Genomic DNA, 284,366 nt, shown 5'->3' on the forward strand with positions numbered 1-284,366 from the left:
ATCACTTTTATAGACAAAAAGGCTGTGGGTTGGATTTGCTCTCCCTCTGCCTGGCAACTTGAGCTGGGACAGTGGTCTTTTCCTGCTGCTTGTTCCCAGGTCTTCACACTCGGACTGAAATCTGTACCATCAGCATCTGACCCTTAGGCCTGCAAACTGCACAGCTGGTTTTCCTGGTCTCCAGCTTGCAGAAGGCAGATGGGGGGACTTCACAGCTGCATACTTGCTTGAGCCAATCCCTGACCATAGTGATTTTTGAATTCTTGATGTTTTGCTGGACACAGCACATGGCTTGATTGTAAAGAACAAAAAAAGAGTCATTGGATTAGATGGTTTCAGAAACTTCTTAGTTCAAAGGGCCAAGCAATAGGAAGTCTATCACGATAAGTTCACTTATTCAATTTATTTATTTAAAAATTTTTTTATTTGTTCTAATTAGTTATACGTGATAGTAGAATGCATTTATGCTCTTTGCTATGTCATACATAAGTGGGGTACAATTTCTCCTTTTTCTGGTTATGTTGTAGAATCACATAGATCACGCAATCATATAGGTACATAAGGTATTTATTCCACGAGCACATACTGAGTGTCTATCAGGCATGAGGGGTACAGCAGGGAACCCTGCTGGAAGTGATGAGCTTCCAGCTTGGTTCGAATTTCTATTCCAGTGAGGGATGGATGGTGGGGTTGAGACAAAAATAGAATCACGTGTGAGATGAAGGAAATAAAGAGGTGATTTGACCGGGAACGGAGGGAGACAGGAGGGTGAATCTACTCTCCTTAGCAAGGCAGGGACAGGAAACCTGAACCGACGGGTAGAAGTGAGAGGGAGCCTGAATAGGAGGCTGCTCAAGGGAGTCCCTTCTCTTTTGCTTCCTCCTTCGCCCTTTGTTCTATTCCTAGGTCAGTGCATCTCAAACCTGAGAGTATGTAAGATTCCCCTGGATCTTATTAAATTGCAGGTCTGTAGGCCTGGGGTTCTGCATTCTTTTTCTTTCATTCCCCCCGCCTCCCCCACCCCCTCCCGTACTGGTAATTGAACCCAGGGCCGCAAGCATGCTAAGCAGGCACTCTACCACTGAGCCACGTTCCCAGGTCTGGGGTTCTGCATTTCTAACAAGCTACCTGATAATTCTGGGAACCATGCTGGACACAGCAAGGGCCAGGAGGTGGGGTAGATGCTGACCCTGCTCAGACCAGGAATTCCATGTTTGGGAAAGGGTTGAGGGGTGGGAAAGTGGGAAAGAAAACAGGGTGGAATCACAGCTTACCTGTTGCCCCTGTGCTCAGCCTAAGACACCCGGTCAACTCAGCCACCCCACCAGGTCTTTGGCAGAGAAATCAGAAGGGAATCTACTCCCTTCCCTGGGATCGCAGAACTGAATTTAAAAAGACCACTGGAGACCACGTCCGATGAGGACAGTATGGCCAGAAAGGAAAAGGACTGTCCGAGATCACCGTGTGACAGGATCAGATCATAGACACCCTTGCCTCCTCCTTTTGTGCAGAAAGCGTTTCTCAAATACCTCACGTGTGGCAGTTAAGACCCACTGCGTGCCCCAAGGAGTCCATTGACTGGTAGAGAAGGAAACAGAAACAAAATGGTGGACACAGAAGCTGGGGGGCACTTAGACCGTGGCAGAATTGAGGTGCGATAACAGAGCCAGAATTTGGGCCATGGAGGGGTGATGAGGGTAGTGGGGTGGGTCTCAGAGCTGTTTAAGAGGAATCGTCAAGAGGCCTGGGTGAGGCCTGGGGGTGACAGAGGAAGAGATGGCCATAGCACCCATGTGTCAGGCATGGGTGAGGGCATGGAAAGAAGTGTCCTCGTCAGGACGGGACATGGGGGAGCAGGTCTGGGATGGGGAGTTTACCTGTGGACCTGGTCATTTGAGGGGCTTTGGGCCAGGCAAGCTGGAAATTCTTAGGAGGCCAGGGAAGCAAGTGGGGCTGAAATACAGAGTGCTCTGTGGATGTACTTCCAAAAAGAGCAAGTGATTCCCAGACGCCTCAGGGCAAAGTAGCAGACGCGGTAGAGGTCGCCTGTCTTTTCTTTTTTAATAGTGGAGATTGAATGCAGAGGCACTTCGCCACTGAGCTACATACCCAGACCTTTTTATTTTTTATTTTTGAGACAGGGTCTTTCTAAATTGCTGTGGCTGGCCTTGAACTTACAATCCGCCGGCCTCAGCGACCCCTGCCCCCAAGTCGCTGGGATTGCAGGCATGTACCACTGTGCCCAGCTCCGTTTTTTTTCTTTTTCTTTTTTTTCTGGTCCTGAGAAGGGAACCCAGGGGTACTCTACACCAAACTACCTCCCCAACCCTTCTCATTTTTTAAAATTTTGAGACAGGTCTCACTAAGTTGCTGAGGCTGGCCTTGAACTCGTGAACCTTCTGCCTCAGTCTCTGGGATTACAAGATGTGCCACAGAGTGCAGCCAGAATCTGTATTTTTATAGAGTCCCATGTGCTTTGTGAGTACATTTGAGACATACTGACTGTTATCATAGACTCAACCTTGGCTACGTATTTGAATCGCCAGGGGATCCAAAGTACTCATGCCTGGGGTGTATGCACCCTGTTAATGATCTGATGGGTCTGGGGTGGGGCCCAGGCCTTGGGACTTTCACAGCTGCCCAGGTTAGTCTGATGTGCGTCCTGAGTGAGGACCTCTGCCCCACATTCCACCTTATGCCAAATGAACCAGGAAAGTGAAGGTGAGTGACTGTAGAGAGAAGCGAGGAGTCCTGTCACCTCGCAGTTGGGAACTTCCAGCTGGAAACCAGCAATAAACCCCACTGTTCTGTGTGCCTAGCAGGAGCTTGGGGTGATGGGGTGGGCTCTGGGTCACACCATGAGCCATGAAGATCTGCCTGGGAGACATCTAGTTGTTTAAGTTTAGCAGCAGCAACCCCCACCCCCACCTGGGCACCTACCACCTGCCTGGCCCAGAGAGAACCGTTGAGGTGAGGATGCTGGGGTGCTCTCAGGCCTCAGCCTGAGGAGTTGACTGTGGAGAAGACTACAAGAGACCAGAGGGAGGAGGGCCCACCATGCCCAGGGAGAAGGGGAGGGGAAGTTTCTGGGTAGAGTGCTGGGCCCTCCTCCCTTTCTTACCTGGAGATAGAAGCCAGAGAAATTAGATGTGCCAATTCCAGGGTGTGCCAGGGAACCCCATCATTTCAGGGAAAGTTCAGAATTCAAAATGTACTCCTTACTCCTGGTTTCTTAAGGTGGCCCTTGGACTGGTGATGTCAGTATTACTTGTGAGCTTGTTGGGAATGTGGAGTCTTAGCCCTGCTGGGTCCTACCTAGGGGATCAGAATTCCTGGTTTAACAAGACTCCTAGGTGATTCGCCCTCGCCTTCTTCTAGAAAGCCTTGGTCTCTGGGCCTAGGACCACAGAAATAGGTGGGCCCTGGCTTCAAAGGGGCCCTGCCAGTCCAAGGGCTTCCCTGCTCCTCTGGGTGGATCAGCTCATGATTTCTTTGCTTGCTGAGGCCTGGAAGAACCCCTGGAGCTCAAAAGGCAGCCTGAGTCAGGACTCTGCCTGGAAGGCGTCCTTCCTGGTAGCTCCTTTGGAGGACCTCTGCGGCTGCTCCTGCCCTGCACTGCCCTCTGGTGGTCGTGGGGAGTCATTGCTGCCTCACAATGCCACATCTGCAGGACCCAGGGTTGGAACTCAAGTCTGTAGCTCGTGGAGGAAGGAGGGCTTGCTTGTTACTGCCCTCTGACGTAAGACTCTGGGTCTCCTAAGAACATGACAGGAGCAGTTTGGAAAACTGTTTCAGCAGCATGATGGCAACTGGAAGCTGTCCTTTCCCCTGGGAGGGGTGCGGGTACAGCCCTGGTGCTGATCACTGCCCTTTCCCAAGCAGCTGTGGGAATCTGCTCAGAGGTGAAACATGTGCTAGGGAGGAGGGAGAGGAGCACTCTGGAGCAAGGACATGTGGGTGGGAGGTCGCTAGACTGATTCCGAGAGCCTGTGTCATGGTTGCAGGACTTGAGCAGTGTGATGGAAGGTCATTACCAGGCTGGGACCTTATCCCTCAGGCTCAGGTTTTGAGCAGGGTGGAGACTTGACTGCATTTGCATTGGGAGGTTACAAAGACCAGGTTTGGCACACTACAAGCTGACGGATGGTGAGGGGCCACAGCACAGTTCAGAGAGCGCTAGAGGGCTTCCCATGGGCCAGGCTTGGGTGGAGAAATGCAGACACACCTCCCACATTCTAGAGAGAAGAGGTGAGCTCAAGCTGGGAGCCGGCTGGTGTGCAGCGACTTAATGACGGCCCTAGAGATGTGACCGTAGGCCTTCCCAGAGGTCAGATCCTTTGTTTTTGACCACGTGGATGGAGCAGCCTGGCTCCTGCTCTGCCTGGCTCTAACCTCTGCTGATGGCTCCCTGCAGCTGTATTGCCACCAGGTTCATCATCAACTGGACAGGAGTCCAGGCCTCAGTGCTGGCTCTTCTGTGACTCACAGAGCCATCTGATGAAGCCAGTCCCCTCCCCACACCAGGGGAGCAGGAACTTGGTCTAGAAGTCATCTCACTCTGGCAGTGCCTTCCGCTTTGAGAATCTGAGTCCTTTCCCTTTCTTCAGGGGATCAGATTACCTAGAGCTCCAGCCAGTGGCCCATTTCACGTCAGTTGCAGACACTCTGAGCGCCTCTTCCCTGTGCCCTGGGCGTGCTGGCCCACTTCGCATGGACAGCACCTGCAGCTGTTGAGTTCTCTCTGGGGTGGCCCTGCCTGATGCAGGCAGGCTGAAGATGCTGGGGAGTTGACACCCCCATCAGCAGCCCTCGCCGTGGCGACAGGAGCTGGTATAGACCCATGACCCGGCTCCCAGGGTGGGGAACTCCACAGCCTGAACTCTGCACTGTCTCCAGAGGCCCCTGGCATGACTGAGCTCCAGGCACCTATGGTGGGAAGGGCTGTGTGGTGCCCTCTTTCTCGCCTGCCCTCCTGTCTGCTTTCCTTCCCACGCCCCCTTGATGTTCACAGGATCCCTTCTCAAATGATTTGCACTCAAATCCTGTCTCGGGACTGTTTCTGGGAGAAGACAGACCAAGACAGTGTCCAGCAAGACCACTCTAGTTCCATCCTCTTGACTGAGGGGTGACAAGGGAGGATTGTGGGTGACAGTCCTTGGGTTGAGTGTTGGAAGGGCCCTAGCTTTTCCCTGTGGCCTTGGGACCAGGTCGCAGTGTGAAAGGGTAGAGCAACTGAACCCGCTTTAGGGTAAGATCTAGAAATGCTGGCTGTGATTAGTTGGGGGCAGCTCTGCCAGGCTGGCCTCAGACACTGGGGACCTCATGTGGGTGACAGCAAAGCAGATACCCTTGTTGATGGAGCCAGCCTTAGAGTAGCTGAGGGGGTGGTGGTTGAACTTCAGCACCTGGCAGTTGGCCTCCTGCCTGGCCTCACCATCTCCGTCTCTAAGAACTTTCTGGAACTTACCATATAGTACTGTGAATGCAGTGTGGCCATGGTAACGAGGTGCCTACCTGGCTTCAGCAGGCTGGTCAGGCTTTGTGAGACATGTTATCTCTATGTCAGGACAGGTGCTTCCCAGGGCTAACGGTGTCACATGCGGCCAGCTGGGGACACCTGGGCTGACCCAGGTGGGTGCAACTGGGTCATGTCATACTCTAGCAACTGTGTGACCATCCTTCTGGGACAGACCTCCTTCTCCTGCCACCTACTACTATGGGGAGGGTCACAGAAGTATGATCATTGTAATGATCAGCTCATAAATGACAATCTGATTATGACAAATAATAAATGTAACAAGTAATAAAAGTGATAATATATGAAAAATATGATCAGTACCATTATCACCAGTCCCCACCTCCATCCTCTGGGCAGTGACTCTCTTTGAGGGAGATAATGTCCCCCCTCCCATACAGATGAGGAAACCGAGGCACAGACTTACTCAAATCTCTGCAGTTATAGGCGACAGTGGATCTGATACTTGGTTATGTCCTCTTCCTGCATGTCCTCCATCTCCTTCCTTTTAACAATTCAATAGCTTTCATATTCCAGTATCAACATTTTTTTCAGTACCAGGGATTGAACCCAGAGGTGCTTAACCACTAGCCACATCCCCAGTCCCCCCCCCTTTTATCATATTTTATTTAGAGATAGGGACTCATTAAGTTGCTTAGGTCCTCTCTAAGTTGTTGAGGCTGGCTTTGAACTAGCCATCCTCCTGCCTCAGCCTCCTGAGTTGCTGGAATTACAGGTGTGCACCACTGTGCCCGGCTTCATTATTAATTTTTAAGTTGTAAAATATACATAAAACAAAACGTACCATTTTGATCACTTTCAAGTGTGCTGTTGAGTGGCATTGATTACACTCTCAGTGGTGTGCAGCCACCGCTGTTCCCAAGCTGTACCATGCAGAAACCCTGTGCTCCTTACACAATGGCTCCCAGAGCACAGTCCCCTCCCTGCAGCCCTGGTGGCCACTCATCCGCCTGTCTCTGTAAACTTGCCCACTACGGATATTTCACAATGTGGAACCATGTGGTAGTCACCCCCCTGTGTATGGCTCTTCTTTAACGAGGTGTCCCCAGGTTCACGCACACTGGGGCTCCCTGCTTCCGGAAGCTTCTCCTTTCCTTGGTGTCTTGTGGGGGCTGCACACTTGTGGTCCTCTGCTGCCTCCTCCTGGCTCTGCCCTCAGGATGTTGTGTCTCCTCCCATATACACTTGGCTGCTCCGTGGTCTCCACTGATGGCTCGGAGTGACATCCCAGCCCTGCCGTCACCTTGGAGGTCCAGACACGCCTAACCATTGCTCAGGACACCTCTGCTTCCACGTCACCCTGGCAGCTCCAGCCCAGACAGTGCACTTGCTCCCAGACCTTGCTCCTCCCACACCCTTTCTGCAGCTGGCCCCTCCTTCCTTCCTGTGGCTCTGGCCAAAACCCTGGGGCCAGCTTGACTCTTCATGTCCCCTCACATTCACATCATCAGCAGGTGGCTGGTCCCCCCACAGTGTGATTGCAGACCCCGGCCACCTCCGAGCCCCTCCAGGGCTCCCCCTGGTTGGAGCCACCCTTAGCTCTGCCCTGGAGCGGGTCCACCACCTCCTCCAGCTCCACCCAGTTCTGCACTTGCCCTCCCGGGTATCCTCTGCTGGGTGATGAGCAGTTCTTTAAACACTGCGCAGATCCCATCACGCCTTCTCTCTTGCTTGGAGACTCAGAACATCACCCTCACTCCTTACCACGGCCTTTGGGGCCCCCAGGACATGGCCTCTGCCACCCTCTTTGATCCTGACAGCTTCCTCTTCATCTTCCCCATGTGACCATCTTCTCATGACTCATCCATGGCCTGGTCCCTGCCTTCGCAGTGCACTGCCTCACACACTCTTCCCTGGATCCTCGGTCCTTTCTCTCTCCCTTCATCCTAGAAGCAACTCACACTGTCCTGGGTGAGGCTGTCCATCCTGGCCCAGCACCCGCCCCCTCTGCCCAGCTGAAGTCTTTGCTCTCCTTTCTTGAGTTTGTCTGCATGTCTCTCTGTCTCGTTTGGTGGTGGCCTTCCCCACGGGAGATGAGCTCCATGAGACAAGACTGTCTTGTCCTCGTGCAGGTCACCCAGCACCTAGACGAGGGCCTGACCCCCAGATCCTTGAAAGATGGTGGGAGGGAATAAAGCCCAGGTTGGACCAACTGCTCGGTCCCTGCTCAGTCCCTGCACCTAGAGACCCTCCAGCCCTGGGCTCCAGGCTGCACCTACCTGCACCCACGCCCAGGGCTAGGGCAGCACTCTTGTGTTGCTCCCATCTTTGGTGACTCCATCCAGGCGGGGACTCCTGCCTCTGTGCTGCTCTGAGGTGGGTTAGAGGCTGCTCTCCAGGCCAGGGCCTGCTTCTCTAGCTGTGCAATCGGGGTGGGAATTGCTCTCCCCCGGGGGGCTCTGGTGGACACATTTACTCTTTGTGGACCCCACTGGAGACAGTGCCTGTGGGGGCCCACGCTATTTCTCTGTGGGACTGGGCAATGTGCTGAGGGGACAGTCGCAGGGGATTCTGTGCAGCCCATGTCTTTTGGTGATGTCTGTCCCACATCCCAACACTAGTTGCGAGAAGAAGGTGAACTACGGACTCACTGTGGGCTGGAGCAATCAAGGAGCCTTCCAGGAGGAGTGGAGACCAAAACCAGTACTACAGGCTGGATGGGCACAAAGAAGTGGGGAGCAGGGCAGGGAACCCCAGGCAGCTCCAGGTGGGACTACCCTGGAGGGAGAGGCCATGGCTGATGAGAGGCAAGCAGATCAGGAGGAAGGGAAGGAGATGGAGGGTGAGGCAGGCTGGGGTCTCATCTGAGAAGACGGCGGCACGGGGATGGCCTGCAGGTACTTGTCACACACAATTGCATGACTGGGACCATTCATAGGCCCCTGGCTCTTCTTCAGCCATTTCTCCAGCTCCCACTGGATCTGCTTGGGGATTTCCGTGGTAATGATCCTGAAAGGCCTCACAGGCTGAGAGCAACTGGTAGGTGGTGAGGCCAGGGTCAATGCCTGCCGGGATGTCCCCTGTACCCCTCCTGAGGGACACAGCATTGGGAGGGCCTGGGGAACACCCAGCTCCCTGCCCTGCTGTGGCAGATGGAGGAGAACCCTGAGCCCTCCTTATTCCATCCAAGGGGGGAGGCACAGAGGAGGCCTGAGCCTGCCTCTGAGTAGCCTCTGGGCTGTGCAGGGCACCAGACTCACACCAGGGGCTCAGAGGAGTGCAGCTGGAGGGCGGGCATAGCCCGACACACACACCAAACCCTCTTGATGCCCCGAGGTGCTGGGTGGGGGGGCTGCTGGGGGCCTGGCCTTCTGGACAGGTTAGGATTGACTTCCTGTTGAATTGGTTTATTTCCAATGGCATTCTGATTCTGGATTTGAAACAGTGTGGAAAGTAACCAGAGACAGAGTGTAATGATTAATTTGAATTGTCAATTGTCAACTTGATTGGATTAAGAGATGCCGATGATTAAGAGGCTTCTGGGTGTGTCCATGAGGGTGTGTCTAGGAATGATTGGAATGTGGGATAGTGAACTGAAGTGGGGCCCCTCCCTAAGCGTGGGCAGCATGGCCCAATAGGATTGTGGCTCGGATGGAATAAAGGTTGGAAAAACAAGAAAGCAGATGCAGATGCAAGCTCGGCTCTCCTTGAACAGGTTCTTGAGTGCTGCTTCCATTGTCTGAGGATATCGGACTCTCGCTTCTTCACTCTTCCAAAGCAGACTCTGCCAGTGATTCTCCAGGTAGTTTCCAGAAGCCTTGGTTTTGGACCAGGGTTGATACCTGTTGATCCTTCTTGTTCCGGGGCTTCCATGTCTTGTACTGCACCGCTGCTGGTTCCTCCAGCTCTCCAGCTGCAGACGGCCATTGTGGACTATCTAACTTCTGGCCCTGTAAGCCAATCTAATAAATTCCCTTTTTATAATCATACTTCCTGTTGATCCTGTTCCTCTAGAGAACCCTGATTAATGCACAAAGCCTTGGATAAGGACTGAAGACTGAGACAGTGGGTCCATAATCAGCTCAGCCGATCAGGGGAGGAGAGGATGTGGTGCTGAGTTAGGAGGCAAAGGCAACGCTAAGTGTACACTCTCTAATCCCGGCTAGCTTCCTCCCTCCTCTGTTATCCCTTAATATCCATCTATCTGTCAAAACCCAGTGCCAACATCATGTTCCAGGAAGTCTTAGGTTTCTTTGGGAGCATTAAGAGTCCTTTCCTCTGTGTTTCTGTGAGTGTTGCTTGATACATTTTACTTGGCACCTATTACATGTTTGGCAAGATTTTTTTGTTTTGAGAGACTGAACCACCCCTAGGTCTGTGCAGTATACACCCTGCCCAACTGTGCATGGCAATACTAAATCACCTGACATTTAGTTTTGCTGTTGTTACTGTTGTCTGGCTGGCCCAGGCTGTCTACACTTCTCCCTTTCTCCCACACTGAGTCTCAGTCTCCCCTTGGGTATACTGAGGAACTTAAGAACTCATCTACTGGTTCACCCAATGCTAATGCCCCAGAGCAAGCATTTGTAAACTGAGTGCTGTGGTTTGACTTTGGGTAACCATAAACTCTCTTTATTTTTTGTAAAAAATTATGAATGTGTGCATATGTGTGTTTGTGTGTACAAAAATGCTCATGGGGATTCAAGAGCCCACAAAGGCTACAAAGTCTTGTTTTTTTTTTTTTTTAATGAGTCGGGTGTACCAGGGATTGAACTCAAAGGCACTCAACCACTGAGCCACATCCCCAGCCCTATTTTGTATTTCATTTAGAGACAGGGTCACTGAGTTGCTTAGTGCCACACTTTTGCTGAAGCTGGCTTTGAACTTGCAATCCTCCTGCCTCAGCCTCCTGAGCCACTGGGATTACAGTTGTGTGCCACCATACCCAGCCAAAGTCCTGTTTTAAGGCCTTTTGACAGAGGAGGCAGGGGAGGAGGCACTGTGCTCCTGCCTGATCTTCCATATTTCTCTGGCACAGGCCTGGGTGTCTCGCAAGTCTGAGGTTACCACCCCCCACTCCCATTTTACTGGTGAAGACACTGAGGCAGATTGCCACAGACTCTAGCCCAGCTCTTTGGCTTCCAAGGCCAAGGGCTCCAGACACACCCACCCTGCATACTGGTAGAGGCCTTGTAGGTTGATTGGCAGCCAGGATGGGTCCGGGCTGCTTCTGCAGCATCCTCACTACTTAGTGGCCTGGGTGGGGGGGTCTCCTGCTACCACCTGCAGGTGCATCCCCTTCTCCTCCCAATATGGACCCTGCCACTCACCTGCAGAGGAGGCTTGGAAGCAGTTCTCCAGGTTAAATTTCAGGTGTCCGAGTGGAAGCTCTCGTAGGTGGCCAGGTGGTCTCCTCCCACACCCAGCCTGCCCTCCATGCTCGCTGGGGTCCTGCTGCTCTGCCTGCTCCGTCAGCCCAGCGAGCCCACTTTTCCTTCCTGGACTCTTGTGCTGGGAGTCGAATCATCTCCTTGGACAGGGTTCCCTCTCAGGAAGGGCTCAGATCCACACAGAGGAAGCCAGAACCTCCGTGTTGGTTTTCTGGCCGAAGTTTATCTGCTAAGTAAATTATCAAGAACAGAGGAATGCAACGGGGTCACGGATACGTGTCCTTGAGCGTTCTTGGTTCCAGTTCATGGGGGATGGAGTTGGTGCAGGGGGAGGGAGAGAATTACGAAGGGTCAGAGACACCCACAGAGACAGTCAGACAAAGAGGTAGACACAGAGATAAAGAGAGACGCAGGGTCAGCCAATGGTTCCAGTAGACCTTTCTTGGGGTTTGGTTGGAAAAACAAGAAAAAATCAGAGAGGAAAGATCCCTTAGGGTGAAGAAATGGTATCCAGAGATGGCTAACATTTCCCTGGTCAGGGTCAGTGAGCCTGTCCTGGAAAACAGCTTGTCCTTAACTTTGTCAAATATTCCCCCAGCCTTTAATCTTGTTTACTTCATCCACTTGTAGAATCAATCTTTTCTCTTTGATGAGTGCAGGAATAAACATAGGCAGGGCCCCTGAAAATCACGGCAGGCCCTATGTTTGGATAAATATAAAAAGTGTTGTTATACATGAGGAGGACAGTTCACAATATTGCGTCAAACTGCACCCACACATAAACACGCACACATGTAGAACCAGGAAACCTGAATAAGACCAGGAGATCATATTGAGGTCAATGCCCTGCTTGTGATCTTGTATTATTGGTTTGAAAAACATTTCCGTGGTGGGAAACTGGGCGGAGGGTACGTGGACTCTCACATTCTTACGACTGCATGGGTATGTACGATGACCTCAAGACAAAGCTGTATATTAAAAATAATCATCATCATCTTGTCAACAGATGACAAGATCAGTGTGTTTGGGAATGCCCACAGCTTTTTCTGTGTTTTGGATGCTGGCTTTAGATTGGATTCCTATATGTGAGATTACTGAGTCAAGGTTTGAAAACTTAAAAATAATTTAGTACAAGTAACTTAGGCAAATAATTGCTAAATTAATCTTAGAGGAAAGGGATTTCAGGCCCCAAACCCTAGTGGTTACCAATGGGCAAGCCTGGTACACAGGTTGGTGATGAGTTGCTCTGTGCAGTCATGAGTGGCATCAAGGAAGACAACTTGGGTGGAAGTCCCTGCTGCTTACTGTGTGCCTACTGCATGCCAGGTGTCTCCTGTCACCTTCACCTGTGAAGTAGGTCCCACTGTGCTCCCTCAGTGACTAGGAAGGGGCTGTGTCTTGCAGGCATGGCCTGGCAGCGATGATGGGGTCTAGATTTAAATGCCAGGCCTCCTGCCCAAAGCTGCCTCCAAGGCACCCTCTGCCCATCAAAGCGCACTGCCCTCTTACTTGTCTTTGTCCTTCAGCTGTGTTGCTCATGCGTTAGAGCACCCAGGAATCATCCCGGGACCTGGTGATGACGCAGATTCCACTTCTGAGATTCTGACCTCTCCTACCAGCTCCAAGAGAGCACAGAGGCCATTGCAGTTTGACCAGGAGAATCTGAGTCCTGTCGCCAGAACCAAAGGTGGCCCACCATGATGTTCAGGTTTTCCAGGTAGTGGGAAAACATTTCAGAGTATAAATTTTAATCTATCTTCCATCATAATTCTTGTCATCAGGCTGTTACATGTGAACTTCCCCCAAGGCCCCAGGGCTTGGACTCTGGGGTGCTTCCTTCTAGTCAGTGAGCAAAGCATCAATCATATTCCAGATGGTGATGACCTGGCTGCCTGTCCAGCCGGGGCCCAGTGAAATTAGACGTCCACTTAACTTACTAATACGAATGGATGTGGGGGTCTGATTGACACACGTTCCGGGGGGTCGAGATGGTAGGTGGCATGGAGTGAACTGTCTGCCCTGGGGTTCTCCTGTCATGTCTCCTCCACACATTCACCCCTTCACGCTTGTGCTGGGCTGTCATCTCCCGCGGGTGCCCCTGAGGGTCTGCTCTGCCCTCCCAGCATCGACCCTCTCCGTCACTCTTTGGATTTTGGAAATGATGGTTTTTGATGGCCACTGACTTCAGTAAGGTTGCTCTGCTCCCTTAGTGGTTGCAGGTAGTAGATGCACAGGTTTCCACAGCAGATGACAAGATCAGTGTGTTTGGGAATGCCCACAGTTTTTTCTGTGTTTTGGATGCTGACTTTAGATTGGATTCCTGTATGTGAGATTACTGAGTCAAGGTTTGAAAACTTAAAAATAATTTAGTACAAGTAACTTAGGCAAATAATTGCTAAATTAATCTCCTAAAAGAAAAACAATGTTTTTTTTTTGCCTTTTAATTTTTTAGGACAGTTAATTTTATTAGTGTTGTCATAATAATATAACATATGATATAATATGATTTGAATTAGAATGATGAATCTGTCATTTCTTTCCCTTTGGGCTTAGGCTGACTTCTTCCTCTTCCTCTTCTTCTTCTTTCTTTCTTTTTTTTTTGAACCCAGGGATGCTTAACCACTGAGTCACATCCCCAGCCCTTTTTTAAAAAAAATTCTTACTTAGTGACAGGGTCTTTCTGAGTTACTCAGCTAAATTGCTGAGGTTGGCATTGAATTCACAGTCCTCCTGCATCAGTCTCCCGAGACACTAGGATTATAGGCATGTGCCACATGCCCAGCCCTTTGGGCTTTCTTCTAAGGTTAGAAAATTCTTCCACCCTGAGCCTTGGTAACTAATCAGCAGTGATGGCATGTATCAAATTCTGTGGTATCTGTGGTTGATATATTTTTTTTACATATCAAAGACACGGAGCCTGTATTTTGAGTTTTGGGGTGAGGTGAGGATTGCATCTCAGCAGACAAAACAGACTGTTTATATTTAAGGGTTCCCTGCTACTGGGCTGTTCTCTTCACTCTGCAGAGTCAAGCAGGAAGACTGATGACCGAGGTCGCAGAGAGTGTGACCTGCTGCGACCCTGGTTTTCCTAAATGGGAGGAGACTGATGTTTGCTGACTGGCTGACTTTTTAGGTGGTTTCCTTTTTTTTTTTTTTTTTAAATTTGTCCATTGGCTTAAAATTATGGCAAAATTCCTCTGAATGATCATTTCCTTGAGTTATTGAAAAATCATAGTATAAAAAGATGCTGGTCCCAGGTACTGGAGAGACTGAGGCAGGAGGTTCACAAGTTTGACGGAGGCGATTTGGCAAGAGCCTGCCTCATAGCAAAACCAAATAAATAAAAATAAAACAAATAAAAAGATGCCCGAAACGATGCACACCTTCTTCAGAGGCAACGAAACTGCCCTGACATGAACAGAATGTCGTCCAGGTGATGTGAGCAGACCTTAGGACAGAGGTCCTCAGCTGGGGCAGCTTTTCCTGCTAGGATACCTCTGGCAATGTCTGAAGACATTCTTGGTTGTGACAACTGGGAACTGGGTGCTACTGGCCTCTAGTGGGCAGAGGCCAGGATTGCTAAAAATCATACAATACACAGTTCAGCATCCCCGCCCCAGCAAAGAATTATCTGGCCCAGAATGTCAATGGCCCTGAGACTGAAAACCCCCTTCTTAGAATCCATCCATAGAGATGTAAGCTGGAGCAGATGCCCACTGTCGTGAGGACCCCTGGCCAGGCTGGAAGCAGGATGTGAGTTGGGATGGAGAAGGCGGAGGCTGTGGAGAGGCAGGGTGGAGGCAGAGTGTGGAGGCTCTGGATTGCCCCGGTGCGGTGCGGTGGGGAGGAGCTTGCATTCATTCCTGTGGGCTGCAAGAAGCACTGGAGCCCTGGTGTTGGGGAGGGTGACCTTTGACCCTCTAAGGGCATCTAACTGCAGCAGGTGAATGGTTCTTGGAGGGATGCGCTTCCTCAACTGTGCAGAGAGCCCTAGACGCCCCACCTCCCTGCCCGGCTCTGGGCAGCTCCTGGAGGGTGCATGCATCCCCACTTCACTTCTGTAACTGGGACTGGGATGCTGTGCTGGGCATCCACTCTCCTTCCTTCCCGCAGCCGTGGGCCTCGGGAGGCTGCCTCAGTGGATCCCATCTGGAGTTTCCTTGCCCTCTGGGTTTCGGCTGGACTCAGCAGGATACTGGAGGGAGTGGGGAGAGAGAGGAGGGCACTTATTCCTCAGTTTGTCTGTTGACTGCTGCAGGAGGTCTTCTCTACTCAGCTCCATCTCAGGTCTCAGAGAATCATGGCTCCTGTCTGCCACCAGCTCTGAGTTATTGTGATATTCATTCTCGGTGGCAACCTGACTCTGCCATGGTATCCATGTGTGGTCTATCATCATTCCGGAGGCGTCTATGAGAGTTTTTTTCTTTTATTGGTGCATTACAGTTATTGTGAGGGTGTTTTTGATGAGGGTAACACTTAAGCCAGTGGATTGTGAGTAAAGCAAATTGCCCACCCTAACGTGGGTGGGCCTCATCCAATCAGGTGCAGCAAAAGACTGACCTTCCCCAAGCAGGGAATCATTCTGCAGCAGGTGGTCCTAAGACTTGAACTATATCAGTTCTTCTCTGAGTCTCTAGCCTGCAGCCCACTCTGCAGATTTGAACTTGCTGTCCTCCATAATCCTGAGAGCCAATTCCCTAAGACAAATTCTTTCTCTCTACGGGCACAGCCTACTGGTTTTGTTTCTCCAGGGAACCCTGACTATCATAGGCAAGTGTGGCTTCCCTCAATGCTGCAGCATCTTTGTTATTACTGTCCCTTTATTAAACTCTCCTTGGGTTATGTAATGTGAACACAGCAGTTTCCTGCCTGCTCAGCCATGGTCCAGGCCTCCCCTGGAAGCCAGGGTGAGTGACCGCTGGTTGATCCTGCCTCTGTGGAGGCTGCAGGCTGTCGGGGTCTCTGGGAGTCAGAATTGTTTGTTTACTTAACGTCAGAACAACACATTCTTATCCCTCCCATTTCCAGGGCAGCAGGCCCGAACCTCCAGGGTGGCAGATTAATTTCAGTCTGGTTTGTGGCCAAGTCAGAGCTGTTTCCTGTTCCAAAAAAAGGAGGTGGAGTGTTTCTCTGTCTGTGGGAGATTTTACAACCCATCCCCATTTGAAAGGGAAGAACACTGAGGCGTAGGGGTTCATGTACCCAGGTCACATGGAGAGTCCATGAAGCCAAGACTCCACAGTCTGTGCCCTCTGGTTGGATGCATTGCCTGCAGCCATGGAGACTGAGGGCAACTTCTCATCTCCCTGTGCCCTCCCCCAGGGAGGGAGTGCATCCTGCTCTGCCCTCCCCTGGGTCTGAACTCTGATTTCCAGCAGGACGGGGGTGCCTGCAGTAATGCCCACTGCCTGACCTAGTGAGAGCCACTGGCCCTACTGACCACCAGAGTTCAGATGGCGACTTTCCTGTGTGCTCAGGTCCAGGATACCTGTGACCCAGGGGCATGCCTTTGATTCTCCCAGCCAGTAAAGTGGGCACACAGATGGGAAAACGGGAGTCTGACTCCTGCCCCAGTGGCATGCAGGCAAGAGCTGCACCCAGGACTGGCCGCCACCAAGGGCCCCTGATGGACACACATCGCTTTCTAGAGGAGGCAGGTGCAGCCATCATGGCTCTGGATTTAGAAGAGGATCAGGTAGGACATGCCAGTGTGGCGGAGGCGTAAGGGTTCCCATCCCCTCTGCATCCTTCCGGAAGAGGAAACTCAAGGACAGGCCAGCATGGGAGGAGCAAGGGAGATTCAGGAATTCTGGGGGTGGAGTCTGGAACGATGAGACCTTATAAGACACAGGCAGGCAGGCAGAAGGATTGGAGCTCAGGGCCACCATGGAGGGCAACTTCACGGGCGGCGATGTGTACCAGAAGCACTTCCTGCCCAGGGACTACCTGGCCACCTACTACAGCTTCGAGGATGGCCCCTTGCCTGAGGCGGAGATGATCAAGTTTAACCTGGAGTGTCTCCACAAGACCTTTGGCCCAGGTGAAGAGAGGTGGCCCTTGCCCCTCAGCCTCTCTCCAGGGACCTCAGATGGGAGACAGAAAGAGTGTCCTGGGGGAGTCCAGGTTCCTTTAAGGGCTGCAGATGTGGGGTGGCGTGGGACCCTGGGCCTCTCTGGGCAGCTGTATTCCTAGAGGTCGGGTCTGTCTCCCACTTAGCTGGGGAGCTGTGAGGCCCAGGGCTCAGGACCCTGCAGCTCCCAAACTACTCTCCTGGAAGGCCTCAAGGAGAGGGTGGGTGGCCAAGGCTCTCTGGATTATCACCAAGTCCAGCCCTGCTCTGAGGCCCCAGGAAGTCAAGGGCAAATGGACTGTGGGGAGGTCGGGATGGCCCCACCTGGAACACTGAGCCTGGTTGTGGCTGAGGAGAGCCCTATGGGGGAGGGCTGGGTGGGGTCTCAGCCCTGTCACTCAGCTGCTGGCAGGGCCCTCTGCCCAGCACCCTTGTCTGAACTGTCCATAATGTGGACCCATGATAACCACTTGCCCACACAGCGCTTGGGCATGTCCTCCTGGTTTGTGCAGCCGGGTCCTCACGCTGGGTACTTGGTGAGGGAGAGAGAGCTGCCTGGTGGCCCAGGGGCAAGAGAGGGCTGACAGGCTATAGGGCCTGTCAAGTGGGCAGGTGGGGAAAGCAGAAATCAGAGAACAGAGAGGCTCCAGCCTGGCCCCGGAGGGAATGCTGGGACTCATGCTTCCTTCCAGCTTCCGGGTGGGCCTGGACTCACCGGGGGTCTTCCCAGGTCATCTCTTCCTCAGCCCTTCACTTCCCTGGCCCCACTTCCCCATCAAGGAACCCACTTAGGTGGGGCTGGTGTCCAGGAAGCCTGAGAATTAAAGGGCCTCTGCCTGGGGACACTCCAGAATCCGAATCTTCTCCAGAGCAGGGCCTGGGATTCCAGTCCCCAGGAAGACACTGGGCAAATTGTTTGACCTTTCTCAGAGTCAGGTTTCTAATCTGTAAAATGGGCATAACAGGAGTAGTTGCCACACAGGTGGCTCTGGGTTGTAAATGGAAATTAACTTATGTAAAGTGCGTAGCATGGGTCTTAGCCTGCTAGAAGCCACCAAGTCAGGAAAACCCTCCTGCTTGGTGGGGCTTCCTCTTGGGGAAGGCCAGGGTGTGTGTCCTCTGTGCCTTGTGCTCTTCGCTCTCTTCTGGGTCTCATTTCTTTTACCTGCCCTGTACCAGCCTCAGTGGTCCCTCTCCCTCTCACAGGGGGTCTCCGGGGGGACACGCTGATCGACATTGGCTCAGGCCCCACCATCTACCAAGTGCTGGCTGCCTGCGAGGCCTTCACGGATATCACACTTTCCGACTTCACTGACCGCAACCGGGAGGAGCTGGAGAAGTGGCTGAGGAAGGAGCCAGGGGCTTACGACTGGACCCCTGCTCTAAAATTTGCCTGCGAGCTGGAAGGGAACAGGTGGGGGCATAGCTTGGCATGGTCCCCTGCTGGGCCTCACCCAACTTTCTCAGAGGGTTCTCTGGCCTCTCGGTATTCCCTGACATTTTGAGGACAGTAGGATCCTCAAGGTGGGACCAGATGTCTTGGGGTGGGGAGAGAGTAGAGGGACCTCTGAGTTTTAGGATCATAGGACTGTATTGAAATGTGACCTAGTCAAGTATAACCCCTGAAGACAGGTGACAGGGCCCTTCCTCCCTCCCTCCCTCTCTTTCCTCTCCTTTCCTCCCTGCACCCCTCCCTCTCCCCCCACCTCTATTGACTCCATCCGCCATGACAGACCTGTGCTCACTACCACCCTGAACTCAGGCACAGTGTAGGCTCTCCTGGGCTTCTCCCCCTCCTAGCTCCCTGCCTCTCCACCTGAGATAATCACTAATATGGGTTACATATTTCTCATTGCCTTGCTTTTCAAAAGAATTTTATCACATATTTAAGTATGTCTAAACAATCTGTGGTTAGTTTCACATACTTTTGAACTTTCTAACAGTAATTTGCTCCCTGTTATCTTCCTGGATCTGCTTTTCATCCCTGGACATTGTATTTTTAAAATAACGACATCCACATACCCATCTGCAGCTCATTCATTAATCCATCCCTCCATCTGACCACTGATCCGACCAGTCCACACTTGGGGCTCTTCCCTTCCTGGGGATCACGTGAAGGGGGCTCACTGGAATGGGAGAGTGGGAGGTGCTTATCACTGTTTTCGCCCACTCTCTCTCTCACCGTGCTTCTGCTGGGGAACCAAGGCCGAGATTGGGGACGAGTCACTGCCTGGTCACACAGGGACTTGGGGACTAACCCGTCTGCTGCTCGTGGGTGGTGGGGGGCAGAGTTCCCAACACAGCCTGGACGTGCCTTCCCTGAGCCCCGCCCTCTCTCCACAGTGGCCGCTGGCAGGAGAAGGCCGAGAAGCTGCGGGCCACCGTGAAGCGCGTGCTCAAGTGCGATGCCAACCTGGGCAACCCGCTGGCCCCCGCGGTGCTGCCCCCCGCCGACTGCGTGCTCACCCTGCTGGCCATGGAGTGCGCCTGCTGCAGCCTGGACGCCTACCGCGCCGCGCTCCGCAACCTCGCCTCGCTGCTCAAGCCCGGCGGCCACCTGGTGACCACAGTCACGCTCAACATCTCGTCCTACATGGTGGGGAAGCTCAAGTTCTCCTGCGTGTCCCTGAAGAAGGAGGAGGTGGAGCAGGCGGTGCTGGACGCCGGCTTCGACATCGAGCGGCTCCTGCACAACCCCCAGAACTACTCCGCCACCACCGCTCCCAACGACGGGATGTGCTTCATCGTGGCCCGCAAGAGGTCTGGGCCCTGAGCCAGGAGGGCCAGCACCTGTCCATGTGCTAGAGAGGGACGGGTAGCATCTGAAGCCCCTGCTTTCCACACTCACATCCTTTTCTGAAAATCTGAGATCCTAACATCCTTGCTTTAGAGATCTAAGTTTCCAAAATCCTATGTTCTAGGATCCTAGGAGTGGGGAATTCCATTTTCTAATACACTAAGTTATCTGACTCCTATGGGTGTAGAGTCCTGAGGACATGGTTTCTGTCTTCACCCAGGATGTCAAAGACAAGGAAGCCAGTAGATAGTGGTGTGTTGTAAATGCTTCAAAAACAGCTCTAAAGAGAGAAAAGCACTGATTAGTGGTGACTGGCAATTTCTATCACGTGAATAATCCAATCATGGTTGATTTCAAGCTACCAGTGGTTTAACAACTCAATCATATAACTCCTAAAAATTTTGCAATTGGCTCTCATGAGCTGCTAGGAGGAAACCTGAATATACCACTCCTCCCCTTTGCATATTCAGTAAATAAAAATACAGGATGCTCAGCTAATTGAAGATGAATAAAAATAATACTGTTTTTCTAAGAATAAGTATGTCCCCCAAATTGCATGGCACATACTTATCCTAAATATATTTTGGTTGTTTATCTGGAGTTCGAGTTTAATTAAGTGTCTTGAATGTCATCTGGCAACCCTGATGCAGACCTATTTTTCTGGCTTCAGAGTGAGAAAAGGGGCTGCCCAGGAACCAGGCTGCTCCCAGCACAAAGGTGCCTTTGTGAGTTAGAAAGAAGTCTCACAGAGGTGAGTAAATGGCAGACAGGTAGGTGTCTTTGGGGTTTATAAATGGCCAAAAGATGCTACATGTCCCTCTGGAAGGACTCAGAACAAGAGGCTGCTTCTCAGAGGACTAGTTGGAGAAAGATGTCCTCTCCTTAAGGTTACTTGGTCCCACCCTTGAGCACCTACCTGCTGGTTCCCCCTCCTGCCACCCCCTGCACCTTTTCGTGGGGAATACGCTACAGAACTGGGTACTACTGTACCCCATAAGATCTGGATTCTGGCCTCAGCCCTGCTCCACTGCTCTGTGGAGCGGGGGAAATGGGACCTCATCTAATGATCTTCAAGAAAGTTCCGGGAGCAGGAAATCATTGATATGAAAGTGCTCTGAGAAGTAAAAGGTTTTGCACCAATTGACATTATTTTCCCAAAGAGTCAGAGCTGAAACAGTCTTTCAAAAATTGAATTTTAGATCAACAAAAATAATACTTTTTTTTTTTTTTTTAGAATAAGTATTTCCCCCAAATTGCATGGGACATTCTTATCCAACCCCTGCTTTTCACAGTCCAGGAAGCTAACTAAGGTCAGTGGTTGCCCAGAGACACAGCCAGCTGGTAATAGAGATGGAACAAGAACATGGGTCCGTGGTTCAGTGCACCAGATGTCTGTTGACTTGGAAGCACGGGAGCCCTCTCGCCCTGTCTCTCCTAGCACAGGCTTATTTTAGCACCTGTCTCCCCATCCCCCCTAGCATCCCTCCACTTCACAGCTTACACTCCCTCCAAGCAGCACACAGACCCCAGCTCTTCTCCAGCTGTGGGTTGCCCTCTCTTGACTTGTCTGTTAGTTTTAGACATGCTTGTGGTGAAACCATCAACAGGCAGAGGAGGTGGGGCGCTGGCAGACAGTGTCCAGGAATCGCAAAAACGAGGCCTTGATAGGAGGTTGTGAGTGCCTATGAAGTTTCTGCTAACGCAACCAAAGGAGCTGGTTTCTGCAAGGTGGCCAACAGACAGTTACCCAGGAGGGGCATTGCTAGGGAAAGGAAGCACCACCTGTGCCCTCCTTCCCTGTCAGGACTCCTCATGGAGAGCCATCTGGCCTGAGCATGGCCAAAAGACACAGAGAATCCAAACACATGCCTCGCTCCCAGGGCAGCTCAGTGTGCAGAGTGGACTAGCTGCTGTTGGCAAGGTGGAGGGGAAGTAAGCTTCAGAGGCTTTCGGAAGCTGCTATCATATTGCACTGGGCCAGTCTGGATTGAGTGGCTCTGCTATGCACCTACCATGTATCCACAGCAGATAATACTATGTGCTCTCTACATGCTTTAATAAAACATTTTGTTTCACTTTAATCAGCACAGAACCTGTGATATGTTGAAACTGTGGGGCAAGGAGTCTTTAGAGGAGAAAACTTCATTGTGGCTTCTGTTTGGAGTTAGGGTTGCTAGACTTTCATGGGTCATGACTCCTTTTGTGTAGCAATTCACTAAGTTGCTCCTACATAGGGTATGGGCAGGTTTCCTGCTGTATCAGGAATGCAAACAGTGCAAAACCCAACTGTAGTGGCTTCTTCAATTTTTTCCACTGAGGTTTCGTAACGGTGCCAGGTATTGGTTTAGTGACTCAATGATCACAGAGCTAACCTCTCTGCAATTAACTTAGTCTTTTATGACTGGAAAATGGCTGCCATAGCTCCAGACACCATGCTTTTATTTAAGGCAAGAAAATGGAGACAAAAGGGACTTCATCTTAATCTCTGTCCTCTTAGGAGGAAAGCAAAAGCTACTCCAGAAGACGACTGACAGACTTTGGTTGTGTAATATGGCTCTCCACCAACTGCAAGGAATCTGAGAAAGGAAGCATGTCACTTTCCTAGTCTCCATAGGGGAAATGGACTGGGAGAAGCAGGTCGGCAGCCTCTGGGTTAGCCAGCAGCCAGCCTCAGCCACATTCTTTTTGGGTTGGGTTGAGCATGGCTGGCTTTGTTTCTTCTCTCCAAACCTGGTTGTCTGAAGCCCCTGGCCTCCTCCATTCCACTCCCTGTGGCCTCTGGAGGAGAGTCCTCTGCTGGACAGGAGCAAGAAACCACGACTCTACTAGGTCGACATCCTGGGCCTCTGGTGGATGCCTCGCCTGCCCCCACCTGAGCTCCCTGGGGTGGAGGTGGTGACTTCCTCTGCACACAGAGCTCATACCCCGGTGGTGGCACCATCTAACTGGCCCTGCAGAACTCCACAGCACACCAAGAGCCATTCTGCAGTCACCTGAATGCTTTAGGCTCCTTCCATGAGTTCCTTGGTGGGATCGGCTGGAGCTGGGCAAAGACTTGTTCTTAGAAGTTGTGGACTCAACCTCCCTACCACCAATTCCAGTAAGCTCTATCTCCATGTGACAGCGGCTTCTTCAATGGCAGTTTGGGAAGACCAGGAGACTGGGAGAGGCTGAGTCCAGCCTGGGGGTTGCACATACCTCTCCCCAAGCCTCCGAGGAGGAAGGGGCTCCCTGACTCTCCTGAACCTTCCTGTGCTGGGAACCTCTGACTCATGGAGGACCTCTTGCTTGGCTCATCCTTTGCCTCCTCTCCTTGGGTGCACTTCTGACTTGGGCCCTTTCCTGCCATGTCTTCCCTGCCCTCTCCACTCTGATCTCTGAGTCCAGCATATTCTGCCCTCCTCTACCCGCTTGTTGGTGCTCATGTCACCAGGGCTGACCTTGTTCAGTGCCCACTCTGGAGGCAGGGGTCAGATAGGCCATGTGCTGATATTCATAGCCCACTCATCCCACTGACTAAGTGCCAGTCACAGTCCCTGAGATCCCGGGGTGACATGAATAAGAAGACAGATGATATGGGCTGTTGGTTACAGAATCACAGAGGCATAATTCCCAAAGTCTGAGCCCAAAGCACAGCAGGGTTTTTAATTTTATGCATAAGCAAGTTTTGGGTACATCAAGGCAAAAGTGTTGGTGCAATTCTCTTGGAGGGTGCTTCTTACATTCCTTATATGCGTGCAAGCTTGTCAAGAGCCTGGGGATTCTTAGCTCCCACAGCTTAGGGACTTTTACTCCACTAAGCCTAAAGGGGGACTATTCTGACCCTGAGATATTGTTTCCTGCTTCTGCTACTGCGGTGATCTGTTACAGCTACCTGTTAGCCACTGTAAGCTTCTATGGTTAAAATGTCAGCATGCAGAGCTGCTGTGTGCCAGTGAGCAAAACCACAGCCTGGCAGCTCTTAAACTGCTAAAGTTGCCATTCTGTCCTTCCACAGTGAAGAGGGAAGACGAGAAGGAAATCTGTGACATGGCTGTGAGCCCAGTCTCTTCCCCTGGTACTTTCTTAGCAATCAGCATTTCTTAGGGTCCTTGTGCAGAAGCATGGCCCATCTTGTGGCTCCCTGCTAATCCCCAAAATTCCAAATTTATTCTTTTTCCCACAGCTCTGATAAAGGGTAAGGTCAGGAGACATGGTTGTTTAGCAGAGGCATTTCAATTTGCTTATCTAGAAAGGAAAGGAGCAAAAGTTGGCCATCCCAGTCACATCAGCTTAGGCAGCAGAGAGGCCCCAGAGACATTTACGAATGAAACTGCAATTTCTAAAGGAAGTGACCTTAAGACGTAAAGTCATGGGTAGGCACAGGAAGGAGCCAGGCCCAGGCCTATTAGGGGGTCAAAGGCTGCAAGAGGTGTGCTCCGAGCTCCTGCACATGTGGGTATGCTGTGTGTGGGGTGTTGCATGAGACAATGTGAGTGGAGATCTCACGGGAAGAAGTGGACGTTACAAACACATGGATTTGGAACAAAAGAACAGCAGCATGCCAGGGAGGGTCAGTTGCCTCCCCTGCCCATTAGAGCCACAACTCTTTCATGGTACTAGGATTGCTTACCAGGGAACATGGCTGCCCTAAATGAAGACTACATTTCCCAGTCCCCTTTGCAGCCAGGCCAGTCCAGTGAGTGAGCTCTGACCAAAGGGAAGGAAGCAGGCACCCTCTCGTCATCTTCCAGAAACTTTCCTTAAGATGTGGTGCACATGGACTCCTGTTTGTTCTTCACCCTCTACTCCATCCTGCCACCTGGAACGTGGGTGTGGCTATCTTGGCTTAGGAGGTCAAGGTCACCTGTGGTGGGGAAATGAAAAAGAAAGAAACTGGGTCCCTAATCATGTGAAGCGCCACCAGAAACAAATAAACCTCCACCCTGTGAACGTCACTGATGTTGCTGTTGACCCTATTATTGTTGTTTTGGCAAGAATACCCCAGAAGTGGTGCTGTGTCTCTTTCAGCGCACTAGGTACATGAAGTTGACTGTCCCCTTGCAGGTGACAATTGCTTTGATCACTCTGTTAATGTCTGGCCAAACTTCCCCTGTGAAGTAAATATTTACCTCTTTGTAATTCAGCAGTATCTTACAGAGAGATGCTTTGATTCTATAAATATCACAAATGTACTAGTTTTAGCATTCACTGACAATTCTACTTGGATGAATGATTATTATTAATATTATTCTGATTGCCAAAGGGTGATTACTAATTCTGTGATTCTTTCCACATTTATCAGTTGACATTCAAATGTAGAGAGGAGCTTTCCACAGTCCTGTATTTATTTAAACGTGGACTCAGGATTCCTATTTTATTCAGTGGTTTATGAGATCTATTACTACCATTACTTACTTTGATGCACAAATTTGACCAGTAGGACCTAAGCTACATGATAGAGGGTAATCTACTCCACTCAGAGTATACTGATTTAAATGTTTGTCTCATCCAAAAAATATCTTTATAGTGACATCTAGACTAGCGTTTGACCGAACAGCTGACTGTCATGGCTTCAGCAAGCTGACACATGAAGTTTACTGTCACTGAGGAAGAGAATGACACATCCTTCCTGGTCAGAGTACACTCATTCTCAAAAACCATAGGATGCCCCTGTCCCCTTTACCTCTGCCTGGATGGTCCCTGTGCATGGACCTGGGTAGATGCTGGGCCCTCCTCTTGACAGTAAGGGAGTGTTCTACTGGGTGAAAGACTGTCACATCTCATCTTGCTGGATCCTGGGGGACCCGGGACTCCCTCCATCTCCAGTCTCCTGTTGGTGGCCATGTGGACTCTGTTCAGGGGCAGAGACTGGAAGGTGGTTGATGTGCTAGGACCACGTGGGGAAAGTGTGGATGAGCTTCCTTCATGTTGCTCCATTGTTAGGGTTTGAATCTGGAATGACTCCAAAGGCTTGTGTGCTGAGGGCTTGGTTCCCCTCTTGAGACACTCTTGGGAAGTAGTGCAAACCTTAGGGGGCGGGGCCTGGTTGGAGGATGTCAATCACTGGGGGCGAGTCCTTGAAGGGAGTAGTTTGTCCACGTCCCCTCTCCTCCTGACCACCATAAGGTGAGCAGCTCCCTTCTACCATATCTTTCCCACAGTTTTAGTCAGTTTCTTTTTCTTTTCTGCTGTGACCAAAAGACCCGACAGGAGCAATTTTAGAGAAGAAAAGTGTATTTGAGGCTCATGGATTCAGAAGTCTGAGGTGAGGCAGAACATCACAGGGGAAGGGTGTGGAGGAGGAAAGCAGCTCAGGGAGTGACAATCAGGAAGCAAGAGAGACAGCTTCCTTCACCACGGACAAAATATAAACCCCAAAGGCACAGCCCCATTGACTTACCTCCTGCAGCCACATCCTACCATTCTATAGTCACCACCCAGTAATTCCTATCAAGGGATTAAGGCACTGATGTGGTTAAGGCTCTCATAACCCAATCATTTCACTCTGAACTTTCTTGAATTGTCTCTCACATGAGCTTTTGGAGCCACCTCATAACTAAATCATAGCACCCATCATGACGTTCTGCCTCACCACAGGCCAAGAATCGAGGGAGCCAAGTGACCATGGACTGAAACCTCTGAAGTCATGAGCCAAAGTAAACCTTTCCTCTTCTAAGTTTATTTTTCTCAGGTATTTTGTCATAGTGACAAAAAGTTGATTAACACACAAAGATAGTGTCCTTGACTGAACCCTTTGTTCTGATCTCTGCAGGCTGGTGGCCAGGTAATTGGGAAACTCTGAGGATGAAGTCATTAAAAGGACTTTAAAAATGTCTTTCCAACCCAGTTGGTTCAGACGTGTTGCACCTGGTTAGATCTGTGTTCCCATCCCCTTGACCCTGGACAGGGTATGGTTTAGAGACAAGCATATATGCTTCTGTTCTCTGGAAAGCTCCTGACCCTGAAAAATACCCAGCTCTGCCCTTTCCTCAAGGAACCCTGTGTCAGAGGGGGATCCCTTCAGCCAGTCCCTTCTCTAGAACACCCTGCAGGAGGCACCCCTCCATTCTCATACAGTTGTAAAAATTCTGCCTCACCCCCACGTGGTGGGCCTCACCTCCCTCTTCCAAGTCCCACAAAACATCTGTTTTCAAAACCGACAGGGAACTAGGCAGAATTCAGGGGTTCTTAAGTCCCTGTGGTTAGACTCACACAAACACAGGAACTCATTGACTAATAGATGAACCAAGCCACAGGCTGTGTTTGGCTGTGTATGATTTTGCACACACACACACACACACACTGCTTTCTCCTCTGAAAGCTGTCTGATGTTGAGAACATCTAAATTGTCCTTCCAATATGAGGTCCACTGAATTTTCCTCCACTTTCTTCCCTCCTTACCCTCTGTACCTTAGGGGACACAGGATTAATACATAATACACCTTGGATCATGGCATCCTGTCCTCATTGGTCCCTGCAACACCACCTTTTATTAACCAAAGAATCAACAGAAATGATAGAACAAATGCTTACAAAACAAATCCCTTGTGATACCTGGGACACCGACAATGACCTGTATCCCCCTGTGTGGTTTTCCCTGCCCACTGCTGTCCTGAATCACGCCACCTTCATTCCTTTGTTTTTATATTTATAAAACTTTACCAAAACTATATTTTTCTACAAGTAATAGTTTCAATGGTTGAAGTTTTTCAGTCTACACAAAGATGTCATGCTGCCTGTCTCTGTGTGTGTGTGTGTTTTGTCATGTCTTAGATCTTGAATGTACCCCAAAGACCATGGGTTGAAGGTTTGTCACCTGCCTGTGGCTCTATTGGGAGGTGGTGCAACCTTTAGGAGGTGGGGCCTAATAGGAGAAAATTAGGTCATTGGGGGCATATCCTTGAAAGGGATATTGAGACCCTGGCCCCTCCCCTCTCTCTCTCTCTCTCTCTCTCTCTCTCTCTCTCTCTCTCTCTGTCTCTGTTTCCTGACTGCCATGAAGTGAGACGAGAAGCTCTGCTCTACCCTGTGCTCCCCTCCATGATGTTCTGCCTTGCTATAGTCCTCAAACAATGGAGCAAAGTGACTTGAACTGAAACCTCTGAAAATATGAGCCCAAACAAACATTTCCTCCTTTTAAGTTGATTTTCTCAGGTATTTTGTCATAACTATGGAAAGCTGACTAATAACAATAATCTTTTGGCAGTTCACTTTTCACTCACAATCCCATTGCTAAGATTCAGCATGTGGTTCCCTGAGTTTCTGAGGTATTTCCAAAGGACTGCCAATCACTAATAAAGTGAATGTCCATCTTGGCTAAATTTGGTTTTGAGTCAATGTGGGGCAATCTGGGTACTAGGCAAGTGTGCTCTACAGTTCTTGTTTATTTAGCATGCTCTGTGGGTTTATCCCTGTTTTATAGAATTTGGTAAAGCATTTGTTTTTCATTTTAAATGATTATAGATTGCTATGGATTGTGTTGAGGGCTTGGTTGCTAGCTTGTGGTGCTGTTGGGAAGTGGTGGAACCTTTAGGAGGTGGGGTTTGGTGGAAGGCAGCTGGGTCACTGAGGGTGTGCACTTTAACTGCACTTGCACTGATCCATCTTTTTACTCTTGGCTTCCCAGCTGCCATGAGTTGATAGACCTTCACTGTCATGTGCTCCTGTCTTGATGTTCTGTGCTGCTACAGGCCCAAAGCAATAGGGCCTAGTGACCATGGACTGAAATCTCTAAAGCTGTGAGCCAAAATAAACCTTTCCTCTCTGTAAGTTGTTTATTTCAGGTATTTCATCACAGTGATGTAATGCTAACACAGAGATATTTATAATAACTGAGTACTTATTTTGATGGCCTTGTTACTTGTATCTCCAGCATATTTTTTTAAAAAGAGTCATTTGTTAGGGTCTTGACCACCATTCACATTCAGGCAAGAGAGCAAGTTTCCTGTCAATGCTCAGTGGGAATGTTCCAGTTCACAGAAACTTGAAGGAGTGAAGTCAGGATGACTTGCAGAAAATCTGTGGACAAGAATGGGACCTATGATATAATTGAGTTTCTCCCCAGAGTTCTGGAAGGATAACTTCTGGCCTTCCCACACTGACAAGATTGGTCTTTTTCCTCGACACCTTGAAGTTATTGCAACCCAAGGAGCCAGCTGTGTGTCTGGAAAAAGAATACATTCCTGCACTTCTCTTGCTTAATTGTTCCATTTCAATGTGGTGGAAACTTTCAGAGCCAGGAAAGCATCTCACACACACACACACACACACACACACACACACACACACACACACTGTGTCTAGCCTACATTGAACTTGGATCACTGATAGCTGCCGTACCAGTTTCCCTGCTTCCCTGCTTGCCCTGCTATGGTCTCCTCTCAACAAAAGAGGCAGAGGACAAGAGACAAGATCTTGTCTCTCCTCTGCCCAAAACTCTCCAAAGTATTCCCAGTTACAGTGGAAGGTGAAGTACTTCTCTTGGCCACGGGCCTACGGGGATGGGCTCTTGTTTTCTCACACTCTCTGCTCCCCTCTGGTCTTTCTATTACACAAGCGCTGGGCTGGCTTCAGTCTCAGGTCCTTTGCACTGGCTGTTTCTCTGCCCGGAGTGCTCTTCCTGCAAGTCTCTCCATGGCTCACACCCTCTCTTCTTTCAGATATTCACTGAAATATTACTACATAAGCAGTCTTTACCTGATGAACTTTGAAAAAGCCCTACTTCTATTTCTGTACTTTTTTTCTCTTTAAAGCTATGACTTTTACAAAACATTTGCTATGCTCATTATACCTTTCTTTCTCCCGCCTCTCTCTCTCTCTCTCTCTTTCTTTCTCTCTCTCTCTCTTTCTCTCTCTCTCTCTCTCTCTTTCTCTATCTGTCTGTCCTGACTCCTCTGTCTCCAAGAAGGCACATGTTTTACAGTGTTAGATGCACCGTTGGTCTGGGGATGTGGCTCAGTGGTAGAATGTTTGCCTGGCACATGTAAGGCCCTGGTGTTCCACCCCTAGCACTACAAAAGCCAAACAAAAACCAGAAAAACTTCAGCTAGATCCATGTTACCCATACGCCTGGCACAGGGTGGGGTTCAATACATATTTTTTAATGAAAATATAAATGAGTGAACTTTTCTCTTTGCCCCAATTTCACCTTGCTCTCCACAGAGGGACCTCTTCCTTTGCTCTGATTTATCACACAGCATCAACTCTCTGCCCTATGTAATCTCTTATCTGAGCTGGATCTATATTCTGTGCCCTTCTTTCATTATCGCACATCGGGGAGGTATCTTTTTACCTGGGACATGAGGTCCCCTGGACAGGCATCTGTTGTTTGCTTTATGTGATTTAATAGGCAATCAAACCCAAGGTTTTGTTGGTGTTACTACTTGGAAACATGTTCCTTTTAAGAGAAATTTTAGAACACATAAGGTCGGTTGAAAGAAAGTCATACATAAGTAACAATGTACATGCTGGGAGTTGAGATGTGTCCCCAAAATTCAGATGCTAAAGTCTTGAGGCCTGGTCTCTTGGAAGGTGACTGGATTTGGTGACAGGGTCTTTAAACAATGAAGTTAAAACCAGGTCATCGTAGTGGGGGCTAGTGCTATGTGACTGATATCATTATAAGAAGAGGTGATGAGGACATAGGTATGCACAGAGGGAAGAAGTAAAGACAGGGAGGAGGGAGCCCAGGGACAGGCCTCAAGAAACAACCCTGACGACAACTCGATCTTGGGTTTTAGGCTGTAGGACTGTGCAGCAATGAACTTGTTATTGAAGCCATACCGTCTTGGTATCTGTCATGCCAGCCCTGGCAAAGGCTCACAGCACCTGAGGAGCAGCTGTGAAGGTGTACCAAGCACCTGAGTTTGGGGAAGACAGCCTTGGGCAGACAGGGGCTTCCAGAGAGCCCAGCTTTTCCAATTCCTAACTGCACCGCCTCCAGCAAAACCTGCCTTTCCAAATCTCAGTGTCCTGTTTTAGAGAACGAGGCTGGTAGTAGCCTCCTGGCCAGGAAACTGTAAGGCCAGAAGCTGTGGTAACGTGTGCAAAGCTCTGGTGCTCAGTACATGGGGGTGCTCATTGTAGGAAAGCTGGCTCTGAGAGGGAGGGAGGACTTGTCCTTTAACTGCAGCACTCAGGAATCAAAACCCCCGCCTCCTCGCCTTATAGTCCAGGCCACCAAGCCAGTCGGGTCAGTGAACCAGGCGCTTCACTGTGGCTTTAATCTTCCAGGAACAAGGAGGAGAACATGCTTTCCCTTTTATGTCTAGGGAGATGGACTTGCGGATTGGAGCAATGACTTGTGCTAGGCCACCCACGAGGGTGGCCCAGAGTCAGTGTGAGCCTGCAGCCCAGGGCCTGGCCCCTGTAGCCCGGGCTCTCTCCCTGCTGCCTCCTGCTCCAGAGGAGAAGCAGTTAGAAGCACGCTCCTCCTCTTCCTCCGCCCTCCCCGTCTGCTGGCTCCCAGGGAAGGGGAGGAGTTCTCGCTGGCTCTGATGCCACCGTCACCACGGCAACGCGGCCATACTGGGCCCAACGGACTAAGGGGCCTGGGGCTGCGGCCTAGCGTGGCCTGGTGGGCAGAGCTGGCAGCATGGATACCCTTTTCGTGGAGGAGGTGGCCGCCTCCCTGGTCAGGGAGTTCCTCAACAGAAAGGTAACTCCTCGCCCTCTCCAGAGCCCACGTGGTGGCTCCAGGCTTGGAGGGCATCCTGGGGGCTTCCCTAGCACTTTTGGGGAGGGAGCATTCCTGACCTGCTGCCTGCTTCAGGGATGCCCCACGACAGCGCCATTTTTCCAGGATGGGGGAAACTACATTTCCCAGGAGCCATTTCTGTCATGGTCATTTGGCATTTAGCAAAGCAGCGCTGAGTCCCCCTGTCCTCTGCCCTCCCCTGGCATCCACTCTCAGTGGGTGGGCAGTGGCTGGATGGGGAGGAGAGGGTTCAAGGGCAGAGCCAGCTCCCCGTGCACAGCGGACCAGAGCCTGGCTGCCGGCCTCCATGGCCAGTCACCCCCAAGACGTGTCCCACTAGGGAAGAGCTTCCCACAGAGGAGCCCCAAGGACTGAGGAAAGTTCTGGACAGCCAAACCTTTCAGGAAGTTTAAGTCCACCGTAGCAATTCTGGCTGTCACATTCATTATTTGTAGGGGGATTTTCTAAGTTCCCTATTGTCTTGTCCCAGGAGAGTTTTCAGTGTTTACAAGTTGAGAAGGTCCTTAGCTCTAATCTACGCTGCCAGTGGAGATGGAGACTTGGGTGAGGAAGCAACACGCTATTATGTGTGTGTGTAGGGGTGGGTGGTGGTGGTGGTGGTGTCGCAGGCATGAGAGTGTCAGGGAGCATCCAATAGCTGATTCTGCAAGTGACGGAGGGCTGTATGCTGTCGGTTCTGTGCTAATGGGGCACTTGCCTGGAATGGAAAAACACACACACACACACACACACACACACACACAATGTATTGAAAAGAGCAAATGGGATGGACTTCAAGGTTAGATGGAGGAAGTTCAAGTATGTACTACTAGTTTTCAGTGTGAGCCTGGGCACATTACTCATGTCCTCAGTCTCCTTATCTCTAAAATGGGAAAATTAAGACCCACACTTCACATATTCATAATGAGTAATACAAAAGCAGCTCCTAAGTGTTCTTCCTGATGGGTAGATATAATGCACACGTAGGAATTCAACTTTATACCTCCTTCCCTATCTTTGATGCCCACCTGTTTGACAGTGACTGCATGATTTTTGTAATTTATTTTATTTTGAAAAAATTCAAATGCATTTAGCTTCATTGTATCTGGTTGGGAGATTCCATCCCCAAATGCTGGCTGCACCTTGGGTTATCTGTGGTATACCTTAGGAGGCTGCCACTACCATCATTTAAGTTTGGGCCACTAAGCAAAACTCTCAGAGAAGTCTTCCTCATGCCCTTCCTTTCTTGGGTACAAATGAAGCCCATAGTCCTGGATGACAGCCCTCGAGCTTGACCTCAGGTTACCTTCCCAGCATCAGTTCTCCCTTCTCCATGTTTTCCCCTGATCTCTTCAGGCCCACCCCAAATTCCATTTCTCCCAGAAAGCTCAGCTCCAGCTGGAGCGATCCTCGCCTGTGTTCTCTCTTTGGTGCTCATGCTATAGTCAATCCATCTGCCTATCTCACCTCCTAGATGGGCCGCAGAGTCAACGCCCAAACTGGATGGCACCTTGGAAATGGTCCAGTCCTCCCAGCTTCCTGATTTCCATGTTTTATCTGCACACACTAAGGTTCTGAGAGGAGTAAGGAGTTGTCCCCCATCACTCAGAAAGTCACAGAGCTGAACTGCAGCCCAGGGCAGAGATCCTGAGTTCCTCACAGGGCTCTGTATGGATAGGTACCCAACAAAAGCATCCCCATGGTGTGAGGCACCGTCTAGATGTCTGTTTGCTTTCTCCAATCTTTAAAGCAGTCCTTAAGGAGAGGTATTTACAGTATTCCCTTTTGTGTAAGACTGTCACGCGACCAGGAGGCCAAGACACTTGCCCAGGGTGAGTGGGTCCGACTACATCACTCTTCTTCTCAAACACTGCACCAGCTTCCCAGCATCAGTGTGCTACACGGCTCCCCATGTTCTGGCTACCCCTTGGACCACCTTCCACCCTCCAGCCACGTGGGCTTCCTTGAACTTACCAAGCATGGTCTGCCCTCAGGGAGACTCATCAAAGTCTTCAGGTGACATGAGGGTCCACAGAGTTGACACTTCTGATGCCTCAGCCTCTTGGGTCTGTGGCCCCTCTATGGCAGTGATATGCCCCCATCTGACCTCTGCCACCCTTTCTCACAGTCACTCCCTGGGATTGTCATTGCCAGTCCAGCATCCTTTCCATCATCTCAATTCCAAGCACCCCACCCGGTCTATGTCCAGCTCACCCCCGTTCTCAGCCCTTACTGCCACTCCTCCCATACCTTACCCCCTGTCATTAAAATTGCACGCTCCATGACAGGCTCGACCCCTTGATCTGCTCTCCCTTCTTCCTACTCCCCTGGTCTGAGTAAAACTCAACTGGGTTTACCCCATGCCTACACCCGCAGAGCTGGGTGGGATTGGTGGAACACACCTCCATGTCGATAGCATCACTTTAAATCCATGGCCACTCACCCCTGTGGTGCCTCAGAGGACCCTGCTTACACCTTCTTTTCCTTCAAACCCCATAGCTCCTTCCCCATTTAATTTCACTGAGGAAACAGAAGTCGTCTTGAGAAAAGAGCTCCGTCCTGCGGGTGGGCTCCCACCCTTTCTGACCCCCCTGAACCACACACTCCATCCTGGTCCCGGGAAGAGATTCTCCACGCCCCCGAGCAAGGCCAGCCCTGCGCGGGAGCCTGCTTCCTGCTGCATCTCGAGGACACGGTCCTAGCGATTGCCACCACGCTGTCCTCTGCCACATGTTCCTTCTCTGCTGCGTATGCACGTGCTCCTGCAGGACCCCAGCTTGGCCCTCCAGCCCTCCAGCTGTCTTTTTCTCCCTTTTATAGAAGACCCTCCTGAAAGAACTTCGTATGCTCTGGTTCTATCTCCTCTCCCCACTTTCTCAAACTCATCTGAATCAGGGTTTTTCTCCCACCCATCCATGGAGACCACTGTCAAGGTCATCATCGACCTCTAAACTCCTTGCCTTTTTTTTTCCTTTTTTTTTGGTATCAGGGATTGAACCCAGGGGCGCTTAACCACGGAGCCACATCCCTAGCCCTTTTTATATTTTATTTAGAGACAGGATCTTGCTGAGTTGCTGAGGTTGACTTTCAACTTGTGATCCTCCTGCTTCAGCCTCCCAAGCCACTGGGATTACAGATGTGGGCCACCAAGCCCAGATCCTTGCCTTTCCTGATCTAACGATTGTGCTTATTACAGTTGATTGCAGCCTTCTTGGCTTCTAGGAAGCCCTTGGTCGCCTCCTCCTTCTCTGGTGGCTCCTTCTAAGGTCTTTGCTGGTTGCCCTTCCTTTCCCTAACCTGTGCAGTGCATGCTGGTGGCTCAAAGAGTTGGTCGGTGGTCCTCTCCTTTCCTCCCCTCCTCCCCTTCCCTCCTCTCTCCTCTTCTTTCCTGCTCTCTTCATCCATTCTTAAGGCATCTCAGCCAGTCTTATGGTTCCAATACCATCAATGCACTGACAATTCCCAAATGTCTATCTTTAGCTGCTATCTCCCTGAATCCTTTGAATTCTTTCCAGTTGTGAGAGCTGCATTTCCTCTTGGATATCTAATTAGCATCTCTGCTTGATACATATGATAGTGTTCCCACGGACATTTCCAACAACAAATTGTGAGTTATTTCCCCTCTGTACTAACCAGCTCTCCAACTTTTTGAACATTTGAGTTTCCCACAATTCAACAAGATTCTGATGCTAGAGTTAGTGCAGACCCTATGGTTAAGGACTCTAATTCTCTTCACGCCCCTCATATCCAGCCCATCAGCCCACCTGTTAACTTTACCATTAGAGCGCACAGAGAATATACCCGCTTCTTACTACTAATGATGCAAACACTCTGGCCTAAGCCTCTCTCACCTTTCACGTGAACTGCATTTTTCAGTAACCTCCTAAATGGTTTCTGCTTAATCCCCTGCCTTTTATATTCTATTTTTAACCTAGCAGCCAATGATCCTTTGAAAATGTTAGTCCTTTATAGTCCTCTTTTCAAATCCTCCTATAGCTCATCAGGATGGTCAACATGGCCTTTTCTTACCAGCCTCTGGGTGACTTCTTTGACCTTACCTCCTGACACTTTTCCCTGGCTATGAGACTCTAGATGCATTGGCACTTGCAACAGCCACAGGGCCTTTGCACTTGCTGTTCCTTGCTTGGAACGCTTCTCCCAAGTGTCTGCATGGCCTGCTCTCTTGCTTCCCTCATATCTCTGCTCCATTGTCACCTAATCAATGAACCCTTTCCTGATCAACTTTTATAAAGTAGCAACCCTTCTCATGCCACTGCCTGGCCCTCTCTGTCTCCCTACCCATATATATATATATATATATATATATATATATATATATATATGTCCCCCTATCCCCCACAGCATATCACACTTGTCTTTTTCCCTGTGGAATGGAAGCTCTATGAGGGTGGGACTTTGATTTGTTCACTTCTCTGCCTCCGGTAGCTGGACAAGTAGACTAGGGGTTCCTTCAATTCACAGGTGGGGAAGTCGGGAGGCAAGAGTGAGCTCATGGATGATGCTCCTATCGAAAATAGCATGCCGTGCCTTGGTGTTCACCCTCCGTGTCCTGTTTCCACAGTGGGACTCAGGGGCCTGCTTCCCACAGGCTGTGAGATCTCGCTCCTCTGTGTCTCCTACATCTAGGATAGCCTGGCACACACCAGGTTCAGGGCAAATGTTTGTTGAGGGAATGAAGATCAGTGGCTGGATGGGAGTGGAGGCTAGTTGACCCCCGAGAGCACCCCCGAACCCTACTCCAGTGGTTTTCAAATGTTGGTGTGTATCACAATGGGGGGGTGGTAAGTGAACCTGGATTTGGTGATTGGAACTGTTGGTGAACATAAGAGATATCCATCAGAGAGGAAGGCTCATATAGAGTGTTCTTTATTCCTCTGACCCATGGAGAGGTCATGATGCACCCTCAGTGAGATGCAGTGGTTGCTCTGAGGCCCGCCCCTCTGGCCAGGGGATGCTCCCTCCTGATGCAGCCCGGCCACCTCTGCTCCACTGCACGCGCCCTTCTTTCTGTGCCCACTTCTTAAGAGCTCCTTTTCGCTCTCTTTGCTTCAAGGTCATGTGTCTACCTCGTTTCCAAAATTGACCTTCTTACCTAAATTCATGGCAAGCAGTGGGGTTGATCTCGTTTTCCCAGCAGGTAGAGCCACTGTAAAGTTCTGGACACAAAGGCTGGGGGGAAGACGAGGCTTGTCTAGCACTGGGGGTCCAGCAATCCATCAAGAGCAAGGGATGCCCTTGACCTAGGCCAAGTCCTTTGTGAGGCATGTCCTCATCCTGCAGTCATTCAGCAGTATGGTGGCCGGCGAGGGGGCAGGCAGCAACTGCAAAGGGAGAACCCAGGCTCCTGCTGGGGACAGGGCTTCCCTTCCAGAACCTAGGTGTCTGGGCATTCAGGGTGGGATGATGGACAGCCACTGTGCTGGTGACCAACAAAACATTTGCCCTGGGCTCCCCAAGGGCCTGGGTCTTGGAATCACCAGCTCACAAGCTGGGGTGGTCAGACCTGCTGTGTAATTCCGCTGTGTTGTCATGGGTCCCTGGACCCTCTTCCCCTCCTAACCCATCTCAGAGGTGAAGGGAGTGACTTTTGGCTTTCTGTTTTCCTTTTGTTTACTTTTGAAGTTTCATATTCCATGGCCACAAATCTAGGGCCAAACTCAGGGCACCTCAGTTGGCTGTGGGTGAGTCAGTTACCTGGATGTCACTCCCAACCTGTAAAATTGGCTTTGACTGGTGGGGACATGGTGAAGACCAGTTGGACCCACAGGACTGCTGTAAGAAGCAGAATAATAGCTGCGAGGATGATGTCAGGGGTAAAGGTTATATAAAAATGAATTCTTAACTTGCAATAACCTCGCAAGGCAGGCCAGATGAGGAGGATCATAACCAAGAGCAGTTGTCTTTTGTTTACCCTGCGTCAGAGAATGGAAGGTTTTGATTTAACATGGAGAACAGTGATTCAGCCTTCTTCCCTCAGGGCTTAAAGAAGACGTGTGTGATCATGGACCAGGAACGCCCACGCACTGATCTCAGCATAAACAGCAGAAATGATCTCCGCAAGGTTTTGCATCTCGAATTTCTCTACAGGGAGAACAAGGTGCGTGCTTTTTAATGCATGACGTGGAGTTCTGGAACTGAGGAGCACCTCTGGGCCTGCAGGGATGATAGGCGGCTTGGGGCACTCCTGGCCAGCCCCACCCAAAGTGGAGAGAAACAGACAAGGCCATTGCTGGCAGGGCCCATGGCTTTCAGCCTGCGCAGCCCCGTGTCCCCCAGGGGCATGTGGCACTCCTGTGGTTGTTTTGTGCTCATTGGTCCTGGAGCCTGTAGCTGTGCCCAGCTTCAAATCGTCTCCCGTGCGCCCTCCTCCCCACTCGAGGCACATGAAGCTATTTTTAGCAAGACTGTACTTAATAATATAGTATCCAGTTATACCAAAATTTTCCATTCCCTGCCAGTGTAAGATTTTCCTTCCTTGGTTCTGAGTAAGGCCTTCGTTTTCAGTCTACTGTGACATATAATTCAGAGAAGCGGGAGTTGGGTTCAGCTTACCCAGGTGCGTTGGAGTTGGGATAGCAAGTGGCTGGCGCTTCCTTGGATGGGAAGAGGCTTCTCCGATCCCCCAGACTCAACCCTAGGCACCTGCTGTTACAGGCGTCCAGGGCGCCCTTCAGGTTTCTTTTGTGTGTGTCTGCTGCGTGTCTGAGCAGATAGTCGCGTGCTCATTTAATCAGTATCTGCTTCCCCATGAGGCCAAGGCAAGCCACAGCCTCTCTTGGTTTACCAATGTGTCCCTATACTTAATGTCATCATCTGATGACACAGTGAGGCATCACTTTGTATTTGTGGAATAAATGAACGAGTAGATGCAAACGTGTGCATATGAAGGGACTGAAGCTATGACTCTGTCTTAATTGCTCTTTCTGTTGGGAAGGCAGGATATACTCTTAATTCAGAGAATGGGCTTTCCAGAATATGTTGCTTTGGGGTTGGGCATAGTCAGAATCAGGAAGAAACTTTTGATGGATCATGAAGTTCTGTATGTATCATGATTTTAAAGACAAGGCAATATGAAAGCATCTCATGCAGACGTTTAATATGCACAACAAAGAAAGGAAGTCACCCTATTGAAAGTGAAATGGGAGGTCCTGCCTTCTGGGTCTTCTGGGTCAGTCCCCCATTACCCTGCTAAGTAGTTTTTAAACCAGTGATGTAATGGGACCCCTCCTACCCCCAGGAGGAAGCTGTCAGCCACAGAAAAGTGGCCATCCAGGTCTCACAGTCACTTATGGGGTAGGGATTCTGATTCCCAATCCTATCACAGCAAAAGTGGTCAAGCTTTTTGTTGTTGCTGTTTTTTATTTGTTATGCTTTTTTCAAACAAAGTCTTAGCAGATTGGATTGTTAATAGGGGTGAGACCAAGGTTACTTCTGATACACCCAGTGGGACCTCTAAACCACTTGGAAACCATCTAAATATAAATCATGGACCAGAGAGGTACTTAGGCCAGGTTTCCCTCACAGAGCAAAGGATGGACTTTCAGGAAAATCTATAAACCTCAACCAACTGGTCCCCAACTTACAAGTGCCTTCTGGTTGCCAAAAATTCTTGTGCTTGTCTTTTAAGAGAAAAAGGCCATGGCAGCTGCTGAGTGAAGTCACATCAAAGGCTCAGTAAAGACATCACATTGATGGCCTTTGTCCTCTGGGTCTGGGGTGACACTCACCCCTTTGTTTCTTGCATGTTCCTTTTTACTGTCCTGTAAGCCATCCTGGGAGAAGAAAATTGCTCACCCAGGCAGCAGATAACCCACGATCCTCCATCTGCTTGATTCCGAGGCAGCAGAGTACTCTGTGAATTTTAAGATGTTGCACAGGGTTGAGATTTGTTGCCCAGAAAACACAATTATTCATTTTCGGACAGTGGGATTTTTATGGAAAATCACCTTTATGTAATTTATCACAAGTATCTCTGGGATTCAAGGGATTTTTATTTCCTTTGCATATGTAGCCTCCCTAAGGTAATGTTGTTCTAAGGTACTTTATATCTTTTCATTAGACTTGATAAGTACCCTGATTATTTGATTATTATAGTAATCATTAGCTGTGATTCAATGAATTAGAACCTATATTTTACAGAAAAAAATGTGCCTATTAGTCTGCTTGTTGCATGATAATTTTGACATTCACTTAGAGCCCAAAGTTCATATGATCCTGGGAAGCCCTATAACTTAATGTTAATATTCAAAATAACTTGTTTTTCCCCCCCATTGAGTATATAATAGATTAACATACCATGTAAAATTGAAGTTTTGAAAAATGGTGCCAACAAATTAAATCTTTCCCTCATCTCTTCATTGAAAGCTTTAGACTTTGACAAATAATTTTTTTTTTCAATTTTGGTCTCATACTAAAATAGTGAGTAAACAAATAAAACCATCCTCTGATCCTAACTGTCTGATAAATCTGCTGAGTTTGGTCCTAGTCCATCGGCCGTGGGTCTGAGATTTCTGCGGCACGGATCATAGGAACAGACGGGAAGGACCTGACCTGCTCTGGGGGCACTCTCTGCTCCAGGTCTCTGTCAGATGGCTCCCCGCTCTGATCGCTCACTCGGATTGCACAACCACTGGTCCCATGTCTGGCCACCGCTCAGCAGAGCCTGGGTGGTTCTAGGTTCATGGGGTGGAGAGTGAGGCATGGCAGCTGCTGAGGTCGTCCTGTGGATTGTTGGCCATGTCTGTCCAAATTACTTGGAGGAATTTTAGAAGAAATCAGGGCTCTGATCCTTGCTATCTTTGGCTTAGTAAGTCTCAGTGTGAAATGAGAATCTATATTTTCAAGAAACTTTCAAAGAGAATATTTAGTGCAGACCAGGCTGGAAAATACTGACATCATTTATTTCCAAAATCTACTACTAGAAGTTCCATTTATTTATTTATTTTAGGGTTGGGGTGTAAACTGAGTCAATTCTGACTGCCTCTCTATGCTTTTCATATTAACCTTCTGTTCCAATTGTCGCTGTATTCGCTGATGTTCAGAGCTAAAGGTGGAGGGTACGTACTAAGAAATATTCAGGCCCCAAGTGCTTATGAATCTGTAGAGTTAGTGTTCCCTACAAATTAAGATTTTTTAAATCAAAGAATATATATATTTTCTTCTTTTTACATTTTTTATTTGTTCTTTTTAGTTATACATGGCAGTAAAATGTATTTTGACACATCATATGTGTGAAGTATATCTTCCCATTCTTGTGGTTGTACGTGATGTGGAGTTACACTGGTCATGTATTCCTATGTGAGCATAGGAAAGTTATGTTCAATTCATTCTATGCTCTTTCTGATTCCCATCTCCCTCCCTTCCCTCCAACTGTCCCTCCACTCCCCACCCCCACCCCTGCCTGCCTGTTGTGAATCAGCATCCATATATCAGAGAGAACATTCAGCCTTTTTTTTTTGGGGATTGACTTATTTTACTTAGCATTGTAGTCTCCATGTACCTGCAAATGCCATAATTTCATTCTTCCTTATGACTGAGTAATATCCCATTGTGTATGTGTATCACATTTTCTTTTATCCATTTATCTGTTGAAGGGCACTAGGTTGGTACCATAGCTTAGCTATTGGGAATTGAACTGCTATAAACATTGATGTGGCTGCATCACTACAGTATACTGATTTCAAATCTTTTGGGTATATGTTGAGGAGTGGGATAACTGGGTCAAATGGTGGTTCCATTCCAAGTTTTCTGAGGAATCTCCATACTGCTTTCCAAAATGGTTGCTCCAATTTGCAGTCCCAACAGCAATGTATGAGTGTACCATTTTCCCCACATCCTCGCCAATGTTTACTTGTAAAACATTATTTTTTTTAATAAATTTATTCCTAGGAGAAAAATACCAAGAGATTTGCTTGAGTATTCCTCTATTCATATCACACTTTATTATGACTGTTCATTGAATTGCCAGACCCATGCATTGGAAGTTAGTTCTTCTGGGGTAGGAATTTTGTCTTCATCTCTGCATCCCTGCCCACCTCAATACCTGGCATGTGTTATAGGCAGCCAGCACATGTTTTCTGAAAGCGTGTATGAGTGAGCGTGGAGTTGATAAGCTTATTTCAAAGAACTGGAATAGCTGCTTTTCCACCCTTCCTTCCCCTGACGCTGTTCACATAATTAATGTTTCTTTTCCTCTCTCAATGATAGGCAAAAGAAAATCATCTAAAAACAAACCTTGAACTCATGACCAGATATTTTCTGGATCACTCTGGAAATACAGATAACAATTTAACTCAAGAAACCCCAATCCCTGCACTCTCGGTTCCAAAGAAAATTAACAAATTGCCATTGAGATGCTCAGAGACCAAGCTGGTAAATATATATGACCTTTCAGATGAAGACACAGGATGGAGAGCATCATCGACAGAAGCAGGCAAAACCAGGTATCTCTTCCCATTTACTCTGTGTATTAGTTTCCTATTGCTGCTATAACAAATCATTGCATACTTAGAGGGTATATTGGTAAGGGTGGACCAAGAGCATATAGATACTCCTCAATTTGCAATGGAATTACATCCTGATAAACCTGTTGTAGTTTAAAAAAGTCCTGTCAAAAATGCAGTTAATTCACCTAACCTACAGGACATCATAACTTAGCAACATGGCACATTGTAGAGTGTTGGTTGCTTCCTCTTGTGATTGATTGTGAGTTGTGATTGTGATTGATTGGGAGTTGAACCTCACTGCCACTCTCTACCTTTGAGAGAATTGTACTTCATATTAGTAGCAAAGATAAAAATGCAAAAATTGAAGCATGGTTTCTACTTAATGTGTATCATTTTCATACCATTATAAAATTGAAAACTTGTAAGTAGAACCATTATACGCTGGAGACTATCCATCTATCTATCTATTGATCTATCTATCTATCTATTCAAAAAGAGCTTTATTTTAAGGAGCTGACTTATGCAATTGTGGGGCAAATCTATAAGCTGCAGGATAGACCTGAAGGTTGGGAATTCAGCTGGGGTTTCCCTGTTACAATCTTAAGAATTCCTTCTTTGGGAAACCCCCAATTCTGCTTTTCAGGTCTTTAAAGAATAGAGCAAAGCCCACCCACATCATTGAGAATAATCTGCTCTACTCGAAGTCGGCAGGTTGAGAATGATAATCACATTTACAAAACACCTTCAGAGCAACATCTACACATATATGACTCACCCAGGCACCACAGCCTAGCCACCTTGATGTAAAATTTAACCACCCCAGGGGCACAACGCCATGGGAACGTATTCCCTATGGTACTGGAGGTCAGGAGTTAAAGTCTGTCTCACTGGGTGAACAGCAGGGTACCTGAGGGGGCCAGCTCCCTCTGGAGGCTCTGGAGGAAATTCCATTGCCTGTCCTTTCTCAGCTTCTGGAGGCCAGCCTTGCTCCTTGGCCCATGGTCCCTTCTTCCACCTTAAAACATGCCACATAGACCTCCGCTTGCACTGTTACAGCCCCTGACTTCACCACTGACTTTGATCTTCCCATCTCCTTCCAAGAAGGACTCTAGCAATGACACTGGGCCCACCCACTAATTCAGGGTGATCTCCCCATCTTAAGATCCTTTTTTTTTTTTTTTTTTTTTTTTTATTGTATACAAATGGGATACATGTTGTTTCTCTATTTGTACATGGAGTCAAGGCATACCATTTGTGTAATCATACGTTTACATAGGGCAATGATGTTTGATTATTTTTTTTTCCTTCCCCCCCACCCCTCCCACCCCTCTTTCCCCTCTATACAGTCCTTCTTTCCTTCATTCTTACCGCTCTCCTTATCCCTAACCCTAAACCTAACCCTAAACCTAATGCTAGCCCCTCCCACCCCATTATATGTCCTCATTGCTTATCAGCGAGATCATTTGTCCTTTAGTTTTTTGAGATTGGCTTATCTCACTTAGCATGATATTCTCCAATTTCATCCATTTGCCTGCATATGCCATAATTTTATCATTCTTCATTGCGGAGTAATATTCCATTGTATATATATGCCACAGTTTCTTTATCCATTCATCAACTGAAGGGCATCTAGGTTGGTTCCACAATCTGGCTATGGTGAATTGAGCAGCAATGAACATTGATGTGGCTGTATCTCTGTAGTATGCTGATTTTAAGTCCTTTGGGTATAGGCCAAGGAGTGGGATAGCTGGGTCAAATGGTGTTTCCATTCCAAGCTTTCTGAGGAATCTCCACACTGCTTTCCAGAGTGGCTGCACTAATTTGCAACCCCACCAGCAATGTATGAGTGTTCCTTTTTCACCACATCCTCGCCAACACCTATTGTTGCTTGTGTTCTTGATAATCGCCATTCTAATTGGGGTGAGATGAAATCTTAGGGTAGTTTTGATTTGCATTTCCCTTATTACTAGAGATGTTGAACATTTTTTCATATATCTGTTGATTACTTGTACATCTTCTTCTGTGAAGTGTCTGTTCATTTCCTTAGCCCATTTGTTGATTGGATTATTTGTATTCTTCGTGTAGAGTTTTTTGAGTTCTTTATGGATTCTGGAAATTAGCGCTCTATCAGAAGTATGGTTGGCAAAGATATTCTCCCACTCTGTAGGCTCTCTCTTCACACTGCTGATAGTTTCCTTTGCTGAGAGAAAGCTTTTTAGTTTGAATCTATCCCAGTTGTTGATTCTTGCTTTTATTTCTTGTGCTATGGGAGTCCTGTTAAGGAAGTCTGATCCTAAGCCAACAAGTTGAAGATTTGGACCTACTTTTTCTTCTATAAGATGCAGGGTCTCTGGTCTGATTCCGAGGTCATTGATCCATTTTGAGTTGAGTTTTGTGTAGGGTGAGAGATAGGGGTTTAATTTCATTCTATTGCATATGGTTTTCCAGTTTTCCCAGCACCATTTGTTGAAGAGGCTATCTTTTCTCCATTGCATATTTTTGGAACCTTTGTCTAGTATGAGAAAATTGTATTTATTTGGGTTTGTGTCCATGTCCTCTATTCTGTACCATTGATCTACCTGTCTATTTTGGTACCAATACCATGCCGTTTTTGTTACTATTGCTTTGTAGTAGAGTTGAAGATCTGGTATTGCAATACCCCCTGCTTCGCTCTTGCTACTGAGGATTGCTTTAGCTATTCTAGGTTTTTTATTCTTCCAGATGAATTTCATAATTGCTTGCTCTATTTCTGCAAGGTACATCATTGGGATTTTAATTGGAATTGCATTGAATCTGTATAGCACTTTAGGTAGTATAGCCATTTTGATAATATTAATTCTGCTATCCAGGAACATGGGAGATCTTTCCATCTTCTAAGGTTTTCTTTAATTTCTTTCTTTAGTGTTCTGTAGTTCTCATTGTAGAGGTCTTTCACCTCTTTTGTGAGATTGATTCCCAAGTATTTTATTTTTTTCGATGCTATTGTGAATGGGGTAGTTTTCCTAATTTCTCTTTCTGAATATTCATCACTTATGTATAAAAATGCATTGGATTTATGAGCATTGATCTTGTAACCTGCTACTTTACTGAATTCACTTATGAGTTCTAAAAGTTTTCTGGTGGAATTTCCAGGTTCCTCTAAATATATAATCATGTCATCAGCGAACAGGGATAGTTTGAGTTCTTCTTTTCCTATTCGTATCCCTTTAATTTCTTTGGTTTGTCTAATTGCTCTGGCTAGAGTCTTAAGGACGATGTTGAATAGAAGTGGTGAAAGAGGGCATCCCTGCCTTGTTCCAGTTTTTAGGGGGAACGCTTTCAGTTTTTCACCATTTAGAATGATATTGGCCATGGGCTTAGCGTCGATGGCCTTTATAATGTTAAGGAATGTTCCCACTACCCCAATTTTTTCTAGTGTTTTGAGCATGAAGGGATGCTGTATTTTATCGAATGCTTTTTCTGCATCTATTGAAATAATCATGTGATTCTTAACTTTAAGTCTGTTGATATGGTGAATGACATTTATTGATTTCCGAATGTTGAACCAACCTTGCATCCCTGGGATAAAACCCACTTGATTGTGGTGCACTATCTTTTTAATATATATTTGTATGCGATTTGCTAAAATTTTGTTGAGAATTTTTGCGTCGATGTTCATTAAGGATATTGGTCTGAAATTTTCTTTCCTTGATGTGTCTCTGTCTGGTTTAGGTATCAGGGTGATATTGGCTTCATAGAACGAGTTTGGGAGGGTTCCCTCCTCTTCTATTTCATGGAATACTTTGAGGAGTATTGGAATGAGCTCTTCTTTAAAGGTTTTGTAGAACTCGGCTGAGAACCCATCTGGTCCTGGACTTTTCTTTGTTGGTAGGCTTTTGATGACCTCTTCTATTTCATTGCTTGAAATTGGTTTATTTAAGTTGTGTATGTCCTCCTCGTTCAGTTTAGGTAATTCATATGTTTCTAGAAATTTGTTGATGTCTTCGAGGTTTTCTGTTTTGTTGGAGTATAGATTTTCGAAATAGCTTCTAATTATGTTTTGTATTTCACTCGTGTCTGTTGTGATGTTTCCTTGTTCATTCCGAATTTTAGTAATTTGAGTTTTCTCCCTCTTTCTCTTTGTTAGTGTGGCTAAGGGTTTATCAATTTTATTTATTTTTTTCAAAGAACCAACTATTTATTTTGTTAATTTTTCCAATTGTTTCTTTTGTTTCGATTTCATTGATTTCGGCTCTGATTTTAACTATTTCCTGTCTTCTACTACTTTTGGTATTGGTCTGCTCTTCTTTTTCTAGCGCCTTGAGCTGTAGTGTTAAGACGTTTATTTGTTGATTTCTACTTCTTTTTTTGAATGCGCCCCATGAAATAAATCTTCCTCTAAGTACTGCTTTCATAGTGTCCCAGAGATTTTGATATGATGTGTCTTTGTTCTCGTTTACTTCTAAGAATTTTTTTATTTCCCTCCTGATGTCTTCTGTTATCCATTCATCATATAATAGTATATTATTTAATCTCCAGGTATTGGAGAAGTTTCTGTTTTTTATTCTGTCATTTATTTTTAATTTCAATCCATTATGATCTGATAGAGTACAAGGTAGTATCTCTATCTTCTTGTATTTGCTAACAGTAGCTTTGTGGCATAAAATATGGTCTATTTTAGAGAATGATCCATGTGCTGCTGAGAAGAAAGTGTATTCATTCTTTGTTGGATGGTATATTCTATATATGTCCGTTAAGTCTAAATTGTTGATTGTGTTGTTGAGATCTATAGTTTCTTTATTCAATTTTTGTTTGGACGATCTATCCAGTGGTGAGAGAGGTGTGTTAAAATCGCCTAGTATTATTGTGTGGTGGTCTATTTGATTTCTGTAATTGAGAAGGACTTGTTTGACGTACGTGGATGAGCCAATGTTCGGGGCATAGATATTTATGATTGTTATGTCTTGCTGATTTATGCTTCCCTTAAGCAGCATGTAATGTCCTTCTTTATCCCTTCTGACTAGTTTTGGTTTGAAGTCCACATTATCTGAAATGAGGATGGATACTCCAGCTTTTTTGCTGTGTCCGTGTGCATGGTATGTTTTTCCCCATCCTTTCACCTTTAGTCTATGGGTGTCTCTTTCTATGAGATGAGTCTCTTGCAGGCAGCATATTGTTGGATTTTTCTTTTTAATCCAATCTGCCAGTCTATGTCTTTTGATTGATGAGTTCAGGCCATTAACATTCAGGGTTTTTATTGTGATATGATTTGTATTCCCAGTCAATTGACTCATATTTGTTTTTGACATGATTTGGTTTCTCCTTTATTTGGCTATTCCTTTAGGCTAGCGCCTCCTGTTGCTGATTTGCATCGTTGTTTTTCATCTCTTCCTTATGGAATATTTTGCTGAGAATGTTCTGTAATGCTGGCTTTCTTTTTGTAAATTCCTTTAGCCTTTGTTTATCATGGAAGGATCTTATTTCATCGTCAAATTTGAAGGTAAGTTTTGCTGGGTATAAGCTTCTTGGTTGGCATCTGTTTTCTTTCAGGGCTTGGTATATGTTGTTCCAGGCCCTTCTAGCTTTTAGGGTCTGGATTGAAAAATCTGCTGATATTCTTATTGGTTTCCCTCTGAATGTAATTTGATTCTTTTCTCTCGCGGCCTTTAAAATTCTGTCTTTATGTTGTATGTTAGGTATTTTCATAATAATGTGCCTTGGTGTGGGTCTGTTGTAATTTTGTATGTTTGGAGTTCTATAAGCCTCTTGTACTTGGTTTTCCATTTCATTCTTCAGATTTGGGAAATTTTCTGATATTATTTCATTGAATAGATTGTTCATTCCTTTGGTTTGTTTCTCTAAGCCTTCCTCAATCCCAATAATTCTCAAATTTGGCCTTTTCAGGATATCCCATAATTCTTGTAGATTTTGTTCATGATTTCTTACCATCTTCTCTGTTTGACCAACTTTGTTTTCAAGATTAAATAATTTGTCTTCAATGTCTGAGGTTCTGTCTTCTAGGTGTTCTATCCTATTGGTTATGCTTTCTATGGAGTTTTTAACTTTGTTTATTGTTTCCTTCATTTCAAGTATTTCAGTTTGCTTTTTTTTCAGTATCTCTAACTCTTTATTGAAATGATCTTTTGCTTCCTGTATTTGGTCTTTTAACTGTTGATTGGTGCGATCATTTAATGCCTGCATTTGCTCTTTCATCTCCTCCTTCAATGCCTGCATTTGCTCTTTCATCTCCTCTTTTGCTTCCCTGATCATTTTAATTACGTACATTCTGAACTCCCTTTCTGACATTTCTTCTGCTGTGCTGTCATTGGGTTTTATTGATGTAGTATCTAGGTTTGTTCGGGGCATTTTCTTCCCTTGTTTTCTCATATTGGTCAGCTGTCAGTGGGACCCTGTGGCTCTATTTCAGTCTGAGTCTCTCAATGCCTCCCCTTCTTAACTCCTGGGTTCTGGAGCGACTGGGGGTGCAGTCACCCTCTAGGCCGCCATCTTGGATCGCCCCGTGGAAAGAGCCTGCGGCCGGAGTGGGCAGAGCCGCCTGAAGAGGTCTCTGGCTGCCCTACCCTGATCCCAGAGGCTGCTTGCGGATCGAAGCTCTCCGTTGGTTCGGGGGCTTGTGGCTGGTTCTATGTAGAAAGCCTCTCACTGGGCAGTCTGCTCTGAGAAGCTAGCTTTGAAAGGCACCTCCCACTGCAGGGGTCCAGGCTACTTGGGGAAGTCTCTGGCTGCCCTATCCTGGTCCCTGAACCTGCTTGCGAGCCGGAGTGCGCTGCGCTGCGCTGGCTCTGGGACTTGGGGCTTGTTCTGGTCAGAAAGGCCCTCACTAGGGGGCCGCTCCGAGAACCTGGAGAAGCTGGCTGTGTGGGCGGGGCCCACCGCCGGAGTCTTAAGATCCTTAATATTGCTGCAGTATGTCACCTGACCTGGTAAAAGGACACACAGACACACACATTCATAATTATATGGTCCCTTTCACCATGTCAGTTGACAGATTAATAGATTCCAGAGAGTAGGATGGAGACACCTTTGGAAAACATCATTATTTAGTTTCTCAAACTCTGTTTCAATTATCTCTGTGATGGGACCCTGCTATTTCTTCTAGAGGCTAAGAGAATGGATCACTTTGGGATGCAGAACACTTACACTTCAAAATGCCTAACTTAAATTCTGTGATTCCTTGGGTTCAGGTGCTTACTTTGTTTGATTTTCTTAAACACAGGGGATAGTATTATAAAAGGCTCTTAAACACTGTAGAATTCGGTGGAATCTGAAAGATAAGGTCTCTTGGAAGGAAACTCTGTGAACTGGAGAACAGTTACACTAATTTCAACCCTCATACCCTACATGCAGTCACCAATAGTGGGATTAACCTACAACTGTCATACACAGCATGGTCTGACTTCTAGGAAATGGGTCTTCCAATTGGCAGGAAAGCATTTTCTTTCCTAAGGAAAGCTGAATCTCAGGGCATGGGTACCAGGCTGCTAAAGGGCAGGGACCATCAAAAACAACTCAGTCAAGGCTTCAGATGTGAAAGGTCCTGAGGGTGGAATGAAGAAGGTGGCCTCTCCTTCAAAGGCATTTATTCAGCTAGGAAATTAAATATTTCTGATAACTGTATCAGAAAAAAAAAAAAAAAAAAGCAGCAACAAAATGGTTGGAAAGCAGTTGAAGTTCCTGAGTTCATCTAGTTTTTGCACCTGTGTGTTCTCCTTCATTCCTTCTTCCCTGCCATTTTCTTTGAGCTCTGTCAGCAACTCTTTTTCCCTAGTGATGTTGGACGCTTTGCCCCCTTCCTGCCCTGTGGCAAGGGTCTCAGTTCACATTCCCTTCCCCTTTCCCTGCATAACTCCTGTGGGCTCTGCCTTGGTCTCTAGGCCTCTGGTCTTCTCTGTGAATCAGTCCTTGAACTGAAGTGGTGAAATGTTTTTAACAAAACAAGTGCCGCCAGGCCACTCCCCACAGCTTTTAGGAGAAAACCCCAACTCCTTAGGATAGTTTACAAAACCCCACCCATGACCAGCCCCACTGCGCACCTGAGCATATCCTGCAAGCTGGGGCCTGGGGCTCTCTCTTGGGGTCTCCTACTTACTTGATCCCTTGACTCAGGGGCACCCTTCCCTGGAAGCCCTTCTGCATTTCACCAGGTGGGCTCCAGTCCCTTCTTCTACTTGCCATGTCCCCGTGACAGCATGCATGACTATGGCTATCATGTGTGACCCAGGGCTTGACATAGAGTCGGTATTAGTACCTGTCCCTGCCAGTATAGAAAATAGGCAAGCCTGCCAGGAGATCGCTGGCTCCAGAGCTGTCCCAGGTGAGGTTCGTCTTTACCTGGGTCTCTTGCTTTGTCTTTGGGTTCTTTATCTCTTGTTCTTTCTCACTTCCTGTTTGCTATTACTGTCACCTTTTTTTGTTCTTTTTTTTTTGTAGTTGTAGATGGACACAATGCCTTTATTTTATTTGCTATTTTTATGTGGTGCTAAGGATTGAACCCAGTGCCTCACACATGCTAGGCAAGCACTCTGTGACTGAGCTACAGCCCCAGCCCTGTCACCTTCTTTTGCTCTCTCTCTCTCTCTCACATACAAACACATACACACACACACACACCACATACACACCACACATACACACATACGAGTTCTCTCTCTCTCTCTCTCTCAAGAAAAGAAGCCATAGGCACACCTGCCCAACCTTCCCTTAACAGTTGGTAAATGCCAAATTCACCACAAGCTTTCTCAGTCCCCTCAGAGGACTGCTGTGGGGCTGTATCACAGGCCTCTGGTTTCCCTCTATCACACAGGCCCAGAAGACCAGGGATGCCCTTTAGCTGTAAGGCCTTGAGGGTTCCTATCATGGATCATCATCTCTGGTTTTATTTGTTTGATTGCTTGTCTTATTTTGTAAGCTGAACTTGCTTTGATACCAAAGTATTTCCTGTTCTTCACCTTTCACAATAAAGCTAGGGATCAGCATCTATTTATGAATGGGCTTGCTCCAGTGACTGTTGAATGTGGATTTTATTGTTGTGAACGATTCCTCCCGGAGAGTCTGTTTTAATGGAAATGTTCCTTTGCAGACACAAAAATCTTGATGGGGATGTACTTGGTAATTTTGTATCATCTAAAAGGACCCCACACAAAAGTAAGCCTGTGAACGTGGTCCCAGGTGAAAACCCTGCTTTGGTGTCTGCGTGGGAGAGGATGGACAAGCTTCACTCTTCAGAGACTTCCATGGACGTGAAGAAGACAGGAGAGAAGACCAGGCCAAAGTCCGGTCTGATCGTCCGAGGCATGATGGCTGGTCCCATTGCCAGTTCCACACAGGTGGGGCTTTTTCTCTTGTTGTTATCATGGGGAGCAAGAACTGGGCCTAAGGTACTGCCTGGGCTTATTAGGGCAGCCTCAGGACAGCCCAAGAAGGGGGCATCTGTGAGCGGGAAGAGAAGAATACCTGCCTCTGTTCTCTCCCTGCCGCTATGGACAGTGACCCATGGATTCTTGGGCAGGCTTCATCTCCTTCCCCTCCCTCAGTTTACCTATCTTTTCAATAGGCTGTACAGCCCGATTTTCTATTTCTTTATGGAATGAAAACATACAATTCCATTTTTGTAATCCAGGAGTGGGGGGGACCTATCCAAGTCCAAAGAATATTTTCTTTAAAAAGATGATAGCTAAAAGGGATATACTCTCAGTTGTTCTGACCTTATTTTTTTCCTCTTTTAAAAAATTCTAAAAATTAGCATGATCTCCTTGAAGGAAGGACTGTGTATGTTCTCATCAGACAGGGAGACTACACCGAATGAGATAACATATTGTAAGAGGAATTTGCAAAACATTAAGTAACAGGAAAGCAAAGCGACAGCAAACAACAGACTCCAGGTAGAGCATCAGTCTTGTCAGAAAGCTGGAGCAGATGCAAAGAGCTCCGTGGCCTGAGCCCTGCCCGCTCACTCACCTGTGTGAGTGTGGGTATGACTGGACATGTTGTTTAGGATGAGGACAGAAAGAAGTGGGTCCTCTCTCTGCCTCTGCCTTGGTCCCTTGGGATCTTTCATCAAGGTTTTTATTTCTCCTGGCCTTGGTCTCTTGTCAGGCAGGTATCTGAGGCCCCCTCAGGCTCTGGGATTTCAGTAATCCTAGGATCATGCATCTGGGTGTCTAGATCAAGGGAGAGAGTTTGCTTCCCTCTGTGGGGTTCAGGCCACACCTTGATGTCACGTGCCATCCTAGGTGACTTGTTGAAGAGAGAGATTCATAAACTGCTCTGTGTCCAGAGCAAAGGGACTAGGAGGGTGAAGAGTTTGGAGAAAACTGTAAGATGGAGATGCTTAATCTTGTGAAGAGAAGTCTCACTGGCAGAATGGAAGAGATTTCTTTAAATATGAAGGCAGGAATAGCCTCCTGCCTAGACCCAGGATGGCATATATGTGACTTTTGGACTAAGTCTCTGTGGCGCTGTGCCTATGGCAGATATTACTAGTTGACTTCAGTTCTCTCTCTCTCTCTCTCATCAACCATGGATGAGACTTCAGGACCTCCTTGGTATCTTGAGATAGTTGCTATCAACACATGGACTAGAGTTTCATCTTTGATGAATCTATTGTCCTTCTTGGGTTTAGTCCGTAAGCCTCCTGAGAGCAGGGGACTCCATCACAGTGGCATGGAGCACTAGTTGTGTGCTTGCTGGCCTTTGTGGAATTGAGTGGTATAGACTGGCCTGGTGGCTCCAGAGAACACAGCTGGCCCTGTGGGTCTGAGGGTCTCTCTGTTAGTTGGAGCTGCTCATCAGTGGATCAGGTTGTTTTGGAAGGGACTAGACTAATTGTGTGAAGGGCAAGCTTTTAGTTCATTTGACGTGGAGATGGGGACTTATCTGGTTGAGAGTTTAGACCATGGCATTAGTTCTGGGACTTTCCAGCCTCAGTATCTCTTAAATATTCTTAGAATTACTGAGGAACCCAAGAGCTTTTGTTTATATGAATTGTGTCTACTGACATTTACTATTAGAAAGTAACACTGAGAAGTTAAAAATGTTTAGTTATTAAATCATTAAAACAACAGTAGTGAAGGTATTATATTTAACACAGTGTATCTTTTTAATGAAAACGTGATATTTTCCAAAAATGAAAAATAATTATTGAGATGAATAACATTGTTTTACATTTTTTTTTTCCAAAGCTCTTTATTGTCTGGCTTATAGAACACAGTTCAAGCCTCATATTTGCTTCTGTATCTTTATCTGTTACAATGAAGTGTTTTAGTTGAGGTATATGAAGAAAAATTGGCCACAGAGAAACTGTCGGAAAAGGGAAACATATTTTAATAGCCTTTTCAGAAAACTAGGGGATTTTTCTTTGATGTTACCCTAAAACTATACAAACTATAGTTTCTTTCCTTTGCGGGAGGGTACAGGAACAATTTACCACTGAGCTACATCCCTAGCCCAGTTTTTAAATTTTTAAAAAATATTTTGAGATAGGGCCTTCCTAAGTTGCTGAACCTGGCCTTAAACTTGAGATCCTCTTGCCTAAGCCTCCTGAGATGCTGGGATTATAGGTGAACATCACTGTGCCCAGAAAAACTATAGCTTTTTAATATGGAATTGTAAACCGTATCAATGAACTTTTTATACTGTATCAATTTCCATTGGTCTGTCTTGCACTTTGAATCTTTTGCCCCTGCATGATTCATTCAGGAACACGATGCATTAGTCATTTGGAAAATATTGGTTACTGAGTTATACGGATCTTCCAAATGTGGACATATGTCATTATAGAAAAAAAAAAATCACATTTGATATCACCATCCAACTCATGAAGAGTTTTTAAGTGTTGTGAAGCCCTCTAGCTCACAGTGGCTGATACAAGTTTTCCAAAATGCCAGTTTGTACCTGGCAGCTTATATTTTATCACTGACTACAATGCACCATTTGTTTGCCTTGATGTGACAGGCTCAATTTATTTTTCAAGACACGCCTGCCAAATACCCAAGTCTGAATCACCAGTCTGTCAGTGATTCCGTGAAAATCAGCAAGTTCGCTCACACTTTAGATGGACACCCAAGCATTGACCACCATCCTTCATACTTGGCAGAACATGGAGGCAGAGCTCCCGTTTTGTCACATGGAATGTGGAAAAGGCATGTGTCATTCTGTCTAGATTGAATAAAGTCAATAATATTTATGTTTCAGCATGGGTGTTCTTAAGTGAAATTAGCATTTCGTTTATCCATTTTTATTGCAAGCAGGTGGCAGGGGAGAATACCTTGAACATTAGTGAAATTTGGTGGTGCTGCCTTGATTCATGCTCAGGACCAGCAGTTTTCCTCACTACTGCTTTGCACACAAAGTCAACACCCTGAAAAAGGCCAAAATAGTACTGTCTCAGTCATTTTTCTGTTGCTCTAATAAAATACATAATGCTGGGTAATTTATAAAGAAAAAAGGTTTGTCTGTTTAGCTCAGAGTTTTGGAGACTGGGAATCCAAGATCAGGCACAGGCCTATCTGCTTGGGCCTTCTGGCTGCATCATGACAAGGCACGTGGCATTGAGACAGGAGCACAGGTGGGGGAGGCAGGCTGCAATCATGGAAGAGGGATTCAGAGGAGGGGCCAGGCTCCCTTACAACAATTAATTCTTGCAGGAACTAATCCAGTTCCACGAGACCTGCACCCATCCCTTACGAGGGTGGTGCCCCTGTGACCTCATTACCTCCTCCCACCACCTCAACACCACCACACTGGGGACCAAGCTGCCAGCACAGGAACCTTTGGGGGACACACTGAAACCATAGACAAATCACAGTAATTACTATGAAGGGGTCGGTGGATACCACTTTGAGGACCAGTGGACCAGATGGTCACCAAGGCCCTGTCCCACCTTGGCATCCCTAGCCAGTCAGCGTAGTGCTGTTGAGATGCCCTCGTAACTGTGAGGTGAGGGAGGTGATTGGACCCACTGTACTGTCCGGTGTTTCTGCAAACTTCTCCTTTTGGTAATTGTTCTGGAAGGTGGGGTTTTCTCCTGGGGTCTCTGAATCCTGTGAAGGACATGGAAGGATGGGTTTCTGTTGAGTTTCCCCAGATTTCCTGGAAGGTGTTTTGTGCTTTGGCTATATTCATTGGTTTCTCAAGAGAACAGAGCCAAAGAGTGCCAGGTATTTCATCATTTTTTACTCCTACATCAGTTCTGCACTTAGGGGTAAAATAAAAGGCCAGAAGTTTGAGTCTCCTTGGGAATGGTGACTAATGTCTCACTCTGTGCAGGGGAGGATGCTCCGGGCAGCTTTTGGAGCAGGTTTATAGTGTCTGGTAATTTCCACTAGGTCAGAATGCTACAAAATTAGCTCTCCTTATTCCAGCCCAGGCTGCCATTTGGCCCTGAATTATTTCTGGAAATGCCACGAGGTCCTAAAATCTAAATCAAGGAAAAGCCCCGTAGTTTTATATTTATCTCTATCCACCCAATGCTTCATGATAGCAGTTCCCATTTCCTTAGTTAATCATCCATAGGGAAGCAAGGACATTTCAGCTGACTCTGTTGGAATTTCTTCATTTCAAAAACTAAGCATATCTTGAGCATTTGTAAGGTATTGACTATTGAGCTGAGAGCTCAAAAGGGAGGGAAGAATGGCCTGTGCCACTCCTGAGCTCCTGTTAGGGCTTGTTGACACCAGATGGAAATGGGGTAAATGAGGGAGCAGTGAACTCTTGTTGACTGCGGTGTACGGGGCTCCATGCTAGAGCCTCATTTCATCTGCACCACGATCTCACAGGAGGTAAGTACCGCTGGCCCCACTTCCCTCACCCAAAGCTTGTGGGCCTGCTGCATCTTGAGATTTTGAAGACTTCTTTGATTTTGGCAAGGAAGCTCCATGCCTGGACCACAACCACCTAATGCTGGTAGCAGGATTTGCAGTAGTATCCCATAAGCAAGTACACAAGTCTTTCTGCAGCTGAGCTTATGAGTCACACTTAAAAAAGACTAGAAGCAACCTCACAACTGTTGAAAAGCATTTGCCACAGGATTCCAAAAGGAACTTTCATTTTCCAAGGTTTTGGGATTTAGAAATGGCAGGTGGTGTACTGAGGACTGGTTATGTTACAGGTGAGAATAGGGGGGACAGAGAAGTTCATTAACCGCCACAGGTGACCCAGCAGGTAGTTGGGCATGCAGGAATTAGAAACTAGAGTGGCAGCTTTCCCTGTCCCCCAACCTGTCCCCATCAGGGGTGTGGAGGAGGCCCAGGTGCTCTGGGTTTGTGCAGGTGGGGTGGGTCAGGCTGGGCATCATGGCAGGAGTGGGGTCCAAAAGATAGGTAGGATTTTAAGAGAAGGAGTGGGTGATGGGAACAGCCATTCCTGGGGGAGGGACCATCATGGGCAAATGGTCCTTTAGAAGGGAACCCTAAGTGCTTCTATCCTTCCTGCCTCAGGATCCTTTACGGAAACGCTCTCTGAGGCGATCTCTGGCCTCCAGCAGCAAGACCCATTCCCAGGAGGAAGAGAGTGGGAAGGTGCCTGAGCTCTGCACCCTCACCCCAACCTGTGCAGCCCCACAGAACAACCCAACTTCCAGCAAAGACTCAGTCTCCAGGAGCCCCCGGGGCCCGCCGAGTGAACTGTCTGCAGAAAAGCACAAGGCCACTCCTAGCAGCCCTCCCCAGCCTCCCCACACAGGACTGTCCCAGCAGGACAGGGCCAGGCCAAGAGGTTCTTCAGAGGACAGCCCAGCAGTGGACGGCCCCACGGAGGAGGAGAGGTCGCCCACGAAGTTGTACCTGCCTGGTGGGTATTCCAGGGTGACCCAGGAGAGACTGGAAAGAGCCTTCAAGCGGCAGAGCAGCCAGCCCCCGCTTCTCAGGTGAGCACGCCACGCAAAGGTGATGCCTTTTCAAGGAGAAGTGCCACATCTCACGTGTCACCCAGCCTCTGATGGCTTCCAGGGGCTCCTCTTATCCTTACCAGCCTATGGAGTAGGCAGGGCAGGGTTGATTGCAGTCAACCAGGAAGGGAATGGAGCCCAGAGGTTGCACATCTGGGAAGCCTCAGGGCAGGGGTGGTCTCCATGGTCCTTCTCACCTCTTCCCAGAGCAGAAGAACCTTCAGCAGATGGTGCCCAAATGTGCAGTGACACAGGTGACTGTCCTGGGTGAGCGATGTTGCTTGTGTTTCTAGACACAGCCATGAATCATATTCTATCAGGCTTCTTTCAGGCATTATTTTTATTGCTTTTGTCCTATTCGTTTTTATTTTTTCACAACAGTCTGCATAATTCCTACATTGATTGATTTTTTTTTTGTAAGGCAATCTTACACTCCTGGAATAAACCCCACTTGGTTATGATGATCTCTTCCTTTATCATTGGGTTTGATTTATTCATATACTTCGTAGGGTTTTTGTGCACAAGTTCAGGAAGGAAATTGACTAACGGATTTCTCCCCTGCCTCTGGGATTCTGGCACAGAGTTACGTGAGCAGTGGTCGCTGCTTTTCTATTCTCTTGAAGAGTTAGTGTAAAGTTCCTCTTACTGCTTCCTTCAATACCAAAGAGGACTTCTGCAAGGTTTTACATAATGTATTCAAGTGAACGTTTCTGATTTTTCTATTTCTTATTGTGTCAGTTTGGGCAAATTATATTTTTTTCAAGGAATTTGACAATTTTATCTATATTTTAAATTTATTGGTGTAAAATTATGTAATTGCAATATGTTCTTATTACTTTAAAGTATATAAGCTCCACAAGGATGTGTTTCATTTCTGACATGTGTAATTTGTGTTCTCTCCCTCTTTCTCTTGACTAATCTTACTAGGAGTTTATCACTTGTATAATGTTTTCAAAGAACCACCTTTTGCTTTATGTGTTTGTTTTCTATTCCATTGATTTTGGCTGTTTTAAAATATTATCTCCTTCATTCTACTTTCTTTGAGTTTAATTTGTTATTATTTTCTAGTTTATTGTTTTGGATCTTTAATAACTGATTCTCAACTTTCTTCTTTCCTAATATATTTTAAGGCTACAAATTTCCCTCTATCTAATGATTTGTATACAGAGCCCACAAGTTAATATGTTATATATTCATGTAATTTAGCTAAAATATGTCCTCATTCCCATTGTGATTTCTTCTTTGAGCCAGGGATTATTTATATATATGTTGATTAACTCTAAACATTAGTGGGTATTTTTCTGGTCACCTTTTTGTATTTTATTTCTAGCTTGTTTCTACTCTGGAGATATATATGTATTCTTTACCATTTCAATTCTTTGATATATCTGTTGAGATTTCCTTGTGGAACAGTCTATATTTATATCCTATTTCAAAAGCACCGTGTACTTAAGTTTTTAATCTGGTGTGCTTTTAAACATTTTAGTTGGAATAGTTATTACGTTTACATTTTTCTTTTGCTTGAAAAACTCTCCTTAGTATTACATTTTTTGAGCTAATTTTTGTTTGAAAGTGTTTTTGTTTTACCTTTATTGTTGAAGGTAGTTTTAATGGCTGAAGAATTCTAGATGGGTGGTATTTATTTTTTAGCATTTTATGTCATTTCATCTTTTTAGACTTTTACCATTAAGGCTGGTAAGTCAGTTCAGCTATATTGCTCTTTGAGAGGTAATGCATTTTTTTTTTTAAACTTCCGACTACTCTCCTGTCTCCAGCTTCTTCTAAAAAAATTCCTTTTTCTTACTTTGATTTTCAGCAGTTTGACAGTGATGTAGTTTTCTTTCATGTTTCCACTTGGGATAGGTAGAGCTTCCTGAAGTTGTGGGTTGATATTTTACATCAGTTTTGAAAAATTATTGTTTATTAGCATTTTAAATACTGTTTTTGTTTCATCCTTTCTTTTTTCTCCTGGGACTTTAGTTACACATATAATAGATCATTTTACTGTGTTTATTTTCTCTAACTTTTTAATATTATTTCCTGTTTTTTTTTCTCATTTTTTTCTTTCTCTCTGTACTTCTGTCAAGCAGTTTCTTTTGCTCTACTTTCCAGTTCCTGTTTCTTCTCTTCTGTAATGTCTAATATGACATTAAACTTATCAAATACATTTTCAGTTATTTTATTTTTCCATTTTTGAATTTTTATTAAAAAAGATTTCCATCCTTTTTGAAACTTCTCATCTCCTTTATTTTAAGGAGCATATTATTATCTTAAAATTCCAGTTACCTAGTAACTCTGATATCTGAGTCAACTCTGAGTCTGCTGTAATTGCCAACTTTTCTTTTGCATTGTGATAATTTTGTCCTATTCCTTTGTGTTTCTGATAACTTTTTGATTGAATTCCAAACATTGCTTATGTGTAATTGTAAAGGCTTTGGTTAACGTTACCTTCCTCTAAGAGCATTTAATTTCCTTTTGGTAGGTAGTGATCTCTTGCTAGTCCTAGACTCTGTAAAATATCTTCTCTCATTTTGTTATTTGTCTAATAACTTTGTCACATCATTTATTGAACAGAAATCTTTAATTTTGACATAACCAAATCTCTCATTTGGCATTGGAATTATATATTTGAAGATTATTAAGTTCTTTCTAGATTTTAGATTTCAATGATATTCTCCTGTATACTTTTTCGATTAACTTTGTAGTTCTAGCCTTTGCTTTTGTGTATTTAATCCTTTGTATCTGATGGGATGAAAAGCTTCCTTTTTCATTTTTCCTCGATGAAGACGGTTTCCCAGCACCGTGTGTTCTACAATCTATCCTTTCCCATGGACTGTGAGGCCACCTTCCGTCTTCACTGAGCTCTGTGTCTGAGCCCTCTAGTCTGTTTCACTGGTCTTTTTGTCTTCCTCCCCTCCCCTCCTCTGCCCTCCTTCCTGAAGCCACATGCCCCCGCTTTTGATTGCCCTGGCCTTGTGGTTATAGCTAGGAATCTTGGTGGGGCCCATTCTGCTCTCCTGTTCTAGGGTTAGCATAACTGCCTTCGGGTTCTTGTTCTTTCTCTGTTTCAGTTGACCCAACACCACGGTCTTGTTCTGACAGGAGGGAGAATCTCCTCGATCCCTTGCTGAGAAGGCCCTCCTCCCAACCATCTCATGACCATCCCCTTCTTGTCTGTACTCAGAGTGGGTTCTTTTGAGTGTCCTGGCCTCCAGACCCTCATCTCCATCCTGTTTTACTGTTTTCATGTCATCGGGGATTCTTCTACTCTGTCCCCCACAATAGATTATAGGAGTCAGGAAAGCAGGGACCTTTTTATTCCCTGCTCTTAGAACAGTTCCTCAGTGATGCTCAGTCTGTCCTTGCTTAATATTACCACTGTGACTCCTGACCACAGCGACAGCAGGAAGATCAGGAAACTTCGATATTGGCCTATTTTGTACAAAACACTGTTATAAGTCTTTTACATAAATTTATTCTTTAAATTCTCATAAGTTAGTTCCATGTGGGAAATACTATTATAACCCCCATTTTACAGAAGAGGAAATTTGTTCAGAGAAGTGACTGTGTTTGCCCAAGTTTATTTATACATTTAGGAAGAGACAGAGCAAGCATTGGAAACCAGGAAACTGGCTCCAGAGTCTGGGGAACACATGAATAAATGGTGCCTCCTCTCTCCCTGTGTAAAAATCCTCTCTGCAGCCTTCAGCTAGTGATCGGCTTCTGCTTGAACACCCTCAGGATGGGGAATTACTGTTCCTACAGCACTTTTGTTGCATGATTCTGACTGTTGAAAAGTCTTCAAGTTGGGCGTGGTGGCACATGCCTGTAATCCAGCGACTTGGGAGGCAGAGGCAGGAGAATGGAGTTCAAAGCCAGTCTCAACAACATAACGAGGCCCTAAGCAACTTAGCAAGACCCTGGCTCCAAATAAAATATAAAAAGGGCTGGGGATATGACTCAGTGATTAAGAACCCTGGTTCAACCCTTGGTACCAAAAAGAAGGTCTTTATACTGAGTTAAAAATCTTCTTGCCTCTGATGTCACTCAAAGAGTTTTGTTTTGCCCTCAAATTCCAGAACAATTTTGCCTTGGAAAAGGGAAAGAACATCTTAAACCAAACAGGTAGGCACATTCTCAGGTTGCAGCGGTGTAGGAGAGTGACCTGGATGAGTAGTGTGAGTGACAGCGGCATCAGGAGGCCTAGGGCTTCTGTCTTTAACTGTCTGCACTTGGTTCAGGACTCTCTGACTGACCCTGGTTTGGAGTTTTCTTTCTGAGCTTCAGTGTCCCTGGCTGTAAAATCTGGTCATGGGGTAGATAATTTCCAAGCATCCTTCCAGCTCACACATCTTGCTGGCTTGTGATTCGTGCTTCCAGAGTTATTCTGTGCCTTCTGCATGAATCATCAGATATATTTCCTGAGTACCTGCTCTTTATGGGGCACCTAGGAGTTATGGCATGGGGGCTCTGGAGTCTGACAACCTGGGCTGGCAAACAGGCTCTGCTGTGACCTTGGATCAATTAGGAAACCTGGAGAGATGGTGTGAACGTCACCTTCTAGGAAGAGGGGAGTAGGTGAAACTGCTTTCCCAAGCTCCTCCCTGCCAATCTCAGGTGGAGTGTGCCCAGGGGCATTGACCTTTGTGTTGCTCAATCAGCATTCATCTCTCTAGCTTCTTTTCTTCTTCAAAACTTATTCCCTATTTGCTAGGCATCATGCTGGGCATGTGTACATTTTATTTTCTCATTTGCTCTTTATAATAATCTTAATATCTTAAGAAAGATATTGTTATTGCTGTTGTGTTTTTTTTTTTTGGGGGGGGGTTGCATTAAATAGTTTATTTTCCTCCTTCCGGGTTCTAGGTAAATCAATAAACAAAGGATCTAGGGAGACTGGGGCTAGGTGTAGAATCTTTGGGATTGCTGAAGGCTGAGAGAGGAAGAGTAGTGGTGGCAGGCCCAGGGCGAGGCAGCCTCCTGCACTGTCACAGGCCAGGGCTGGTCCCCTCCCACGGCTGCATGGTGGGAGGCCCACCCTGGAAGGGGAGCTCACTCCCGAGAGGAGAAAGGGCTGAACTTAGAAGCTCCTTTATTTATTTTTAACCCAATTCACCCATCAGATAAGTCAGACTTCCTCTCTTAGGGTGGAGTTAAGGGGAGGAAAACAGCCAGGACAGGTAGATCCGTAAAGCTTTTTGCCAAACTCCCAGAAAGCTCCAGGAGTTGGAAATAATCTAACAATTATTATCTTCGTTTTACAGAAAGGGGAAACTCAGGCAGAGAATTTAAGGAACTTTACAAAGTTCTGGGTGGAGGCAGATCCAAGGCTCGCTTGGGAGCGTGGACTGTGGAGCTTGCTCTCATCCCTCAACCAGGCATCTTTATGCAGTGCACATACTGCATATCCACACCCAGCGCCCTGGATTTGAAACCAGGGACAAAGCAATCCCACCTGCTAAACATCTGCACTCCCTGTCATCCCAGCCCCACCCCATCAGTGCCCTTTTATCCCTGCTGTTTATTCACTCCAGTTTGGTAGCCTGGGTCTGAGTCCTAGTGTGTAGCAGGTCCTGGGAACTCGTGCAGGTGAGACAGATGTGCATGTTTAATTCTTCTAAAGTACAAGAAAGTACCCTGATTTACCATGGTTCCGCTTGTAATTTTTTTGCCTTTATGATGGCACAAAAGTGATATGCACTCAGTAGAAACTATACTTGGAATTTCGAATATTGATTTTTTTCCTGGTCTAGCAATATGCAGTAGGATCCTGTCTGTCTGAATGCTGGGTACCATCACAAGGGGAAACAGCCGGCGCTCTGCGGTGCACTGGGTTGCTGAGCTGCGATGCTCTGTAGTTTAGGTGGATGAAATACAGTTTTGACTTACGGTGTTTTCATTCCCGGATGGGTTTCCTGGGATGTGCCCCGTCATAACAGTGAGATGGCATCGGGGCTGGCTCGGACACACGGCGCCTGCTGCATCTTGCTGCCCTGGGGAAGCTGGAGGGAAGGTGGCTACCTCCATCAGGGTGGGCCTCGCATCAGGCTCAGGACAGCCATAGAAGGCCTGTAGGGGCAGGGGTGGGGGGAGTATGAGCCTTGTCCAGTGGGGAGGTTGGGGAGGTGATGGAGGAGGTGCCCTGCTAAGATGTTAGGAGACTTGACTATCTGTGAAGTTGGGCTCTCTGGTTCTCATTCCTTAGGAGCTGAAGGGACTATTTTCTGGTTTGATTTCTGTTTCTCTTCTGTGTCCTTTGATATCAAAAGATGCTAGAAAATATGTCCCTTGGACTTCCACTCCGGGAGTTGTGGCTGGGGACATCTGTCTCTTGTCACTGCCTCGTCAGGGTTGCCTTCTTGGGTTCCTCTCACCATCCTGTTGAGCTGCAGGGGCCTGGCCCTGGCCTTGGAGGCCCCCTCGCCTTGCTTCTCCCTGCCCCTCATAGTCGTGTGGCGTGGTGGGCAAGGGCCTTCCTCTACACATTATGGATCTTGCTATCATTCAAACCCCTGGCCTGGAGTAGCCCCTCAAGAGACCTTAGGTGTAGGATCTTGAGCATGGAGAGATAATTCTTTACATGCAAGTCTGCAGACACAGGTGTTCCTAGCCTGCTGGTTCCTCAGTGGCTCTGTGGGAAGGTAGAGGTTGTTTGCAGGTGACCCTACTTACATTGCCTGTAGTCCTCTTTTGAACCTGTTGGCCTGCCCTTGTCTGAGAGTCCCTTAGAGTGAGTGTCTGGACCTTCAGCTGGCCACATGGACTCCTTCAGAAGGTCATTTCCTGCAGACCAGCTCCAAATGTGTCACGCTGGGCGTCTGACAACTGAGATGGGGCTTCAGATTTTGTTTCCACCACTGGCTTTTTACTCAGTCTCCTACACTCTGAAATTGAAAGGGGTGTTGTCCTCCCTTGGGAACGCAACCCCCAGAGGTGGCTGCAACAGCAACAGTCCAGGGTGAGTGCCACTGGGCAAACCTGTGCCTTCTCAAGTGGCTTGTGCCAGGTACCTTAGGACCCACTTATGGTACAGGTGGGGGTGCTGAGGCCTGGAGAGGGGCATGGACCTCTCCAGGGTCACATGGGTCGTTAGTTAGGAGTGGGGACCAAATAGCCTGACGGCATAGGCAAATGTGGGCCGTGTTACTTTTCTATTGCTGGTGTAACACATTGTCATAAACTTGACGTGCAGACAACACATATGTGTTACCATACAGTTCTGGAGGGCAGAGGTCTGAGATGGGTCTTGCTAGATTGAGGTCAGGGTGTTGACAGGCCTGTGTTCCCTTTGGAGGCTGTGGGGTTGAATCTATTAACTGGCTCTCCTCAGGCAGCTGTCCTCCGGGTCTCCCCCTTCTGCCTCCCTCTTCCATTGCTCAGGACCCTTGTGGTGATACTGGGGCCTCCTGGATAACTAGGCTACTCTCCCCAACTTGAGGGCAGTTGACAGCAGCCTCAGTTCCACCTGCAGCATTAATATCCCCTTTCCATACAATCTAGGTGTTCAGGAGTTCTGGGACTAGAATGGGGACACTTTTAGGGGAGGAGATCATTATTCTGCCTATTACAGAGGGTAACTGTTTCTTGCTGCATTAAAAAATTCCTTGTGTGTGCCTGTGCAGTTTTTTAAAGTGTCCATCTTCTGTCCTATGGGTCTCCCTTTCTACCACTCCCAGAAGAGTTTTTGTGGCTTTGACCTTTACCAGGTGTTTTCCTTCGACTGTCTGATCTATCTCTTTTTAAAAATTTGGGCCCTATGTGAGCAAGGAAGCAGAAAAACCCATAGCCATGAGACCCCAGGGTCAGCAGGAGTGGGCAAGGGCAACATTCTGACTACGGGCCACTGTGGTGGGTCCAGAGACCTCAGAGTAGTTGTGAATTTTGTAAGTATGAATGAATGGATTTCATCTCAGGCGAAAGTGGATATTTTTTCAGAATGCAGCCTTCAAATTTGATAGAGTACGTGGTTTAATGTAGTTGGATTTTTGTTTCAAGATTTCTCAATTGAGTGCTGTAAAAAGCAGAAGGGAATAGATGCTCCTTTAGGATCTATTTAAATTCTTAACTTGCAGGGCTGGAGAGGTCCTGAGACTCCATGCCCTTCATTTGGCGGGTGGGGGACAGAGCCCCAGAGAGAGGAGGGGAAACCATCTGGGGCTCCCGCAGGTGCAGAGCGGGCCTCTGCGAGCTCTGCTTCCACTTTCCAGTTAATGCTTCGGCTTGTGTACGGTTCTTCCTGTGCTCATCACAGCCTCCGTCACAGCTGCCACCAACCCACGCGTGGTGTCCTGTTCATGGAACAGCTCTCTTGGTTTTGGGTAGGCTTGCTTTCAGATCCTCAGTTCCTGAAGAAAAACAAATCAGGGAAGACTGATAGGGAGCCCTGGCCGGGCAGCCAGGGAAAAGCTTTCAGTGAAGGGGACATCTGAGGAGTCCAGAAGGAAAACGGGGAATGAGCCTTGCATCCCTGGGAGCAAAGGGGAGGAGCGGGCAGGGCCTGCAGGGCAGCAGGTTGCTTGAGGCTGGAGTGAGGGAGCGAGAGAGGAAGCGGGGCTCATGGTCAAGGGCCTTGGAGGCAGGAACATGATTGGTGTTTACTATAGGACACACTCAGGGGTCGCTGGAGGTCGAGCAGAGGCATGCTGTCACTCAACCTGTTTCCATAGGATCCCTTTGGAATGGGAGGCCATAGTCCCGCAGAGAGCTGATGTGACTGGAATCAGGGCAGTGCAATCAAAGTGGTGAGACACGGACTAGGATGCAGATTTCTTTTGGGACAGTGAACCCAGGGTGCTCTACCACTCAGCTACATCCCCAGCCCTATTTTAGTTTTTATTTTGAGATCGAGTCTCACTGAATTGCCCAGACTGGCCTTGAACTTGCGATCCTCCTGCCCTAGCCTCCTGGGCCTCTGGGATTACAGTCGTGTGTCACTGCACCTGGTTTAGGATAGAGCTTTTATATCTACCCGTCTACTCTGGGATCTGTCCATGGATTAGATGTGCTGTGTTAAATAGGAAGCAATAGCTACAGGAAGGAGGTTGCTTTTCCCCAGAAAGGTGGGAGAAACAGGCTTAGGCCATGGTCATGGGTCACAACCCACACCTCTGGTCCACCATGCTGCTTGCTATTGGTCCAGTGGTGTTTGTTGACTGACTTCTGTTGTTGAGGCCAGTGAGCAGGGAGCTGTCCCATGGTTCTTGATCCAGGCAGTGCTGCTGCTGTTGATTCAGGCTGGTTCCTTTTTGGCCTTGGGGTCTTCCTGAAGCTGGTAAGGGACTGTCCTTCACACAAGGGCTGTTACTATGGCTCCAGGTAGTAGGATTGCTCATGGTTCTTCTTTGATGACAAGGAAAGCAATCTATGCCTTGATCTGAAGTCACAGACTTATTTTTCCTGCTTGTAGGTTGAATTCCACCTTAATAGGAGCTCTGCCTCTGGGCTCTTGTCTGTACATGAAACATTGGGTACATGGCTCTACAAGGGCTCCTTCATCTTGTTCACCCTGACTCTACTTTCTACATATGAACTTGGGCATGCCTAGGCTAAACCTCTGTGTCCCAAGCATCCTGGTTTCATCATTTCATGTGCAAGATGAGCATATGCAACCAGGCCTGGTAACTTTGGAGTCCCTCCCAGACTGCAGATGCCTCTGAGCTCCCATAGCTGCATAGTAAAGGACTCAGCAGCCTGGAATCTCCCCAGCCTAGAGCATGCAGTCTATTGCCAGAGGCCTGGTGACCTGTGCTCCTGGCTGCAGGACTTTGAGCTGGGAGGCAGCTGATTAGTGCAAGGTTATGTTCTGCCATCTCTGACCTCTTTGCCTGTCACTCGTTGGATAATTTCTGCCTTTGGTCAGGTCCCCAAGAACAGTACCTCTCAGACTGTGGTCAGTCCTGGCCCTGGAGTATCTACCTGTCCTGGGAACTTTAAAGGCATGCCTTGTCTGACTAACCAAGCAAGAACTTTGGGGGTCAAAATCAGAAACCTATGTTTTACACAAGGTTTTACAAGCCCTCCAGGTGATGGAATATGTGCCAGGTTTGGAAATCAGTGTCCTGGGAGTACATTCAGAGGCATGTCCTCTTGTGGGAGGGATGGAGGCAAGTGGAACAGAGCCGGGAAGGAGCTCAGCAGGGATGTGGGGACTCAACTAGTCCTATGGGACAATGTGAATGGAGCATGAATTGTGCCAGAGTCGCTCCTACTTTTAAGCAAGGGGCTGATTTTTTTCTGTCCCCCTGTGTCAATCATTGACTTTGCACTGCCTAACCTGGGGTGGGGGGGGAGGCAGGGGAAGGCAGTGTGCAACCTCCTAGGTGATTTTGGGGAGGGGTAATTCTCTGGAAAAGGGTGCAGCTCTGAGCCCTTGGCAGTTGACACCAACAGCATTTGGGTGCGCCATGTCCAGGGTGTCTTGACAGGACAATGGTGGCTTCCACCTCTGTTCTCATAGTTTCTTCTATGCTCACCAGTCCCCAGGTGTTATAAGAACAATAAACAAGCGGCAAAGTCTGCTGGCGGATGTCACTTGTAGTGCATGAGATGTACTGGTGAAGGAAGTCGAGGGACAGACGAGGTACAGACTTCAGAGGGGGAGATTGGGACAAAGGCCATTTTTAATTTAATGGCCAGCTTCTCCTGTCATGACACCTGCAGCCCTGTTTGCAAGAGTGGTGTGTTTTCCCCATCACTGGCTTTGTGTCTGGGTCATGTCCCATTGTGTCAATCAGACAGGAGGCGTCTCTTGAGTCCCTCTTGGTGTCTCAGCCCTGCCAGGCCCTGGGGATATTGAATGATGAGCCAGTGCCCTGCCTCCAGAAGCCCAGGACCCATAGTGAAGCCCTGTGGAATTGAGTGCTAAATTGCAGCTGTTATGGTTTGGATATGAGGTGTCCCCAAAGGCTCTTGTTAATGCAGGAGTACTAAGAGGTAAAATGATTAGACTAAAGAGTTGTAACCTAATCGGTCCTTCCTGGTTTGAATGGACTAAGTGGGGAGTAACTGTAGGCAGGTGGGGTGTGGCTGAAGTAGGTGGGTCACTGGGACATTTCCTGTGGCCCTCTCCCCTTCTCCTCCCTCCCTGCTTCCTGACCAACATTAGCTGAGCAGCTATCCTCCACGGGGTTCTTCCACCATGATTTCTGCCTCATCTTAAGGCCCAGAGTAATGGAGTCAGCCAACCTTGGGCAGAACCTCTGAAACTGTGAGCCAAAATAAACTTTTCCTCCTCCAAGTTGTTCTTGTCAGACATTTTGGTCAGAACAATAAACAGCTGACTAGCACAGTGGCCTTCACAGAGGAGTGGAAGACCAGGGGGTACTGTTGACAGGGCAGGAGGGCCTGGGTTTGGACAGTTCGTATTAGATGCAAAAGACTTCCTTGTGAACCAGTAACACTGGACAATGAATTGCTGACAGGTTAGGTCACAGACCCAGACCCAGAGGTAGATTGAGTTACTGGTTCTGCTGGGAGTCTCTGCAGGCTTGAAACAGCCCTGGCTCCAAAGCTTCAGTGCCTCTGCCTTTGTCCTGACCAACAGTCAATTCCAGGGATTTAGTCCCCCTGACATTGAGGTACCTGGCAGATTTTTTGCAGGAGACAGGACAGTAGGTGGCAGCAGATCCTCATCTGTCGTCAGGACTCTCGGGACAGTCTGATTGCCCTTGTGTGATTTCATTCAGGAGCACTCAGGAGGCCTGGTTTCATAAGCATAGGGTAGGTGGGGGCTGAGTGAATCCCAAACCTGCCTGGGTCTCCAGTCCCTCCCAGGACGCCCCCCATCAGAAGCAGGGGCCACAAGCTCACATGCCTGCCTGCATCCTGGAGGGGGAATGAGTACGCCAGCTGGAGAGGCTTAGGTGGAGGATGTGGCATTTGCGGTTTATTGACTGCTCCCTTTACTGAGCATCTCGAGTCTGACAACATCTGTACCCCATGGGAGAAGTAATGGGTAGAATTTCCATTTTAATTTGTCTCTGTGCATTATTTGGACTTTATGTCAGACTATGGAGGTTCAAAATCGGTTGCCTCTTGAGATACGCACAATACCTGTTGCTCTCCTGCCTGCCGGCCATCCCATGGGAACAGGTGGCTGCCCGGGCGCAGCCTCACCTTCTAAGCCTGTTCTGGGGACCTCTCTTCTGTGCCCTATACCACCCTTGCCTGGTGCTCCACCCATTCATCTTCCCTCTTCTCAGCCTGGGGCCACATTTTACCCTACGCACATGTCCTGATCCACAGCAGAGCTTCATTCCTCTTCTCCAGATGCCTGCCTCTCTGTAGTAGGCACGGGAGATTAAACAAGAGAATTGACTGCCTGCATATCACAGGCCACTCTCAGCCCTCCAGAAAGGGAGGGATGGTCCCTACCCCTGTGTGGTCGTGATAGCTCCCATGTACCTTCAGTTCCAGGGCTATCAAATCTTTAGCCTGATGCATATTCTAGGGAAAATGGACTTCCTATGACTCAGATTTCCTTTGAGATCAAGAAAGTACGTGCAGAGGTAAGAGAGCATCCACACATTTCCTTGGAAGGGTCAGTGATCTAATCTTGTCCATTTGTAGACATCAGCTTGGCAGCTTCAGGATCATCCTCTGACCATACCTGGGTCCTTGCCAGATCTGCACACCCTTGGTTCTGGGTCCTGTTGTGCAGGGCAGGAAGATGTCCCATGCAAGGGAAGTAGCTGCTGTCAGATGGAAGGAAGCTGTTGAGGCTCGGAGATGAGTGGGGGAGAAGAGGAATAGTATTATAGAACTTTTTTCCGGATGCCTTTTTTCTCACTTTAAGATGCCTTTCTGCTGGTCTACCAGATAGCTTCACATGGGCCCTGGCTACTGGAACTCCCAAATGGAGTCCCAGACAGAGGTCACTAGGACCAGGATAAGGGTGAGCAAGTGAGGCATCTAGGATGCAAATTTAAGGAGGCTGTCCCCCAAGGTTCTTGGCTACAGCCAGGGGTGGGGGTACCTGAGAGGGAGTAATCCCTGAAATTCTGCAATTCTGCAGCCCAGGGTCCTTGCTCATCTTGCCTTCATCCAACCTTAGCCAACAGAGTCTGGCTGCTTCTTCTCTATTGTTCCTCAATATCATAAGCAACACTCAATAACTCATCTTTGCTTCCATGAATTTCCTGAAGTCTGGAGTGGGTCCTTCTTTCTTTCCCCAGCGATAGCCCTGAACCTGGCAGTAACAACTAATGAACAAATGAGAGAATACACCTCAGCAAGGAGAGTGGAAGGGTTAACTGTGGTGATCTATCTGGGACAGTATCATAAAACTTAAACTGGTGCTCTCTAATAGAATTGGAGCAGTTCAAACTTTACCCTTGGTCTGCTTGTTAGCATTTCTTAATTTACTCATCCACTTTCTTGTTTATACATTCATTTAACAAACTAACCCAACTAACCAAACTGCCATCTATCCATTCAACCAACCAATCAGTCAACCAACCAACCCACCCACACACCAAACTGTGATGCTTCACATTTAAGTCATCTGGAATGTTCCCTTCTTCAGGAAACTTTTCCTGATCACTTCCCTGTTCCTGTGCTTGGACATCTCCCATTCTCTTACTTCTCCACACATGCCATACTGGAGAGAGTTGACAAGGCTATTTTGTTCCTCCTGGTGGACTGTCAGCACCTGAGTGTGGGAGTGAGTGGTCAGTGACCCTACCTCCTTCAATGTGGCTCAGAATTGTTCCAATAAATAATGGTGGAGATGAATTACTGGCTTTGCTGGGAATTGGGTTGAGAGTGAAGTATGAGGTCTTTCCCTCACTCAAGGAGCTTACAGAAGAGCAGGATTCGTGACTTAGCAAATAGGAATGGTCACCTAAAAATGGCGGCAGTAACTGTCCCAGGGCCAGATAGATAGTGCTACTTGAGGTGCTACAGGGTCTTAGAGGAGATGGTTTCCTGAATGAGGCAGGTTGAACTGAGCCTCAAAGGCTGAGTGGTATTTGAATATGCCAACTGGTGACCAGTGAAAAATCTTGTTGGGTCTGGCACATACTCATGGCTCTTCTCCACTTCCTCCTGAGATTTGGGGGGAGAAAATTTGGCCAATGTCCCAAGGGTCTCTTCCCTGAAGACTGAGGCAGCTGTCTTGTTCTACCTTGGCCCTCTTCTTGAGGGCCTGCATTGGGTTCTGCTATCTCTGCAGGCAGTTTTGAATGATGTGCAGTTATGGTGGGCCATGGAGAAAGCAGCTAAACTCATAGCTCCCTCCAAGGATTGGAAAAGGGCGTTGGGATTTAGGAAAGAGATGGACATCCTGGTTCCTATCCTGATCATAACAGATGGATTGGATGTCCTGGGGGGTGGGGCAAAGGGAGCCGAACTCTTTCCCCTACAGAATCTTATTCCATCTAGCAGGAGTTGACACCTTTCCTCATGATTCCTAACTTGTTTCCCCAAATGGTGTTCATGGGATGGAATTCTGCGGTGACTCACTTTCAAGGCCCCACCTTGGAAAGATGGCCTTTGAAGCTCAGTTCTGTCAGGGGCATTTTGGGCAAAGTTCTTCAAATCACAAAGATGGCCTGCCAGGGCCACTTCCTGCATAGCTAGATTCTGTGTGCGTGCCTCATTCCAGAAAATTCTGCTTTGTTTTCTCTGCTCATTCCACAAGAAGTTACTAAAGCCATGGGATTTCTTTCATTTCCTGTTGAGGCCAGTTTTGTGGCCATGGGCCCTCAGAAGTGGGGCTTTTTCCTGACAGAGTAAACAGTTTTTGATCTCAGTCTAAATACATGGTATTTAATTTTGTCCAACTCAACAAAGCATTTATAGAGTGCCTCTTGCTTGTTCAAATGGTGTTGAGGAGCCCGTAACAGCCTGAGACATCTATACCAATGCATGCTACAGGATTGGGGTGTGTGGGGGGGGAGGCAAGTGACGGGGACATGGCAGAGTACCGTGCAGAGAGTCTGGATTGCTTCAGGGATAGTTAAGTCTTTGGTTGTATTGAGTACTCACTACATTACAGGCCCTGTTAAAAGAGCTTTAGCTGTAGTATCTTATTTAGTTGTTGGATCTATTGGAGGAGAAACTGAGGCACAGAATGTCCGATAAGAGGGTTCATACAGGCAGCCTGGCTGGAGAAGCCTCCTTCACCTCCATCTTCAGGCCCTGCCTGGAGATGAAGACCTCCTGGGAAGCTGAGCAAGGACTTGGAGTGTGTGTGTGTGTGGTGTGTGTGTGTGTGTGTGTGTGTGTGTGTGTGTGTGTGTTTAAGGACCAGGAGGAGAAGGGACTGGCAACCTGGACAGGGGTCTTAGGAGCCAAGTTTTCTACTGTAGTTAACAGAAATAGAAAGGTCTCCGCATTTTGGGTTATGCTGTGGTTGTTTTTTTACCTGATAGAGCCCTGCTTCAGCAATATTAATCTGGGGGCTGGTGACTGGCAGCAGGGCCCCAGCCTAGAAGGCAGGCGGGTTCTGACCTTACTTCCAGAGGACTGAGGAGGCAGGGATCTCAGGAGAAGCCACAGGATGTGTATGGGGTGTAAGGAAGGTTGTGGGCCTAGAGAACAAGGGCTGGGCACACAGCAGGGATGGGGGACCGGAAAGGGGAGACCCTGGTTGGATCAGGAAGAAGATAAGGAGCTTGTCTCTGGGCACTTTCAGGGGAGCTTTTGTTTCCACAGGTCCCAGGGAACCTCAGCTGAGATGCTGAGAGAGAAGCGCCTTAGGCTTGTGCTAATAGATGAAGTACTTGAGGGGCAGACATTGCCAAGAGTGGCTGATCAAGATGCCATGGCTAAAGTCCTGCAGTGGGAGACCCATGTGCTCGATGTGGGATAAGGAACAGTAGTGGGCAGAGTAGGAAGAGGAATGGGGAGTCCAGAGTCCAGCTCAGCAGAGTCGAGGGGAGAGATTGGTCTCCAGGAGGTAGGAATCTGGCAGCTTTGGATCCTCAGGAGAGGTTAGGAAGGTCACTGGGTTGGGTGACAGGTGTGGGTTAGGGGGTGGCTTTGGAGAGAGCACTTTGAATGGAGTCCTGGGAACAGGAGGTTGACTGTTGTGTGCTGAGGAGCAGGAGGGATGAGGACACACAGAATTGTGACAATGTGGCTCCCTGTGGCCCCTGAGTCACTTGATTGAGCCTCTCTCTTGTGAATACAAATTCTTTGGAATGGGAAGAAAAGACCACAGAGGGCCCTGAAAACGTCAGGGTTGGAAAGCAGATCCCGTACTCTGCCCCCATCGGAGGCCTGGAGGCTGTGTGCCAGGGCTCGGAGTCACTTCATTTTTTCAGGTCCACCTCCTCACAGAACAGTGACACTCTGTTCACATTCCAGAAGCTGCTGTTTGGAGGGCAAATGAACTTACAAGGGCATCTTGAGAGGTGCCTAGGAGCCAGTCCTGGAGCTGTCAAGAAGATCCATCCACTCCACAGACTTCTACAACCCAGAGCCTCCCCTGGTCCCCCGCCAAGCTCCCCAACAAACCTCAAGTTGCTTTCTAGCCTGGAGCTGGATGAGCGGAGATCCTTAAAAGTCAGTGCTCCCCAGGAGTGTATCAGAAGAAGAAAAGAAAAGTCCAAAGTATCCACTGTAGATACAAGACAAAAGCAGATCTGGCGAATTTAATATTTAATAAAGTCATTACAACTGATTTATTATTCTTCTTTTTGAAGAAAATAACTCCAAAAGGGCACATGCCCCAGATGCAGGGATCTGGGAGAGCTCAGACAAGGATTCTGGTTTTGAAAAGTGTTGTCATACAAATAAAGCCCACATAGATTATGCAGGAGAACATCCACATTGTTTGGGGAGGCGGTCTGAGGGATTCAGGAGTGGTGTGTCAATATGTTGCAATTTGCTTTCAAACGGTTCAGCAGAACAAAACACCAAACCCAGAAAACCAGGTGTGTGTGTGTGTGTGTGTGTGTGTTGAAAGAGAACGAACAAGGCAGTTTTTAACTATCATTTTAAATGAGGGTTGCACTGGTATGCGTCGTATTGTTGCTTGAATTTTCCTTGTGGTTTCACAGTTTTCAAAATAAGGCAGAAACAGAAAACATATGGAGCAGATAGAGGTAACGAATCATTCCTGGAATCTCTCTCTTATCTCTGGGTGAAGATGGTGAAGAAATGTAACAAGGTCAAAGTGTATGTCATGAGGTGCTGGAATCTGGGTGAGGTGATGGAGTAAAACGCAGGCTGGCTCCAGAAAGCCTCAGGAACACCCGGATGCAGCAGATGAGTGCGGTTATGATAGCTCCTTCCTTGGTTACACAGGAGTATCCGTGACCTCCAAGGAGCTAGCGACTGTCAGAGAATCGGCAGCGTGCATGTATTTTCCAGATGCACAGAAAGCAGCCTCCTTTTTCTGTGTTGCCTGGTGGGCGACATAACTGGGAGATTGATTCCCACCCTCCCTCTGCAGATCCAGCATACCTCATCCACCCCGTCAGGACTGGAATCCTTTCCCGACCCTCTAGATGTTTTCTCCAAACTCTGATCCTTTGATTATACCCACATCATGTGGTTCAACGTGACATTTCCAACAGGAGACTGCCCAATGTGTTACTAGCTTCCTCAGATGGTTTTATATTTGTTCTGGAAGGAGCTCCAGATACCTTTGGTCAAAGCTCTTCCTGTTGGCCGCATTGCTGGGGCCGCTTCTCACCCACACGATCCAGAAAGGTCTGCAGTCTGTAGGTCCCTGCACACGGCCCCACTGGGAAGGGGGACACAGGCAGGAGGTGCAGTTTGGAGAAGCAAGGACTCCTGAGGAGTTTGTAACTTGCTCCCAGCCTCAGCTCTGTCACTTAGAGACTGATCCTTGGGAATCAGGGACAGCTAGAAGAGCCTTGCTAGAAGGCCTTATTCCGTTTTTTTGGAAGTTTCACTGTTAAGGAAAGAAAGGGTTGTATTGCTTAGGTTTGTTCTCCCCCCTCTTAGGAACTCATGTAAAACACTGTTACCTCTTAGGGATCTGGGAGGGAAACCTGCCCTGGGTTAAAATGTTGAATATCCACGATCTGATATCTTTCTTACGTGGGTCCTGTGTTCTCCTGCTTTAGGGCTGATGGAATTTCAGCACCAATTTCCCCCTTGAATGACTGTGTTCCCAGCTGTGTCCCAGCTCTTGGGTGATCCTTCCACCCACTGGGCTTCCATCCATGAGCTATCTGTGTTGAGCAGCAGGGAATCCTCATATGGGCAAGAGGCTGTTAACTCCAGATGAAACAGGAGGGAAGGGACTCCCAGTCTAGGACCCAAGAACCCTCCTATCCCATTTCAAGTGAAAATGGCTGCCAGGAGAGGCACAGGACTAGCCTCGCTGGCTGTGGGACACATCTAATTTTAGCCCAGGGTGTGCTCCTCCCAAGCTGGCCCCGGCTTACTCATGGAAATTCCACGGCTCTTGGGTTTAATGTGTGAGTGGTGTAATGCTCAAAGTTTGCAAAGCAATGCGTTTCTCTCTCTTGCTTCTAAGAAATGCCCAGAAAACAGTCAGTCTTCTGTGTTCTGAGAGTAGGTCAAAATTTCCTGGAGATTCCTTTTCTGTGATGGGCAGTGTGGGGTGGAAGGAAGAGTAGCCATAGGAGCCAGCCTTGGAGTGTCCTTTTTCTGTCCAAACGAGGGCAGGACAGAGAACCCCAAGGTTTCCATGTCTGAGGAGACCTTGGGTCATCCACTTGGTGCAATGGGTCCTGGGTTCTGGGGATTCATGGGTCAGTAAAATAAGTTAATTTAAAAATTGCCAGAGGACTAAGGTCAGGTTCAGAGGCAGATTCAGACATTATAGGCCTGAAACTTATGCAATCAGGGTGGCCTCTTTAAGAGAAAGAATATAGAAGTATCTCATTTTTGCAAATTTTTCCAAAAATTTGAGACTATGTGAACACATTTCCCGATTGTCTTGGAAAGGAGGGTCCTTGAAGCTTAAGCCCCATTATTTTCATGCTACATCAGATATAATTCAGGTTATTATTTGCTGGCAAAGTAAAGGCATTAAAACAATTTCATAAAATTTTAAGAAGTTGGAATAGACACAATCTTGAAATAAAGCGCCAATGTTCAAAAAAGTGAAACAATTAAGCTTCGTGAACCATTTCTCGGCGTTTTTTAATTTTTATTTTTTAAAATTTTCATCATGCCATCATGACCAGCAGCCTCAGTGTCCTCATCTGTAAGAACAGGGCTAGCACATCCCTTGCTGCTTCCCACACAGGACGCTTGTGAGAATTAAATTTAGAAATGTGCTTTGCAAGCACTTGAGAATGCAGAAGGTGTTTTCCACATAAACAATTACTATTGTAAGGGCAAAACTGTAGTATATTTAGAACCCCCAGAATGTCACAAAAAGGGAAGTTGAAGCCCAGAGAAGGTGCACAGTTGACCAAGGCCACTTGGAGAAGGTCATGAGCTTCAAAAAAATAAGTGTGTTAGTGCGTGCATCTTGACCTTTCTCAGAGCAAAGGGGCTGACGCTCCACTCTTTCCGCATGCCGTGGGACACAGACGGTGCTGCTTCAAAGTGGCCGTGCCCTGCTTTTCAATGAGTGCTGATGTAGAGGAATGTTTTGTGAGTTGGAAATGAAAAGACTTCATCCTTGAAAGTTGTTTTATGTTCCCCTTTGGCCTGTTTAACCAAATAGAATCTAGATGGGTTGAATGTTGGATGGGACTAGGAGAAAGTTGGCCTCTGTTCTTGGTGTGGCTTTCTTCCCTGGATATCTTGGTTGGCCTTTATCAGGACAGTAAAGGGCAGAACCAGTGCCCCAATGTGATTTCTCCTGGTAGCCAAGCAAATGTCTCCATGCAGCTTTCCAGTCCACATGGTGACTGGCGGCAACTCTCACCTACTGCCTTTGGGGCACCCTGTCAGAATCTTCCCTTTCATAACTTCAAGGATGACTTTTGACTCCTTGGGACAGGGCCAAGTTTGTAGAGGCAATCCTTTCCATTTCGGGCACTCATATGAACCTCAGGAAGGCAGGGCTGGGGACCTTTGTCCCTGGTACAGACATTCCCATTCCTTATTTCATAGGGGAGGGAGGCCAGGCTTCCCAGGAGCCCCAGTCAGAGGCAGCTACAGTGGTCCTGCTGGCTGGGTGTGCATTCTGGGTCCTGCTTGCACCTGGGACCTGCGTGGCATGGGGTCACATCTCCATCAGTGGCTCTGGTCCTTGGGCTCATCCAACATCTCACGGCTGAGCCTGGCAGCCCATGGTAATGGGCAGAGGGGCAGTGAGACCAAGATGAAGGGAACTGATGGGCTCGCCCCCCTGTGCTTGGTGAACTGCCTGACTGAGCTGGAAGAATGGTGGTTCCTCCAAGAACTTGGCCCCGTCCTCGGGATGTACTCCATACATGACCACTTTTCCTTCAAGAAGATATTTTCCCTCGGGTGTGACCCCACCTCGCCAAATGTGCTCACTGTCTGTTGAGCAACTCCTTCTTCTGGCACCAGTCACCTTGTAGAGCTGAGCTCAGCCACACCCAGGAAACTTCAGCCCCAGAGAGAGATAAGGGCTGGGAGGACCACAAAGTCCTACTGGAGTGCATCTGCTTCAGGGAAGAGCAAACGACCTGTCCTAATGTATTTTGGGTCTTAAAGAAAATGCAACCAGTATTCTAACATCCAAACTGGGATGCATGAAAATGAATTGAGCTGAGGGTCTGTAGCTTGAAATCCTCTGTCTGGCTTTGCCTCCTGCCCAGAGGGCCTTGGGGAAAGCTCTGCCCACTGCCCTATCCCCACCAGGTCCAGGGCTGTTGGCTTAGAGTCAACTATCTGGATTGGCTTTCCAACCTTCCAGCTGGATGTGCTGCATCTCAGGTGTGCTTTGAGTACTCCTTGGCTTCCAGAGGGAGCATTCATTAAATACCAGTTGTATGCTGAGACCTTGAGCCAAATTGGAAGAATGGGAGAATAATATGAGGGAAGGTCATACCTAGTACAGTTTTGTTTTGCGAACTGTGTGCCCTCGGAGGAACCTTCTGAATTGGAGACTAGGGTAAATTTCTTCTCTGTTCCTGGAATGTTCCAGAAGCCTGCCTGACTCATGGAATGGATCCACAGGAAGGAGAAATGTTGGACATGGTTTCGGATCTTGCTCTGGCTCTGCATACTTCTTGTTGAGGGTGTGTGCCAAGGCCTGTCAGGAGGGACACATACGGAAAGAGAGTTATGCTGAGAAATCATCACTCCTGAAGAACAATGGTGCAGGAGGCTGAGTACAGCCTGTGTTCTCTTTAGCTTGACGGCCTGGGCCGATGGCTTTTCCAGGAGGATGCAGGGCCATCAGTGGTCCCTGCCCCCCAATCTGTCCTCACCCGGCGATCTCTATCTTTGTCAACCTTCGTCATCATGGACCCAGATGAGAGACTTGGGTAGGCAGCCCCAATTCCCAATTAGGGATTTTCAGTAGTTTCAGGAAGATAATTTATTTGGTTTGAATTGTTAAGGCAGATTGTTTTCACAGTATTCCAAGCAGTGAGTTTTCTCACAGGAAATATCAGACCAGGCAATTATAGTCAGGTTTTCCACATCCTTAAGAGCAAAGAAAGAGAGAGAATTAAAAAAAAAAAAAAAGATTCCTTTTATATGTTGAAGGTCAACAGTTGGAGAACTGGCAATGCAGGGTATCAAATGAGCTCTGTTAAAGTCCCTAGACATGGTGATGGTTAGTACTCACAGTGACTGCTCCGTGGCCTCACCCCCAACGAGGTCTCACGTTCTTCATGGCTCAATTTCAAAAAATGCCTGCGGATTGAAGCTGAGGGAGGTGGAAGAAGCCCCTCCAGAGGCCTGAACACCTCCCATCCGCCAGACTGACACCCAGTGGTGAAGACACTGGGGGACTCCCTCCTTCTCCCCAGGACATAGTTTCCTCATTGCTAACACCAAAGGTCATGCCAGGCCACCTCCCAGTGCCCCCAAGTCTAACCACAGCTCTATCCCTTTTCTTACCCTTGAGGAGCTTGGCTGCGGCTCCACAGGAATCCAAAGAGAAATGGGGGAACAGGAAAGTGAAATGCAAAAGAACAAAACAAAACAACAACAACAACAAAACAACAAACTTTTCTTCTGTGGAGAACTTAGATGTTTTAAAAAAGCCCTTTCCATCAGCTTGCCTTCAGGGATGCTACTTAGAAAGCCTTACTGCTCCCCAGCATTCCTGAGGGCTGCTTAAATGCAAGGGTCTGTGCAGAGTCCCTGCTGGGAACGCAGGGGAAACAGCACCACGCAGCTGCCCCAGAGGACACCTCCAAGTGCTCAGCGTGGAGACGGGGTGAGTCTGAAGGGCCCAGGATCACTAGATATTATGGTCCTTACAGCCTCTCAAAGATGGCCCACCCGCTCAAGGGAAGCGGGGACTCAATTAGTCAAATGCCGGTTGATATCAATCTTCTCTGGCATACACTGGTCCCTGGCTTGTTTGTCTGATTCTCTGTTGAAAAAGCTGGATTCTGGCCTCCGTCTGTCAGGTTTACTTGTCATTTTGCACTGCCTCAAGGGTGTCCCCTGCATAACACCGAGCACCTTGGGTGCTGGCATGCTTATCTTGTTACCTCCTCTAGCGGGGGTGCTTGTAGTGTCTTGGTTTTATAGAAAATATTCTGTAGGGTTCAAATATATACATTCGAATATATCTATATCTATGTCCCTATCTGTCTATGTATGTAGCTATCTCAAGTAAGAAAAAGCCTTCCCCTCCCTTGAGCTTGCTAACTCTTTTTTTAAAAGAAGTATATATTAGATATTTACTTTCTGCATCTTTGGAGATTATTTCGCATTTTTAAATCTCCAAACTGTTGGTGTCAATTATATGATTAGATTTTCTACTGTTTATTTATTTATTTATTTATTTAATTTTATTTTATTTTATGGTACTAGTGATCAGACTCAGGGTCTCACATGCCAGGCAAGAGCTCCCTATGAAACTGCCCCCACTCAGCTCTTTGTTAAAATATTCTTGTTCTGCTCCTTGCTCATGATTTTCTCCAGACTCATGGTCAGTGCAATTGTCTATGGTTTTATTTCTTATTTTGTACTCAGGTGTACAAATGTTAGGTTTTGGAGATTGAGTTTGTACTAGAATCTTCTCAGTAGACGGGTAGCAATTACTGTGAGTCGAGTACTATTCTCAGCATGCACTTGATATATTAATTCATTTGGTTCTCACGACCGTCAGAAAACTAATGTGCAAAGAAGCTGACCCTTGCCTCCTCTGTGCACAGGTGTCCTGGTGCTGCTGGGCTCCAGGTCCACCTGCACTACATGCAGAATGCAAATGGGGGAGACTGGCCTCTCCTGGGTGAAACACATCAGTAAGACTATTTGTGTGTATGTTGCATGTATTGGGGTGGGAAATGGGGGTGAATTTTAAATTAATGACTTTTTAAAACGAGTGTAGATTTTTTTGTTGTGTTTTGTTTCGTTTGATTTTTTTGAGACAAGCTCTCACCGTGTTGCCCAGGCTGGTCTCAAAGTCATGGGCTCAGGTGATGCCCAGGCTGCAGCCTCCTCCTGGGTAGCTGGAACCACAGGTGGGCGCCACCAGGCCCAGCAATGATTTTTGAAAATGAGTACAGAGAGTTTCAGATTTTCTGTTTGTTCTTGAATTGACTGTGTGATCCTTCTAGAAAACAGTCCAATCTGTCGATTTTCAAGTGTATCATTTTGATCTCATTCCTACTCTTCTCTTCTTGCTAAAGACATTCTGCTTTTAATGTTCGGTTTTATTCTTCCCCTGTACTCTTCACAGCGTTAACTATACTCTCCTTTTCTCGTAATCAGTTTCGTCAAAGCTTTGTTCTTTATTAGTCTCTTCAAACAATGAGTTCTGAGGATTGTTGAATCTATTTATTATTAGATTAACTTTTTATCTCGCGTTTATTTTTCCTTCCTTTCTGTTCTTTTGATTCGCCCTCCTGTCCTTTGGAGTGGGAAGCCTGACTCCTTACTCTTCTTTCCTCTCCACAAGAATAGGCACCTCTGTGCTGTGTGTTCCCATGTACCACCTCAACTGCTTACCACAAGATTTTATAAGTTGGGTTTTTAATGCCGACCATTTGGAAATGTTTTCCAGTTTCTACTATTTATTTCTTAACGTTTACTGATGCATAGGTTCTTTTGGGGGCAGTGTAGAGGATCTCTGTCTTTATTGCCAAGTTCTTAAAAATTTCTTTGCAATCAAACATGCAGTTTGAAATTTTTTGAGATACAATTTGTGGACTGCTATATGACCACCTTTCATAAGTATGCTATGTGTTCTTGTCAAGAATATGTATTATTTCACAGTCGGGTGTATTGGATCAAGCTTATTATCTTGATGTTCTTTTTTTTAAAAAAAAACTTTTAAGCATTTTTATTGACCTTCCTCCGAAATGTGTTACCTTGTACAATAATGCATAGGGAGAAAGCTAACCTTAAAATAGACATTAAAGCATCATCTTTATTCTTATTCATGTCTTTTTCTACTTGATCTATTAGTTGCTGAGAGAGACATGCTAAAATTTCCTATCATCTCACAGATTGAACATTTTCATTCTATCTACTTTTTGATTATATTTTAAGATTCTTCTGTTTGGAGCATGGAGGTTCATGGTGGCTCAATTTTCCTATTGAATTTTTCCTTTTGTTATTCTGTAATCACTAGATTTATCAATAATGTTTTAATTCCAAAATATTTTAATCTGAATATTTAAATCTAAATAATTTAACCTTCAGCTACATTTGCCTTTAAGTGACTGGTGTATATGTGGTGTATTTCTTCCCCAGGCTTTGTTGCTTTGCTTTTGTGTCATGGATCTCTTGAAAATAGCACATAAACTAATTAGAAGCAAAAATCCCATCTGAGCATCTCAGTCTTTTAACTGCAAGATTAATTGATGTTTATAGCAGCACAATTCACAGGAGCCAAGCTATGGAGCCAGCTAGGTACCCAGCCTAGGTACAGAAGAATGGATAAAGAGAATGTGGTACAGATACATAATAGAATAATACTCAGCCATAAAGAAGAATGAAATAATGGCATTTGCTGGTAAATGGATGGAACAGATTATCATACTAAGTTAAATAAGTCAAACTCTGAAAGGCAAAGATCAAATGTTCTCTCTGATATGCAGAAGTTAGTCCAAAATGAATAAAGAAAGAAAGAAAGAGAGAGAGAAAAGTCTGTGTGTGGGAATTCCATCAAAATAGAAGAAAGATTAGTTGAGTAGAGGAAGGGAGTTGAGGGAGAGTGGGGAGGAACAGGATAAAGGCAGAATAGTGGAATGAATCTGACCTAACTTCCCTGTGTACATACATGATTACGCCACAGTGAATCTCACCATCCTGTACATCCACAAGACACAATTAGAAAAAAAAACTGTAAGTAAATATCAGAAAGATCAGTAGAGAGAAAGGAATGGGGGAGGGGGAGGAGAGGGAGAGGGGAAGTACTGGGGACTGAATTAGAGCAAATTACATCCCGTGCTTTTACAATTATGTCAAAGTGAATATCCAATAAAAATTTCATTTGTTTTTTAATGACTTATATACTTGAATTTATTTGTCCTGTTACATTTTATACTTTCATTTTGACACACTTTTTCTTCATTTCCTTCCTCCTTTTTTCTCTTTTGAATTGGCCATTTAAAAGGAACACGTGCGTGGCCTTTAGTGCCTTCTTCCTGCTGTGAACAGCTACCTCTGTCTAGTTCTGAGGCATCTTTACCTTCTCCACTGGCCAGTCCATCCCTCCTCCCGACCTCAGCTCCTGGCAGCCAGCAGTCTGTGATGCTTCACATAAATGGAATTGTATAATATAATATGTGACCTTGTGTGTCTGGCTTCTTTCCCTTAGCATAATGTGTTTGAAGTTCATTCACATTATAGCAAATATTGATGATTTCATTCCCTTTTGTAGCAGAACAATATTCCACTGTATGGATATATGACATTTTGTTCATCCACTCGTGTATTGATGGACACGGGTTATTTCATCTTTTGTCTATCACAAATCATGCTGCTGTGAACATCTATGTGTGTGTATTTATGAGTCCCGATTTTCAATCCTTTGGGGCTAGATACCTAGTAGTGCAACTGCAGAGTCAGATGGTAATGGTGAACTTTTTTAGGAAGATTTTTTTTTATTAGAGCATTATAGTTACACATAACAGTGTAACTATAATGGGTTCATTTTTCGGGGGGGAGGGGTCTACCAGGGATTGAACTCAGGGGCACTCAGTCACTGAGCCATATCCCCAGCTCCATTTTATATTTTATTTAGAGACAGGGTCTCACTGAGTTGCTTAGCACCTTGCCGGGATGGGGCTGTTTTTTAACTTGTGATCCTCCTGCCTCAGCCTCCAGAGCTGCTGGGATTACAGGCATGTGCCTATTTATTAATTTTTGATTAGTGCTTGATATACATATATAAAGGTGGAATTCACTGTGGCATATTTATATATGCACACCAAGTGATTTTGTTAAATTTCTTCTGCATTTCCTTCCCTTTCCAGTCCCTCCTCTTCCTCTTGATCTCCTTCCTTTACTCCGCTGAACTTTCTTATATCTTTATGATATTCAATCTCCTCCTCTCCCTGCTTTTTACTTTATTTTGCTCTAGCTTCCACAGATGACAGAAAATATTTGGCCCTTGATTTTCTGAGTCTGGCTTATTTCACTTAGCAAGATGTTCTCCACTTCTATCCATTTACCAGCAAATGCCATTATTTCATTCTTCTTTATGACTGAGTAAAACTCCTTTGTGTATATTTACCACATTTTATTAATCCATTCATCCATTTATGGGCAGCTGGGCCGGTTCCATAATTTCGCTATTGTGAACTGTGCTATTATAAACACTGAAGTGACTGTATCACTGTAGTAGGCTGATTTTAGTTCTTTTGGATGTATACTGAGGAGTGGGACAATTGGGTCATATGGTGGTTTCATTCCTAGTTTTTTTGAGGAATCTCCATACTGCTTTCTAGAAGGTTACACTAATTTGCAGTTCTCCCAACAATGTGAGTGTACCTTTCCTCCCACATTGTTGCCAGCATCTATTATTGTTTGTATTTTTTTTTTTTTTAGGGTACTGGGGATTGAACTCAGGGGCACTTGACCACTGAGCCACACCCCCAGCCCTATTTTGTATTTTATTTAGAGACAGGGACTCACTGAGTTGGTTAGTGTCTCACTTTTGCTGAGGCTGGCTTTGAACTCGTGATCCTCCTGCCTCGGCCTCCTGGTGCCGCTGGGATTACAAGTGTGCGCCACATGCCCAGCTATTTGTATTCTTGATGACTGCCATTCTGACAGTGTAGTTTTGATTTGTACTTCCCTGGTTGCTAGAGATGTTGAGCATTTTTTCATATTTGCTGGACATTTGTGTTTCTTGAGAGAAGTGTCTGTTTAGTTCCTTCTGGTAATGACAAACTTTTTGAAGGACTTCCACACTGTTTTCCAGCAGCACTTTCTTGTCTATTAACTGATGAATATTTTTTGTCCTCTTTTCTAATCTGGAAAATATACATTATGTTTTTAGGTTTTTAGCAGTTATTTTAAAATTTTCAATCAGGGTCAGTTGCTGTTGTAATTATTCCTGTTGTTTTAATCATCTGTTATCATTTAGGTTTATTTAAATGTCTCAAGTTTTTTCTTTCTTTTTTTTCTCACCGTTGCTCCTGTTGTAGGATTTTCCTTCTGAGTTCAGTTTCCTTCTTCCTGAAATAAGCCCTGTAGTAGTTCATTCAGTGAAGGTCTAAGATCGTTAACTCCTTTTGTCTTTGCCCAAAAATGTCTCTTTCCACTCTGTTCCTACCTCTAATGATATGTCAGCTAGGAATTTCCAGTTGACACATTTTCTCATTGCTCTGAAGATGTGGATTTCATTGTTAGCAGCCTTTATCATTGCTATTGAGCTCCATTATGTAAGTCGTTTGTAGGTAATCAACCTTTTTGCTAAGATTTTCTCATTCTCTTTGGTATTCTGGTAGTTTCAATATGACATTTTTACATGTCTCATTGAGGCTCAGTAAGTTTCTGTGAGGATTTATGACTGGAGAACTCTTAGCAATTGTGTTTTCAACCTTTTCCTTTCCAACATCCTCTTTAATCTTCCCTTCAGTAACTCCTTGTAATTGTACATTGGGCTTCAGTGTTTATGTATTTACATGTACACACATTTTTGACAATCATTTGAAGCAAAATTTAGGTATCACAACATTTCATTTGCAAATATTTCACTTTTTTTGGGGGGTGGGGCGGGTGCTGGGGATTGAACCCAGGGCCTTCATGCATGTGAGGCAAGCACTATGCCAATTAAGCTATATCCCCAGCCCCTTCACCTGCAAATATTTCAGCATGTGTTTCCTGTGGATGAGAATATTCTCCTATACAACCACAGTACCATTATCACACCCAAGAAACTTCACAACGATTCAGTAGCATCATCTAACACATAGTCCATAACCAAATTTCTCCCAAAGGTCCCCGAAGTGTTTTTGGACTTACTTTTTCCAATCTAGGATTCACTCAAGGTTTACCCGTTGTTTTAGTTGATGCACATCTCTGATCTATTTTAATCTCAAATAGTTTTAGTTTTTCACGAACAGTAGACTTGTTGTCTTAAGGCTGCCCACATTCTAGATTTGCAAGTCTGTTTCCTGCCTAGGTTTACCTTAAGCACTTTCTGGGCAGAGACAATGCATATGTGGTGCTGGGTCCTTCCCATCACGTCACACCAGGAGCTCCTAATGTCAGTTTGTTTTATTTTTGGTGATACAGAGTAGGATCACTCATAAGGTGGTGTATCTCAATCTCTCCATTGTCGTAAAGATGATTTCCCCATTGCACTTAGTAAGTCATTTGTTACTCTCAGGTCAAAAATATCCTGCTCCTCAGAAACCTTTTATCTCGTGGTATCCATTGATGATCTTGTTCCACAAATGATTATATTGGTATAAAATGGTGGCCTTTCCAATCTTATCTACATTTGGTAGTTGGCAGTGTTCTACAGAGAAGAACGTTTCTGTTCTCTGTCTCTTGCACTCTCCTCTGTCTTTCATTTTCGCCTCCCTTCCTCCCTCCTTCAGTAGCAGACTTGTGAACTTTTTAATAGTCAACATGTTTCAACATCACCATCAATCTACGCCTATGAGTTAATTATTGCATGACTGCATTAGCTGCTCATTCTTTCTTCGTAGTGTTGTCTTTTCTTATAATTTCCATTCCCTTTTAAAACATTTTCTCCCATCTCTCTAACTTACAGTGTCTCTTAGATACTTGCTCCCTCCTCCTGAGCTTCCGAGAGCCCCCGGTGCTGTCTGCATCGTTCTCTCGTGTGTTTAAGGGTCTTTACTTTAAGCACATTTTCAGTGGACATTGTTTATTTGTTGATCTTACTTTGCTTTGGTTAGGTGCGCTGGCAGTGTCACTGAATTGGTAAAAATTCATGTTTCCTGTATTCAGGATTCTTGGGTCCCACGAGTGGAGTCTGTTCGAACTCCATTGACACTGGGTTCTGGTACTGAATTGAGTATGATAAGTAAGTGATCAATGCCTTTATTCTAAGGAGTTGGCTTTCTTTTGTGAACTGTAATTAATCCAACCACGTGCCCAGTGTCAAACGTAGAGGACGGGGACTTCCTGTCATCTGTGTCATGTTAAGAGTTAAGAGCTGGCGGACCCCTGCTGACAGTGTCCTGAGGCAAGGGCACTAAATACCTTCCGGAAGCCCATGACTAGGGCTCCCAGTCCTTCAGAACCCCTCTGTTCCATGGTAAGTAGAGACCTCAGGCTTTGCCCGTGGGACAGATGAAGAGCGTGAAGCCCACAGAGGGTAAGTGACTTTCCCAAGGCCACATAGAGAGGGGAGAGCAAGAACAAGAACCCACGTCTCTGAGTGGCACTTTTTATTCAGCCAAGGACTCAGTCACTCCAGAATCCAGTCCCGATCCTGCGTAGGCCTGAACACGCTGCCCTGGCCTCACTGTGGGGCACAGGGGGGAGCTGGAGTGGGAGGCAGAGATCTCAGAGCAGGGTGTCTGCTGCCGGGCCCCCGGGAACTTTCTAGATGGACACTTTGACACACATCTCTGGGCGTCTGCACAATTATACTTTGAAAGTGCGTTTTGAACCCCTTGATTCTTTTTGTCATTGTTCATAATAGTGTTCACTCAAAGGCAAGAACATGCTTTTAAACTGACCTTCTAAACTCAAAGCTTACACCACAAAGGGACACATGAAAAGAACAATAAGCAGTCTCCATGGGTAAACGTCACTTGAAGGCTTCTCTGGGGCAGTCTATGGGAAACAGGCACAAAGCTTCTAAGCTGCCCTCACAGCTGATGGATGGCCCTCTGGGTGGAAGTCTTGTGATCAGGGAGAGGCCACGCTGTTCCCTCAGCCAGGGCACATCATCCCCACCCTGTTCATCATGGCTTGGGGCCACCAGCCTGCCCTCAGGAGCCCAGGAAACACTAGGGAAGCTTGCATTTTATCCCATGGAAGCTTCTAGGCAGGAGAAGCAAATTAGAGGAGAGAGGAAAGTGGAGTATTCAAAGCCAGTGGTCTCAGCCTGAGTCTTGTCTCCATCGTGACTTGAGTCTTGAGAACTTGTGTAAGTCACCAAGCTTCTGTGAGAGTCACTTGGGCATTCAACACCCATGAGTGGAGCACTGGCTACATGCTGAACCCCTTGGTCCTGGGAGACCAAGAGAATCCTTTCTTCCTTCTTGGTGACTATTCTTACCTGGGGTTTTACTTGCTCCTTGCTGCTGTTGCAGATTACCAAATGCAGTGGCTTTACACGAGCATTCATTATCTCACAGTTCCAGAGGGCTGATGTCTGAGGTGGGTTCCACTGGGCGAAAGTCAAGTGGCAGGGCTGGCAGGGCTGGCTGTTCCAGAGCCTTCTCACCCTCTGGCACCCGCCTGTACTCCTCTGCCTGTGGCCAGTTCCTCCACCTGCAAAGCACAGCTCTCCTGTCTCTGCTGTTACCACCACGTCTCCTCCTCTTCCGTGTCACATCTTCTGTTTCTTTTTTCTTTTAAGGACCCTTGTGACTACCTAGATCCATCCCCATCACAAGATCCTCCACAATCCCATTTGCAAGATGGCTTTTGCCTGGCAACATTTGCAGGCTATGGGGATGAGGACGTGCATGTCCTTGGGGGCCAGTCCTACCGCATCACGTCCTGTGCAGTTTATGTCTGTTCGTTGTACACATCCAGGTCCCCTCTGGGTGGGGAGGGTCAGCCTGATAACCACACACGCATGTGGGGAGAGTGAGTGAAGAAATGAATCACGCATGCTTTGGAGTTGAGAAGGAAGGAGGGAACATTCCAGCTGGGCTTTAGGGGATTAGTATGAGCTGGTCAAGGCCATTCTACATGGAGTGAGCAGCTTATGAAAAGGTATAGGGGCCTGGGCAAAGGTGTTCTGCACAGAAGAAAAACAGGTGGAGTAGAGTTGCCCACAGGGAGATGAGGCCAGGTGGGAGGGGCCAGGTCATGGAGAGCCTTGGAGGACACCCCCATGGACCAGGTTTTGTTTCACAACGAAGCTGTATGTGTGGTAGTTACTGTCATTCTTAAGAGTCATGGTTTGAGTTTATACCTGTGCTGCCATTTATTTGCTGTGTAATCCTGGGAAAATGACTAAACTTCTCTGAGACTCTGAAATATCTGCTTCATAAAGCTGCTCTGAGAAGCAGATGAATTTTGAGGTTTGCAAAGCACTTAGCAGAGTGCCCAAAATAGTGAAGGGAGACAGAAGGGACTGGTCATTCTTATTACGGTTTTTTAAATAAACATAACTATTGTTGTTAACGGTGACGGTGGCCATGACGGGGAGCCTTTGGAGAATTGCAGCTGGGTAGCAGTGTCACGATCAGACTTGCTTTGGAGAAAGAGGACCTGGGGAGCCCCGGGGAGCTGAGGGGTGAGCCACACCTGTGGTCAGAAAAGCAGCAAGGAGGTTATTAAAATAATCCAGGTGAGAGATGAAGGGACTGAGAACTTCGGTGTGTTCTGGGGAGACGCTGGTGGACGCGGGTGTCATGAGCAGGCTGCCCCGGATGTTCCCTGCCTGTATTCAGTCATTGAGTACTGCTGCCACCATGCTCACTTTTTTGACAGGGACACTGAGGTTCAGCAAGGGGATGGTACCTTGCCTTAATCTCCAGATGCGACGGGGTGACTGAAGGGACAGGCAGGGGCCTCAGGTCCCTAGGCTTTCGCTGGGGAGCAGGTGGGACTGGGAGAAGTGGGGTGCAGAAGCTTCCGGTCATGTTCAACTCAGTTCTTCCCAGAGAGTGGTGGGCTCCCCTCCCCCTCCCCCACCCCTCCATGTCTTAACCCCTCTCTCAGCTCATTTTTCTCCCACTCCCTGTTAGGAGCACCCATAGGATCCTGGAGGTGTTGGCCTTAGGGGATTTGGGGTTTGGAATGGAGGAAAATGGCTTAGCTGGGTGGCGAGGTCTAGTGGAGGGAGGATGGGACTGCCTGGCAGGGAGGTGGCCAGAGTAAAAACCAGCCCAAGAAAGCAGGAGTCCAAAGCAGCACGTGCTCAGGGTCGAGGACTGGACGTCCTCTGTGGTCTTCCATTCACACCCTTCATACATCTTGAGGAGGAAACCGGTTCAATAGAGTGCACTGTGGCAAGATTGTTACTTCAATCATATCTGACCCTGCACGGATGTTGGAGGAAGAGATATTTCAATGCCACGTTCAAAAGAGCTGTCATTTTGAAACATAGTGAATGGGTTTTCAGAGAGTGATGTAATGTTATTTTTAATAGATTCTTTTAAAATATTCTTTTCCTTTAGTGTAGATGGATGCTTGCTAGAGGAAAAATTAATCCAAGGGAGCAACCATACAGGTGGACCATGTTAAGAAAGCAATGTGCATATCCTTGAATTTACAAATCAGAATCACAGGGCAAATTTTCAGGTAACAGAGATTCAGGACAGGTTCCTTTAAACACATGGGTACATTTCAGAGTTCTTTTACATGTGGCACTTGGTGGCCTTACAAGGATACTAGGAGAGAGAAAACAGACAAAAAGCTCATAGATATTTGATGAAAAAATTCTGTGCAATGATTACAAGATCTTAATCTTTTTATGTGTGTTTCTTTCCTGTGGTATCATAGTGTTGGCATTCAGTGTTTGGCAGGTGTCAAATTGTAGTTTACTGTCTTGTGTTGACTGGTGTGGGTACTTCTTTGCAAGAACATGTCATCGACAGGTACCTTGGGACCATTTGGTGTCATCCACTTGGAGCCTGTGCTGAGAGGGAAAGCCACCAGCTCAAAGCACACTCTGGAAAGAACCCTTCACTGGACCCCCATCCAGTGTTCCTTCCAGTCTTCTCTGCTGTTTATATTTGACTGTCATTCTCCAGCACGTTGACATTATCTTTTTTCCAGGAAAAATCAGCTGCTGGCGTCCGACAAGGTGGATGATGACCTGGGTGCCCTGCAGCTCGGTAGGTGCGGCCGGTGCCTCTGCTGGCTACATCACAGCTCCTGCTGATTTCTCTGCCTGGGGTGGTGGGTGGTGGGTTCCCCCTCCTGGCTGGGGTGGGGGCCCCTTTCATCCCACCTGACTTCAGGAAGCAGGGCTAGGCTTCTCTCCTCTCTGGATGTCTTCTTCCACTGCCTGAGTTTCTCTCCTGGAGAAATCCTCACGAGAAGGCTGGTCACTTCTGGGTGCAAGCTGGGGGTGCGGGGAGGGAAGCCCGTTCTGCATTTTCTTTTAAGGCTATTCAGAACCTACTAAGGTTTTCATGAGATAGTTCATGGTCGAAATATGAGTATCGCTCTGCCTAGAGAGGTTCATCCTTTTTTAAAAGTTTATAAATAAGGGAGAAGGAGAAGGAGAGGGAAAGGGGAAGGATGAGGGAATGAAATGAACCAAATTATCCTAGGTGCACTCTTGAAAATGCACAATGTATTCCAATTTTATGTATAATGATAAGGCATCAATTTAAAAATAAGTAGATGGACTGGGAGTGGAGGTGCATGCCTGTAATCCCAGGGACTTGGAAGGCTGAAGCAGGAGGATCGTGAGTTCAAAGTCAACCTCGGCAACTTAGCAAGGCCCTGTCTCTAAATAAAATATAAAAAGGGCTGGGGATGTGGCTCAGGGGTAAAGCACCCCTTCAATTCAAGTACCAAAGATAAAGAAGAAAGGAAGGAAGGAAGGAAGGAAGGAAGGAAGGAAGGAAGGAAGGAAAGAAGGAAGGAAGGAAGGAAGGAGAAAAGCAATAGAAGGAAGACCATATAGAGTAGAGGAAGGGACTTGGGGGGCCAGGGAGGAGGGAGGAAAAGGGGTAGGCCTGGGGATTGGAATGGAAAAAAACTGTGTTATACTTATTTGTGACTATGTCAAAATAAACCCCACTATTATTTATAATTGTAATGCACTAAAAAGTTTATAGACACATTATCAAGGTGTGGAATACAAATACTGAAGTGTGTAAGGTGCGCACACCTTCAGCGTTCAGCCCTGGGCATTTCACGTGTGGATACATCTGTTCAGCTGCCCTCTGGGGTGGAGATAGGGAACGTTTCCTTCCACTCTCGTTTTGAAGCATTTTTTTCTCTTTCTGCAATTCTGTACCCTCAAAGACTGGGGGCTTGGCAAAAGCCACTGTAGAACTAAGGACAACGGGTCAAGGACTGGCCGGGAATGGGTGGACTCCGGTTTGCTCCCTTTCTGGAAGCCGGCCAGTTACCTGCTGGGCCATTCTGGCCGAGGAAACCTGCTCTCACATGCTTTTCTTCTCCCTTTTTTAAGCACTCCCTTTTATGCTGCAGGAAGAGAGCAATGGCCCCTCAGAAGTTCCTCGTGTGAGAGTGCGCCCCACAGCCTGCTTTGATCCAGTTGAAAGCCAGAGGCAGGCTGCTGAACAGCACAGGCAGGGCTTTGTTTATTCTGCTTTACTCCCTTCAGAGGTAACGGAGCCTCTGAGTTTTAATCAGCAGAAATGTCTGGTGGGGATCATTGGGTCCTACCCAGGAAGGGCACGTTTCTGTACATGGCTACGCAGAGTGAAGGATGGAGCCAGGAAGCCCTGGCATTCAAAGCCTTCTGGGAGGTGCTGTACTTGAAGATTTTCCAGTGAAAGCTACTCATGTTTGAACCCAAAGCAAAGCACATCCCAACCTTCAGAACCCAGAGAGCATCTATTGGAAGGAAATCCTTTAGCAGTAATCAGAAGCCAGGTGTTTGAAGTGTGTGCACATGTTTTTCCAAGGGAGGCAGACAACCTCTCTGCTACTGACTCAGCTAGAGGTGTAGAAAAGGAAAAGGAGGTAAAGGGTAAGAGACCAGGGGACCCAGTCACTAAAAGAGTTTATTTATTTATTTACTTATTTATTTTTTAGTACCAGGGATTGAACCCAGGGGCACTTAACCACGGAGGCACATCCCCAGCTCTTCTGTTTTATTTAAAGACAGGGTCTCACTAAGTTGCTGAGGCTGGCTTTGAACTTGTGCTCCTCCTTCCTCAGCCTCCTGAACTGCTTACAGGGGTGTGCCACCACACTGGGCCCCACTAGGAGAGTTTAAGAAAAGTAGAGAAGGTTTGGGGGTACAGCAGTAATAAAGGAAAAAAGTGTTAAATTTTGTTATAGGCATGCCATTCCCTTCCCCGCCCCAATCCATTTTTCTGTGGTTCAATTCAGTGAACTTCTGTTAGCAGCTCCCTGCCTGCTAGGGTATGTCGAGGCTCCAGTGAAGGCAGACCCTGGTGAGCGAAGGAGACCATGCTTTCTTGGAAGGCAAGGTTGGATGGGACAAAGGAGGAGAGGTGTCTTCCCACAGCAGCGCATGAAGCACATGAAACAGTGTGCTTAGCTGCTTCAGCAGACATAGAAGCCAAGTCCTGTGGTGGGTTCTGGAAGTTTCCATAGTGAGGTGGCACTTAGACTGAACTTGGAAGCATGGGAAGGTTTTGCCACATAGGCATGGGGCAGGAACCATGCGGGGAGGTGGAGAGAAAGAGAGGTGGGGGAAGGGAGAGACTGGAGGAGATTGACCTGGAAAGAAGTGGGCATTTGGTGGGGATGAAACTAGAGAAGACTGGGGCAGGTGGACAAGACTAGTGCTGTGCTACAGGGGTGCACAGGGAATTGCTGGGCAGGAAGGAGCCCTTGAACATTTTTGTAGCTCTATCTGATTTTGATGTAGGATGGATTTTAAAGTAAGAACCTGCACACTGGAGACTGGAGAGGGGCTCTTGGGAGAGTCCAGAGGTGTGATGAGGCCCCTATTCTCTCTGGGAAGACCTCTGGATATTTCAGGGTTCTGCTCAAATACCACCTGTATGGGATTCCCTGGCCCTTTATGGCAGAATTCATTGTCTCACCCCTAAAACCTTGCACTCATTCCTATTTCTGCATTTAACCATATTATGCTACAATTTGGCACTGTCTCCCTCTGGGCAGGGGTGGCACCTTCTTCATCTCTGCACCTCCTCTGTCCTACATGGTCCCTGGCACATCAGCCATCTGTAAAGCACTTGAGATATGGATTCCTATAGTAGTGGAAGGAGGAAGGTTGGGGACACATACAAGATATTCTGGAGGCAGAAAAATCCAGAGGCAGGAGCAGGGCTGGGTGGGAGAGGGTTGTAGTTTCAGCCTGGGGCCCTGGTGGAGGGCGATGGGGTCCTTTATAAAATCAGAGCCCGAAGGATGGCTGAGTTTCTGGTGTTGGGTGCCTCCAGAAAGTATCTTGACCCACTAATATACATGTCATATTGAAATAGCTCATACAGGAAAAGAGCTGCATCGTCCAATCTCCCTGTAGAATCCAAAGAATGAGCATCATTCTCCTTGGTATCTTTCACTCTTACTTGAAATACAATCACATACACATACATATATCTACACACACACACACACACACACACACAATTTTTATTTCATTTTTTTTCCTCCAAAGGGTAGATAAAATGTTAGTATGGGAAAACAAAACCCCTTGCTTCTTTTCAACCAGACATTTATATGAGAACCTTAAAAATAGCATTTGCAAACCACTGGCATTTGCAGCTGGTTGAGTCTGCTTGGCCAACATGTCATTCTGAAGTGCTTTGTTTTTCCCTTGCGCAGCGGTCTCGCCACATCTGGGCCTGAGGCCTTCTATGTGGTCCTGACCCAGCTCCCTGCACTGGGCCCATTCCTCCCTGCAGAAGCCAAGAGAGGCTGCCTCTCCCTCCTGCCTGGGCTTCATGGAATCTGCTTCCCTGGGCTCCCAGCCTCCACCCCGCACCCCTCTGTGGCCTAGGGAGAGCATGTTTCAGACTGGGCCCCCTCCCTGACAGCCCCAGACTAAACAGAGGCCTCCCAATAGGCTTACGTGCTGCCGCTTCTGTGCTGTCAGGAAGTAGCCTGGCCCGGTCACCACCAGGAGCCCTTGGGGGCCTGGCAATCACTAAGGTTACTCTGCTCTCGTCTGGGGCCCCAGGTTCTCAGGGTGGAATTAATCACAGAACTCTGTTCTTCCAGCCAATAGTCTCCCTGTCAACCTCTGCAAAATTCCGTCCATCAGCCTCACTTCTCCCTCTTCCTTTCTTCCTGATTTCCCTTTATCTCCACCCGCCACAGTCTCAGGAATTTCCTCCTCCAGGAGCAACCATCGCTCAGGCTTTGCCTGCCTCTTTTTTGCTCGTGCATGTTCTCACATGTGTGGTGGTGTAGTTATGTTGTGTTACGAGCCTCGTGTGGTCTCTGACCTCTCCTTAGCACCATGTTCTTAAGAACCATTCCCGTTGCTGGGTGAACATCTGGTCTTTAGTTCAGGTTCTTCTCGGGGTAGCTTTTATAGAGATTCCAACTAAGATGGCTTCTCATTTAAATTCATCTTCTTATGTAAATTCCAGACTTCTCTTTCTTGGGTACTGGGGATTGAACTCAGGGGCATTTGATCACTGAGCCACATCCCCAGATCCATTTTGTATTTTATTTAGAGTCAGATTCTCACTGAGTTGCTTAGCACCTTGCAGTTGCTGAGGCTGGTTTTGAACTTGCGATCCTCCTGCCTCAGTCTCCTAAGCTGCCGGGATTATAGGCATGCACTGCTGCACCAGGCTTTTTTTTTTTTTTTCAACCCAAAGGTAGAATCTGTCTCCTCATTCGCGTGACTGAGTCTCAGGAGTTTGCCTTGCGCTGTGGCTAGTTCTCCCCTACAGGAAAAAAGGAGACTGTAGCGGAAGATGTAAGCTATGTGTTGACCTGTTGACATCCCCCACCCCACAAATAGGCGGCTCTGGATGCAAGTGTAGGGGACCGCATTCACAGTGCCTCAGCCTTGGCGGTCCCCAGGAGCCCATCCTGCTCAGCTCTGTCCTGCTCAGCTTGGCCAGCACGCTTGCCTTGGGATGGTTTCTCCTTGGGTCCTCTGTCTGAGTGCTCTGGTAAATGCAGTGGCAGCAGTGGAAGGGCCACAGGGACCTCACACAGCCAGAGAGTTACAGGTTGGGGACGCCAAAGACTTTGGCAGATACTCTCAGGGCTAGGTTGCTCCAACAGTAAGAGGACTATATCTGGAATCTGACTTAGCATCGCTTCTGGTTGGAGATCCAGGATAGGAAGGATGGCCTGCGTTTATATATCCTGTCTCTGCCACTTCCCATCTGCCTAACTTGGGGGTCAGTGACTCTCCTAAGCCTCAGCATCCTTGTCTGTCAGTGGAGGTATTAATTTTATTCTCTTGGTCTGAGGGTGCAGCTTAGTGGTTGAAGCTTATCTGGAGTGCACAAGGCCCTGGGTTTGATCCCCAGCATTGAAAAAAAAGAACGACCCCCTCATAGGGCCATTATGGGGGTTAGGTGACACAATCCAAGAGGCCAATAATGTAAAGCACAACAGTGATGAACTATTACTCGTGTTATTTTTTTCCAGAAATGTTACAGTTTCTTTCCTAACTCTGTCCTCCTCATGTGTGTTCTCAGGGTTACAGCCTTGTGCGTGGTGCCTGCTCTTTGTAAGACTGCTGCTGGGCTAGGTTTTTTCTTGGCTTGACTTGGCTTGGTGGCTCAGGTCCTAGGCACTTGACTGGTGCTATAGTCACATGGGGCATTTCCTAGTGAACCAGTCGCTAAGTCTCACTCACCGGCATCCTTGTGGCATAACCAGGGAGGGATTGTAACAAGTAGCAAGGTTCCTCTTGATCTGCTTTCTTCCCCTCTGTTGAAGCCCTGAGGCCCCTACCAGAGGCTGGGTTGGAGGAGCCTAACCCCCAAACCTTCTCCAGACTTGTCACACACAGAACTATTGACTATGTTCTGTCCTCTGTGAGTCATGACGTGGTCTATTTTTCTCCCCCAGAGGATGTGGATGATACATTGATACAGGAAGAAGTCATCCTGTCCCCAGCCCCATCAGTACTCAAGCTGCAAATAGCATCAAAGCCAATTGACCTCTCTGTAGCAAAGGTAGGTGTCAACTCGGAAGTGTCAGGAGAATGCCACCTTAAATACATCCTGGTATGGACGGGGTGATTTTGATATTTTTAGCCCAGTCTTTCTCATTTTAATATCTTGGTCATTGTTGAAATGGAATTTTGGGTGTGATGTAGAAAAAAACCTCACTCGCGAGGGTCAGGAAAACAGTTCAGGTCCTGTTCAGCTCCCTCTCCCTCCCCTGGATGGAGAAGGGTGGGCTACGCCCTCCGCATCCAAATACCACAGGACCCAGAGTGGCTTCACTGTATCCCTAAAGGGCACCACCAGGGTGGGGTGGATTCAGGATAATTGTCCTCATGAGATTGGCTCGGATCCCACACCAGCTTCCCACGCTGGACTCTGACTAGATCACAGTGAGGGACGGACTGGCAGGGCTGATGATTCACACCTGGGGCCTCCTGAAGAGGCCGGTGGTCACAGGACGTAGGGAGCAGCTCCCTGGCCTTAGCAGCTCTCTGCAGGGCTGTCCTAGACTCCCCACTGTGCTCAGCTACCAGCATGGCCTCACTACTCCCTTGACCAGAGGCTGTCCTTCATGAGCCTTTCAGCCAGGATCCAGGAGGAAAAACAGAGACTCCTGGGGACACAGCTGGCTTCCTTTTCTTCCCACTTACTACAGATTGACTCAGAACACAGGTCACACAGCACCAGATTTTGTTAGAGGTTTGTTCTTTCCTTCCCCTTCTCCCTCCTCTGTGCCTCCCTCTCCTTCCCTTCTCAGAGGGTGGAGACACAATTCAGTGATGCCAAAGTGGGGAGTAGGTGCTCTAGCCTTATAACCACAAGGAATTCTTTGCAGAGAGTACCCCCTTTTGGAATCAGACCTAAAGATCACCCTGCAAGATCATCTCTAAAACCAATGGGAAAAAGGGAGGCTGACAGAGAAGAGGGCCCAGGACACACAGTCTCCATGGCAGGTACAGCGCAGGATTGCAGGCTGTGGACCACACCGTGCCTAGCCTGAAGCCATCACTCTGTGGCTAAGAGAAAGGAGATGAGACTTAGCCAGAAAATCCAAGTCTCTATAGTTTCTTGAGAAATGAGAAACACAGTTCAAACACATGGAGGATTGTAGCTGGCACAAAAGGGGAACTGGCCACGACAGACGAATTCACACATTCAATGTGTCATTGGCTCACATTTGGTGGCACAGATGCTTCTGCCATAGAGATTTCCTTACACTCAAGGAAAGAAATTATCACCGATTCTAGTCGGAAGTATTCAGAGTCTATAGGAAAACCCCGACCTGAGAGTCGGTCAGGGGTGAGCTGGAGAATCTACCTGTGAGTCCCTGAGGCTTCAGGGTCCCCTTGGATAGAAAACCGTGGCCATGAGAGGGCTGTCCACAATGGGTTAGGGAGGCTCTGCCTCCCCCTCTGAGGGTCTGACCGTGGAGAGGGGTGGGCCCTTCCTGGGCTCTGGACCATGGAGTTTGGGTTGATGGGAGGTGAACAGTGAGCTCAATATCAACTAGAAATCTAGAGAAGACAGAACTCTGAAAAGCAAAAGGGACTGCTGCCTTGGGGGTGGGAACCCCTTTTTGGGGTGGTGGGGTGTTAGAGCACAGTTCACTGGGGATCACTCATAGTGACTCTAAAGGGCTAGACAGTATATATATATATAAATATATATTTATATATATTATATATATAAATTTTATATATATTTATATATATAAAATATATTTATATATAAATATATATTATATATTATATATATATTTATATATATAAATTTTATATATATATATATATATAAATATATATATATATATATATATATATATATATTTTTTTTTACTTTGTGTGCCCTATGGTCTTTGTTACAAATACTCTTCTCTGACATTGTATAGTAAAAGCAGCTGTAGACAATATGTAAACAAATGAGCACTGCTGTGTACCAATAAAACTTTATTTACAAAAAATGCAGAGGCCAGATTTGGTTTGTGGGTTGTAGTTTGCCAACCCCGTACCAGAGCCCTGGTTCTCAAACCTGGCTGCAAAATGGAATCATGTAGGAGCAGTTTGAAAAGTACTGATAGTCTGGCAGGGGAGGTGGCTCAGTGGCAGAACCCTTGCCTATCATGTGCAGAGTTCTGGATTTGATCCCCACCATTAAAAAAGAAAAACAAACAAACAAACAAAAACAAAAAAAACCCAAGTTGCTGATACCAGAGTCTCTCACTCAGTAATTCAGACTTAATTGGGGTCAGGTTTGTCAATTTCTAGTCTTTTCTATGGCAGTTCAGAGGACTTCTGAGATTCCTTGAAAATAAAAGTCTTTGTGTCTCAAGGCCTCTGTAAGGAACCTACAAAGATCTTGGCCCAAGTCAGCAGAGCCTGGTTTGGCTTACAGATGTTGCAGAGGTAAGACCCTAGGGGTGGGTTTCTCTTCCCTCAAATATGAGAAGAATGGGCTTGCAAAATAGAGAACCCTACTAGCGAAGGCATGGCCCTGCTATAATTCAAGCCCAACTCCTGTGGGGAAGTGAGCACCGAGCACTGTAGCATTGTTTGCTTTTAAAATAGCCAGTAAGACTTTCTTCTCTTCACAGGAAATAAAGACCCTTCTGTTTGGTTCTTGCTTCTGCTGCTTCAATGAAGAATGGAAACTTCAGAGTTTTTCCTTCAGTGACATAGCTTCGTTAAGATATGGCATTGTGCAGAACAAGGCAGGTGGACCTTTGGGTTCTCAGGGGGCTTTCTCTGGGTGACCATGGTTGGGGTGGGGACATCACCCCTCTGGGGTAATCCTGCGAGCATCGGCTAGTCTCTCCAGGGCTGGCCACTCCACATTGGCCAAGGTGTCACTCGGCGCAGGCCCTTCACCGTGTGGCTGGTGGGGTGAGACCTGGAAATGCAGACCCTCTGCTTAGCAATCCTTCTCACTGACACCCACTTGCTGTGAGTGGTGCTGTGAGTGGTCCCTAGTGAGGGGAGCAGAAGGCGGCCCTGGGTCTGCTTGGGGCACTGCAGGGTTTTTTTTTCAGACTGAGACTTGAGAAAGGCTCAGAAGAAGGAGTGCTCTAGGCAGCCAGGGGAGGGGAGACTGTATAAAACCCACTGAGGCTGCAGGAAGAGGCCCAGGTGTCAGGGCCACACAGCAGGTGCATGGAGAGGGTGCAGGAGAAGCCAGAGGAATGGAAGGAGACAAAGGCAGGCTTCACACTCGTCCTGGGCATATTTCCCCTGAAAGGCCCTGAGATACTCAAGCTCTGGGATCAAGGAACGGCCAGAGGGAGCAGTGTGGCTATTCTGTGGATTGCTCCTGCCCCATGCTGCCCAAGGAGGAGCCCCAAGACCTCTAGCTCTGCCCCTCCCTTGCAGGGTCAAGCTCTGCTTGCCCTACCACTTATAGGACACTGCTGGCGGGTCACTCTGACAATCCTTGAACCTGGATGGGAGCTGTTCATGCTGCTCAGTCCCACAGACCTTTGCCAATGTATTCTGGGGACCAGGGCCCATTCGAGCCCTATGACATCTACAGGGAGAAGCTCCTCAAGAACCCAGAGACAGATAGGAGGGGACAAAGTAGCACCTGCTGAGGTGCTGAGGTGGCCCACAAGCTGAGCTCACATAAGCAGATGCTGCTGAAGAGGCTCACTGCTAGCTGAGGTAGTCAGGGAAGCCTTCCTGGAGGAGATGACCTTCAGGATAGGTCTAAGGGTTGGGAAGACAATTGCATGGATTGGGGAACCTGTATACATTGAAGTATTTCCTGGATGACCAGAACCCTGTGGTGACACCTGGCTGGTTGTGAACAGCTATGTTCTTCCCCTGACACACTGCAGGCTAATCCTTCCTCGGCTCTCTTTGCCTCAGGTCAACAGTTTGCAGACAGTCATACGTCAGGCTCCTGTTTGCGAGGGAGCGATGCAGTGGGGGCTGTAACCTGGGGCTGGGGGCTGGTGGGGGTGGAGCAGAGCTCTGCCCTGGGCCCCTTGGTCTCGGTGGCAACACGCGCTTCTCTGCAGGGCGGCCCCTGTGGGGTTCTGGCGGCGGTCCAAGGCTGCGTGCTCCAGAAACTCCTGTTTGAAGGCGAGAGCGGAGCCGACCGCGCACGGTAAGTCAGGGTTCATTCTGGCAAATAGCTTCCTTTCCCAAGGCTTCTCCGGAGCATCCAGAACAAACAAGCGAGGAAACGTGTGTGTTCCCTGATATTTCCTGTCTCCTGGAGGTCAAGACAGGAAGGGGTCACCGCAGTGAGCTAGCGGGGTGGCGCTGGCCCTGTTAAATAGGACGTGCGGGCATTTGTTTCTGGGGGCGGGAAGGATTGGGGGGCGTCCACATGTTAAGCGCTGCTGGATAGTGTGGAAATGGGGCCTGCTGCCTCCTCGGAAGGCCCAATGCTGTCCACACCCACGTCGATCTGCTGACCCTGACCAAGTCCAGGGCTCCCCTCCCTCCCACCTTATCTCCCCTCTGCCAACAGCCAGAAGCGCACATTCCAGCCAGCCGCACGCACAGCACATGGCTTCCTCTCCCTGCGGCTGCTTGTTTCCCATTTTACATGCTAAGTGTTTGCACCTGGCACCCCCATCTCATCCTCTGTCTTCCAGTGCTCAGTGCTGGAACACCTCTGTGCAGGCTCCAGGGATGCTGGGGAGAACCACAAGCATCGCTCCTCCCCACAGATGCATGGTTAGGGGACTGTAACCCTGTTCCATGGTCGGTGCTGAGAGGAAGGAATGGGCGAGGTCCCGGCTGATGCTGGAGGCTGGCGCAGCCTCCCAGAGGAGGCGGCAGTGGTACCATCTCCTCCTCGCATCCCAGTTTCTAGCTTACAGCAAATCACCTCAGAGTTACCCCGCTTCTCGCATGGTCTTTGTTTTTCCTTTTAGTTGAAAATTTTATATATACAATTAAAAGGCATTTTAATCTTACGGATATCTGGAGGAGAAACAGAGTTCCTGATTCCCCTTCGCATGCATCCTTGAACACATGTAATTTCTCCAGAGAGAAAACATCCCCACTGCTCCCCGGGAGTCCCCTGCCCAGATGGCAGCCCAGGTTACAGTGCAACGGATTCCGAAATCTTAACTTAGCTTTGCAGTTCCCGAACTTCATTAAAAGATCTTTGCTCTTCGAAATGAGCATTAAAGAACCTTGAAAAAAGAAAAATAGGGTTAGGTCTAGGTGTTGTGTAGCTAATGGGGCCCACTCCCCTTTACTCAAATCCAGGTGCCTGGGAGAGACGCTCCCAGGAGGGACCTCAGCCAAGCCCCGCACTCAATTGAGACTCGTTTTCCCAGCACAGACGACTTGACCTTGACAGGGTCCAAGTGAGGGTAGTTTTTCACACGTACCATCTTATAATTTTTCTCATAGTTTTACAAGATAATAGTCAGGTGGTTTCTGTTGAACCAAAAGAAAGATGCTGACCGCAAGCACAGTCACCACAGCAGGATCACACCCCTCTCCTGTGTTTCCTCGATTCCCACCCTGGTCTGTCCGTTGCTCCTGTCGGTGCAGGGTCGTTCCCCTCTGCCTGCTCCGGAAGATTGGCCCAGCAACATGCTGTGGACAGAGACCCTGCCGTTCATTCCCTGGGAGACCAACACAGTCCTCTAGGCCCAAGAATGTTCCTGATGGGGTGACACCAGCGAAGTGAGGGTCCTCTGACTGGCTTCAAAGGGTGTAGGAGCTCTGTGAGCACATAGCACCTCCTTCCCGCCCCCTAATTTGCCCCTGGAGAGCATGTGGAGCATGCCTACTAGGCGTTCGGCAGGGATTCAGGGCCAAACGATACCCGGGTGGCCTTCCCCTTGTGGCGCTTATGATTGAACAGGACAGGCAGTGGACAGGGACATGGAGGCTGCTAAGGGTTCACCCAGATGTGAAGGTGAGCGCAGGCTTCCTGCAGGGGCACACTTTAATCTTAGTGGTAGGTGAGGGAGGAACACAGCCTGGGATTCCCCACCACATGCATCCCTGGACACTCCTGTCCCCACCCCTCATTTTCTTCCCCTCTTATTGGGCAAGCACCCTCAAGTCCTCCCAGGTCCGCAGGCCTGTGTGCTCAGAGGCTCTGCCTGCTAGCCGCTCTGACCCTGACACCCCAGTTAGGATGAACCTATGCCCTGCTGCTGGTGACTCCACCACCAAGCGTGTCCTTGTTCCTCCGTGCCGTTACCTGTCCATGTCTGCCTCCCTTCTCCAGCAGAGCACAAGTCCCATGAGAACAGGGCCCTTCCTGGGTTGCCTGCTCTACAGTGTGTCCCTGGCATGTAGCCCAGTGCCTGGTCCACGGGAGAGGCCCTCAGGATTTTTGTTGAATGAACGCATGGACAAATGAATGAGCTATCCAGACAAACAGGGAGGGGAGGCGGAATGGTATTCCAGTAAAGAGAACAAGATGTGCGAAGGCCTGGGGGCAGGGAGAAGCGCAGCCTAGCCTGGGGTGGCCTGGTAGTGTTTAGAGGGACAGGGTGTGACCTGGGGCTGGGGGTGGGATAGGGCCCTGGCTGCCAATGGGCCTGGGGCTACGATCTCAGAGCCAGTTTGCAGCCGGTCTTGGAGCCTGTTTAGAGCTCAGGGAGATGTCCCATGACTCATTTCAGCCCAAAGCCCCTTCCGAGTTGCTTTTGAACTTCAGCTTTGACATCTCGGGGAAAGTCATGGATCACTTCCCAGCAGTCAGGATGTAGCATTTAAGTAGGAAGGGCCCATTCTGCCCAGGACATAAGGCTTGCTTGATTCCTGGTCACCCACCATCCCACCCCATTAAGGGATGCAGAGGTCTACTCTGCACCAGAGAGGAAGTTGGGGCTTGGAAGGCAGAAGTCCCTCCAGCTTGGGGAAGCAGGGCGGGCTCCAGGTACAAAGAAAACCCTACCAGGCTGTGAGAAGGAATGTTCTTTTCTGCCTCCCGTGCTGGCCAGTCCGGTGCCTGCTAAGCTCTGACCCAGGCCTCGCTGTCTTTTGACAGGTGTCTGTTGATGCACCTACTTAGTTCTACCAGGGCTCTGCTGTGGAAGGACGGGGCTGGAGGAATGCCACCTTGGCCCCCAGGGCTCCCTGTCTGCTGGGAGCTGGAGGGAGGAGCTGGGCTAGCTTGGTTAGCAGTCTTGGAGGTCAGGCTGCTTGTGTCTGTGTGTCCAGGACAGTGGGGCTCAGTAGGCCAAGAGGGTGCACGGGGAGGAAGAGGGAAGTTGCCACTGGGCTTAAGTGACGTGTGAGGGTTGCGCTTTGTTGGAGGGTTGTGTGTGTGTGTGTGTGTGTGTGTGTGTGTGTGTGTGTTGTGTGTGTGGGTGTGCCCAGTGGGAAGGAACCGTCTGGGGGCTCAGCGGGGAGGCGGCCTGGCTGTCCTGGAGGAGACCTTTGCCAAGCAGCTGGTCAGGGCCGCCTTCTCCTGGAAGTCTGAAGGATTCATGCTATGGAAGATGCTGTCACCTTTTCCTGGGGCCTAATAACTCTGAGTGCTGCTTTTACCCACCCCCAGATGCCCGTATCCCTCACCTCTGCTGACCCCAGGCTGAGCACACAGGTGCTCCCTCATACCCAGTGACAGGGAGGCATGGAGCTTGGCTTAGTCCCTGTACTTTCTGAGGACACCGAAGGGCACTCAGGAAGAAGTGGTGGATGGGATGAGCTTGGAGGTCCCAGAGACCCTCTCCCTGACCCAGTCAGGATTCTCCTCCTCCTGGTTGGTGGGCTGTGGGCAAGGGGTCCAGATGCCCTCCTCTGCCCTCCCACCTGCATCTCCTCCTCAGCTCCTCTCCCTGGGCCTGTTTCAGGGGCTGGAAGGCAGATAGGGCAGGGAGTGGAGCCCTCCTGGGACTTGGTTAGGCAAAAGGCTGGTGGATGAGGGGTTGCCTGGGGCCAGGCCAGAAGCCACAGGAAATCCTCATTGCCAAGTGGGCAGGGGTGTATCCCACAGCGGTGGATGCCCAGGCTGGGGGACGGAGCGGGATGGGGGAATAGGGAGGCGCTCAGGACCTGGATTATGGTGGGATGAGCAGGGCCTCATTTGCCACCCGTGAGTTAGGAATAGTCGCCTCTGGCCTAAACCAGACTCAGAATGAAAATACAAACAAAATCTTCAAGGACTGTGCAAGTAAGACCGTTGAACTCGGTTGACCATGGAACAGATGGGGAAACTGAGGCTCAGAGAGGGAGAGATGCTAGCTCAGGTTCACCCGAGCACCGTGGCAGAGCTGAGACGGCCTGGGAGCCCTGTCTATCACACCACGCTGCTGTACCCTAGAGGCAGCAAGAGTCAGAGAGGGTAGGACACCGAGGCTGAGGGTCGGGGGTTTGGAACAGCTGACAACTGGGCATCCTCTCGATTCTTGGAAACCAAGGGTGGCTCTGTTCATGAAGGGGTTGTTGGCAGAGCCTGCCTGTTGCCCTCATTTAGAAAACAATCAGCACAGCAAAAGAGAGTAATAGCAGAGCACCTGCCCCGCATCAGCGAGGGTGGCATGTGGCAGGTGCTCAGGGGCCACTCTCCATCCCAGCTTCACAACTCCCACTGACCTATTTGGACAGCATTTACATGGACAGTTTCCTCCACGGCATGTGCTGGGCTGGCCTTGAGGCTTCAGCCTCTCCCTTTCGACTTGGAAATTCCAGGATTTCAGTAATAATCCAGCTTTAAAAATAAAAGAGGCCAGTGCCTCTGCTGTCTTTGGGACACTGCCTCCCTGTGTGCTGGGTCTGCGGGCCTGGGGACGGGAAAGGGTTCTGCGGAAGTGTAGCAGAGGATGCACTGGCACCTCCAGGGAAGCCATGCTGAAGTAAAGGTTTCTTGGCAGCTGGGCTGTTTTCCCGCAGGACTGTCTGGCTTCATTAAGACTCATCTATCAGGAGCAGCCCGCCTCTCTTCCATCAGCCAGGCAGAGCTGGGCAGCAGGCCTCGGTGATTTTCCACTCGGGGAGGGCTGGGGCGGCTGGGCTCATGGGAAGAGACAGGCTCTCAATGCCCGCAGGCCTGGAGAGGGTTCTGGAGAGGGAGGCCCTGCAGAGGCCGCCACAGTTGTTGTGGTGGTGGGGAATCAAGGATGTCATCCTCTTGCTCCCACTTGCCCTCTGAAATGGAACTGAAGGCTCAGAGAAGAGGAGGCCCTCTGGTCATTGGTGGTAGCGCTGGATTTGGAACTCAGGGCCTGTGGCCCCAGGCTGGCCATCTCTCTGCCTCCTCTTGACCCTGGGAGGGAACCAAGAGCAGGGACTCCTTGGGCCTGCACACATTGGCCAACTGTCTCCTGAACTCCCCATAGACTCTGTCTACACAGGCACATCTGAGTGGACAGGTGAGGCTATTTTGAGATAATTGGGGTAGAAATGCGTCTTCTCTCTCTGAAACACTTGGACAAATTCAGGATGTACTGTGGCCCTGCCCGCCCGTTCCCTAGACAGATCTCTTCATGCTGCACTTCTCCTGGAGGAATTGGACTCTTAAGGAAACTCCGGCTGGCCTAAGAGCCTGGCCAGGTGCCAGATTCCTGGTAGGAGCGTGGCAGATGGGTGTCAGCTGCTCAGGCCACACAGGACCTCCACAGTCACCATGGTGTCCCCATGAAAACTGCACCAAGCTGTCTGGTGAACAGAGTGTGCCTGGTGCAGACTCAGGCAACTTCCACTGTCACTGCATGCGGGACACACACACTCAAGCCCTGTCAGCGTGGGGGCAGGTTACGTGACAGATGGCAAGACTGGAGGATGTCAGGGGCATCTGACTCAGTGCCCACATTTCTGGGTGGGAAGGGAGGCCAGGGTGGCGTGGGGCTGCCCCAGGCCTGTAAGTCAGGAGTTAAACCCAGGTCTCTTAATTGCTGACCGCTGCACGCCCCAGCTCTGCTCTTTGCTGGAAAGCCACGTCTCAAACGGAAGATAGGGAAGGCCCAGGGAAGGTGCAGAGGTTGCAGAAGTTACTCCACAGAAGCCAATGGAAAGAATGACTTAGGAGTAGAGACAGGGAAGGTCAGAGCGGCTGCCAGCAAAGCCCCCAAGATCAGGGAGCTGGATCACCTCAGGAGTAAGAGCTCTCGGCTCCCTCCCAGGGTCAAGAGGAGGCAGGGAGATGTGTTAGACAGTCTCCGAGGCAAAGGGACATCGACTCCTAAAACCAAGTGCCCAAGACAGCTGGTTCTGCCTTCCTGGCCCTCCTACCTTCCTTCAACACTTATTCTTTCCCAGTTCTTACCAACAGTATGACCTTGGATAGATCAGGTAGTGTCTGGGCCTTGGTCTCCGCATTTTAAAAGGGGATAATAATGGGTCTTAGGTCATGGGTTGTTTTCATGATTTGATGTCAGGATACATATAACACATCACACATACTCAGTATGTGTTGGCGTTTTATATTAAATTAAATTAAATTAATTAATTAATTGATGGACTGATTTTTTTTTTTTTTTTGAGAAAAAGGGAAAAGAAGTTTTATTGCTTTGCTAGCAAAGGAGAAATACAAGGGATTCCTATCCCAGAGGCTGATTCTGCCCATCAGCAGGAACGGGGGCTTCTAAAGAGATGATTCCAAGGCTGCATTCCACACGGTCTCTGTTGTGTGTTGGCCTTTTAGACCTTCCTCGTGGCTCCACTGACGTTTCTAATGGAGAATTACCTGCTCCAGTCGGTGGGCGTAGAGCACAGGGTTTGAAAGGGCTTCCCTGGATTTCAGATGCGAGGTTTTCCGGCACAGGTGGGACCCACGCCTGCCCAGGCTACAGGTTTTACTGGGGAGCGCTGGCTACGCTGGGAGGACTGTGTGGGAAGAGGTCCCCTCCTGGCACACGGTGAGTAGCCGTGATGGGGCTGGAGGTGGGCAGGAGGGAGCAGAAACGCTGGCAGGCACCATCTGAACAGCTGAGCTGTGGACAGGGCCCCAGAGGAGGAGGGACGTGAAACCTGGACGTGCAAGCAGCAGAACGTGGCGGGACATGGAACGAACGGGAGCCGTGGGGACGACTGAGGCCACATCCGTGGGTTCTGATTCCAAATAGACAAACATTCACTTCTTTCTCCTTTGCCCGACAAGTTCTGCTCTCCAGGCCCCCTTGTCCTTGGCGTGGCCTCTCCTGAAACCTAGCGCAATGTTTTCTCAACGTTGTTTTCCTAGTCAGCGGTGACCTGGGCCAGGGCTCCTGATAGCTCGGGTCGTCCGGTTTGGCGATAGCACCATAACCATTTCCTGTGAGGAACATGATGGACTTCCTGAGCCCGAAGGACCAGGCGGTGTGCTGGGTCATTTCCCTAAGTGCTTGAGTGCCCGTCTCTTGGCATCTGAAGGGTCTCCCGTGGCAGGAGCTTGGTGCCAAGTTCACGCGGGATGCTGCGAGTCCCCCCTTCTGTGGACTCGACCCAAGCGGGACTTGAGGTTTTCACAAGGACAGTAGTAATAGGAACCACGGTACCAGGTCCCATGTCAGGAACCTCCCAGATATCATCTCATTTAAAGTTCCATTGCTAGCAGGGAGGAGTGACTGTCATGGTCAGTTTCTGGATGGGGAAACTGAGGGAGCCCATGTCCTATGACCTCTCGTTTTACCTTAGTGGAGCCACAACAACCTGTCTGTGGGTCCCTAGCTCTGTGTCCCAGCCCCTGGTCAGCAATGGCTTGCGGCTATGCCCTGGTCTCCTGCTTCCCTTCTGCCCTGGACAGGACGGGGAGATCCTAGTACTCTTTCTCCCTTACACACGCTGCGGTTTGGAGCTCAGATGAGATTCGGTGATTGGAAACCTGGAATCCCCCACTTTGCACTCCTCTGACCCCCAGCGGATTCTTCATCAAACCCTCTTGTCTGTTAGGAAGAGAGAACCATTCCCACTAACTTTTGGATGAATATAGAAAATATTCCCAGTATGCAGGAGATGGCCAGACAGAGGTCTAACAAGCCCTGGAAATGTCAAATGGAAAGAAAGGTCTATATTTGGTTGTCTCCCATCCTCCCTCTCGTTCCCTCCACGCACCAGGAACCTCTTAGTCACCATTTTTATTGCAAGAGAACTCTGCAATTTGTGTGTGTGTGTGTGTGTGTGTGTGTGTGTGTGTGTGGTGCTGGGGATTGAACCCAGTGCCTTGTACATGCTAGGGAAACCTCTACCACTGAGAACATCCCCAGCCCTTTCTGTATTTTCTTTGGAGATAGTGTCTCACTAAGTGGACCAGCCTGGCCTCCAACTGGCGATCCTCCTGCCTCAGCCTCCTGAGTATCTGGAATTTCAGGCGTGCTCTGCTGGTTGAAGCTCTTTTGTGCCTAGACCATGCCACATCGGCTCTCCTGAACTGCCAGCACTCCTCCAGGCCCTGCCAGGCCTCCTGGGTCCCCGCTCCAGTGCCTCGACGGCCTCCCCAGTACCCCACTCCTGGGCCTTCCCTTGCTTTCGTCCACAGAGGGCCTTCCTACCGGGCTTGGCCACGGAGTCCCCTGTCCCTGGGCTGCAGTGATCCTCGGGGGACGGGGGAGAAGAGGAGCCATCTGCATGGGGGCCACCTCCGCGTGTGCCCTGGGCGTCAAGCCTTCCCTTCTTGTCCTCAGGCAGCTGCAGCCTTCAGACGCCCACAGGACCCGCTGCCTCGCCCTGGCCATCGCAGACATCCTGTGGCGGGCTGGTGACCGACGTCGAGCCGTGGTCGCACTGTAAGTGGTTCTGAGGGCCACGTACGTCACTACGGTGGCTGCTGGCGTGCGGCAGGCCAGCTGTCTGGGGCTCCCCTGCCTATGGGGTGTCAGGACCATGTTTTCAGGGAGCCCGGGCTGGGCCAGGCCCCAGGCCTTCTGCCCGGCTCTGCCGACAGCCAGGGCTCCAGCTCCCACCTGGGAAGGGGTGCTCCTGTCTGTGTGGCCTTCCTCCCCGGAGAGCCCTGGGAACCTCTGGAGAACCCGAGACCCGGGTACCCACTTTCCCTCCGCATTCCCAGAGGCCTCAGAAACGGCCCTGTGGGTGGACCCAGCTGCTCTTCCTAGTGCCCAATTTCACATCCATCGAGGAGGAGCCTCAGAGAGGTGAGCAGGGGACTGTGGAGCCCAGGCCCTGACCCACCTCAGCTCTTCCCTGTGGCCTCCATCTGGCCCCACACAGTCCACATGGCTGACTGACTGGCTCTTCTGCCTGAACCGTCAGAGTGGAAGCATCACTTTGTCCTGACTGTGTGGCTTAGCTTTAACAAAGGAGGTAATTCTGGGGGCCAAGGACCACACTCTGGGGTGCACGTTGGTCACCGTAGCATAGTGCTTATGAGAAGGGACTCTGAAGCTGTTGCTTGTTGGCCGTGTGACCTTGGGCAACTGACTTAACCTCTCTGTGCCTCATGTTTACTTGTTTAGGAAATGAGGATGATAGTAATGATTACTTAATAGGATGGTTGTGAGAACTAAATGATTCAATATAAATAAATGATAGGTAATAAATGTAATAACATTATTTATCTGAATCATTTATCACTATAACTTGGTGATAAATAATAAATATGAAGGGCTTAGTTTGCTGTAAGTCCCTTTACTTAGGACAGTGTCTGGCACACACGAAGCATCACATAAGTGGAGGTCAGGTATCTGTCACCATTACTGTTGCTCTTTTGTTACCATGACCTGTCTTTTGTACCCGTGTTCCAGGAAGCTTATTAACCTAGGCCCTTAGCATCTATGCAGCAACCCTAAGAACAGATGAGGCAGGAAATTGGACTCCTCCCTGCTCCAGAGATTCAGAAACACAAGCCCAGAGAGGGAAGGTGGCCAGTCCAGGGTCACACAGCAGTTAGTGATACAGTCAGTCCCAAATCCAAGCCCGTGCCACACTGGTCTGCACACCGAGGGAAGTTACCCAGGGGTCACAGGGGGAGGCTCCAGAGTCAGAGTCGGGATCCCTCCCATCAGTGGACGCCAGGGCCAGCCAACATTCCCGTCCACAGGCCCTGGTCAGTTGTGGTGGGAAGCAGGCTTCCCTCTGTCAGGACATGGGAGCCCAGCTCCCACTCTTTCGTTCCGTCCCCCCTGCTCCCCATGAGTCCTCTGGACCCGGGCTAGGGGATGAGTTCCCAGCAGGGAAAGCCGGGACCCCTCTGGCTCCTTCTGTCCTCTGCAGCCACCTTCCATTTGTCCTCGTTGGAAGACACGCGTGGTCTTGGGCTGGCCAAAGGCCCCGTCTTTTCCTGGCAGAGGACTCACGCACCTTCCTTTCCTTTTTAGGGCTTCGGGAACCGAGCAGTTCAGTCCAACGGGGAAATACAAAGCAGATGGAGTCTTAGAAACAGTACGGCTTTCTGGAAAGTTATCACGCAGCCTTTGGCTTTGTTTGGGGACTGTCTCCTTTCCCATAAGTAAATCCTCCCCCAGCTGGGGAAGCCCGGGCCCTTCCTGCAGCCCGTGCCCACTGCGTACACCCCGGGGTTGGGGAGGGGCAGAGGCATTTGGCTTTGGGGGTGGGCTCCTGCCAGAGCTGGCTCTGCGGCCTGGAGCCCAGTGATCCTGTCACCTCAGAGGTGTTCAGGCCCGGGGTCCCCAGCAGCCTATACGCAGCACCCTGGGCTGAGCCCCTGTCCTCCAGGGTCCCTCTTCCTCTTTCTGCAGGTTCTTTCCTAGGACTTTTGTGGGAGGGTGTTGCGGTGGGGCCAGGCTGCAGAGTGGGGGAAGTCTGAAAGTGGGGAAGGACTTTGATAGCATGGAGCTCTGGCCATGAAGACAGACGTCAGTGAGAGTGAAAAAAATGAGACGTATGGTTTGTTATTTTGAAAACATGAAAGCAGTGAAATTAAAAAAAAAAAAAAAACCTGCCATCTCTTTAGAATTTTCTTTCTTTTCTTTTCTTTTTTAATGGTACCAGGGATTGAACCCAGGGGTGCTTAACCACTGAGCCACATCCCCAGCCCCATTTTGTATTTTATTTAGAGACAGGATCTCACTGAGTTGCTGAGTACCTCGCTGTTGCTGAGGCTGACCTTGAACTCACAATCCTCCTGCCTCAGCCTCCTGAGTCGCTGGGATTACAGGCATGCACCACATGCCCAGCTAGAATTTTCTTTTAACCCACTTATTTCCTTTGACCTAGCTTCGGGCAAGTATGACCCTAGGACCCTAATTAAGGGCCTCACTTGGCTGATTTTTTTTTAAGCACCACCCCCATCCCTGACCAGCCTGAGGAAACAAAGGGACTTGATTTGGATGTGATAGCTCCCTCGACCCTTGGACTCTGCTCAGTCATGATTGGCACTCAGGGTGCAGCCCTCCCTGGGGTCGTACACAGTGCTGGGTGCTGTGCTTAGTCCCACGACCTGGGACGTGCAGCCAGTAAGAGTGGTCTCAGGGCTGCTGCTGGGCAGACTCACCTCCAGAGACCCTGGCCGTGCCCGGCAGCCTGAGTTGCACTCCGATGTGGGGCATGACCCAGTGCCAGCTCCGCAGGTTGCCACTCTCAGCCCAGGGAGGGTCCCGGTATGGTGTGTGGCCGCTGAAGCCAGGGCTGCAGGGGCTGACTGGGATGGGGTGTGACCCAGGGGAAATGGTAGCTCACCCCGCGTGTTCCTCCCCAGCTCACACTGCACAGCTTGACCTGCTACGAGGAGCTGGTGACTTTCCTCCAGTACAGCGTTCATCAGGTAGGAACCACGGCTTCTTTTTGTGGGATGGGCAGTGTTGAGTCTTCTAATTTCATGGTGGAAGGGATGCTGGAGACCTGGAGCTGTCCTTCCCATCAGCCAAGGTGGCAGGAGGGCACATGGGCCTCTGGGTGGTGGCATTGAGGATGAGGGGTAATGTGGCCTGGAGAAGCATGGACTTGGGGCAGAGGCTCCAGGCTTTTCATCTCATCCTTGCAGGCTGCTTATGGACACAAGCCACCCCTGGGGCTACAGAAAGCAGGGCTAGGACAGGTGGGGTTGGAAGGAACAGAAGCAGCTATTAGACGGTGGACACAGAGCTCTCTCCATGTCTGAGAGCAAGCACCTGCCTCTGGAGCTCTGAGCTCTGTGTCACTGGGGCAGGTCCCAGCTGGGAGGCCAAGTACCTCCAGGTCAGGGTTGGAGGGTGGTCAGTGCCCATGGGGACCCTGCTGGGACAGGACCTTACCTGCCATCCTGGGGAGGCCAGGCTGGCCCAGGCAGGGACCCTGCGGTATCCAGTCTGCTAGAGGAAAGCTGTACACCCACTCTTGACCATCAACCAGGGCCAGGAGCAGCGAACCAGGGAGGCCTGAGTGGGGCTGCAGCAGCCTGGCTTCGTGCAGGAGGCGGCCACATCTCCTAGGGCAGAGGACTTGGCCTCAGGACCTATCTGTGCTAGCTCTGAGACCTCGGGTCGCATGCAGAGCTCTTCCGTGCCTCAGTTTCTCCTCTGCTGAACAGGCAATAATGGCCTCTTCCTCAGGACTTGTGCAGCGTGTTGGGCCTTGAGTAATGTCATCTTTAATCGTCAGTGTCCATCGTCACCATGGTTTGGGGTGACCTTGGGATGGGTGTGTCATAGACACGTGAAAATAAGAGGGAAATGGTACAGCGTGAGACCAGGAGACCCGCGGCCTTTGAGATCCCCAGCCTCAGGCCTCATGGTCCTGATGCATGAGGGTCGGGATGGAGGGAAGGAAAGAGGGCTAAGCCTTCTTCCTGGGGGCAGGCAGCCCTCCCAACCTCCCCTTCACCCTCTGCTCCACTAGCCCCCAGGGAGGGCGCTGGGGGCTTGGGTGGTGATGGGGAGGGTGGAAGAACTCACTAGAAGTGGTACCAGGCCAGAAGCTCCTGCTGTCAGATGCCCTCCCAGCACTTTCCCGAGACTCTAAAGGGGGCTGCCCTGAGAACAAGGGGAGGAAGGTGGGTCCCCTGTGGGGCTCGGGACCTGAAATTCTGTCATCCCACAACTGTGATGCGGTTCCACACAGCTGAGAGCCAGTCCTCAGGCCCAGGAAGAGCTAGGCCTGGCACAGTCACCACCTTTGGGGGGGCTTCCTCTTTGCATGGGCCACTCTGTTCGCCCTGTGGGGTGTTGGGGGTCCTGGCCCAGGAGTCAGGAGCCCAGGTTGAATCCAACTGCTCCAGGCCCTGGCTCTCTCTGGCTCTTCCTTGTAATAACAAGGGGCTGACTACTAATTCCCCACCCTGCCTGAGTGCTGGAGGTCTGGGGTCAGGGGACCCACACTTGCTTATTGCTTGCCCATATGCAGTCTTGTAAATGTCTCTGGATCTCAGTTTCCTCATCTGGAAGGTGAAAGACTGCAGCTTCCAGCTGCAATCAGGGTTCTCAAAGAACCTTAAACAGCGGGGAGGAAAGTTTTCCAAACGGAGTGCAGGCAGTCTGAATGGGCAGAAAGGGGGCCTCCTGTTAAACCCAGAGTGCACCTGAGAGCCTTATGACACCAGAGTTTGGACACCACCAGGTTGGCCAGGACTGAGGTCACCCACATCACATCCTCAGATGAGGCAGGGCCTGGAGCCACCCAGGTCAGGTAAGGGAAGTGGTTGGTGAGGCTTCCGGGGACCAAGGAGGGGCTCCGGGGAATCACTCAAGTGGCCCGAGTTTCAGAGGCCTCGTAACTGCCCCACAGCACCAGAACCTCTGTATCCTGACCTGTAACCTGGGCCTTGTCCCTTGGCCTGTGTCCCTGGGTTTCAGTGACAGTGACAGTGGAAGGGGTTTGGAGATGGTGGCTGCTGCAGGGAGAGAGACCCCTTCTTTCCGTGAGGCCTCCGGTCCCCGAGCCGTCTGCCTCCTGGCCAGCTCTGGCTCTGGGGCTCCGCCGCTCCACTCAGGATTTGGCCCTCCTCGCTCTGGCAGCCGGGGTCTTCCCCCTGAAGCTTGACTGATGTTTTTGCTGGAAGCAGTGGCGCTGCCTCAGCACTGGGCTCACCAAATCCATTTTTCATGGACTGGGTCTCAGAGGGGCTCCTGGTGCCAGGCCTGGAAATGTACACCGAACCGTCTCTGCCCAAAATAAATAGCCTCCTCGCTGGGTTTTCATTACCGCTCAGCTCCGGGTGAGGTGTCTGGCAGGCCCCGGGCCAGCTCGGGGATGCCACCAGCCCCGCTGCCTGTCAGAGTCCCTCAGAAGGCTCAGGTCTCTCCAGGGCTGCAGAGCTGGGGTGGAAGAATGGCCCCTTCTTCCCGCATGGCACCAGACATGCTTCCGGCCTCTAACTGAGGTTTCCGGACCACTTGCTTGCCCCAGCTTGCCTTTCAAGCCGGCGCCTTGCCCTGTGGCCTCCCATGTCTTGGCAGCTTGAATTTGATGAGATAATTTTAATAAATGTTTTCAAAAGCAAAATGAAATATTGGTGCCATTCAGTTGTGTTCTGGCAAGGGCCAAAAGCCCCAAGTGGGGTTCATCTCCCCAGCCTCTGCACAGGGCTCAGGGTAAGGGCTCTTGAGGGCTGACCAAGGAGGGGGGAATGCCCACACAGACAGTGACCATCCCTCCCGGTAGTTTTGCAGCCAGCTAGGGCTCCCCAGGACTTCCTTGTCCTTCCTCCTCTCAGTCCTGTAGTCTGTAGGTATCACAGGCACCCAGAGGGGAAACAGACCCCCAAAGTACCTTGACTTCCTCAAGACAAGGTGTGGGTCCATGGCAGAGAAGTAGGTGGGCCCTCCAGAAGGGGAAACAGAGCCGAGGCCAGCTGTGTGACTTCCCTAGGGCAGCATGCAAGTCAGCAGCCGAGTTGTGACACGGGTTCTGCAGGTCCAAGTCCCCCCAGGCACGTGTCCCCTTTCGCGGGGACATCAATGTTCCTCTGCAGTGGTCAGCGCATGTCTGCAGACACTGTCTCACAGACTGTGCAGCATAACCCAAAGAAATATGCAAGGGGAAGGGTCTACATTATCTTGATTTGCAGATAGGGAAACCGAGGGCAACAGAAGTGAAGTGATTGGGTTGAGATCACAGAATTAAGTTAAGGGTGATTTAGGATAGCTGTGGGTTCGTTTGTTTCATTTTTACTTCCCCAAACTGGGCTCTCCTAGGCCCTAGCATAGTGAACTGGCCCTCTTTCTCCTGGGCCTTTGCATGTTCTTCCCATGCCAGGAGTGTTGCTCACTTCGCTTCTGATCTCTGGATTTCCTGTTTAGACATTGGGCCTCCAGAAAACCTTCCTTGGGCCTCCCTGCCTCCCCGAGCTTGATGTCTGTGTGTTTCCAGATGAGCTTGCCCCAGTGGAGCCCTTTCCAACCTTTTTCCATACGCTCTTCTTCTTCCCGGCTGACTTCCCTGAGAGGGCAGATCTGTGTCCTCATTCACAAGTACAGCCTTAGCAGGGAGCATCCTCTTGGCTCAGAAATTTCACTAAGTAAATTTTTTAAAGATGACTGATTAACTGACTACTTGAATTACTAGATGAAAACAAAGACTATATTTTGAGAAAAAGAAAAGATAATTATACGGGACAGTTGAGCAATAATAGTTACCAATGGGGTGGTGCCACACTTGGCTCTGAGCTTCCTGCAGGAAAGGCAAAAATGGAATTCTCATGACAGTTCTAAGAGAAACAGGGTTTTATTTCCCCCCTCTCATTTTAAATCCAAAAAGAAATTGATCACACATCAGGAATATGGACTATTTTAACAGGCAGTGTCTTCAACCAGGGTTCATCATCCCCAGCGTGGGATGAATCAAACCTTCACATTGACTTACAGCTGAGAGATGGTGATCTCCAGGGAGCAAAAGTATTATGGCTCATTGCAGAGGCTGTGGCCCCCTGGGCTCAGGGGACAGGTGGACTGTGCGGAGCCAGTGTCAGAGTAATAGCCAACACTGAGGCTGGGTCCTACTCTCACTGTGTTTACAGGGTTAACCCCCTGAGTGTTCACAATGACTCAATGAGGGTCTCCTGTGATCAGTCTTATGTTACAGTTGGGAAGACTGGGGACAGAGGAATTGAGAAACATCCCCACGGTCGCATAGCTAAGAGTGACATAGCCAGGATTTAAACCCAGGCAGCCAGGCTCTAGTAAATGACTCCAAACCAGGGTTGGAACTGGGGGAGAAGCATAAGATGCTTGTTTGGGCTGCACAATTTAAAACTCAGCCCTCAGCCAGGCGTGGTGGCACATGCCTGTGATCCCAGCAGCTTAGGAGGCTGAGGCAGGAGGATCATGAGTTCAAAGCCAGCCTCAGCAACAGAGCGAGGTTCCAAGCAACTCAATGAGACCGTGTCTCTAAATAAAAGACAGGAAAAAAAAAAAAAAAAAACCAGTGGGGATGTGGCTCATTGCCCCTGAGTTAGGACCACCCCCCCCCCCAAAAAAAAAGAAAAAGAAAAAAATCAAAGACAAAAATTCAGCGATCAATATAAATAGTATTTTTTTAAAAAACAAAATTAGTCAAAACCAATCCATAATCCATGATCCTAAAGATGTCAACATGTACAAAGGAGGCACTCACTTGCCCTGCCCGGCCCACCTGCCTGCCTCACCCTGGTCTGACCTGTTTGCAAACCTGCCCTCGCCACAAGCACAGGAGTCTTCTGTGGAAGGAGCCAGCGTGAGGCAGAGTCCCTGACTCCTGCTGTGCTGCTTAGGAGCTGTGAGACCCGGGGCCAGTGGCTCAGCTGCCGAGCCTCATCTCCTGTCATTGTAGAGAGACAAAAAAGAGTGTGCACCCCAGTCTGAGTGTGTGAGCTGTGACAGTGGCCATGAGACCTTCGTGCCATAATGGAGGTGCTGTGGCTACCTCAAGGACTCCAACATCATGGACGTGCGCCATGGTGGCCCCTGCTGTCACTCAGTTGGCACAGCCCTGTCCTGAGGGGATCTGGCTAGTGAGATTGCAGGGGGTCTGCCCTGTGGCCACCCAGCACCTCCAGGGCCAAACAGGAGGCCATAGGTCCAGGAGCCCCCAAGGAGTGTCAGACTGAGGGAGGGAGGTGTGTAGATGGTACTCACTCCTCTCCCCTCTCTCCCCTCCCAGTTCCAAGCAGGCCCCTACGGCTGCGTCCTGCTCACCCTGTCCGCCATCCTGTCCAGGTCCCTGGAGCTGTGAGTATCTTCGTCAACTCCCTGGGCTGGGGCTCTCTGGGTTGCCCTGTGCCGCTTCCCCAGAGCCCAGGGCGGGGCTTGGTGCTTTAGTGAGGCAGCAGAGGCCGGGAAGCGCTGGTGGAAGAGCAGAGCAGGCCCCTTCTACATGTGCCAGGGTCCCCTTCTCTGTGGTGTCCCCACTTGTGCTGGCAACTCAAGAGGCACCTCCCCACCCAGGCCAGCTTTCCTGGGACTGCCTTGTGCACACTTAAGGCTCTCATCCTGTCTACATGTGCAGAGCTGGACCATGAGACTGAGAACTGGGAGATGACTGCGGCTCCCGAGTTCAGGGCAGGGGTCTCTCTGTAGGCCAAGGCCGTCCTGCAGCCACCAGCAGCCACCTGGGAGTCCTGGGTGGCACCCAGAGGGAGAGGTAGGAAGGCCACTTGCCCTGACTCTTCTGCCTGACCCCTGCTGGCACCATCCAGACTCGCAGGCTGCCCTAGAGTGAGCTTCAATGAAGCTGTTTCCCCAGGAGCCTCCCAGGCCTCTTGTCTATATTTACCACCTGGGCATTGTCACTAGGGAGCACAGCAGATGAATAGGACGGGAATAGCTTGGTAAAGGCCAGTCGGTAGCACCGTCACTTACAAGCAAGCAGAGCTGAGGAATGGAGACCTGGAGGAGGGGACCTTCTTGGGAGGGTGCCTGATAGGGAAGATTTGGGAACAACTCCCAGCAGGTCGGGGAAGTGGGAAGTCCCTGGGCAGCTTTGAGGTGCGCAGGCAGGAGAGGCCCTGGCAGAAGGAGATGTGTGCCTTCCTGCCCTGGCTGGGCCCCACCGGCCTGTGGCTGCTCCCCAGGGCCTCTGCTGCAGGCGGGAGGAGGCTGGGGGCGCCGCGGGGCCTCATGCGCTGGCCTGCCTGCTGCCTGCTGCTACTGACCTTATTAAATTGGTGTGTGCACAGCACTTTCTAATGGCATTTTTCTTCTAATCCTGCCATAATGATATAATTCATTCCTGGCGTGGGCTCACGTGCACGGAGACCATAAGCCGCCCGCCCTCTCACTAGGCCTGGTTTGCTAATCCCTGGGCAGGAGGTGTTGGTGGGGGTGTCTTCTGGCTGCGCTGGGGAAGCCTGTGCTCTCAGGGGGCCAGGCTTGGTAGTGCTAGCCTCAGCTTCCCCATCTGCTCTGCGTCTGGGCTCCGTGCTTGAGTGGTCACAGGTAGTCTGTTTAGATGCAGGTTCCCGTGTGCAGCCCTCTCCTTCTAGATGGGGCCTCTATGCCCCATGTCCAGGCCACTCTTGACATGGGTCAGCTGGGGGACTTAGGCTGCTGCTGCCCCTCCCTGTCCCATCCAACCAATCTGGGCAGCGGTGGTGCCCTGTCCAGATTGTGGCACCTAATGGGCATTGGCGTGGGAAGTCCACCCCACAGCACAGACCTGCACAACCTCATGCTCATGGCCTGAAGTCACAGTCTGCCAACATGCACACACACACGCATGCACACAGGTCCACACAGGCATAAACACACACGAATAGATGCACATGGACACCCATCCAGAGACACACACAGACACACATGGACACACACAGAGATGCAGTCTCGCTGTTCCCTCAGGACCCTGAAGCAGGTATCTGAGTGCCTGGGTGCGGCTGGGACTCCCTGGGCCTCTGCCTTCTAGAGGACCCCAAATAGAGACCTGCTATGGTGTTAGATACACAGGTTGATTGTCATTCCTCTGTGGTCTCGCCTTCCCCTTCTTTAGGGGACAATAGAGAGGAAAGTCTTATCAGCAGTAAGGATAATGGTAACCAGCATATATGAAGCTCCCTGTGCGTCTGATCCTTTTCCTTGACCCTTCACGACAACCAATTAGGCAGGTGCCACTGTGGTCCCTGTGGCTCAGGGAGGCTCCCCTCAATGTTACACAGCAGGTGGACCTGGCAAGCAGGGCACCCCCAGGCGATCTGGTCCATGCCAGAGCTTTAGGTTTGAGCTTGAGAGTAAGACAGGCTTGTTAGGCCCAGCTGCTCCTCTGGGCTGGCCCTCTTTCCTCAGGGAGGAAGATTAGCATGATGCCTGCGGGTGGAAGCTTCAGCAGTGGCCACCGCAGGACCATACCCTCCTGTCCTTTCCTGCCTCTTCTTGCCTCTGGCTTGTCTTGGTGCCCCAGGTGCAGGCTACCAGGCCTTCTCAGTAGGCACAGCCACAAGGATATGCCAGCCAGTTGGGCGTGGCGGTGCATGCCTGTAATTCCAGCAGCTCAGGAGGCTGAGGCAGGAGGATCTCAAGTTCAAAGCCAGCCTCAGCAAGTTAGCAAGACCCTACGCAACTTAGCAAGACCCTGTCTCAAAGTAAAAAATAAAAAGGACTGAGGATGCGGCTCTGTGTAAGTGCTCCTGGGTTCAATCCACAGTACCAAACAAACAAACAAACAAAGGATGTCCTAAAATTCTCTGTGGTGATGTGGTGATGTGGTGATGTGGTGAAGTGGCAGTCACTTCCTGAGCATCAGTGGGCTTCCTGGGCACCAAGTACCCTTGCTTGGGTGGAGCCTGCACAGGGGTAGGTGGGGAGACCCAGCTCAGACCTGGGGTAGAGCTGAACTTGAGCGCCCATCTCTGATTTGTTCAAGTTCAAGAAAACATTTGGTTAGACTGAGGGCTTCAGGTAAGAACCCAAGCTCTGGCAGCCCAGAGATCTCCGGGGGCTCCAGATCTGAGCTCCCTTGTGACCACTGTGCTCACATCCACATGGCTGCTCAAGGTGGGGGCGTCAGAGCAGAGCTGACCCTGGTCCCACCTGTGGTCCAGGGGGCTTCCTGAGGAGGAAAGACAGGGATGACAATGGGCGCAGGGACAGCAGCAGCCCCAGTGCTGGCCAGATCCTGAGAGTCCCCCTGAAGCCACTTCACACATGGTACATGCATGTTCCTGGCACTCATGAGGTCTCTCATGAAGAAGGTGTCCTCTCCCTTCCTAAGTGGAGTCCCTGCAAGTATCCTCTCCCCCTTACCCACCAGTCACTTTGCACGACCACGTGCGTCCCTCAGCTCCCCAGCACCCCACCTTGGCCCTCTGAAGTCTTCCTGTCGCCCATGGCAACAATGACTGTCCTGAGCCTGGGAGACCCACCTCCTGCCTGCTGCTGCACAGTGAGCGACAGGCAAAGACCTTTCCTCATGGGTATCTGGACAGTTGCAGGTGCTGCCCTGATCAGGCCCCATTTGGCCTGTCCAGAGAAGCCCAGCTGGGTGGTGAGTCACAGGAAAGCTTGCACTTGGTAGCTTTGAGGCTGCAACAGGACGCCTGGGTCCCCTTCTCAGTTCAGCTGCCTGCAAGCCACGGAGCCTACTCAACCTGTGTCTTAGTTCTTTATTTCTGGCAGGTCAGGGTGGGGCTGGTACTTTTTAGACTCTTCTTGTAGTGAAAACCTGATTCGTTTTTTTCAAAACATCTGTTTTTAAACTCACAATGGAAAGTGAATACAACAGGGTGACTTTGAAGCATGCAGCTGTGATGGGAAGGGGGAGGTCCCTGCCTCTTAATAGGGCATCAATGCCTGCCCCCCGCCACTGCCCAGGGACCCCTCTTTGGAGAAGCCCAGCTCTGCAAACATAGCTTAAAAACCTCAGGAGCAGATGATCCTCTCCGGAACCCAGAGTCAGCTCTGCAAAGAAGCCTTTGATGCTATGTCCGACTGATCTGTGATCACTTGGGGCAGTAGTTGAAAACATGTCCTGGGAGCTGAGAGAGATAACAGAGTCCAAGGTCAAATGCTCTTCAGCAGGGGAGAAGCGGAGTGGAGGGCTGGGCAGGCCTACCCGATCCCTTCAGTCACAGCGTGTGTGTGCGCACGTGCGTGTGGATGGGCAGCATCGGGAGACTTGTGGCTGGATGGGAGGTGATGTGGTGTGTGGATGGTCGGTTGGAGATGGTGTGAAGGATGACACGATTGTGAGTGTGACTTCCTGTGTGACAGAGGGCATGGTGGTTTCTCCCTCCAGGCAAGGAATGTCTCCTGCAGCCCAGCAGCTGCCCTGCACCAAAGTCAATGCTCCTGGCTGTAGGCCATTCCTAAGCCAGAACAGAGCCAGGGCGGGGTGCCGTGGCAGATGCAGGCTGCGCCGAGCACAGCCCAACCACTCCAAAGAACAGTTGCGAACAGGCCTTTGAGGTTTGTTTACCCCGGCTGTGTGCAGTCTTGTGAAGGGTTTATTTTTTTTCCACTTGATTTCGAGCTGTTTATTTTCTTTCTTAAGATCTCCAGTTGCTTACAGTAAATCTCATGCCTGATTTCATGCTCTCCTTGGTCTGCTGCTTCCCACCCTGCATGGCTAGAGCCTTCCCCAGGGAGCCCTCATAAGTCCAGGGATGCTCGGGGTCCTGGGGTCAGGGCCAACTCTGAGACAGGCCTGGGCAGCCCAGTACAGGGGGCACAGCTGCAGTCCCCAGGGTCACTCAGACCTGGCTTACAGTAGACCGATACTCACGGGTGGCTTGGGCCTGGTTAGGCAGTTTGGGAAGAAACTCGGGAAGAAGGCCTTTGTAATGTCCCTTCACCTTAAGTCCAGCGACCAGTCCAGCTGCCCAAAGGCAATTGAAAAGTTCACAAAAGATGATAGCTTGTTACTGGTCAAAGGGTGGGGGTTGACCCACGCAGCTTCCCCACCGTGGTGACTTGCTCTCAAGACTCTGAGAGATTAAAAACAGGGACGACCTAACAATTTCATTCTTTAAGAAAATAGTCCTGAAATGAATGCCAATTATGAGAACTGGCTGTAAAGGCAGGTGACAGAAACCTATCTCCAAACCAGTGTAAGCAGAAAACAAAGCCACTAACCCATTCGTTATCAAACTCCTGAACTTCAGGAGTGGCTGGATCCAGGAAGTACATACTCTGCTTGGGATTTGTGTCCCTTTTCTATCTCCCCACTCTTTTCCCCTGGTTCCCAGCTGTGTTTGTAGGAAAGTCTCCTGCATAAGGACTCCAATAACTCCACAGTCTGCCAGGTGCAGGGCACCCAGTGCCATCCCCATGGCCTGGCCTGGCCTGGGCTATACCTGTCACGGGGTGTGTGAAGTCTGGAGTCTTCAGGAAGCAGTCCCTAGGCTGGCTAGGCTGCTTAGTCAGGAGGTAGAGGGGTAGGAGGTTTCTCATGCAGGAGAGTGGATGTGGGTTTGGGGGTGGGCTCGACAGAGGCCCCACAGGCTCTTTTCAGAAATGGAGGAAAGTGATCACAAAGCTTTCCATTCCAGGGGTAGAGGTGGTGGTCGCCCACCAGAGACCCCCTGGGGAAGGTTGCTGGCTGGGGGTTTGTAGCGTGAGGTTACTAGCAGGGCAGCTGTCATTGAGAATCCCCAGTTCTTTTCAGTTCCAGATGTGTTGTTCTGAACAGAAGGGGATGCTCTGCGTTGTTCTTGGAACTCTGCTTAAGCTTTTCCACCCCAGAAGAATTAAGGTGTCGATGAAGTCACCCAGACCAGGAGCCCTGAGTCCTGGACTTTGTGGCCTTGAGCAGATCCCTGGCCCTCTCTTGCCTGGTTTCCCCATCACACATGAGGTTGGATTGGGTAGGCAAGGATCCTTCCTCACCTGTAGCTGGGAAGCAGGAGGACAGGGACTTCCTGAGCCAGCGCCAGCCCCATCCCCACCATAATACTGAGTCAGGTGAGGGGAGGGTCCATGCTAACACTTCCAACAAAAATGTCCCAGACCAACATGACAAGTGGAAGGGGATCCGCGTGGGTGCCGTGTCATGGACTGGCAGACATCCTCCTCAGGCCTTATTCTTTCTGTCCTTCTGTCCACAGGCCCCTTATCAGGGCCTGGGCCCTTGGCTGACTTCCTCTGGGCCCTGAGCAAAGTGAGCCTGGAGGCTCAGCTGGACACAGGTCCTTGCTGCCACTTTGGGCCTTTGCAGTCTTGTAGCAACCCAAGGAACAGGCCTGCAGGCCTAGGACCATTATCCCTCTTTACAGATGTGGGGACGTGGAGAAGTGAAGGGTGAGTTAGTGACACAGTCGCATCACCCCAGTCTAGTGGCTTGGTCTAACGCCCTATGCCAGTATCACTGCCCCTGGAGGAGGAGGGGTGCCAACATAGAAGTGGAAAATGAGGCCCCCCAGTAGGCCTGCACCAAACCAGCTGCTTGGCCACCTCCTCCATCTCCTTCTGATTTCAGCTGGCAGGGTCTGGAAAGAAGCAAGCTGATGCTGCCCGGCCAGGTCCCCAGAAGCCACAGCCAGCGAGTGCCCCTTGGGCCCAGCTGAGGGCAGTAATTCTAACAGCCCAGCCCCAGACTGGTTTGGAAGGACCCACCTCCTACACCTGGGGACCAAGCCCAGGCCACACTGGGGTTAGTGACCCTCTCAGTAGCAGGGCATCCCTTACCTCTGACCCTCACCTAGACTGTTGCTTCTTGTTCCATGAAGGGCTTAGATGCCCAGATGAAGACCATGGGCCTCCGGAGGACGGAGATGCCACGAACCTTCTGGAAGGGTTTTCTGGGCCAGGCCTGCCTCAAATGTGCTGGCGGGCTGCTCACTTCCACCTGCCTCTGCCTCCCTCCCAGTCCAGCTTCCGGAAGCAGTCCCACAGGGCCTGCAGAACCCACAGCCTCTCCTGGGATGGGGGTAGGCAGCTCAGGATGCAGTGGGGGTGGGGGTGGCATTTGCTGTGCACCTGTGTCCCTAATTCTGGACACTCAGGGACCAGACAGATACAATATTACCTCATCTCAAAGTCCTTGCTGCCCAGGGGGGCAAGAGAGGCACATGAAGAACAGATGGCATGGGCCCTTGGGAAAGGGAGGAGTAAGGAGAGGAAAGATGGGCATTTCCATCCCTCCTCTTGATGGAGGAGGAGGTACTTAGGAGGGCTCTGAGGGGTGGGCAGCAAGGGTCTCAGCAGGTAGCAAGGACAGTGCAGACACAAGCCACTGGTGAGGGTTTGCAGGGACTGCTTGTGGGAGGCCTGGTGGGGAGGGGCGGTCCTGGAGTTAGAGGAAGATGGCGGGTGGTGAGGCGGAAGGCAGCTTGGGAAGGGCTTTGGCCAGGGGCTGTGGAACCTGGGCTCCTCCTCTCTTCCTTCCTCCAGGCAGGTCCCTCTCCTCCCTGCAAAGTCTCCCACCAAGTTTTCACTGCCTGGACAGTGGGATTGACACTGAGCTCTCCAGCCCTGAAACTTTCTGCAGTTGGCAAGGCCTTTTCAGGGTCTCTTCCAACAAGCCTCAGGAGTGGCTGTTGTTATCTTCATCAGGGAAAGACACACCCGAGGTTCAGAGATAGAAAGCAATTTCCCAAGGCCATGTGGCACAGGTGGCAGAGGGGGCCAGACACCCAGGTCTTCTGACTCACCGTCCCCTCCCTGTCCGCCTTCCTGGGAAAGCAGTCAATATCCGCTCTATCCAAATCCTTTTCAGATACTCACAGCTACATTTCAACCTCTAGGAGGTCTCAATTTATTCTGGGTTCTTGGCTGTGATACGAATAGTTAAGGTTGCAGGAATCATGACCTCTTGGTCATTGTTTTCTTGTTTTATTATTGTTATCGTAGGAAAAAGGAAGTGACATTTACCAAATGCCAAGTGCTTTATATAGTTCATCCCATTCAGTTCTCACAGTGATCTATAATAGAAGGAGGTGTTATCACACCCAATACTGCAGGTGGGGAAACCGAGGCTCCGAGAGGGGGACAACCTGTAAGTATGTGACAGCACTCGAGTTTGAGCCCAGGGCTCCCTGCCTTTATAGCCAGGTTCCCTTGGCTTATTACAGAAGCTCCACCTCTGCAGGTGGGTGGGGAAGTGCTGTTGGGGTGCAGCCTCTGGGAGGGCCAGGTTAGCTGACCCAGTGGGACGTAGTTGTTCAGGGCTTGCTGTCCCAGTGGTCAGGTGGAGGCAGGATGGCTGGTTGGGGCTTCCGGCTAATTATTGCCTATGTGAAGCTCGATGTTTAACAGATCAGAGTCAGGGAGCAGACTCACTTGTTTCCATCCCAGGAGGTCCCCAGGGATCCCTTGCCCCAGGCCTCTGCTTTTCTAAATGAGGACTTGGACTGAGAAAGAAGTGAGGACTTGCCTAAGGTCACTCGGTCAGGCCAAGGCTGAGCTGGCCACTGACACGTCTTGCGGACGTTTGTTTGAGGTGAGTGGCCAGACACTGGGGACATGCCTCTAGGCCACTTGGGCATATTTTACTTCTTATTCAGAAACTTCTGTGCCAAATGCCACGTTCACACGGGGAGGCTTTTAGGTGAAGGGACAAGTCAACTGGAGCCGTGGCCGGTGGAACCTGGGTGGGGCTTCAGGGCTCCTGGGTCTCCTGGCTTCTGTCCTTCAGCTTTATGCCTGCTTGCTCAGGCAGCTCAAGAGTCCCCAAGCCTAGCCCCCAGGAGAACTGTGAAAAGGACCCCCGCCCACTAGACTGGATGGTAAGTCAGTCCTGGGGAAAAGCCTGCCATGGTTTGTGGCTCAGAACCCAGAAGGGGTAGGAGCCCAGAGCTTGGGGGCCCCTTCCATGGTTTCAGCCTCTGCTCCCAGGATGCTTGGCACCCAAGGGTTCCCCCAAGAAGTCTTGGGGGCTGATGGAGGGAGAAAAGGACAGGCAAGGCCCAGCGCCATCTTCAGGGGAGTAACTCCAACCCTTCATAAAAACAGGCTTCTGCATATAGATTTGAGTCTAAAATGACATTGGGGCCACTTGTACAGGTGTCCTAGTCTGCCATCACAAAGTGCCACCATCTGGGTGCCACAAACACAGAAACTGATTTCTCATGCCTCCAGAGTCTGCAGGTCAAGATCAAAGTGCCGATAGGCTTGGTTCCTTCTGAAGCTCCCTCCCCAGGACTGCAGGTGGCCACTTCCCACTGTGCCTTCCGTGGTCGTTCCTCTGTGTGTGCACATCCCAGGGAATGTGTGTCCAAACTTCCTTGGGCATCTTGTCTTGTAAGGACAGCAGCCAGATTGGATTAGGACCCACCACAAGAGCCTCATTTTAACTCATACACCCCTCTGAAGTCTCTGTCTCCAGATGCACATGTGTAGATGTGGTGGGGGTGCGGCAGGGGCAGGAGCTAAGACTTCAGCAGATTGCGCAGTTCATCCCAATACACCTCTCTTCTTGTCCAAGACCCTGATGCTCCTGAAAGAGAGGCTGAGGTCCAGGGAGGTGGGGCTCAAAGCCTCCCAGCAGGCCAGGGCTGGAACCGGGGTCTGGTGCAGGGCCTGCGTGCGAGCTGATTTCTCTCCGTGCAGAGCGGAGGCTGTGTTCCCGTACCCGAGGACTCCTCGCGCTCAGTGCTGCAGGAACTCCCCTGGGGGAGGCCTGAGCATCCACATGTGCCAAAGTTGTAAATCTCTGAAGCCACGAGCTGCTCCTTGGCGTCTCTCGAGTGCCCTGATGTGAAATACAGATGTTCCTCCCTTTTAAGATGCAAGCACACGTCTGAATTTCCCATCGTGTTTGCACCTAAGGATGCAATTGCCATTTCCTCCCATTGTCCTCTCTGCTTGTCCCTCTGCTCCCAGCTGACGCAGGCTCTCAAGCCCGCTGGGTGAACACGCGGCTGTGAGCTTATGAAGATCGGACAGCTTCTGAAAGCTGCGGGTGGCCTGAGGCCAGCGATGCTTATCGGTCCACCCAGGACTCCTTTGAGGTTATTTTCTTCTCATCAGAAGATGCTTGTATAGGCTGCAGAGAACGTTTCCATCAATTCTTCTGCCTGAGCTAGTGCCAGCTGAGGTTGGTGCTCCATGAGTCACCCTGGCTGACTCCCTCCCAGGCCTGCTGGGCTGTCTCTGGTGGGTGAGCCCTAAAGGCCTCCCCAGAGGACCCCACGCCTTTGCGGTCTGCAGTCCCCCACGATGGTCCTCCCAGCCCATCTCATGTGGACCATAAACCTTCCCCATTTGGCACAGTTACTAAAAACCACAAGAAAGCATTATCTCTGCAAGTATTGCGGACCCTGAATTTCTGAAGTCGTCTGGAAAGGATACAGGACCAGGGTGTGTATTTTAGGTTTGTGAGCTTACCGTAGATCTTAGATTTAAAGCGTAAATTAAGACCGGGTTCTCTTCCACCAAAAAAGAAAAATGAGTGTTCTGATCGTTAAACCCTTATAAACCCTGGTTGCTGCTCAGTGCTCTCTCTGGGGTGTGGATAAACGAAGCAGGCCAGGACCAGGGCACAGTGCTGAGTGGGTGGTGTGCCCCCCCCAGGGGTCGTGTGCTGTGGTGGAGGAAACGGGCCTGGGAACCAGGTGCTCTGGACTGGCTTGGTCCCCAGTGCCCACCTCTCTGGGCTGCTCAAAAGAGATAGTAATTCCCACTTCACGGGGGTCCTGGAGGGTTGAAGGTGCATCTGCTGGTTGCAGTCAGTAGATGGTAGCTCCTTCACTCTTTGTTGGTTACGTGGCTCTGATCACAAGAATGCTTTGTCTCCTGGAGCTATTTACCTTGGGGGCTGCACTTTTCTTTTAGGAACAGGGGGCCATGGTGGGCTTCCCAGCATGGTGACAAGCTGAGGAGGGTTTTGAAGTTCAGGGAGGACTTTTTGCCTCCTAGTGTTCATTACCTCCTCACCCACAAGTGACAGAGTCCCCATGATGGGAGACACCCTGAATTCTGTCCCCGCTGCTGCTCAGCCCTATCATTTCTCATGGTTTGAGGAACTTACTTTGTCAAAGGGGCTTTTCGCCTTGTGTCTTTTGGGGCACCCCTTCTAAGAAAGGAGCCACGGTGGTAGCATGGAGGGGCTCCAGACTTTGAAAACAAACTCCTGAGAGGTCCCGGGTCCAGCAGCTCTGGGCAGGTCCGCCCCTTCCTTTATTTTTTATTTTTTTGGTACTGGGGATTGAACCCAGGGGCCCTGAACCACTGAGCCATATCCCTAGCCCTTTTTTTATATTTTCTTTAGCAACAGGGTCTGGCTAAGTTGCTGAGTCTGGCTTTGAACTCGCTATCCTCCTGCCTTGGCCTCCCGAGTGGCTGGAATTACAGGCGTGCACCACTGCGCCCAGCAGCCAGCCCCTTCTTGACGCTCTGATCAACTCCCTGGTCTTAGGGAACGATGCCTGAATGGTGCCTGTTGCCGGAACTGTGCAGTAGCTCTGTTGTTTTGGAATTCCAGAAGGCTGCATTGGTCTGTTTTCTGTCGCCAGTAACGCCATCCTGCGGACTGTGGAAGTTTTAATGAGAAGAGGTTTATTTTGGCTAATGGTTCTGGAGATCTAAGGTTGAGGGCCACATCTGATGTCGGCCTCCTTGCCGGCAGAGTCTTGAGGAAGTGCAGGGCATCGCGTGGCAAGAGACAGGGAACGTGTGCCCGTCTCTTTTGATCTTCCTCCTCATAAAATTGCCAGGATTCAATTGTGGTGGTTTCACCTAATGACCTTACCTAATCCTCACCACCTCTCAGAAGCCCTGTGTCTAAACACCATAGTTGGATTAAGTCCCCACCCCACCCTCTTAGTATCTCACAAGGGAAATTAAATTTCAACACACGAACCCTTGGGGGACACACTCAAACCATATACAAATCATCTCAGACTCTTAGAGTCCATTCACCTGCTTGATGGGCAGACTGAGACCCAGAGATGGGAGAGGATGCCCCCATCCCTACTGTTAATAGCAGTAGTTGGGATGTGAACGCAGGAGTTGGATTCTCAGCATGAGGGCCTTTCTGCTGTATAAGGTTTCTCTAGCCATCCTTTCGTGTGGCCAGAGGGCTGGGGAGGCCAGAATGGAGGCCATTGCCCGAGGAACACCGTGATTTGGGCTCAAATTCCTTTGGGGCAGGAGCCACCTCTGCAGACAACACAGAATACAGGATACTCAGGTTCTTACTAAATCTGGAACCCTCAGCCTGGGGCCTGAGGGGAGCACCCCAGCACCTAGTGAGATTTACCCTGGAGGCTTGGGGCAGGCAGAGGCTGCTAATGCTGCTGCTTTTTGTGTTTTCCAGGGTTCGCCAGGACTTTGATGTCCCCACCACCCACTTGATTGGAGCACACGGATACTGCACACAGGTCAAGGGGTGCTGTGGTACCCAGGGGTAGCCTGGAGGTGGTGGTTCTTCCTCTGTCCCTCCCTTCTTTGTCCCTACTGATACCCTCCTGGTGCTTGGTGTGCCTACCTCTGCTGGGCTTCCTGGTCACAGAGACTTGGAAAGAGATCTCAGCGTAGCTTCTCTTTGGGGAGTACTTGCTGTGCTCTAATCTGTGTGCTTGGAACCACACAGAAGAGGTAGGACAGAGATCCCAGTGCTGCCCTGCCTAGAGCCCAGGCCACAGGGAGCAGTGCCCCTGTCTGAGCCGAGGACCCTGGTTCCAGATGGGGAGACAGCAGCAATGGCACCCTTTATGTTTGCACAGGGCATGGTCTTTATGACTAGCCTTCCATCTGCATCTCTACAACGGACCCCCAAGAGGTCTTGAGTGGGGGCAGGAGAGACCCTGAGCACAGTTGCTGGTCATAGATCCTCTCAGTCACTCACAAGATACCAGGAAAGGAAACAGCTCAGGTCCAATCTTGTGAGCAGGAAGACTGGTAGCTAAATCCCACCCCTAGTTTCTTTCTGTGCCTTTCTCTGCCCAGCAAGTCCTCCCACAGTGGCCATATGAACCACAGTGACATCTGGCCCTCAGTGCACACAGGGTCCAAAACTCAGTATTCCAATCCAGCTGCAGACCCAATTGTCCTGGGGCCCTGTCGTGCCCAGTTCGGGAACCCTACCTGGCCACTATGCAGTGGCAAACTTGGGGCTAGGGTTTGTTAGAAAGTCACAGAGGGATGGGGAGACAGCTGCCCTCCTTTTTTTAATTATTTTTTTTTATTTTTCATGTTTTACAGACTGCATTTTGATACATTGTACACACATGGGGTATATCATTTTGTTGATATTATGTCATTTGCAAATAAATGAAAGAAATTGGAGAATATCATGCTAAGTGAAATAAGCCAGCCCTAAAAAACCAAAGGCCAAATGTTTTCCCTGATAAGTGGATGCTGTCCTCCCTTCTGGGAGAAGGCCTCAGGGAGTGGCTCCCTTCTGGCTTCCCCGGGGTGGCCTGCTCTTTCTCTGAATGCCTGTCTACTCCACGGGAATTTCCCTTTGCAGAGGGCAGAGAGTGAGGTTGACCAGAGGTGGGCAGCAGTCAGGTAGTGGCAGAGGATGCTAGGCCAGGGTCGGGGGCTGGGTTCCAGGACTGTTTTCTGTTACACTCACAGAATGAGCTGGGACATCTTCTTTTCCCCAAGCTTCAATTTCCTCATTTGTAGAAGAGGCCTTTGGACCAGCGCTGGGCTGCTTAAGCTTTGATGTGCACATGAATCCTTGAGGGTCCTGTTGTAGAGCAGGCTTGGATTCAGGGGATCTGGGCTGGGTCCTGAGGCTCTGAATTTCTTTTTTGGAGTGGGGTGAGTGTGTCCCAGGGATTGAACTCAGGGGCACTCGACCACTGAGCCACATCCCCAGCTCTATTTTGTATTTTTGTTTAGAGACAGGGTCTCACTGAGTTGCTTAGCGCCTTGCTGTTGCTGAGGCTGGCTTTGAACTCACGATCCTCCTGCCTCAGCGTCCCACACCTCTGGGATTACAGGTGTGCGCCACCGTGCCCAGCTGAGGCTCTGAATTTCTAACAGGCTGCCCCAATGCCCATGGAAAGGCATTGCTGCTGGTCAACAGACCACATTTTGAATAATAAGAAAGTAGATGGGGAGTGGGAGATGCCTGGTGCCCCTTTCTTCCCATCTCAAGAAGGCTTTCTGCTAGGTGGAAGGTCCTGGACACACCCTTGATCAAGGAGCAGGGGCCTTTTTTCCTGTTGAAAACCAGATGGAAAAACTTTAACCCGCCTAATCAAGGCTGTACCCTTCTTGCCTGTGCCCCTGAGGTGCAGTATCTTAGAGCAGATATTTCCTCCAAATTCTTTTCTCATTTCCTCTGCAAGGTCACAATGAGGCCCCTTAGTATCTCCCTCCAATGAGGGCCCCTCTGCAGCCATCAGCTGAGGCCTCTTTTACTGTCACTGGGGCAGGGGTGTTGGTGTTAATGGAGGGCTTTATTAACCCCGGACGTTGTTTTCACAATTCAGGGGAAAACACTTCCATAAACTCTGCCATTTAGGAAAGGGCAGCTGTGGCCATTCCCACGTGCTGCGGGAGGGCTGTCTGCCTGCTGGCTTGCTTCATGGGCAGCGCCAGCTCTGGTGGAGGTGGGCGAGACTGAGAGACCTGTATGCCCAAGTGCTTGGGCTCAGCTTGCTGGACTCCTTCCCCAGGGGACAGTGGGCCCTTGGAGGCCACCACCCTGCATCTGGAATGCGTGTCCAGGCAGGGGCTTCCATGAGTGTAACTAGGGGTGGGGACAATTGGAGGGAAACCAGACAGATGTCTGGAGCCAGCAGATGTGGGTGGAGGTTCAGCCCTAGTGCTCACCGTGTGTGACCGGGGTGAGTCCTTCTGCATCTGTGAGCCTCGGTTTCTCCATTCCTAAAAGGAGGTTGGACTAGGAGTCCCTTGCATAAAGAAGGGCCCTTCCAGCCACAATGCTTCAGGGGTGCAGGGGGCACAGGCTGAAGGAGACTGCCAGAGAAGCAGTGCTCCATGGGCACCTGCTGCAGGTCCTGAGGTCACATGCTCTTGCTTTGCTGAATCGAGGCATAAGCTATGGGACCACCAGGTACATAATACTTGAGGCTAGATGAAGACGGGCTTCCTGCTGCCTACTGCTTCTGCTCTTCCTGCCCCTGAAGCATCTTGCCCTCCCCCTCCCCCTCCACTGAGGCCACGCTGTCTCTGGTGAGATTCGAACAGGCCTGAAGTGCAGGTGGCCCTGCCGCGCCCTGCGTTTCCTGGTTTTAAGTAGGTGCTTGGCTTCTGGAAGATGCTCTCACTGGGGGAAGCTGGGCAAAGGGCACACAGGAACTCTGTGTATTAGTTTTACAACTTCCATTGAGTCTAAAGTTATTTCAAAGTCTACAAGTCTATTTAAAAAATTGCATCCTTCAAGCCTCACCAAGAAGTCGGTCTACAAAGCCACTTTCCCTCAGTCATGTGACCATGTGTCCATCTGGGCCCAGGAGTGCCCTGCATGCACATTTTTTTAATAGCCCCAGTCAATTCTGTGTCGTGCTTCAATCCCATGGGCACATGCCTACCTCACACCCCATATGGACTGAGAATGGAGTTGTGTCTTACCCTCCTGAAGTTCTCTCCAACGGTCTGGGTCCTAGAACAGGGTCCCGAGTACAGTGGTGCTCAATGAATGCTTAGAGGATAAAGGTTGATGAGTGACTGGAGTCACTTAGATGAGCAAAGATGGCAGCTTTCCCTTCAGGGCCTGTGGGAAAACCGAATCTGGCTGCCCCTGATTTCCATCTCCCTGCTCATTTTCCTTCTCCACCCCTTTTTTCTTTATCCTAGTCTCCCCCCACCCTTTCGCAGCTGATTCAGAGCCTTGACGTGGCTTCCCCTTCTCATCAACAGGAACTTGTCAATCTGCTCCTGACCGGGAGAGCCGTGTCCAATGTTTTCAACGACGTGGTGGAGTTGGATTCTGGGAACGGGAACATCACCCTCCTCCGGGGCATTGCGGCACGTAGCGATGTTGGCTTCTTATCTCTCTTTGAACACTACAACGTGTGCCAGGTACCCATACGCTCACGTTCTCCAGACCCTGGGGAGCCTGGCTCCCTGGAACTGATGAGAAAAGAGCTCAGTGGTAGGGAAGGAAAGCAGGACTACCCTTTCCAGAGCGGCTGGAATTCAGGTCCTGCCTGAGTCACCCAGGGTCTGGGAAGACGTGCAGTTTCCCTGCCGTCCGGTAAAGCATGCAATTCAGACCCAAAGCCAGCTGATACTGAGTTCTGGGGAAGACCACCTGGAAAGGACTGATAGGGATTTACAGTGTGATTCTGCATCTGGGCTCTGTGTGTATGTGTGTGTGCAGGCACCCTAGGGGTGGGGTCTTCTCCAGGGACGAGAACTTGAGGCCTGAGGCCTTATATAACTTTCTTAGGGTGTTGCAACAAGATGCCACAAGCTGGGTGGCCTGAAGCAACAGAAATTCATTCTCTTACAGTTCTGGAGCCTCTGAGTCTGAGATCCAGGTGTCTGCAGGGCAGGGCTCCCTCCGAAATGCATAGGGAGACTTGATCCTTGTCTCTTCCATTTTTGTGGTATTTTTGTTTGTTCGTTTTTTTTCAATTCTTGGTGTTCCTTGGCTTATAGAGGAATCACCCTGGTCCCTGACTCTGCTGTCCCATGGCAGCCTTCTTTCTGTGTGTCTTCTTTTCCCATAAGGGCCTCAGTTGGATTAAGGGCCCACCCTCCTCCAGGATGACCTCATCTTAACTAATCCCACTGGCAATGACCCTATATGCAAATAAGATCTCATTCAGAGGTCTCTGGGGCTCAGGTATGTTCTGGGGAACACAATTCAACCCACAAGAGACCTCCCTGGGTCTCTCCCCTCCTATCTCAGTGCAGCTAGGGTCTCAGGTGAAGCTGGTCAGTGTGTGGTGACTATACCCTCTGGGGAGTGTGGACAGGGACTGAGGGGGCTGGCTAGGGGTGCGCTGACCCTGCCTGCTTGTCCCAGCTGCCATAGAACCTTCTCTAAGCCCTGCTTCTTGTGACTTCAGAGAGTCCGTTGACTTGGGAGCGTCCACAGTTCTGTGGTGGATTTCCCAGGGGTGGCAGAAGCTCTGGCTCTGCCCGCAGATCCTTGGAGGGCCTGGGCCAGGTCTCATGTTCCGCGTGTCCCAGAACCAGGACCCAGACTCACCTGATGGGAGCATCCAGACAACCCCGGGAGAATGGATTAACCAGGTGGGAGGGGACCTGGAATTTCAACCCACCCTTCCCGCAGGGCCACAGGTTCAGGTGTGCGTCCCTTGCTAATGAACCACGTGGTGAAGCACTGTCCCCTTTTTGGGTGGTATTCCCCAGCTCACAGAGTACAGATCCAAAGAGAGGGAGAAAAGAGCAAGGTGGCTCCCTCCTGGTTGTGCTGGTGTCAGGAGGGAGGCCAGGAATGTGACCATGTGGCCAGTGAGGAGTACCAGTGCTCAGGAGCATCAGATCCTGAGTGGACTCCCCAGGTCTTCAGCCTGAAATTCCAAGAAAGGTGACCTTGGACAGGCTTGTTGACTCCTCAGGCTCACCATGAGCCCTCGTTTCATTCTTGGATTTAGGGTGTTGGTCAAAAAATAAACTCAATGGAGGGTAATTGATGGAACTGTCAGCCAAGATCATCCTTCCCCAGAAAGATGGCTGAAGACATCCAGGCCTTGACCCTTTGTTGGCCTAGCTTCAACTGAGACAGGGAGTTGCATCTCCATGCAGTGAAAGGGTGCCTGGCAGAGATTGCTCAAGTCTGTCTGCGTGTACCCTGGCCCACCACCAGCACTACTGCCCTGGATACACGTGACAGTCCTGCTGACGTCAGCTCCTGTCCCCACACTTTCCAATCCTGTCCAAGCCAGTGTGTTCTTTAAAAATGTAGATCCAATCCTCTTGTTCTTTTCTCAATGCCGTGCCTCAGTTTCCCAGTCCTCTGAGAATGTTATGAGCTCCCTGTGTCTCCCTAAAACTCCCTGGTACAGTCCTCACCCCCAGTACCTTGGAATGCAACTGTCTGTGGAGACAGAGTATTTAAGGCCGTAGTTAAGTCAGAATGAGGTTCCTAGGATGGCCCTAATCCAAACAACTGGTGTCACTGTAAGCAGAAGGGACTAGGACACTGACACACATGGAGGGAAGGCCTAGCAGAGACACCGGGAGAAGACAGCCATCTATGAGCCAAGGTGAATACCTCCTCCATCAGACTTCAGCCTCCTGGACTGTGAGAAAATAAACGTCCAAAGTACTTGTTATGGTAGCTGAGCTAACTGATACAAGGACTAGAATTTCCCAATTCCCATGGCCTACATAACCTGTCCCTGCCTTCCTGTCACCTCAGCCCACCCCACTCTGTCCTGTGGGCAGTGGGCTTTGGCCACACTTACCCCCTCCTGGGTTCCTTCCCACCTCTGGGCCTTTGTACCTGCTCTGCCCTGCACCTGCCTGCTTTTTCTGCTCTTCAAGTTTTTGGCTTAAAAGTTACTTTCTGAAAGGGAGGGCTTTCCTGCCTTCGGCACCACTCTGACTGAATTAGGGTGTCTTCTTGTGCCCCCCCCCCCACCTCCTGCCACCATCATGTCCTCAAGCTTTCTTCACAGGGCTCTTCTTGACTTAAGTGTCATATCTCATTGCCGTTAGGAGCCACACTTTCCCCATGTGGAGACATTTCTGAAATGACGGCAGACTGTCACAATCGACGGTGTGCCAAGCGCGGTCAGCTTTCTGTCTTTCTTAGTGATACAAAAAACAGTGGCAATGCTGTGTGCGGTGGTCCATGCCTGTAATCCCAGCGTCTCAGGAGGCTGAGGCAGGAGGATCGAGAGTTCAAAGCCAGCCTCAGCAACTTAACAAGGCCCTAAGCGACTTAGTGAGACCCTGTATCTACAAGAACTACTAAAAAATAGGCCTGGGAATGTGGCTCAATGGTTAAGCACCCCTAGGTTCAATCCCTGGTACCCCAAACAAACAAACAACAGTGGCAAATCCGATAGAGTCATAGATTCAACCCGGTGCAGCGCAAGTGCATTGGATTGTTTGATTCCTCTGTCATCCCCCTTAATCTGGTCAATTCCACAAGGACAAGACTGTTCTTGTTCCTACCATGCTGTGTCCCCACTGCATAGCATGGTGCTGGGGATGAGGGTACAGATCCAGATGAACGAGTGTCGCCTTATGGATACCGTCATCATCCAGCAGCCCACCTGGTTCTCGGCCATTCACAGCCTCTGCCGATTAAGACTTACCATTGGAAAGCAATCCCTGACTGTGCACAGGCCCCTCCAGGGGGAAGGCTGGACTGTGCTGTGGGGAGTGTGGCCCCTTGCCCCAGCCTTTGGTTACCTAAGCATGCAAAGGAAGCAAATTTCATCTCTGGAAAATGTCACCCACTTGCAAGGGAGTTCCTGAATGAGAAAACTCATTTACAAACTCTTACCCTTAACCTTTTGACAATTATTTGTATATTATGTGGCCAGCTACCCTCATGCCCTCAGTTGGAAAGTTCAGTGGGGCCGATTAGCCAAGGCCTGCTCCAAGCTTGGCTCAGGGGCTCTCTTCTGCCGGAGTGAGGGTTGGATCCTGTCTTCCAGGCTCCAGGCTCGGGCAGTGCCAAGTTTGGAGCACAGGACAGAAACCAAGTTTGCAGAGAGATTTAGACAAATCTAGCTGTGTGTTTTCAGACATCTAATTCCCCCAGCCCCTGACAAGAAGCAAACCCTGAAGTCACTTGAATGTCACATGGGTTGGACTCAGAGTGCTGGTGGCAAGTGGGGAAAGACACTGGGACAATAAGAAAGTGATGAGCACATTGTAAAGATGCCCCTCCTGCCCTCTGGAGGAGGCTGTTTTAATGGACAAGTCTTTCACTGGGACATGAAAGACTTGTCCCTGACACCTCTAGCCCAGAATCACCTCTGAGGCAGGGGCTGACCAGCCACTCTTCTGTGACAGGCTCTGGAGAAATTATGCCTTCCTCTTCACTGGAAAAATAATTCCCATTCTTTCCTTAATCCACAGGCAGTGGCTGTAAATACCTGAGCATGCAAACATCTCCCCAGGGCTGGTGGGGATTAGGCCTGAACCAGCCTGGCCTGCGGTGCACACATAGCGGAATGCACCAGGCCCCGGGTAGGGAGAGGCGCTGCCCAGAGGACTCACAGGGGAGAGGGAGAGTGCCTGAGGGGCAAAGCGGACCCGGCACTTGGGGGCCTTGGTCAGTCTTCTCCTCTTCACAGGCAAAATGGCGGCATTGTGCTGCAGGATCTGGTGCCTGTTCTGTTTTCCATCTTCCCAGAACAAACTTCTGCCATGAGATTCCCTGGCTTGGAACTTTTTAAGAGAACCCTGACCTCACCTGAAGGATATTTCCACTCCCTGTTCTGGAACTACCCCAACCTCATCTGCCTCACTTCTGTACTGAGGCAAGGAAGTCCCCACTGAGCCCTTGGTTTCTCTGGCCATTTGTTGCTGGCATCACCCACAGACTGCTCACCCAGACCCCTCCCTCCCAACTCCCATGGCTCCCAGTCCTTACTGTCTTTGAGGACAGTTCCAGTTCAAGTCCCTCCTCACTCAGAAGGACCCTCGTTCATCAAACGTTCGCTCACGCTCTGGGCCCTTGCTGCTAGGGTATCGTCTGGCATGCGTGAGGCTGCTGTGTGTGGCATCATGAGGCTGCTGTGTGTGGCATCATGAGGCTGCTGTGTGTGGCATCATGAGGCAGGTGAAGCACTGGTGCTGTGGCCGTGGGCACCGGTTGCCTGGTGATAAGCCCCTGGGAGCTGCAAGGAAGAAGTGATCCCTGCCCCCGACTGGATAATCTGGGTGATCCAAGCACTCCAAGGAGGGAGAGTTCTAGATCATGGATCATGAACACAAAGGCGTGGGGGCTTGGTTACCAAGAGAAGCCTGGCAAGAATTGGTTAGGAGGTCATTGCCAGGGTCCAGGTGAGGGGGTGAGAGTGGACCTGGGAGGAGAGGTGGGAGCGAGGGAACTAAAGGATGTGGCATGGGCATCACCTTGAACCGCTGGACATGTGGGGAAAGGAAAGGACGATGCCCCTGTTTCAGATCTATGAGCCACCACGGGGGGGGGAAGGCAGCTCGGGGCAACTGGGCAGTGGTCCTACCAGCAGGAACAGCTCCCAGCAAAGCACACAAACAAGATGCTCCACAGGGCCTCTCTGAGGTCTGTCCTGGCCTGTATTGGACTGAAGAAGCCCCGGCTCCTTTCTCGGGGGATGGCGGGTTGCAGCAGGCCTCTCCCTCCTCCAGGTCGGCTGCTTCCTGAAGACCCCGCGGTTCCCCATCTGGGTGGTGTGCAGCGAGAGCCACTTCAGCGTCCTCTTCAGCCTGCAGATGGAGCTCCTGTCTGACTGGAAGTCCGAGCGGCTCTTTGACCTGTACTACTATGACGGTCTGGCCAACCAGCAGGAACAGATCCGGCTGACCATCGGTGCGACACTCCCCAACCCATCCCCTAAAGGAGCTTCCAGAATGCTCAGAGAAACCAGACTTCACATGCCCTCTCAGGATGCTCAGAGAACCATCTAGACTCAGGTGCCAGGACTAGGGGATCAGAGAATAGATGTTAGCAGGGTCCTCCTGCAGGAGGGATCCAGGGATGGGCCTTGACCCTTGATGGCATCAAGGGTGTAAGGTCAAGTGGAGGCCACATGGGAAGAGGCCTGAACACTTTGCTGACAAGTCTGGATTTATTCTTCAGGCAATTGGGAGCCATAGGAGGTTGTAGAGCAGGGGAAAGATGAGATCAGATTTTTTAAAGAAAGAATATTTTGGTAGCTGAAGCAGGGCTCAAAGTTGAGATAGAGACTGGACAGGAGAGGCCAGTGAGTTGTCCAGGTGAGAATCTATGGCCAGGAGTGAAGGTAGATCCAGTTGGGATGGAGATAGGGCACAGGTACGAGGGGGGTCAGGTCCCAAGAAAGTTGTCTGTGCTGAGCACAGGGTAAATGCAGAGCCCTGAAATGACATGCATCTGTCTCTCTTTCTCCCTCCTCCCCAGATACCACCCAGACCATCCCCGAGGACAGCCTTGATGACTTTGTCCCTCCCCTCGAGCTCTGCATCAGAACCAAGTGAGTCAGGCATGTCTCTGGCTTTCAAACCTCTTCCCTAGTGACGGGGAGGCGTGGTGGTTGGGTGTGTCTGGCTTGCAGGAAAAGAGGAAGGAGTACCGGATGGTTCTAGCCCAGAGGGTTGTGGTAGGTGAGACCCCTGTTCTGGGAAATCCAGTGCCCCAGGCTTGGGCATAACTAGATTTCTTCCCTTGTCACCGTGGCCCAAGTGGAGGTGTATGTGACTTGCGCGTCCCCAGAGTGGAATTCTGAGCCTTGAGGAGCAGCAGCCTGGCGTGCTGAGTGCCCTCAGACCTGAAGGAGCAGGGACAGCTGTTCACTGGACTGGAGCTGGAGGCTGAGGAGGGAGTGGAAGGTGGGTTGGGAGGGACTGTCCCAGCCAGGGTGTGGCAGGAGGTGGCCTGGAGCACCCTCTGCTCCAGGAGGAGGCGGAGAGGCAGCCTTGGCCACCATGAACACTGAGCAGAGGTGCTCCCAGCTGAGAGGCAACTGAGCTAGGGGCTCCTCCACCCCGTCTGTCAGCGTTTCAGGGGAGGCTGAGGCCCAGGTTGGGGAGGGAATGCCTAGCTCATGGGGCTGGTGGAGTCCGTGCTCCTGTCCCTCATGAGTTCTCTGTTGGGCCCCAGGGCTGGGGCAGTGCTCTGGAGGGGCCGGTGGGTGGTAGCTGTCGAGAACCCCTCAGCTCGCTGCGGCAGACCCTTCTCGAAGCCTGGGGGTAATGACTGGAGGCCTCAGTGTGCAGCAGGGAAAGCAACTGGGAGGGAGGAGACCCGGATGCCAGTCCTTCTTCCAGGGAAGGAGTAGACACTGCAGCAGTGATGGGCTCTGGAGCCAGGCCGCCCGGGTCGGAACCCTGGCTCTGCAGAGGCTGGCGGGGCGCCACTGATCGCCACCTCTCTGTGCCTCACTGTGTCATCTGTAAAGTCACTAATGCCCTCTAACATTCGCCCTCCTTATGATTGTCTTAACCACTCGTGATTCAGTGTGGCCTCGGGTGGAAACCGCATTTTCCTGTCTGTGAAATGGGTGGGGTCCGGGTGAGGGGCATGAGGACAGCACCCAGGCCCTGAGCTTCTGACAGTCCGAGGTCCAGAAGGCATACCTGGAGCCCAGGGCTGCTGCCCACTCGTGAGAGAGAGAACACCGCGCGCGCTCAGAAGAAACGTCAGGAAGGGGAAGCGGGGGTGGGGTGGGGGGGGTGGATGCCAGGACATCCTCGCTATGCCCGTCTGTCTGTCCACCGGTCCTCCCCGGGCCAGGGACACAGCATTCTTACAGGGTCATGTGCCGGAGCCTCTTTCATCAGAGGATTAAGGGCACACGCAGGTCACTGTCCTTTCATGTACAAAGCCACTCATTCAGGGTGATGAGAGAAGGGCTTCAGTGGGGGAAAGGTGGTGACCCTGGCCTGGGCACCTTGTGCAGGACAGCACAGGAGGCCACAGAACACTCTTCCTGCAGAGGGGCCTGCAGGACTCAAACAGCATCCTGGCCATAGCCTCTGCCACCTCTGGACCCTTGTGGCCGTTGTTGGGACCTCCAGCTGACTGCATCTCTGCACCCCTCCCACGGTACACCAGCCCCTCCATTGCCTTTCTGGGAAGTAACTCCTCTTTTGCCAAAAGCCGTTCCACTACATGACCACCCGAGTACCCCCAGCATGCGCCCTGGTTGGACTTCTTGGGCTCAGCCCTAGTTGGCAGTCGTTAGAGAATGACTCAGGGTTCTACCTGCCCCAGACAAAAGGTGGCTTGATGTGGCGCTCAGGCCAGGCTCACTGAGGATGGGCATGGGCCTCTTCTGTCGCCTCCCTCTGTCTCCCAGGACTTCCTTCCCTGCCCATCCCCACACCACCATTACCCTGCCCCAGCTGACAGGTGATGTGGGAAACTGGAGAGGCTGCTAGTGTCCAGGAGTGAGCCAGGGCCTGGGGCCAGACGGTTCAGGCTGTAGCTCAGCCCTGCCTTCACCTCTGCTCACCACCCTGGGCTTGGACAGGCTAAGCTCAATGTCTACTCCAGCAATGCTTCCCGGTGCTTGTCACAGAGACAAAATAACCCTATTTGTGTAGCACAGGGTTAGGGACACCAGGTTTGGAGACTCTAGTTGTCCCCGACCCCACCAACTCCCTGATGGCTGTGGGCTCTCCAGTTGGCAAGTCTTGCTCCTCAGCAGGGTCCTCAAGTTTCATAGCCAGCAGAATTCTCTGAAAAATGAGTTAAAAGTCAGACCTCTGGGCCCTCCACTGTCTGGCCTGCATGACACTCTAGGCCAGGGGAATTATCTTCCCCAAATCAGTTTTCTTCCATTGCTTCTCCACTGTGACCCGCCATGATGAATCCTCCTGGGCAGTTACCATGATGAGACATTCCCCAGTGATTCCCAGAAACACTGAGTGGGTGAGCGGAGAGTGGGTCACTGGGCCCCCACCCCTCTACCCATCAGATAACATGCTGCTGTGATGGAAAACAGTCAGCCGTGTCTTCTGGAATCTTATTCCAAGGAGTTCGATTACAAAGGCTTTGAGTTTTGTTTTCATCCCAGATTCACAAACAGCTCAAAGGAGAAATTTGGAAAAGTGGCCTCCAATGTCACTGTGAGGACCTGCTGGAATGGGTCTTGTTTTGAGGGGTGGTGGGTCAGGGGAATTCTACTGCCTGTGGGCAAACCCACCCCATGAGGTGGGTACATGTGGTGCCATACCCATGCTCGGGTATGTCCAAGACCAACACCTGGCAAGATGCATCTGAAAGCTCATGACTGTCATATCTGTCTCACCAATAGGTGGGGCGGATGGATACACACCTGGTGGGCTGGTAGGTTTCCCCTCTAGTCACATCAACCCTGGAACCCTTGGGCTGAACTCCATGGAAGAAACAGCTGGATAAGAATTGATTCCTGCTCTCGGAGGGTTTATAGTCAAAAGGAAGTCAAGTTCAACATCAGTTCTGTTCTAATACATAGGAAGATGCACCACCCATTCTTAAACCCAGCGTTGCTGTCCTGCAGGAAGCCACGATTCATAACTGACCTGGGAAAGAACACACCACACAGCTGGCCATCTGGCTACTTGCTGGAATCCATGAAAAGGTCCTTGGACACCATCTGATATAGACAGGGAGGTAGGGGTCTCCAGAATGAAGGTCTGTGTCCCAGTCACACTTTAAGTCATGAGCAACTCAGTGTCCCAGCCCAGTGGAAGGTCACTGAGCGGGCAGTGTGTCCTCCCACCACCTGGCTCTGTTGCCACGGAGACATTGCACAAGCCCAGACTGCTGTGTTTGCCTTCGGAGAAGAGCGTCCTAATTAGAACCATCCCTGGTTCCCATGCTGTTGCTGCTCTTTGGTGTGATGTATGTCTCAGAAAGTCACGTTACCTTTGCTGTGTCTGGAATGTGGGATCTGTCCTCTGTCCCCTCTGCCTGCTATTCTTCAACCATGACAGCAAACCTGACTCTTTTAGGGTCATTTCCAAATGAGACATATACAGTGACCTCTCTCATGCTTCCATCCTCTCTGGAGTGAGAGAAAATGAAACAGTTGTCAACAGTCCAGAGAGAAAAGGAAAGAACTCATAACTGGGCTGGGGCTGGAGCCCACATTTTTCTCTTTGGAGGCTCAGACAAGAAATTGAAATGTAATTCCTGCTGGGATCAGTGCCCTCAAGAGCCTGGGGCAGAGCGCCTACCTCCGTCAATGGCACCCCACCCACCAAGGAGCCTTGGCTTCTGTCTTCATACTGACACCCTTGCCTGAGTCTCTGTTCACACCACCTCTAACCCATAGAAAGAACACTTCCTGGGGTTCCCACTATCCACTGTCACGCCAAGTACCATCTAATGCTCTGCTGCCTGCACGTATCCACCCTGCCCTCTTTCTTGACCTCAGTTTCCCCACCTGCCAATCAGGTGTCAGAATCCCTTCCTTGAGTTGTTATGAGGTTGAGGGAAGCGCTACAGAAGCACTCTCTGTCCTTTGGAGACCACAAGGGGCTCTACCCATGTGGGGGAGGCAGAAAGATCAGGCAGTGATAAGCTGGGCAAGGACCTGGGAGGAGGAAGAGAGTTGGGGACAAGAGAGTGGCAGTAGGCCATGGGTAGGGTTTTGTGACTACTTAGTCCAAAGGGAAGGAGAGTGAAGTGAATGAAGTTCTAGGTTCCCTGCTGGGTGCCATGGAGGACAGTGGGCTCCAGAGCAGGTGTCCAAGAGGAGAGCTGGTGCGGATGGGGTGTCCTCATGTCATAGTAGCCCTGGGGTGGGGGAGACCAGCTCTGCCCTGGGCCCAATCCTGGAGAAGAGGGGTCCCCAGGTGACCTGGTAGCCAGAGGAATCCTTGATTTGATCCTGCAAGGGGGCAGGTAGGGGAGGAGGATGGCCATTCCAGGTGGAGGGGGAGCACAGGCCAAGGTGCTTAGGTAAATGGTGGCTCAAGTGGCTCATTCTAGAATCTTCTTTTGTTTCAAGTAGCTAGAGCAGAGGAGTGGAAACTTTCACACAGGCCTATCAGATGGAAATTCAGAGAGAGCAAGAGGAGTTTCTGGATGTATCTCCATCGGTCAGGAGCTTTGAAAGCAGGCCTGCTCTCTCCTTGTGGACCTATTAGGTATCTTTCCCCCAGTGAAATCTACCAGGCATATCAATATTGAGAATCTGTGGAGGCAGGTAACTGGCCCTCTGTTTGGGGGATAGAGCCTGGGTAGGAAAGGGCCTCATCTGCAGCCATGACACGGCCCTCTCTGTAATGCTGAGTCCACTTGAGCTCCAGGGACCATGACATTTTCACCAAACATGACCTTTAAGCAGGTGGTCCTCAACAGAATGATTTGGCAAAGTTTGGGGATGGTTTTTAGTTGCCATATCCAGGGACAGTGCATGGACCCATCCCCGTCACAAAGAATTATTCAGCTCAAATGCCAAAGGTGCCTGTGATCCATCTCAAATGCCTAAGGTGCCTGAGAAACCCGCTTGAAACTGCCATACCATCAGCCACCTCCAGAGTTAGCGCTGGTGAGCCATTCCTGGCTCCGATTCTGCCTCATCCACTGTGTGTACAGATGCCTTTCCACGCCATTCCTCCTACTTCTCCGCCATCCCTGATTGCTGTTGGTTGCATAGGAAAAGCTTTTTTTCCTTGTCCTTGTAACTGACTCATAGACATTCAGAACAACATCTGCCATATCTCAGTCCTTTCAATTTTTAAAATGCCTTTGATTTTCTGCCATCGTTGCAAACTGCCTCTCTCCAGTGTGTCTTCCTGCCTTTGCACATGTTTGCTAGGCTGGGAAGATTAGTTACCTCTGTAAATAGTCTCAAAACCAAGTACAAATCCAACAATCTGACAGTAAGGCTCAGTGATTGATGTGACATGGATGTTTTCTAGGAGTAGATAAGTATAACCCATCCTGTAGTGAGCCCAAACCCCATTTTGCCAAGATCCAAGAGCTTTGCCCATTGAGGGTTCATGGGAGAAACTTGGGTTGGCTTGCCAGAGGCTGGTGGGAGGGGTGGAGAGGGACAGCAGTGAGGATCTTGAGGACAAGGCTGAAGGCAGGAATGTCGTTCTCCTTTCTGCCTCCCTTCTGCCACCCTCTGGGGACCTAGATTCAGGAGTGTTCCTAGAGCCTGAGACTTCAGTGCTTACTTACAAATCTTAATTGAACAATAAAAGCTTTCTAATGATGTATTTCAAAACTGCAAAGACAATCAACAGGAACAGAAAACCAAACATCTCAAATAGCATGGTCGAATCCATTAAACCCTGCATTGTGTTGCTGTAGATGGCTGAAGTACCATTAACCCAACAGATGCAATAGGTCAGCCCAGTCTCCAGGAACCTCTTCCCCAGCTGTCTTTCCTCTGGTACCTGCTCAGTTGTGCAAGTCAGAGCAGTGGCCATTGTCCCTGCTCGGGGGACTCATATTATCTTCCCTGGAACAACATCAGACTCCAATCCCAAATAGCACCAGCAGTAGGCACCCATCACCTAGAAGCAGTCTGACTTTTCCAAACCATGTCAAGTTGTCTCCAATACAGTCCTTGTGTCTCCTCTTCAAGCAGTGAAGATGAATGCTATGATGCAGATGTATTCCATTAACGTGGCTCAACCCCAAAGCACCTAATAGATTCCTCTGGATCTGTCTGACATGCAGAAGCTCAAGAACCAGTGTAAAGCACCTGGAGACCACACAATCACTCATTCTTCAGCACTCAATGGAATGAGTGATGCTGACCTTTCCCCATCACATGATGACATTGACAAGGAAGCGAGGCAGGGTCCATGGATGAGCACAAGAGTGTTGTATCTTGTCCCAGGTTAGGACAATTGGCAGGTTAGGACATTGATGCCACAATTGAAGTATTGCATAGATTTAAAGATGAAGAACAGATGCCCAAGAAAGAAAAGAGAAGGGAATTCAATGGAAGACCAGGCTATGTGATAAATATGGAAGCCGTCCAGTCTTTGATGAACCATTACTAACAGTCATCACTTGGTGTCTGTCCGAGGATGCTCAAGTCCCTTCTAAAAAGTGGTATAGTATTTGCATATAGCCTATACACATCCTCCTGTGTCCTTCAAATCATCTTTAGGTGACTTATAATACTAATACAATCTCAGTGCTATCTATACAGTTGTATTGTTTAGGGAATAATGAAAAGATAAAGGTCTGTACATGCTAGGCAAAGATGCAGTCTCTCCCTCTTTCTCTCTCTCTCTCTCTCTCTCTCTCTCTCTCTCGCTCTCTCGCTCTCTCGCTCTCTCGCTCTCTCGCTCTTTCCCAGGAATTGAGCCCCAGGGCGCTTAACCACTGAGCCACATCCTCAGCCTTTTGCATTTTTTATTTTGAGACAAACAGAGTCTCGCTAAGTTGCTTAGGGCCTTGCTGAGTTACTGAAACTGGCTTTGAACTTGCGATCCTCCTGCCTTAGCCTCCGAAGCCACTCTGATGACAGGCATGTGCCTGACTCTTTTCTTTTTTCTCTTTTTCTTCCACTTTCTTCTTCTTGTTCCTCCTCCTCCTTCTCCTCCTCCTCTTCTCCTTCTCCTTTCCTTCTTCCCCTCCTTCACGAACTCCTCCCCTTCCTTCCTCTCCTTTGATTCTGATTGGCTAAATCATCCTGATATGGATAAGGAAGACAACAGCACTGTCACTGTCCTGTGCTCTCAGACATTCTTTTGGGAAACACAACAGTGTTATGACAGTGTTACTTAGAGACTTGCTCCCTTAGGGACACTAGACCTTTCCAGGCAGGTATACATTTACATAATTACAGAGAGGCGGTTTTTCTTTTCTCCTTCTCCATGGTAGTTAGGAGTTTTTAACTTTAATCCTGATATCTCCATAGCTAGTTCTGCACAGGTGCCTCCACTGGGCCACCATTCAGCACCACTAGAAAGCAGCTGGGCCCAGATGTGGGGATCACTTACAACAGCAGAAGCCAGAGTGCCAGGCACCAAGTCAGCTGTAGCAGGAATGAATGAATCACCTGCCTTCTGTCTTCTCCATCACTCCCCAAGGTCCTGGGTGTATTTCAGATTTTGAAAGCCAGACATCAGCTCCTTCCCCAAGCTCTACACTTTAGGAATCATTTATAAATTGGAGACCTCAACTCTGAAGCACAACACTGCTATTGAGATATGCAACCTTGGTGGCCTGGTTCATATAGTCATAGGTCATATATATATACCCAAAACCAGACTGGCATAAATTCTCCAACTGCTGTTAAGTATGATTCCCCTGAGTTATTTCAGAAGATCGGCACCATGGATTAAAATCAAGTGTTAGGAAAGTTTATGGTCTCCTCTGTAATAATGTTCATGTTGGAACTGAACTATTACTTCTCACCCTGGACTCTAGTTTAATTCTACTTGGTACTTCTTAGGCTTCATAAAGCACTTTTTAAAAAATCTGTCATGTTCATGTGGTGCTGCTCACCCTTCCCTAGCTTTTTGTGACTCTTAGAGGAAACTCCAGAATCCTTACAAGTCTCTTGGGTCCCCGGTCTCCTCTCACACCTCTCTCCCATCTTACTGGGTTTCAGCCACTGGTCCCCCTCCTGCATTTTGGACACCACAGGATATCTCCATATCTAGGTCTGCACAGGTGCCTCTACTGGGTCACCATCCAGTACCACTGGAAAGCAGCTGGATCCAGATGTGCATGGCTCACTTACATCAGCAGAGGGCCCAGGGCACCAAGCACAGTCAGCTGTAGCAGCAATGAATGAGTCACCTGCCCTCTGTCTTCTCCATCACTCCCCAGGGTGTATTTGTGTTTTGTAAGGGTTGCATGTGACTGTGGAGGGGTCACACTGGAAATTCTGAAAGCCTCTGAGACAAAACTCCTGGTAAGTGAGGAATGGCCAGGGATCCTGCCTGGGCCCCTGCATCTCTAACTCTCTTTTCTGATTGATCCGCCCTTAGGTGGAAGGGAGCCTCCGTGAACTGGAACGGCTCAGAGCCCATCCTGTGACTCTTGGTTGCATCTAAATCTTATGGCTCCACCGCTCATCACTGGGGTGACTCCTGAGCCCTTGGCCTCAGCGGCAAGTCTCTGAGAAGAGCGTCACCCGACCCAGGGCCAGCATGGCTATAGAAGCAAACAGGGCCTCTTGCTCCTTCTGTGAAGGGCCTGCCCAGGACTGTGGGGCAATGTGCTGCTGCCTCCCAGCTGACTGTGACTGCCAAGGACACGAAGGAGGCCACCAGTGGCTCCTCTGCCTTTTCACTCCTCTCTGGTTCCCCACTGGGTCACCCCTTGCCAAGACCTCTGACGAGGGAGGCTCCGGGGACCCTGGTTATTTCTGGTAGTTGGTTTTCTATAAAGCAAGTATCCAGCCCATGCTGAGGGCCAAGACTCCTCTTTTCTGTGGGTGTGAAGGGAGCACAAGGTCGGGCTCTGATCCTGATGGGGGTGGGAGGGGATGGTGGAGACCCTCCTGGGCCTCATCCCCTATCACAGCCCTCTGGAATAGGTAATGCCCTCTGCTCCAAGTTGTCCAGTCTGTTCTCTCCTGTCTTCCTCTTGATGAGCACAGGTCCAAGGCACCAGGTTACATAAACTGTGCTGCCAGGAGCAGCCCAGACCCCAGGAAGCCCATCCCAGGGCAGATATGGAAGGTTCATGAGGCTCCATGAGGATGAGTAGGCCTGGGGAGGCTGGGCTGGCCGAGTGGATGTGAGGAAAACAGCTGTCCAGTGAGGGGCCAGGGAGCTAAAGGGCCGGGAACACTTGGGGAACCAGGCGTGGTCCCCTATGTGGCTATAGGGAAGCACGTAGGGGAAGAACTGACGGAGAATGTGGGTGGGTAGAGTTTGAGTCCTTCACATTCCAGAGCAAAGATGGAGCGGTTGGACGGGAAGAACGCCATACTCGCTGGTGAAGGGAAGCAGTTCAGTCCAAGTCTTGTTATTCCGTTTATGTCCCGAGGGTTTCACAGAGGAATGTGAGAGAATGAAGAAATGCAATGGGAGACTGGCAAAGAAGCTGGGAGACAGAGAGGGTCGAGTTGCGTCTGAAGCGGAGTCAGGGACTGCTCTGCAATGGTTCACAGGAATGGGGTGGAGCCGAGGGGCCCAGAGGCAGGGCTCCAGCCCCCAGCAGTTCCTGTCACATGGCTGTCCACATGAGAAGCGAGGAACAACAAAATGACAAAGCCCGCTGGAGCAGCCATCCCTGTGCCTGACCCTGTCTGAGCTGCAGCTGTCACTCAGGGCCATGCAGAGGTAGATGTTCCCACCTGGGGACCAGGAAGCACATTCCTACTGTCTGCCGTGGCCCAGAGAAAGGCCTAGGAGAGTTGTGAACATCAGACAGCAGCCTGTCTCCAACCTCTGTGTGCCCCCATGGGGCTTAGGACACAGGCTGGTCTGGGGCTGTGTCCCTCTGCAGTGCTGGCTAAAAGGAGACCCCTTTGATTTGGAGAGCTAGGCATGTGGGGAATGAGACTGGCATTTGGTGGTGACAGCTACAGAGCTTGTCTTGTGTTCCTGTGGATGGGGCACGTGCAGTGGCCTGGCTTTCAGTCTTTGGGGAGAGGCAGAGAGGCGTCAGCCAGGCCAAGAGGAAGTGGGAGGGCAAGGACTGCTTTGCTCAGGCTGTGCCGAGGCCCCGGTGGGGTTTGCTATGTAAACTGCGGCAGCCATTCCCAGCAGGTTTCCAGGAGAAATGCTTCCTATATGTCCCTGAAATGTTTGCGCTGTTGTTTTCCTTGGCCGGGGATGGGCCGCTCCAGCTGAGCACCGGGTTCAGGAAGTCAATTTCCCTGCAGCAGTCTTATTTATCGACCTAGGGAGGAAAAGTGTGTCTTTTCAATGAAATTCACTTAACCTCCTGGCCAGGGTCTCTTTGGCAGGGCTAGAGAAAACAAACTGTTCCCAGCATTGCTTGAGAAGATCAGTTTCAACAAAGTACAAAGCTCCGACTTTTCTAGAAGTCAACATGCAGGTGTGCTAAAGTGTGCTGCCCTGGAATGGAAGGTGAGCAGAGCCTAGCACCTCCTTCCAGAAGCTAGAACAAATCCACAGTATCGTTACTAAGCCCGCAGGTACATGCCCGTGCCTCCTCACCTCTGGGCATGCTCTACCTGAGGGACATTGTTTTCTAGGGACATTGTGGGAGGTTTTGGAGGGGCTCTCCTCCAAAATTATTTTAAAATCTCCTCCCAAATTATATTAAAATCTTTGTGTTCATGTACATATATGTTAAGGGTTGGCATCCTCCATTTTGACCTTGAACTTGAAATTAGAAAATCCAGCTTCCCTCCAGAAGAGCTAAGAACCATGTCCCAGAGTTGACTGGCTTTCTAAGGGTCAGGCCCAGGCTCAGCTACTCCATCTCTACAGCCCACACACCGGAGGCCAGTGTATTGAACAAGCTGACCTCAGAGTATGACCAGAAAGTGGTTTTATTCTGTCTCTTACTTCCCAATGCATTCTCTCTTTCTCTTCACTGTTTCTTGATCTCTGGAAGAAATAAAGTAGGCCATTATGAACAGTAAGAGACTGGTCTATCAGACATTTAACACCAAACTCTCCTCAGCTTGAAGTTCTCCCTCACCTTGTGGCAACTGTCTGGGACAGGAGGTCGTGGCTGCATGGACACTTTCTCACTTGCCCCAGGAGTCCTCCCAGACCCTCAGCAGCCTCTAGGAGTGACAAAGCACCAGCCCCTAGGAGCCCCTGGCTCTTCCTGGGAGGAGGGTCAAGGCAGAAAGTTCTCACCTGAGTGGCACAGCTGTACTGGGTGCTGTCCTGTGTCCTCTGACATGCACATAGAAAGTGCCAGTTCCATCTTTTCTAAAGGGGCCTTCCATGCTAGGGGTATCTCTTGAGTTGGTGGGGGGGCGGTCATCATCCACCTGCTGCTTATGGCAATTTCCAGACTCTGCAAGAGACAGTCTCCTGTCCATCCCCTTTGTAGAACACCTCAGTCTCCCTTCTGCAGGATCCACATTTGGACCATGCAAAGCACCAGCACATCTCTGACCCTGCACTCTGTCGGCTCGTCCCTATTGTGTGCCAGGGGCCTATCAGGAGCAGCGCCATCTTGTTTTCTCCCCTCACCCCTCCCCAGATGAGGCCAGCACCATTCCCACAAGAATGTCCCACATTCCAGGGGTGCACAGTCAGCTTTCAGGCAATTCTCTCGAAGCCTCCCTCACTTGGCTTTAGGAGATAAGAGTTACCTCCTCTGTCCCCATAGTTGGAAAAGGGGCCCACTGATGCTTCTCTCCAGAGAATTCCTCACTAGCACAGGCCTCTTCACCTGCCGGCCAACAGTGTCTTTGCCTTCCTCATGGCTGGGAGGGCAGTGGCAGGCCAGTGGCAGCATCACTCTCTGTGAATTCCACATGGAGTTTCCAGAAGGACTACAAGGATTCCCTGGGGGTCAGAGCTGGGCCAAGTCTTAGGGGATGACCCAAGACAAGGATGCATGCAGATTCCATCTGACTGCATGTCTGAGCCCCAGGGGAAGACAGGCACAGAGACAGAACCCAGTCCAGCCACAGCACCAGCCCTGAGGGGAGACCAGTGGGGACCCAGCCTCCTTTGAGGACTGGCGAGTGAAGGGACCTGGCTTCTGCTAGGCAGGTGATGGTGATGGAAGACTCTTCTACCCTGCTCTGGACTCAAGCTTCACCCAAGTGTGGTCATTACAGCAGCAGCAACAGCAGCTCTGACTACAGCTTCTTCAAAAGGCAGCCTCTCAGGTTCCATCCTGGGCCTATAGAGTCAGCATTGGCATTTTAGTTACATCAGTTGAATTAGGGTCAAGCTTGAGAAACTCCGCTCTAGAGCTTGCAATTTTCATGAAGTACTATAGGACTGGCCAGAGAGGTGCCTTGTAGGCATGCCAGGAAGGAGCCACGTGGGGAGCAGAGGGTCCAGAGTAGCTTCCTACTTGTGTGGCCTTGAGCACTGACCTGGAAAGCAACTGGGTCCAGATGTGCATGATCACTCACATCAGCAGAGGGCCCAGAGCACCAGGCACAAAGTCTCCTGACCTCAGTCACCTCTTCTGTAAGGATGCAGCCTCACAGGGTTGTCATGAGGATGAAATGAGTTAACACATTGTAAAGCACTTAGCGCAGGGCCTGGCATGTCACAAAGACTCAATGAATGTTTGCTGTCAGTCTTTCCAGTGGGGGTGGAAACTCCTTGGAAGAGGCTGCATCTAGTCTGGGCCTTGAAGGACGGTGGAGGACTGGATGGAAGAACATTCCAGTGGAAAGGAACAGTGAGAGCACAGAGATGATGCTCATGGTGTCTGCATGTCATCCTGGGCGAGCCGAGAGTGGGAGACCTAGAGAACCAGGAGGGGGGCAGAGGGCAGGTGAAGGGCTTAGATGATGGGTGGGAGTGGGATGTTTTCCAGAGAGGAGACTTGCTCACAGCTCTGCTTCAGACCTCTTCCTGGCAGAGGAGGGACACATGGGGGCCGAGGCAGAGAGCGGATGGAGGGGCTACTGTGTCTACCCAGGAAGGCAGCACAGGGGGATGGGAGAGGAGGGATTGCAAGAGCAAGATGGCTGATGGCCTCTGCCACCCTGTGGATGATCCCTATGTGGCCACCAAGACCTCAGGGTATCTAAAACATTGCCCGAGGCAATCAGGCTGCCAAGTCTCTTTGCAGGTATTTCTCTCCACCCACCAGAGTCCTCCCTACTCCCTAATCATGTCTAATCCTCGTGGGGCTGTGGGAGCTGTAATTACCAGGCAAAAATGCCAGGCATTTGTGATAATGGAGATTGCTTAAGACAAACTCCAGGATGAGGGGGTGGGCTGGCAGGTGGGCAGGCAGTGGGCAGGCAAACTGCCCATAGGCAGTACACTGCTGGGGATGCGTATCAGGCAGCTTCATGTGCTTTTAGCAGCCCTCTTAGGCACAGAGGGCTCAGGCCCCCACCGGGCCGGTTGGGAGCTCAACAGTTCCTGAAACCTGATGTCCGCCTTTCTCTTCATGCTTCTCAGGGTGTTTTATACCACTTCCTGCCCGAAAGCCCACAATTGCCCATCCTGTATCCTCCTCCAAGGAAGTCACCAAGGGGGAAACTGACCCCAAGCAGAAATTCTTACTTAAGAGCCCTCCTGGGGCATTTCTCTTCCATGGGAGTCTCTTGGAGACCAGCCTACCACACCATCTTTGGGTCTGAGGGAATAAATCTTGTGGTGTACCAGAGGGGACTACGAGTACCACCTGCCTCTCTGCCTCCTTCCTGCTTCCGCTCCAGCTGCACATGCGCTACACCCACCCTAGATCACAGCACTGGCTTGCCTAGCGAGTTCTTCGCTGCTGAAGCCTTCCATGGTATTCTTTGCGGAACCTGCCCCCTGGCTCCCACGTCCGTCCCACATGGCCATCTCTGAACCCCTCCTTTGGGAAGCCCTCTGGGATCACTCTGCCACAAGGCTAAGCTCCACCCTTTGAGCACCCACAGGCTGTTTGGCTCCTCTAGTGCCACTGCAGATCCTGGTTAGGGGGTGTTGACCACGGTGGCAGACGCCCCCTGTTGTCACACATACACAAACACATAGGCGCACATCTCTGTACAGCAGTTTCCTTCTTCCCGGGCTTAGGACTCCTCCCTCCTCCTCCCCGCAGGTATCTGCCCACCTGGGATGAAACTCAAGGTTCACGCTGTCCTCTTGGAGGCAGCCCCTCCCATCCATGTCCCACTGCCCTCCTCCAGGCTGACAGCCTTGGTCACTGAGTGTCGGTGGGAGGCGCTGCCTGAGGTCTCTAAACCGTTGGTTCCGGGTGTGGTTTTGAGATTAAACCTGGCGCCTTTCCTGTGGCCCTTGATAAGGGTGATCCTGGGTGCTTATCTGACATTTTCCGTTTTAGGGCCTTTTGACGTCTTGTCACCAGTCCCTCCTCGTTTCAGAGCCTTCAGAGCTCTTGGTGATAAGCACAGCCGTCGGCCACCTCCCTATGGCCTGCTCACTCGGGGCACTGGAGACACTTGTTGTCAACACCATCCTGGGGGCCTGTCCCCTCTGCCCCAGCACAGGGACTGAGCCTAGGGTGCTATTAATGATTACATCAGGACAGTTGTGTAAACAGCAACTGCCTAGGAACCTGAGTCTAAGCAAGGATTGTTCTAGTATTGATTGACCTCCCATCCCCCTGTTCCACAGGTTTCTGAGTTCAGATGCTTCTGGGATTTATTTGGGGCAGAGAGCTCAGAAGAAGGGACCCAGCATGGGCTGGAGCAGTAAGGGAGGCTTATGGGATGGGGAAAGATTGAGACCTGACCCTAAGGAGAGAGAGGAGGTAGGGAGGAGGGGCAGAGGGCACTCCAGGTGGGAGGGACAGGGCCATGACAGTCAGGGGGAATGGACTGGGAATCCTGGGGGTCACAGGAAGATTAAAGTTGTAGGACTGAATCCTGAAGGGCTAAAGAGCTTGAGTTTCCTCCTGGGAGCACTGGGGAGCCCCTGAGGGTTGCAGAGCAGAACAGTGGTGGGCCTGAGTGTGTTCTGAAGTCTGAGTGGCCACAACATGGAGGGTAGATCAGAGGGAAGATGCTGGGGCCACGGAGAGGAAGAGCAGGTGGATGATACCCTGCACTTAAGTGATCCAGTGAGGTGGGAGGACTGGACTCACGTCCCCCAGCCTCCCCTGCTTCCCAGCAGGCAGAGCAGCTGAGCCTCTAGCAGCTGGTCCCTCTTTCTGCTCTTCTGTCAGCACAGGAGGCTGCAGCTCTCTGGGAACAGCCTGCACTACATCCCTGCCTCATGATGAAGTCTTCCTCCATCCTCTGGCCTTGGCAGACCATGAAGGAGGGGCCTGAATGCGAGGAAGTGCCAGTCCTTTGTTCTGGCTCCGGCCATGGCTGGACCTGTTGCCCATTGTTTTGCATGCTATTGGTGACCTTGGCCATTTGGACTGGACTGCCTGGCTCCCTTGGACCACTGCCGAGCACCGTGGAAGATGGCCAGACTGGCAGGATGAATTTTCAGTCCCTTGGTGGCCTTGGGCAGGGTCTCTTCCCATGGGGAGACTGGGTGTCCTCGTGGATTTTCTCAGCGTCTGGGATCCCACCTTTGGCCATCTAGGGGTTCCAGTGTGCATTATGAAAAGTGCTTATCTCCTGGGGACCAGGAATCTCTACCAGGCAGGAAAGCAAGCTCCCAGCCTTGAGATGGAGATGCATAGATCCTCCTTTGCTGTGGTCTGACCCACCTGGACCTGTGGGTCACAGATCTAAGCCCATCTGTCTGCTGTGGTCACTTGGGGGCTTGGGGGGTGGTTCTTGCTGCACCTACTGTAGGGTGTGTGCTGTGAGAAAAAGGGATGTTTATGAGCTGGTACCTGGAATTCGACCTTAGCTCCAGTCTTGTGTCCCACAAATTCTAAAGCAAATGGGCAAAATGTCTTTTCTGTGCCTCAGTTTCCCCATCTGTAAAATGACAGTAATAATAGCAGACACCTTATAAGGCCAGCGTGAGGATGAAGTGTACAGTGCTTAGCACAGGACTTGGCACCTAGCGCACGCCCAGGAGAGAGCGGCTCCTGTCCTGAGAGCCAGCTGAGAGGGTGCCAGGGTTGGGGCAGGTCGGCCCTCACTGAGATCCAAGAAGTGTGACCTTGTGAGAAGCTGCGAAGCAGTGAGCCCACCGGACCCCACCCATTGTTGGCTGACCCCGTCTCTAGAGCTCCCCAAACCCTTACCCAAATGGCAAGTCCCTCCTCTCCCTTTCCCAGCTCGCACCAGCCCCACCGCTGCTCCTGGGTCAGAAGCACCTTCCTCTCTGCTTCTCCCCCACCCTGTGATTTAGGTGATTGGACAAGGTGACCTTATGCCACAACCGGGCCCTCACTTCTGCTGTGTCCACTCAGAGATGGAGCCTGGGGGCAGTAGTGACCAGTGTTGTGTGCAGCCCCTGGCAGCTGGCACTCAAATTTCCCTGGCGACACAGGAGGAAACCGAGTCTCCGAGAGCCCAGGTTAGAGTTAGGGTTAGGTTAGGGTTAGGGTCAGGGTTAGGGCCTGGGGCTAATAGGTGGCAGGTGCTTCCTCTGGGCTCCCTTGCCTCCTGGAAGACTCGCGGGGGTTCTGGAAGGTCCCCACGCAGGGCGGGACTTCCTGCAGCCCCTCCTCCCCTATCTTCCCTTATTTCCTGAGGGCCTCTGGAAATATCTGGAGTGTCTTGGTTTCTATACCCGCAAGCTATTGTGCAGAAGCCCAGCCTTTCCTTCAATTCAGCCGTCTCCCTGAGGGTGAGCACCCAACGGAGTGATGGGTCAGCACCCCTGTCTGTCCCACCCAGAAGGAAGCTGGCAGGCCCAGTGAGGCGCCGCCTTCCAGCAGCAGGGACGCCTGTGAACCCCGTTCCTCTTGTCCCCAAACCATTGCAGAAAATACCAAGGGCTTTTTCCATCTTCCCGGCTAAGGCAGGCACACCTTGGATTTATTTGTCTAATGATTTTCCATTTCCTTTTCTGGAAAATCATCAGGATTGTGCATGCTGCCTTTACCACAAGGGAGGCTGGGAAGAGAAGGGTGCATCCCTGGGGAGGGGCGGCAGGGAAGGCACAGAACCCAGGGCTCAGGGACCCAGTCGCGTTCACCCTGCACTCCCTCAGGCCTATTGGGTGGCTCGTCCTCCAAATAGACCTGTGTGAATGAGGAGTCCCGGCTGGGGCGGCCACTTCCCCAACGCCCCTTAGCATGGGACTTCCCAGGTCTGTCCTCTCCCTGTCCTGCTGTGGGCGTGCTCACAGTCACCTCAGCATCCTCATTGTCTGAGCCCAGGTTTTACCTCCAGCTTCCACTCGGACTGACCTGGGTAGGTGTGGGGCTCTCTGGGGACAGAACCTACATCTTTTCCCACTCTGCCCTCCCAGCCCAGGCTCCAAGGCAGGCCCAGGCATCTTCCAGCCCAGACCGGAAAAGGGGGAGCAGAGGCTGCCCAAAGCTCTGCTTCAGACGGGGAGAGAAATCAGACAAACGCGGGACATCCAGGGCACACGGGATGGCGAGAGGGCCTGCCATCCTACTTCCACCTGTCTCTCTCTGAGGGTCAGAGCTGGCCACCGGGAGAGGGGCACCGAGGGAAACTCCCCTGCCTGCCCTTGCCATGGCTGGGAACCCCTGCCACGCCCCACTCCCCACATTCCCTCCTGCCTAGACCTTCCTCTCCCCAAACCTCCTCCCTTCCTTTAAATAAACAGACCTGTATGCCACATTCCCTCCTCCAGGAAGCCTTTCCTGATTAGTGGGAAAAGGTGGGGTTCTTCTGTTGCCCACAGATCCACCACACCCCTTCCTGTGGCTTAGGCCTGGGTCCCAGCTGCCCCCCTAAACCCCCAGAACTGCGTGGTGGAGTGTCCCAGCAACAGGTTTCCATCTTCGGCAGGGGCACTCGAGCCCGTCGGTCTCTGAGCCAGTAAGAGGTGGCAGGATGGCCTCCCAGACTGGGCACCAGGGACACTGTGTTATCTGAACTGTGACAGCACATCAGAGATTCGCCCTACTGAAGTCTGATCCTTCCCCTAGAAAGCCCTGTTGTGCTCCTAAAATGGCCAGCTTTCCAACTCTCCTGATAGAAGCTCTGCGTGATGGATTCCCTGGACAGCCAGAATCAGGGAAAAGCCTTTCCACTCAGGACAGGCAGCTGTCTCTGTCTTCTTGGAATAAGAACTGGTGAACGCTTCTTTCTTGCTCTGGCTCTCGGGAAGCTCAGGTGGAAAGTGATGCTGAGTTGCAATCTCTATATCATGAGCAGCTTCTTCCTCTCTTTTCTTTTATTTTCGCTAGATTGTGACTAGCCCTTTATAGGCTCAAAGTGTGGTCCAGAGACCAGCAGCAGCAGCAGCAGCAGCAGCACCAGAGATTGTTAGAAAAGCAGAATTCTTAGGTCCTACTGAGACCCGATGAATCAGAAACTTCAGAGAATTTAAGTTCCTGTAAAAGACTGGAGCACTGGAGAAATCCTCGGATGCCTTTGGAACAGATGTGAAATGTACATGCACTCAGACCCAATGCTTCCCCTCTTCCTCCCCTGACTCTTTGACCTAAGGCTTGAACCCATTCCTTCAAAACCAACCCTTTATTTTACTGGGCCCTGATCTGTAGCAGGTCAGGTCACTGAGAAGTTGGGACTTGTCCCCTCTTTGTTAGTTTCTGGAAGGATGATGGTGGACATATGCCCCAGATCAGGGGACCCTACAGGAGCTGCCTGTCTACCTCCTCAAGGACTAAGGCCACCCTTCTCAAGTGCCACTGTGGCAGGATAACCATGCCATGCAATTGCCATACTGGGGTCCTGCACTGCCACCGGAGTGAAGCAGGAACAAGTAAACCCTAGAGACCTGGAATGGTCCCCCTAAGAAGTTGACACCCCAAGAGAATGGGCCCTCGGGTCCTTGCTTCTGCTCCAAAGAGTTGTCACCAGATGGAAGCTGTAGATCACACTTGGTCTGTGACCCCAAAGAGCAGCACTGGGAAAAGTGGCAGCACTTCTTGAGAGTGACCTATGGGGGGTGGTCCTTTAACCATCAGTACCACACTACAGTGGGTAGATGCCTGAAAAGAAGAGGATGTCACTGTCAGTTCCCCTGTCAGTTCCCCACACAGGGGGCTAGTGGCTCTGCCGTAGGAATTCACCAAGGAAATTCCCAGGTTGGAGGATGTGTGATTTCAGGCAGCCTTTGTGATTCCCTGGGATCCAAGATTCTGTGATTCAAACCCTGCCTTCTTTGGGAAGGCCTCCATGACTCCTCAGGCCTCACCTGCCAGCCTCTCCCCCGCCAGCTCACAAACTTGCCCTGGGCTCTTCTCTGGCCTCTTCATATTTGTTATTTTGGACCCCTACCAACCTGAGGACTGTGGCCTGTGTCTCCTTGGACCTCCTGTCCTCTGATTGGGAGGGCAGGGATGGGTGGAGACAAGGGCAAGCATGTGATACAGGCCTGATGGGTCCCTCTTTTCCAGGTCACTCTAAAATTGGCCACTTCCAGGGCTTTCATTCTTGGGCATGAGGGCCCTACTTGGTGCTGCTTGGTCTGTGGAGCGGGAGGGGTAGGTTGAGGCTGGCTCATTGAAGGACACTGGGGAAGTCACATCAGCCCACGTCTCAGTTTACCTTGGTGCAATGGGATTTTAATGGACCAAAGGCCCTGCTATTCTATACCCTGGGAGTTCAGAGGTCCCAATACGGGTGATAGGATGGCCCTGGAAGGGGCAGAGAGTCCCTGGGAGGAAACTTCCAAGGACCTGCGGGTGGAGCTGTAGGGCAAGGCTGCCATGCCGGCACTGGGAGTCAGGTCCTGCCTGGTCCCAGGGGCCATAGCAGGGGGCCATGTCATCATTTTCTCATTAGGTGAGACAGCGATCTGCCTGTGTGAGATGATCTTGCTGGCCCTGTGGGCTCCAGGAATGTTGGCTTCACATGAATAGAATCCCCAGATGGTCTCTGGTGGATGGGGGCAGGGCAGACCTGTCTCACCCTGCTTACCGGCCCTAGCATGCACCCCCACCAGCCCTGCCTCTAGCATCAGGGCATCCAAGGAGACAAATGAGTGAACAGGGGTGTCCCTATAGGTAGCCCTGCCCTGTCCCTCTCCCTGGAAGCCAAGCACACCCTCTTGACCCTGACTACCTAGTAGCCTAGAAAAGGGCTGATTCCTCTCTGCCCAAGCTGCCTTGCACCCTGGGTTCACTCTCCACCTGGCTGGGAGCAGAGAGCTGCAGCAGACCCAGGCCAGTGCCCACCCAGAGTGCAGGGTATTATCTGGGGAGGAAGAGAGACTAGCAAAGTAAGGTGTGTCCAAGAGAGGGACATGGAACAATGTAGTCACAGGATGCCCACTGCTGCAGTCCCCTGCCCTGGCTCCTCCCCACATACAAACTCTGCTCCATGGTAAGGAGATGAGATGAGGGAGGGGCCTGGATTATGAGTGGCACAGGGGGCAATAACTCAGTGAGCAGTCAGAGGGGACAAGGAGACAAGGCAGAAGTCCCAGGGATCAGGGGTATAGGTAGCAGAGGTCACAGTGTGCCTGGTGGAGGGTTTCTGAGGTAGCAGTGGATTGGTGACCACCGCATGTATCTTACTCTATGCATGTGTGTACATGTGTTTGTGCTTATGCATGTACTTGTGTGTGTATGCACATGTGATGTTTATGTGCACATGCAGGGTGTAAAACTTACATGTATGCATGCATGCTTGCACACATGTTATCTATACATACATACTTGCATGTGAAGGCATGTGTCATGTGTGTGTGTAGCTCATGCTCAGTCAGGAGAGGAGGAACAGACAACCAGGTTCTACTGTGGCCCATGAGGCCAGACTCAGATGGACAGTAAGGGGGACTAAGGAGCCATCCCTGAAGAAGGAGAGGGTTAGAGATACCAGCTGTACCCCAGGAGCCTGTTGGAAGAGCCAGCTCAGTAGAGCTGGAGTGTCCTTCTCCTGCACCAGGTTTTGTGCTCAGGTGGGGTGATGTTCAGGGCTGCTTTACCACTTCAGTGGGCCTTGGGTTCTTTGGCTTCCATGAGCTTCTTCCTCCATAAAGATATGAAAAATTAAATTTTATTACCACATTGATGTAAAGATAGTTATATTACTCCTAGTGGCCAGCGTGTGAGAATAGTGGACACAATGTAGAGGAATGTCACCATAGCTCTGATGCCCTCCAGTGAGAGTCACTATGGACCCCTGAGGGAAACGGAGGACAGGGGCAGGACCTCTGTTTTGCCCACTGGAACTCTCTGGGTTTTGCACCCTGGAAATGCCAAAGAGTCAGAGAGGCTTCAGTCATTGGAAGCTCCCATCTTGTTCCAGCAGAAGACTCCAAGGGATCTCTCACAAGATATAATTAGGGCAGGCAGTGTAGGAGCTGTGTCCAGGGACCACAGTTGTGATCAGGAGGGGACAGGACTGAGGAAGAAGTAGTGAGAAGTGACAGAGACCAAAAGAACCAACAAAAGGGTGGGATCCAACACCAGGGCCAGATGGCATGGGATCCTTCAGGAGGGGGGCATTGAGCAGGTGGGGGACACACTGCCAGTCAGTCTGGAGTCCCTGGACAGGCTGCGAGCACCGGCACATGGCCTGTACAATCAGCTGGTCAGGGGAGCATGAGACACCTTCAAAGGTGTGTAGACAGCCAGGAGCCTTGGGGAGGGAAGCCCGTGATACTCAGAGGCATGAGCAAACCAGGACCTGGGGAGAAAGCAGTCTGCCTAGTGGATCTCTAGTAGCTACCCAGGTTACTTGGTTCCTGGTCAGGGAGAGCCCTTTTCTGCAACTTTGCTGTATAGACTGAGAAAGAGGTGGCCTCTGGTCAACCAGAGGCGGGAGGAGGAGGAGGCAGGGTGTGGCTACAGATCAGCGCAGGGACAAGAGACCCAGTCCTGGCTCCACCCTGACCCATCCCGGGCATGTTACCTCTCCTCTCAGAGCCTCAGTTCCCCATGTACAAAACCAGGATATGAGAGCCAGTGCTCTCTGGCTCCTTCTTCCAATCTTGCTGCTTTATCATGTAACAAGGTAAAGATAAGAGACTTTTGGAGAAAGCGCAGGGCAGACGGGAGCAGGAAGGGAAGCTGCACCGGCCAGGCCCAGGGGAGAGGAGGAGCTCGGTGTGAGGAAGTGTTCCCAAACCACTTACACACATGACACTTCCTCCCAGAGAGCGCTGTCCCGCCCTGCCCTCTCCAAGGGTGTGGTCTGGCAGCCCAGCACAAAAGCCACCAGCAGCTTTTTCTGCAAGTGAGGGATGCCGGACCGCCCGGGCCAGCAGGGATTCCCACTTGCAGGGCAGGGCCGGGGAAAATGTGACTGTGCTCCTTCAAGGAGGATCTTTTCCAGTCCCAGAAGGGTTACAGTGGAGGTGGGGGCAGCTCTCTCTCCTCCGATGCCCTCCTTCAAGCTCAGCCTGACTTTTGAATCTCTGCTTTCATCCCTGGGCATGGTACATGACACCCTCGTAGACCCCAGCCGGTGGATGGCAGCTTTTTCCTATCCTGTCTCAGCGGTTCTTCCTCTGTGGCATCAAGAATTGTGGGATAGAGTTGGAGAGTTGCTGGTAAAACATCAAATCAGAAAATCCTGCCTTCCAGAAATAAGTGTGACATTACTCCCTCCACCCCAGACAAAAAGCCTGGCTTAATGCTCAGGGCAACATGGGTGGGGGCGAGGGTGGGGACAGGGAAAGGAGATATGAATGGGAGGCCGTCGTCTAGAAAATTATTAAATTGTTCCCTCTCATGAATCACCGTTGGCCCCGCTAAATCCGTTTTTGATTTGAGAGAGATCGTGTGACACCTGAATGTTTGAGAGTCATCTGCCGGACAGGGAAGAATTCACCTGCTTGGAGAGGTGGTGTCCATCCCTCAAGGACAGGATGGTCAGGGACACAGCTTCCCAGATCATCCCTGGCCACACTCAGCCCTGTGCTTGGATCTCTTGGGGGTGGGTGGTGGGCAGGGAAGGAGAGGCCCAGGCCTGACTCCAGGCCAGCCTCACCCATGGGGCAACTTGGGACACCCAGGCTAGGCTGGGGGCCTGGTCTAAACTGAGAGAGCTGTGCTTGGGCTGGTGCAGCTGGGAAGGAGGAGAGTTAGGCTCTGTGACAGGAGAAAGTGTGGACACCAACACCCAGGCACAGTGAGCCTGGGGGCACAGACCTCGGGGTGGAGCAGGGAGGGTGGGTGCTGTGGCCATGTTGGGTGGTGAGTGACGAGCCGAGGACTGGGTAGGGGAGCTGAGTTGGAAGTGGCTCCTTTTAGTTCTGTGTGCTCTGGGCCTCAGCCCTTGCTCCCTCCTCCAGTGTTGGAGGGGGCTGTCCTTGTCATACAAGAAAGATGACCCCAGACTGCTACTAACTTTCTGCTATGGCCATGGCCTCCTGAGGGTCAGGGTGCCTGACCGGATAGAAGCAATGCCTTGTCAAAGAGGTTATCAGACAGAGCCAGAAGCCCTTGGTGGGATTCTCCTGGGGCAGGGGCTTTCTGATGTTGACCACCCCCAGTCTTGGGGACTGTCCTGTCTTCCCATTCCCTATCACTGCTCTCTGCCCCAATTCAGGAAAGCCAGAGTGAATCTAGAAAACTCATCCAAGTTGTTGGTGAGAAGATGGTGATTGGTTGGCCACTTTTTCTGCTGTCTGCGTCCCCTCCCACTCCAAACTCCCTCTTCCTGGTGGGCCTCCCGGAGGGAATGAAGTCATTGCTTTCCATAACCGGGTCTGTGGGCAAGAAATCCCTGCTGGCTCAGAGGTAGGTTTTATTCCGCCTTGGCCCCTCTGTCCTGCACTCAACAGAAGCTTTGGGCTGGTGACAGCCATGGCCACACCCATGGGTGTCTTCTTTCCACACAACCTGAAATTTGGACCCTTTACCAGTATCTGAGACTCTGTCCACCCACTTCTGGACAGAGCTGGAGTTTCTCCCACTGGTCTCTGTGGAGATGGCGCAGGAACCATCCTGGGAACAGTCAGCCCTCCCTGGAATGTGGGTCTCACCGGGCACGTCAGGAATGAGGCACATCTGGAAAAGCACTTGTCGAGATAGCTGTGGTCAGTGGGACCTGAGTGGCCTCCAGCCCTGCCCACATCTCAGGGGTGGGGAAGGGGGGGAGGGGGGGTAGAGGGCATACACCCCCACCCCTGCTTATTTAGCCCGGCTCAGGCCTGTGGGCTCTGGAGGCTGGACCATGCTGCTGTCCATGGCAGGGATACTGGAGCCAGCACAGGGTGAGGGGACAGTGCCTGCCAAGTTGGGACATACTGGAGGAGGAGCTGAGATGACCACAGCATGCTGCCTTGGACCAGAGTTCCCAGGGATGTCTGGGACTGGCCACTCTCCTGGCTTCTCTGTCTTTCCCACCCCACTTATTCAGGGGACTTAGAACTGTCCCTCACTCCTGCCTCTCACTCCCACTCCTGCCCACCCTGGTCCCTCCTGGGATCTGTAGCTCCAGCCCTTGTACTTAATTCTGGGCCAATAGAACCGGGGTGGATAACCAGGTCCCTGGTGGCTTTCAAGGAGAGAGAAAAAAAGAGAGCCATACTAGAAGGAGACCTGGATCTATAAAAACCACTGGTCATGCTTCTTTCTTTAGTCAGATGAACACAACCTCCATGTATGTTTGTATCAGATCAGTTAGGACAAAAACATAATCAACTGAAATGTCACCAGATTCAAAGACCCACACAATGTGCCTCACTGATTTATGACCAGACTCTAAACAAGAAGAAACATTTTGAACCACAAATATCAAATGATTGACATGGGATTTGATTGACACAAAAGCTTGCCTGGAAATCTGCACTTTTCTTTCCAGGAAAATCCTAGATATATAGTCAGGTCAGCCCTAGGTATCTCACTCATCTCTTCTCAGGGGTGAAGGGCATCGCACCCTGTCTTTGGGGTGTGAATATCTTTGTTTTGCTGTCCTTTAATAAACCTTTGCTTGTCTCTTGCTTTCAATGCATCCTGAGAATTTTTTTCCAGGGGTCTAAGTTAAGAGCTGGCCAGGGCTGAGTTGAAGTCCCATTTCTCACTTGGAGAACCCTCCTTGGACCCCTGTCTGGTGACACTCCTAGGGGTTCTTGGCTCTGGGATTCAGTGGTCCTGTGTTCTGATCCCCACTCTCCCTTTCCTTGGCAAATCACTTCCATCACAAGCCCTTCGAGGGCTGCGGTGAAGACTGGCTTCAGCTGCACGCTGTTTCCTTTCTCCCTGCCTACACTGGTTGGGCTGAAATGTGACCGACCAAGGAGAAGGCACTGGAGGAGTTGGGAACCTTCCTGAAGATTCCAGTCCCAAACCTTCCTCTTTCCCATCAAATGCTCAGGTCATGGCCACAGAGGCCCCTGTGCATTATGGGAGGCGGGAGGAAGGTCCACCTTAGCACTTCTAGCGATGCCTGCATTCTGATGGCGCCTCCTGGTGTCAGTAATGCTTTTGCTCAAAGGAATGAAACTATCCTAGTGGCACTAGGGCAGGGGCCATGCTGGCAAGGGGGAGGGCGTGGCAGGAGCATCGCCTTGAGGAACTTCAGATGGTCAAAGATTGGTAGTACATAATTTGCCTGGGCAAAAGTGCTTTGCTTGACCTGTTACCCTGGGTCCCCCACTTCCTGCCCTGCTCCTCAGCTGGTGGATCCCTGCCAGATACACACACACACACACACACACACACACACACACTCCCTGGTTATAGTACAATCAACCATCGTCCATACAGCCTGGGAGCTCACGTGCCGGAATAGAAACGTCAGAAGGACAAACTGCTGGTCTATGTGACTTGTAGCCACCTCTCTAGCACCAAGAACAGTGTTTGGTATGGCAAATATCTGCTGGATACATAAGTAAGTTCCAGGGGACTCTCACCCACGTGCCCAGTAGCACCACATACCCTCAGCTGCACGGATCTGGACAGTATCACAGACTCCTGGAGCATGCACAGGTTCACGCAGGCTCTGCTGACAGCTGTATGACCACACCAGCCTCTGGGCATGGGGTAGTTCTCCCCACCTCTTTTCTTGAGTCCTCTTTGCTGGGTCCTTATATCTGTCACATCAGATCTTAGCCCTGCACTGAGCAGAGGAAGGTGGGGACAGCTGTGGGCCCTGTCAGGGGCCAGGAAGCTGAGGGGGAAGAGGAGGAGGTCTACGAGTTCCTCAGTGGACAGAGTCAGAAGGAGAACTCCTAGAAGCCTGAAGGGAATGATCCTGTTTCAGAAGAGTCTGGCCTGAGGGATGCCACAGTCCTCAGGGACTTACTAACATGGCCAGCAGACGTTTGCTTAGCATGGATACCTCAGGAGCCTACCTGGAAGGGGCAACAGGGCTGTCCTCTGAAACCTTGGCATGAGGAAACCCCAGCCCTGCAGAGAGAGCACTGGTCAGAGGCCCCTGGAACTGACCACAGAACATACCATGAGGGCTGTGCCAGGGCACAAGGCCAGGGGCCAGGGGCAGGAGGAAGCCTCCCAGGGCATGGAATGCTGAGCCAGGGCTGCCCAGAATCAAGGATGTGGAGGAGGTTCTGGGAAGTGGCCCAGTAGGGTCAGCTCCCTCTCTCAGAGGGTTAATAAGCCACTGATTACCTCCGGCTGCCCAGGCTGACCGAGCAGACAGGGCCTGTGGCCTCAGGAATGACATCCCACCTCAGGGCCACTTCTTTCTGGTCTTGTGGGCACTTAGGTGAATGGAGCTAAGTGCAGGCCCCCGGCTGGCCACCTGCTCCCAGCAACACACACCACTGTGATTCCTGGAAGTTCCCTGAGTGCCAGGGCTTCAGCCAGGCAGAAGAGTGGCCTGTGTCATTCTCTGCAGGATGGACCCTGGACAGGAGGCACACCACCACCCACGTGTGCATCCCCGTCCTGCTTCTAATGCATGTAGAACTCAGATACGTCATTTCCTACCTACAAATGGGAAGAGACCAACACTCCTGATTAGGACTTTGGGGCAGGGGAGTGGGAGAAGAGGGGCCTCCCTGCTGGCCAAGGAGGGACCCTCCCTGCTGGGCCTGACTTGCCCTCTAGCACGCTTATGCTCACGTGCAGCAGGAGAGTGGGCTGGGCCCAGGGTTCCTGGCTGGCTCTGTCACAGCCTTGGCTGCCACTAGGTCTGCTGGCTGGGGACACATAGGGCACAGGCTGGACTGTAGGGTCTGCAGCACAGCTGCTGTCCTCTCCCTGCTAAGGGGTCATATGGTGCGTCCCCTTCCTTCCATCTCCTTTCTGCTTCTTGGCTCTGGGTCTAGCCTCATCTCTCCTCTGCTCAGCTCATCTCCCTGCCTCCTGCTCTTCCTGTCTGTCTCAACCCTGGTCTGTCTCCCTGCCCCTGCCCAAAGGATCTTTCTTTCTCTTCCACTTTTGTTCAGTTCTGTTCCCTGCTATTCTGTCTTTCATCCTCTCTCTCCTTCTCTCTCTCTCCCCCTTCTCTCTCTCTCTCTCCCCCTCTCACTCTCTTTCTCTCTCTCTCTCTCTCTCTCTCCTTCTCTCCCTCTGTCTCTCACTCTCTTTCTCCCCTTAGTCTGTGTCCCCCTGTCTTTCCCCCTCTCTGATTTCTGAACGGGGCTCTCATTTTTCTATCTCCCTGGTGGCCTGGCAGTTTGATTGCCTATGTAAGGAAAGTCCTAAACTGTCCCCATTTCCTCCAACCTGCCTTCAAATCACTGGTTCAAATTGTTGGAGGGCTGAAGGAGCTGGGGCTTCCCGACATCCCTGTCTGTCTCAGGCCTGCTCATGACATGACAATGGGGGCAGCCAATAGACAAGCTCCCCATACTTTCTGTGTCTCCATCAACTGTGACCTGGCTGGTGGGAGGACATCCCTAAAGTGACATGCAGCGGTTGGGTCCGGACTGGGCTGCGAAAGACCCAGACAGCGCCTGGATCCCTGGAGCGACCGACTTCAGACTCATAATGCCACTCTGCGGTGGGATGGGGATTCCAGGCAGTCGGGATCACGGTGCCCGCCTCCAGGGAGGGCAACGTCCACCCACTGAGTCCAGCCTGCCCACCCCGCCCCCTTCAGAGCCCTGGCTCTGCCCTCAGGCACCCCTGAGCTTTGCACACTGGGCGGGGACACCTGGATTTCTCTGGCCCCCTGAGCGGGGCCAGCTTGGAGGAATTTCCCAAAGCCTATTAGAGCAACGGCTGCCTCCTGCCTGCCTCCTCGGGCTGGGCAGGGCTGAGGGCGGAGGGAGAAAGGGAGGGAGGGAGGGGGAGAGGAGGAAGGAAAAAAGTTGGCAGGCGGACAGCAGAGCCGTGTCTGCATCCATCGCGGAGAGGAGGCCCGTGCGGTGTGGGGCGGGCCAGGAGCAAGGAGAGGCCTTCCTCCTTTTGTGCTCCCCCCGCCCCCCAGCCCTATAAATAGGCCCAGCCCAGGCTGTGGCTCAGCCCTCAGAGGGAGTTGAGCACCGGGCAGCGAGCGGTCTCCAGCCAAGCCCCCTGCCAGCATGGCCAGTGAGTTCAAGAAGAAGATCTTCTGGAGGGCGGTGGTGGCCGAGTTCCTGGCCATGACCCTCTTCGTCTTCATCAGCATCGGTTCTGCCCTGGGCTTCAATTACCCAGTGGGGGGGAACCAGACAGCAGTCCAGGACAACGTGAAGGTGTCATTGGCCTTTGGGTTGAGCATCGCCACTCTGGCCCAGAGCGTGGGCCACATCAGTGGTGCCCACCTGAACCCAGCTGTCACTCTGGGGCTGCTGCTCAGCTGCCAGATCAGCATCCTCCGGGCGGTCATGTACATCATCGCCCAGTGCGTGGGGGCCATCGTCGCCACCGCCATCCTCTCGGGCATCACCTCCTCCCTGTCCGGGAACTCGCTGGGCCGCAATGACGTGAGTGGGGGACCCCAGGCTCGGGGGGTTCTAGAATGGTGTAGAGTGGGTGCTGGTGCCATCCTCTACCCATTGTGCAGATGGGGACACTGAGGAATGGAAAGGACAAGAGGTTGCTGGAGGTCATGTAGCGAGTTGGGGCTGGAACTCAGCTATGTTGCAGCCCAGGGCCTGTTTTCTGCTAAGCACTGTGGGAATCAGAGAGCCAGAAAAAAATGTCATGCCAAAGTCCCCTGTGGAGCCCTTATTGTGAGGAATGAGCTCTGGAGGCAGCTAACTTCAGGCCTGTAGTTCCTCAGCCCTTGGCTGTAGTTTCTTGGCCCTCCTCAGCCCTGCCTGGGCAGCCAGCTCCCTTCTCCGCAGCCCTGCACCCGGGGCAAACTCTACCTGCTATCCCCAGCCAGGCTGAAGGAGATGTCCACATGTCTGCAGCCAGTTCTGCAAATGTGTGAGCAGGACACCCTCAAGGAAGCCCCCTGCCCTCACGCAGGTCTCGAAATCAACTTCCCTTGGGAAGCGGGGCAAGAGCCCCATTCCATTCCTCTGCCCCTGGGAATTGGGGAAAGATAAAGGAGTGAAAACTCTCCCGTGGGCTATTTGCAGGTTGTTTTCCTGGATGGCAGGGGTGGGCAGAAGGCAGGGCTGGCCCCACAGTTCCTGGGTGCTGAGGGGTGTGGCATGTGTGTTTGTGTGTGTGAAGGGCAGGTGTGCACGTGTCTCTGGGCACAGATCTCTGAGCCTGTGCAAGTTGTGTGCATATTTGTGTGTGTCGGCGGGTGGTGAGTGTGTAACTGCATGTGCCTGTTGCTCCTGGCTTGAATGACAAACAGATGTTGGCAACTGGGTGGCAGTTGCTGAAAATAATCACTCCCGGGCTACTTAGCACAGCTAAGTGGCTGTTGGTGGCGGCTGCCTGCTGTCATAGACCTGGGCTTTTCCAGCTCCTCGGCCAAGTGCAAACATTGAGTGCTCTTGGGCAGCAAAAGGGGGCAGTTTGGCCTCAGTGGCTGCTCAGGCTCAGAGGGTGTCTCCGATGCAAGCAGGTGGGGAGGTGGGGGCACCCTCCCGAGGACAGAGACAAATCCAGAGCAGAGAGGAGGAACCGGGTCTAGAGAAATGAGGTTGAAGAGGCCCAGGCAGGACAAGCAGGTGCAGGACAGTGAGGGAGACAGTGAGGGCTCCTTGGGGATGGCAGCTGGCAATTACAGTCCTCTTGTGTCCCAGTCAAAGTTCAGGTCTTGGTGACGGCAGCCGGGGAGGCTGGGTTAAAGTCTGGTGCGGAGGGAGCTGGCGTGGCCCTGCCATAGGGGATTAGCACTTCTTGTGTCACAGTGACACCTCAACAGCCTTCTTTTGAGCCAACCTCTGCTCAGCTCAAGATTGAAGATTAGCTCTGCAACTGGAGTTTAGACTTTAGCCAGGGAAGATGTGGCTGCGGTAGGTAGAGCTGGGATAGGCTGTGCCCCTCCAGGCTGCAGTCTCTCTGAAGGAGCAGAGGTGGGTAGGGTCAAGTTCACTCTGAGTAGATGGATATGGGCCCCACCCTCTTGATCTTCTGGACTCAAGGGACAGGCGGGACTCACAGAGTAGCTGGTGAAGGCTTTGCATCTCTAGTATGGGCATCTGAGGCAGAGGCAGGAGGGTGGTGCCCCTTCTACACCATCTGGATTGGGCTACACCCTGGTTTTAATCCTTATGCCCTCTCTGGTCTCCATTTTCCAGAGTCACCCCAATACCTGGATTGGTCAGGTCACAGATAGAGGAAAAAGTGGAGCAGCCTCATGTAGGGGTCAGCTTTGGGTTAGGAGGCAGGTCCCTGGGTTCAAGTCCTGTCTGCTACTAAGTGGTTGAGTTTCCTTGGAACTGAGGTCCTGAAGTTCAAGGAGACGAGGCCTGGTGTCATCTCTTGACTGTGCCCAGGCTAACTGTTCATGTTGGCTTAAGCTCATCACCCAGCCCAGGAGGGTTTGGTTCAGGGGAACCCACAGGTGCAGTGCTGAATATAAGGGGACTAATCATTGTGGTGGGGACCTGGTGCTACCCTGTCCAGACAATGAACTTGGGGGTTCAGGAACACATGTCTAGGCTTAGAAACAGAGGAGGTACCCCCCAAAGGGTTTCCCTTCGATGCTGGCCCTGGGGCCCAGAGGGGTCTGGGTGGCCTCCCTGACTCCAGAGGGACAGCGCACAGTCATTATAGCAGGTGACACACTCTTTCCTCTATGCCCCTGGAGAGGCTCCCGCAGCCCCTCTATTCCCTGGCTCCACCCTAGCCAAACCTGGGTGGGGCAAGTGGTTGGCATGGAGATTTCCAAAGAAAATAGGGGAAAAAAATGTGGCAGGAAGTGGTTGGGGTGAGTCAGGGGGTGTCCTCCCAGGACATGGTGGGGACAACTTTCTCGATTGAATCAGGGCTCAGTATACACCCTAGAAAGACCCCAACCTCCATCCAGCCTGTAGAGTCCTGGCTGGTCCTAAAAGCCAAGCCCGACTTTTGGCTAAGGGTGAGTATCTCTGAGGCTGAGACCTACCTTGGCCTGTCCCTGCCCTGGTTCAGTCACTAATACCTATATGACCTTATGACTAACCAGGCCTAGGTGACCCTGGTTTCCATCCATGATGGGACACAGCAGGGCGTGGCTGGCTCTGGGAAGTGGAGGATGCTGAGGGCCCCCAGAATCCTGCATTCGCCAGCTGTTTTCATTCTTCCTCTCCTGGCCAGCTCCCTGCAGCTGGGGTTGCTAGGTGCTGAGTGCAGGGCTGGGTCAGCCAGAGCCCACAGGCCTGGGGCGAGATAAGCCCCGTGCACAGCTGCCTGTGATAGAAGGCAGCAGGCAGGTGTGATAAGAGGTGTCAGGGAGGGCCTGGGGACTTTTGAACTGGGTGGGAGGGCCAGGAGGGCTTTGGGGAGGAGGAGTCACATGAACCTGAATGTGGAGACCCCCAGAGAGGGAAGGGGCTTCTTGGTAGAGAACTGCATGAGCTCAGGCAAGGGGACAGTGGCCATGGCTTGGAAGCGTTGGGTGTGGCCAGACTGGGGGTCATAGTCGGAGACTGGAGTTCCAAGGCTGCTGGGCTCCAGATTCAGGCCAGCATCTGACTTCATCTGGAGGGGCTGCGTTCCCAGAACCTGTGAGTTCAGCCATCCTGGAAGCCCAGGCAGAGGGCAAGCCTACTTTGTTTAGGACCCTCTCTCAGTCCTACTGATTCAGGGCCTAAGTGCTTGGCAAATGCTTCCACCTGCTGCATCAGGGCCTCGGTCCTAAAGTCCTCCTCTTCCCCAGTGTCCTGGGCCTCAGTTTCCCCAGCTGTAGAACTGCCGCCAGTTCTCTCCCAGGGTCGAGGCCCCTGCTGCTTCCTCCAGGGCTTAGGTGTGGGCTGCAGAAAGGAAAACCAGAGTTCTGATGACCCTGCCGGGGGAGAGGCTGGGGCCTGGCTGGTGGTGCCATAACTGGGACGTATAATTACTGTTTCCAGCCAGAACCAGATGAGGGGGAGGGCACGGAGAGGCAGGAGCTTTGTGGTGGAGACTTTCCTCACTGTGGAAAATTCTGAGGCTGTCTCCCCCATTAGAGTCCTCTGAGCAGCCCAGTCATTGCCGATATCGCCCACCTGGATGCTTGGCCATAATTAGGCTCACCCAGGAGCCCTTATTCAAAGGGGCAATTCTCTGAGAGGGCACCTGGTCCATTGGGGTGCCTTGTCAGAGGGACCTTGCCCCCACCCCACCCCTGAGCCCCAGCCCCCTCTGCAGACCAGGCCGGCTTCCAGAAACATGGGGCAGGGCTATAAGCTCATCACAAGCCAACTCCACAGTCCTCCCCAGCCAGACCTCAGGGTCCAGAGAGGGCCCCCACTTTCTCCAGGGCCCCCCACAGCATTAGCCCACTGGCCTTTCCCTAGGCAGGTCCTCAAGGCTGGCTAGGGTGCTGTCCCGGTGGTGAAGGAGTCTTGGGTTCTTACTGATCGAGGCTCTCTGAGGGCCCTGAACCCTACTCTTTAGAACCACTGATGAATCTGGGGTCTTCTGAGCAGCTGAGATTGGTGCGTCACACCTGAAGATATGGGCAGGAAAATGTCCCTGCAGCCCTATGTGCGACCAGGGTCCTCTCAGTCAGGCTTCTCCCTGGGAGCAGGAGGGGCTCCTCCCCTGCAGTGGTATGGTGCTCATGGGCATAAGGGAGGGACTGTCCACACTTATCCAAGCTACTGTGTGGTGAGGTGGGCACGCCCCAAGGCTGGAGCCCACAACTCAAAGATGGCAGGAAGGACTGGAAACGTTCCCCACACCCTACAGCTGCTCCTCTCAGTGCCTGAAATTCCAGTCAGGGCCCCTTTCAGCAGCAGGTTTCTGCTCAGTGTAAAGAAGAATTCATTTTCATTTGGAAGCAGCTGCCCCTAAGTTAATAAGCGCCCTGTCCCCAGGGGTGTGCGAGATGAATCTACTTGGCAGGGAGGCTGCTCTGGAAGCGCCTGGTTTGCAGAGGTACAGTAGGGTGGGCGGGAGGGTCTGTGATGTAGGCTCTGTGCTATGTCCGCAGTTTGGAGGGCCTGAGGGGGATTCTGCACTCAAGTTTCTGACTCCTGGCCTGGAGGGTACCGGCCGGATGTCAAGAGGGAGAAATCCTGGAGACAGCCTGGGGCTGCAGGCTGGGCCAAGGCCTCCATTTTACTGCTGGGGAAACTGAGGCCCACAGAGGCATGGAGATTTGTCAAGTTGCTCAGTGGGTCATGTCAGGGCAGGACCGTGCCTCCAGCCTCCCGCCTCTCTGTCCTTGATGGTTTTTGCACGCTGCACACGCGCGTGTGGCACACACGTGTGTGTGGCACACATGAGGAGCACACAGGAAACCCAGAGCACATTCTAATATTAGGCGTCCCACTCAGGCCCTGGGATCCTAGGAGGGGTGGGGTTCCTCAGTGGAGCCTCTTCCTTTCCCTGCCCTGGAGTAAGGAAAAGAAGGAGGGAGGGAGGGGGAAGCCATAGCTTTGTTTATTGTTTCTTGTCAGGAAGATGAAATGGCTTCTGGGAGCAAATAAAGGGCCCTTTGAGACTTGCTGCTTCTCACTTAAGGGGGCTCCTTCCCTTCCCCATCCCCTCCCTCTCCAGCCAGTAGTGGTACCTGTAGTGTGTACGCATTGTCAGAGACACCCACGCAAACACACGGTACAGCCACCTGGGACCTCATGCTGTGCAGGGACCCCCCCTGCCATGCAGAGCGTGTCTGGGTGTGAGGTGGTGACCCAGGTGACGTGGTTCAGGACTGAGTCAGGCATACATGGCCAGTACCTGATCAGTTGGTCTAAATGTCCCCCGTGGGCTTACGAACAGTGTATATTCTCTAATTTGGGGGAGCAGGGTTTTTCCTATTTTCCTTAGCTCAGGCTTGTTAATTTTGCTCAATTCCTCCCTGTTCATCTTATTAACATCTTTTGATGACTTTGTTCTCTAAGTTTCTAAGGGAGGATTGTTAAAATTTTTCACTCAGGGAGTGGATTGATCCAGTTCTATTGTAATCCTGTCAATCTTGATATCATTTATTTTTAAGCCACATTGTTTAGTGCACACAGACTGAGGATTTTTGCACCTCTTTGATAGGTATTTCCTTTAATGATTATGTAATAAATCTCTCATGGTTTAACAAAAAAAGAAAATCATCCCTGGACATGTGGTTCAGAAGACACTCATCTACAAAGCCACACAGAAGCACACAAAACCACGGATAACCCCATATGCCTGTGTGAACACTCACAGTGGTGGTACCATAGGGCCCACAGGCCACCCTCCCTTCCCAGTGATGGATCCTGCCGGCACTGGGCGGGTAGAACAGGCTTCAATGTTTCCTGTTCTCTGTTCTTGGACAGTAGATGCTCAGAGCCTCAACCAGGCCTGGCTCTGGAGCCTGCTGTTCCCCAAGGGTGGAGTGCCAGAGTACCTAGGCCAACTTGGGGGCTGTGGGTCTTAGAAGCTACCCTGTTGGCCTTCCCCGGGGAGGAAGGGAGAGTTCTGAACCCATTTCAGGGTGAGCTCAGTCCTGGGCTGCTCTGGAGCTTGGGACATGCTGGCAGTCACATAGCAGCCACCTTTTGCTGGATTCCCAGTCCAAGCAGGGAACAGCCAGCCCCCTTGATGGACAGCCGACTGCCTGTGAGTGTGAACTGAGTGTGAACTGACACCAACACAGGGGTGAGGGTCTTGGCTTTGCTTTCTCCTCCCTGGGCCTTGTCTCCCCTCTATCACCTTGCTGAGACTTTGCACAGACCATCCCATAAGGTTCCAGAGGCCAATGATGGGTCTACCATCTTCTGGCTAGAAAGCAAACACACAGGTCCTGTGTCCAGAGAACTTCCCTGGAGCCAGTCTGCCTCTGGAGAGGATGGGAGGTCTAGAAAATTGGAATTTTCTGCCACTTCTGTGAACACACATTGAGCTCCCCTCCGCTGGTTTGGGCAGGGAGCTGATGGAGCTCCTAACCAGGAGATAAAGCACCCACCTGGGGAACGCTGGCTTCTCTCTTCAGGATGAGCAGAGTTCAGTGACGGCTCGACAGCATGGGGCAGGAGTTAATTCCAGCCAGGGACCCTGGAAGGCTTCTTGGAGCTGGTGGGAGTGAACTGGGCCTAGAGTGATGAGCTGACATGGGTTTGAGGCTTGGAAGGAGAGTGTATATTTCTAACACATCTGGAGAAAGGTGTGGATTATTCTATTGTTCATACTTGTGTCCATAAAACTGTTGTTTTTACTTTCATCAATGTAATATAAGACCCAGGCTAGGCCAAACTACGTGGGAACATGCAAACACACACACACACACACACACACACACACACATGCACACACACACAATTTCTAATAACAAGGACCACATATGATATTGGCCCGATTTAAGCAATCATTTCAAATGTAATGGGTTAAACACAGTCACATAAGGCTCTAATCTTTTACCTGCTCTTTCCAGGACATCAAATTTCCACAGGCCTTTAACTGCCCCTTCCAATTATGAATTATTAAGTTTTCCCAGATCTAATTAACCCAAGTACATTAGGCCGTCGAAGAAAGGTTCAATAGATGTTGAAGGAATCCGGGGAGGCTTCCTGGTGATGATGGTGTTGGAAGAGGAAGCTGTCAGCACCATGATTCTTAGTGGTCAGAAAGAGGGTTCCTTCTGAAGTTCCCAGACCAAGTGGCTGCCCCTGCAGAGCCCTGGGCCTGGAACCAGAGCTACTCTTCTCACTTAGCTTGGAAAGGGGTGCCTTTGGGTAGGGACAAAGACCTGGTAAAGAACAGAGAAGATGAGCTGCATCTGTGAGAAGGGTGGATGGGGTGTGGGGAGTTTGTACACAGGAGCCACTTACAGCAATGTCTCCGTCATCATCGAGGAAGGGCTGGTTTCAGGATTCCTGCCAGCTAGCAATTAGGCCGGCCCTGGAGAACAGAGGCCGGAGCAGGAGAGGAGCCTGAAGTTCACAGTGGGTTCAGGCTCCCAGGGTGAGTGGATGAACCTGTCCTCGCAGTTCCCCGCCACCAAGCTGTCCCAGCTCCAGGCGGGCCTGTCAGTAGTTCCAGCGACTCTCACTCCCATCTCTGTAACCCTGTGCAGGGCAGACCTTTTCCCCTCCTGTCTGTCCTCAAATCCTGCAGATATGATGAGAAAGAACCAGAGCAAGAGCCCCAACCACCACCCTGACCTTCCTGCCTCTGCAGCACTTCTGAATGCTGGAAACAGCCCCCATTGCCTTTGAAACTTAACATGGCTCTGGAGGAAACCATTAGTCCCATTTTGCAGATGGACAAACTGAGGACCAGAGAGGGTCAGTTCATACTCACATTGCCAGCAAATAAAACAGTCAGACCCTGAACACAGGGCTACTGCTTCTGCCACCAGACCTTCGAGTGGGAAGAGAAGTGGGCATTGTCCAGAGGACTGGCCTGCCAGAGGTGACAGAGCTCTGGGGTCGGCCAGAAAAGGCCTCGAGCTGGGGCTGCAAGGCAGGGGAGGGGATGTGAGTCATTCGCAGTCAGGCTGCAGACAAAGGCGGGAAGAGAATTGTTCTTGTACGATGGTCTCGGGCAGCGCTGGGAAAAGTGGAGGTATGCCCCCCACCTAGGATTTTGCAGAACGTCCTGTGGCCTTGGAGACACCCCCATACTCTCAGGGAGGGACGTGAGACTTCCAGCTCTGGCTTGTCTGGACACAGAGCTGCCCAAGTGGCGCTGTTGGGCATCTTTTTTAAGGGAGCCTTTGTCAACGTGGTCCACCTTCCCTGCATGGGTGCACCTGGCGCCTGGAACCAGCGCTTGGAACAGGTGCAGGGCTCTCTGAGGAGGGGTCTTCCGCGGCAGCTGCAGGGGGAGAGAGGGCTCCGGTGACCTCATGGCAGCTTTTATTCCCTTCTTTTTCCATGAGTCATGTTTCTAAAAGTGGCCCAGGAGCAGTGGCAGCCAGACTGTAGTGGTGGGGGCCTATGTGGCTGAAGAGAGGTAGGGCAGGGCCAGGAGGGAGAGAGCGGAGAGAAGGAGGGACAGGAAGGGCAAGGCCAAAGGCGACAGGAGAGTCAGCCTGCGGGGAGGAGACAGGGAGCGGGGAGAGCCAACTACAGAAGACTCTCAGCTGGGTGTGGTGGCACACACCCTAATCCCAGCTACATGGAGGCTGAGGCAGGAGGATTGCAAGTTCAAGGCCAGTCTCAGCAACTTGGTGAGAGTGTCTCAAAATAAAATAATAAGAAGGACTGGGGTATAGCTCAGTGGTAAAGCAATCTCTGATACTGCAACAAAACAAAACATCTCTGGGATTTTTTGATGTAGCAGGACATGGGGTAGAATGTTCTGGACTTTGTGCGGATGAAGCAATGTCTACAGGTCCCTCCTACCCACTTGCTTCTCTTCTTCTATGAACATCCCTGATGGTCTTCCCCTCCACCTGGGGCTCGCCTCTCACCTGTCCTTGGCTACCTGAGGATACTGGAGCCAGGATATGGCTGATGCAGAGACCCTACCTCACCCAGACCTCTGGTTAGAGAAGGGCAGGGTCTGCAAAGCAGGGTGCTGAGCGGGAGCTTCATCAACAGTTGTGACAGGGGCCACGACCCTATGGCCACTACCTGCTCTGAGTGCCTGGGTGGGGTCCTGGCCCCTCTAGGCACAGTGAGGAGCTGAGGGATGGCTCTGCAGGTGCTGAGGGTCCAGTCTTTTGTGCCTAGTCGTAGGATTCCTCGGGGCCTCCAGACACGGTTGCCGCCTGCCCGCTCACTGGGCCTCCCTGCCCCTCTCCCTACAGCTGGCTCCTGGTGTGAACTCGGGCCAGGGCCTGGGTATCGAGATCATCGGCACTCTGCAGCTGGTGCTGTGTGTGCTGGCCACCACCGACCGGAGGCGCCGTGACCTTGGCGGCTCAGCTCCCCTTGCCATTGGCCTCTCTGTAGCCCTGGGACACCTGCTGGCGGTGAGTGGGGGGTCTTCCCAGGTGGGGGTCGGGAAGGGCAGGACCAGGGCAGCTATGGGACTCTGGATGGAACTCCTGCCCTGGGCTGAGGTGATGGCAGTCTAGCTGAGGGGGTGGGGGAGCTTGCCCAGGAGAGGGACCACCAACCCTCTTTCCAGGTCAGCCCCCTCCCTCTGGGCCTGATCCTCTGCTTCTTGCTGGACTTCCCTGTTTGTTCTTTCTCTCTCTCTTTCCCCACCCATCTCTGTCCTTGTCACTTTCCCAGCACCCCTGATTCTCCCCTAACCTGCCCTGCAGATCGACTACACAGGCTGTGGCATTAATCCTGCCCGGTCCTTCGGCTCTGCGGTGCTCACCCACAACTTCAGCAACCACTGGGTAAGCCACCCACTTGCCACGGAGGTGGGAGGTGAGGTTCCCATTTGGCGTCACATGGCGAGTCTGGCCCCGCCCTTACGGTGCCTTTCCCATCCCAGAGGCCCTGGGAGATACCCAGGGTAGAAGATCAGGAAACTGGGGCCTGAGATGAAGGGACTGGTGGGATCACATGACCAGAGGATTTAGGCCCAGCCTCTGCCCTCCTAGCTTAGATGGGTCCCCAAGTCCTCTCAGTAGCATGGCGGGAAGCTTTGAATCCCATTCCTGCAACCTTTGTTTTTTGTTTGTACCGGGATTGAACTCAGGGGCACTCGACCACTGAGCCACATCCCCAGCCCTATTTTGTTTTATTTAGAGACAGGGTCTCACTGAGTTGCTTAGGGCTGTACTGAGTTGCTGAGGCTGGCTTTGAACTCACAATCCTCCTGCCTCAGCCTCCCCAGCCACTATGATTACAGGCGTGCATCACTGCAACCAGCTCCATCCCTGCCACCTTTTGATTCCGTGTGAGATACCCTCTTGGTGCCTCGGTTTCTTGAGCTGTGAAGAAGGCATATGGTAGTTCCTCTCTGCCAGGGTTACCAGGAGCAGGGAAGGACTCCCTGTCTCTAAGCTGAACTCAGTATGGAGGAAGTGCACCATGGGGTTTAGCTCTAATTATTGTCGATGTGTGGGTTCCTGGACAATCTTTTATTGTATAATCTATCTGGGGCCCTTCCAAGGTGGTGGGTAATGGCCTTTCCTCAGGAAGGGGCTGGTACTGAGTCCCTGTGAGTCGGGGGATGCCTGCTACCACACACCCTGGCCTGGGCCCATTCTAGGGACACTGGAATGTCCCCAGGTTGGGTTCAGCCCTACCTACCTTTATCCCAGGCACAGGAGAGAGAGAATCCATCCACTGGGGTAGTGAGTGATGGTAACTGGGGAAAGCTTCCCAGGGGAGGGGCCTTTGGTGGCACTCCCAAGGCCGGGCCAGATGCCCTCTGAACACACCTGCTCTGTTTCTAGATTTTCTGGGTGGGGCCGTTCATCGGTGGAGCCCTGGCCGTGCTGATCTACGACTTCATCCTGGCCCCACGCAGCAGTGACCTCACAGACCGCATGAAGGTGTGGACCAGCGGCCAGGTGGAGGAGTATGACTTGGATGCTGACGACATCAACTCCAGGGTGGAGATGAAGCCCAAATAGAGAGGGCCTGGTGCAGGCAGGCATCCGTGTGGGGGTGGGGCAGGGACGGGCAGAGGGAGGGGAGGGCTGAAATCCATATGGTAGACACTCTGACAAGCTGGCCAAAAGTCACTTCCCAAACATCTGCTAGACCTGCACGGCTAGGCCTCACCTGGGGCATTTCTATTTCTTTCTTTCTGTATTCCTGGCCTCAGAGCTTCCTGGGGACCAGGTTTACCAATTCACCTACTCCCTTGATGCCACCGGAGGAGGTGAAAGAGAAGGACTCACCTGCTAGTTGTCCCCTCAGAGTGTGTTGGGAGGTGTGTCAGAAAGGGCCCCCTCATCCCAAAGCTGCTCACCACTCAGCTGCCGCAGGTGCCTGAGTTTCGGCCATCATTGCTTAGTGCCTTGGGTATGGCCCTGCTTCTTCTACCATGCACCTTGCCCCCCAGGGGTGCTTTGGTGGAGAAGAGATCTGGGCAGGTGCAGTGGGAGGGGAGAAGCTACAGACAAGCTTTGCTCCTTCTGCTTGGCTTGCTCCAGGGCCTCCATCTTGGACTTGCTGCTTGACCATGGGACAGTCTCAATCACAGGACCTCAGTGATCTCTATCTGTACAGTGGCCAGGACAGGGAGAGCCATGTGGACTCTGTAAGGGTAGAACCCCATGGGTTCTAGAAGGCATAGTCTAGACCAGACCATCACTTCATCTACTAGCCCTGTGCCCTTTCCCCAAGTCCAAGCTGGGTCCACGCATCTATGTGCTGTATGCATATGCAGGCAAGCTTTGAAGCAGAGAGGGACACATAGTCCAGGTCATTGGATATGCCCGTTCCCCATGGAAGAGCTTCCCTAACGGAGGGCCTGCCGTTGCAGAATGAAGGCCTTTAGAGGGTGAAGGAAGAGTACCCATATTCCCTGTTGAGTTTTAGTTGGTCTTTCCAACTAGCCCAGCATTGACTTGGTCATTACATCACCTCTTCACTTCCTCTTGACAGTGTAGACACAGGAAAACATCACATGGGTGGGGCTTAGTTAAGAGCACTTCGTTTTTCTGAGGCCCCAATCCTGAGGACGGAATGATCCTGATGTGGATCAGTTGATGGAGGCAGATGCCCTTGGTGGACGCAGGGGTTTGCAAGCTCTGCTGATCCTGAGCATGGAGGACAATTCCCTCCCTTGTACATGAACTCGTAATTAGAGGCACCGGGGGCAGCTGGGTGAGCTACACAGGCATGCTGTGTGACCCCAGGCCACAGCCTTCCCTCCCTGTTGACCTGGAGGACAGAGGTCAGCCTCGACCTGTTACAGTGGCTCCTGCTGCAGCCCCAGGACAGTCAGAGCAGTTTTCTTGGGATCTGAGTCTGTTCAATTCCACCAGGGACAGAGCAGCTCCACCACTGTGCCTTTAGCCACCATGCCAAAGGAAACCAAGAGACACAATTATGCATGTGTTTAGAAGCAGCAGGACAACCAGGAGGCCTTAGTGGCCACCAGCACATCATATCTGAACACCCTCTTCTCCATTCCCTAGCAGGAACTTCTAGCTCATTTAACAGATAAGGAAACTGAGGCCGCAGGTCCCACAGCTAGATAATGATTTGGTCATCTGAGCAACCGAGGTCATGTCTGGCTGCTCCCTGGACCCCTCTTATTCTCAGCTTCTCAGTTTGCTCCTGGGCAATGGCCAGGGGCCAGGAGGGGTGAGGGTTGTGATGATGGGGAGGGGCGGACCCATCCCTGCCTGGTTCTGGCTGCTGTGCCTCAGGGCCTTGCATCTATCTGCTCTGCATATATGTCTCTTTGGAATTGGAATCTCATTATGTTAAGAAAATAAAGTAAAATGACTTGTAAAGTCTTCTGACCTCCTCTAGTTTTTTTTTTTTTCCCCCTTGTTGCTGTGTCCCTGCAAGGCTTCTCTGAGTTTGTGAGGAGACTGGTCCCACTGCTAGGGACCCAACCTGCCCTCCTGCCCTCTAGATGCCTGGTCTCAGGGGACAGACACAGCTGTACCACAGGACCTCCTCAAAGGACCCAGAGTTTCTCTGCCACAAACAGGGAGACTTCGGGGGCCCAGCCGGTTGACTTTGGAGTTCTGGGGGCAGCTGAGGGGCACAGAGGTTCTGACCATTTTAAATGGGAGCCATTTTGGATTCTGGAGGCAGAGGGATGGAGAAAGCAAGACTGAAGTCTGACAGTCCTCTTAGCCCTCTCCAGTCTCCTCAGAGGATGGTCCAGGAAACAGCAGGCTGCCAGTCCTCCTTCCCTAAACCCCTCTTGAGATCCCCACCAGCACCTGTGCTGTGTCCTGGGTCCACAGTCTCTGCCCCAGAGAGCTGGGGCCCAACGGGGAGAGACTGGCTCATCAGAGTCAAAGGACATCAGTGCTATGTCGAGCTGAGACTTGGACCAGGTTTCTCCCATCCCACTCTCACCATGCACACATGCTTAGGCCTATTTTCTCAAAAGGGGGACAGAACTACTGAGAAATCAAGTGCCTGGCAATAGAAAACAGGCAATGGGGCAGCTTGGTCTTCCTCTGAGTCTGGAAGGTTCTGAGAATCATCAACCACATGGAAATTCCTGTAGGCCACATGCGCAGGTATCACCGTGGGTGTAGGCTGAGCAGGGAGAGGGTGTGTGGAAAGCCTTGGCTTTCTCAGAGAGACACAGTGGCTCCTGCCTCCCTCTGCGGAGGGCTTGGCTGAAGGTAACATAAGGGAGCGTTGGTCAGGTGGAGGGCCAGGATCACTCCAGGGAGGGCTGAATCAGTGTAGCTGGAACAGCCTTTTTTTTTCCCAATGCACACTGGGTCACTGGGCTGTCTCAGCCTATGCAAAGTGCCCCAGCTTCTCCCAGGTGGAGGATGGGCTGGTGTGAATGGGAGAGGGACCATCAGGCTACAGAACAGTGTAGAGGCTAGCCCACTGCAACCTGGGCCTACCTGTAGGCTGTGCCGAGTCTATCTCTCACAGCCCTTCTTGGTTTGTCTACTTATGTTGCCCCATCCTCCTCACCGTGGGTCTCAATCACCCCAACCCTCACCCCTGCTCATCCACGCCAACCCCACCTAATCCCTCCTCCATGCCATACAAGAGCCTTTCTTATTGCATTGCTTCTGGAAGTTATATCTTCCAGAATCCTAGATTCCAGAGGCAGGGCCTGAAGAAGAGGGCAGGAAGTGGGGTTTCTGGAGTACCTACTATGTGTGAGGAACCTCCCAGTGATATAAAATGCATTGCCCCAATTTTCATAACAAATTTGGAGGTTCACATTTATAAATGTTGTTGAGGCTCCTGAAGATGAAATGATTTGCTCAAGGCCTCACACAACTGAAAACTGAAACTGTTCTGCATGGCTTCAAAGACTGGGTTTTTTCCAAACACGACAGCCTGTTTTGTTGTAAGGCCACCTGCTACATTTAGCTCTGATCTAGCCGAGAAGCCAGACTATGTTGCAGTTGCAGACACTCCTGCAGGGTAGTGAGAGGGACAAATGAGGGAGGAAAAGGCCTGGCCCTGGGGACTCTGGCATCAGAACTCCATTCATTCCAGGGCTGGCTGGATATGGTGTTGGTTTGAGACCCATTGGCACAACCAAGCTGAAGCTGCTTCCCTGGCATTTGCCCTACCCCAGTCTCTGGTAGCAAAAGAGCTGACAAATGTGCTCATACACCAGAGTTTATGAGAAATGGAAGGGCAAAGCTGCACTACCAGGCATAATAATGCACTAAAACAGGCCTCAGCTACCCCTTGGGCATAGGCACACCAGCTTTGGGACCAGGCTGTTCCAGACTCCTCCTACAGCCCATGGGTGCAGTGTTCCTGGCCCCTATCTCCCTGGGGTCATTCCAACTCTGCTCTGCTAATATTCTATCTGGCTCAGCACAGAGGAGAGAATTTGAAGAATAACTGGAATGGGGTGGGGCTCCCTGGGCAACTAGAGTTCTCTCTGTTTTGTTCATCAGACTTTAATTGAGAGTGCAAATTTCCTGAAAGTTTCCAGGACTCAACCTTTGTCCCTGGGCTGCTAAACATTCAGGCAACTACCCATGTGAGGTGCCTTGGTGGGTGCACCTCACCTTTTGACCGAGTCTCTACTGAGATTGACCTCAGTCCTTTCCTCCAGCAGATTCCTCCATGGTCCAAGTCTGAGACTCACACATAGGGATGGCTCAGCCAGACCCAAAAGCCATGCCCTCTACAACTGGCCTACAAGGAAGCAGGATGTAATCTAGCAGTCACTGAATCCTAGAATATTTGTCTTTCCATTAAACTCACAAGGGCAGAGAGCTGTAGTTTATACAATTGCCCCACCTATTCTGAAGCCCCTTAAGAACCTTGGCAAGTATGAATTTTTTTCCAAAACCTTTTCCAAGGAACATCAGCCAGAGCCCTGTGATGAATGTTCTTATCAACTTGCAGTTGGCATTCAAGCACTGTGCCAATCCATCATGGGTTTTAAACATTTCCAAATCTGGGATCATTGGAGATGCATATTTTCCCTCTTGATATTTCATCTTCTCCATCAGGATCAAGAGGATACCTTTCTCTAGGCATTGGAGAAGTGCTAAGAGGTCTATAGGGAGAAAAATGGATGTCCGAAGGCACCCTGGACAGGATCAATCAACAGGTTGAATCTAGATGTGATGGAGCTTCAATGGGGTCAAGTGTCCATGGCCCTGGCCCTGACCCCAGCATCATTGTCCATCTCAAAGCTCATATGGGCTCAAAGAAGACCCAGATGGAAGTGGGTGGGTAGCTTAGGGAAGTCACTTCTCACTCTGCCCCAAGGACCTTTGAGGATTTGGTAGGTGTAGGAAGGGCTCTTTCCCTCTTGGAGTTTCCAGACTGGTCCTCAGTGTCCCTGGAAGCAAAGCCAGGAGTCGAGCTGGAAAAGCACCGCAGGGACTGGAGCCAGGGCCCCCACCCAGGCACGGCCAGGCCTGTGCTGCCCGTTAGGATTTTTCCATCGCTCCTGTAGGGCATACCTCCACTGGTCAGAGCCTCTCAAGGAGGGGACAGTGATTAATGTTTTATGGACGAGCTGCTGGGCATGATGCCTTGTTTTCTTTAGGTTTAGAATACAATGAGGACGATGAGTGGAATTTGCTGCTGAGCAGGGGACCTGGGTGAGGCCATTCTTAGGGCCCAAGGACCCAAAGGTGATGATATTTACTGTCCTTAGTACCAAAAAGGGGGCAATTGCAGAGGTAGGGAAGATGGTCCAAGCCCTTGCTTACAGGAAAGGTGTCACCGGCCCACAGGAGACAGACAGTCCCTGCTCGCATCTTGGGCCCTGTGTGCAAAGAGGCCCGTGGTTAAGGGTCTTCAGTAGACTCAATGAGTTCTTCCTGCCCAGGTGACTGACAACTTGATTCCAAGAAAACTACTTTCTTGGCGTGTGGGATTTCATTTATTTTTCTGTTCTTTCTGGTGTAACTATCTGGCGTGGGGTGAGGGCCCAGCTCATTAGCTGTAGGGCTAACGCAACCTCACCTGTACTTAAAATAGTGAAGTATTTCTGGGTGAAAGAAAGCATTCAGTTCGTCTGAGAGAGTTGTCCATCCAGTGAGGTCCAAGTTAGAAAAAGTATGTGTGCAGGTGTGTGTGTGTGTGTGTGTGTGTGTGTGTGAGTGTGGATGTTTTGGTGCGTGGGGGCAACTTAACCTGTCATTCCCTTTTTGAATTCATCCACCGACCTGTTCTAAGAACCTCCCAAGTGATTCTGACTCACGGGATAGCTCTGGTTCAGTTTGGGGGTCTTGCTCAGACCCAGGACTCTGTAAACTCTGGCAGCCTTGCCTGCAACCAAGCTGGCCATGCAGCCAGAGGCTAGAGAAATGTCCTCTGCCCACAGTCACGCTGTCCACAAAAGATATCACTGCCACACTCAGTTTGCCTACCACCAGCCTGCTGCACCTGTGGATTATTGGCCTGAGGAGTCTGGCCTGGCGTGGGCTCATTACAGGAGAATTGGCACATGCTTTTCGACTAGTTTCCCAGTAGGTAAGAGATCCATAATTTGGAGAAGAGAGTCATCGATTCTTCCTCTGTAACAGTGATATGAGGGAAGGAGAGGAAGAGAGAGACTTGATGAATGAGTCTAATCCACTAAAAGCAAACCTGAACAATTAATAAGGATGAAAACCTTTCTCAAGCGTTGGAGACCAATGAACATTCTGAAAGTCTTGAACATTCTGAAAGTGGTCAATGTGTCTCTGACACCTTACTTGACACAAACTTTATTATTTTTTAAGCTTAACTTATCCTTTTTATAATGCAATTCAAATAGGTATAAATAACTTATGCCTCTAAAGAAATCAAATAGAAAAGCAAAATAAATAAAACCTACAAAACCAAGAAAATTAATTTTAACTATGTAAGTTTAGGATTAATGATGGGGGGTGATAGCCAAGCCATATGAAGTGTTAATATATTTTGAATATCACTTGGTTGTGTGTGTGTGTGTGTGTGTACTTTTGTGTGGGGGTCTAGTTCATCAGAGAGTGCTGTCAAACCCATAAGTAGGGACACCCACACTGAATCCAAGCTGACTAGAACCAATGTCATGGTCTCCTGGATTGTACTGGAGTCCTGCTTGCCTGAAAGTACATAAGACCATCTCACAGCTTTCTGGTCATTTGTTTGAATTCCAAAGAAAACTTCTTTCAGTCTAGCTTGAATTTAAATTTTTTTTTTTTCTGCTGTGCTGGGGTTTGAATCCAGGGCCTCACACATGCCAGGCAAATGCTCTACTGCCGTACTACCTCCCTGGCCTTTTAAAAATTTTATTTTGAGACAGCCTTACACTAAGTTTCCCAGGCTGACCTTGAATTTGCAGTACTCCTGCCTCAGTCTCCTGAGTAGCTGGAATTGTAGGCATGTGCCCCCACACCTGACTAAGCTTGAGTTTTTGAACAATATGTGGGTGCCTACTCAGATCCAGTCACGATGTGAATTCCCCGTGCTGTGTGTCACAGTGATGTTGGTTCGTCCTGCTGGGACTCTCTCCTTTTCCTTGCGTGCCAAATCGGGCCAATGGTACCATCTTCTTCGCAAGATGTGGGGTCTAAACTCAGGTCTCTTTTCTTCATACAAAATGCCATTTTTCTTTTGCTAATGAGAATTGCTTTCAATTAGAAAAATATCAGATATTCTAAATATGTAGGCATGCTGGCGAGCCCTCTGTTTTCCTTGATCATGCTCCCTCAGTGGACGTCCCTCTTGCGGTCAGGCACTGGAAGGTTATTCCATGTTTAAGAAGGCAGGGTCTGGGCAGAGCTAGTTTCCTGTGATCGACAGGACAGGGGACGTGGCCTCTCAATTCCTACAGGCCACCTGGCCTCAGCCAACTGCCAAGCTCGTACTACAGCTCTGAGTCAGCATTCAGAGCACTGTTTCCTAGCATTCTGCTTTTACTCTGTGGGTTCTGAGTGTCACATCAGAGAGATGGATGCACAGGAATTTCCTGGTCCTTCTTATACTTTCATCTTTTTGTCTCCTGCCTCAATTTACCCTGACTCTCCTCCCATCTGCATCTCCGCAGACCTGAAGCGGCACCTCTGCTCCATGCCCTGCAGAAAGATTCCAGGGCCTTGAGGTGAGATTACTCTGTTAAACTGTTCGTGAAGTTCCCGGGAGTCATCGATGCGCCTGGATTGTGGCTGATGGACCAGTGGCACCTTCCACCCCAAACGAACTCTAAGAATTCCGCGGCTGCCAGTGGCCTCCAGGGCTGGGAGGGGCAGCTGCATCTGCCTCAAGGAATGTGGAACCTAGAGATACCAAGCCCAGGAATGCCTCTGTGGGGCTGAAGCTTTGCTTCCAGAAAGTTCTGAGAACTCCAGTCCCCTGCATCCTTCCCTCCTTCTTGAGGGTGAAACCATCCCCTCAGAGAAATCTTCAGGGCAGAAAAATCCTAGAGAGTGAGATTTGAAAAGAAGCTTAGCAGCCATGGGGATTTTAGCAACAGGCACTCCTGTCCAAGACCTTGGTGAGTGCACGTCAGTAGGTCACCTGCCCTCTCTGATCCTAACAAAGTGACAGCCCAGCCTCTGGAGTTTTGGGCTGTTTTCCACAGATGTGAGATACGTTTGGAAACCACATTACCCTCTTGAAGTTTCACCATTCAAGTTAGCACAGCAGAAACTCTGACGAGCCCTGCTGTAAAACCTCACTTTATTTCAGCCAGTGTTCAAAGTGGTCCGATCACAGAATGCTCTTTTGGAAATAACTTGGATGACTGTTTCAGAGCACTGGTTTTCTACCAAATACTTATAATAAATGTTGTCCTGACACTGTCTCTGAGGGCCTCTCTGTTTTCAGATTTCCTTATTTAAATCTCAAAGTGGTCCTGTTTATCAAAACCTCTCCTGGAGGCAGCAGGGTGAGGGAAGGGGGTGACTGTGGTGAGGGGGAGAGAGAAAGAGAGAGAGAGAGAGAGAGAGAGAGAGAGAGACTGATTCAAAGATCAGAAAGAGCATGTTGGGAAGGGGAGAATGGTAAAGGGAGAAAGAGAAGGGGCGAGGAATGAGGAGGAGGAGGAGGAGGAGGAGGAGGAGAGGAGTGGTGGTTGGGGTGGGCTGTGTATCGTCTGTGCAGTCTGTGATGGGTAGGGAGGACCCTCTGACTTGGAGTGACTCTCTCAGGGCTCATCACTGATTAACCCCTGTCCTGCCATGCTGGGGAGCTTATACAGGAGCCAGCAGCAGGTGTCAGGCATTCTGAGAGAAGGCCTCCGGGAAGGAAGCCTCCATGAATCATTGACTGTCCTTCCCGTGTGCTGGAAGCAGCTGGGGCTGGTGTCATGCCAAGCTCCAGGAGCTGCGGGCAAAGGTGGCACAGGCTGGGGATGAGCCCAAACTGAGCCACATCTTGTCCAGATCTTTCCAAAATGGGCCCATCCAGGGCCATCTGGATGGTCTCAGCACCTCGAGGCTCCTTGTGGCCTGAGCCAGTCACTGTGGAAGTGCAGCGTGCACTGGACGGGGAGTGGGGGCCAGAGCCCCAGGCTCACCTCTGCCTTCAACTCACCGTGGCGCCTCGGAGGAGGCTTTTTCTCCTCTCGGGCCTCAGTTTCTCTCTTCTTACAATAGAAATTGAATTTGAGCGTCCTCAAAGATGCTCTCAGGTCTAGGATTTTGCCTAAAAGTTTCTCAAAACCTCATGCCTGGAAACGTGACATGAGTTGGCCTTGAAGGCCTGGTCACTGGGACCCCAGCTGGAGTCACTGCCCTTGCCCCCCTCTGTTGTCAAGGACAAACAGAAGATGAGGGACTCTGACCTTTCCTTGGAAGCTTGTGGATGCCTGATGACTCCTCATATTCCCATGGTCAGAGGTATGTGGAGCCCCTTGCTGCCTGTTTGCCTCTGAAATTGCAGGCCAACACCTGGGGCACCCACCACCCTTCTCCCCTTCTTGCCTTTGCCTCACTGTGGGACCCTGGGTAGCTGATTCCCTACCTTAGGTCTCCATAGCCCTGCACTGGGAGGCAGGTCTGAAGTGGTTCATTGCAGGCTCTCATCTGGTGGGGCCCCTTTCTGTCCTGGCTACAGGAAAGAGGCCCAGTCCAGGCCAATGGAGGTGGCCAGTGGCAGCCCTCACAGGCCTGGCTGTCATTCCACATGCTTTGGTCTTATCCCATAGAAACAGTGTCCGGGCACCTCAGCCCAACTTTGGGGAAGCTGCCAGGCCCCTTGCCAGGGCTTAGCATGCCCAGGGGAACTGTTTCCAAAGCCCCACCCATACCCCACATCCCTGTCCACTCTCCTGCTGACACTAATCCTCTGAGGGGCTCTGCGGGGCAGGTTCTAGGGTTTAATGATTGAGAAGTTGTACTTAGCAGGCAGGGCTCAGGGTAGAAGCTACCTGTTGGCTTGCATGTCCTGGGACAGCTGTGTCCTAGGTAGGGGCTACTGGTACCTGCTGGATGACGCTTCTGAGCCTCGCATGCTGTCTGGTCTGCTGTGCTGGGGAGCTTGTACAGGAGCCAGCAGCTGGTAATGGACCTTGAGAGAAGGTCTCTGGGAATGGAGCCTCCATGAATCATTGACTGTTCTTCCCTAGTGCTGGAACTAGCCTAGCAAAGCCCCACCCATTATAGATCTGGGGACTCCAGACCAGAGACAAAGCACCTGCCCTAAATCACCTGGGGCTCAGTCACAGAGGTCGGACTAGAGCTCTGGCTGCCACCCTGAGCTAGCTCTGGCCCCCACCTTTGGTTTCCTTTGGCTGTGGCCAGTTCTTGTCCTGGCCTTTCCCTGTCCCTGGGGAGCGGCCCTGCCCGCTCCCCACAGAGGCCTTTAGAGACAGAACCATGCTGAGCCCAGTAGTGCTCAGGCACTACTGGTTCCTGCACCGACCACAGCCTTCTCTGCTTGCCAGCCCGCTCCCTGGCTCCCTGAGTCACGTGGGGTGGGGAGACATTTGCTGAACAGAGGAGAGGAGAAGGATGTCTAGGAACCAGGCTTCCCAGGCTGGACCCTGAAGGGAAGCCGGGGGTGCTGTGTCCCCAGGTCCCAAGTGGAGGATGTGGTGTAGGCACAGAAGTGACTGCAAGGGCTGAAGGAGCTGCTGGGGAGAGGTTGACCTGGGGTGCTCTGAGCATGCTCATTAGGCATGGCACTCTGGGTGCCTGTGAGTTTAGAATGGAGTCTGGTCTTTGGGGGCTGGGGATCCCTGATTTGAGTCTTTAGAGTGGTCAGTGAAGGGGCAAGAGGAACCCCATTTGTGATGTCCTTGCCATGTGTGTCATCCTGTGTGGAACCTCCTCTGTACCACTGTCCTTGATAATCATAAATAAGCTGAGAATTAGGGATTCACTCCTCATTTATTGCATCAATATTTATTGAGTTCCTATTATGTGTCAGGCAGTATTCTATATGCTGGGTATTGAGCAAATGAGACAATGTTTATATTCTATAAATAAATTATATATCAGAGAGGTTAGGCAACCAGCCAAAGTTTGCACCATTAAAAAGGCAGGGCCAGGATTCAGAGCCAGGGTCACTGAGGTCCGTTTCTTTATATCGGTTGGGCAGAAAGGCCTTGTGGTAGAGTGGAAAGAACTTCAACCTGCCTTGCTGTGAGTCACAGCAACTCACTTCCCCTCTCTGGGCCTATATTTTCTCAGTGGTCTTTGAAGCCCTTGGGTAAACAGTCTGGAATTGCTTCTGGAGACAAAAATAGAAATTAAAATTTTATATGAGAATATCTACCTACTTTGGAGAAAGTTCTACACATCAGATCCTTCAATATCCATGGGGAGTCACTGAAGTTTCCTGAGCAGGGAGGGAGACACACCAGAGCATCCCTGAACTTCACTTGCCCCTGGGCCCCTCCCAGTTCCCCAGGACCTCTAGTTCTTGGGTTATCAGGGGAAACAGCTGAAGCTTTGGACAAACAGTCGGGGCAGACAGGGACACAGGGACATATGGTTTATAAATAAGGGGTTGGGTGGAGCGAAGATGATCAGGTGGGAAGGGTGAAGACTGAGCTGCGGAGCCAGGAGAGGCCTCAGGGGACATCAACCCCTTCTACTACCCTAGAGAGCCCCCTCCTCAGATCAGTACCCCGGTGCCCAGCTCTAGGCTCAGCAGCTCTAAAGGAGGCACAAGGAACAGGAACTCTGGCCCAGCTTCCCAGATTTCTGGGAGGGGAGGGACCAGGGCTGCTTCCCCCATGAAGTCTTCCAGGCTGAATGCCCACCGTGCACACGACCCGGTCATTCTGGTGTGCAAAGAGAAACACCCACGATCTCAGGGAAGAGGGGCTGGGGACAAGGCAGCTGCCTGGGAGGAAGGGTTTGGGTGGGGCAAAGAAGGGGAGGGGAGGGGCTTAATGTAGGACAGGGGCATTGGCAAGTCTGCCACCATCCTGAATTTCCTCTGAACTCAGGCCCGGCCCCTCCTACCTGGGATGCTGTAGTCACTTCTTTCCTGTGGGTCCCAGTGCACTGCAAATTTTTATTTTATTAAAAGATAAAATACTTGTTACTTATACAATACTCTGTGTAGCTTGTAGGAAGGTTTAGTGCGTGGGCTCTGCAATCAGACTGCCTGGGCTAGACTCTGGGGCCTGTCGCCAGTTGTGCCATCTCCAACCATCCCTGGCGACTCCTTCCTCCTTTGTAAAACAGGACCTGCTTCCTGAGGCTGCGGCGAGGACGAAATAGACTGATCAAGGTGAAGGGCTCATTAAAGGCACTCGGTAAGCCCTATAAAATGATTGATTATTAGAGATTCAAATGATGAAGTTTAAGAATATGATAAGCACTCATCATTCAATCTAGGAAATAGAACATTTCCAAAGTTCACATACAACGATGAGCCTCTCCCTTGTTCTAATGTCCTTTAGAGGTACCTACTATCCCGAAGTTTGTGTTTCTCATTCCTTTGCTTAAAAAGCCATCTCGAATGCATGTCCATATGACTAATGAACTTACCGTTTGACTTTATTTTTGAGTTTTATAAAAATGGCAGCATCCTATACTCTTCTGGCAGCATCCTATACTATCCTATACTCCTCAATTTTGTTTAAGAGATCTCTCTCTGCTGCTGCTTGTGGCAGGAGTTTTTTGGAGGGAACTTGCAGTCCTTGTTTCCTCCTGACAACACCCCCTGCACAAATCCCACCACACTCCTCAGCCTCGAAGACGTCAGACCCCACACCCACAGAGCTAGCTCCTCCTCAGTCTCCCAGCTCTGGAGTCTCACCTCTGCCTCTACCCAGGCCCAGGGTCACATTTTGTAGATGCTGTCCCTTCTTCATCAGCACATTGTCCTGGGAGAAGTGGCTGGCCAGGGGACACTGGTCTGGGACTGTGTTCTGGCCTTGCTTCTGATTGACTATATGACTTTTGGGGGTGGAGGTCTCCTGCCTCTCTGGTCCTCAGTCTCCCCCTGTAAGGAGAATGGGTGAAGTAATTCCACCTCTGCAAATTCTGCAGTATCCCAGTCTTTCTCCCGCTTGGAGAGCAGCTGTATCTCAGCAGGCATGCTCAGAGAGTGGGCAAGGTAGAATGTGATGAGTGGGGTCCCAACCCTGCTTGCTCCCTCCTAGCTGAGACTCTGGCCACCATTCTCCTGGGTTGCTCTGGGGGCTCTTCTCCCTCTGTACAAACTTGGAGTTTGTGTCCAACAGCTGCTTTAACACCAAAATAAGCCCATAGTAGTTTTGAATCAAAATCTTCCTTGTGAAGGCCAGCAAGCAACTTAGGTTGCAGGCAACAGCCAGGATCCTGGGGGCCTGAACCCCAGCCCCCTTTCAGAGGAGACTTCTTTCTCTATGCTGGGCACATGCAAGGATTAGCTGGGTCTGTACATCTCACAGTAGCCCCTGGGTGAGGCCTGGCTGGAGAAAGCCTGTTGCAGGGCAAGGGAAGGAGGGCAAAGTCTGCAGTGAAGTTTAAAGTTTATAAAGCAATGAGTTATCCATGCACAAATCAAAGCAGCCGTCTTCAGTTGGAGGAAAACAAAGTGATACATTGTTCTCACGTTGCCTGGCTGAAGGCCAGTGTCCCTCCTCATCCTGCCACCCACGTGTTGCCTCACCCTCCACCTCCCTAGCAGGTGCTTCTGCAGTGCTATCTGGAGGGGCCCGGTCTGCACTGGGAAAGAGACATCTGAGGGAGAAACCAGGGGTCTGCAGCTGGGGACTGGAAGCCTTGGGGTGGAGGGGCAAGAGCAGACCCTGCAGTAATGATCCCCAGAGGGAAATAGGAAATTCTCCTCATTTTCATTTCTGTTCAGCAGAAAATTCACGTTGGAGCTGTGAGATCAACAGACTTAACAACAGAGATTGACTTGCCAGTCAGATCCCAGAAAGTCTAAGTATCATTATCAGTGATGTCCCAAGGCCCTCAGCCCTGGTCCTCATCTTGCTTGATCCTGGCCAGAGACTAGATCTTTCTTAGCCCCTTCTTAGTTTGTGCTACTATAACAGAATCTCTGAGGCTGGGCAAATTATGATGAATAGGGATTTGGTTTTGACATTTCTGGAAGCCAGGAAGTTCAAGATTAAGGACCCTGTATCTGTCAGGCTTTTTGCTGCAGAGTTCCATGGTAGAAGGCGGAAGGACAAGAGAGCACACACGTAAGAACCGAGCGGGGAAGGGATTGATTGCATCCTTTTGTCAGGAACTCACTCCTGTGATAACAGCATGTAATGTCCTCATCATCTCTCAAATGTCCCACCTTGGTACATTCTTGTTTTGTTGATTTGGTTTCCAACACATAATCTTTGGGGGACGCATCAAACTACAGCAACTCCAGACTTAGCCCTGAACTTGACCCCAAGTCTGACCTTCAACTTTAGCTCAAAAGACACCTCAAATAAACCCCAGGCTGAGCTTTGACCCTGGACAGCAACTGATCTCCAAGTGAAGCACCTTGGAGTGCAGGGTCACCACTGGATGCATGTGAGAGTGGTCAGTGGCTGCAGAGCCACAGCTATGTGAGGGCTGAGGATGGAGCTTTTGTCTGAGTGGATCCATTCTGAGGTCCCAGGGTCTCTGCTCCTTCTGCTGCACTATTTCCTTCCCCTGGAGGAAGACAGTATGGAGGGACAAGCAAGGGTTAAAACAGCTAGGGACAGGGATAATTCTGTCCTTGCCTCGAGTCCCCACTAACTCACTCCAGTGCAGCAAGAGAAGTCTGGGCCTAATATCCAGAAATAACTAATCTCCAAGGGCTACCAGCTCTGAGTCCCCAGTTCCCAGCTTTTCAGCCAGGTCTCCTTCCAACCCTGTTGAGTCAGGGGGCTGTTCTCAGGAGCTGTGGTGGGGAACAGGCTGCAGTTCCCAGCATCACCACCAGGGGCCTTAGACACAAGCTGTGGGGAGAACCCCTGAGCTCTGTTCCCTGAGTCCTGTGGTCCATCAGACAGCTCTTTGACTTCAAAGAGCCACGTGCGTATGGAGAGGCAGAGGGATTTGACCTTGTATCTTCAGTATAATCACCTGGGTGGCAGAGAAACATTCACACTAGCTACCACCAAATTTTAAATTTAATTTTAGTTATAGAAGTAGTGTACAAATTTTTTTTTTTAATTAGGATATTAAAGTGAAAGATAATGCTTCCTTTGCCCATTATTCCCATTCGACATCCCCTGTCTCTTTCTCTTTTCCCTGTTTTTATGATTTTTAATATGGGAACTTCCAGGTATTAAAAAAATACTTTTCTATATGTAGATATAGGGTTTTTAAAAAATAATAAAATAACTCCACATACATTCTGCAACTTTTTTTGCTAAAACATATATATTTGAAGAAGCCTCATTGAATAAGAATTTACATACAATAAAATTCACCAATATGTGTACAATTGATGAAATTTTCATACATATGGCCAATAGCATAACCATTCTTATGAGTTGTTATGTAGAACATTTCTAGTATCCCCTAAAACATTCCTTCCTAATCTGAGACCATTTTTTAACCCTCTCTCCTGGGCCCAACCTTCCTCTTACCTTGTTTCTGTTGCTATAGTTTTACTTTTTCTAGAATTTTGTATAGAAGAAACCCTTGAGTCTGACTTCTTTCACTTTTTCTTTTGAGATTCATCCACATGGTTGAATGTGGATAAGTGGGTTCTCTTTTATTGTCAAGCACTACTCCATGGTATGCATGTGGCATTATTTGCTTATCTATTCATCAATCATGGATATTTGGAATATTTCCAGGTTTGGACTTACGAATAAAGCTTATGATCATTTGAATACAAATCCTTGTGTGAACAGGTTTTTGCTTCTCTTGGATAAATATGTACTTAGAAGGAGGATTATTGGGTTGTATAAATGTATGTTTGATTTACACTAAACTGCTCACCTGTTTTCTGGAGAGGCTACACCATTCTGCATTCCAGAATTTTAGATACTCCACAACCACTTGTATTGCCAGGTTTTTTTTTTTTTTTTAACTTATAGCCTTTCTAGTGAGTGGACCATGGTATGTCACAGTGAAATTTATATTTCTCTAATGGTTAGTGATGTTGAACATCTTTAAATGTGCTTATTTGCCATTCATGGCTTCTTTGGTTAAGTATCTGTTTAAATCCTATCCATTCTTTTACAATCAGGTTGTTTGTTTCCTTATTATTAAGTTGTAGGAGTTCTTTAATAGTCCGGATATGAGTCCTTTATGAGGTGCATTTTAGAAATATTTTCTCTCATTTAGTGACTTGTCTTTTCTTGACTATCCTTTTCTTTTAAAGTTTTTATTTGGGATGAACTTTAGACTTACAGAACAGTTGCAAAGATAGTACAGAGAGTCCCTTTGATGGTAACATCTTTTTTTTTTATTATTGTATACAAATGGGATACATGTTGTTTCTCTATTTGTACATAGAGTCAAGGCATACCATTTGTGTAATCATACGTTTACATAGGGCAACGATGTTTGATTATTTTTTTCCCTTCCCCCCTACCCCTCCCACCCCTCTTTTCCCTCTATACAGTCCTTCTTTCCTTCATTCTTACCACTCTCCTTATCCCTAACCCTAAACCTAACCTTAAACCTAATGCTAACCCCTCCCACCCCATTATATGTCCTCATCCGCTTATCAGCGAGATCATTCGTCCTTTAGTTTTTTGAGATTGGCTTATCTCACTTAGCATGATATTCTCCAATTTCATCCATTTGCCTGCAAATGCCATAATTTTATCATTCTTCATTGCGGAGTAATATTCCATTGTATATATATGCCACAGTTTCTTTATCCATTCATCAACTGAAGGGCATCTAGGTTGGTTCCACAATCTGGCTATGGTGAATTGAGCAGCAATGAACATTGATGTGGCTGTATCTCTGTAGTATGCTGATTTTAAGTCCTTTGGGTATAGGCCAAGGAGTGGGATAGCTGGGTCAAATGGTGTTTCCATTCCAAGCTTTCTGAGGAATCTCCACACTGCTTTCCAGAGTGGCTGCACTAATTTGCAACCCCACCAGCAATGTATGAGTGTTCCTTTTTCACCACATCCTCGCCAACACCTATTGTTGCTTGTGTTCTTGATAATTGCCATTCTAATTGGGGTGAGATGAAATCTTAGGGTAGTTTTGATTCGCATTTCCCTTATTACTAGGGATGTTGAACATTTTTTCATATATCTGTTGATTGCTTGTACATCTTCTTCTGTGAAGTGTCTGTTCATTTCCTTAGCCCATTTGTTGATTGGATTATTTGTATTCTTCGTGTAGAGTTTTTTGAGTTCTTTATGGATTCTGGAAATTAGCGCTCTATCAGAAGTATGGTTGGCAAAGATATTCTCCCACTTGTAGGCTCTCTCTTCACACTGCTGATAGTTTCCTTTGCTGAGAGAAAGCTTTTTAGTTTGAATCTATCCCAGTTGTTGATTCTTGCTTTTATTTCTTGTGCTATGGGAGTCCTGTTAAGGAAGTCTGATCCTAAGCCAACAAGTTGAAGATTTGGACCTACTTTTTCTTCTATAAGATGCAGGGTCTCTGGTCTGATTCCGAGGTCATTGATCCATTTTGAGTTGAGTTTTGTGTAGGGTGAGAGATAGGGGTTTAATTTCATTCTATTGCATATGGTTTTCCAGTTTTCCCAGCACCATTTGTTGAAGAGGCTATCTTTTCTCCATTGCATATTTTGGGAAACTTTGTCTAGTATGAGAAAATTGTATTTATTTGGGCTTGTGTCCATGTCCTCTATTCTGTACCATTGATCTACCTATCTATTTTGGTACCAATACCATGCCGTTTTTGTTACTATTGCTTTGAAGATCTGGTATTGCAATACCCCCTGCTTCGCTCTTGCTACTGAGGATTGCTTTAGCTCTTCTAGGCTTTTTATTCTTCCAGATGAATTTCATAATTGCTTGCTCTATTTCTGCGAGGTACATCATTGGGATTTTAATTGGAATTGCATTGAATCTGTATAGCACTTTAGGTAGTATAGCCATTTTGACAATATTAATTCTGCCTATCCAGGAACATGGGAGATCTTTCCATCTTCTAAGGTTTTCTTTAATTTCTTTCTTTAGTGTTCTGTAGTTCTCATTGTAGAGGTCTTTCACCTCTTTTGTGAGATTGATTCCCAAGTACTTTATTTTTTACGATGCTATTGTGAATGGGGTAGTTTTCCTAATTTCTCTTTCTGAAGATTCATCACTTATGTATAAAAATGCATTGGATTTATGAGCATTGATCTTTAACCTGCTACTTTACTGAATTCACTTATGAGTTCTAAAAGTTTTCTGGTGGAATTTCCAGGTTCCTCTAAATATATAATCATGTCATCAGCGAACAGGGATAGTTTGAGTTCTTCTTTTCCTATTCGTATCCCTTTAATTTCTTTGGTTTGTCTAATTGCTCTGGCTAGAGTCTCAAGGACGATGTTGAATAGAAGTGGTGAAAGAGGGTATCCCTGCCTTGTTCCAGTTTTTAGGGGGAACGCTTTCAGTTTTTCACCATTTAGAATGATATTGGCCATGGGCTTAGCGTAGATGGCCTTTATAATGTTAAGGAATGTTCCCACTACCCCTAGTGTTTTGAGCATGAAGGGATGCTGTATTTTATCGAATGCTTTTTCTGCATCTATTGAAATAGTCATGTGATTCTTAACTTTAAGTCTGTTGATATGGTGAATGACATTGATTTCCGAATGTTGAACCAACCTTGCATCCCTGGGATAAAACCCACTTGATCAGGGTGCACTATCTTTTTAATATATATTTGTATGCGATTTGCTAAAATTTTGTTGAGAATTTTTGCGTCGATGTTCATTAGGGATATTGGTCTGAAATTTTCTTTCCTCGATGTGTCTCTGTCTGGTTTAGGAATCAGGGTGATACTGGCTTCATAGAACGAGTTTGGGAGGGTTCCCTCCTCTTCTATTTCATGGAATACTTTGAGGAGTATTGGAATGAGCTCTTCTTTAAAGGTTTTGTAGAACTCGGCTGAGAACCCATCTGGTCCTGGACTTTTCTTTGTTGGTAGGCTTTTGATGACCTCTTCTATTTCATTGCTTGAAATTGGTTTATTTAAGTTGTGTATGTCCTCCTCGTTCAGTTTAGGTAATTCATATGTCTCTAGAAATTTGTTGATGTCTTTGAGGTTTTCTGTTTTGTTGGAGTATAGATTTTCAAAATAGCTTCTAATTATGTTTTGTATTTCACTCGTGTCTATTGTGATGTTTCCTTGTTCATTCCGAATTTTAGTAATTTGAGTTTTCTCCCTCTTTCTCTTTGTTAGTGTGGCTAAGGGTTTATCAATTTTATTTATTTTTTCAAAGAACCAACTATTTATTTTGTTAATTTTTCCGATTGTTTCTTTTGTTTCAATTTCGTTGATTTCGGCTCTGATTTTAACTATTTCCTGTCTTCTACTACTTTTGGTATTGGTCTGCTCTTCTTTTTCTAGCGCCTTGAGCTGTAGTGTTAAGTCGTTTATTTGTTGATTTCTACTTCTTTTTTTGAATGAGCCCCATGAAATAAATCTTCCTCTAAGTACTGCTTTCATAGTGTCCCAGAGATTTTGATATGATGTGTCTTTGTTCTCGTTTACTTCTAAGAATTTTTTTATTTCCCTCCTGATGTCTTCTGTTATCCATTCATCATATAATAGTGTATTATTTAATCTCCAGGTATTGGAGAAGTTTCTGTTTTTTATTCTGTCATTTATTTCTAATTTCAATCCATTATGATCTGATAGAGTACAAGGTAATATCTCTATCTTCTTGTATTTGCTAACAGTAGCTTTGTGGCATAAAATATGGTCTATTTTAGAGAAGGATCCATGTGCTGCTGAGAAGAAAGTGTATTCGTTCTTTGTTGGATGGTATATTCTATATATGTCCGTTAAGTCTAAGTTGTTGATTGTGTTGTTGAGATCTATAGTTTCTTTATTCAATTTTTGTTTGGACGATCTATCCAGTGGTGAGAGAGGTGTGTTAAAATCGCCTAGTATTATTGTGTTGTGGTCTATTTGATTTCTGGAATTGAGAAGGATTTGTTTGACGTACGTGGATGAGCCAATGTTCGGGGCATAGATATTTATGATTGTTATGTCTTGCTGATTTATGCTTCCCTTAAGCAGCATGTAATATCCTTCTTTATCCCTTCTGACTAGTTTTGGTTTGAAGTCCACATTATCTGAAATGAGGATGGATACTCCAGCTTTTTTGCTGTGTCCGTGTGCATGGTATGTTTTTCCCTATCCTTTCACCTTTAGTCTATGGGTATCTTTTTCTATGAGATGAGTCTCTTGCAGGCAGCATATTGTTGGATTTTTCTTTTTAATCCAATCTGCCAGTCTATGTCTTTTGATTGATGAGTTCAGGCCATTAACATTCAGGGTTATTATTGTGATATGATTTGTATTCCCAGTCATTTGACTCATATTTGTTTTTGACATGATTTGGTTTCTCCTTTATTTGGCTATTCCTTTAGGCTAGCGCCTCCTGTTGCTGATTTGCATCGTTGTTTTTCATCTCTTCCTCATGGAATATTTTGCTGAGAATGTTCTGTAATGCTGGCTTTCTTTTTGTAAATTCCTTTAGCTTTTGTTTATCATAGAAGGATCTTATTTCATTGTCAAATTTGAAGGTAAGTTTTGCTGGGTATAAGATTCTTGGTTGACATCCGTTTTCTTTCAGGGCTTGGTAAATGTTGTTCCAGGCCCTTCTAGCTTTTAGGGTCTGGATTGAAAAATCTGCTGATATTCTTATTGGTTTCCCTCTGAATGTAATTTGATTCTTTTCTCTCGTGGCCTTTAAAATTCTGTCTTTATTTTGTATGTTAGGTATTTTCATAATAATGTGCCTTGGTGTGGGTCTGTTGTAATTTTGTATGTTTGGAGTTCTATAAGCCTCTTGTACTTGATTTTCCATTTCATTCTTCAGATTTGGGAAATTTTCTGATATTATTTCATTGAATAGATTGTTCATTCCTTTGGTTTGTTTCTCTAAGCCTTCCTCAATCCCAATAATTGTTAAATTTGGCCTTTTCATGATATCCCATAATTCTTGTAGATTCTGTTCATGATTTCTTACCATCTTCTCTGTTTGGCCAACTTTGTTTTCAAGATTAAATAATTTGTCTTCAATGTCTGAGGTTCTGTCTTCCAGGTGCTCTATCATATTGATTATGCTTTCTATGGAGTTTTTAACTTGGTTTATTGTTTCCTTCATTTCAAGTATTTCAGGTTTTTTTTTTTTCAGTATCTCTAACTCTTTATTGAAATGATCTCTTGCTTCCCGTATTTGGTCTTTTAACTGTTGATTGGTGCGATCATTTAATGCCTGCATTTGCTCTTTCATCTCCTCCTTCAATGCCTGCATTTGCTCTTTCATCTCCTCATTTGCTTCCCTGATCGTTTTAATTATGTACATTCTGAACTCCCTTTCTGACATTTCTTCTGCTGTGCCATCATTGGCTTTTATTGATGTAGTATCTAGGTTTGTTTGGGACATTTTCTTCCCTTGTTTTCTCATATTGGTCAGCTGTCAGTGGGACCCTGAGATATTGCAGATTTCCTCTATTGGCTTATAGTGTCCCGGTAGATTTCCAGTGTATCACCTCCCTGCCTTCAGTAGCCTGATGTCTTGGAGAAATTTGATAATGCAGTGCATCCGAAGAAAGCTGCCCCTACCCCCCTACTGGTTCCAGGGTTTGGAGCTGGCTCTGTGCGGAAAGGCTCTCACTGGGGGCCTGCACCGTGCAGCTGGCCGTGTGGGAGGAGCCCACCGCCAGAGTGAGGAAGGCGACCTGGGGAAGACTCTAGCTGCCCTGTCCTGCTCTGATAAGCCACCCCTATCTGTGCCTGCTGCCCAGGCCAAGTTTCGCCCAGTGGGGGAGACTCACCCCATGACTCTATTTTTGTCCAAGTCTCTCAAAGCCTCCCCTTCTTGAGTCCTGGGTTCTGGAGTGACTGGAGATGCAGTCACTCTCTAGGTCGCCATCTTGGATCACCCCGTGGAAAGAGCCTGCGGCCGGAGTGGGCAGAGCCGCCTGAAGAGGTCTCTGGCTGCCCTGCCCTGATCCCAGAGGCTGCTTGCGGATCGAAGCTCTCCGTTGGCTCGGGGACTTGTGGCTGGCTCTATGTAGAAAGCCTCTCACTGGGCGGTCTGCTCCGAGAAGCTAGCCTTGAAAGGTGCCTCCCACCGCAGGGGTCCAGGCTGCTTGGGGAAGTCTCTGGCTGCCCTATCCTGGTCCCTGAAGCTGCTTGTGTGCCAGAGTACGCTGCGCTGGCTCCGGGACTTGGAGCTTGTTCTGGTCAGAAAGGCTCTCACTAGGGGGCCTGCTCCGAGGACCTGGAGAAGCTGGCTGTGTGGGCGGGGCCCACCGCCGGAGTGCGCAGGGCTGCCTGTGGGAGACTCTAGCTGCCCTGCCCGGCTCCGATAAGCCACCTCTATCTGGGCCTGCCACCCGGGCCGAGCTTTACCCAGTGGGCAGACTCACCTGTGGCTCTATTTCAGTCCGAGTCTCTCAATGCCTCCCCTTCTTAACTCCTGGGTTCTGGAGCGACTGGGGGTGCAGTCACCCTCTAGACCGCCATCTTGGATCGCTGATGGTAACATTTTACATAATCATAGTGCAATGATCAGAACTAAAGAAATTAGTGCTATAACTAAACTACAGACTTCATTTAACTCCATTAATGTCCTTTTCCTGTCCCAGGATCCAATTATGTCTCTGGTCTCCTCTAAAATGCAATAATCAGGAATTTTGTTTAGCGTCTTTCAAGAGGTTTGCAGATGGTTTCTCACTGTTAGATGGAATGGACTTGGAGGAAGAATACCACAAGACCTTCTCATGACATCATATTGTGGGGCACATCCTATCAACATAGCTTATTACCTTGATTGCTTGGTATCTGGTGGATTTCTTTGCTGAAAATATAACCCCCCCCCCAATATGGGGATTGAACCCAGAGCCTTACTGTTGCTGGGCAAATACTCTACTGCTGAGCTACACCTTCTGTCCAAGATACCATCTTTTCCCCTTTGCATCTAATGAAAGTCTAGGGATGGTACCTAGAGAGCACCTTTTAAGCTTTTGCATTCTTGGTGACTTTGTTGGCAGGGATTGCTACTGTGGTGTTCTACTGGTGATTTTCTACTTCCCTCATTCCAGCTAACTCTATTAATTGGAATCCTTCTGCAAGGAAGAACCATCTCTTCTCAAATCAACTATGTGCATCCATGTGAACTCATGGATATTTCATTTTATTCTTTCGGTTGCAATTCAATATTTCCACTATTAGTTAGTTTGCTCAAACTGGACTTAGCTGTTGGGAACTCTTTTCAACTTGTTCCTTTTTGTTGTTGTTATTGTTGCCATGCTCCCAGATTCTGTTTAACTTTCTCTTTTCTTTCTTTTCCTTGAACACTCTCTATCTTTCTGGCCTCACGAGATTCTCCAGACTTATCTTGAATTATTCCTTCCTAGTTCTGGAATCAACACCCCTTCAAGCAACCGAGATCCTTTTATTGAAGAATGGTAGAGACCAAAATCTGGGTGCCAGTTGCTATAGGGTTGACATCATATCTAGGTCCTGTAATAGGACAGAGTTAGGAAAGATGGGAATGTGTATAAACCCATTCATATACTAATTCTTTGTTGAGGATGTTTTTTGCATTTATTTTTGAGAGAGAGTGATCCGCAATTTTTCTTCATTTGAAACATCTTTGGTTTTAGTATTAGAGAAAGCTGACCTCAAAGCAGAACTGAGAAATGTTCTTTCCCCCATTTTCCAAAAGAGATGGTAAAAAAATTCACATCATTTCTTCAAGTGTTTAGAAAAATTTACTAATGAAACCATCTGATCTTGGAGTATGCTTATTTGGAAATGGTTTTTTGAATGTCTAATTTCTTGACTACATACATGACTTTTTAGTTTCTCCTTAAGTTTTATTTCTCCTTATGTTTTATTAACATCTTTCAAGAAATTAGTCCTTTTCACATACGTTATTGAGTTTATGGGCATTACATTTTTCATATTATTCCTTTATTATGTTTTCAATGTTCTTAGGATTACTAGTGATGTCCTCTCTTTTATGGCTGATAAAGTGAACTTGTACTGTCTTTCTGTTTTTTTAAATTCTTTTTTTAGTTGCAGATGGATGCAATACCTTTTGTTGAATTTATTTTTACGTGGTGCTGAGGACTGAACCCAATGTTTCACACATGCCAGGCAAGTGCTCTACCACCGAGTTACAACCCCAGCCCTGTCTTTTCTTTTTTTTTGAAAGGTACTTTGCTGGATATTTATTAATTTTATTGATCTTTCCAAAGAATCAGATTTTGGTTTCATTAGCGTTATCTATTGTTTTTCTGTTTCCTATTTCATTGATTTCTGTTCTTACCTTTATTATTTCCCTTCTTTTGCTTCTTTTCTGGTTTCTTGTGGTAAAAACTTAGACCACTAGTATTGCTATTTCTTTCAACTTAATATAAACATTTGCTGCTACAGATTTCCCTCTAGGCATTGCTTTGGCTGTGTCCCACAGATATTGCCGTTATAATTTTCTTAAATCAGTTCAAAGCATCTGATAATTTCCCTTGTGATTTCTTCTTTGGCCAAGCAGTATTTAGAAGTAAATTGTACAATTTTCAGATATTTATGGATTTTCTTGAGGAGTTTTTGATAGTGATTTTTGATTTAATTCTGCTATGGTTAGAGAAAATATTTTGTATGATTTCAATTCTTATGAATTTATTAACACTTGTTTTATAGCCCAGAATATGTTTTATCTTGGTGAAATGTTCTCTGTCATTTGAGAAAAACAGATACTCTGCTATTTGATGGACTATTATACATATATATATTTATATATAAATATCAATTTTGTCAAATTGGTTAACAGTGTTGGTCAAGTTATCTATAGCCTTACTTTTTAACATAAACTTATAATTGTAAGAAACATTGCAAGGATAGTACTGAGAGTTCTCATATATCCAGTTTCCTTTTATTATTATTATTTTTTTAAATTTTTGTACCAGAGACTAAACCCAGGGGTGTTTAACCACTGAGCCACATTTCCAGCCCCTTTTATTTTTTTAATATTTTTTTGAGACAGGGTCTTGCTAAGTTGCTGATGCTGAGCTTTGAACTTGCAATCCTCCTGCCTCAGCCTCACAAGCCACTGGAGTTGCAGGCATGAGCTACTGTACCAAGAAAGTTCCTCTTTTTAATACTGTATGTGAGTATGGTGACATTGGTCACAAATAATGAACAAATATTGGGATATTATTATGCAAATACTTTATTAGATCTACTTCATTTTCAGGCAAAGTCCTTTCTCTGTTCCGGGATCCCATACAACCTACCGCATTTCACTTAGTCATCCTGTCTCCTCTGTCTCCTCTTTGTGACAGTTTTTCAGATTTTCCTTGCTTTCGATGACCTTAGCAGTTCTGAAGAGCACTGGTATCTGTACAGTGGCACTCTAGTGGTGCTATGAGCTGTGTATTTATGTCCTTCCCCCAGATTTGTACGTTGAAGTCTCAGCCCCAACGTGATAGTATTTGGGGGTAGAGCCTTTGAGAGATGAATAGATCATTAGAGTGGAGCTCTCAAGAATGGGATTAGTGACCTTATAAAAGAGACCCAGAGTATCCCCGTATGCCTTTCCACCCTCCCAGGACACAGTGAGAAGATGGCTGTGTACGAACCCAGCAACAAGCCCTCAGCAGACACAGGATCTGAAGGCACCTTCATTCTGGATTTCCCAGCCAGAACTGTGAGAAACAGATTTATTGTTAAAGTCACTCTGTCTGTGGTATTTTTGTTACAGTGGCCTGAATAACCTAAGGCAAATGAACTTGTCTGATGTTTTCCTCATGTTTAAACTGGATTTATGTGCTTTAGGGGGGAGGAAGACGACAAAGGTCTAGTATCATTCTTATCACACCGTATCAAGATATATACTATAAATATAATTTCCATTGTTGATATTAACTTTGATCACCCGATGATGGAGTGTTTATCAGGTTTCTTCATTATAAAGTTAGTCCTTGCCCCCTCCCTTTCTGAACTGTACTCTTCAGAAGGAAGTTGCTAAGGGAAACCCACATTTAAGGAGGGGGAAGTTACGCTCTACCTTCTTGAGGCTGGAGCAGCTACATAACTTATTTGGAAATCTTCTGCACCGCTCTTTTGTCTATTCTCCGCATTTAATTATTCAGTCATTTGTTTATACCTGTCTGGACTCATGGTATATATTTTATATTTTGGTTATGATCCAGTGCTACTTTATTAATGTCATTGTTCAAGTGTTCCTGGCTCTAGCCATCGGGAGCTCTTTCTGTTGACCCATGTCTGCCTTTGACATAATTCATCATTATGGGACTTTTGAGTACTTCCTTACTTCCTGGAACTATAAAATACTTCAAACACATCTTGTCTATTTCCTGCTCCAGTTTTGAAGCCAGTCGTTTTTTAAGGTCTCCTGGTTCCTTGCAGTTCAGACTACAAGTCTTACGACTTGGACACCAGGTATGCTCATTGTTATTGGGGTATCTTTGCTTCTAGGGTCTTGCTGAATTTCTGCCCTTTTGGTTATAAATGACTCAGAGAGAGCAATTAAAAGTTCATACTCTAATTTTGGATTTGTCTTCTTCTTTTTAAAAAAATTATGTATGCATTTTCTGTATGCATTTTATAGCTTTGCATTATGTATTCAAACATTTAGATTGTTAAGTCCTTCTAATGTATTGACCTCTTTATCTTCATGAAATGTCCATATTTTTTCCCCCACTGGGCCTGTCCTTTATTAACTGTTAAGTCCAGTCTGTAGGCTGTTTATGTGCCAAGGTCAGAGATCAGCCTTTAGCTGTTCTCCTTCCATTCATGTGGCAAAGAGTGGAACATAAAGTTTATTGATGCAAAACTGATTGGCAGGCAGAGGTAACTAGGTGGCAGGACAGGGACTATCAGACAGTTCTAAGCCATGGCCATTCGGCTTGCTCCTTGCTGTGCTGAGTTCCCTGCACTTCAGGATGCTGAGTCACAGCTTTTGCACTAAAATCCAGATGAGTGTCAGATGCCAGCTGGCCCTGGGCATTCTCATGGAGCCCATCAAGATGGGGAGGGCTAATGAAGGAGGATGACAAGTTCAAGGTCAGCTTGGCAACTTAGACTCTGTCTCAAAAAAGAAAAAAATTAAAGTGGGGCTGGCTGGATGTGATGGCCCATGCCTGTAATCCCAGCTACTCTGGAGGCTGAAGCAGGAGGATCATAAATTTGAGGCCAGCCTCAGCAATTTAGCTGAACCCTTAAGCAAATTAGCAAGAAATGTCTCAAAAAATAAAAAGGACTGGGGTTGTAGTTCAGTGGTAAAGCGCCCCTGGGTTCATTTTCCAGCAGGGAGTGATAAGAAAAGAAAAAAAGGACTGAAAATGTAGCTCAGTTCTGGTAGAGCACTTGCGGAACAGGTGGAGGCCCTGGGTTCATCCTCAGAACGGAAGAGGACTTTGGAAATCCTCTAGCTCCAATCCTTCCTTCACGCATGAGATTGGAGAAGACTGAAAAATGTTAGATAAGAGGTCCATGAAGCTCTCTATGGAAGAGCTGGGCTGGACACTCAGCTCCTAAACTGTCCGGTGCTTCTGGCCTTTTTTTTTTTAAATTTCAGTGCTAGGAATTGAAATGTCCATATTTATACCTGTTATTATTCTTAGTTCTGAAGTTTACTTTGTCTGATATTAAGAAAGTCTCTCTGGCTCTCTTTCAGTTACTGTTTATATGGTATAGCTGGTTTTTTTTTTGTCATCGTTGTTGTTTAACTTCTAACCTATCTGTGCTTGATATTTAAAATGGGCTTCTGACAGGCAGCGTGTAATTGAATCTTGATTTTTCTTTGAATCTGACAGTCTCTTTCATTCGGGTTACATTTAATTTATCGATGGATATTCTTGGGTTCACCATTGCAACTGTGCTTTTTGTTTTTTATTTGTTCCATCTGCTCTGTTTCATCTTTCTTCTTTTCCTTTAAAAAAATCAGTCACTTTTAGATGATTCCTTTTCTCTCCATTATCAATTAATGATCACATCTCTTTGTTTTAGTGTTTTAAGAGTGGGACCCCAAGGGATTTCAATCTATATTTTGAACTTGTAACGTCTGCCTCCAGTCTGTATTATACTGCATATAGAATAAGAACTTCATAAATATCTACTTCCATTTTCTTCCTTTAATTATTTTTTGCTATTTTTCACACTTAACTCTTTATATCTCTACAGTATATAGCTATTAATTTTGCTTAAAGCAATCAATTATCTCTTTTTTTCATTTTTAAAGTTGTGGTAAAATATACATAACACAATATATATCACTTTTTGAACTATTTTTAAGTGTATAATTCTGCAGTATTTAATGCATTCACAATGTTATGCAAACATCACTATTTCTGGAACTTTTCATCATCTCAAGTAGAAACTGTACCCAGTATAATAACAGTCTCCCATTCTCCCATTTCCCTGGGCCCTTGTGACCACTATTCTATGTTCTGTGCCTGTGAACTTGCCTATTGTAGATTTCTCTTACAAGTGAGATCCCTCAAACAATTTTCAATCTTTTGTGTTTGGTTTATTCCATTTAGCATAATGTACTCAAGACTCACCTGTTTTGTAGCATGAAACAGAACTTCATTCATTTTCATGGCTAAATAATATTTCATTGTAGAAATATATCACATTTTGTTTACCATTCATCTGTTAATGGATTCCTGGATTATTTCTACCTTTGGCAGTTGTGAACAATGCTGCATGAACATTGGTGTACAAGCATCTCTGATTTCAATTCTTCTATGTATATACCTAGAGTAGGGTCGCTGGGTTATTTGCTAGTCTTCCATAGTAGTTGCTTCACTTTATGTCCCAACTAACAATGCTGTTCCACATCCTTATCAAGTCCTTTACTCATTCTTGAATTTGGTTATTGAGCTTTTTATTGCTAAGCTGCGTATGTTCTTTATATATTCTGAATAGTAGTCATTTATCAGATAAATAACTTAAAAATATTAAATTAAATATTTTCTGTCATTCTTTTTTTTCCCTAAATTTTTTAGTTGTAGGTGGACACAATACATTTATTTTTATGTGGTGCCGAGGACCAAACCCAGGGCCTCATGCATGCTGGGCAAGCACTCTACCACTGAGCCACAACCCCCAGCCCTCTTCTCAAATTCTTTAGGTTGTACTTTCACTTACTCGATAGTGTTCTTTATGTACAAAAGTTTCTAATTTTGGTGTTCTTTAATTTATATATCTTTTCTTTTGCTGCCTATGCTTTTGGTGTAAGACTTGAGAAATCATTGTGAAGTCCAAAGTAATAAAGATCCTACTTTTTATATTCTTCAGAGAGTTTCATAGTTTTAGCTCTTAAATTTGGGTCTTTATCGATTTTGAGTTATTTTTTACAAAGAGTATGTGGCAAAAGTCCAACTTCATTCTTTTGCATGTAGATATCCAGTTTTCTCAACACTGTTTGTGGAAGACTGTCCTTTCCTTACTGAAGGGTCCTGGCAGCCTTGTCAAAAATCAGTTGTGAGGACCTGTGTTTGGGTCCTCATTCCATTCCACTGGCCTGTAGATTTGTCTTTGTACTACTGTAACATTGTTTTGATTATTTTAGCTCTTATAGATTTGAACTCAAGAAGTATGAGACTTTGGTTTTTGTCAAGGTTGTTTGACTTTTGGGGCCCTCTGCAAGCCTCTGTGAATTTGAGTAAGAGGTTTTCTATGTGGGGGGGATAAAGTCACTGGTGTTTTTATAGAGATGGTACTGAGTTTATATATCACTTTGGATAATACTGTGATGCTAAAAATATTGTCTTCCAATCCATGGGATATCTTTCACTTTTGTTAAGTCTTAGATTTCTTTCAGCAACATTTTGTACTATTTTATATAAAAAAATGTTTCACCCTTTTTTTTATGCTGTTGAAAATAGAGTAGTTTTCTTGACTTCCTCATCAGACTGTTCCTGTTAGAAATACAACTGAATCTTACATGTTAATTTTGTATCCTTAAGAATTAAGTATGTTTATTAACTCTAATGGTTTGTGTGTGTGTTTAATTTCTTTAGGGATTTGTATACACAAGATCATATCATCTTCAAGCAAGGATAAATTTATTTTTTTTCTTTTCTGATTGGATGTATTTGATTTTTCCTTGCCTAAGTATTCCATCTAGAACTTCTAGTACTACCTTGAATAGAAGTGGTGAAAACACATCCTGGCTTGTGCCTGATCTTAGGAGAAAACTGTTCAGTCTTTTTCTAACAAGTGTGGAGGGAACTGTGGATTTTTTAGATATGTGGCTTTGGTCATGTTAGGAAATCTGCCTTCTATTCCTAATATATGAAATGATTTTTAACTTAAAATTGCAATTGGACTTTGCCAAATGCTTTTTATGTATCCTCTGAGATGATCTTTTACGGTTGTGGTTCATTTTGTTAATGTGATGTAATTCATTGATTGACTTTCACATGTTGAACTATCCTCGTGTTGCTGGGATAAATCCCACTTGGCCATCTCTTTTATATGCTATTGAATTTGGCCTGCTAGTATTTTGTTTAAAAATTTTGTACCTATATTCAGAAGGATCAGTTATCTCCTAAAGAGTGTAAAATGAGAAAAAAGGGCTTTTATTTTAATCATCTTGCTTACTGTTCCCAGTGCTTTTCATTCCTCAGTGTAGTTGCAAATATCTATCTGTTCTAATTTTTCTTCTGGCTTGAAACACTTGCTACAGTGCAGCTCTTCTGGCAATGAATTTTCTCGCCTTTGATTTCTCTTTAAAATTCTCAAATTTGCCCTCAGATTTGAGAGATTTTTACTAATAAAAAAATTACAGTTGGAAGGTTTTTCTCTTCAGTATTTTAAATATATTTCTCCACTTTCTTCTGACTTGCATGATTTCAGAGGAGAATCTGCTGTCGTTCTCATCTATGTTCACAATATATTTTTTTGCTTTGATGCCTGACAAGATTTTCTATCGCCAGTAAGATTTCTCTCTGGTACCGGTTTTCAGTAATTTCATTATCATGTGTCTTGAAGGGTTTTTTTCTTTATTATTGTTTACTGCTCATTGAACTTCTTGGATCTGTATGGTAAATTTTCAGTCATTTTTTTCTTTAAATATCTTTAAGCCCCTCCCTTCCCTTTCTGTGTATAAATTCAATTGTACATGTATGTAACCCCATGTTGTACAACTCCAGTGTAATATGAAGTCTACTTCATATTACTCCACAATTCACTTATACTTAGTTCTTTATTTTTTAAGTAGATTTTTGTTTTCAGGTTTTATTCAATCTTTTTATTTATTTTTTCCTATTTGTGTTTCATTCTGGATGGTTTATGTTGCGAAATCTTCAAGTTCATTCCTTTCTCTGTTCCATGTCTGCTCTGCTATTAATCAGGACCTGTGGTTCCCCACCCCCCCCGTTCATTTCAGATGTGTGCTTTTAATTTTCACAATTTGAATCTGGGTGTTTTTAAGTAGCTTCTTGTCTACTCATCATGAGCATGTCTTACTCTACCTTGAACATGTGCAGCATTTATTTTTTATTTTTTATTTTTACAGACTGCATTTTGATTCACTGTACACAAATGGGGTACAACTTTTCATTTCTATACACAATGTAGATTATACACAATGTAGATTCATACCATTTATGTAATCATACATGTACATTGGGTAGTGATATCTGTCTTAGTCCACTGTCTTTCCTTACCCCACCCACTCCCATCCCATTTCCCTCTACACAATCCAAAATTCCTCCATTCTTCTTTTACCCCCCACCACCCTCCTCCCACTATGTATCAGCATCTGCTTATCAGAGAAAACATTCAACCTTTGCTTTTTGGGATTGGCTTATTTCACCTAGCATGATATTCTCCAACTCCATCCATTTACCTGAAAATGCCATAATTTTATTCTTTTTTATGGATGAGTAATATTTCATTGTGTTTATATACCAGTTTCTGTATCCATTCATCTATTGAAGGGCATCTAGGTTGATTCCACAATCTGGCTATTGTGAATTGAGCTGCTCTAAACATGGATGTGGCTGCATCACTGCAGTATGCTGATTTTAAGTCCTTTGGGTGTAAGCCAAGGAGTGGGATAGCTGGGTCAAATGGTGGGTCCATTCTAAGTTTTCTGACGGATCTTCAGACTGCTTTTCAGAGTGACTGCACCAATTTTCAACTTGTGGAGCATGTTTGCAATAACTGCTTTTACATATTCATCTGATAATTCCATCATCTTTGTCACATCTAGATCTGTTCTTATAGATTAAGTTTTTTCCTTTGGCTACAGGTTATATGTCCCTATTTCTTGACATGCTTGATAATTTTTTATTGGATGTCAGACATTGTGAAGTTTGCACTATTGGTTTTACGGATTTTGTTTATTTAAGAGATGTTGGCTTTTTTTCCCCCCTAGTAAAATTATGTTGTAACTCCTTTTTAGATTTGCCCTTAAGTTTCGTTAGGATGGATCCCAAGAAGTCTTATTCTAGGCTAATTTTATTCAACTACTATGATATTACTAGTACATATTCATGGTTTGTGAGTTATAAGTTCTTTCTACTTGGCTGGTCTGAGCACAAAGGTGTCCTCAGTCCCATGAGTTCTAAGAATTTCCTTCCTATTCAATTGCAATTGTCCTTTCTGCAGTCTTAGTTTGTTTGCACCCATTCTTAGGTGGTGTCCAGGCAAAGCCTGCCGGTGGGGATGGTGGGAGGACCCCCATGCAGAAGTGTGGAACCCTGTCTTCATGCAGTAACTGCTCTCTGGTATTCTGTTTCACAGATTCCACCCAGAGTGGTCTTCTCAATCTCAGGTCTCCATCCCCTTTACCACTCGAGGCCACTAGCCTGTGTTTGGGTGCCTTCCTTTTGAACTGTGGTCTGGATTTTTGTCTCCAGGCAGTAAACTGGTACAAAGGGTTCAGCTTGTTTGTTTTCTAATGTCTAAAAATCCAATGTTTTAGATACCTCATTTGCATTTCTTGTTAAGGTAGAAGAACAAATTAACCCCTGGTACTCAATCTTGGCTGGAAGCAGAAGTTCTTCAAAATATATTTTTGATAGGGATTTAGCTCATGATTTTTCTACCCGACTTTTCTTTTTTTTCAATGCCAGGGGTTGAACACAGGGCCTACATGCATGCTTGGCAAGCACTCTACCACTGAGCCACATCCCCAGTCCACCATGAGACATAATTTTAACTGATATGTGGTATTATATTGTATAAATAGATCACATTTTCTTTAGCTGTTCTTTTATCATTGAGCAATTGTGTTGGATTGTTTGTTGGTTTTTATTACATTTTATAAATAACACTGCCCTCAAGAGGCAAATATCCAGAAATAGAATTTCTGGTTTACAGGATATGTTTATTTATAGATTCAATAGGTAATTATCAAACTATTTTTCCAAGGAGATGAGTAATATTTACTCACATCAACAGTATATGAAAGTAACTCCTCACATTATCTTCAAAACATTATATTATTAGACACAAAAATTTTAGGTAATGTGTAAGTGAAAGCGATGACTTTTTACTATTTTAACTTTCATTTTCCTGACTAGGAGCAATGTTAAACATATCTTCACCTGTTCATTGGTCTGTGTATTTTACTGCTTTCCTGGGTTGCCGTGGATATTCCTTTGCTCCTTTTCCTACTGGCTTATTTTTCTCTTTATTATGGATTTGTAGGTATTTGTAAGATGTGTTTTTGGCACCAAACCTTTGTTTGTTACTATTGGTTGCAAACATTTCTTTCAGTTTTGCAGTTGCTTTTATTTTCCACCTATGGTGTACTTTCTTGAGCATACATGATTTTTAATGTTGACGTGGCCAAACATTGATTTTTTTGCTCTAGTTTTCATTTTATCACATAAGGAAGTCTCTTCTATTCTAAGATAATGAAATAAATTCACTTTTTTGAAAGAATCTTATTATTTGTTATTTTACAGTTAGGGTTTTGAACATTTTAAAATTTATTTTATAAATGTGAACTAGAGATCCAATCTTATTTTTTCCAGTCTCATTTTCTGATAGTTCATTCTTTTAATTTTTATTTATTTTTTCTGGGTAGTAGGAGGTGGGTGGCTTTAGTTTTTCTTCTTCTTCTTCTTCTTCTTTTTTTTTTTTAGATAAACACAACAGTAGAGTGTATTTTGACATACATGCATGGAGTGTAACTTCCCATTCTTGTGGTTGTACATGGTGTGGAGTTACACTGGTCGTGTATTCATATATGAACATAGGAGAGTTACATGTATTCATTCTGCTGTCTTTCCTGTTGTTACACTGTACCATCCACTAGCGTTCACTGGGACAGTGCTCTGTATGAGGAGTTTTATGTGCCTTTCCTTGGTCTCCTTATCCCACCAACTCTCTAAGGCACTAGCATTATTTTTATTGAGGCTCAAACAGGTTAAATAACTTCCTCCAGGAATGACAGCTAGCAAGCAATGGAGGCAGAATCTGAAACCATAAATATGGAATGAGCTAGAGATGGGAGGTCTGTGGGTTATTCAGGAAGGTAAACCTAGGAGGATTTGGTGGGGGTACAAACAACTAGTTAGATAGGGCTTATCAAGCTTGTTCCTATTGATCATGGCCTGGGTAATTCTTGACACGGTTGCTGGAGCCATCCTGTGCCGTGTGGGGTGTTGGACAGTATCCCTAGTCTCTGCTCCTGGCCACTCTTCCTCCCCACTTTCACTTCCTGGTTGTGATAGTAAAAAATATCTCCAGACATTGCTGATTGTCCCTAGGGGCAAAATTGCCTACTGTTAAGAACCACTAATTTAGATAATATTAACTGTTATGAATTATCAATATCAATTATTAACCATCATTAATGCTAATGATATTGATTCTAATTATCAACAGTCATTCATCATAATATTCTTCCTACTGTTGGTGCCTGTTTGTAGCCGAGGGACAGAAGGTTTTTGGTTTCCCTTTAAGTCACACCTTCTCAGCCATCTCCTAGCCCTGCCTGTGAGTCCCTGCCCAGCCCGCCAAGAGTGGAGTCTGCCTGTCCTTAAAAATGCGCCAAGCTCGAGGTGGCGGGCTGCCTGCACCAGGCTCTGGTGAGCTCAGGAAAACACACGTGCAAGGAAGGGCAGGGGGTCTGGGGTTTGGAGCGGTTCACATTTTCTTCTCAAAATATTTTTCAACATTTTGTTGACAATGAATGAAAGTGGAAAAATAAAGCTCTGTTGATGTCAAACAATCCAGCTGGGATTTAGTGTGGCGAGGAGCCTTCCACATGCATGACATGCATCCGCCGTAAACACGTCTGGTGTCCCCAGCACCCAGCCCAGCACCCAGCCCAGCATCCAGCCCAGCACCCTGAATGGAGTGCTGCACAGGATCCTCAGGATCCGTCTGCTCCGGGAGCATTCGGAGTCTTCAAAGTTGAAATCTGCTTTCATATTCCAAAATGCTGTGCATGATCCAGGTTAATTTAGAACAGTGTCTTTAGTCTGATCAATTAAGATCTTGCATTTTAAAATCTAGAAAGATAACAAAAATGAACAGGTGATGAATGTTCAAACTAATTTGAGTGGGAACATGTAGGATTCTCTCATTTCTGCTACTGAAGACAGCTGTCCCACCTGATTCAAGACGGCCCATGAATCCTTTTTCCAACCTCCTGATCAGTCTCACTTTCCCCTCTTGCCTTGAGGATTTGAGGTCTTTGATCAGCTCCATGTGCTGTCAGGAGCCTTGACATCTGCAGGTGGCTCCTCCCCATTCCAGCTAGTGTCTGTGCCAGGTAACGAAGCTGGGTCCTGCCTAGACAATACCTCCTTTGGCCAATCTGGATCGTCGCTTCTTGATCATGCTTCCTTTTTTTAAAGCTCATTCCAACTCTCCAGTCTCCATTGCCACTTGGGTCCCCCAACTTCTGGGCTCACCCTTCTGCCCCATGGATGAGGTTGGGATCCATGGCTAACCTGGGGGCTCCCTGAGGGTAGACCCAGGTCTCCTTCCTAGTTTCTGAGGTCTCTTCCTTTTGAGGCAGGCGGGGTGGGGGGTTGTCTCCACCCAATAATTGGGCTCAGAGAAGAACATGAGAAATAATGCTGAGGCCTGGGCATGGTCCTGTGGTTGTCACCTGTCAGGGCCCTTACTGTTTCGACAGACACAAACTTAGAGGTAGAGAGGAAGGGGTGGGGCTGGGGCTGAGCCCCTCCCTGCAGTGGCCCTGGAGTCTCCCCCAGGACCAGGTCTGAGTCGGGCAGAGCGTGCTGCCATCTTGGTGAATATTCAGGTGATGTGTCCCTGTGACTGGCTCTTGCCTATGCAAACAGTCACCTGGGAAGGGGAGGCAGAGAGTCCAGTGGCAGCAGCAGGGAACAGTGGGGGAGGGAAGCAAGACAGCTCCCGGAGGCTGGTGGAGAGAGGTCCTGTTGAGTCCCAACCATGAACAGCTTGACCTGGGGTGCCTGTGTCCTCTGCTTGCTGAGCACATTTGGAGTCGTGAGTAGCCAGCTCAGACCCTCCTGCTTCTTCCACTGGGTTCCACATCTGGGAACCATGGGGCATTTGGGGGCCCAGCTGGAAAGCCCATTTTCTCTCTGTAGGAGTGGGGATTCCTTCCACAGCTTGGAGAACTTCTGATTTTGCTGGCTCCCTCCTCCCTGTCCCTTCCCCAGGCAGTCTGCTCTGACTATGAACATGTCCTTCCTAGGGTCAAGCCGACCTCATCCCTGTTGCTTCCCCCAGGGCCTGGCTGTGCCCTCTTGGGATCAAAGAGACTGGTTGCCCTGTAACTGGGACCACAAGGTCAGGCCCTCCCCTTCATCACCCAAAATCTGCGCTTTCTCTAAGCCAGGCAGTCCTGCGGTTTCCATATACTCCTCCCCTGTGAAGGTCTCAGGGCCCCACCCCATGACTTCTTCAGCCATCTTCCACCTTGGTGGCCTCCTTTGCAGAGGGAGTAGCCAGAGACCTAGTGGGGGTCTGGGCAGTTAGTGTCCACCTACTGATCCTTTGCTGACATTTAGATGACTCTTCCTCTCATGATGCCCAAGCTGAGGAAGCTTCTGGCAACCAACTAATGCTCCATGGCCTAGGAGGCTGGAGCATGGGATACCAGGACAGAGAGCCAGCCCTGATGTGCTACGAGTTCTCAGCTCATCTCCCGAGTCACTGCAAGTGACAGTAGGGACAAGGAGGGGAGTGATGAAGTCCTGGGTGGGACCCCACATGACTGAGGGCTGCTTGCTTCCTCCCCTGCCTTGTCAGGGGGCTGCCACTTCTCCCTAGTGCCTTAGAGTTCTCATCAATCCTGGAAGCATGAAATTAGCTGTGCAACCCGGGAAAAGTCCCTGCTCCTCTTCCTGCGGTTCCCTTGTCTCTTTTGTAAAAGGAAATTCCATCTGCTAATCAGGGCTGTGTGCTGAGTGGGATCTGACTTGTGGAGGGAGGCCTGGGTATGAGGTTGCAATACAGGTCCCTTCTACTACTGGCTCCTCCTGGGGTGGCGGACATTCCCTTCCTCCCACCTGTGTGTACCCAACAGTAAAAGCTTTATTTTTAGGAGGAGACCCTAGATCAGTGGGGGTCATTCAGCAGCTGGTGCAGTATCAGTGTCAGGACTAGAACTAAATCATTGTCACCCAGCATGGGGTTCCCAGATCCCCAAGGTGAAGAACAGTCACTGATGGGGAGGCTGGGTGTCCAGGGTGATGGAGTGTCCCTTCATGAATGGATGGGATCAGTATAATGTAAGTGGGGTGATTCATCAGGAGCATTTGGGTAAGTTTCAGAATGGCCCATCTTTTCAGCTCCACCTCTTCGTCCCTCCCTGCAATTTCCACCTGGCAGCTGGTCCTGGGCCCACACATCCCAGGTCATTATTTGTGCTTCCCTGAATTTGCTCCTTCTCTTGGAAGTATGGGGGTGCCTGGTCATGTTTTGGATGGGAGGCTGTTCACCTCGGGCTATGGTTCCTTTGGCCTGAAGAGTTCCCCAGAAGTAGAAGGACAGAGATTGCAGCTCTCCCGAAGCACTGCAGGGTGACAGGTTGCTTATGCAAGAAAGTCACTCTTTGGGATTCTGACCTGTTGTTCAGTCAGTTTTCATTTTCCTCAGAATTCCTGCCTTTGACTCCCAGCTTCTTAGAGAACCATAGATCTCTGCACATCCCTAGCTCCATCCCAGTTGGTCTTCTATTGGTGTATGAGGCACACCTTCAGAAATACTTCTAGATTTCCAGAAAAACAACTTGTTTTCCAGATTCCAGAAAGCATTCCCTGTGGTTACCGGGCAGCACCAGATTCTGGGCGGCTCCTAAAGCTGTAATCCTTCATGACTCTAAGCCACATGTGAAAGCAATTAGTTATCTTTCCACCCATAAACTCACCCACCCATCCATCCTGATATAGCACCTCACTCATCCACCATAAATCATCCATGTATCCAACTATCTATCTCTATGTGTCTGTCTGTATGCATATCACATAGCATGGCAGTCTTTCATTCATCCATCCATCCATCCATTTATTCCTCCCTCCCTCCATCCATTCATCCATCTATTCATTCATCATCCATCCATCCAACCATCCATCCATCCATCATCCATCCATCCAACCATCCATCCATCCATCTGTCCATCCATCCAACCATCCATCCATCCATCTGTCCATCCATCCAACCATCCATCCATCCATCCGTCCATCCATCCAACCATCCATCCATCCATCTGTCCATCCATCCAACCATCCATCTATTCATCCATTCATCTATTCATCCATCCATCCATTCATCTATCCATCCATCCATCTATCCATCTATCCATCCATCCATCTATCCATCTTTCCATCCATCCAACCATCCATCCATCCATCCTCCCACACATTACATTCATTTGCTCCTTCACCTTAGCCATGAACCTGTCCATGGGCTTGCTGGTTCATTTATCCATGCACTTACCTACTAATCTATCCATTTATTCATGGACCCCTGCCACAGTCTCCCTGAAAGTGGAGCCTGAGACAAAGGTGAGAAGTCCAACCTGGTTTTCAGCGGGCTAAGAAGGAGGTTGGCGGGTCTGCATTCCTTCTGGGAACTGCAGTGGAGAATCCCTGCCCTTGCCTTTTCCTTGGCTCATGGCCCCTTCCTTCATCCTCAGAGCCAGCAGTGCAGCAGTGTAGCTTCTCTACATATCCAACTGTCCATCCACACCTCTCCTCTGACTCTGACCTCCCATCTCTCTCCTATCAGGACTCTTGTGACCACACCAGGCTCACTGGAATGATCAAGGATATCTCCCCATCTCAGGATCCTCCACCCAATCACATCTGCGAAGTCCTTTGACATGTAAAATCACATATTCGTGGGCTCTAGAGAACATCCTTGGGGCTATTATTCTGCCTACCAAGGTAGTTGATGCAGACTCGCCCCACGGAGCAGGAGGGCGGAGTGGTGAGGGGCGGGGCTGAGGTAGGCCGGAGAGGGAGGAAAGGCCACTACCGGGAGTGACCTCACTGCTATGAGATCTTCAGAAGCATTTTGTTGTATGTGCCTCAGAACTTATTTCCATGGGATGGAAAGGAGGAACATCTGTCCAGACCTCTGTCCCCCCACCCCTCCTTCCCTTTCTTTCATATGCATGAACGTGCATCGAGCACTCGAGGAAGTCCTGTGACACAGGCCATGTTTAGGACTGGGGCACAGAACTGAGTCAGGCTTCGTTTCTGTCTTCAGGTCACTCAAGCCAAGGACCCAGAGGAGCATAGGTGGCTGGGCTCATCCTGCTAACTCTTTCCCGCAGGCTCCGGGCCACGTGCACCCAGAATGTGGCTTCATCACCCAGCTGAGGGAGGATGAGAGGGCCTGTCTGCAGGCAGCAGAGGGGACGCCCAACACCTCCCTGAGTATGGGGCCTGGGGGAGCGGTGGTATCCCCGAGTCCCTTATCTCCTCCAGCTTGGTTGCTCAGCGTGCTGGACCAGCCGTCTCCCCTGTGCCTCCCATCTCTCCATCTAGGCTGCCCTAGGACCTGGGACGGGCTGCTGTGCTGGCCGGCGGCAAGCTCTGGGGAGTGGGTCGCCCTCCCCTGCCCTGCATTCTTCTCTCACTTCAGCTCAGAGCCTGGTAGGGTCCTGGGTGGGCGGATGGAGGGAGGTGAGGTGCTTTCATCCACTGGGGGATGACCCGCTGCTGGCTTCGGGTCCAGGCAGGCCTGGATCTGAATGCCGCCCTTCCTGCTTCTGGCACGACCCTGGGCAAGTCACTTAGCCCTGGTCCCTTACTTGCTGAACAAGAACAAGACATTAACCTCAAGGGGGAGGATCCCAGGGTAGAGTGTGGAAGGGCTGGACCTGGAGGCTGGCATCAAACAAATGTCCTCCAGCTGTTAGCAGGAGGGTAGAGGAGGACAGGCCTGTCCGCCTGGAGATGCTACCGGCGGTCTAGGATGGACAGTGATGGGCACCTGCAGCTCTGCTTCACTCCCTCTCAGTCTCTCTCAAGTGGGAAGTCCCTCCAGGGACAGAGAGGGTCTGTTTTCTTTCCTACTGTCCCTGGGATGTTGAGGGAGTGGTTCTCTGCCCCTCAAGGGAGGGGTTCTTTCTGTCTAACAGAGTGTACCTTGGAGGCCAGAGAGGAAAGACCCCAGGGTGTGTAGCAGGCAGGCTGGAACCAGGATCCAGCCCTCTCCGGGACCTCCCCTCCCTGTCCCCAAGCACTGCTTGTGCAAATGCTGCCAGGGGCATCTGATGCTCCGGGGATCCTCCCATTCCTCTTGGGGAGGAGGTGGAGTGCCACAAGGAGAGACTCTGGCTTCCCTCCCAGGGACTGTGAAACGGGACTGCACCATCACCGGCTGGTCAGATCCCTTCCCACCATACCCTGTGGCCTGCCCAGTGCCCTTGGAGCTGCTGGCTGAGGAGGTGAGAGTCTCCTAGGATCTCGGAGGAAGGGTTGTCATGGACGTGTGTATGGGTGACAGACTGCACAACTGAGGGCCTACATTCCCATTCTAGCCATCAGTTGGAACATTAATTACAGAAGTTGCCCAGCAGCAGTCAGTGGAGTGTCTGGCAGAGAAGAGTCACTTGCTAATTTGCTCAAGGGAGACACATGGGCCACTTTGCTTGGAGGGAGTGGGGCGTGGGGAGGCAGATGGGCTGGCTCCCATCTTCTTGGCGAGCCTTTCTGTGCCTGGCTCTCTAGAGAAATGACAAAAGTGATTCCTGAGAAATGAATGCTCCTGGAAGCACCGGGCCAGTGCCTGCCCTCCCCTGGTCCTCCATCTGTGGGGGGTGCACATGGGGTGTGGGCGAGTGGGAGGGACTCAGCCCGGAAGCGATGGCAGAGACCCCCAATTGCAGCCAACGCATCCCACACGGAGCGGTGTGCTCCTTCCACGCTCACAATCCCATTTCTCTCCCCTCAGCTTTGCAAGTTAAAATGAATGTGGTTATTTTTTCCAAAGAAAAAAATGAATCAGAGAGGGGCAGGGGCTGCCTGAGTTGCACAGGAGAGCTCCGATGGGGGCCCATGACTGGACTCCTGTTCCCCTCCCTTGCCTGCATCTCAGGGGCTGGGAGGGACTCCAATTGATCCAAACACCTGGGCATGGAAAGAGCTTGTCCCTGCCCGCCCGTGGCTGTGCCTCACTGCCCTGGCTGTCCCCTTTGTATGGGGACGTTGTGTTCCCAAGCGGGTGAGCACACTGGCTGTCAATAAATAGCCAATTTCCTCTTGGGCTTTTGTCATTCCCCAGGGATGGGCCTCTGCTGCTGCCTCTTCTCCCCCCCAGAGCAGCCATGAGTGCTAAGCATCTCCAACCCCACCTGCAGGGCAGCGGGAGGGCAGGCTGCAAGCAAAAGCCTGCAAGCCTAGAGGAGCTTCCTGCGTGGCCAGACCCCTCTGCCCTAGGTGGGGAGGGCTGGGGTGGAATTGCTCATCTCCAAGCCTCGCTTTCCCTGAAGGCTGAGGCTTTGTCTTTCCTCTCCCCAGAAATCTTACTTCTCCACGGTGAAGATCATCTACACCACAGGCCATAGCATCTCTATTATCGCCCTCTGCGTGGCCATTGCCATCCTGGTTGCTCTCAGGTTTGCGATCCTCGCCACCTTCAAGAACCTTCACTGGCTCCCTATTGCTCAGAGGACCAAGTCTGATTCCTTGCCGGGCAGTCAGGAGGCTCCCAGATCTAGGCATCATGTCTGTTTCTAACCTTTCCTTCCCTTCCCCCACTATGTGGGCCATCCCGTCAGACACCAGAACTCACTCCCGCGACCACGCCTTTGCTCCTATAGAACTGATTGCAATGCCTTCTTTTTTCTCAGTGCATTTACATCTACTCAAAATTCAAAGTCCTGCTCTCGTCTGCTTCTGAGAATCCTCTTTGCCTCCTGTATTCAGCTCTTCTTGAGTGTCCAAGCCTCTGAGGCCTTTGCCTGTTTAAATGACTCTCCAGTGTTCCAAGTCTGAGTCCCCCGCTGGCCTGCGCTGTCCTCTGACCATGCGGGACACTCCCACAGCAGTCCTCAGCCGTTTCTGCCACTGCGACCCCAGCCCGGAGCTCCCTGAAGGCAGGGCCCAGAGCTGTCCTCTGTTCCCGCACCTCTGCTGAGCCCAGGGCATGGCTGGTCACCTGACTACAGGGCTACAACTCCAAGTCCAGCTCAGCTCGGCTCCACCCAGCCCAGCCCAGCCTAGTCAGGCCCCTGTTGTAGGAATCCCAGGCAGGTGCCCTGGCCCTCCTGGCCTCCTGTTCCTCATCTCTTCCCGTCTCCTCCAGGAGGCTCCACTGTCCCCGGAATTACATCCACACCCAGCTGTTTGCCACCTTTATCCTCAAGGCGGGAGCGGTGTTCCTGAAGGATGCCACCCTCTTCCATAATGAGGACACCGACTACTGCAGCTTCTCCACTGTAAAGCTGTGGGGGAGGGGCGGACCAGGGACCGCCAATCCCGGAACAGGAAAGGGTCCCACCCCCAGCTCAGGCCTTGCCTTCCCAGGACCACCGTGCCCATCCTGCTATCTCCATTCCATAGCCTGCACTCCTTTCCATAGTCCACCCGCCATGGTTTGCTCTGCCCAGACTTTCAATCTCTGCATCATTTCTAACCCCCTCTGTCCATCTGTGGCTGGGCAGAGCTGGGTCCCTCCTTCCAGAAGCACACAGAGAGGGGACAGAATGCATACAGAGCTGGGGACCTCCAGGTGGAGAAAGCTGAGAGCCAGGAGAGAATGAGAGAGGCTTCACGGGGAGGTGGCTTTGGAGCTGGGGCAGCAGGGACAGGGAGATGGGGAGGAAGGACGAGTCAAATGGAGGGAAAAGTGTGAGCCAACTCTCAAAGACAGGAGTGCTGGGACATGGCCCTGAGGCCACAGTCGTAAAGGGGGTGGGAGTTCAGGGGAGGGAGGTGACTGAAAATAGGGGCAGCTGGGTGCAGGGCTGAGGCTCAGCACCTGCGAGGCCCTTTAAAAAGTATGCAGGAAAATGAACAGATAAGTGAATGAAGAAACCAACAAATGACCTGAATTAATTAATGAAACAATGAATAATTGAAAATAGTGAGCACTTACTATGTGCCGGGGATTGCCCTAAGTGCTTTAGATGTATGATCTCCTTTAATCTTCAAAATGCCTTGAACACCAAAGCATCACTTCAATCCCATTTTGTCAACGAGGGGAAACTGGCAAGGTTGTCCAGCTGCATGGTGGGGGAACTGGGCCTGCACCCCAGTCCCTTGGGTCCAACAGGGGTGCTGTGCTCACCCCCGAGGGGCGTGAGTCACAGTGTGAGTGAATAGTTGTGTGGGTGCATCGTGTGTGCGCGCACGGGCGCATGGGTAAACGCTCCAGCCTCACAGCTCCCAGAGCAGGAAGGAGGGGTAAAATGAGGATCCAGCCGCAGCAGCTCCTATGCAGAGTTGCCACTGAACCCTACCATGAGGCCACGGGATGGGTAGTGGGAGTTTTTCCTCTCACTGATGAAAAGCTAAGGCGGGAAGGTTGTGTGGCTAACAGACGGTAAACTTGAACCCTGCCTCTCTGGATCCCAGACCCGTGCTCTCAGCCACCACATCATACCACCACAACCCCTCTAGGGAATCTCAAGCAGTCACATGGCCTGGGTTAGGGTCAAGGGTGCCTGGAGGTTCAGTCTCCATGGAGCATGGAAGACCTGGGTGCTGGGTACAGTGGGCAGGAATGTCCCAGCTTTAAAGTACCCAGGTTCCCTGCCCCCAGGTCCTGTGCAAGGTCTCTGTGGCCACCTCCCACTTCGCCACGATGACCAACTTCAGCTGGCTGCTGGCCGAAGCTGTCTACCTGAGCTGCCTCTTGGCCTCTGCGTCTCCCAGTTCAAGGACAGCCTTCTGGTGGCTGGTTCTTGCTGGCTGGGGTGAGTACCTAGGGCCTTTTGAGTACCCTGGGGGCGGGGGTGGAGACCTGGGAAGGCCCAGGGCCCTCACACAGAGACCCTTCCCCTAACTGGTGGTGACCCCACAGCCCAGAGAGGTAAGGGATGGGCCACAGTCCTGCACCATGTGTTGGAGAGTAGGACTGGATCCCTCCACCCTGGGCCCTTGTCAGGTCCCGCCTTTGTGGCAGGCAGTGGTGGTGGGAGGTGAGCCAGGGATGCAGCCCCTAGTCACTTGAGTCTTCTCTGTGCCCCACAGGGCTTCCCATGCTCTGCACTGGCACCTGGGTGGGCTGCAAGTTGGCCTTCGAGGACATCGCGTGAGTCTGAGTAACCTCCTCAATATACCCACATCTGGGGTTCTGGGGTGTGGAAAGGACTGTCAAGCGAAGCAGCGTTCTCCCCTCAGTGGGAAGAGAGGGAGGAGGAATTCCCAGCGTGGGTGGGGGCGGGAGGCAGGGAGAATCCTGCAGTTAGCACAGAAAGGGCAGGAGCCCAGGCAGAAGGACCCAGATTGCCAGGGTGTGGGGCTCCTGAGGCTTGGGGGCGTGGGGAGCTGTCAGTGTGTTTCCTGAAGTGTGAGGGCCACCAGGGGCGAATTCTAAAGAAGTCCATTCTTCCAGGTGAACAGAAAGGGTGAGCCCTGCCTGCCCTGAGGCTCCTCTTTAGAAAGCGGCCTCGTGTCTGAAAAAGAAGATAAGGCGGGAGGGAGGTGAGGGGAATGACACCGAGGAGAGGAGCCCAGGAGGAGCCAGAAGGGATCTGGGGGAGGAGCATACGATCCTGCGGAATGCGGTCGCCCACATCAGCCCTGGCCTGTGCTCTCCCTAGGTGCTGGGACCTAGACGACAGCTCCCCCTACTGGTGGATCATCAAAGGGCCCATCGTCCTCTCCGTTGGGGTCAGTTTCTGGGGCCAGTGTCCTTTTGCTTTATTCATCCAGCCTCCTTGAGTCCCTCAAGGGGTTGTACACAGACATATGAAACAGGAAACACCTCCAGGCGGGGAATCGGGAACCCTGGGTCCCACCTCACTCTGCTGATTCTCTGGGTGCGGGATCACATTCGTTGGAACTGGGGCGGCGGCGGGAGCGGGCGGGGGTCGCCTTCAACGCGCATGCTTCTACGTGGGAGTCTCCACGAGTCTGGGGCGCTGTGGGGTGAGGCCTGGGTGGGGCATAAGCAAAGCCTGCGCAGGAGAACCACCATCCGGGGCTCCCACTTGTAACGCGGGACAGCGAGGACTGTTTGCGTGGCGCTGAGTGAATTTTCCCAATTTAGCAATTGTATAAAGTGATGGGCGTCTGCTTTGAGGCAGAGAAGACTCAGAAGAGACTGGAGGCAGATGGCAAGGCCTGACCCTCCCACCCTTGCTCCCGGGTCTGGAGAGGGAGGGGGCCTAAGCCTTTCACATCCTCTGAAGACCTTATGTGGGACCCAAATTCTACAGGCTACAAGTTCCAGAACCATGATCCGTGTGCATTCTTCCGCTGGCACATCCCTGTGCCTGAAGGACTTGGGGTTTCTAGTTGGGTTCCTCCTTAGGCCACCCAGGGATGTCCCTGACCCTTGCTCTCTCTCTTCCTGCACCAGGTGAACTTTGGGCTTTTTCTCAATATTATCCGCATCCTGCTGAGGAAGCTGGAACCAGCTCAGGGGAGTCTCAACACCCAGTCTCAGTACTGGTATGGGTACTGTGGTGGGCAGGGGGCAGGGAGTGTGCTCAGTGGGCACAAAAAAGCTCAAGTGCCCTTGTGGCTCTGTGTGTGTGTGTGTGTGTGTGTGTGTGTGTGTGTGTGTGTTGGGAGACACTGAGGGAGGACATGGGGGAGATTCCAAGTGTTTCTGTCTCATCCAGCCATCCAGTAAGCTCATGATCCCAGCCCTGTCCTCTTTCCTGTGTCCTCAGAGAAAATAGGTCTTGCCCCTGCCCTCCAGGAGATCAAAGATGAGTTACCATGCCAATTACGCTGAGAAGAGCTGGGGTCCATTTCTACAGGGGCCTAGAGATGGAGATCTTTCTAGACAGCCAGGAGAGGGGAGTCAGGGAAGTCTTCCTGGAGGAAGTGGTCTTTGAACTAGACTTTGGAGTAAAATGGTAGAAGAACCCTTAGCAGAGGGCACAGCAGGATCCAGAGCTCCAAAGCCGGCAAGCCCAGGATGAGTGTTCTTGTTCCAGGAGGCTGGTGCCCAGGGAGGCTGTGGGGAGGCCCTGGTAGTGCAAGTGGGCAGGGCCCATCCCAGGTTCTGGTCCCTCCTTGGGAGCCTAGTGTTTGCTTCCCTGCAGGCGCCTCTCCAAGTCAACACTGCTCCTCATCCCACTGTTTGGAATCCACTATATCATCTTTAACTTCCTGCCCGATGATACTGGCCTGGGCATTCGCCTCCCGCTTGAGCTGGGACTGGGCTCCTTCCAGGTGAGGGTCACCACAGCTACTTTTCCCTCCAAGTACTTGAGCCGAAAGCTTTGACTAGCTTCACAATAGGGTGAAGGCTACTACTCTGCATCTATCTGTTCAACTATCTGTCTGTCCTTTCCCATCCATCCCTCTCTCTCCCTATTCTGTCCACCTATCCGCTCACCCATCCATGCATCCATCCATCCATTAATACATTCATCTTATCTATTCGACGTTTACTGAACACCTATTACGTGCTGGGCAACATGCATTTTTTTTTTTTTTGTACCAGGAACTGAACTCAGGGGCACTCACCCACTGAACCACACCCAGCTCTATTTTGTATTTTATTTAGAGACAGGGTCTCACTGATGTTGCCCAGGGTCTCACTGATATTGCCCAGGGTCTGGTCTCACTAAATTGCTGAGACTGGCCTTGAACTAGTAATCCTCCTGTCTCAGTCTCCCAAGCTGCTGGGATTACAGGTGAGGGACACCACCCCCGGCCAACGTGCATATTAATAAAGGATGCAAAAATAAAGAAAATCAAGAGAAACTGGTTGAGGTGTCACTTGCCTTCAATCCCAGTGACTTGGGAGGCTAAATCAGGAGAATCCGAAGTTTGGGGACAGCCTTGGACAACCTTTCTCCAAATAAAAAAATAAAGGGCTGGGGATGTAGCTCAGTCATAGAGCAGTCCTGGGTTCAATCGGAGCTAGAGAAATGGGCTAATAGCACAGTCTGGGCAGACTTGCTCTGACAACGATGTGAAACAGTGCACTTAGCACACAGTAAGTGATGAATGCATCTAAATTTCTTTTTGGTAAACACTTGGCCCAAGCTGCAGCCTGGCAGTGGTGGGGAGAGGGTAGCAGCAAGACTGTGGTGGCCTCGAGGTCAGGCCAAAATGTTCTTACGGAGTCCTTCCTCTCTGGTTCCACAGGGCTTTATTGTGGCCCTCCTCTACTGCTTCCTCAACCAAGAGGTACGTGATTCTCCGGGCTCTCCCTTGCTCATTGAGCTCCCCCTGCCACCAAACCTAAGCGCCCCCACTCTGCCCAGCTCAGGCTGACTCCTGTGATCCTTGACTCCCATGATCCTTTGTGGGAATCTGTGCCCAGCACTTTGATCAAGCTGAACCTGAATGCTTTCTGTAAATATCTTTGACACATCCCTCCTCTGAACTGGGGCAAATTCTACTGCCTGCTCCCTAGGAGGTGGAGGAGGTCTTTCAGGGATCCAGGGAAAGTGGGGGAGGAGTATACCAGCTGGGAGAGAGACAGAGAGAACAGAGACAGAGGAGTTGAGAGAATCAGAGAACTAGGGACACAGAGTCAGACACAGAGTCAGAGAGAGATCCAGAGCACAGCGTGGGAAACAGAACACCTAGGAAAGCAACCAGAGACGGAGGCAGACACAAATAGACTAGATGGCACAGACACTGTGCACGTAGAGGCATGGGAAGAAGGCAGGCGGGAATAATGCCACCCAGAAGACCCTGTGGATTTCTGCCCATAGGACAGTCTTGCTCTGGGGAGGGATGGGAGAGTGAAGCTGGAGCAGACTCCCAGGCCCCTCTGCCATGCGCGTAGATGGGCTCACGGGCTCCCCCTGGTGGCCATGGATTTGCCTCAGGTTCTGCGTCCCGTGGAGAGATGGCTGCCTACTGCACCTCTACCGGCTACTGCTTCTTTCTCCCTGGGCTCCCAGTGCAGCCTCTCTGAGTTCCACCAGCCTTACCTGGTGTCTGGAGTGTAGACGCCTGCAGCGTGAGGGTGTGGCAGATCATGGGGACTCTGGGTGTGGTGGGACCTAGGGGTGGGGGTGGTGAGGCCAGCGGGGTCTGGGAAAGGAGTTTCCACAGGTAGTTATGGAGGGATCTGTCCAGGAAGCCGCGTTGTGACCAGATGCCTCTGGTGATGGGGAGCTTACTACCCACCAAGAGTGCTTTCTGTTTTCAGGCAACTGTGGGGAGGCATCTTTATGTGAGCAGAAATCTGTATCCCTTTTATCTTTATTGCAGTCCCAGCTCAGCTCAGTCAGGCAGGTCCAGCCACCAACAGTCCCCGTGAGATTTGAAGGTATAGACAGTGCCCCCCCAACCCCCTGGCTGCCTTTCTTTTATTTCTCTCAACTACACAGAGACACAGAGGTCCGAGTCCTCTCTCCCTTTAGCGCTGTTCTCTGGACAGATTCCCACATTTGAGCTCCCAGTTGAGCCCTAGTGCAGGGGTAGTTGAAGTCACAAAGGGAGGACAGAAGAGTAATTTGCCTAGGAGACTCAAGAAAGCATCCACAGATGTCTTCAACCAGACCCAGACACAGACAGTCTAAAAGGCAGAAAAAGAACTTAAGGCAGTGGCCAGCAATACTCGGAGGAAGGAGGAAGCAGTATTCTCCAGAGGCAGTACTGGGCAGTGCCTGTGGTCAGCTGTGGCTTCTCCTACCCTGTGTGTGCTTCTCCTATATGACACCTGCTGTGCCCCCAGTCGCATTGGGGTGAGCAGTGGAGTGGCAGTGGGACGTTCCTAACATCCTCTCCCTTATCCCTGGAGGTGAGGACTGAAATCTCACGCAAGTGGCATGGCCATGACCCTGAACTGCTGCCAGCCCGGAGGACCTGTGCTAAGTGGGCAATGCCTTCCCACTCGGGGGCGAAGGTGCTGACATCTATGTGCTAGGTGAGCCACATTGTTCCTGGAGGCCACACCTGAACTGGAGCAGCGACAGTGGGCCCACCAGCCTCTGGAGGAGCAAGACCATCCTCCCAGCCTCTCTGTCTGACTTTTCTCTGGGTCCTTTTATGTCGACTGCTAACTCCCTGGGTTCTGTGTCTCTTCCCAGTAGGTCCTCTTCCTAGAGTCTGGGGCCACAGCCCAAGACTTCAAGAAGCCCATAAACTTGCACACGAATAGATACATGCTTAAGTGAATAAATGCGCCTCTAAGGGGGAGCGCGTCTCCATCCCGTATTTGAATTTCCAGCACAGAGTTGCACTTATCATTTCTGGGTTCCTGCTGCATTATCGGCATTTGTCTCTGCAAGGATCCTCATGTTTTATTAATTTAAAAAATGGATTCTCTTTGTTCCCGCTCCACTCCCATCCCCCTCCTCCCACAGGCAAAAAAGCCAACGTATGCAATGTGTCTTTGTGTTTCTGCATCTCTTGCAAAACATGGAGTGTTTCCTGCGTCTCTTCTGTGAATTTACATAAATGCTATTCATTCTGTGCCTCATCCCGTTTCTAGCGTGTCCCTGCTCAGCACTGCTTTTGAGCAATCCACCCATGTTGCCATGTGTGCATCTGGTCCTGTTTCAACTGCGTGGTGCCACACGGGTCCATTGTCACGGGTTATCCATCCCCCTCCCTCTAGGTGAACAACCACCTGCTGTCCCCTCTGGTGTGGGCAAGTCTTTCTCTGGGACTCACTCCCAGGAGGAGAGACCTAGGACACTGGTCACGCCTCTTCTTGATGTGACTAAGCAGTGACAGATTGCGTGTCTACAAATCGGCCCTCCCACCTGCAGCTCTTGAGGTTCCGAAATTCCTGCAGCCCCTGGCACGTGGCACTTGCAGCTCGTTCATGTTTGCAACCCAAAAGGATGTACAGTGGCCCTGTGCTGCTGCTCCCACGTGCACGTGCCTGATGCCTGACCATTGTGAGCATCTCTCCTTGAGCCCATTAGCCCTTTGGGTTTGTTCTTCTGAAAATTGCTGAGTTTCCCTTCCTGTTCTTCTCTGGTTTGGAGATGCCTCGACTCCAGGTTCTTCTCTTATGTCTCATTCACCCTCCTGAGTCCCGACCTGCTGCCCACTGCCTTCCACCCACTGAGGGCACAATCCATATCACCCACCCGCTCCCATCCTCCTTGGCGGGAGGGAGAGGAAAGAAACCAGGGTACTGCCCTTGGGGACCTGATGCTAACTGATGGGGCTGGAGAGGTTTCAGTACCAGGCAGAAATGGATGCTCTTCAGGTTAGAATGAAATCTCTCCTCTTGTTGGTCTACCCACAGCTGAGCTCTCCTGCAGGACTCAGCCCCCTGCCTCCGGAACCCTTCCCCCACTATGCCAGCCTTTCCTTCTTTTCCCCTGAGAGTCAAGTCTCCCCCTCCAGCCCCTACCCACTGGGGCTGATCGCCAGGTGCCTTTGCCCTGTTCTGGACCTTGCTTGGGTTCCTCTTGTCCCTGTGATACCCTTGAGCTTTCTCTGCACAAGTTCTGGCTTGGCTGCCTTCCATGGCCTTCCTGGATCATGTGCTGGGCATGCGCAGGCTGGGCTGCTGGCACACAGGTGTGTGTGGAAGAGGGCGCTAGCAGACATCCCTCTCCTCACATTCGCGAGGGTTTCTGTGAAGGGAGAAGCAGCCACATGACACCTGAGATCACATCGCTGCCTGTGAGGCCCAGGTGCGTGGCACCTGCTGGTCAGACAGGTGTCAAGATGGCCCAGTCTGAAAAGCCATTATACATTCTTTCCTTTAGTGTCAGATCATAAAAGTAACTCCGCTTATCACAGACAATTGGGAAGTTGTTTTAGTCAGCTTCTCAACCTGTGACCAAAGACCTGATAAGAGCAATGCAGAGAAGGAAAAATTTATTTTGGCTCATGATCTCAGAGGTTCAGTCCATGATCAGCTGACTCCATAGCACTTGACCCAAGGGGAAGCACAGCATCGTGGTGGAGGAGCGTGGAGGAGGAAAGCAGCTCAGGACACACCAGCCAGGAAGCAGAGATGGACTTCTGTTCACCAGGGACAAAACATGAACTCCACAGGCATGACCCCAGGGACCTACCTCTCTAGCCACACCCTACCTGCCTACAGTTGCCACCTGGTTAATCCTTATCAGTGGATTCATCCACTGATTAGATTAAGACTTTCATAACCCGATCACTTCACCTCTGAACATTCTTGCATTGCCTCATGAGTTCTTGGGGGACACCTCGTATCTAAATCATAACAGAGGTATAGGAGGGATTTTAAAAGAAAATTTAAATCAAACATAATCTTATTACCCAATAACTTTCATCATTGATTTTTTTGTTTGTTTCCTGAAAAGGTATTTTCTTCCAGCATGTTTTAGTAAGTGTTTTTTGATGCTGTGACCAAAAGACCTGACAAGAACTATTAGAGGAGGATAAGTTGGGGGCTCATAGTTTCAGAGGTCCCAGTCTGTAGAAGGCTGGCTCCATTCTTCAGAACTTGAAGTGAGGCAGAACATCATGGAAACATGGCACCAGGAAGGACAGAAAAAGGGAGACAGAAAGGGTTAGCTCTGCTTTAATCAGAACAAAATATATACAAAATATATACCCCAAAATCACAGCCCCAGGGACCCACCTCCTCCAGCCACACCCCAAAGGCAGTTAACATCCAGTTAATCCCTATCAGCAGATTAATGCAGTGATTGAGTTAAGACTCTCATAACCCAATCATTTCACCTGTAAACCTTCTTGCATTGTCTCATACATGAGCTTTTTGGGGGACGCCTCACATTTAAACCGTAACATTGCATTTTTGACACTTCTTGGGGTCATAATACATATCTAAGTGCATCCTTGTTTTTACCCTTAAAAATAACATGCATGTCCTACAAATGGTCAGTAAGCACATAAAAGAATGTTCAGTATCATTAGTCATTAAGGAAAGAAATCAAAACCACTTGACATGCTGTTTCACACCAGTGAGGAGGGTGAAATGAAAAAAAAAAAAAAAAAACTATTGGTCAGATGTGGAGAAATTGGAGCCCTCATACATTGCTGGTGGGGAGATAAAATGGTCAGCTGCTTTGGCAAAAAGTTTGGCAGTTCTTCACAAAGCCAAAGATTGAGTCACTTAGCAACTGTACTCCTAGGTAGATACGTAAGAGAACTGGGAAAATGTGTTTATGTGACTATTCATGATGGTCAAGAGGAGGAAACAACCCAATTATCCACCAACTGATGACTGGATGAATAAGACGTGGCATGTCTACACGATGGAAAGCTAATGCCATAATAAAAAGGAAAAGGGTGCTAATACATGCACCACGTGTGGATCCTGGAGATATCAAGCTAAGTCTGGAAGTCAATCACAAGAGACCATATATGTGAGTCCATTTATATGAAATTCCAGGAACAGGCAAATCCCCATAGAAACATAGATGAGAGGTTTTCAGAGGCTGGAGGAGAGAACTGGGGAGTGACAGCTAAGGGGGTGGCATTTCTTTTTGAAGCAATAAAATATTCTAAAGTTAGGAGTGATGGTTGCCAATTTTGTGACGATACAATAAAGATCACAGAATCGTGCACTGTGAAAGGGTGAATTTTATGGTATGTGAACTTAATCTCAATAAAGCTGTAATTTTTAAAAAAGTAACTTGAGCTTGCTGCAGAACACTCAGACATTTTTTTCTGCTACAGATTTGTAAAGTCTATATAATGTTCTTTTTTAACCAATTATCATTTAGTGCACTTTCTATTGGTGATGATGCTCACAATTTTTTGAAATACCTGGGAAGATAGATTTCCTTGCCTACAATTTTGATGTACACCATCAAAGAAAAAAAAAAAGTTCAAAATAAGCTTCAAGGTTTTCAGAATAAATTCTAGACCTAGAATGCTTGAGGTAACGTGATATATGCGATAAGTCTTTTAACACCCAGGCAAATTGCCTCCAGGAAGTCAGTTTAGTGGGTTCTTGCACAAATGGCATAAGTGTGATAGCTTTTCTGCATTTTTATTATTATTAAAAACAACTTGGTGTCTCTTGAGTTTTAATTGTTTGTAGAGATGTTAGCTAAATGGTGTTAGTGGTTGGTGTTAATTGATGACAGCAGTTAATTAGCGGTTAGTGGCTAGTGGTTAGTGAAGTTTGTGTTAGCAGTTAGAGGCTAATGTTAATGAATGTTAGTGGCTACTTAGTGGTGTTGGTGTTAGCAGTTAGTTTATGGTGTCGGTAGTGGTAGAAGCTCTCCATTTGTGAATTGCTCATCCCTTTGTAGAGATTTCACTGTGGCTGCGTGCCTACCTTTTGCTCCATTTCAGTTTCACCTGGAATTTCAATTTCTTGCCTCTTCTCCAGTCTCTTCCATGGCAGGGATCTGTGAATTGAGGCTACGTCCACTGATGCAGGGTCTTGGAAGATCCCTTGATTGGCAAATGTCTCCTCTTCCAGGGTCTAGGCTTCCCCATCTCTAACAGGAGCAGGTTGGTCAAGAGGAACATCTGAGGGATTTTCAGAAAGGATGCTGGATGGTTAGGTTAGGTGGGTTGGGTAGAGCAATGCTCATCATGGCCACCAGGTGGCAGACTAGCTGCAGCCAAATTTCTTGGCTGGACCATGGTGTGGCCTGGATGAGGTCCTGACACTGGAGATGGACAGAGAATACCCAGGGCCTGGCCTGGGGCTCAGCCAGCCTAAAGGGGCTGCTGGAAGAAAGGGGTGCTGGTCTGGCTGGCATTAAAGGGGTGGGAGAGGACAGAAAGAACATCCTCAAGACCCTCCCAACACTAATCTTGGGGAGTAAGAAACAGGGAAGAAAAATGAGGGCTAAGGAGACAGGAGTGAGTGGTGATTGACAGATGAAGGCTCTGTGTGAGAGACAGGGCACAGGGGCTTCCTGAGTCCTCTGGGTCTTTGTGCGCTTCCACACAAACCTGCCCTCGGGTTCTGAAAGGAGAGCATTTCCCGAAGCAGGGAAGGAAGGAACCGGCTTCTCTCTGCTGGTGCTCAGGGTCCCTCCATGCTGTAGGTAGTGGGGACCAGATGAAGGGAGGGCCCCGGGGATGTTGGGAAGATCTGCCGGGTGGAGCCAGAACCCAGAGGGAAGTGAGAACAGACGTGTGGGGTGCAGAGTTCCTAGATGTGGGAGCACCACGGGTGGAGGCCAGAGCAGTCAGGGAAGGGTTTCTGGATGAGGGACTTGGGTTGGCAGGTGGGCCTTCAGACCCCAGCAGGGGACCCTTCCACCACCAGCTGGGCAGGAAGCAGGAATGTGGCTTTCCTTAGCTTGAGGAGCCCTGCTGGAAGGGTCTGGAAGGACAGTGGGCTGCAGAACCAGGTTTCCTTCTTCCCAGACTCTCACAATATCCATTCTATTAGGGCTCCAGGTATACTGGGCCATCCATTCCTTCACTGGCCATTTACTAAGTTCTTGCTCAGGTAACGGGCACCTTGCTAGAGTCTGGAAATTCAGGGATGTCACCCTATTTCAGGGGTGATTAGGGAGGGTATGGGGTCAATTTTATGTGCTGACTTGACAGGGCCAGAGCATGCCCGGATATTTGATTGATACAAGTTCTGGGTATATCAATGAGGATCTTTCTAGAAGAGATCAGCTTGCAAACTGGTAGAACTGAAAAAATAGATGACACTCCCTAATGTGGGGGGCACCATTCAATCTGTCAAGGGTCTGGATAGAATGAAAGAAGAATGGTTTAGGACTTGCTGTACTTGACCCTTGGGCTGGAACATCAATCCACCCTCAGCGTTCCTGATTCTCAGGCCTTTGAACATACCACTCAGGCCTCCGTGTGTCTCCATCTTGCGGACAACAGTTGGCTTCTCAGCCTCCATAATTACGTGAGCCAGCATCATACAATAAATCTCTTTTGGGGGCTGGAGATGGAGCTCAGTGGTAGAGCACATTCCTAGCATGAGTGACAGCTGGGTTGCCTCCCAGTACCACAAAAATAAAACAAAACAGAAGAACTCCTTTAGAATAGATATGCTTTATCCTGCAGCCTGAGTCCCCTCATCCAGGAAGCCTTTCCTGACTGCTCCTGAACATATATCAGAATATATATGTCCTGTTTTTCTAGAGAACCCCAGTTGGTCTGGAGGATGTCAGCGAGGGCTCTCTGTTTCAATGTCACCACTCTGCAGCAACAGGACATGTCCATGGCTCTTGGTAGCTCACCTGTCTCCAGGCAGGCCTGAACTCAGGTGAGAGGCAGGATAGCCAGGAACGGCACGCGCCTCACACCTGGGAACTACTGTGGCCAAGTTCCCACTTTTGGTCTCAGCCCAGCTGCTCACCCCAGCCATACTGGGGACAGGATGCCAGAAATGCCACATGGCTGTCCTGAAAAGCCAAACTCCTCCGCAGTCACACTTGCCAAAAGCTTGAATCCACCTGGCACCAGCCTCCACTTACTGTTTTCTTCCAACCCAAGTCCCACAGAGCTACCACCGTCAGGCACAGCTTTGGTCATGACCCTGCCCAGTGACTGCAGGGGCCTGGGACAGCAGGATTCTCATCCTGTGGCAAGCTCCTCAATCATAGGAAGGACATTCAGAATGTGCTAGCCAGCCACAAGTGTGGCAGATATTTATTTAATATAGGGAGACAAACACGCCTCTCAAACAATTGCATCTAATAGTCACGAGTACACAGATGGGAAGTCAAATATTGAGGCATTGAGAGAATAAACAGCAGGAAGACCAAATCTAATCTTGGAGTGTTAATTTTTTTTTTTTTAAAAGAATTCCTGGAGGAAGGGATATCTTAGTTGGCCAGCCGAAGCCTGGGTAGAGGAAGTGGCAGGCACAAAGGCCCTGTGGTGAGGAGGAATTAGCATCTGAGGGAACTGAAAGTAATTAACTTTCAGGGAGAAAGTGGAGGGTGTCCTGACACCATGGTGGGGTTGGGCAGTACCCAGATCATGCAGCGCTAAGACTTCACCAGAGCTATTGGAAGGATGTGATATAATGAGGTTCCTGTTTAAAACAAAACAAAACACCAAAACCTCTGGCTGGTATGTGAAGACTGAATTTCAGGCAGAAACCTCAACTACAAGCAGAGACAAAACAGAGAGGTTGGGGCTAGGATGATGGAGGTTGGAAAGGTTTGGATGGGCTCAAAAGATGTCAAAGGGTGCTGAGTTAAGGGGTGAGCTGAAGAAGTTTCCAGAAGCTCTCTGGAACGAGTCGAGGTGGAATGAGGCAAGTTTTAGGGGGCAGAGCAGCTTGAGCATGTCCAACAGGATACATCCAATGGGACCCAAGGAGCAGCTGGAGCAGAGAAGAGGACTGGGCTCCTCCCTGCTCTCTGGCTGCTCCTTCTTGGCCTCCCTCAGGGGCTCGCTCTTCTGCCGGCCATGGGGACGTTTGGATCCCTCCAGGATCCACACCTCGCTCCTCAGCGGGGTAGTGTCTGGAGGCGGGGCTAACTTTGGTGGGTGGACGCTGCGAGGGAAGGGATGTGGGCCTGGGGCACCCAAGCAGGAGGGCGTCGAGGAGGGCGCAGCACCAGGTGGGTGGGGTGCGGGGAAGTGGGGCAGAGGAGGCCTGCTGCTGGCCCTGCTTTCACCCCCAAGGCAAGGTTCCCGGTCTGCCGCCAGCACACGGGAGCAGGCGGCAGGTAGGGTTTCCAGAAGATCAATCCTGGAGATGGTAGTGGCAGGTGGTGGCTGCAAAAGCAGGGGCGACCTCCCGGGCGTCGTCAGCACTGACGGCCAGCTCCACCCCTGCATGTGACTGTTGCAGATGGGACTGGCCCCAAGAGCATCACTGAGCGTCACTGTCTTTGCAAGAAAGCCCTTGTGCGTCCTGGGGTGGAAGGTGGACGGGCTGATGCAATGGGACCGGAGAAGTGGTGTTCAGGGCAGGGCAGGTGGGGTGCTGAGGGACAGGCCACAGTCAGGGCCCTGCCAGGGGAAGGGGTGGTCCCTGAGAGGAGGAGAGGAGGGACTTCAAGGACAGTCAGTGACAGGGTATTGGTCTGGACATGGCTGTCACCCCGGATGAAGGCTGGGTCCAGAGGCAAGGAAGACTTGAGCCAGAGTTTCCTGCCCTTCAGAGAGGCCGTCAGAGGGCTGCGGAACAAAATGGCGATACTGGGGCAGGAAGCGGGTGGCCAGGAGTTGAGAGAACCCGGGGCAGCAGCAGAGGCCACACAAGACCAGACCCTGGCCCCTGCCCCTGGGCCTTCCTGCCTCAGTCCAGCAGTCCTACTGTGGCTTCATCCTTGGACTTTTGGGGCAGCCCTGGAATCCTTAGGAACAGTGCTGCCTTGGAGAAAGATCCAGGCTTTGGAAACCGACAGGAAACGGCAGATTTCGGCGTTGCTATTGTTTTGTTGACAGTCTGCCTGGCTCACGCATCAGGGTCCTCTTGCTGTGGACAGTGCTTTTCCGGATTGCTTTTGCCCTCTCTCTTCTCTGCATCTCCCCCTTTAGGAGGCCTCAGCTTCAGCTGCAGGGGAGATGGATCAGCATGTCAGGCAGCGGTCTTCTCGATGATACCAAACATCTGGCCAGAGGTGGCCGGAGCTCTCCATGGATGCAGAAGGCCAACCACCCGCCTGTGCTGCAGCTCTCTGCTGGCGTCCCCTCCCCTTCCTCTCTTTCCTGCCCTGTCGTCCCTCAGGGTCATTCTCTCCTGAATAAGGCCCCTCCCAGACAGGGTGCTGTGCGTTTGAGGGAAAATCGTGGAGGGGTGAGGAGGTTACAGGTGGGTCAACAGAACCCAAGTTCACAGCCGCTCCTGGGGCTGGGCTTCCTCCAGGCATCCCTGGGAGTAGGTCAGGGCCCTGCGAGTCTCCCTCCCCCGGAGGCATTGCATAAGCAGCCCGCAGCCCTGTGCTCATTCCCATGGTTACAGGACTGGGAAAGGCTGGCTGTGGTGGCATCACCATGGCACCCGCGTGGCCCATGGCTGTGCTGGGTGTGGCGCTGGCATCGAGGAGCTCTGGGCTCTCTCTGGACAGATGGCTGCCAGGGACGGCCCTCCTGGATATCCAGTGGCCTGTAGAGTCCAGAGAGGAGAGGCAAACAGTCCAGATCGGCCTCTGGGGAGGCCTGAGGGGCCTGCACCTCCTCCTGACTCCTCTCACAGGGGCTTAACCCTCAGCCCAGAGGCCTCTTTCCATGCCACGGCCACTGCGGCAGACCCCTCCCCCACCGGGCGAGGCCTTGGACTTGACCCCAGATGCAACCCTGTGCCTGCCCACAGCCCAAGTTCTTGGGAGCCCCCTACTCAGTCCTAACCCTAACCAAGGGCAGCTGGGGTCCTCCCCAGCCCTGCAGGGATGTGGACCTCCACTTCGGCCTCTGTGGTTTTCTGGCTTCCTGCACATCCCCACCAGGGCTGTGCCTGGGGCCACCACAGAGCAGAGGGCAAGAGCAGCAGAACCTTCCTGATTTGGGGGACCGGTGTGGATGCAGAGAACAGAGGCCTGTGCAACCCAGGCTGTCCGACTGGCGGGGATCAGATGTCAGAGGGCAGCTGGGGGTTAGAGTGACAGAAGAGCTACAGGGAGAGGCAGCGGGGTGTGGACTAGATAAGGAGGAGGCCAGGGAGGAGGGCCACCCCCGAGCCACGGAACCCCACCTTTCAGCAGGTGCGTGTAGATGTCTCTCCAGGCTTGGTTCTGCATTGCGGAAGCAGGAGGCGACCACTGGAGAGGATGGGCCAATGGTTAGAGCAGCCCCACCCCGGGGAACTCTGCATGTGGGGCTGGGGACAGTCCTGGCCTCAGAGCTCCCACAGAGCACAGGAGAGGCACACAACAAGCGAGCCCCAGACCCCATCCCCAGCCACTGCCTCCTCTGCAGCTCCTCAAGTTTCCTGCGGGGCCACCAGCCAGCTTCACAGCTCTGTGAAAGTCACCCAGGGAAAGCCACCCTCACCTCTCACCAGGCTCCTTCACCTCCCTCCCCTGTGCTCTGCCAGGCCATATTTGCCTCCCTGAGGTCTCCAGAGCCCTGGCACTTAGGCTGATTTCAGTCTGACTACCTCTTGGGACTCTTCCCCTAGCACCTCCCATGGCTGCCTTCTTCCGCTCAGCCCTGACTCAGCACCAGGGTCGCCCTCCCAGAGAGGCCTGTCTTGACCGCTTAGTGGCTTCATTTGTCGTCGCTGTCATCGTGACTTGTCTTACTTTCTTCGTGGCGCTTAGTAGTAACTGCAGTCAATTCTCACCATTTATGGTATGTACAGTGTGTAAAGGTTCCACCGATGCTGTTGCAAATATAGAGTTACTGCTCCTTGGGGACATTTGGGGTGAGGTTCCTGGGAAGCCACTGGTCACGGCATTTTTGTTAACTGGTTAGTACACAGCCCTGTTTGTGTATTTCTGTTTTTGGACACTTGATTTAATACATATTATTAATTCATTAGCATCAAACTCACGGCCAACGGCATTGTGACAGGTCTGAGCAAAGGTTATCCAACACACCTGTGAGGTGTAAGGCACTGCTTAGCTTTTGCACTTGGGCGCACTCGGCAGTACTTCATCCTTCACTTGGTGAAGTATGGCACTAGCTGTACTGCTTTCTTACGGTATGTAAACAAGGACGGGGACACTTATTTACAGCAGGAGAGCTGGAACAGGAACACAGAGCAGACCTCCCCTGCTTGACTGCAGCTGGGGCTCTGTGTCAGGCCACTCAAACTTTTGACTGCTCTGCAGATGTTCAAGAGTGAGTGGGAAACCACTGTGAGTATTGACTTTGTACACCGTCACTGAATTTGGAGAATTAACTTTGGGGTTAGAGAGTGGGTGAATTTGCAAATATGAAATCTGTGAATAACAAGGATCAACTGTAGGTTATTGATGTGCTTTCATGTTTGTAGTCTTCCCTGTCTGAACCACTGCTATAGTCACAGGACATGAACAGGGTCATGGTCAAGATCCATAGTACTTGTCTGCCTTAGCCTGTTTGAGGTTGCTATGACAAAATACCAGAGGCTTAGTAATTTGTAAAGAAAAAGAAAAAAGAATAGTACTTTGTAAAGAAAAAGAAAAAAGAAAAGAGGTTTCGTTTCGTTTCTTTTCTTTCTCCTCCTCCTCCTCCTCCTTCTTCTTCTTTTTTTAGCTTACAGTTCCAAGACCATGGCACAAGCAGGTCCTCAGTTCTTCAGAGGGTCCCCTGTGCTATCACAACATGGTGGATGGCGTCATGGTTAGGAGCACATGAGGTTGGGAAAGATCACATGGTGAGACAGAAGACAAGAGGGAGAGATGAGAGAGCAAAACCTGCTTTATAACAACCCATTCTTGGAAGAACCAACCCAGTTCAAGAAGCCAGCTGTAATTCCTCCTAAGGACAGTCATGGCCCACTAGATCTCACCTTATAAAGGTCCCACTGCCACACTGGGGACCAGGCTTCTAGCACATAAAACTTTGGGGGACACAATGTACAGCCACGCTGTACCCATGTCCAATAACTATTTATTGACTGGTCAACCTGCTCTTACACACACACACACACACACACACACACACACACACTGGGCTTAGGAGTTCTCAAGGCAGAAAAGATGGGGCACCTCTTGTTTTAGTGGCAACCTTGAAGAGGGGATGAGAAGGAAGACTCTGGCAGGAGAGTGTGGGTAGGCAAGTGCACCGTCCTGAAGCTCCTCTGTCCCTTCCTCTCTCTCCTTGCTGCCAGACCTGTCACCCAGCCTAGGGAAGGTGCAGGGCTCTCCCTGGTAGGAATGGGCAGGGCCACAGGCAGTGCATACAGAGCCCTGCTGGGTGTCCCTGAGTCCTGGTCCTGAAAGAGCGGTGTGTGCAAGAGTATGTGCCCCGGGGGTGCAGACACGTGTGTGAGCATGTGCCCAGGCCCTGCCCCGGCACAGCCCTCTGGCTCCCTACAGCTGGAGCGCTCGCTCTACTGACAGGGCCTGCAATCATGGGAAATTACCCAGCCCAGAGCTAAAATTAAGGCTGCTGCTGCCACCACAAGACCTGTTTACTGAGCCAAGCACCCGGAAGAGGCTTCAGGAGGAGGCTGCGCCGGGAGCAGGGACTTCTGGGGATGATGGGGTTAGGGACTGGAAAGGGAGGCCATAGAGAGAGGAGCAATCCATCGCTCATCTGGCAAGTACCTTCCAAGTGCCGAGCACCAGGCCGGGTAATTGGCAGACTGCATTTCGTCTGTCCCTCTCCACAACCCTGGAAGATAATTATGGCTCCTCCTGCTCCCCTGGGAGAACCAGGCCCCCTAGGGCTAAGGAATGCAGCTTGTAAGGGGCAGGGCCGGTTGAAGGCAGGCTGTCCCACACCAGGGCTGGGACTGTCCGACGGGAAGGGCAGGCTCTGGACCCTGTGCGGCTGGGTGGGAAGCGACCTGCAAGGCCTTTGGTACCCTGGTTCTGGGCCTTTGGAACTGAGTATGAGGAACACCAGAAAGAAGTCCCTGAGTCCAAAAATAGCCTTCCCCCACTCTTGCCTGTCATGTGGCCTGGCTGCACCCCTGGAGGAACCCACACATCTCTCTGGGGAAGAAGCCCTGAGCTGAGTGTCGAGTTTCCGGAACCCCCATTTCTCCCCGACACTACGGGCGTGGCCTCCTCCGTGTTCGCATCGGGGACTGAGAGAGACCGCATAACATGGCACCCAGGTCTGGGACTAGCACTCCCAAGTGAGGACATTCCTGGGATCTTGTGTCCCCACGAGGACCCATCTGTGACCTTGAGAATCAATCTCCTCCTCTTGCTCCGACCAGCGAGGGACTTTTTGATAACGGATGGACGGGGCCGGCTGAGGGGCTCCAGCTGGGGCCTGGTGAGGACCGTGGCAGGTGGACACGGGTCTGCCCTGCTGCCACCCCACCACTCTCCCAGAGAACCTGGCTCACTGGCATGAAGGCCGGGGAGAGAGAAACTCCACCCCAAGACCCCATATGGCATCATTTGTTGGCCTAGGACCTGGTGGGCCTGTGGCCAGGAGGCAGGTGCATCTGACCGAGGAATGAAAATGATCAGAGTGACAGGCGCAGTCCTAGGACACACACAGGGAGGCTTGATCATCTGCATGTGGCTGCGTAACGGGAGGCAGGGGGTCCGGGACGTGACCGAAAAGACTGCACTAACCACCATTCTATCTGGCCTCTCTTGGGTCCCGGATGGTCCAAGGATTGCTCAAGCGCTGCAGTGGAGCCAGGCCTGGCTCCCTCGAGCCTGGTCTCTTCCCCACGCCCTCAGCCAGCCTCCAGGTCACGGGAGGAAGACACTGCTTCCAATCAGACCCACAGAATCCCTCGGGCCGAGGGAGGGGCTCCTTGGAGCAACTTGACCAGAGCAACCACTCAGGGAGGAGGAAGAGGAGGAGGAGAGGACCAGGGAGGGGGGCGGAGAGGGTCCCAGGGGCTCAGAGGCAGACAGGTGGAGGGGGTGTCCTTCCCAGGTGGGATTCATGCTGTGCAGGCTGCCTCGTGGGCAGCCATCTGGTATCTGTCCCCAGCCCAGTGTCCGGTGTCGGTACTCACCGCTGGGGATGGCGATGCTGGACAGAATGTCCCTTTTTGAGAGGATCTGAAGCAGTCTCTCAGCAGGGTAGACACCAATGCTGGACATCTTCTTCCTGGGTCTCCTTTTGGGTCCCTCGGTGGCCCTTTGGGGACCTGGAGAAGACAGTCACAGTGCTGTGGACATACTCCACCAGCCCGTACTACCTGAACCAGGCTGAGACAGGCCAGTGGCGAGCACAGCAGGTTCCCAGACCCAGGACTGGCACTTCCTGTTAGCTCATTAATCTTTTCTGTGTTGGGTTGTAACCAAACGCATTCAAATTCATTAAAATTTAATATATTTAATAAATTAGAAGAGAATAGAAAAGAGAGCGAGACGCTAAGTGTTGTTTCCTGAAATTTGTGTTTCGCTTGTAACCACATTGGTCTGTTTGGGCTGAGTCATGAGGAGAAACTGGGGGGGGAGGCGAAAACCAAAGTTCGAAGGTCAGTCCTACAACTGGCCTCCTCCCTTCTGGCGACCTATTTTGGTTCCCGCGTTGGCCCTCAACCAGCCCAGAGTTGCCTATTAAGCTGAACCTAGAAGTTCCTCTGCTACCTCCCACCTCCCAACGCTGAGCCAAACCTAGATCTGCGTGACAGGGGCCTCGTGGTTTGGACGGTGATGAAGCCTGGTGAAGTAGCTTGCTCTATCCACTTCCCAGATGAGTAAACTGAGGCCCAGTGGCTCCATCTGCTTGCTCAATGTCAAGCACACATGGGTGGGATCACAACTGGGTTCAGATCTGGTCTGAGTGTCTCCTGGGTCACCCCCTCCACTTGTCTGCCTCTGAGCCCCTGGGACCCTCTCCGCCCCGTTCCCTGGTCCTCTTCTTCTTCTCCTCTTCCTCCTCCCTGAGCAGTCGCTCTGGTCAAGTTGCTCCAAGGAGCCCCTCCCTCGGGGCCCGAGGGATTCTGTGGGTCTGATTGGAAGCAGTGTCTTCCTCCCGTGACCTGGAGGCTGGCTGGGGGCGTGGGGAAGGGACCAGACTCGCGGGAGCCAGGCCTGGCTCTGCTGCAGCGTTGGGCAATCCTGGGGCCGCAGCCCGCACACCCCAGGCCTTCGCTTCTCCCTTCTGCTTTCTCCACTCCATCCCCCGTGGGCGGCCTGAGGGCGGAGGGAGGACACATTCCTGGCACAGTGGAGGCTGAACCACCACAGGAAACCACACACTCCTTCAAAGAGCTGCTCAGACCCCAGCAAGGTGGCCCCTTGGGTCCCGGCTCACTCCCTCACGGACCTGGCCCAAGATCTCACCCCAAAAGCCAGGATCAGCCCTCGAAGATGACAGGTCCCTCCATTCCCAACCTCTCCCTTCTCAGAGGCTTGGGGTTCCTGAGTCAGCACCGAGAGCCTGGAGTTCATTAGACCTGGGTTCAGGCCAAGGCTGGAGTCACAGAAAACATGGTAGCCACTCTCTGATCCACCACTGCCAAGGAAAAACCACTGTAATTCAAAATAAATCCTGTTATTTGCCCAGCCTTCCACACACTACTACTTTGACTCAAAGTGAAGCACTGAGGACTTACAGTAGCCTACACAGGACTAGGAGGGCCTGCCTGTGCCGTCTCTCTGGATTGGCTACCTTTTTCCTTCAACACTTGGCTCCAGCTGTGCTGGTTTCCTTGCGGTTCCTGCCCCAGGGCCTTTGCACTAGTCATTCATCAGATACCCACATGGTTAGGCACCCTTCAACCCAGCTATAGCCTCTGACATGTTGTAGGCCACTTGCTCACTTTGTAATGTTCTCCTTGGCACCTACTATTGAAATATGACATTAACTTATCATCTTGCTTTGTCATTTGCCTTTCTCCATTGGCTTTAAGCTCCATGCAGGTCCTCAACAGGGTGGGCATTAGAAAATGTGGACATACTGGTCGTAGACACAGGGCAAGGTCTGCGAACTTTCTGGGCAATAGTTTCCTATTGTGATCTAATATATTGGGTGGTGGTGATGGTGATGAATTATGACACCTTGCACATTGTAAATGCTCAATAGATCCTTATAAAAAAGAAGAAATGCTTTGGGAAATGAATTAAAAGCAAATAAAAATAGGTCTACAGGGGTCTGGAATTCTGGTTCCTCCCATGATTTCCCTGAAGTTTCTGTATCAAATTCTCCGACACCGCAGTCACCTTCAGACATCTGTCCTCCACACTCTGGCTTTGCTCTGCGCCTTTCTCTGGGCAGGGACCCAGCTCTGATTCAGGGCCTGGCTCCCTTCTGACCTGCGACGTGCTTGCTTACAGCAGCCTGGGGTGCCTGGCCCCGCACAGAGACGCGAGGCAAAGAGAGATCGGCTGTCCTCCTGGAGCTCACAGCCTGGGAGAGGCTAAGGGAGCCAGTGGCAGTGACATGTGGGTGACAGGGAAGCCCGCAGACTGAGGACACCCACAGGAAGAAAGAGAAAGCAGCTCCTGAGGGCCCAGCGTGCCAGACTGTGGATCAGATTGGGGTTCAGGGAAGAATGATTCAGAGGGGGCCCTCCATCCTGAAAAGTGACGCCCACATATTGGTTTTCATGTTTTGCTCTTCTCAGGGAGTCAGAAAGGCAGAGTAGGGATCAGCGAGCCCATTTTACAGATTTTGCAGGTTTATCTTTGCTGTGTTTATCTTTTCCTGTGTGCCACTTTTTCCTCCTGCTCTGAATTTCACTCACATCTGAAACCCCTCAAGGGCTGGGACACTGTCTACTTCCTCTTGATTCCCTCCTGCACCCATTTTGGTTGAACCCAGACACAACCTTGGTTAATTAGGACTCAGAGAGGGGACGTGACTTGCTGGTACTCACACAGGGGCTGAGACCCGGTCTTCTGCCTTCCAGACGGAGGCCCGGTGGTTGCTAGACATGGGTTCTTCGGAGCCCCTGCATCAAGCTTGTGTTCCCAAGAGAAGGCCACAGCCCTGACCCTGCTAAGCCTTCCTGGCTCCTCCAGCATGCCTGGGGCCCGTGCTCAGGACTGCTGGCCTCGTGGGGCTGGCTGGAGGCGTGGGAGTCAGGGCAAAACCGGTTCTCACTGGAGCCTTCGCAGGCCTGGCCAGTTCTCCGCTCTCCCTGGTGCCTGTCTTAGCCCTGGTGTGGACAGTTCATTCTGAGCAGTCCTGGAGAGGACCAGAGCCCACCCTCTTGGGAGGGACTCCCCCAAGGTTCAAGAAAACTGGTCTCTAGGGCTAGAGGAGCTGACGAACCTTTTCCTGTAGTAATAGAGAAGAGAAAACTGAGTCCTATGGAAGAAAGGGGTCTTCCCAGATCCAGGGGGCCAAGGACCAGGTCAGGTCTGCAGTCAGAACTTGGTGTCCCTATCAGGTCTGAGGCCATCAGCTCTCTTGGGGCTCTGGCGTGTCCCTTTGGGCAGCATCTTGGACTCCTGGTGTGTGACTAACCTTGCATAGCTCCAGTGACAGGGCACTCGCTACCATTCTGAGCTCTCTTTCGGTTTCTCTTCATTTCTGTTCTCCTTGTCCCTGGACCCCAGCCTTCAGGGTCAAGTTCTCAGACCCTCCCTGCTTTCCTGCCTGGTGCTCCTAAGGACCCTCATGACTGTGCCCACAGATGGAACACTGCTCTCCCAACACCACTCCGCCACCCTCCCTGCCCACCGGGGACCTGCAGCAAGGTTTACTCATCTTTGCCATTCACTTATTTGAAAATTTTTATGGACTCTCTGTTGTACGATGTACCAGGAACTGTTCCAGGAGCTGGGAATACACTGCTGAAAACAAGCAAAAATATCAGACCAAAAAAGACTTGAGCGGTCCCCGACGCTGACCCCTCACTACCCGTTAGGAAGCCTCTCCCAGCTGCAAGGCCCACGGCCAGAAGGGCAGAAGATCAAGGCAATAAAGACAGATGTGCAGGGAAAAGGGATTCGAAACAGAAGTGGGACGAGGCGCAGGGGAAACATCCTCAACCACCGGCCTGTGGTTAGCCATGGTTTTGCTCCGCCAGGAAATCACAGGGATGCCCTTTGACCCCGTTCAGGACGTGGAGGCTGAGGAGCGCTTGGGAACAGCTAGAACATCTGTTAGCCATCTTCTCCCACAGAGGAGGCCTGGGCCAGGGCTCCTCTGGGCAGGGGTGGAGCAAGGAGGACAAATAGATCCAGAGGGAGGCCTCCTGGGCCTCTTCCTGCTCCAAAAGCCCAAACATGGCCTCCAGGGCTTGGCAGCTTGGCCCGTCCCCAGCTGCACTACAAGACCCTTCTCATCCAGTCTTGGTCTGTCCTCTCAGGGCAGCCCCTGTCCACACTCTCTGTAGGCTCCCTTCGGGGAATTCAGCTCTCCCACAGGAACCCCGGTGAGGGGCAGGGGTGGGGGGTGAGAGGCAGGAAGGAGAATGTGCCTGGCAGAGCGGGGAGGTTTCCAGAAGGAGAGTCAGGTCCGAGGGAGAAGCAGGTTGTGACAACTCATACCCCTACAGTGATGACCCCCTGCCTCTACCACTGGGGTGGCAACTTGAGGATGGGAGGTGTCATGGGCTTACTTAGGTCCCCCCAGATTCATATGCTGAAGGACCCCCCTGCCTCCTGCCCCCTGGGACCTGGGGATTGAATCCAGGGACTCACACATGCTAGGCAAACACTCTACCCATGAGCTACGCTCCCAGCCTGATGTGAGACCTTTAAAGAGGCAATTAAGGTAAAAGGAGCTCATTAGGGTAGGCTGTAATCCAATATGACTGGTGTCCTTATAAGGAGATTAGGATACAAATGGACAAGAAGGAAAGCCATGTGAAGAAACAGAAAATGCCTGTGTTCAAGCCAACGAGAGGCCTCAGCACAGACAACCCTGCCAATACCTTGATCTTGAACTCCTGGACTCCAGAAGTGTGAGGAAATGGATTTCTGTTGTGTAAGCCTCCCTGTCTGTTTTGGCACTTGTTATAGCAGCCCGAGTTAACTCATACAAGGGTAAAGCTATTTTAGTATGGCATTATCCTTTGTGTTCGGCTTGGACAATTTGAGATCACATGGAGACCCCCATTGCCTGGGTATTCTGCCAGGAAAGAGACAGACACTAGGGTCAAAGTATGTTGATCTTGGAATCAGAGAGTCCCAGGACAGTCTCACTCTAATACCTACTTCTCTGGTGACCATTTTGCCTTCTGAACCAGTTTTGCACTCTGTAACAGAGATACCAATCCAGGATTCCTTGTTCATACTCGGGGCTACTAGATTTGGGAGTTGGGGAAGATGACTGGTGTTCTCTGGTAGTCACCAGCTGATTCCTGTCTTCTCTTGAAATAATTCCAGCAAACTTGGACACTTCCCAGGAGATTTAAGCAAGAGGAAGGAAGAACTTGCCGTCAGTGAGAAGGAAGAAGGTGACCAGAAGAGGCACAGCTGGCTGAGGAGTCTTCTCTTCTGGAGGCCCCCCTTAGCAGGCAGGGGCTTGCCTGCTTTCATGGGGCAGGTTGGACTGGGGCTTCCTGGGGTTGCTCAGTGGGAGACAAGACACTCACCTCCAGGAGGCCCTGGAGGTGGGAAGGACGTGTCCTAGTTTCCAGCACAGGATCTGAGTTTGCTATGTCCGGGCATCAGTGGTGGCCTAGTGACGGTAGATAGCAGTCAGAAACAACGTGATATGTATATGCCACCTCTCCTAGGCAGTGCTGGAACTTGACCCCAAACAAACACCTAGCAGAGCTAGGGGCATTCACATATTTCACATAAATCTAAAGAAAGCAGCTCAGTGCAAACTCGAAACGAAAATAAGGAAGGGACCATTACGTGTCTGTGCCCTTCACAACTATGGGTTCTTCGCTGGGCTTTTGGTTTCTATTACCTGGGACCTTATGGGTTCCCATCTCCCTCGGTATCCTTCAGGGAAGGCGTCTGGCTCAGGGAGGACTGACTGGTCTATGTTCACAGGTTGGAAGGAAGGTGAGAGAGAAAAGAGGCAGCGGGTGACTGGAGCAACCCTGGGGATAGGACAAGAGGGCCTGCACTAGGGAAAGACAGATGGATGGGGGTTGCTGGTGACCTCTAGCTCTCAGTTAAGAGTATGGCAGCTACCTAGCTGTGGGGCTGCGGGGCACATCCATGAGGACCCCTGTGTCCATTTGTCCACTACACCTGGCTGAGGTCTTTCTCTTCCACGGAGGATTCTGGGAAATGTTGTCCCTCCCAGACTTTGGTCCTCAGGGAGGGGCTGGGCTCAGGCATCCAGCCTGGCTCTCCCCAGCCCAGACCCTCCCCGCCCTCTGCCAAGGCAGGGCCTGTCACCAGGAGAAGGATAACCCTCCCGTGTCCGAGTCCTCATTTCACTTGCAGTTGGGCACTAATCCAATTACTGGCTCTAACCTAATTCTCCATTGTTGCTCGAGTCCTTTGCCTGCCGATATTAAAACTCTTTTCATTTAATTGTACAGAAGATGGATCCTCCTCAGCCATCAGGTGGTAAATATAGAATAGCTGATGTGTAGCTCTAATTTCTTCCCTGGCAGGCCTCCTGCAGCTCTGAGTAATTGGGGAACCAAGATGAAAGGAAGGAGACCGGAAGGAGGAACAGGGAGGCAGGGCAGGAGGCGGGGCAGGAGGTGGGGCAGGAGGCGGGGACCTTGCCATTGCAGGCAGGTCACAAGGTCGGAAGGAGTTAGGCCTGCGGCCCTGACCTTGGCAGCACATCCATTTCTGCAGGGCCAGTCATTTCTCTCCTGAGCCTCTCCTGTCACCTGGAGTCCTGAAGTTCTGAATGAAGTCTGACCGAGCGCTGCTAGCCCCCAGTGAAGACTGTGAGGGCTCCTGGGATCGCCAGGGAGGGGAGATTCAGATAAACCTTCATCTTACCAGAAGGAGTGCCAGAGCAAAGTCACCAAAGGGCCCCACCGAACCCATATACCATGCCCCTTTGTGATGACCACCTAGTCTTTCTGTTTGATGGCCACGTAGGCAATAGTGGTGACAGGGGGCAGGCATCTTGATATCTAGTCCAGCGAGGAACAGTATGTGAAACTCAGTGACCCCTGTGTGTCCCCACAGGAGGCAGGGGACGGTGGCCTCACCATTAACAGGCTCAGGGTCCTCTTTCATCCTCCCAGAAGGGGCAGGGTCTCAGACTAAGATACCAACCTCACCCCTGGCCACAGAGAAAGGAGGACGTGTCAGGAAAGCCCTGGACGGCAGACCCTGGCCCCTGGAGGCCCAGTCCTGACTGTGGCTTCTGGGCGCTCACCACTTTCAGGACGCCAGATGCTCTGGAAAACATGGCGAGCTACTTGGTCTCCCAGAGGGAGATCTGCAGCTTCCTCCTGGCTGTCACACTCAGCTCCCAGGACCTCTGAGCTCCACTTGCAAGACCATTGGTGGCCCCGAGCTCCCCAGCCTGGCTGTGCTCCCCAGTCCAGCTTCCCTGCCCCTCAGTTCCTCAGTTTATCCCTCCTGCCCTGCCCCTCACAGGCTGGAGGAACCATTTCTCCTCCCAGACTGGGCCTCAGGCAGCCTTTTCCTCCCTTCCTTTTTCCTCCTGACTCAGAATAAGACATAGATTTGGCACTCCATGGGGCTCCTCTCTCCTGAGCCCTGGGAGAATCCCCGGGGCCCCATCCCTCCAGGCCCTGCTCTGTAAGGCCCCTCTGGTCAAGCCTGCTCTCCCTGACCCCACCCCAGCTGGACTCGCTGAGGCTGCTTCCTCTCCACACTGAAAGTGGGGTCTGTCCTGCCCCTTCTCTTATCTGCTCAGCCAGGTTCCCCTCTGGGCTTGCATAGCCACCAGAGTCCCCTGATTAGGAGATGCTGAAGGTAATGTAAGTGGCTTCTGAGACACTGACCTGGAGTATCCTCACTGCCCTTTCCTGTAGCATTTGGGGCCAAGTCTGCTGACATGACTTGCAGACCTCTCCCCTCCATGGCCTTTCCATTTTCAGAACAAACAACAACAGGCATGTGACTGCTGGAGACACCAGCCTAGACAGTTCCAGACACAGGCTCCCAGCAAGTCAGGGACAGAATGGCCAGCACAGCTGCCCAGTACCTTCTGTTCAAGAGAGGCAATTGAGACCCAGGGATGGTGAGTGGAAAGGCAGACTTACCCATGCTCATGCATGACTCCATCTTAGGACCTGATTTTCTGATTCTGATCTTGATTCTAGAAATTTCTGTTCCTATAGTCAGAATGATAAGCAACTTCCTAGGATGTGGGTCAGAGTGATAGGGTACAAATTCCAGTTCTATCCTCTGCCAGCTGTGTGAACTTCAGCAAGCTATCCAACCTCTCTGGGCATCAGTTTCCTTGTCTTATGAGATGACAAGAGAAGCCACTGGACAACCCTCTCAAAGCCCCAGCTTAGCATCTGGCAAGTGGTAAGTGATATTTAGCTATCACACAAAATTTAGCCCTACCGGATTGCAAACTTCCCCTCAAACCAGTGTGGACCATTATGAGCATCGGCTCTTCAAGCAATGAGCAGGCATTTAATTTATTGCCTCTGAAGATGGAAGGGTTCCGTGTCAAGGGACTACTTGGATGGCTTTTCCAGAAAGAGAAGGTTGTGCTGATGTCTTGTTTTTTCTCCCTTCCGTAGAAGTTTCCCAGCTCAGGGCAGGGACGGCAGAGTCAATCCACCTTATCTGAGACTGCCCCCAGGAAGCAGAGGAAGCCACCAAAGTCGGGCTGCTGCTGGTCCTTCCCGGAAGGTCTCCAGAAGCCCAGGGCTGCCCTGACTTCCGACTCCTGACCCCAGGCCATGTGCAGAGGGAGAGCTGTGGGAACCTAGCCCTACATCCCAGGAGGCTTCAGAGCAATGGGTGTGCCCCTGCAGGCCCCCAGCAAAGAGGCCAGCGCCCACCAGGGCCAGGGTGGGAGGGTGCACTGCCGAGGGACCAAATGCCAGGGGCTCCCCAAACTCACAGTACAGGAGGCCGTCTCCTCCCTGCAAATCCTCCCCAGACCCTCGGTCCCAAGACCCTGGTAGGTAGATGCCTGAAACCCTATTTCATGCTGTTTTTTTTTAAATAGATGCTTACATGGCTAATTAATCAATCTGTCTATCTGGGACCCAAGCATTTGACTTCCTGCCGTGGTGAAAAAACCTTAAACCTCCCGTCTCCTTCCTGCCCCCTGCCTCCATCCTCTCAACTTTCTAAATTTGTTGATGTTGAACATTTTTGACTCTCAATGTGTCTTATGACTGTGAATTCATGTTTATGCAGCTCTTCCTTTTTCTAAAGTGAATGACCACCTTTCCCGCAATGTGTTACATTTATTAATATTTCTTCTCATGCTCTGTGTCTCTGCCCCTCGCCTGTCAATAATAGTCTCCATTCAATCCAAGACATCCGTTTTATTCATTGACTGGATTCCCTTGGTGTAATCTGGACTCCTGGTTCTTGGGTCCTGACACTCAACCGTGATCTCAGGATGCTCACTTGCATCCTGAAAGTCACCTCCCCAGGCCTTGGGTGTTTGGTGCCTCGTGTCCCAGGTCTCTCTTCTTTCTCCTTCTTGGTTTATTCCCTTGTTTGGGTAGCAAGCCTCCTTCAAGAGGACAGGGGAAACAACATTTGCAGTATTTTTACATCTGAAATGTGTCACACTTGACTGATGGATGTCCAGAGCACAGATATCTAGAGTGGAAACACTCTCTTGGAGTTCTGAAAGTGCTGCCTGTTAACTTCTTATACCAGAGCTGCTAGAGAGTACACCTTCCTCCCTCCCTCCCTCCCTTCCTTCCTTCTTCCCTCCCTCCCTCTCTACCTACCTTGCTCCTTCCCTCCTTTCTTTCTCTCCTTCCTTCCCCTTCCTCCCTCCCTTCCTCCCTCCTTTCCTTCCCTTCTTTTTTCTTCCTCCCATCCTTCCCCCCTTCCTCTCTCCCTCCCTCCTACCCTCCTCCCTCCCTTCCCTCCTGGTGCTCTGGCTGGAACCCATGACCTTGAGTGTGCTGAGCAAGTGCTCCACCTCTGAGCTATGCCTCAGCCCCGATGCCACTCTGACTCCTGGTCCCCGTGAGCTGCTTTGTCCATTTGGAAGTGCCAAAGTCCTCCTCATTATAATCCCTGTGCTTGTACACACACCTCCTTCACCCACTGTGCTGGGCAGTGAATGGGTCCTTTTAGTCTAGAAACCAAGTCTAGTCTATGTGTTCTGGTAAGCTCTGTGGGTAATTTCTTTGAAACTTTCTTAAAATTGATTATTACTCTTTTTTGTTGTTGTTGTTGGTTTGTTTTAATTTCCAAGAACTCGTTAATTTTAATTTTTAAAATTTGTTCTAATTAGTTTTACATGACAGCAGAATGCACTTTGACACATCATACGTAAATGGAGTATAACTTCTCATTCTTCTGGTTGCACGTGGTGTAGAATCACACTGGTTGTGCGATAATATATGCATATAAGATAATAGTGTCTGATTCATTCCTACTCCCAGACCCCTCCCCTCCTTTCACTCCCTTCTGTCTAATCCAAAGTACCCTCTATTCTTCCCTAGCCCCCTGCCCTTATTGTGAATTAGCATTCTCATATCAGAGAGAACATTCAGTCTTTGGCTTTTTGGGACTGGCTTATTTCGCTTAACATGATATTCTCCAGCTCCATCCATTTACAGGCAAATGTCACAGTTGCATTCTTCTTTAAGGTTGAGTAATATTCCTTTTTGTGCTTACATACCACATCTTTTTTTATATATTCATCTATTGAAGGGCATCTAGGTTGGTTCCATAGCTTAGCTATTGTGAATTGAGCTGCTATAAACATTGATGTGGCTGAATCGTAGTATGCTGAATTTAAGTCTTTTGGGTATAAACCAAGGTGTGGAATAGCTAGGTCAACTGGTGCTTCCATTCCAAGTTTTCTGAGGAATCTCCATACTGCTTTTCATAATGGTTGCACCAATTTGTAGTCCCACCAGCAATGTATGAGTACTCCTTTTCCTCCACATCTTCACCAATATTTATTCTTGGTAATTACCATTCTGCCTGGAGTGAGAATAAATCTTAGGGTAGTTTTTATTTGCATTTCTCAAATTGCCAAGAGCTCATTTTTATTCTCTGATCCTTCTTTAAAACTTCCTTGTGCTTGGATGCTATATATCTATATCTATTTATATATTGTATTAAGAAAATATTGGGCTGGCCAGGTGTGGTGGTACACACACAACTGAAATCCCAGGGGCTTAGGAAACTGGACAAGAGGACTGCAAGTTAGCAAGACCGTGTCTCAAAATAGAAATACAAAGGACTGGGAAGTATTGTTCAGTGCTTGAGTACCCTGAGGTCAATCCTTACAACTGTAGGGAAAAATAAATGTTGGGCTGAGAAGGTAACTCAGTAGTAGAGTGCTTGCCTAGCATGAGTGGGGCCCTAGTTTCCATCTCTGGCACCGCAAAAAAAAAGAAAAAAAAAAAATGCTTATCACAGTTGTCATTATTGTTGTTGATTTTATCATCTATTCCTTGCATTGCCTCTAGCTTCTTTGATGTTTCAGCCAGCTTTTTTGTCACTGTGACCAAAAGATCTGATAAGAACAACTTAGAGAACCTTAGAGAACATGTCTATTTTGACTCACAGTTTCAGAGGTTCAGTCCATGGTCAGTGGACTCAGCTCTGGGCCCAAAGTGAAGCAGAACATCATGGCAGAAGGGCATGGTGGAAAACAGCTCAGGACGAGGCAACCAGGAATTAGAGAGAGAGAGAGAGAGCGCGAGAGAGCGCTCCATTCACCACTGAAGAAAAAATATAAACCCCCAAAGTCATGCCTCCAGTGACCCACTTCCTCCAGGCACATTCTACCTGCCTATAGTTACCACCCAGTTAATCCATTCAAGTGGATCAACCCACTGATTAGGTTGCAATTCTCATAATCTGATTATTTCACTTCTGAACATTTTTGCATTGTCTCATACGTGGGCTTTGGGGAGACACCTCATATCTAAACCATAATATTTGGTCTTTTTGGCAGTTTTTGTTTGGACCTCAGTCTTTGATGTTGGAGAATTTCTTTGAACATCTGAGGATCTGGGACTGCCCATTAGAGATACTGATTGGAAGCCCCGGGTGGCTGGGCAGGGTTGGCTTTCTGATGGGCTTCAGACAGGCCTGCCTTTTTGTCAGGGGACATTCAACTGTCAGATTTTGTTTATCTTCAGGTTGCCTGAGATGAATCCAGCAACATATCTGAGTGGGGCACACTGCTCTTTCAGAGTGCAGGAAGAGTGGAGGAGAGGCACCCAAGAGATGTTTTAGAAGTAAAATCCACAGGACTTTTTCTCTCCTATAGTTATTAGTTTCTTTCTTTCTTTCTTAGTTTTTTATGTACCTACCACAAATTCTTTCCAAACTTTACAACAAAACCTAATTCTGCCATCCCCCTCAGACAATCTATCAGCTCAAGTTTTTCTTCTCATTTTTCTCTTCTATTCTTTTCCTTCCTACCTTCTTTCTTTCTTTCCTAATTTTTTTTTTTTACATATGTCTTTTATCACTCCTATTCCCACCTGAAAAGGTTGCCCTCCACATCTAGAGATTTTCCTAGAACTGTTCTTCCCATCTTCCTGAGGATTTTCTTCTCCCTTATTGGTTGACTCCACTGTGACCTTGGTCCAATGACTTCTTATTTCTTGGTTATTTTCCTTGTTCTGTTCTAGCACATTCTACAGGAACATTCAAAAACCATGCAGGAGGTGAATTTTGTGAGTTCTTGTATGATTGAATATGTTTATCTTTTATTTCTGCTTTGTTTTTACTTCTTGGTGGATAGTTTGGTTAGGTATGGAATTCTAGGCTACAAATAAGTTTCTCTCAAAGATTTTGGGAGAAGCTCAATTGTCTTTGAGTTTCCCTTTTTGCTGTCGAATCTGATGCCATTCTAAGTCTTTCCCTTAGTACATGATCAGTTTTTCCCCTTATTTTAAATTTTTTCTGTCCCTGATTTTCTGAATTTCATGATAACTTGGCATGGATCTTCTATGATTTGTTCAGATTGGTGGTCCTCTCAAAGTACAGACTCATGTCCTTGAATTCTAGAAAATCTTGTATCCTCTCTGGAAAAGTTCTTCTCTCCATTCGCCCTGCTCTCAGTTTTTGGAACTCCTGTTAGTAAAATGTTAGGATTTATGATATGATCCAGCATTTCCATCTCATATCTTTTCTCTCTTTTAACTTACTTTGTCTATTTTTCAAAGATGTTTTCAACTTAACTTTCAGCCTTTCAATTACATTTTTAGTTTAAGCTATAATATTTTTCTTTACACTTTCCAAGAACTTTTGCTTATTTTCTGCGTATTCCTTTTTAAAATAACATTCTGCCCCCCTACATATATTGTGTACTTCATTAATTTTCTGAGGATTTAGTTCGATTTGAGCTTTTTCTCACTACTTGTCTATTTCCTCAACTTCTCTTTCTCTAATACCTCTGTCACTTTCCTCTGCTTGTCCCATGTCCTTCATGTTGGAGGCATTGCTAAAATATCTGGGGGCTCTTGTCAGGAGTCCATATTTAAGACAGAGGCACCGACATCTGACAGAAGAGTCTGTGTATAGACAGCCCTTGTGTTCAGATGGGTTCCCTGGGGTGACCAGGTGGCAAGTACAAATGCACTATCTCCAGAGTTTTCCTCTGAGTCTGCTTAGTTCTTCCAAACAGGAGGTCTGTAAATTCCTTTGGCTAGGTTTGCCTCCTGTTAGTGGAGTGGCAGAGGGAGGTTGGAGTCCCATTGTTCTGTGCCTAATCCCCATTTTCAGTGTGGTAATTCTCCCCTACCCCCAATCCATAGTCCCAGAGTCTCACCAAAATCTGCCATCTCTGAGTTAATTTCTTCTGAGAGTAAATTTTCTATGCTCAGCTAGGTGAGAGGGGGATCTGGGGGCCAGGGCATAGATCTAACTCCTTTTCAAAATGACATGCACCATGCATGCGTGTTCAGTCTCACTCTTCTTCCAGAGGGACCTAGAACCTCTGTGTCCTGAGTCCTCCTCCTCCTCCTCCTCCTCCTCCTCCTTCTCCTTCTTTTTTGTACCAAAGATTGAACCCAGGGGAGCTCAATCACTGAGTCACATCCCCAGCCCTATTTTGTATTTTATTTAGAGACAGAATCTCGCTGAGTTGCTTAGGGCCTCACTAAATTGCTGAGGCTGGTCTTCGAACTCACGATCCTCCTGCCTCAGTCTCCTGAGTGACTGGGATTACAGGCATGTGCCACTGCTCCCTGCCTATCTCTTGTTTCTTACCCTGAGGACTCAACACTCAAAATATTGCTTGTCATACTGACTTCTCCATGAACCTTAGACTTAGGCTCTTTTCCCTGTTTCTTCCCCATCTCTTCTGTCTTCTGCCTCCTTCCCTTGACTCTGTCTTCCCTTGACTCTGTCCTCCACCTGCCTCACCAAGTTCAAGGAGGTGCCAACTCTGTTGTCTCCATCTCACTTTGAGGTCCTCACCTGTTGTCACCTGCCCTGCCTTTCCAGACTGGGCTGCCTGCTCTATAAGGCTGGTCATGGCCGTCCTGCCCAGGGACATGCACCCACCTCTCTGCCTCCCCCGTCCAGCCCAGCACTGACGTAAAATGCATGCAGGTTTGTTGAATTCATAAACTAATGTTATAATTAATGCATGATTTTATATAAATGTGTTTCATGTAGAATTATGTAAGTTATAGAGTAACGTTCTAACTCACTGAGTTCTAAATACTCACTAAATGAATGAATCAATGCCTGAATGAGTGAAGTTGGTCTGATCTGGGCAGGGATCAGTGAGCCCTTCGTCTGAAGAGGGCCAGGCTCTGAAATCCTAGGGATTAATGAGAAATCCTTGTAAGTCTCTCTGTTCTGGTCTTGGGGGACCCAAGTCTGTCGATCACTGCAGACCCTAAGGAGAAGAGGAGTCTGGATGAGCCATGGCACTTCTTCTGCTGCATTTGATGGGCTGGCCACTGCCCCTTCCTGGTCCCTCTCTGCCTTCACCATCTTCCCATCACAGCTCTGACTGAGACCCAGGAAGGACAGATCCAGGGCGGAGGGGTTGGTTGGAGGAACCTGTCCCCATGCACGAGCCAACTCTTACATGTCACCTAGGCCTCAGAGAGACGTTCAGAGAGGTAGAACCATCCTAGTGGGGACCAGCTTGCCTCGCCAGCGCCCTCCCTGCAGCCTCGCTCCACGCCCAGGTCTCTAAAACAGACATTGCTTCCCCAACGCCCCAGCCTCCCGCTGCCCACTGTTCCCACCGCTCCGGCCTGTCAGAGGTTAGGCTTCAGCATGTCTGGCCTGGGCTCTTGCTGGGACCAGGTTTCACTTGATCTCAACACACAAGTGGCCTGTGCTGGGTGGGCACAACACAGGAGCAGAGGATGTTAAAGACCAGAGGCTTTGGGGTGGCTGTCTGGGCATGGAACCAGAGTCCCTCACTCCTCTGGGTCTCACCTTTCTCATCTCTAAAGTGTGTATGTGAACAATACTAGCTCGTTGCTGTACAGATTAAACCTGCCAAGACGTGTGTGTCTGGCACACGTGATCACTAAGTAGATACTCAGGAGAGACCTGCAGGGTAGAAGAGCATCGGGGTGCTGTGTGTGGGGGGTCCTCTCCACTCTGGACAACTGCAGCCTCCTTGCTGGTCTCCCTGCTTCCCCTAACCCCCTCCTCATCTGCCCTGTGCAGAGGTTTGAGGGGCCTGTGCCTTTCATTCTTGGCCCCTGCCTTCCCCAATCACGAGCACACATGCACGCACACATGTGCACTATCACAGAACACACGTGCCCTTCCTGTGTCCCCCCCAGCTCCCATCTCCTAGGCATTTTCTCCCCAGACTGTCACCACCTGCAAGCTGCTGCCCAGCCTTCTGCTGTCCTCACGCTGGCCTCAGCTCTGCTGTCACCTTCTCTGGAAGCCATCTTGCTCAGCTGCCTTCAGTTCAGGGTCAAGTGCCCCACCACACTCCCCGCCTCGTTACTCTCATGCAGAGCTTCTGAGGAGACCCCATCCTAGCATGGGGTGCCCAAGACCATAATAGACAGTTCACCTGTGACCTCCCCATGAGTCCGAGGGCAACCGGAGCCCCACATGGGCCTCAGGGACAGACACAGGATTTTGTGGCTTCTTTCAGTCTGCTCCACTTCCTGCCCCAAACAGGCAGCAGGGGCACAGGGACGGGAGGGACACAGGCAGGCAGCTCTTTGGTCTTCTCTGCTGTCTGGGCCTGGGCACCTGCCGGGCTCAGGACCAGGCGAGTCTGCCTCCACTCACCACCTCCACACCCAGGCCCTTTCTTTCTTCATTACACACCTTTGAATTGAAGCTCTGGGCACAAAGGCGACAGTGAGGTGTCCTGTCCCTTCAGAGCTTCCAGTCTTAAGGGCATCACACACACCATGCTCTCCATGACTGTCCCATCCACTTCTCCAGGGGAGAAGGATGAGGTAAGAGAAGGAAGTAATTTGTTAACGGGAGCCAGGTGGAGCTAGGATTATTTTCCTGTTCAGGTGCACAAACAGGAAGTCCCTGAGGCTGACCTTCCCCCATTGCCCAATGACCTTGACCTTCCTCCCAGTGTCTCCGTCCCTCAAAGATGCTCAGCCCTTTCCCCTAAAAGGATGGGTCAGAGGGCAAGATGCTGGAGCATGCTGGTCCTTGAGCTAACAGGCTGAGCATGCAGGCAGCAACTGTGCTGTGGTCAAGATGTACCGTGTCCAAGGTTGCTCAAGGAATCTGTGTCCCCTCCCTTACTCCCCTCCCTTCTTCACTTGTGGGGTTCCAGAAGATGGGAAATGCTCCCCAACACCCAACCTGGCTCTAGGAGACTTGAAATGTCACCATCAGAGACCTGCTCCACAGGCAGTTGAAGCCTTATCAGTCACGAATGCCTAAATGTGAATGAGACCCTGACGCCTCCTCCCCCCGGTTCCTGATGGGGAAGAGGGTGCAGGGAGTAGCGTGGGAGGGTTCAGAGTACCAGAGAGGGACATGCTTGTCTGAGGTCACACAGCAGGAGCCAGGCAAAGCTAGGAAGCTTGGGCTCTGGGGGATCATGTGGTTCAGGACTAAAGCTGGTCCCCTGGGCCACGGAACCCCCTTCCACCTATGTTCTGCCTGCCACCCCTGAAAAGAGACAGACTAGATGAATATATAGGGACACTGCCCGGACAGCTGTGAGCGGGGAGTGCATCTGGTGGAAAGGAACTGCGGCCTCAGGGAGGACAAAGAAGCCCCTACAGAATCTCAGGTCCCACGTACCCTTTGCCTCTGGTCCAGTGCACAGTTCCCAAGTTCGCAGTATTGCACTTCTATTGGGAGATGTGGGACAAGGGGCAGCCTGTCCCTTCCTCGTGTGTCGTGATCCTAATGCCTGGCCTTCCCTCTTAGAGGAGGGTGGAGTCTTCCCCGTTGTTTTGCCGTGTTTTTGGCATGAAGGGTGAACTCTGGTTGCCATGGCAACTCCAGCAGAGGGAAGGAGGGAGAGGGCCCGATGGGGTTGAATTTATTCCACTCTCAGCTGGTTCTCCAAGTGGGGATCTGCAGAGGACTGAGGTTGAAGGTCCAGGGAAAAAAGTCCCTCACCCAGGAAGGCCCCGTAGTGCCTGGCCCACACCTTCCCTGCCGAGCCCAGCTCCACCCTGACTTCTGCGCCTCACATGGGCCTCCCGGCAGCTGCCTGAGGCTCTGGTCTGGAGAAGGTTGTGTTAATGTGGGTGAGAAAGGGCTGAGGAGAGTCCCCTGAGAAGCATCTGAAGACTGGGGACCTGTGTAAATGCCTCTGTCCTGCTGGGACAGCAGGGAGCAGCAAGAGGGACCGGAAGTCCTCCGAGTGGCCCTGGACCATGGAAATTAACCTCCAGAAGCCTCAGGCCAGGAACCTAATGGGAGCACAGGGTCAGGCACAGGATCCTCAAACATGCTGTCGCACTTGACCGTCAAAGTAGCTATTTTTTTTTTTTTCACACATCCTTTCTTGCTCCAGTGCTATTTCCAGTTTACGAGAGTAATTTACAGTGAGAGAGAAATCATTTTCTACTAAAATGAAGCACAAGCCCAGTGATAGGTGGCAACTGGTGTCAGGGATGGGAGGCACGGGGAGTGGGGAGGACTGTGGCCAAGGGGAGGCTTTCGTTCTGATGGACAGAGCTGCTGATGACTGCGTGACCATGCCAGCTCAAGGCTGCCAGATTGTCAGACCGTTTAGAAAAAGCCAGACTCCAGATTATGTGAATTTCCTGACTTTTCTCTTTCTACTTAGTCCAGTCTTTGATCCAGTTTCCTGTGTCCCACCTTTAGAAATGACCCCATTTGCTTAATATTCCTGCATATGTGGAAACTAGACTCTGATGGCTTAGACACCTGCCTGGCCAAAGACATGAAGTAGGTTAGTGCTAAGGATGCAGCTGGAGGTATCCAGGGCAGACAAGCTGAAGGACTACCCAAGAATGCACAGGATCCTAAAGCACACAATAAGAGAGGACTAAGAGGACTGAGGTACGATAATAATTTTAGCTTACAGGTATTGGCATGGACTCTGGAATAAGCAGGATTTGTTGCAGGGTAAAATTGCATTTTAGCATGTATTATTGGAGAACTCTGCCTGCGTTATTAGATGGGCACTCAGGCATGCTCTCTCTTCTCTTCACTCCTAGACCACAAGCAGGAGGGTAATTAAAACACTGAAATCCATTTAACAGCATACCTTTTCCCTTGTTCACTTGGGTCTGGAACCTGAAGTGGGGTGGGGACATGCTGACTTCTTTGTTCTCTTTGACCTTCTCCCCTCCTTTAGCTTTATAGCTGCTTCCTGATCCCTCCTGGGTGGGAATGGGGTTGCAGGACTGGCAAGAAGAGAAAGAATCTTCTGGAACTGACTTTGCACCCTCTGGGTCTGGCAGGTGGGTAAAATCTGTTACTCCACTGCAGAGCCCAGTGGGGACGTCTCTGTTCTGACCCCCTGGGGAAGGAGGTGGCATCCATCACGGGCAGTAGAGCCCAGTCACAGACAACTCCCAGCCACAGGGCCTTTGGAAACACTGGATGTGTCAGATGCGCTGTGCCCTGGTGGCTTGCCGACTGTGTGACCATGTCAAAACCCTGTGGACCACCTTTGGCCTCACCTTAGTAGGCCTCACCTTAAAGTGAAGCCTTGTGTAAGGAAGGCAGGGAGCAGCCGGTTCCTTTGAGGAGTGGAAGGCAAACGAGATATTGTGCCTGACTCACCTCTGGGCCCAAAGTCGAAGAGCAAAGCCACCTCTGAGCTGCCCAGGACTCTGAGTCCATGTCCCCACCAGAGTCCTTGGAGCTCCTCTTCCTGCCAGGGGTCCCCTCCCAGCTCCTGTGGTTTCCTGCTTCCTGCCCCTTGATGAGCCAGGAGGAGGCAGCATGTCCTGGCTCCTGCCCTCACATGCATGTCTGTGCCCCCCGCCCAGTGCCAACAGCACTTGCAGGAGGAACAGCTGGCCATGGTGAGGGTGAGGACACTGGGGGGACATAAGAAAGGGGTACACCGCTGGACATTCTTGTCCTCATCCTCCACCTCCTGACATGCCCGGTCACTCAGCCCTAGGCCCTGCTGATGGACGTACTGGTATGGGATACCCATATGGCTTTGGGCAGGGGGATGGCAGTCACCCAGAGTCCTGCTTCTCCTTCAAGCCTCAGCACCAATGTCATTAAGGGCGGGAAGTCACACTGTGATGAAATGGATCAGATCAGGGTTCCCTTGACACCTCTCCATGATTTCCAGAGAGCAGGCCCACTCCTCGGGATCCCTCAGGCCTGCTAAAGCCTCTGGGGCAGCCCTTCACACACTGTGGGGAAACGACCACTGTGCCCACACCCTCCTTTGCACCCAGGGCACAGGCCACATTCTTTTCATCTCAACCCCTGACCCATGACCTCGTACCTGGCACAAAACAGACATTGCATTAATGTTTTGCTGAGTGAAGGGCCAAATACTGGGGCAGGGAGAAGGGAGCAGAGGGCCGGGCTGCGAGAGGCTCCCTGTCAATCTTGCTTCTGGCCAGCAGGGGCTCGTCTGCTTCTCTGAAGGAGACCCCGGGGGCGGGGGGAGGATGCTCAAGATAAAGATCTGCCTGCCACAGTGGGGCGTCTCTGCACCAGGCCAGCCCCCTTCGTATCCTGCACCAGGGGAGCTGGGATGGGGTGCGAAGGGGCAGGTAGTTACACAGAGACTTGGGGACAAGCAGATGGGAGAGAACAAGAAGGAGAGAGCCAGAGGCAGATCCCGGTGGTACAGGGTGGTAAGCAGGGAAAAGGAGGGATGGGGATATGGAAAAATAAGAACAAAGACTGGAACAAGGATGGAGGAAGCTTTCCTTTTCCCATCGCTCATCCCTCCACCTGACCAAACAGATTCTTCCTGTTTGTAGCGCATGCTAAAGTGACTCCTTCAGGAGTGACTTCCTGGGTCACCAATCAGGTCCACCTCCTCTGAAAACTGGGTGAGACCATGAACTGCTTGATTCCTGCTTGGGCTCCAGTCCAAACCCCAGGGCAAGGCTGAGCAAGGTCACTCGGGCTCACGTCCTCTGTCCTCAAGTCAGATCCTTGGAATGGGCAGGGTGGGGGCTGGGTGGTCCTTGAGGGAGTGTGGCCCAGTGCGTATGGGGGATCAGATTTGGAGGGCCCATGTCCCTGCCTGCTGCTCACCGTGAGACTCTTGGACAGGTAGTTTAAGTGTTCTCACCCCAGTTTGCCCAGTGTGAACCAAGGATAATAACAGAACCATCCCAGGGTGGTGATGGGAGGTTGGAATGACCCAAGTAGGGTACCAAGCCTGGGGCACCTCCATAAATATGTGCTATTGTCACGTGGGGCTCCCTGAATGCAGGCTGAGACAGACGATAGGTAAACCCTAACTTCTGCACACCCGTCCCCTCATGCATGGAGAGAATGATCCTGGCTCAGGCCACCTGCCAAGGATGGTGAAGGTCTCAAGCTGGACGTGATGGGACAGGAACAGCTTCCAATGACTGGCTGCCTTCTTGGCTTTTGAAGATGTTCCCATTCTTCCTCTAATTCTCTGAAGGAGGTGTTAATGCCCATAGTACAGATGAGGAAACTAAGGTCGAGGAAAGACAGTTCTGACTGACTGGGGTAGCTGGAACCTTCTGTGTTCAGGGAGGCCCCCTTCAATTTGGGCTCTGGGAAGGGAACTAGGGGATATTGAGGGGTTGGGACAGAGGAAGACAGGGGACAGGCTCAGTTCCTTCCTCACAACCCCATAACCACTTTTTACTTCTCGCTGATTTCGAACAGCAGGGACCAGATCTTAATGCCACAATCTCCTGTCTGCTTGAAGAGAAAATTGGACTAAAATGGCCTGGCACTTTCATCCTACAGTTTGGAAGGGGGGTGATGCATGGCACGCTGGGCAGGAGGGGAGGGAGAAAGCAGCTACTGAATCAAGGAATGTTGGCCTAGAAGGGCCTCAGAGGCAGCTGTTCGTGCCAGGCAGACAAATGGAGAGAGGTGGAGGCCAGGGGTCCAGCTGGGCCCCAGGTCTCTCATCTGCAAGATGCCTTACCCCAGTGAGACATGCTAGAAATCATGCCCAGGACCGCTAGAATTTGTTTCCCCTGAGAAAAATAGAAGGCGTTGTTTAGGCCAGGTGAGCTCCGACGGAATGAAGTGACCTTTGAAGATGTTGGAGGAGGCATAGAGGTGAGGCTTGGATGAGCATTTTGGGCCTGCTGACACACAGATGGTGCTTAAATCCATCAGGGAGAAAATAGAGGAGAATGGTGCTCGATTGTGTGGGCATGGGGGTGAGGGGCATCCGAACTCCCTGGGGGACATCTCCAACCACTTAGTGTCCTTCCCACAGGAATTGGGCTCAGTCCCCAGTCTAGGTGGGGTGTCTGGAGGGGCTGGAGTAGGAGTGGGAAGAGTCATGAGGCTGGCAGGCCCAGGAGCACAGAATGGGATCCACTGATGGAAAAGTCCAGATCCCCAAAGCCAAGTCAGACCTGCCATCACTAGTCCCCCCAGGGTAGGCAGGAGTCTCAAAGCTGTCCAGGAAAAGAATGTGGGGTGCCCTACTGTCCCAAAGCCCAAGGGAGACTCTTCGTTTCCTGAGAAGGTGAAGCTGCCTCTGCAGCCTCTCTACCCTCTCCCAAGCTGTTTGTCCTGGGTCATCCTCTGCCCACCTTCCCCCTTATCTCTCTTGCTCCCACCTTCAGAACTGGAAGGTAAGAGCATCACAGATCCAACTGTGTCACCATTTTTTTGGACCTTCTCCTGGGACCCAGGACTCTATTTTTTCAGGGTGCAAAGGTGTAGGATGGAACCTAGTTGAATGCTGCAGTTCAGACCTCCTGAACGTGGGTATTTGACGCCTGGGCTTGGCAGTTAGACTTTTAGTGGGAGGCTCAGGCTGGGACTAGACTTTGCCACCAACCATCATCTTGGCCCAGAGGGGCACAAGCTGGGGAAGTGTGGGAGGCTCTGTGCCACCTATCCTACCACAGTGGTCAAAGATCAGTGCCCACAGCCATGCCCATGACTGATGGAGGCAGTTAGCATCCTTACAGTGGGGTGCTGATAACAGAGTCTGGCAGGGGATCTGGGTCTAGGCAGGGGGCTCTGGGCAGTCTGGGCAGTGACTGAATCTCTTGCAGCTGGTGGGCCTGGACTATCGAGAGCTCACCTGGGCCATCTGCCTTCCTGACTGCTCCAGGAGTCTAAGCTTGCCCACAGTGCAGAGGTCCTGCAGAGGTGGGTGAGGAAGCCCACAGGGCTCCTGACGCTCCTGAGTCTGGCTCCCTAGACCAGTGCACAAATCTTGAGAGAAAATGGGGCCTGGCTTCCATTATAGCCACCTCACCAGCTGGGAGTTCCTGATCTATCACTCTCTCCCCAAGAGGGAGGTACTGGTATCCCAGCCCTGGGCTCAAATGTCCTTCTGAGATCAGGAATGTTAAGCTCTACCAGAACAGAGGTTTACCAAGGGTGGCTGACTGTCAGCATGAACAAAGCCAAGGGCTTTCAACTGCAGAAAGTGTGCTGTCCAGTGTGGTTCTAAACATCTTTAGCAGCAGGGCTAGAATCTTACTCAGAAGCTTAACTACAACAGATCAAAGTAGAGGCAATCTGGTTGCAGTGTGGGTGGTGGGTCTGGGGCCCACTAATTGGCCCCATCCTCCCTGTCCACCCATGACAGCCACTGGCGTGTCCTTGATTAACCCCTAGGGCTCCTGCTCACATGGTTTGAAAAACCATCCAGGGACTTCACTCCCTGCCTTTGACCTGCCTGTGGTACAGACAGGCACAGAGACTGGAGAAGGAGGAGTGGCTTCCACAAGGGTGCCTGCGGCGCAGCCAGGGACATAAACCCAGTTTTCTGTATCCAAGCCTGGTTCCTCCCAGCTGCCTGATAGAACTCCATCTTCCTGCCCGCTGATTGGATTCCAACAGCTCTGTTTTAAAGAATAATTTTATTGTCCTCATTATGCGTTTCAATATTCTAAACCACCTTCCATCTGCTTTGGAAGCAGGCAGAGGAAACAGTGGAAGAGCGTATGTAAACTCATCCTGCTCCCTTTTGCTCAACTCTGGTCTCTTCTCTTTGGCAGAAGAAATAAAATGAAGAGAATGAATCTGGCCCCCTGTTTTGACAAGGTCGCTGTTAGAATGAGGGGCTGGGGACAGGGGGAGGTAGTCCCGCGTTCCCACCCTCAGAGCTGCAGGCAGGGTTGGGAGGAGAGCTGGCAGGCCTTGTGTCACATGGGGGTGGGGCATTCTGGCCAGCTGCAGGGTGCAAGCAGGTGATCCTCATTTCCTGTCTCCCAGCCTGTGTGCTATAAGAAGACAGACTATTGTGTTCTGGTCATGATCTTCAGCAAGTTTGCTATCCTCGCTGTGCCTCAGTTTCTTCATTTGCTATGTGATGATAAAATAGTTAGCTGATGACGATGGCCATGTCACAACACCCTTGGGTGGAGGGTCTACTCTGGAGGGGATCCGTGGTGTGAGGGCCCTGCCGGAGGCAGCCCTCCTTTCCTGAAGGTTAGTCCTTGAAACCCTGGTTGAATGGGTGGACTGTTGCAGAGGAAAGGTACCTGGCCCAGAATGCAAGAGACTTGGGACTCAGATCCTCATTCTGCCACCTAGGACTTTGGGAGGTCTGGATCTTGTCTGAGCCTCAGTTTTTGCATCTCTAAAGTGGGCAGCATTCCCCCAAATACAACTTGCTGCTCTGAGTACTAGATGAGGTAGATGTAAACTATTACCTGGAATGTACTATTCAGGAAACGTTAGTTTCCCTCCATAAGAGGACAGGCAGGGAAATATCATGACAAACTCCTCCTTGGAGTTGGGGGGAAATTTGGAGGTAGCAGCTCCTGCAGTGGGAGAAGCCAGGCAGGGGAGAGGAGACTTTTGCTTTCCTTGTTCATATGTTTCCTGGGTACGAGCTGCTTCTGGTCCCTGGGCCGCATCCTGGGGCAGGCAGACATGACCCACAGAGTCCCTGCCAGGGTGGGGAGAGCAGGTTAAAGATGTTCCCTCAAGTGAACACCATGCCAGGTGAACTCGAAAGGGTCACCCAGTTGACAAGAGTTTGAAATACAGTAAAATAGAGGAGATATAGGCATGACAAATAGATCGAAGGGCATCCCAGGCAGAGAGAATCCATGGGCGACCCAGGGGCAGGAAACCATGAGGGACAAGAGGTTGGAGTCATAATTTTTTCTTTGCCAACAGAGGTGTGCTGGATCTGTGGCTTGCTGCATGCTGACCTCCCTGCTGGACCACCCCATTCCAGGAGGAACAGCGTTCTTCCTAGGGGAGTCCCCATGTCTCCTTGCCTAGAGCCATGTCCAGAATTCCTGCAAAGCAGTGAACCATGCGACCAAGAGTGCAATTTTGAAACAGAGATCAAAGCTCTGAGTTGCATGGGGAATATTGCCTGAAATCTCACAGCAGGTTCTTCGAGGTTCAGGGAAGCCGGCAGGGAGCCTGAGCAGGGCTAGCCGTGGCCCTGAAGGCTTCTGGGAGCAGGTGATACTGGCGGAGAAGAGAATCATGCTAAGAAACCGGAGATCACCATTCACTTCCTACAGCAGATCATTGCTGGGAGCGCTCCTCAGATGGCTTCTCACTAAGGAGCCAGGCCTCTTCCCAGGGGCTGACATGTTTTGTTTTCCCCAGATGGGGATAATCAGCCTGTTTGCGAGTTGGGCTGACAGCTCAGGCAGCAGGCGGGGGCTGAGGGTGGGAGGCCCCAGGCTGCAGGCATCTCCCAGCTCTCGCTCTCTCTCAGGAGCAGATGCTGCCTGTGTGACAACCTGGAGCAGGTGGGGATTTCCGTTTGAGCCACGGAATGGGTTACGGAGCAATTTAGCTCAGTTACGTGAACCCTGAGAACCAGTCCAGCTCCTTTCCTGATTTAATTTATGCCTGAGTGTCAGAGCTGAAGAGCAGCAAGCCAGCCTTCCCCTGCTCCACAGGAAGAGGCTCTCAGGATTCTTGCCTTGGGCTGTGCTGGGTATTTCCAGACCTTCTACAGAAGGGGGTGGCCTAGCTGTCTCTCTGCCTCCCTTTTTCTGGGAAGGCTTCCACAGCCCTTACTGTCCCCACCGCCTGGCCTCTCCAGCCCCGAGTATCCCAGCCTCACACTTCAGCCCTCCTCAGGCCTGTGTATGAGCTTCTCACTGACTCATGGACTGGGGAAAGGGGCAGAGCCCCCAGCCAGTCTTGGGGCCCTTGGAGGACTGTCCTGCTCTGAGGCCAGGACCCAGGGCCCTGGGCCTGTTCAGCATTTCTAAGCACTTGTCAGGAAAGTTTGCATCCTGCCCCTGGCAGGGCTGAGGTATGGAGATTTTAGAATCTTTCCCGCCCTATCTACTCAGAGAATAGTGGGTTTCCTTTCATAGGCTGGTCTCTGGAGGTCTCAGCGAGGACCTGTGCATGTTCTCTTCTTTCCTTCCCCAACTTCAAGAAGATAAGACCAAGACAGAAAGAGCCTTTCTGAGGAGCTTGTGCCTTTGTCCTACCCAAAATACACTTTGTTTCCCTCCTTTGGAACCAAGGTGTGGACTGCCCATTTTGAGGGCCTGGGCAGTTCTCTGTCCATAGGCCTTGCTGCATATCTGGGTCCCCAACCAAGACCCAGCACCCAGTCCAGCTTCCACCTCTCAGGCTCCCCATGCATCCACACCAGGAGTCTCCTGGGATTCAGGGCCACACGAACAGTGCGTGGCTACTCCTAAGAGTGAGGTTTAATAGGGACATTTAATGGCACCTGAGGTAGTTCCAAGGGGAAATTCAGTTCCCCAGAGGGGCCCAGGTGGGGACTGAGACCAGGCCACAGAGACCTGCTCTTTTGCCTGTGTGTTCCTGGATGCAGCTCCAGAGGCCGTCAGAGCCCAGGGTGGAGACTGGGCCTCTGACTCTGTCCTCAGCAATTCTCTACCCACCTCCACCCCTCCCAGGCCCTCCACCCCTCTCCACTCATTTTTTTGCACCCACATTTTTTTGATATCTGTGAGACCCCAGCAGTGTGTACATGATGTAATGGTCCCCAAGAAAGGCACCTCTGGACCACCACTCCCTCCGGCCATCTGGCCCTCAGTAGCCATGTGGAGTAGCCGTCCTTCTCCCTGGTCTCCCTGGCAACACAGAGCTGCCTGCCAAGCCTGCTGCCAGGGCCTAGCGCCCAAGCACATCTTTAGTGCCACACAGAGATGGCTGATGGCAGGAGCCAGGGTGAGGCCCAGCCTCCCCAGCTGTCGCAGGGAGCAAATCAGACAAAGGCTGAGTTGGCAGAGGAGGGATACTAGGGCCAGGGGGGCCTGGGAAAGTAGCTCTGAGGCCTCAGCAGCACTCCTCCCACCCCATGCAACCAACTTTGCCCTCACAGTGACCCCTGCTTTCCAGAACACTCTCTTTGGAGTTGTACAGCCGTAGACCTCAGTTTCCCCATCTGTCAAGGTGGAAGGGGTCAGGTCCTCAATCCTTTAGACTAACAACTTGAGACAAAAGCCCAGGCTATATGTCAGAGGCTTGTGAAAGGGACAGCTTTCAGATGGCTAATGACCATTGGATAGCTGCCCAAACTGCCTCTGCGGCTCTTTGGAGAGTGTACGTCTCAAGGGCATTTATTAAAAATGTCTCCAGGACCATTTGTTCCAAGGTCAGAAGCCACCTCCTGCTCCTTCCTTCCTGCTGCTGGTAAGCATCCTTCCATCGGGCTGGCCTTGCTCTCCCTGACTCTCCCAGGATTGGCAGGCTCTGGAGGGTGGGAAGGGCTGTCTTAGATCAGTCACTTCTGCATGAGGGCCCTGATTCCATCCCTGTCCTAGAGAGTCAGAAGCTGGAATTACCCCTGGGAGGGGTGTCAAAGGAGGACCAAGCAGAGAGGAGGCAGCTCTGAGCACTGTGCTCCTGCCTGTGAATAGGTGGGTGGCTCAATGACAGGGGAAGGAAGTGCTGTCCCATCTCCAGCAGAGTTCCAGATCCAGAGCAAAGATCCTGCTCCCATGGGTGCACGACCAGGCCTATGACGCCAATGGGGGTCCCTGCTGTGGAGGGGAAATCCCTTGGGTCTAGGGCCTGCACCACCAGGTAGTCACATCAGCAAGGATGCTGTCAGCCTCGGCCCCTTAGTGTGAATTAGAAAGATGCCCTCTCTTGGCAGACATGGCCCTGCAGAGCACGGATTTCAGTCACTCACACCTCCACAGGGTGTCATTGAACCTGAATTGCTGTCCATAACAGCCTGCCAAGCAGAAATTGGAGAGGCAGCGACTCTTTCACCAGATACGGGAAAATTCAAGGGAGATTCCTGGCATAGTTGTATGGAAAGAGCTTTGTTGACCTTGAGCCTGAGACCCAGAGGTCGGAACCAAAAGGGCATGGGTTCTTTTCATGAATACTAACTGAAGGCACCTATCCTGGGTCTGGCACTATTTGGATGATGGAAAGAAAATGCACCAAGTTAGGTCCCTGTGGTTCTGGGGCTTGTGTTTTAGAGGGAAGAGACGAGAAAAACATCAGTGAGTAAGCAGAGACTGATGACCCAGGAATGCATGGTGACTGAAGAGCAGTGTTAAATTCAGGGGAGGGGGAAGTGACTGGCAAGGCCCTCAGGGCTTTAAGCTGAGACCTGAATGATAAGAAGGCACCAGCAGAGTGAAGGTCAAGGGGAAGAGTACAGCAAGTCAAGGAACAGCCAGGTGAAGTCCCCATCAAGAGAATGAAATTGGTCTGTCCAGGAACTGAACAAGGAGGCTGTGAGGACTGGAGCCGGTGGTGGGTGGAGGAGGCAGGAGAGGATGCCCTAGGCAGGGGCCAGATCTCAGCCACGGTGAAGGAGTCTGAACTCTGTCCTTCATGTGGTGCGAAGCCAACAGAGGAGTTTCACAGCAGAGACTTTCAAACAATGATTCTCAACTGGGTCTGCCTCCCCTGATCTCTGGTGTATTTGGCAATGTCAACAGAATGTGGGGGTGCTGTTGGCAACTGAGGGGTAGAGGCCAGGGATGATTCTCCAGTGCACAGCACTGCCTTCTTCCCCAGTGAAATATTATTTGACCCCAAATGTCAATAGGGCTGAGTTTCAGAAACCATGCTGTAAATGTTGGTGTCCCCAGAGCTGACTCTTGTTCTTTGTGAATAACCCAGGGTGATCTGCTCCTGTATCTAGTTCTTCCTACATGTACTCTGGGCTCAAATTTTTTCTCCACCATTTGCCCCAGAGCCAATGGTGCAGGAGTTGAGAAATTCAGCTGTAGAGGAAGAAGGGAACGTGGAGGTTATTTTAACCTGTGCTGTTTAATGCAGTGGTCACAGGCCACACGTGGGCTTCGATCCCTTGAAATGTGGCTAGTGGAGAGCCACTGTGAATGAAAACTACACCCTGGATTTCAGACTTGACACAGTAAAAGGAATGCAAAATATCTCATTCATAATTTATATTGGTGACATTTAGAAAGGATAATATTTTGAATATAGTAGGTTAAATAAAATATATCATTAAAATCAACTTTACTTGTTTCTCTTTGTAATGCGGCTACTAGAAACTTTGAATTTGCATATATAGCTCCCACTCATGGATTGCATTGTGGTTCTGTTGAACAGAACTGAGTCAGACGGTGATCATCTGGATTATTCAGGTTCCTATGTCCAAGTGTCCCAGGAGAAGAGGTGTCTACGAGAAAGGGTCCAAAGAGTTCTCGGAGAGGAGGGGGAACTCAGCTCAGGACCAGCTGGATTCTTAGCATACATGATGGAAAAGAATTTCATCATGCGCTAGTCAGAGGCAGAGACAGAGGTTTATTTTGGAAAGTAGATACATATTCAAGGGAGAATGCAGCTGGTCTCAGGAGAGATGCATTTTGGGGTAAAGCAAGGCATAAGCATTCAAGGGAGAATGTTGGGCCATTTTGAGAGGAAGAGGTGCATTCTGGGGGTTCCTGACTCTTTTAAAGGAAACTTGGGGAGAGGTGGGCACGGGACAGTTTGCTGGAATGATATTAGTGTGGTGATCTCAACATGGGTCTGGGGGTTTGGTCAGTCTCTGTGTCCTTGGGCTGACATGGTCTTCTTTATCGGATCGGTACATGGTACTGGAAACTTTCCTAAATTACAAGTTTTTAAAAAATGTCATATCTCTTTTTACTCAAATCTATTTATTAGAGGTTAATTCACAGTACGCAGGTAGATTTACAGATTTTCCAGGAATTTGGGAGTAATAGGCCTGGGAAGGAGACTGGCTTAGGGAGTGAGGAGACCTGGAAAAGAAGATAGAATTTTAAATCAAAAATTCATTTCCTTCTCTTTCATTTATGTCTCCTTTCTATTTCTTGTTTCTTCTATCCTACTTTACAAGCATTGTTTGGTTTTACGTATATCACTTAATTTTCACAATGACTTCATAAGGGATATATTGCTATTACCCACTCTTTATATATGAGGAGGCTGCGGCCCAGAGAGGTTAATTAGCTTGCTTGAGGCCACACAGGTAATAAGTATAGAACTGACTCCAGAGTCAGAGTGCTTAATCACCTCCCTTGAGGATGAAGTTTTGGCAATGATGGAAATGGTAGAAATGAAGGGGTGAGATGATTCAGAATCTGCACTGGCTTCACAGAACTCACGGAGGGAGTGAGTCCGGGGAAGTGTAAGGGAAGAAAAGGAATCAGAATGCACAGAAGGATTCTGATGTGACTAGCTACGTGGAGAGGGAGGCCATTCACTGAGATGGGGAAGGTGGGGGAGGCACAGGCTTGGAGACGGAGCTCAGGAGTTCTGTGTGGGTCCTGCTAACTGGGAGATGACTGTGGACACCCAACTTGAGATGTCAAGAAGGTAGCGAGATTTGCAGAGAGACAACAAGGTGGAGGCAGACATTTGGGGACCTGCAGGACCTAGATTTAAAGCCACAAAGGATGAGAGTAGATGTTGAAGAGGCTGCTCAGGTTGAACCACCTGGGTGCACCAATGTTCAGAGGGTGAATCATGGGGAAGGAATGGGTTTGGGAGTCGGGGGCTGAGGAAGGAGCCAGAAAATTCAAAGACAACCAGGCAGAGGGAGAAGATACCCTGTGAGGTGGGTGTGTGTGTGTGCAGACTCAACAAGCTGCCTGCAAGCCTCGGGCAGGTTGGAGCAAGATGGCAAGACAGCTCAATGGCCCAGGGCAGATTATCTGGCCAGCTTTGAGGGTCCCCAGAGTAGGGCATCTTCATTCCTGACAGCCAGGGAGGGGCTACATCAAGTGGCCCCAGCTAAGGTGAGAAGAAGGCCCTGAGGTGTGGGCAGGGAACCCAGATAGCCATTCACGTGGCAGCCAGGAAGGCCTTCCGTAAGTCTGCTTAAAGTTCTGCCTGAAGCTAAACTCAGAAGACGCCCTCTTTAACACCCTTCTTATAGTTGAAGACAGAAAATCCTTTTCCCTCCACCCTCTCTTAAACCTGTCAATCCCTTCTCCCTAGACCACTCCTACTTCCTTATACTCTGGGAGAAGTTTCTCCTCCTGACAAGTTCAGCTCTGGGCTTGGATAGATTTGGAAATGAGGATACGTAGGGATAGATGTGTAGAAACTCCCATCTCAGCTCCTTGTGTCCTGCCACCTCAGTCCCCCAAATCTTCCCGTTGGCCCTATCCCTAACTCCCTAATTGTCTCTCTGGGCTGATTTGCAAGGTCTCTGTCTGCAAGATAGCAGCCCTTTCTGGTTTGGTGATGTGCTCACAGGTGCAACTTGGCCTGGCTTCTGCTCCTAGTCTGCCCATTCTTAGCAGTTCAGGACACCCCACTCCTGTCCTGGCCTGGGTTTGGCTCCCAGTCCCTCATCAGAACTGCCAGCCCAGCTCACCCAGGCCTGTCTGTCCCTGATCACTAATCTCTCCATCAGCAGCTTCTCTTCAACCGCTCTGCCCACAGAACCAAGTGCTTTGTCGATGAAAAAGCCCTTTGGGGGCAAACACAGGAAATTAAAGACTCTGTGCACAGTAAGAAAATCCATTCTTTTTCATGGATTTCTTCAATCTGATTGCTTCAGCTTCTGCTGAGTGCCTGGAATCTTCTGGTCATCAGTCACACCTGCGGGGGCAGGCCAGGGGGACGATGTTAACAAGAAAGGGCTCTGTCTCAGATTCCACCATTCACAGTGCATGCCATGGGGCCACCAGGGTGTCCTTGGCAGGAGACGACCTTCAGGCCAGGTCACTGTCCAAGGCTGACCCTTAGAGTGGATGAGTTGAGGGCCAGCTAGGAGTTTGTCCTGCCAAAGCACATCCTGCCAAGCTTTGAGATTCTGAGGAGAATGTGCCAAAGGGAGGACTTTCTGCAGGGATGAGAGAGAACTACCCATCATGTGTTTTAGTGCCAGCAAGTTCAAAATTATTCTCTGTTTACAAAATGAGAGCGGTCGGATCAGAGGGTGGTTAAGGTCCCTTCCAGGTATAATTTATTTAACAACATTAATGAAGCTCCAACCATGTTCCCAGAATTTTCAGAAGCCTCAACTAATAGTGTTTAGGGACCCAATTACACAGGCAGAAGCTGTCTCCCTCTTACCTTTCAGGAACAACAACTGCTCAGACACGAGGCTCAGACAGCAGCCCAGCAAATAATCTCACTGGCCCAGATGTCTGGAAGCCTGAGCCATCAATGGGCTCAGGCTGGCATCTCTTCTCTTTGAGGACTTTAAGACCTCATCAAGGGCACTTCAACAGAGTGGTGAGGCTGTGCACACAGAGGTGGAAATGTGACCACCAAGATGGCAGCCAGGTGCTGAGGAAGGATGCTAAGAGCAGTGGCTTGGCTCAATGATTCCTTCAAGTTGCTAGAGCCATGTTAGCATGTCCTGTGTGGGATCGGGAGCTGGGGTTGCATCCAGCCTCGGGGGAACTCTCCAACTCAGGACTCTGGGTGGTGGTCACAGTTTGGGCAGTAAGAAAACAAATCCCATAGAACAAGAAGAGTCAACCTAGGGAGATGTAAAAGGGCTCAGGCAGCCAGGACAAGAAGGTGAGTGAGGAGGTTGGGGGCAGAGCCAGAGCAAAGGAACGTGGAGAGGATCTTCTGATGAGGTTGACTTCCTGGAGGACAAGAGTGCTCATGGACACAAGTGGGGGACACAATCAGACAGACACTTCTGTAGGGTGCTCCTAAGTGGGAGACACAACGGACAAATAAAAACAGATGCATGGACACAGGGGGCACCAATCAATAATAGTAGGGAGTGTATGGACAGGGGAGGAGATAAGGAAAGAAGGAAATTCCAGAGACCCTCAAAAAAACAGACACAAACTCCCTCACTGGATTCCCTGCTCTGGGATCCCTTCTCTCCAGAGAATTCTATCTTGTATCTCTGTTACCTGTGCAATAAACCTGCTTCTTGCTTGCTATCTCTGTGTCCTGTTCTTTGCTGAACAGAGACAACAAACCCAGCATCCCAAATCTGTTTCCAGGGGAGTGACAACACTAGAAGATGGGGAGCTAGAGAACTAGGGTGCATCAGGGTAGGGGCTTAGCATTCAAGTGCCCAAGCCTGCCTGGTCTCCTAGTCCTGGACACATGGGCTCCAGGATTCCATCCATATGTGTCTCCCTACCTGTCTTAGTCCATGTGTGCTGCTATAACAAACCACCTGAGACAGTCATTTATAAATCATACAAATGTGCTTCTCACAGTTTCACAGGCTGGGAAGTCCAAGATGAAGGCATCAGGAGATTTGATGTCTGCGAGGGCTGCTTCCTGCTTCCAGAAGGCACCTGTCACTGCATCATCATGTGGTGGTAGACGGAAGTGCAAAAGGACCAGAGCACTCATTTATAAGATCACTAATCCCACCCAGGACATCTCCACTGTCATGACTTAATCCCCTCCTAAAAGCCCACCTCTTAACATACCACACAGGTCAGTAGGTTTCATCATATGAGTTCACAGCAACCTGTGGGCGGTGGGTGGGGGGCACATTCAGACCACAGCATGATCCATCCAAGAAACATTTTCTGGTAGGCTCTCCTTTGTCTGCCGTACCCGCACCGTGGACCTCACTCTCTCTGAAACTTTCCTTTAGTCAGGCAGTTCTTCCCAGCCCTGTTTTGGAACTTGCACGTCTGACCCCAGCAGTCTAGGTGGCTAACCAACTTCTCACGCTGGCAGATGGTCACCCAGATCTGGCTCACAGAGCCCCTCCCCGCAGCCCACAGCATTGTGTGACATCCCATGGTTGCAAAGACTTGGTGGGGCCCATCCACACTTGAAGTTTACTTGATTCAACCTTAAAGGAAGGAGAGGACCCAGTGAACATCAAACACCTGCTAGATCAGGCCTTTCTCATGTTCAGAGTCCTTTGAAGATGGCAACTGTGTTTACAGCAGAAGTAGCCCACATTTACTATTAACTGAAGAACAAGCTTCGAAAGGCTCTTGGTAACATGCCTAGGGGCACCTGGAGAGTGGCAATGGGAGTATCTGGCTGAGTCTTTGGGGGTATCCTTCTGGGGGAACTTCTGGAGGCCTCTTATTCCCACTGATTTCTACCCTGACAAACTGTGGCCTCCTCTTTACCTAAATGTGCTGGACTTTTCCCTTCCAGCCTTTTGCTTGAGTCTGATAGATTCTTCTCTAAATTGCCCAAGAACAGCAGGGACCATATAAGACTTCATCTCTCTGACTCCCTCCCTCATTCGTCCTTCCACCCTATCCTGGAGAACAGCAGAGATATGTCCAATTACATGTGCTCATGCGCACTTGTTATTTCATTAAGACCATTTTGTTGCTCACAAACTTCCCACTGTCTTGCGGGGGTTGAATATTGCTGTTCCATTTTATTGATGAGCAAACTCAGGTCTGGATAAACAAAAACATGTGAAGAAAGAAAATGGTGGACACCCTCGAGTGTGCAGTGGTGTGCTTACCATGCAAGCTGGCCTGGCTCTAGCAGACAGTCCCCCAACTGCAGTGACAGAGACTCATAGCCTTCCCCAGGCAGGGGCTCCTTCCCAGGAGGGCCAGAGGAACCATGTGCTGGCAACCTGTGACTGAATCAGCTGTGAAGGTCAGAGAAATTCCCCAGTGGCCAAGTGAACTGCAGCAGTCCTAGGAAGGAGGCCAGCCAGGGTTGTCACCCAACACTGGGTGACAGCTCTGTCCCAGCAGGGTTACTGTGCCTCCTGCTTGGCTTTCCTCATCGTGTTCCTTATGGGGACTTGTTTTACTTAGCTTTTTGCCACTGTGATTGAAGGACATCAGTAGAGGAGGAAAAGTTTATTTGGGTGCTCACAATTTCAGAGATCTCAATCCATAGACTGCTGGCTGCATTCCTTGGGGCTCAAGGTGAGGCAGGACAACATGGTGGAAGAGTGTGGTGGAGGGCAGCAGTTCACATGAAGATTATTAAGCAGGAAGAGATTCCACTTACCAGATACAAAATATATCCCCCAAAGCCTCTCCCCCAATGCCCACCTCCTCCAGCCACACCCCATCTGCCTTCAACTACCACTCAGTTATCCCATCAGGGGTTAAGCCACAGATTGCATTAAGGCTCTCATAACCCAATCATTTCTCCTCTGAACCTTCCTACATTGTCTCACATGTGAGTTTCTGGGGGACACTTCACATCCAAACCATAATAGACTGCAATAGTGATGGCAGGGCAGTTGCTAAGGGTCATCTGCTCTCTCTTATTTCTCAGCAGGGTCAGGGAGGGGGACTTCAGTCAGTGGGACCCGAGGTGAACTCTTTTCTCACCCTATGTGTACTCTCCAGACCTTCCCATCCACTTCTGCAGTTTAAAATCACCAACCACACTGTGGTGAGAATCACCATGCTGCATGTTAGAATCATCTGGGAAGTTCAAAAAAAGAAAAAAAAGAAAGTCCCCATCCCAAATCTGGTAAATCAGAATCTCTGCAGTTGGGCCCAGGTAGCACGATTTTTTTTAAATCCTCTTGCGCAATCCGTGTTGAGAAGCCCTGAGTCACTCTCTGATCACGTGATCTTCCAACACCCATCTCTCTTCTGAGCTCCCCACCTGTTCCCTTGACATCTCTTCTTGTGTTCTCCATAGGGCACCTCAAACCCAACTCAAGTCCATAGTCTATTTAAAGCCTCTTCCTCCTTCCAGGACTCCTGTCAGTGAACATGGCCGCCACGCGCCATGCCCAGGGGTGTAACCCTGGTGTCAATGGGAGAGTCCACCAGCTTTGCCTCTTTTCTATACTCTTCACCTCTAATCCATCACTGTGAAGATTTACTTTAGCATTTGTAACAGGAGGACCTGAAATAGCAGAATCCAAACAAAATAGAAATGAACTTCTTCCTCATGTGAAAGCTTAAGTAGCCAATTCAGGTCTGTGTGGAGTTCCATCAACTTTGGTGACCTGGCTCCTTCTAAATCACATGACTTTGCTCTCCTTAAGAGCAAAGGAAGTTTTCTTCTCTTTGTCCAGTACAGTTGCCCTGGCTCCTTTCCAGCCAGTGGGGATGCAGGGGAACAAAAGGAGAAGCCATGTCCCTCCCCTCAAGGTCACGCACTGGATGTGGCTCTCATCACTCCTGCTCACATCCTATTGACTGGAATTCAGTCACATGCTCACACCTGGACTCAGGGACTGTGGGATGACATGGAGTCCTGTTGACTTTACCTACTAAGATGGTACTCCATTTCTCCCTCCTTCTCTGCCATTCTGTTAGTCTACACTGTGAGCCTCCTAACTGGTTCCCTGAATCCTCTAACCTGGTTTTGTATCTTGGGTGATATTTTAAAAATGTGAATGAGACATGAATCCTCTGCTTAGCAGATTCCCACTGCTCTGAGCCCCTAACCTGTTTGGGTCCCCAAGAGCCGCATCACCGGACCTGGCCCGCTGGCCTCTGATGCAGCCTCTCTCCCTGTCTGTCTATCCCCCAGCCACCTGGACTGAGTCCAGTGTGTTGAGGGTATGGTGCCCCCACTCTATTCATGGCCTTTGCTCTTGCTTCTTCCTTTGCTTCAGTGGTCTCACCACGAACACCACCTCGCCCACTCCAGTTCCCTCCACTTGTCCTTCAGACTTCAGATTAACTAATCTTTTTCTGGAACTCCTTCCTGAACTCCTGGGTGGGACCAGGATGCCCTATTACATAGGTATATGGCACCCCACGTGTTTCAATATGCAGGTTGTACCACATTATTTTTGTGCTTATTGCTTCAATTCTGTGTAATTTACATGACTATGAGCTCCAGGTGGGCAGGGACCCTGGAATCCCTGTGCCTGGCACTGGGGCTGGCCCACAGGAAATCCTCACTGAAAGTTGTTTGTCCTGGTGAATCATGAGGACTGGCAAAGTATAAAGAGAGACTCTCAGATTCCTGGTCGCGTTGGTCAGGTTTTTGTTGCTGTGACCAAAATACCTGATGAGAACAACTTGGGGAAGGAAAAGTTTAGTTTGGCTCCTGGTTTCACGGGTTGCAGTCCATGGTGAGCCAACTCCGTTACCCTGGGCCCAAGGAGAGGCTGAACATCATGGTGGAAAGGCAAGGTGTTGGAGAACTGCTATCCACTCATGGGGCCCAGGAAGCAGAATGAGAGATGGAAGGAGGAGCCAGGGAGACAAGAAACAAATCCCAAGGGCACACCTTAGCGACCTGTTTCCTCCAACCACACCTCACCTGCCTACAGTTACCACCTGGTCAGTCCATTCGAACTAGGATGGACTGATTAGGTTACAGTTATCACAATCCAATCATTGATCATTCCCCTGTGAACATTCCAGCATGAACACAGGAGCTTTTGGGTGATACCTCATATCCAAACCATAACACTGTTCACCAAGGTGATGAATGTGGGACCATTCATGGAGGTGGGACATGGGGGCCTCAGAGTGCAGCAGGATCCTATGTTGAGTGTTGGAAATGCTGGCAGGAGGTGCCCGTGAAGCTGCCTGGGGCATAGAAGCTGTTGGCTGTGAGGATCTGAACCTCTGGGAATTCTTCTTGAATCAATGACACTAGATTTTCTAACTGGCCCAACCTTGTCATGGGTCAAAGCTGCCAAGAAGGTAGTCATTTGGAAGTTTCTGGCATTGTGCCCAATTTTAGAGGAAAGTGCCCCTTCCTATCTGCCTTCCTTGGGGGTTCCCAACACATGCTTTCTAAGCCCTCTCCTATTGCTTGGAGGTGGGTGGGAGACTCAGGATTGCTGAACTGGGTTGAGGCTACTTTCTTTGCAACTCTACACAGATAGTGTCTCAGAAGAGTTCTCAAGGTCATACAGGGTGGGCCACATTGGAAATGCATGGAGATGCTTGGACATGTCACCGTGACTGGGTAATGCCACTAGCATTTAAAACCAGAGTCTAGACTGAGGATGCCAAATGCTTTATATTGCCAAGGACAACCTGGCAGTAAAGAATCGGTGTCTAGTCTTATGTGCCTATATCACTGCCCGCCTTCAGAAGTGAATATGGAGTGATGTGATGAGGCAGGAGTACCAGGCAGAGCAGTGCTGTGTACCACCTTAGCATGAAAGTCTCTTTGCTGTCAGTTCAGAGCTTTCTTCACTACAAATTCACACTTCTCACCTTAAGAAAATGAGTCAGAGTGGAGAGATTTGGGTGAGGCATAGGACAAGGAAGATTGCTGAGGGAGTTGAGGGTCTTTCCTGGTGACTCTTACATTCTACAGCCCTATGGGCCAAGTGAGGCTGCCCCAATGCCCCTTTGTGGCTCAACCATCATAGCTCCTGGAATGTGAACTGGAGCTTCTCCCTTCTCCAGTTGCAGGAGACCTCTGAGAAGTATTTGTGTTTATCGGTTCTTCCCAGAGAGGACCCCTTTGAAATTATGGGAATGAGCATGTATGTTAGACAGTTTAGGTGTCCCCAAAGGAGGCCTCCAACCCTCTGACAGAAAAAAAGGCAGCCTTCCCTCCACCTTGGAGATGTTAAAGGGAGAAGCGAGAGATGCACAGACTCACGCTGATGTGTTATTTGCATTGTTACAGAGTTTTCCTCGACAGCCTCCAAGCTCATGAAGGAAAAGCAATGAGGGAAGAAAAGAGAAATTGGGAGACTGGCTTGTGGTATGTGGCTATGACTAGTTTTCATCTGCATTTCCCTCTCCATTTATCCAAACTGTCAAGGTCACCTCTCCATACCCACAGCTCTAGGGCCACCTCTGCATCTCTTGCTATGTTTGACATCGCCACCTCCAACATTGTGGACTCTGTCCCCATCACCTATATCTTGACTTGGGGTCAGGTCAACATCTGGTCCACCAACCTCCTTCCAGATTCTCTTTCCCATACTGGAAAGTGCTTGGGGTAGACCTTTAGCACAGAGATACTTCTGGAACAGACCTTTGCACACCAGAGCAGAGATGAGCCAGCTTGCTGAGGGACATGAGAAGCACAGGCCATTGTAGCTTTTAGAAGCTAACATGGGTCAGGGACTCATTCGGACCAGTCTAAGGAAACCTCTTAGTCTTTTGTAATTTTTAAGGAGGATCCTGTTTACAGAGATCTGTGGAAGGAGAGAGTCGCAGATGCTCTCTGAAGTGTGTATGGAGGAGTCCGTGCTGGGACCCAGGCTCTGTTCTGAGTTAGGATTAGAGGTCAGTCTGTGGCCCAAGCCCAGACTGACCTGAGGCCAAGGTTAGAGGTCAGACAGGGCTGTGTTCAGGGTTTGGGCTGGCTCACAGCATTGGCTGGGTTGAATCAGCTCTTGGGGGTCTTATATCCCAAATGACTTACCAAGTAGCATCATTTTGTTTTGTGTTGATCCATTTCTTAGAGGGATTCCTCCACCTTCCTGTCACCTTACCACCATTGTCCCTTTCAGCCCTGAGTTCCCTGGGGCTCAATGCATGGTCATACTCCTTCTCTAGGGAAGGGACTTCAGAATGAGATGGAAAACCTGAGTCCAAAGCCCTCTACCGCCTGAGCCTACAATCAGAAGAAGAGAGGGTAGGGCCTGGGTCTGGTGTCCTGCCAGTCCTGGCAGCTGGATGAGCAGCTGTAATGGGATTAAGCTGGCTATACCCACCTCCCTGCATGCCGCCCTGAAGCGCTCCCTCCCTTCCTCCCCCGGAGTTCTGATTAAGATGCAGCCCTCAGCCCTACCTACCCCAGCCAGGCTCAGCTCATTGTCCTCTCCTGCCCAGCTCGGCCAGTGCCTAGCAACCCTCACAGGGAAGCCCTTTCCCACCGCAGTCCTGGCCCCTCACCCTGCCCTGGGCTCTGAGCACACACAAGCACCACTCGCCTTTTTATTGCTGGGCGGGGGAAGGCAGTGAAAGGGAGCCAGCTGGTCTCACCAGATTTTTCCTGATTATCTGATTCCAAGAGTCTCTTCTGAAATTCCAGGCTTCCTTTCTAAGATTTTTAGGTCCAATCAGCAATCCTCAGATCACACTAGAAGATTGCAGAGTTTTATTCTGCAATTCTCCAAGTCCTGGAATCCATTCTAGGAAGACATGCATTCTAGAATTCCAGAGTCTTATCACATGGATCTCTCTCTATATTATGGATTATATTCTAGTGTTTGGTTATTATATTCTAGAGGAATCTGTCACCCAGAAATAGAGTCTGCGACTGTGAATCAGGGTGACAAGGGTTAAGAAATTATGGGAACATGGAAACTGCATTTTTATTCTCTTTATATTACAGCCAGGTGTGATGTCTCACGCCTATAATCCCAGCAGCTCCGGAGGAAGAAGCAGGAAGATTGCGAGTTCAAAGCCAGCCAAGACCCTGTCTCTAAATAAAATATTTAAAAAGGGCTGAGGATGTGGCTCAGTGGTTAAGTGCCTCCTCTGGGTTCAATCCCCAGTACCAAAAAAAAAAAAAAAAAAGCATTTTCTATAGAGTATAGAAAGGGAAGATGAAATGATGAAATTCATTCACTGATTCAACAAACACTATCCATCTGCCCTATGTGTTGAAGATGAAGCAAGGAGCAAAGAAAGACCTGGATCCCTAGCAGCTTGCCTTCCCCTAGGGAAGATTCTATGCAATGTGTCAGAGAGTGCTGTTTTATGAAGAAAGAGAACAAATAATGAATAATCATTACTTCATTGTATTTACTCTGTGCTAGGCACTGCTCCGAGTACTTACTGTCTATCTATCTTTCAATTTCATTATAATCTTAAAGAGTAGATGCTTTTATTAGCTCCACTTTAGAGATGAGGAGACTGAGGCACAGAAGATTAAAGGCAGTGCCAGGATTTGAACCTGCAGTCTAGCTCCGGTGTCTGTGTGACCCTGTTTCCTGCTACAGGGTGAGGGAGTGGAGGGTGATAGGGTGCCAGCTCACACAGGGCAGGCACTGACACAGCGTTCAAGGAGGTGAGGGGAGTTGCATGTGGATACTTGGGGAAGGGGTGTTGGAGCAGATGTGTCCCTCAGGGAGGGACTGGGCTTTTCTTCCAGTAATGGGGACCAGTGTCATCTGTGCTTGGGGGCTAGAGGCAGGCTTTCCACAGGGACTTGGTGGGGGCAGCAGCTGCTGGGAGATGCTTGTGGCTGTCATGCAAAGGCCACTCTGTCCACTTCACTCACATTCCTCTGAGTTCTCTTCTCCCTGGATACTGCTGATAGGTCTCCCCTGTTCTGAAGAAGTGTCTTCAGAACACAAAGAAAGAGCTAAAAGAGACAATTCCCTGATGACAGAACTAGTCTGGCTAATTATGAAGAATTAGAAATACCTCTCCCCCTTGTGGGTGGCCCATCCCAGTGCAAAACAGTGAGGGCTAAATTCCTGCCATGGGTAGGCAAAGGCACTGGAGGGGGAAGGCAGCTGAGAGCATCCCAATTCTCCCCACACACCTAGCTCTCAGGCTGTCCTGCCTGTGGACACAGGCATCTCTGAGAAAAGAGGGAGCATCAGGGACAGTGGAGTCAAGTCGATAAGCTAGCTGCATCAAATTACTTCACCTCTCTGAGACTTGGCTTTTTCATCTGTAAACCTGGAATAATCATAATCTCTAATCACGCAACTTGATGGTGAGACGAGGAGACAAGAAATACACTAATTAAGCATGGAGTCAGGCATGTGCAATAAGTGCTCAGTAAATTGAACCATGTATCATTGCTTGTCATCTGTGGCTTAGAATGACTCTAAATAGTTCTTTTCCTCTTCCTGAACTTGGTTTCCCCGACAAGGGCACAGTGGAGATATGGGGTCTTACTTATTCAATCAAAAAAATTTTCCTGAGGGCTGGGGATATAGCTCAGTTGGTAGAATCCTTGCCTTGCAAGAACAAGGCCCTGGGTTCAATCCCCAGCACCAAAAAAAAAAAAAAAAAAAAAAAAAAAAAAAAAAAAAAAAATTTCCTGAGCACAGGTTTCATGCTAAGTACTGAAGAAGGAGTAAGAATGGATGTAGGCTCTGACCCTGGGGAGCTTCTGTCAGTGGGCTGCCCCAGCCCTACCTCAGTCTCACATTCCAGCCTCTGGAAGACTGAATTGTGGTAGATGAATTCTAAGATTCCTGCCCCCTGGTGTACAAGTCCATACAAGCTGCTGCTCTTGAATATAGGTAGGATATATAATATGGTGGGATTTTCCTCTCCTGATGGTCCAGTTATACGGTGAAGGGGAGGAGCAGATGCTGTTATGATCACTAATGAGTTGATTTTAAATTTATGCACAAGGAGGTTATCCTGAGGGGGCCTGGACTAATCAGGTGAGCCCTTTGAAAGAGGGTCTAGAAGTCAAGGACACAGACACCGCAGAATCCCTTCCTGTGGTGACAGGGTAATAGGCCATTGCATGGTGGTTGCCTTCTAAAAGTTGAGGCCCCAGTCCTACAATCACAAGGAACTGAATTCTGCCAATGACTTTGGGAGAGGTCAGATGAGACCCCAGGCCCAGATGATGCTTAGATTGCAGCCTTATAAGACCCTAAGAGGAAAATTCCAGTCAAACTCCTAAACTGTGAGATAAACAAGGCACTTCAAGCCAGGAAGTGTTTAAAGCCACCGAGTTTGCAGTAACTTGTACAGCAATAGAAAACGAACCCTTGAATGTATGCAAGGCCTGGGGTCAGCCCATCCTGCCAGCCCAAGTCACCTTGCCAACTCCTGCTCAGGGCCTAGAGCCCATGTGTCCCTGTGAATTTCTTGCAGACAATTCTCCCATCAGCCATGGCAAAGGATTGTTTCATCAGCTGCCAACCTGCTCCCAAAGTTGGTCGTCAAAGAAGGTTCTATTTGCCCTACTTTTAATATAATTATTAGCATCGTTTGCACGACACCAAGTCAGGGCTCAGCCTGTCACAGGCCCTGTATTATCCTGAGCTGCTTTTCTGGGAACGGCTGTCTCCGTGCCTCATGCAGGCTGCCTCCTCCCACACGAATTATCTGTAATTTCCACACCTCCGTGCTTGTTGAGGCCCTGTGGTAAAGCCAGGGCTTGTG

General features: G+C 49.8%; 4 protein-coding genes across 5 annotated transcripts; all 4 read left to right on the plus strand.

Moving 5' to 3' along the window:
• The first annotated feature begins 16,739 nt into the window (after positions 1–16,739).
• Positions 16,740–21,814, plus strand: Inmt (indolethylamine N-methyltransferase). Its single transcript, XM_047562441.1, has 3 exons — positions 16,740–16,906; positions 18,143–18,350; positions 19,280–21,814. Exons 1-3 carry the CDS (start codon positions 16,753–16,755, stop codon positions 19,707–19,709), a joined length of 792 nt encoding a protein of 263 aa, XP_047418397.1. The 5' UTR covers positions 16,740–16,752; the 3' UTR covers positions 19,710–21,814.
• A 9,234-nt stretch (positions 21,815–31,048) lies between these two features.
• Positions 31,049–147,628, plus strand: Mindy4 (MINDY lysine 48 deubiquitinase 4). 2 transcript variants are annotated; one of them, XM_047562066.1, is made up of 18 exons: positions 31,056–31,371; positions 37,409–37,528; positions 41,638–41,873; positions 50,956–51,202; positions 56,312–56,739; positions 90,151–90,209; positions 96,058–96,164; positions 98,749–98,865; positions 100,168–100,256; positions 108,676–108,777; positions 110,326–110,389; positions 111,666–111,731; positions 117,020–117,087; positions 129,038–129,101; positions 132,562–132,723; positions 137,971–138,151; positions 138,722–138,794; positions 147,217–147,628. In XM_047562066.1, exons 1-18 carry the CDS (start codon positions 31,309–31,311, stop codon positions 147,263–147,265), a joined length of 2,295 nt encoding a protein of 764 aa, XP_047418022.1. In that variant the 5' UTR covers positions 31,056–31,308; the 3' UTR covers positions 147,266–147,628. The 2 variants fall into 2 exon arrangements, with proteins under 2 accessions (XP_047418023.1, XP_047418022.1); XM_047562067.1 differs by lacking the exons at positions 137,971–138,151; positions 138,722–138,794; positions 147,217–147,628 and having other exon boundaries at positions 31,049–31,371; positions 110,326–110,456; positions 132,562–132,697.
• A 19,442-nt stretch (positions 147,629–167,070) lies between these two features.
• Positions 167,071–179,055, plus strand: Aqp1 (aquaporin 1 (Colton blood group)). Its single transcript, XM_047562074.1, has 4 exons — positions 167,071–167,607; positions 176,889–177,053; positions 177,351–177,431; positions 178,440–179,055. The coding sequence occupies exons 1-4, from the start codon at positions 167,224–167,226 to the stop codon at positions 178,617–178,619; spliced, it is 810 nt and encodes a 269-aa protein (XP_047418030.1). The 5' UTR covers positions 167,071–167,223; the 3' UTR covers positions 178,620–179,055.
• Positions 179,056–215,009: 35,954 nt separating this feature from the next.
• Ghrhr (growth hormone releasing hormone receptor) lies at positions 215,010–228,050 on the plus strand. The gene is made up of 13 exons (XM_047562034.1): positions 215,010–215,066; positions 218,365–218,467; positions 218,579–218,686; positions 219,386–219,483; positions 220,556–220,653; positions 221,343–221,475; positions 222,801–222,954; positions 223,232–223,292; positions 223,804–223,873; positions 224,565–224,656; positions 225,259–225,388; positions 226,313–226,354; positions 227,925–228,050. Exons 1-13 carry the CDS (start codon positions 215,010–215,012, stop codon positions 228,048–228,050), a joined length of 1,272 nt encoding a protein of 423 aa, XP_047417990.1.
• Positions 228,051–284,366: the final 56,316 nt, after the last annotated feature.

Source organism: Sciurus carolinensis, chromosome 8 (assembly GCF_902686445.1).
Source record: "Sciurus carolinensis chromosome 8, mSciCar1.2, whole genome shotgun sequence".
NCBI classification, from domain to species: Eukaryota; Metazoa; Chordata; class Mammalia; order Rodentia; family Sciuridae; genus Sciurus; species Sciurus carolinensis.

Bases quoted from the DNA above. Each gene is read 5' to 3' on its own strand.
- Inmt (XM_047562441.1), top strand. From the start codon at position 16,753: ATGGAGGGCAACTTCACGGGCGGCGATGTGTACCAGAAGCACTTCCTG. The intron at 16,907-18,142 runs GTGAAGAGAGGT...TCCCTCTCACAG, and splicing joins CCACAAGACCTTTGGCCCAG to GGGGTCTCCGGGGGGACACG. The intron at 18,351-19,279 runs GTGGGGGCATAG...CTCTCTCCACAG, and splicing joins TGCGAGCTGGAAGGGAACAG to TGGCCGCTGGCAGGAGAAGG.
- Aqp1 (XM_047562074.1), top strand. From the start codon at position 167,224: ATGGCCAGTGAGTTCAAGAAGAAGATCTTCTGGAGGGCGGTGGTGGCC. The intron at 167,608-176,888 runs GTGAGTGGGGGA...CTCTCCCTACAG, and splicing joins ACTCGCTGGGCCGCAATGAC to CTGGCTCCTGGTGTGAACTC. The intron at 177,054-177,350 runs GTGAGTGGGGGG...CCTGCCCTGCAG, and splicing joins CCCTGGGACACCTGCTGGCG to ATCGACTACACAGGCTGTGG.
- Mindy4 (XM_047562066.1), top strand. From the start codon at position 31,309: ATGGATACCCTTTTCGTGGAGGAGGTGGCCGCCTCCCTGGTCAGGGAG. The intron at 96,165-98,748 runs GTAGGTGTCAAC...TTCTCTTCACAG, and splicing joins TTGACCTCTCTGTAGCAAAG to GAAATAAAGACCCTTCTGTT. The intron at 138,152-138,721 runs GTGCGACACTCC...CCTCCTCCCCAG, and splicing joins ACAGATCCGGCTGACCATCG to ATACCACCCAGACCATCCCC.
- Ghrhr (XM_047562034.1), top strand. From the start codon at position 215,010: ATGAACAGCTTGACCTGGGGTGCCTGTGTCCTCTGCTTGCTGAGCACA. The intron at 220,654-221,342 runs GTTTGCGATCCT...CGTCTCCTCCAG, and splicing joins GCCATCCTGGTTGCTCTCAG to GAGGCTCCACTGTCCCCGGA. The intron at 224,657-225,258 runs GTATGGGTACTG...GCTTCCCTGCAG, and splicing joins AACACCCAGTCTCAGTACTG to GCGCCTCTCCAAGTCAACAC.